The sequence below is a fragment of the Nesoenas mayeri genome (assembly GCF_963082525.1).
Source record: "Nesoenas mayeri genome assembly, chromosome: 3".
Classification (NCBI taxonomy): domain Eukaryota; kingdom Metazoa; phylum Chordata; class Aves; order Columbiformes; family Columbidae; genus Nesoenas; species Nesoenas mayeri.
In genome coordinates, this window is record NC_137544.1 from 88820961 (window position 1) to 89109318 (window position 288358).

The window sequence follows — 288358 nt, forward strand, 5'->3', positions numbered from 1 at the left end:
GTAGCTTAAAACACATATATCAGTTTATCTCTGGTATAAAAACAAACACCACCAGCAAAAACCAACAACCAATCAAAACCCAAACCAACTGTTTGAATCTCAGTCCTAAGAAATTACAATTTTAAAAGGCATAGATATTGTTCCATTATAATAATTCTCTTTCTGAGAAACCTTTGAATTGTTACCCAGAACTTCGGAGCATGACAGACAGTTGCCTAGACATTCAAACTCAACTCCATTTCAACTGTAAGCTTCTATGTACTTACAAAAGAGACGTAACCACCACCCCCCCGCTTTTGAAAAAAATATATTTTAAAACCAAAAAGGTGCTCAACAGTAATCACAAAAATTATCTGTCCTGATACTACCTCACTACTGGAAGAGGAGACACTACCAAGCACATGGTTCCCTAAGCCATAGCCTAACAGTACTGAAAAAGACGAGTTTTCTATTGCATTCCCCTTTTCCATCAGGCAGAATATTTATTTACAGAGATGGCAGGCTCATATTATAAGACCTAATTACATTAAATTTTTGCCCCAATTCAATTAGTAAGTAGCCACCTGTACCGATTTAAGCCTCTAATTTAGAAAGGATAGACCAAAGTGAGGTTTGCCTTACCTGAAGTGTGTCAGAGATGAGATGCTGAATCCTTTTGCTGGAACTTGTAGGCAGATATAAGACAATTATGGGTAGCTATACCAAGCTAAAAAGCTGAACCTCATTGCACATTTTTGGAATAGCACAATGCTCTCTAAACATCTGGAGGAGACTTCCCTGCCAACAAATTGTATCTCACCTCTACTACCCTTTGTATAAAGCTGTTCTTTGATAGAGAGATAAATAATTACTGGCTACAAATTGTCCAGGGCAATGGAACTGAAATCTTGGTTGACATCTGCATAGACAAATGAAAATTCTGTAAGTTTTTATGAAAAACATATATAAATACACCATCCCATTGAGCTTGCTTAGGCTGAAAAGATCAATTTCTTCTCTGGGGAGAACTGGACCTGCCAAGCCTGCTGAGAGTGCAACCTGAATGTTAATGGAGATAGTTTGGAAAGAGTGGCAGGCTGCAGACTATGGGGAGGAGAAGGATGGCTTGAGCTTGTAACAGAATCACAGAATGGTTAAGATTGGAAAGGATCTCTGGAAGTCATCTCAAACTCCCCTGCTCAAGCGGGGACACCTAGAGATGGAGAATCCACCAAACTCTCTGGCCAACCTGTGTCAGCACTCAGTCATTCTTACACCAAAAAAGCATTCTCTGATGTTTAGGAAGAACCCCTTGTGTTTCAATTTGTGCCCATTGCCTCTTGTCCTGCCACAGGGCAGCACTGAAAAGATGCTGGCTGCAGCTCCTTCAAACCTTCCCTGCATATATTTATTTACATTGATGAAATCACCTTAAGCAGTCTGTTTTCTAGGCTAAACAGTCCCAGCTTTAAACCGAGCTGGTACATGAGTTGTGCAATAAGATATTAGTTGTAAGACAAGATTTCACCTGCCAACCACTGTGAGAAAACTGACAGCCTGGATTTTTTTGACTCAGATCATTATGGAAAAAGCGTATTTTTGTTCTAGTCTAGGGATCTTAAGATACTTTAGCCAACTAGACTTAAAAATTGTGCAGTTCTGAGCAGTTTGTACAATGTTGCTGTAACATCTTATTACATATTTCTGGACATCTCTCTCCCCAGGGGGTAAACATCTCTTTTGGACTAGCTGAAAGAACCAGCATGAGAAACACTGAGGCTGAAGCAAAGACTTGTCCTTGGAGTACAGGATCTAGAGAGAGGCCTATTTTCTTGCTTTAAGGGATTGATTTCCTGGGAAACTGTATAAAGGTCAGAAGCATATTATGCTCTATGTTATTGTGAAAAAGCCTCTGGACACTGTTACATAAATATTTACAACTACCATTACTAACCAAACCTGTTTCCAGCCCCTGCTTCTCCCAAGGAAGAAAACAGGATAATAGGGAAGAACTGACTTGTGAAGAATAATAGCAGTGAAAGTCTAACCCAAAAATCACTAATATAAACTGCACACTTATCTGAAAAGGAATAGACATTATAAAAAAAGCAAAGCAAAAAAAAAAGAGCATCTGTAATTTTCCAGTGCAGATTACAGAAGACTGCAAGTCAGCTGTGACAAGAATTATAACAGCACCATGCTTTTGTTTTCTTTATGTTACCCTTGAGCAGATAACCTTTCATATTTTGGTAGCGTAGACACATTGGTGATGATGTTTTTGTGATGTCGCAAAACTCCACTTTCTTCTCATCCCTCTGGGAACAAATTCATTCACGTCACTTAATCGCAGCACAGCTTGAGAAAGAACAGAAAGACTAGAGGCACAGCAGTTTGTGAGGACGTGGGGACAACAATATTTATTCTCTGTGTAAAAAGCTTGCTTGGAAGCTGTCAAGAAAAAGGTATTTATAATTAACAACATGCTCATTTGGCAGAGAACCCAGGCAGAGATGGTATTCGACTCATTTCATATTTTTTCAGGTGACCCAGAACACAAGCATGAAACACGCTGCTCTGGAGTTACATGTAGCTTGCAAGCCATTGAGATGTGTCTCCTGTAAAGTATCCTGTATCAGGGAGCTAGTGGCAGGACTGTGCTGGTTGTGAGCTGCTGGGTAACACAACAGCACAGCTGCAAAGGAAGTGAATAAGCAAGGATTGCTGGGGCAGATATTGAGTCACCTTGAGACCCAGCCACATGCTTCAGTTTGCGGCTGAACCCTGACATACAGTGGAAACATCGAGACCTAAGAAGAATTAGCATTTTTTTCTTTTTTCAAGACTAGTCTTAGTGTACCTCTTCCTTTTAGGTCTCAGAAGTGTAATCACCTGTCCTAAGCCACACAACTACACTTCAGTGGGACAAGAAGTGCCCAAACCTCTCAGGCACTTCTGAAAACCTCATCTGAAAACTACAAATGCACAGGAATATGAATTAGATGTGATTAATACAATAGACATTCAAACTGAAAAGAATAAGGTCTTCTCAAGCTAAGCCTTCTCATCAAAGAGCAGAACTGGTAGAAATCCCCAGAGCCTGTGACATTCCAGGTTAAAGTTGAAATAAACTTTGCATAGACCTTCCCATGCTTTGACAGTAGAAACTGCTACTACCTTCTGAGCATCCAGATTTTATGGTATAGTTAGATTTACTAAGTTTTGCACCTGAAAGAAGATGCAAAGGATGTGCATAAAAGCACATATTTTAAACTGTGGAATTGTGATTCATTTAGGTTTAAATAAATACACTTTGTTCTTACCTGTAGGCCAGCCTATTATGAATGTTAGTAAAACCTACATTGCGTACCCATCAGTGAAAAATAAAGACAAAACATAGAAGAAATAGAAATGTTTGTGCTAAAGGCTGTTAAAGAAATTACCCAATGTTCAAAAAATTGAAATGTATTTATTTTGCATCAGTTTCCCAACTATAACCTGAGATCCCCACTACCTCCCCATTTCTTATCTCTGCTGCCCATTGAAACAGTATTTGAGAGAATATTTATTACAGTGGAGTCAGTAACAGGATGATGTCAAAAAGACTGACCAATTAAGTTTCATTCAGCAGATTCCTTTCCTGCATTACCTCCTGTAATCAGTTCGACCACATATCACACTGAGACTGGCCTAATCAGGAAGCAATTTTTCTACAGTACATGTTCTAGAACTTGTGATCCTGAAGATGGTAAACATTTCACTTCCTGCATATCCGTGAATCCAGCTATGGATATTTTTAATTCCTGAGTCTCATACCCCAACAGACTGTGTTTTCAGTCTTTTCTCCACCATCCACGTGGAACCTTGGTCCAATGCAGCAGCTGAAGGCTCACCCAAATGCTTCTTCCTGCTTTACTACTACGGCCAAGTTTTCGAAGTTAATGCTCTAGGATGCACTGAGCACAACAGGAATAAGAAAACGAGAAGATTAGATGTGGACATATAAATGGTAGCAGGGGTTAGGCTGTTAGGTCTTTATAAATGGCATCACTTATCAGAAGATTTCTGAGAACAGAAAGAATTATAAAACCTAAACAGTTCTGTTTCATGATTAATACAAAGGCCAAATAAGCAAGTCTGGCATGCCATGGATCAAAATGTAGTTGTGCTTATATAAAAGATGTTAGCTAAAACAGATATGCTATTCTTCTATGATGTGAGAAGTTCATCAGAATAGCATTTCTTGATCACAGTTGAAGATACTTTGGTCTGCTCCTAGCTTAAAGTAGCCCTTGTCAACATTGACCATGGGATAAAATTAGAACTAATGGCACTTAAAACTGCCTCTAGTCTTCCTTTTTGGCTTCCAAGATGTAGCAAAATAAGAATCTATCTAGAAGAACTGTCACATTTAGCTGATGACATTTGGTCTACATAGTACTTTACAAAGAACGAGCCTACATAAGTTTTGGAGTAAGGAAAAGCCTTGTCTCTTTTTAAAAATAGTGGACTTCTGAGTAGAAAATTATTTTAAAGACTTAAATTATTTATTTCTATTACATACCCCTACAAGCTCTGCCTCATTGCCATCCATGATCAGATTGCAAAAGCACGTTATCATCTTTGGCAAGCACAAGCATACAGGTGATGGGGCACATCTGCAGTAACTGCCAGGTGGCTTTAAATAATGGTCTTGACCAAGTCTTTAGTAACAAGCAATTTGTTTTCTGCATTAAATGGCAATTGTTTTTCTAACTGTGGTATTTGCAAAATGCCATAAGTAAAACTAGACGCTACAAGAACTTGGCATGCAAAAAACAGTACAAGAGCTGGTGTTGCATATGGATGTCAAAGTTTACCTCATATATTGAGGTGGAAGTGTAGGTAATATTTTCATAAATCTACTTTTGGCAAAGAGTCTCATTGGTAATTCTTGGTGGTGCTGCAAATGAAACACATCATTGCTCAATTCAGAATAGAAGCATTTCAAGCTCAGTAAGCTTTCACCCCATGTGAATGTCAGGACAGCTCCATTATCACATTTCTAAGCGGTGCATCTCTGGTGCACTAAAACCTAAGAGACATTAAGGGTGTGGGTTTTTTTTTTTTCCCCTAGAGTGCTTCTGTGGGAGCTGTGTAGGTGTGAGATTCATCTGGTCCTTTTGTTTTTGTGTCTTTGTCATTGCAGTTCTCCACATTGTGAAGTCCGGTCATACTATTTTTGTTGCTATCCATTAAGTCTTCTGCCATCTCTGTTGTCTTCTTGTTGCACTGACAGAAGTCACTGGAGCTCTCTAGAAAGTTGATGTAAAATTTGATAACCAGTGCTAGCCAGGCCATCCCAAAGAGGATCCAGAGAGAGATTACATTCTTGTACCAGGCTGGATAGGTGCGGTCTGGGTTCATTCCTACAAAAAATTTCTAGATTGGATCAAGAGTGTCTCAAAGGAGACATTACATGTAAAGCAAAGACAGTGAAAATATGACTGAGTATTAATGATTTCTATATAAAACGTGAGTACATCATCTACTTAGTATGTGAACATATGTTGTAAGCAAGTATGTTTCATGACATGCCAGCAAATGCCTAAAACTCCCTAAGAATTGTAAAGATTACCCATAAGAAAGAAAAATAAATCCCAAATTACTCCCATGTCAGAGTGAAATTATTTAAATGCAGAGTTTTCTTTCTCTACTTAGCACCACAATTTTGTATTAGTATGTTACAGTATGCAGGCAGAGAGGTAAGTGGGTTTTATGTACCAGTGTGTGCATGTATCTTTTAAGCCAGATGTAGGTGAGTAAGCAAGTCTCTAAGAGCAGGAGAGAAGGGGCCAGAGCAATCCCAAAACCTCTAAGAACAATGAAGCCTTAGAAAACAAATTGAAATTATGGTACTTCTGTGTGGTTGCTCAGCTAGGTACTTTGTGATCCCTTCAGAACAAAGTTGTATTTTTGGTTGTGTTTCCACATTGTTCAGTGCAAAGAGGCTTCTACATGCTAAGTTAGTGTCAGTAGTAATATTATTATTAACACATGCAAAGGAAAGGAATTTGCTCAGCCTACAGGCACAGCCCTATGAAGTGCCCGGGCTGTACCTGTAAAGCAGGCTGGGGTACCCTTACAGACACAGGTAAGGCGCAGGATACAAATTTCAGGGCCAGGAAGAGAAGCTACATGAATATTACCAAATAAAACAGGGTAGGGACCACTCTATGACTTCAAATCCAAGTGCCATAGCCTGGTTTGTATTTCCCTCAAAACAGAGCAGCTGTGTCCAAAGTGAACACTGGACATCACTCCTGGCATGTGATATCCCCCAGAATTTACCTGGTTCAGAACAGTGCCAGACATCACATTAATGGGAAAACAGCATGCCTGTCACAAAATAGTGACAGTCCTTTGAACTCATGCCCTGGCCCTGCTCATTTTTAAGTTGAGACATAAACCATGATAGCAGGATCATACGGCCAAAATGGTTTGGACTCTACACACCATAGGTCACTGACGTATTCATTTAATCTCGTACTGACCCTAGCATATCTATGGTGGTGAGCCAGTTACAAAGGTACCACATCGGTGAAGGTATGCCTGGAAGTAGGAGGTATATGAGAGAAGAACTTTAGCATTAGTTATTAGGACCTGAGAGGAGTAAAGCTGCTGCAGCACAGAGTTCAGCATCATCTATAAAATTAGTGTAAGAAAATGCTGAACTGGCCAGCTCTTGTTAAGCTCCATCTAGGTATCCTTAACCCAAGCTAACTTGATTCCAGCTCATTTAAGTGTGCCTACACAAACTCTAGTCATAACTTAGTCATAACTTTGATGCATTATAGACAAGTCTTAAGGTAACTGCCACTAAGTTATCTAAGCATCAAACAAGCTGTATGAAGAAAATACAGAATCTGTAAGGTGCTTTAGCCTTTCTGCCTCCCAGGGACTCAAGGGCACATGTGTTTCTATAATCAATTTGTTTTTAATGAGAAAGTCTTTATCAAAAAGGTGTGTCCTGTGTTTCAGCAAATGCATCAGGCACGGGTCCAAACCCATTTCCTCTGGCAAAGGGTTTTGGCAACCAAAACTAGGCTTTGCCCGGTGCCTGACAGTCTACACCTAAGTGACTTATGCTGCCTTTTAGAAAGCAGTTGTCCGGGGTTTTGACAGAGGAAATGGTCACTGTCTGTTAATGGTGATGCAGAGCAGCATCTGGTTAAAATTAATCACTTGCTAACACTCAGGTCAGAGTCTGTTGTGATTAAAAAAAAATGTAGCACTGCAGTCTGGTGTTGTAGACAATTCAAGGGACAGATCACATGAGTTGCTAGAAGATTACTCATTGACTGGGAAACTATTTCTTCTTCCACAGGTGGCATTGCTATCTCAGAAATTGTGTCTCCTCTAACATGTCAAATGCCTACCACAACATATTTATCATCAGGTCTGTGGATTCCTAGTGGTGTAAAATTGCCAAGTTGGGAGCTTCATACACCACATATTTGGCTTTGATGTCTAGTAGGTGAAAGCAATGAAATGTGAACTACTCACCAATCACATAATCTCCAAACCCTATAGTGCTGAGGGTGATGAAGGAATAGTAGAAGCCTTCTTCATAAGACCACCCTTCTTTGTCAGAGAACAACAAGGGAGGTAGCAGGAAGAACAATAACAAGCCAGTTACCAGTGCACAGGTCTTAATCAGGAAGGAAACTTTTTTCTAGTAAAACAGAAAAAAACAAAACAAAACAAAAAACAACATGATACTGTCACAAGAAGGGTGGCAGGGAAAATCCAGCTGTGTTTCTGGTTGAAGATGATGCTGGACTCCATTAAAACAAACCAAACACACAAACATTCGCAACCTTCCACTAGAATAAATGGTGTCAGTCAACACAAACTGTGCATCACCTTCATGAGTCCTAAATTCCTGCCAGTTTAAAGCGTATTCCACAGACATTCTTGTGTAACTTAGATGTGCAATTCTAACTATGACTGATGATAAACAGACTAGATATTCTAGGACTGTGCATGGCTCTAAGGCTTTGGCACTCACATTACTGTAGGGGAAGCCATTCATCATAGAAGTTCCCTCAATTAATAAACAACCTTATCTGACACCTCATAAGACTGTCATAAGCTAAAGTTATTTGCTTCCAGTTATTCCTGAGTATTACCGCCTTTTTGGCCAAGTAGTTAGGCAGGCTGTCTTTGTTAGTCAGAGGATCCCAAATATATTGGACAATGCCCTTTCCGTCTTTCCTGAACTTGAGGGTGAGGCATATTTGTGCACATTGCTCACCTGCCAGCGAAACACCTCCTCTAGGCGATGGGCACAATGCTGAACCCCCAACAGCATCAGCTGCCCAATTTCATTCATGAGGATAAGGTTCAAAGGGATCCCCAAGAGTGCAAACAAGATGCAGAAGATTCGACCAGGCACAGTGCTTGGGCTCAGGTTCCCATAGCCTAGGCAGGGAAGGAATTAAGTGTTAAGTCTGAAATATTCTCTGCTTGCCCTTGTCCCCTGGAGGGGTGAACCTCCATCTTCTACAAAAGTTAGATGACAAGGTCACTGCTCCAAAAGGACCTTTTTTATAAATAACTGTAAGTTAGATCCATTGTTTTTCATATCCTATTGTAGGCTGGAAAATAACATTTCTTTCCCTGCCAATTTTGTTTAGTTCCTTTTCCATTTACCAGTGAATTTCCTCCCTACTACCCACTGTCCTGGCTGGGGATCTGACGTAAATGCAAAACTTCCTTTCAGTTCAGTTTTTGAAAGCATTGTTGGCATTGGGTATGCTGGTAAATGATCCTGCATGGATGTCAGATGGTCTCTGAATCATAACAAGTGTTTTAATTATACCAACAACCTTTTTCTATCTTTGTCCCATAGGACTAATGAACTTAACACTGACTCCTTGCTTACGCTCCTCTTTCGTGCCACAAGTACCAAGTACACTTTATGCTTAAATTGTCAAAGTATTTGTCTAGAGTCAATAAAGCACAATAAATTTTATTTGACCTGAGTAAAACACTCCAGTTTAGACCTAAAATACTGAAGACAAGAGAAAGATGTCAAGCACTTTTTTTCTTATTGTATGAATTGGCCTAATAAAAGGTACTGCCCTTCAAGCACAGCCTTGCTTATATCCTTAGACCATCACTGCTGCAATATTTGCCTTTATTCCCCACATTTTCTCTTAAAAATGTCCTGTAAATTTGCAGACTCACACTTCTGTAATTTTAAGGGGTTTCTGCCACAGGAAGGTCAGACTTAACTTTATTTCACAGGATGTTTTTTAAGACAGGAGAAAAAATAGCACATGACTATGATTTCAACTGTGATTGAACCACACTTAGCCTATGGCCTTGACTACATTTCAAAAATCAACTGCACTCACTAGGATTTATGTATGTCCATATATAAGATTGATATAACCTGGCAAAGCCTTTCACCACAAATAATGCTATCATTATATGCACATATGCTATCATTATATGCAAGTAATGCATCATTCTATGATTATTTTATCCCCTCCCAGCAACACCCAGTTGTTGTCACAGTGCAAGCCCAGAGGAGCTCCCACCACTAGCATCTTGCTACCTTGCTTGCCAGTGGTGTAGCCCCAGGGCAAACAAGCAGCCCCCAGGAAAGAGATGTCCAAGGGCTGGGCTCTGTCCATGAAATGAGTGCAAACATCCATGGTTGACTAGATGGACCCCCACTCCTTCATCAACCTCTGTTCCACAACAGCTGCAGTAAACCACTAAACAACAAACACAGGAACTTATGTGCCTAAGAACTTGGGATATGTACACATTCTGTGCCAGTTTTTAGCTGCCAAAAATCTCTCTTGCTATGGACAGCTCTGCAAACAGTTAATTGTGCACATGAACCAGCAAACTACCCCCAGAAAAAGGCCTGGCAGCAAACTGTTTCACAGTATGTATATAGGCTGTCCTTTCATTCTCATTACTACCCCCACAAATTCAAAATTTTTACTATCTGGAGGATTTTCCTTCTAATAATTTTAGCCTTGAATGACTTGTGAGCCCTTAAGTGTAACGTATGTGGCAACACACAGTATACCTCCAAAGCAATATCCCAGCAGCCTGTCCCTGGGAAGGGGCTGAGCATCCCCTGGGGAGAATGGGATGCTGTTCAAAACAACTAAGTTGTTTTGAAATACACTCAAAGGAGCTAAATTGAGACTGTACAGCAGTCTTAATTCCAGTGCCATATTTTTCACTTATGAGGAACTCCATGATATTTACACACTTTTCCTCCCCTGACACATGTAAGTGCGGACTTCTGCCAGCTTTCACCATTTCTAGACTAACATGTGATAAATAAGAAACATGCAGGCAAGTACATCTGGTAGATGATCCCATATAAGTGAACTTAAAGGATATGTGCCTAGTGTGATCTGTTTCACACTGTGCCACATTTCAGTGCATTTGTTCCAGTTTTTGCCTTTTATAGAATAAGAGTTTTTTTGTGGGCTGGTCTGAAACCAAGACAAAGAGCTGGGGGACATTTAGTGTAAGACTGGAGTCTGAATATGAGTCACACACATTTATGGCCAGCTATTCCCAAGATGTATTTTTCCCTACCCCCTCCTCCTTCTTCTTTCCCATATATATATAAGTTTAAAAATACTGCAATGGCTCAGGCAGTTCTTTTTTACCACAGATTTCTAGGTTATCCAGTCTCTGGAGAAAGCCATCAGATAACAGAAGAAGAAAGGTCCATGATCTCAGGTCACTGTGTGAAGCACAGCAGCCTTCAGGATTTTGGGGACCTCACTAAGTGCTGACAGAAGAGCATCTAAGCTTAAGCTTCACATCACCTTCAATTTAGAGCAACAAATTCAATGATGTAAGAAAGCCCAATGTGTACAGTAAGCCCAGCACAGCAAATGCCAGGTCTACTTTGCATATGATTTATCTGGCTCCCTTTTCCCATGGGCTCAGCAGCTCAAGACAATTTCCTGAAGACTTGGTGAGCAGTTGCTGTAAATATGCCAAAAAGCCATGTCCCACTACCTTTTATACAGGATACAAGGTTTGATCAAACAGCACAGGATCCTTTAGATTATGCAAAAAGGCTAACAATTTGTGTCTGTCTGACAACACACCCATGTCTTTGGACTAGAAAAAAAGTGCCAATCCAGTTGCATATAAGCCTCAATTGTTATAAAACTCAAGCAGGAATGAGTAAATGGGACTTACATCTCCAGTAAATGGAATGAGGGTAATCAGTGTATTACACCATTGTGGGCTATACATTAGAAGAACTGAACAAAGTTCAAAGACTAAACCAAACTACACTGGCAGCTGTGTCATATCTCTCAGTAAGCCTGCTACTGGGATGACACCTGGTATACCTACACCAAGAGACACCAAGGGATAGTCACCAAAAACTATGTAGAGGTCAAAGTGTGTTTTCAGTGAATCAGTTGGATTAAATCCCTGTATATCTTCTCTCATTTTGAAATGAAGTTCAATGTAACTTCATTTTCCTTATAAGAGGCAAAATAAGAGTGGTTTTATTTCTAAATGTTCCTACCCACATGCTTTAACTCACATGCTTCTGTTACACATACTTAGTAAATTCAGATTTGTTTTCCTGCTTGCCCTTTACATTCCTGTACAGAAGGGATTTGAAGGCCCTGTAGGCTTGCTAAGAGGAGGAGACTGATGCATGATTAACGGGTTATAGTAAACGATCTCTTCATTCATGAGCCAGTATTCTACTTGCAGTGCCCTGGTTCAGCTGAGGTAACTGTGACTTCCTGCAACCCACAATGGGAGGTTTGTTTAGCTCCCGTTCTCACTGCCCGGACATGAAAAAGTATTTTAAGCAAAAACTGCTTAGAATTTAAAAAAAAAAAAAAAAAAAGTGTCTTTCATAGGCTGAAAAAATCTGCAAATTCACCAAATAATTTCAGCTATGAGGGGGAAAAAAAACCAAACACAATTAAAAAATCCTCCCCCCGCCTCAAAGTTTGAGAAAGGCTCTCTTCTGGTAACTGGTAACTTTGTCAGGAGTGTGAGCATTCAAACACATTTTGGGAGAGATCTGGTTTAATTCTTTCTCTTACCCGAGTTGCTACAAGCCATCACTTCCCACAGGAGTGACCTAATCCCAAGTTTAGAGAATGTTCTTGTTGATAGTATTTTGCTTTTAACACCCAGGCACTCAGCAAAACCTGGGAGCCGGTTGTCTCATCTGAGTGTCTGATCCACAGGGCCACTGGGCAGTTCAAAAAGGGTTTCCAGTGCTAGAATTACTTTATTTTGCATTACACATTTAAATACTTGGAGAAAGATGCTCCACTTCACAACTGGAGTCATCTCCAGTGACCCACAATCCTGTTCTCCCAGGCACAGGAGGAAACTGCACACTGCCCTCCTGCATCCCCAGGGAGTGCATGAACCACTGAGCTGCTCCCACTACCAGCTCCTCCTCTAACACTTTTCAGAACATCTAAACTTTTCTTTCACTTGTGCTCCTTACAAGTAGCCTAAATGTTTTAATCTGGGCTAAACATAAGATTCTGCTCATGATTAATTCAAATGTTGCATTGAGAAAAAAAAACACTACAGTTTAGATGGAAAAATTATCTTCTTACAAATCAGCAAACAAAATGGAAAAAAAATAAACCAAAACACAAACGAATTGATTAATCACACAGCCTCTAAGATATGTTTATGGGGTTTTTGAAAAAGTGGACATGGGTCCAGCTTAGCTAGAACATGTCCCTGATAAAGCCCCCAGTAACCTAGTCTGACCTCATAGCTGACTGCTTAAGCAGAAGCTTTCATGAGACCTTCTGAGGTCCCAGAAAACCTGAATCATCCCATGATACTTAACAAGCATTAGGATTTTCAAAAGTCATTTGGTAGCACCTACATTAAACTGAACATCAGCAAGTCTGGAGTTTCTGTCCTCCCTTCCTCCCTCCCTCCCTCCCACTTTTGAATGTCTCCATGACACCAAACAAATGAACATGCTTGACTTCTCAAGCTTCTTGTGAAATTCCGCATTACATCCAGCAACTCTATTCTAAGTGCAGGAACATTTATCAGCTGAACACTGTGCTCAAGACATCTGCTATGTGATGTCACAGCCATTTCCAATTCACCTGTCAATGAAGCATGACTTTGCCAAGACCTCCCAGTTGTGGTAGAGACAGAAACAGGACTTCGAAGCCCCAGTATTTGCACTGGCATCTCAGCTTTACGAACAGAACAAACGAAACATTTTGATTTTAAAAACTAGTAGTGAAAGAATCTCAGGGAAGTCTTATATGGGGAAGCTCACTGGGACTCTGGCAGGTTGAACCGGGGTGTATGTGGGAGATGACCAGCAATGTTCATTTTAAGTGATGTTATGATGAAGTATAGATGAATAACTAAGGCTAGTGGCTGAAAAACTTGTTTGAACAAGGATTTACAGCTTTAGTCCTATGAAATTCCAGGCAACATCCAAGTTCAGTTGCACACTCACTCCTTCAGTGAGTAAAAGACCGGAAAAGTACTTGACATGAGTACTGCAGTCTTCCTCCATTTGTTACACGTGTACTCTGTATCCACTGGAAGCTGTGTAGTGGGCTTAGTCTCAACAGGACAAAACGACGTGCAGTCAGGAAAGCAGACAGTTTGCCAGTGCTCAGGAGACAGTTCAGATAAAGTTGCTCTAAGTGCCACCCTCAGTTCACCAGTGACCTCCCACAGACCATCATGCCATGCCCCACTTTGCCAAGCTCTTACTTTCCTCACTGTGAGATGGTTTACTTGCTTTTACTACTCTATTTTGTGTTTTAAACAGGGCCTTTGAAATTCATACAAATGAGTACTTAGCTTTGCCACCAGAAAATGGAAAGGTAGCACTAGTTAATGGCATCCACCCATTCAAGATAAAAGGGGACATTCAGGCTAGAGAGGAGGATACTCTTCCTTCTACTCTTACACTAGCCCTTACAACCCTGGTCTCATCACAAATCCTTTCCCTAGCACCTTCTCTGAAATTACACCACCCTGTGGTAGTTTGACTTCAGGAACTTTCATCTTGTGCCCAAACTCTGAACTTGCTTTGACCTCTGCCCTGCTAGTCCAAACTAACTAGGAGGAGAGTAAACATTGAAAGGAGAGACTTTATGTTGACAAGGGATAAAGATGTCTGAGATAAAACCAGCTCCAACTTAGTTTCTCTTTCTTTAATCATGTTTACTACTAAAACTCTAAAGGAACTCTGAAGATGATTGATTCTTCAAGACACTGAAGAGAGAGGGTTCCTATGGAAACATCTTCAGAATATCAGATAGCATACAAGATCTGGGATGATATGACATGTAAAAGACAGCAACAAAGAAAGCACAGAAGCATAACAGTGGAGAGAAGGTATCAACAGAAGGCCAGGGCTGCCCATCCCACATAATCAGGAGTTATAAATGCAGTTCCATTAAAATTATGAGATTGGCCAAAAACTACATAGGCTTTGAGGCACTGCTTTAAAGAAGATATTTTAGTTCACTCACATCTGTTCTTTAAACCTTTGGCATTAGGGTACCAAGCGCATCTAAGCCTGCAAGTTACAACATTGCTTTTTAAGCAAAATTTGCATATTGCTTTTAATCACTAGTTGAGATAGATGAAGCTCATTTAAATGCAAGATAGGCACAGCACAGAAGATACTGCAACAGGAGACATTGAGATTCAAACTGTGTCAGTGAGGGAAAAAAAAAAATAATAGCCTTCAGTTGGTGTTAAATGACAAATAAGCTGATGCCCTTCTCTGTATCCCAGTGAGAGTGAGCTCTAGTGGGGACCTGAAAAACACATTAGGCTTTATGAGACGGTAGCCACCTGCACCTAAAGCAAAAACAGAAGCTGACAGAGTAGAAAGAGCATCTCATAAAGGAAAGCTATTAAGGTAAAAGTGATAACGGATTTGATGGGTAGACTGTTTGGTGGCTAAGAAATTGGCTGGATGATCACACCTATGGAGTAGCGGCCAATGGCACAACATCTAGATGGACACTAGTAACAAGTGATGTCCCTCAGAGGTCCGTACTGAGACCAGTACTGTTTAATATCTTCATCAACGACATATAGTGGGATCGAGTGGACCCTCAGCAAGTTTGTGGATGACAACAAGCTGAGCGGTGCAGTTGACAAGCCTGAGGGATGGAATACCATCCAGAGGAATCTGAACAAGCTTGAGAAGCAGGCCCATGTGTACCTCCTGAGGTTCTACAAGGCCAAGTGCAAGGTCCTGCAGCTGGGTCAGGGCAACCCCCAATATCAATACACGCTGAAGGATAAAGGGATTGAGAGCATCCCTGCTGAGAAGGACTTGGGGCTACTGGTGGGTGAAAGATTTGACATGAGCTGGCAATGTGCACTTGCAGCCCAGAAGGCCAATTGTATCTTGAGCTGCATCAGAATGAACATGGCCAGCAGGCTGAGGGAGGTGGTTCTGCCTCTCTGCTCTGGTGAGACCCCACCCAGAGTCCTGCATCCAGCTCTGGAGCCCTCAGCACAGAAAAGACATGGACCTGTTGGAGAGGGGCCAGAGGAGGTCACCAAGATGATCAGAGGGCTGGAGCACCCCTCCTATGAGGACAAGCTGAGAGACTATGGGTTTTTCAGCCTAGATAGAGAAGGCTCTGGGAAGACCTTGTTGCAGCCTTTCAGTACTTAAAAGGAGCCTATAAGAAGGACAGGGACAGACTTTTTACAAGGGCATGTTATGATAGGGCAAGTGGTAATAGTTTTAAACTAAAAGAGGGGAGATTCAGGCTAGACACAAGGAAGAAATTTTTTACAATGAGGGTGCTGAAACACTGGCACAGGTTGCCCAGAGAGGTGGTAGATGCCCCATCCCTGGAGACATTCAAGGCCAGGCTGGATGGGGCTCTGAGCAACCTGATCTAGCTGAAGATGTCCCTGCTCATTGCAGGAGCGTTAGACTAGATGACCTTTGAAGGTCCATTCCAACCCAAGCTGTTCTATGTTTCTATGACTCCTACCCAGTGTGGTTAACTTAAAATGATTGTGGTAAAGCAGGTTCAGTCTGACAGCTCAGAAACTAATCAGGATTAACTACAGAGGCAAGCAAAGCAGCTCTGAGCAGATGCTCCTTTGTGCCAAAGGCTGGAAGAAGCTGCCCAGGCTCTATGCTGGAAACGCACAGCCTGTGTAGCCCTGTCTAATGGGCCTCCACTGCCATCATCTGGTACAACACTGTACCTGTTAGTACAACACACCAAACAATCCCCAACCAGAACACACATGCAAAAAAAAAAAAAAAAGGCAGAAAGATGTACTGAATCACAGGAAGGTTTGGGGCTTTTGCCCCCCATCATGCAAAAATATAATCATTCTGAGTTCTTGTTTGGGGGCTTAACGTTCTGAAGTTAATGTATCTGCAATAACTATCAGAGAAATCAAAAGAATATTCTACCTGGGTGCACAAAGAAAATTTGCTGTACTTGAAACTGAAGAGAGCTGACAGATTCAACACAAATCAGGAAACCTGCAAGGGCTTTTTTTTATTAAACCACCATCTCTCCACATACTCTCCACCCATGTTTTTTATACTAGGTCTTACAGTAAGAAAAAGAGGTCAGAGGAAGTTATTAATTGTTTTGGGGTCTGGGGAGATGCCCTGACAATAATTAATAGAACCTAACTTAAGTAGCACTGTACCTAAATACATTTTATTGTTTTCATTCCACCCGTCCCCCCCCCATTTTCATCATTCCTTCTTTGCTTTGCATTACTCATTTGCTGAAACCTGACTCAATCAAATTGCTTCATTTATCAAATTACTCAACTTTCACCTAAACAAGCAGGTCCTTATCCAATACAGGTAATAATAAAAACCAATAATTTATAAATACAGCCTCCATAAAAGTCAACAGCCAACGTTACAAGTTTTTCAAAATCCTTCCCTCTTCTTGGGAAAGAAAAAGCTTATTTCAATGCACAATTCACTTCAGATCTCTTAGAGAGCACTGGGCTTGGGAAAGTACAGGCAGTGCAGTGCCATGAAGTGATATGTGATATCAGGCCCCAAAATATGCATAATTTAGTAGAGTTATGTACTGAGCTAATTATCCCTGTATCTATTAATTAGAGATTATTATTGTGCTGGTACTTTCTAGGGCTATGTTCATGGGTGCTTAGTTATTGCATGAAATAGACAAGGTCCATGAAGCCCCGCAGGGCTGGAGCAGCATCTGATAGTTCAGGTCCTCATCCCCATTCCTTTCCCACCTAAAAGGCAGCCCTGCAAGCAGGGAACTCTTACCAATGGTTGTTATTGCAGAGATGGAGAAGAAGAAAGACCCACTGAAGTCCCACCTGCCCAGGCTAGTGGTGTTTCCCTGGAGGGTTATGCCACTCTTGTAGGCTTGGATGATACCCTGCAAAGAGATAATAATGTGAGATCCCACAAACCCCTTTATGGCAAGTTCATGTGACTGGCATTTCCAGTGCCAGCTGGTAAAGTTGCAAACTATTAATGCAACTACTTCTGACTCTGTTGTTTCCTTTTAATAGGGAATATCCTGTGCATTAGAGACCAAAGAGCTGAGAGATAAGCTAAAAAACCAGCCTATTGGTTCTAATAAAAGAATATATATAGAAAAAAAGAAATATGCACATCGTAGATCATACAGGGAAATGTGGAAGAGATTGGAGGGCAAGAACTACCTAGACAAAGCCTAGCCAGAGAGTTATTAAGACTGCCTTATGACATTCCCCCCTGCCCAATGAAAAGTGTTTCCAGATGGGATACTCTAATGGCAGAAGTCTCAGAGCAGCAAATATACATGTACATGTAAATTATACAGGTCCCTTGCTTCTACTGGGGAGAAACGTATATGATGTGATATAGGAAATGGAAACCATGCAGGGTGTCCAGTCTACTAGCATTGAGCAATATTTTCCCACATCAGGACTATAAATATATGATCAGATTAGCATAATGCCCAATGCTGTTCAATGCACCAGGCACTCAGAAGTCACTATGCTGAAGTGTGCAGAATTATGCCAAATTAAGATACCAGATGTCTTAAGTGTCCATATCTGACTGTACCTTCTCATGTCAATAAAGTTAAGAACATTGCACTGAGTTCTGTCCAAAGCAACATTAATCACAGCATGTACACTAAACATTTTACACCCACTGACCAAGAATCCTTGAATGCAAAGTATAACCAAAAATATATAAAATTCATCACCTGAGAAAGACATGCAGATACCCAAAAATACTATTACTATCCTAGCAGTAAGGCTGCTGATAAAGCTGTCACCATTGATAATAAAAGGAATCTTTCAGGTTAGATTTGCATCAGCTGTAGGTTTTACAAAGAAGTTGTAGCTTATACAACCATCAAGTAAACCAACACTTCAAGCCTGCAAAGCAAGGAAGCTTTGTCCCATTTTACTGACATAAAATGCTTTAAGTGATTTATATAGTACTATAAAGGGCCGTGAATTAAAAACTATTTCCAGAGACTCAAGCAGCAGCCTAACTACAAGGACCATTATATGTTTTCTCCTGTGATACCAGGTCTCACACTAAGAGCAAGGAGCAGCTCAGAGATCACCACATTTTTCCAAGTAAGAAACACGGTTTGATAGTTGCATTCTCAGAAATATCTTCATTTACTCATAACTTAAGGCAATTTAAACCACTCAGGGTCACATTATAATCTACTAAAGTCTGACAACATGGTCTTCTCTGCATAAGACAGAGCAGAGAGCTCTTGCTCTGAAAAGGGCTGAGGACCAGATGCTATATTACATTACACTTCCTTCTGCTAATTGTTGCTACGACTTGAGTGAGGCACCTCACAGAAAGAATTACTATTCAGCATAAGTGACATGGAAGAATTAAGGCCCTCTCTGCTCCCCAACCCAAAAAACCCCAAACAACACAACACTAAAAAAAACCCAAAACCATCCAACACAACAGAGAAAAGGCTGTATTAGGAAGCATCCAAAAGGATTTGTTTTGAATAGTTTGTGTGTAATTTCCCCCTACCCACCCTGCTCCTTCCAGGGCTGCACTGGGGTTTGTCAGGTTGTGTGCAATGCAGGTTCTGACCTTTCTCTGTTCTTGATCTCTAACAATACTTGACCTCAGGTTTAAGAAGTTGTGCAGATAATGGCCTAATCAGGAATCACAGTCCCCATGACCATAAAATAACTACCAAACTAAACCACATAGCAGGGGGAGGCACTGGCAATTTATACAGATGGCCTGTATTTTGCCCCCTTCAGAAATAGTGGTTAGATTTGAAAACAAAAAGCTTGTTGTTCTCTCCAACCTTCCTTCTGTAGAATGTGATCGCTGCAGTTCTAAGTAGTTAGTCTTGAACACATACATACCTTCTGGAATGGCAACAGTACAGCTCTCAGATGAATTCATTATTAACTTGATCAGACAGACTCAAAAACCTACACATGTAGCACATTTGTTGTCCATTCTCCTGCCTGCTGACGCAAGCTCAGCAGTTGACAACATTACACACAACATCAAGTTTCTAAGTCCAGAAGCACTTAAGAACCAGAAAGGCTTTTAAGAAATTGTGGCTGAATCAGCCCAAAGAAATGATAATTTCTTTGTGCAGAAACGGGAAACATGCAGCCTGCACAAGACCTCATATGCGAAGCAAGCAGCAATAATCAGGTCAGTAGATGTCTAACTTCACATCATTGCACCACTTCTGCATGGTTTAGGACCAAGAGACCAAGCAGCTGTGAGCAGTGCTCTGCAGTGATTTACACCAGTGCAGCATCTCAGAGTCATCATCTTAACTTTCGCTGAGGTGCTGCTACTGCCAGGAAATACAATGTTTGTCTTCCAAGTCTGCAGATAGGCTGAAGTATTTGCATCAAACAGCATGATGATCCCACATTCATCTCAACTAAGAGAAAAGTACCATGCAACTTATTGGCAAAGAGCAAGCACTGAGCTTGCAGCATGGCAGCTGTTTTCTGCTTCTGGAATTGAGGCACTTCACACATTTATAGTAGGCCTTCAAGAGCCTCAGGAGTAAGTCTCTGGCTAAGCATTATCTTGTTAAATCTTGTTATCAAACATCCAGACAGCATTCATTAACCATTAGGCCCACTGTGCCTGTCACAGTCCAGTATGGGGATCATCAAATACTCATGCAAATCAAAGCCACTTCAATAAACAGATGCTCCCAGGAGTAATATCAAGTCCATTATGTTAGGAAGAAAGAGATACTGATGCCATCCTTAAATAGAAGGATTCATAGAGGGTAGAGATAAGTATACTGGCTTCTTTTTTAGGTATAAAATGTTGTATTATAATATCTAGAATCAGCCTTTGACACAGTGACAATGATGACAGAAAATTAAAGACTGATTATTCTGAGAACAACAGAACTAATGGAGCTTTTCCTCCTACAGATGCACCCACAGAGGAGGATTCATGAAAGAGACATCCATAGATCACTATTAATACACAGAAATTACTTCTGGCACAAGAAGTCATTGGATAGGCATCAGCATATACTTGCCCTAATTTAGTATGTTCTTCTAGACTTCTGCTTTTCACTAGTGCTTTTTTTCATATAAAAATAAGTGGTTTATCGTTTTTGTTATAACACAGGAAAAAAGCCAGCTAATAAATACTCCAACAGAACAGCTGAATTCTCCCTGCTTTTCCCATTGAAGGGGCACCAATGTCTCTGCTGCTGATTTGAAAAAACAAAACAAAACAAAAACCCACCAACAAAACACAACACACTGAAGTATATTTTGGCCTGTGGATATCATCTGCTTGGTTCACTGAGCCTGCCTTTCTGAGAATCAGAGACATTTTTTCATTTTGCTTTACACTGGTTTGAGGTAAAATTCAAGCAGTTTTCCTTTTTATCTTAACTAGGCTAGCAATTTATACAGCATCTGCTCCAAAACATGATGCATGAAAAGTAGAAGTAGCATCTCAAATCCAGTGTTTAAAAGCAGGTATATGCCTGATCTAAGACCCCAGTCAGTATCACCAACTGCTCAAACCCAACAGATCTTGAAATTGCAGAGCCTGGGCTTGATATTTTGGGGAACTTGAAAGGTCATGTGTGCAACTCAGAGAAGAACAGGAAGGAAACAGGTTGGTGGTTAAAATAATCAAAAAGAAACAGAACTCAGTTCTACTTTGGCTTCTACTGACAGACAAGCTACACAACACTAAAAAACCAGAAGTTTCACTTCTCTGCACTTACTTCTCCCCACCAAAAATGATAACAATTTACAATTTACAGTTCACAGAGACTACTACTACATCTTTACCTGACAACACTTACATAATTTTGAACTGCAGATAAGAGTTTCTATGGAAACTATAGTAACTTCTGTAAGATTCATAAAGTAGGATATTTCAAATTCTTAGTCAACAAAACTTTATTTGTAGGCTGTCACATTGTCTCATCAAGTAGGCTGTTCTGTTTCTTGATAGCACCATGCAAAGCTACTTGCGTGGTCAAATATAACTGGTGATTGAAAAACCAGCACGACTTCTATTCAAAGTAGTCTATTTAAATGTAGGTATCTGATCTGTTACCTTTCTGACAGAATATGCTTCCGAACATCCAAATTCGGCTTACAGCACTGTTTTGCTCAATCATGAGCTCTGAGGTTTCAGTTAGCAACATGATAAACTAGCCCTTGCAAATGCACACTTGATATAATATCTCAGTAGAAATCAAAGCCTAGTTTTGTGTGTCCCTCTGCAGCAAATTCCATCCTTTAATTCAGCTCACTGGTAACTCCATAAGGAAGCTGTTGATTTCTGCTGATTCCCTTATCAAACATATCTCTGACTTATCAAACTTATTGTAAGGCAGCAATAGCTCTTCTTTCTTTCGCTTCTGCTATCAATTAGTATAACAATTGCTGGTTCTTCCTGCAGATGTGTTCAGACAACTTTGTCTCAGTTCCCTTATTGGAATTAAAACAACCAACCAACATGCCCACCTGGCTTCAGCCTGCCTGCCTTTTAGCCCTTCACAGCTCTGTGGCTCTACTTCCACAAATGATTGGTAATGAACACCTCTATCCTTGAAAAGTTTCACCCATCTACACAGCTTTGCATCAACAAAATCCACGTAGTTACAGTCATATTAGCAAAATTTAAAGCATATGACTGAACTACACTCTCAAAATATCTCTTTTGTTGATATTGTCTAGTTTAAAAAAAAAAAAAAAAACAACGTACAAATCCAAAGCATACAAAAACCCCACAAATGCATGCAGCTAAACATACACACACACAAAAAAAGAGGAGTGAGGTTGCTGGTTCTACCAGGACACCCACTTACGTGTGCAGAAGCTTAATACAGACTCAGCCTACAGAGTGTTCAGTTCCCTCTTGACATTTGAGAGTTACATCTTTTTCTTCCTTACAAAATGTAGGTTTATTCTTTTCTACGTGCTGTGGAGTCACTCTGTCCTCACCAGTCTTACCCGTAAGACTTTTTTTCATTCACCATGTGTGCTGTGTTATCAGTTCTGGGCAACTTCCAGCTTTCTTAGCTTGTACATGCATTCTCTCTTCTAAACACCCTTTAGCACATGGGGGCTGCTCCACTGCCAGCTCATGGCTACAGCACAGCTTCTCATCACCAACTGCTCCCTCATATCAATTAAAAATCTAGTCTTTCACCTCTGCACTGAGTCACAACTGCCTGTGACTAGGATACAGCTTTCAAAAAAAGGTATTTCAGACTAGCAATAAGGAATGAATGCATGTGTATATGTAAAATGAGACACTACTTTCCTTGCAATCTCTAGTATCTTCAGAATATTATTCTTCTCTTTCCTCCTATAATATTTACAACAACAACAACAAAAACCTTTATATAAATAAATAATCAGACCAATTATAACCTAACTGCCCCCACCACCCCAAAAACAGTAAGATATACAGTGAAAAGAGGGAAGTGAAGCCCTGAAAGATTATGACATTACCAATTATTTCCACAAGAATTCCTGACTTTCAAGCTCAAAATTTCTTATTTCTGGAAAAAGAGACAAACCACTTTTTTTTTTTTTTTTTTCTGGAGCAAAGTATTATAGGAGTCACATGAATGACCCTTTTATTATCTACAGCTCCAGTCACTGCTGTTGCTCTGTGCTTCAGAACTATGCCATTTTGGCCAGAGTTCACAGTAACCTTGAGATATCTATCTAGACAAAAGTAGTATTTCATAATTGTATTTGAAAGCAGTTCTCAAGTAAGGCAAAAAGTATGCAAACGGACTGGAGTCAACTAAACTTAATTCCCAAGTTTAGTTGGAGTTTACATGTTCATACATAAAAATATCCACTTCTCCAAGGAGTGTGTGTTTTCCTAAAAATTGTTTGCCTCATTTCAGACACTTCCTCTCCTCACCCTTGTGATCTATCAATGAGGGAAACGATGTGTTCCCAAGGCACCAAACTACCATTTAGATTAATGAGAAAATATCAAATCACAAAGCTTTTGCCCTGGAAATTCTGTGCAATGTTGGTATATAAACATTCATTTAGGTCTCACAGAATACCAGCTGTAAATCAGAAGAAAACAGTTAACATTAACCTTGGTCTCAGATTTCAAGGACAAAGGTCAATGAACCTAAAAATAATTAATAGATTATGAACCACACCTTTCCCAGCCATTAGCTCTGATCCCCTGTCCTTGCCTGAAGTGGAAACTTACCTGAATTCTCAACAAAAGAAGAGCAGGCACAAGGTACGTTATGAATTCAGTGGGCGGGGAATAACCTAATGAAATTTAACAAGGAAAAGTGTAGAGTTCTGCATCTGGGTAGGAACAACCCCAGGTTCAAGTATAGGTTGGGAAATTACATATTAGAGAGCAGTGTAGGGGAAAGGGACCTGGGGGTCCTGGTGGACAACAGGATGACCATGAGCCAGCACTGTGCCCTTGTGGCCAGGAACGCCAATGGCATCCTGGGGTGTATTAGAAGGGGGGTGGTTACTAGATCGAGAGAGGTCCTCCTTCCCCTCTACTCTGCCCTGGTGAGACTGCATCTAGAATATTGTGTCCAGTTCTGGGCCCCTCAGTTCAAGAAGGACAGGGAACTGGTGGAGAGAGTCCAGTGCAGGGCAACAAAGATGATTAAGGGAGTGGAGCACCTCCCTTATGAGGAAAGGCTGAGGGAGCTGGGGCTCTTTAGTTTGGAGAAGAGGAGACTGAGGGGTGACCTTATTAATGTTTATAAATATATAAAGGGTAAGTGTCATGAGGATGGAGCCAGGCTCTTCTCGTTGACAACCAATGATAGGACAAGGGGTAATGGGATCAAGCTGGAACACAAGAGGTTCCACTTAAATTTGAGAAAAAACTCCTTCTCAGTAAGGGTGACAGAACACTGGAACAGGCTGCCCAGGGAGGTTGTGGAATCTCCTTCTCTGGAGACATTCAAAACCCGCCTGGACATGTTCCTGTGCAACCTCACCTAGGCGTTCCTGCTCCAGCAGGGGGATTGGACTAGATGATCTTTTGAGGTCCCTTCCAATCCCAAACATACTGTGATACTGTGAATCCAGCTGTTTTCTTCATGTCACTTGAAAAACCTGAGGCCTGATCAAATAACTGTCCCTCTCATCCCCCAGCCATGTTTGCTAATATAATTGGTACCAGTTCCTCTAAGTGAAACTTATGGGCAAAAGCACTTTTACCTTGCAGCTGGGTCTGCACTTCAGTTTCTAGAATTCAGCTGGACTTACTCTTCAACAGAAAGGGAACAAGATATTTAGTAAAGTACAGTAACAATGCAACTGATACTACCCTAAACTGTTAGCGCTTTTAATAGAAATTAAGCTTTTATATCAAGGAAGAGTCAGTGGCCTGACTCATGAGACAAAATGTTGCTGAATCCAATCGCTTCCCAAACCCTAATGATACAAGTAATTTGAGAGCTGGGGTGAAACATATCTATGCCTACTGCCAAAGGTGTACTCTAACAGGCTATTACAAACATAGAATGCACATTCTGGGTGAGGCACCCATAGTGCTTCTTAATAGGTCCAGAGAACAAACTGGCTATAACTTCTTTGGATAAGAAGGAAATTGGAAAGAACAATTACAGGGGATCAACCCTATTTTACCCGTGACACGCAAATGGATATTTAACTAAAGTAGGTTCTACAGAGATGTCTATACTCCACAATACCAAGAGGCAGTCCTGTTTCTGAAAGTCTCTAATCACCAACAGGTGATATCTGATGCTCACACCTTAATACTCATTCATTGCTGCAACATCTGTGGGCAAGATGCTTTCAGTAAACCGTATTAGCAGGGTTGTTATTTCCTGACAGCTGGCACAAATCTCTTCCGGTTCAATGCCAGCAAAAGCCAAGGTATTGATGAGAATCTTTCAGTCACATGGGATCTCATTGCTCTTTTAAACATAAACTAAAACTCTTTGTGTAGCTCTAGATGTTGACTATGTAGATAACAGTATCTAGATCCACCTGCAGCCTTCTAGTTTACAGCCTGCCTTTTAGACTCTGGTCCTTTTAACTATTCCTTAAATCTTGCTAGGCATAAAAACCAAAATATATTTATTCTGTTTATCTCAGTTTTCATTTTCTGCTTCCCAGTTTATTTCATTAACTGGGTCTAAATAGCATTATGCATCTACAATAATAGAAAGCAGATAGAACAATATAGTAAATACAGAAAACAGCTGTATTAGGAAAATATATATAACAACAACAAAAAGCTTCCAGCAAAAAGGGAAGGGTAACAGGAAAAGGATGTCATGGTAACAGCCTAACACAGAAAATGCACAGGACAAAGCGCAGCCAGACAATCATCTGACTAAAGAGACACTGAAAAATACAGCAGCTATAGCTACACTGATACCTGTAACCACTGAAAATGAAGCAGGAAAAGGAGCAAGTTTGAAGGGCAGCTCAGATGGAGCAGAGCTTTATATACACTCACTCTAGGCAGTGAAGCTGGAAGTGCATCATGCTGGGTAGCATGTCCAGGTGCTCCCCATTCCCAAAAATGTCAGAGCAGGTCTCAGCTATAAGAGATATGCCAGTGCAGGAAAGTAGTTGAGTCCAGCTACTGTTCTTCAGTGTACTGAGGGTGCCTTGCCCAAAACCTGCTTTATCACTGCACTTGTCTCCATCCAATGAGTCTCATCATTGAGAGCTTCCTTTGATGTGACCTCACAGCAAGTAGTTCTGGCATATGAAGACCACTACAATATTTATAATAAAAAGCCAGATATTATTCTTTGCGTGTTGCCTAATGACTCTTGAGCTTTTTCCTCCTGAACATGTGTTCATGTCGTAGACTGTAAACAATGTCAGAAAAATAACCTAGGGTTAGACAGGTCAACACAAACAGAGTACATCTTCCTTGAGTAGTTGTTAATAGATGCACAGTAGAGGGACATGTGGCCAGAGTCCCTCTGTTGTCCCCTGTGCTGCCTTTCTTCTAAGCACAAGTAACAAAAGCCAAGAAAAATACAAATCTGTCTTCTCCATATACATACACAGAAGTATGTATGTATAAACACACAAGCATGCATTTTTTGTTTGGTCATACATAAAGCATTCCCACATGCTACCCTCAGCTATTTAGGAAACATGCAACTGTTCAGCATCCTGCAAGGGAAGAGCTGGCCAGTCCCTCCAGGAAAACACAAACCAAACAAAAAACCCAAACAAACAAATAAACAAAAAAACCACAACAAAACAAAAAAGCAGGGGCTCTCTATTGCTCTTCATCTGCACAAAGGCTGAAACATCGGATTTCCGCTCCCAGTTGATAACTAGGAACTAAGTAACAAACAGGCTGTAAAACGATGTTTATACGTTGCTTAGCAAACTGGGATTTTATTCCATATTGGCCCCTATACAAAATAAACAGTTTAGAATTATCTACGATGAAAGAGCTGTAAGAAAGCAATGAGGAATTGCCAGTAATGTCAACGCAATTGAAATTCACACACCGTTTTGTTTTCACAAACACTTTTATAGGTCTTCCATAATGAGCAAATAATCAGCTGTGTATCTAAAATACAAGTTTGTTATCTGAAGAGGGCTAGTGATGACACTGCCTGATAAACTGTGTGCAATTTACTGCCAATAACCATTTGCTACACAAAAGAAACCTCTCATCTTTTGAGCACATTTACAGTATCCAAGCAATTGGCCCACAGGGAGTTAAAAAAGAGCATAGGAAAGTAGTAATCATGTGAATTATCTGTTTAAGATTGATTTATCACCCTGAAAGTTAAAAGTAACACACAAAGCCATTCAAACTCAGCCTATGGTTTATCAAAGCATGAAGGCACTCCCAGACTCTCTGCAAAACAAAATGAAACTTATTTGTAACTTCCTCATCTAGGGCTTGCTTAGGTCACAACTAAGGACTCACACAGCATGTTATAACAGTGGCTGCTCTAAAGGGATTTGGGCAGCTGTCCTATTCCCTTAACTACTAGACAGTATCAAGAGTTAGTTGGGGTCAACCTACAGTAAAACAAACCACCAAAATGACATTACAAAGATTTTTCTACCTGCTCAGTTGTTATCATAATCTTCTCTAAATTACTGTCATTCATCAAATGAAACCTGCCTAAGCCCAGGGCAAGAGCCATGCCTGCCACTCACTGGTCAATGGACCAGTGCTGAATGAAGCTCAGCTCAAATCTGCCCTTATGAAGTGCCAGACTGGTCTTCTCCAAGGTATTTCTCACTTCTTTCTGACTATTTATATTCCACATGTAGCACAGTACACAACACACTCTTCAAATGAGAGTAGATAGCACAGTAGCTTAGACAGGTCCGAATTCATATAGTACGTTCAATGTACTACCAACTGCCAGACAGAATTTACCATCTAGAAAGTCAAGGGATGGGAGCCTGACATAGGTTATCAATGTAATTTTGTCTTCCAGAGCCTTATTTAAGCTCCTGATAAGATTATCTACTTGGTGGTCTCTGCGTTTTTCATCCTGCTGAAGAAAAAAACAAACAACGCACACACCCTTCCCCAAACCAACAACAAACAAACCTCAAAAAACCCAAACCACAACAACAAACAGCCGTCACACACATAAACCAGCCAACCAAACCAACACACCAAACCTGAAAACACTTTTCCAAGTCCCTTTTAGGTCCTTTGAACTTTGGGGGTTGCTACTACAGTTTCAGTCACTAAACACTGCCTATACAAACAAAAAACAAATAAACATCCCACAAAAAACAGCCCCCTTCCTGCCCCCACACACACCCTCACCACAAGTTTTCTTTGTCTGGTAGCATCTACTTAAGGCAAACCAACTAAACCAAGCCATATGTGTTCAACCACAAGCACCTACTGACCTAGAATGATTTGGGTAAATATTCAAGTCTCTTCAGTTTTGTAGGTTTTTCTTTTTCAGACAAGAAAAAGAAAACGTCTGTATCATAGAATGCATCCACTTGGACTTTGATAAGATTGCATTTGGTCCTGCTTTACATTTTACAACAATCCTGCAAATATCTTCAGAAACATTTTTAAGAGTATCTTAAGTTGTGTTACCCGGATTTTCTGTTTCCTTTTAAATAACAAGTAGAAAAACGCAAAAATTTGACACTAGTATAAACACCAATTGAACTTACCAAGACAAAACCTTTCCATTAGAATTTATCACTCATGCTGTAGGCTATAATTCATTCTTACTAAGTTCAACAGCAAAGCAAACCCACCTGCATTAAACCCAGGTAATTATCACATAATGTGAAACTGCCACCACCTTCCTTCAGGACGCGCCGCTTAAAAACACGCGGACGCCCCAGCTTGTGGGAGGACAGAGGAGAACACGAAAAACTCTTTATCAGCAGAAGAAAACACGGCCGCAATACGCGGCGATAAGCTCAGCAAAGCCCAGTTTATCGGCAGCACGGAGTAACGAGTAGCGCGGCGCTACACGCTGCTGCTCCGAGGCAGCTGCCCACGGGGCAGAAAACTTTTTTCCCACGCCGTGAGCAGCTTGTGCGCGGCGTGTCCATAGATACGGACAGAAATAGACTTTTTTTTTTTTTTTTTTCGGAAGAAGAAGATGATTACTGGCAGGCAGAAAGCCAGGTTGTTGCTGTTACCAGCCTCCCGTCCCCCTCGGGACTAAGGCAGCGCCTGCCCCGGCAGCTCCCAGCCGGACGGGTGCTTCGCTCCGCCGCTGCCGGGCCGACGGAGCCCCGGGCTCACCTTGATGAGCCGCTGCAGGTCGGGCCCCCCCAGGCAGGTGTGGTTGGCCAGTAGCTCCCAGTGCTGCTGGAGGAGCTGCTGGGACGCCTGCACCTCGGCCGGCCGCTCCAGCGCCTGCAGCACGCCGGCGCCCATCCCCACATAGCCCACGTAGAGCACCAACAGCACCGGCACCCCCCAGCGCTGCCGACGCTGCTGTTGCCGCAGCCGCGCCGCCACTATCGGCCTCATTGCTGCCGCCACCCCCGGGGCTGAAGAAGCTGCTGGAGTGAGAGCCGGGCCGCCGGCGGGAGGAGGGCTGAGGAGGGCTGCCCCGGGCAAGGAGTCTGGCCAACCCTCAGCACCACCCCTAGGCCTGCCCTCTGGTTTGCGCCTTCCCCCTGTCCGTAGCGCACAGGGAAGCCCAGAGCCGGGCCAGGCAGCTGGTTTTGCCGCTTCTCCTCCAGCCCGCTCGCCCTGCTGCTCTCCTCCTTCCTCTCCTGCACCGCTCTGCTTCCCACCTGTCTTCTCTGGAGCGCAAAACTGCCCTGGAGCTCCTTTCTCTGTGTCCCGTGTGTCCACACAAGGATGCACACCAGGTCATGTTTGTGGCTTGGAGGGATGCTACCCAACTCTTCCCAGCCAGCCAAATTACTTTTCTAACCAGCTGATATCAGTTACAAGTCACTATACCAACAGCTGGTATAAATCTAACTTCCTCCTTTACTCGGTTGCTGAGCTAATTTAAAAGGCAGTAAACAGGTGTTTCTGATAACAACTCTACACTATGAACAATTGTAGAGGTAACAAGTTCCTGAAAGTCTTTTCGCCATTTGTGGTTTTCCTAGGGAAGATGGGAGCACTTTCTTCATATAGGTAGTTCCTAAGACCTGTTTGATTAATTATTTTCTTGTACAGGACTACATCAAATATTCCCCTCTGTTCTCTCATCAGTAAAAAAACCCACACCTGTAATTTACCTATTTTGTTGCAGAATGTGAAATAAAGGCAAATAAACTCACTACATTTATGAACGGGGGGGGCTGTTTAGATATAAATACTTTCTCACAGTGTGTTGTGATTTTTATTTTATTTTTTTTTTCAGGTGAGTGTTTGTTCTATTACAAATAAGGTAGCATTCAAGTATTATACTACCAGAACAGTTTGGTAACGTGCTAATTTATGTTTTTCTTGGAGGTGTTTTAAGCTTATTAGCTTAAACTCATGGTTTTACTGACAAGATGCAAAACTCAACGTGCAAGGGATAGACTAGTTCCAGTTTAAAGATATCATCCTAAACATACTCTTAAAAAAAAGTTATTACACTCCTTGCTCAGTCTTAACTCTGCTTTTTCAAGGTATTCATTACTGAATTGTGTTTAAAATGGAAAAGAAAAATATGAGAAAGAAAAGCTGCAAAGACATTAAAAGGTATATACACTCAAGTTTCCTCTTCCATTTAAGATTAGGAAATAGACACATTTGAGCTACATTTTGACATTTTAATTGCATTAAAATCAGATAGTTTATACAAAGCACACTACTAAGTATTACCATGTTCAAACATTACAGACTAAAGATATAGCATTTAATGTTTATACTAAAGGTGTATTATATAAAACAAGTTACAGGTGATAGGATTTGCAAGTACAAGCAAGACTGTGAAAACTCAGCATGTGCTATTCTAGATGGAATTTGGAGAGGAAGAGATCAATATTAACAATAAAACTTCGCTGAATTGTATAGTATTTTAATGACTGATTTTCTTGAGTATGCTCAGAAATGTCAATTGTGTGTCCGCCTTCTATATATATCTTGAAAGTGACTGGCTCAAATATTTGCAGATGATATTTTGGTGTTGTCTGGAAGGTACCAGTATATCTGAGGATGGGGAAGGGCTTGCTGAGTAGGCTTAAAGGGTCTGGAAGGATGTTTGTTTCTTGTCCTGCACCGGACTACAAATGGTAGCTGCTCAGGACGATGTACTACTTTTCCACACCACAGACAAGTATTGCCTGGGCTATCACTTCTGGAACAGGTTACGAAGCTACAATCAGAGCCTTCAGAAGTGCTGTTTTCCATTCATCTGAGCCGAGCATCTCATAGCAGACTGTGTGATCTCCGTTCTGTGCAGGATCTCACCACTGGTAAAATGGGTTACTGAAAGAGCAGAAGAGTTCCTTTTGTGCAGTCCTTCTTGTTAAAGGAAGGGTACTAGAAAACGTGATCCATCCACACTCAAGAACTAGGCCAGTGCTCCCAGTGTTTATCTCACAGTAACTTTGATTATGGATGTGCATGACCTTCAGGATCTTTTCAGGATCTTGTAAAATTGACAAAGTGAGCAAGAGATTTCTATCACTTGTGTAATACAGGAGAGGTCATCAGTATCTTTCTCTTTTCTGTTCCAACATGACCATATGCTTGATTTAAGATATCTTTTTGAGCCTTCTGGCAGGCAGCTTGAGAGCTGCTGCAGCTGCTTGCAGCCTTACTAAATGCAGCAGTAGCAAAAAAATCAGAAGATAATCTCACCTTGCTGCTACTTTGCTAAATCAGTATCAGGTACAGGGGCAATTTTCTGGACTGTAGTAAAAACAATCCAAACTTCCTGCTGTCAGATGTTAAGTGAGAATGATTTTAACAAACACTTTGCCAGTAAGTGATGCATGCATATCCCTGATAAACCTCATTATAATTTTTTATGTCATGCAGCATGATATAAAACACTATATAGGATTACCTTTAGACCAGTGCATGTTTTGTGGCTGGCTGTGGCTAGATAAAGTAAGTAAGGCATAGAAAAAGGCAAGGTGAAGGGAGTAGGTCAGATATAAAAGTCTGTAGAATTTTAGTTTTTTCTTTCACACAAACAGCCTTAAAATAGCTTGTAGTGTTGGCACAAGGTGTGTACAGACTTCAGTAATTGTAATGAAGTTAACAAGTGCATATGCAAAATTATGTCTGAGGAATAGAGAATAATGAGACTGAAAGTTTCCCGTGAGATTTGCAAAGATACAAAAAGCCAGACAGGAGAGAGTTGTCTGCTCTCAGTGAAAGAAGCTACAAAGAAAGTCGTTGCACAAATTTATGAGAATAGCTGAGGGCATAGAGGAAGATCAGTGCAAAATCTGAGGAGATAAAATCTGTGAGGTAGGTAGCAGGGAAATCTCAGATGGGATAAGTATTCAAAAACGCAGTTTTGAAATGAGTTGAATAAACCATAGCTGGCATTCTTGTATGCCAGCATTTCAGATTTAAGCAGCCACATTTCACTATTTAGGAGTTCCCAACTAGCAAAGAAAACAGGAACCAAGACAGATGTAAGAACAACCATCTGTTGTGACCCTCCTCAGAAAGTATGTGGGAAGAGATTTGTGACCTACACATGTCTACGTGTTTTATGGACACTTCCCCAAAATGAAATATCAAAACAGCTGCTGAAAGGCAGCTGAAAGTTTGAGGTTACTGTAGCCCATCAGCCACAGGCTAGCTTGCGGCTAGTTGTACATGGCAGTCATATTTCACTCACACTTTACTGAAAAGCTCCACTAACAAATGAGTTTAAAAAGATTAATTGATGTTTAGTTTGAGTTATAAACACACTGAATAAATAGCTGGATGTATGTGATTACAATCATACCCATGGAATGTGTTAATAATGATCTTAAACAATCTAGTATGGTACTCAATGAATGGATAATTGTTTTATCGAGCTTCTATAGTTTACTTTAATACAGAGTGTGACTACAGTTTCATATCTCAGCTACAAGCCTATTATAAGGTGCTTACATGTCCTTTGACTTTTCTGCTTCTTTGGAAATGGCTGCTGCTACTTTTGACTTACAAAATCTGTGACAAAATCAAACTCCCTCTTTCTCATGGGTAACTCTATGTGCATCACTGAGGATCAGATTTAGCACAAAAGCTCACCATTGGCCTCTTTAGAGTTATACAGACAGCATCAGCTCTGTACAGTGCATGAAAGTTCTTCACTGAACTGGCCCAAAGCAAATGCCAGACTACTAATATTGGTGATCTGGCTGAAAATAAGGAAGTCTGCTTGCATTTAGATTTAAGGTGCTGCTTTCAAGTGACTGTGAAATGAACTGCAATAAGGGTAAGGACCTGCTTTGAGCTGTTAGTTCTCTTTGAAACAAATTGTGACAGTCCAGGCACCACTGCACAGACACATATTTTCTGCACAATTTAAGAAAGAAGCATTTTAGTTCAGGAACTAAAGAAGTGTTATAATTTTATATGAAGGCTGCTGATTTCAGACAACAGCAAATGAATCTTAATTGGTTGGATGTCATTAAGCATATGGTCATTACTGTTGATATTCCTCTGTGGTTTTGTTTGTTTTCTGATTGGAGATGAAGAAAGATTGCTGTACCTGACTTTTTCCACTCAAGATTCTTGGTGACATGACTTCTCATTGGAACTGGGAGGGAGTCACTCTGGACTTTTTGAAAATGAGTGACAATAAGAATTGAATTCCACTAGAGAAAAAGGATAATAATTGATTACTTCATGGGAAATTGCTTTTGTTGAGTGAGAAGTGTAAAATGAATCCTGGGGCAGTTGTTTTACCATGAGGACTACTGCTTTAGAGGTTTTAGTTGGCTGATGCCCACACAGTGTGTGAACATTTCAGTGCATCTGAAACATTTCCTCCGTAGGAAACAGTCCACAAGCGGTTGTTTAGTCCTTTACCCACAGGCCTTGCCTAGTGTGAGATACAGATGAAGGATGAGCTTTCAAGACAGCTTTCTGTGTACCTCGCTCAACTAGGGATGTGGATTCTAGGCTGCTCAGGTTCATCTTCTGATTTGGTCGTGGCTCCTTCTGCCAAGCTTAAGTCGGGCTGGTGCCACTTTAGCTGAAGGAATTTTTCCATCAAGTCAGCTCCCACGTTGAAGACCAGAGCCAGCCAGGCCAATCCAAAAACAATCCAAATTGCAGTTAAGCTCCTGTAGACTGGGATATAGTGCTTGTTGGGGTTTGTGCCTGAAAAATCCAGGAAATTTTGCATATTAATCTTGACAGCTTTGGTCTGTTGGACAACATACATTCCCTGCAGAAGTGCATGTTTAAAAAAGTTTGTGTGATCTATGAGCATTCTTTTTTTTGTTTGTTTGTTTGGTTTGTTGTTGTTGTTGTTGTTGTTGTTGTGTTCCAACTCTTAGGTTAAGCTTATCAGAGTTGGTATAAAATCTCTGAAGCTGAAGCTATATCATAAAAATAGCCATGTCTGATTTTAACCCGGAATGCACAGAATCAAGTGTTTCTAGCCACTGACAAAGAAAAAAAACATATTGGAAACTCAATGTTGAATTCATATTAGCCATGTTTTATTAAAGGGAATCTCAGATGATTTAGATGGATGTGGTTTACTAGCTCAGTGATATATAGTGTTTGCTTTTGGTAGTGTGATATGCCTCAGTAACGAGGGTTCAAAATCACCTGGAGAATATTATTTGGAAATGCAGCCACTTAAAGTAGTTATGGGAAAATTAATCCCCAGTTTGATATTTCCACAACATGGGCAATTTGTGCAGCTGATGCAGGCACAGGACAGTACAGCAGCCATCCATTTAGTCTCAATCATTCAGATCATAACGAAACTTCACAGTACCCAGATTCAGATGGAATGGGTTTTTATCTCCTTTTGGGACATAGTTACAACCTCTAGGAGAGGAGAGCTACTACTCATGAAGTAAGAGACCCTAGTGTTTTTAACAAATAACCACACTATACAAAATGTGTTAAGAACATTTGTTCAAATAAGCGGGTGGGAAAATAGCCCCTCGTGTGTCTCAGCCTTGATCTCTGAAGACTATGTAATCTCACTGGGTTTGTTTTCTTTCACAGACATCCCAGGGCTGTCAGTAATATTCTCCATGCTGTAAGTACTGATCGTTTCATATCTGACATGATTTCTTATTAGGAACAGTAGACACTTGCTGAAACAAATGACTGTTAGGAGAGGGTGGTTCAGAGGCTTACTGCTGACAAAGAGATATAATTTATATTCTACCTGTGACTCATGGATCACACTTGTACCAGCTTGAATATAGTCACTGTTGAATAAGTGTTCAGTGGCATATGTGAAACGAGTTTGGTGACTCTCAGCTTAGCTGCCAAGAGAAAAATGCCCATGTCATATAATACATTAGCTCATTATTACGAGCCTGGCTCAGCTAACCCTTGTACCAAATTTATAGTGGAATGGATATCTGTGCTCTTTGTATTTAGCTTTATACTAGAGTAACTAATTTCAATGAAGTTCAATCCAGTTCACCTTCTTTATTACCTATGACATAGTCCCCAAATCCAATGGTGCTCAGGGTAATGAAGGTGAAATAAAAGCCTTCTCCATAGCTCCAGCCTTCTATGTAACTGAAGACCAATGGTGGGAACACTAGAAAGAGCAAGCTCCCAGCAGTAAGGAAGATGGCCACTGCCAGTGTTTGAACCACCTGAAAGGTAAAAGGAAGATGGCAGCTAAGTAGAACTGAGTGGTTGTCTAGTGGAAATTGCTCCATCTATTTTGCTTTTGAATCACAAACACTTTCCAGCTGGAAGCAATGTTCAAAAAAGGAAGGATAAACCAATGTTTCCATGCACTGCAGGATGACCTCACCATTTATGCTTCACACAGATATTGTACCTAATCATGAATAAAAAAAAAAAATCTCAAAATTAGGTAAAAAGTGAGCATTTTTTAAAAGCTTTTTGCAATGAGTTTTTAAGTATGCTCAAGTCATATTTTCAAAATTATCATGGCAACCATAGGAATTAAATACTCACTTTACAATTTCAACTCAAGTGGAGATGCTCTTGTAATCATCTGGCTCCTGTCTTTGAGGAAAATCGCCAAGTACTGCATAACTCATGATACAAAGATTGGCAAGAACAAATTAGGGTTCTCTTCTCCATGACTGCTTCCAAAGATTTATAAAGTGGCTTGCAAGAGCTCAGCCAAAGATATGTTTGGATGAAATCTAAGTGAAGTCACTTTGGCTGCTTGTATTTTTAACTTAGAAGCATTCAGAGCAGAACTGTTTTCTGTCAGCACTGGGCAGATTTATGTCTCTCAGTACAAACATCTGCCTTCCGGGAGATAAGTTACAGCATAGGTGGCTGCAACAGGTAAGTACATAGAATGGTCAGTGGATGGGTTAGGACGGGATTTTTGAAGTGTAGGATCGAAGATCAGGAACTCATGGCTTTCCAGGGAACACACTCTGGTGGACTTTCAACTAGTGATGTGTGCGCTGATGCAAACTCATTGCAATTGTTTAAAAATGCCCTCAAAGGCATTCGAACCAGAATATGATTTTCTATGCATGTGCCTATTGTGACTAGATGAAAAGCCAAACCACTGTTATAAAGTAGAAGGTCTCGGTATCATGTTTTTCTTTCTCTCTCTATGCTATCTCACATATAAAATAGTCTGCTGAGCTTGAGAAACTTGGCGTGAGCTTACTGGGTGACTTTGACAAATCACTTCTGTATTATGTACCACATCTGTCCAGCTGTATAATAATACTTACATCATTTGCAAATCACTTTGAGAATTACTGACTGGCATGATTATAGTTGATATCTGTTCTCATTTAGTTCATTCCAGAAGTGTGATAGCATTTAATTAGATAGTAAAATTTGCATACAATTCTATACTGAAATGCAAAAAATATTACTTTTTATCCTGGCTTTTAAGAACTTTATGGTACAAACATTAATGCAGGGGACAGTAAGTCAAGAATGAAGACCTGATTGTAATTCATTTCCCAAAGCATGACTGAATTGTGTTTAAGAGGAGACAAACCTACTACCTGGAAGATGCTTTTCAGAGCGAACAAGCATGTACAGCTTCAAAACTTTGTCTGATTGTAGGAGTTCCACCAGAAATGAGGTGTTAATTCAGGAGTGAAAAGGAAAAAAGGAAAAAAAAAATCACATCTCTGAGGTGCTATTGGAAATCTCAGGAAAGTTGCAGCTGTACTAGCATTAATATCCTTCTAGTGGTAGAGCTGCATACATTTGGCAAACAGACATAGGTTATGCAGCTAAAGAAGTTCTTGCTCGTATAAACCAAGTCTACCTTTGACAGTACCTTTATAAGTTTCTCAATGTAGGTAAGAATGCAGTGACTTAGAGATTTTACAAATGAAAAGGAGAAAAAAAGTTGTGCCAGAACTCTGAAATGTTTCAACATATCTAATCTCCATTTTCCTTAGCTAAAGGGGTCATTCAATTGAAACTTTTCTCAGAAACAAGCAGTAACTTTGTTGTAAATTACCTTCATGTCTTTTCTGTTATCAGTGTTTCCCTTATTCCAGTGCATCTGGACTAGTGCAATGGCTTACTAATAAGCTATATCTAAGGAGAAGTAGTATCTATTTATAACTCAAGAAAAGAAGAGCAAATCCTAAATTGCTGGCACAATCAGGGAAGGTAATTCAAGACAGATTAGCAGGCCAATAAAAGTAAGTTGTGTTTGCACAATGTGAGAGAGATTCTGGATAGATACTAGCATAGGCTAGATAATAATAGCTGGATTCAGCAATGTGTTTATATGCGTGTATTCTGCTAAGGTCACCAGAGCTTAAGGACTCTGATCAAAATTGAGGCTATGCATGCTTAACAGTTTTGCTGAGTCAAGTTTTAAAAAGGCAAATCTAGAGTCTCTCAAGGAAAAGCAAATTGCTTTAAAGCTATCATAGATAAAAAGAGTATAAAATTTTTCTGATATAGAGGGCCAAATAATTGCCACCGTTCACAAAAAATGTAGGCACACACAAGGAAACCCAATCTAGCAGCAGCAGTACCTATCTGAGAAGAGAACTTTAATTAGTTTCAAAATAGTGGGAATAAATGATAGACAGACATTGTACCTGGGCACGACCTGGCTTTTGTACCCATCTTTCCAAGGTGATCAGGTGAGCATTGAGGCTTTTCCCCAGCTGATTAAGGAAGGCCAGGTTAAGGGGCACTCCGAATAAGGCATAAAACACACAGAAGATCTGTCCTGCCACTGTGCTGGGGGACAGGTTACCATAACCTGGAAGAAAAAAGAAGAAAACAGCTACATGAAAAGGCTTTACAATCAGGTTGCAGGCCAACATAGGAAGTTCCTAGTCTTGGAAGCTCAACTCCATCAAGCTTCAGGGACCTGTGATCCTTTGATTTTGTGCAATTAAATCTGCCTGCAAATTGTCATAGTTTATGACGGAGCCCTGTGTATTCACTATTGCTAACAGAATTTAACATGAAAAATAGTACTCTTAAAGAGTATTGTAATTTTCTATAGGTCTCTGGTTTTGTGGTCAATGCAACTGAATGCTTTAAAGCAACCTTGAGATAAGCTGTTCATGTACAAAATTATATGTCATGTACCCAATAGGCACTCAGTTTTATTTTTGGTTTGTTGTTTGTTTGTTTGTTTGTTTGTTTGTTTTCCCAGGTGTTATATGCTGGATACACAAGAATAACAGATATAATTGGAAACCAATAGAAAACTGTAACCCACAATAGTCAAGATTGTCTTGCAGCCGTATTCTGTCCACCAATTGCACATTTCTGTGGGCTTTACAGGACAGCTGGGAGAAACTCCAATTAATAAGAAAAGAGAGTACCTCACCTATAGTGGTGACAACAGTTCCTGCAAAAAAGAAGGAGTTGCTGAAGTCCCAGTTACCAGGATTCGTAGAGTTTCCTTCTGGGTTGACTCCTTTTTCCCATGCTTCCATAAGGACCTGAGAAAGAAGAGGTAAAAGAAAGGAGCAAAGATGAGCAACCCATTAGACCAAATCAGAAAGAATGACAGGAAAAATAAAAAGAGAAGTAAATATTGCTTTCCATCTTGAGCAATAAATGATGCAAGTAAGAGGGTAGAGTTCAACTAACATAGCTTTGCATCGACATGGTGAAACTTGGAAATAGACCTGGTCAGGAATTTGACCTCTTGTCACTGGAGAACTGGCTATTGAAGTGGGATTGGTTCCATAACTACTTCAAGTGTAAGGGGAAGGGAGTGGAAGGAGCCCCCAGAGTGATCAGACAGGGAAAATGAAGTTATGCCATAAAAAATAAAGGCAATCCCTCTTCCTCCCTAGTCTAGTAATCTAATTCTAGTTTTTAATTTGGGCATGTGTAAATTTTGGACTAGATGACCTTTTGAGGCCTCTTCCAATCCCTAACATTCTGTCATTCTGTAAACGTATGTATGTATCTGTGGGTAGGGGTATGGGGAACATACTTATTTCTGTTTCCTCCATGTAAGTACTACTGAGGATGAATTACTATTTTCAGCTGTGGCTTTCCAATAATTTTCAATGAATATCAGGCTTTTCCTAGTCTGAAAGATTAACTAATGAAATATACTTGGCTATTCCAGATAGCTCTTACCAGATGACCAAAACTATTGTGTGCAAAAGAAATGCTGCTTCTATTTAAGCATCAAATGTCATGTTAGCTGCCTTAGGGAAGATTGTGTTCCCTTGCTCTCCCTAAGGATTTCTCTGAAAGAGACTGGCTACCTTCTGCTCAGTAGCTGGAGTTTCAAGAATCTTCTTGTTTGTTACATACTAAAGTTGAGGTCCAGGTCACAGCCTTCGTCATTTTGCCAAATGCCTGAAGGAATTACTTGTTCATCTCTTCTACAGACTTTATTATGATGCAAGACATGAGCAGGTTTCAACAGCAACCCCAGCTTTAGTTGATTCCAGGAGTATGAGACCAAAGAAGATATTCTTTCTTACTTCAAATGCGGACCAGTGCCACAAGGATTGCTCATCTGATGAACCTACCCTCTACAACGTATCTGATTCTGCATAGGTTCTGCAACATTAGCTGATCTGTGCTGGTGGACTGAGTATCCTAAGTTAAATAGCTCATGTTATTCCTTCAGTAAAACATCCTACAGCATTGGTCAAGTACATCAGATAGGGCTGCTAGGCATCTTCATGTGATGTCATGACTGAAGTGCCAGCAGAGTTTCTTTTCACTATGACAAAGAACTTTACGTTATCCATTAAAAGCTTGTTCTTAGAATGGGAAGAATTTGACTTGTGTAATTATCTGGAGTTTACAATTTTATTTACTGGTTAGAAGAACACAGAGAAGCTACTGAGGTGTGAGTCTTTTGAAATGCATAAAACAATCAGAGGTTTAATTCAACCCTGTAAGGAACGCTTGTCAGTTCTATCCATTTCAGTGCACAAGAGTTCAGAGGAGCTACATTCACATCTTGAAAGCCACCATGGATAAGTAAGGTAATGTTGAACATTAAATACTTCAGACAGTCTGACAAGGCCAGACTTCTTGGTCTGATGGTTGCTTTTAAGTACAACCTCATGAAAGAAATGGCATACTGGTGCCCAGAAGAATCATTCCTAAACAAACAGATTCATGTGTGACAGTTATAGTGTCTCCTAGCTCCTTTCCACCTACACCTCAGGTAATGGTTATGGATCGAATGTGAACAGAGCAGATGTACATTAGCTGTTAGCTTTGGGAGCAGAAGCAGCCAGTAAGTAAAAGCAATGTCTTATAATCTACAGTAAGAGTAAGAAGCCTATATAAAACTATAGTAGGGTATGGAGAGAATAAAAGCTGCCTGCCATTTCTGTTTCTGTCTCCCCCTCAATACATATTGCAGCCACTTGTGGTCATAGACAAGGATTTGGTCCTCTTGGTCAATATTTACACTATATTTCCTTTGGGGTAGAAAAAGCATGGACATACTGGAAACAGGGACTTAAAAAAAGGTTTCTCCTTGCTCAATGAATCTAATTCTCAGTTATGCAGTCAGAATGGCATAATTTCCTGGCCAAAGTATGTTTAGCAGAGACACATCAGATCACAGAGTTTGGATTTGCACTCCCCCAAAGTTCTAGGCTGTTCAGCTTAGGAGCTGCAGGTCAGGACCACCTCTCAGCTTGGCAGTTTTAGCCGAACAGAGCCAATGCACTTTATGGACATGGAATGGTGAGAATTTGCTTCATACACAATCAAGCCAATAAGTGGTAACTCTATTATTAGTGATAATTGATATGCGAAAAGAAAGCCTGGGTTGATTCTCAGATTCCAGGATTTAGGTTTAAAGAACTGGCAGTAAGACGAGACACCTTCTACTTGTCAGCTGAGCAGATTGAATCTAGTGGTTGTGTCTCACCACAGCAGGAATGCTGTCAGTTTTCAGACTGGAACTTCTGATATGATGAACAGGCCACCTTAACCAAGTAGTGAAAAAGTGCACATAGATTATTTCTTCCCTGCATTAGTTTTAGAGATTTAATATGGGAAGATTTCTATTCCTCACTGTAAGAAAGAGCTGGAGAAATTTCTTAAGAGGTCTTGTAAATGACAGGTGAGTTAGAGGGCACCTGCACTTACATTTACCCTGAGGACTACCGAGTGTAAGTCCTTTGAAGCTTGATTCATCGTGGAGGATAAACTAGTGCCCCCAGCTCTTTTTTCTATGAACACCTTGCAAGTGAAATGTATGTGATTCAGCAGAGAGACAGCAACATGTGATTGTCTGGGTTGCCCGGCAGTGCTAAGGAAGCTCCACTGGAGCCAGAGAGAGGAGAATCTGGACATTTGTGAACCCCCCCTGAAGTTTCTAGGGTACTGGAGATTTAACTAAACTTCTCAATCCAATGGTGTATCCCAAATTGGTTTAGAATGAGAATGAGTGTTTTCTTGACTACCATCTCTGTCTCAGAGCTAAGGGAAAGTCAGGTAACACCACCAGCTGGTGAAGCTGAAAAAAACCAGAGTTATTTTTAGGCATGTAAGTTCTTGAAAACTCCAGTCATTTTCTGGCCAGTGCCAAATGCTCCACAGGAAATATATCACAGTGTTAGCAATGAGAAAACTGTCCTTGTAAAAAGAAGTTTAGGCACCTCCTTTTATCTTTGTAATCTAAATGTCACTATTTGCTTAAATCCATTTACAGAATCTGGACTTTTTGTTGATCAAAAGCGTATACCTTTGTGGTAATCCTCTGGCTTGGACAGTGCAAACTTGCAGCATGTTTAGTGTTTCCAACAGGTATAATGACCTGGTAGAAAGAGTTCAAATCATTTAGCACCCAGCTCTGAAACTGGATCTCATGAACAAATCGATAGTTAAAGAATTTCTGTTGAGTTTTTGCAATATGAGAATGAGAGGATTTGTCTATAAAAATACCAAGAAGGATCTCATAATTTATCTCTAGCCTGCTTTGAGGAATAGCTTAAAATGTAATTGAAGATGTCATTAATGAAGTGCAAGACCACCTTCAAAGGCAGTAGAAATTTTCTGGTAGAAAAGGGCAGAATTTGCATAGGTTTGGGCTGAAGTATGGTGATAGGGCAACTTACTTGTTGTAGGTTTGTTTCTTAGTTTTTGTTCTCATGTATAATTCCCATGTAATAATGAATTAAAGGGCTGGAAATCATAAAGTGGAAATTATTGCAATTGAAAGTGCATTAGCGGATTTGCATATTTTGGGAGTTCATGACTGACAGAAGAAAAAAGTACAAAAGATCAAGACAAAGAGGAATGTGAATGGGCTTGAGAAGCCTCTTCCTTTCTCTTCTACAGTCAGTCTTTTAACATCATGGACAACAGATCAATTTATGACATGCTTGGTCTAAATACTATAATTTCTCCTAACCAAAATAGTACTTGAACCAAAATAATGAGACCCTGTTCCTCTTACCTGTACAAACTGCTCCAGGGCTTTCCTATCCAGGCACGTGTAGTTCTGTAGGAACTTGAGCTTCTCCAGCTGGAACTGGTCCCGAAAGTGTGTCTCTGCCTGCTTCTCCAGCAGCTGGAAGACCATAGCTCCCAGAAGGAGGTAGAAGAGATACCCCAGTACCAGCAGTGGAGTCCAGCCAATCTGCTGGTTGTGTAGGGTGAGGAGGGGCATGCTGCCGCTCTGCTGCCACCAGTCCCTGTTCAGTACTTAATAGGTTACTGCCCCAAGACGTGTGCTACCTGGGACACCCAGAAATCACACACCCATGTTACCTGCTTCTGCCCTGGAGAATTTTTTAACAAAACACACAAGTATCAAGCCTATACAAAATGAGACTAACAGGCACATTTTACCTCTCCACATCTTTTCTCTATCCGAAATAAAGGAAGAACATTTATGGCTTAACAAGAATGTGAATCATACTGTTTTTCTCCTGTTAAAACAAAACAAAACCAAACAAACCCAAACCAAACCAAACAACCAACCAAACAAAAACAAAACAAAAAACTTTTATCCAGAGATCTCAATCAAATTCATGAAGCCTGACACAAGCCCTCTGGAAACTGGTATTGTTTTCCAGGCTGGAAAGCTGAAGTAAAACTGTAGCTGAATTACTTACTCAGGGTCATACCAATATAGAGTCACAAAAAGACTCTTAAGGTCTTGATAAGTAAAGACTTACTCTAAACACTAGACTTCTGTACAAGAAAGCACTAAAACCTCTTTAATTACAGCAGACTCCCCAGAACAGAGTATGTAGCTTACTAAATGGAAAAGTCAACAGCTGCCTTCTGTACCATACAAACATTGCTGGCACCAGTGAAAGTAGCATGATGAAGCTCATAAACATCCTGAGTTCAGCCTGATCACAAGACAAAAGTTCTCTTTCTTTTCTAACCTTAGTAAGATCAGTCTCTTCACTGCCTCGCCTGCCAGTCTGAACTCTTAGTCAGATGATTGCACACTTCAAAACCCTTTAGTCCATAGAGTTGGTGAATGAACCACTCATACCTCCTACTTTCAGTGTCTGCATTGCTCTTTTAATCCAAATGCATAAGGGAGAAGGAGGCCTTTAGGTTAATCGTTAGCTAAAAAAGTATCAGAGGTTCACTCCTGGGACTCTTCATGATTATCATGCACTGGAAATGAGCTGGGCTTGCATATTTTTCTGTAGGAAGAGCTTTATGACTGGTGTCATCTATGCCACACTGCTTCTGAAAGAAAATACACAAAGCAAGAAGGCCATGTAGCTAGGGCTGCAGTTTTGTTTGTAAACTCCTTTCCAATTAAAATGTTCTGGATACAGGTGTCCCTCCTTTGCTTAGTATTCAAATTGTTTTTCACCTACCTGCAAACAAGAGAACAGAGAAACAGACAAAGAAAACAGAGAAACAGACTGAAAAAATGGTTTCATTCATATCTGTACAATGGAAAACCCCTGTACTTGCCATTTGAACTGTGCTCCTAGCCTAGGGCCAGCCATCTCCAACCAGAAGAGGATGACTGACTGGCAGCAGCAGGCCACTTGTCACTCTGAAAAGTGAAAAGTATCATGGAGAACTCACAGAAGAACATCTTGGACCTTGTCTTGGACCACTCTGTTGCTGTGACTGGGGGACAGAAAGGTATCAATAGAGAAGTGAAACATGCAAGGACTCAGAGCCTTGGTGCTCTTTCATTTATTTTCAGCTAAGTGAAGCATTTGGGAGATAGAAGCTATAGTGACATTGATATTACTGAGCACTGCAATAACGCTATGGAGCAAACTGATCTGAAGCAACTGAGATGTCCCACTTATCACTGATGGAAAGCCTTCTCTTTGTCTGTGCTAAGGATAACAATTACTTCCAGAGTATCTAGCAAGAACTTCCTTCCTGCATCTGATTTCCATAATTAAAAGGTACAGCTCATTCTGCACCTCACGAAATGTTATAGGTAGACAAGCCTGAGATGTTGCACAACTGCCTGTTACACTAGCAGGGCTGTGCCTGGCGAGAGATCCTGATGTATGTCATGTTGTAGTTTATAGGACCTATGTCTACCAGTCCAAGAGAATGCTGGCCTACTAATTTTCTGGAATGGATACAAAAACATGCATGTAGCTGGGCTGAGACAAATTCCCACAGCTGAAGAAGATTTCACAATTAAGGTTATAAACCTATTAATTAAATTATAAATGAACAGCACTGAGCCTCTTCTATGTCCCTTTCTATCTGTTCAGTTCAACAAAGCATTCCAGCTGCCAAACTTGTCCATCTAAATTATTGTGCCAAAAGAAAAAAATGTCTGGTTAGGTTTACTTTTAGGATCTTAATTCTCTGAGGGATTTTGCAGATCGAGTCACTAAAATTGTCAAGGTGTGTTTACTGGTACACTGTAGATATTCCTACTTAAGTACTTCAGCATTAGAAGTGTATCCTATTTGGGTGGCTCTTCTAATGCTCTTCTGAATGAGAAAACAAACAAACAAAAAAACCCATGAGTTCACAAACATTAGAAATCAAAAATGCTGAAAACAAACACTTCTTGAGAGTAGCTGAACTTGGAAATCAACTGTTACTCAGAAGTTCTGCTATTCCAGTGCTCCCTGCCAATGTTAAACACAAGAGTGCATTTAGTCTCAGAGCTAGGGAATGAATTCTCATAAAACATGTTTTGAATCCAGAGCTGAACATGACCTCCTTGATTATTCCTTCAGTTATTGTATCTTCTTCCCTTGATACTGTTGCAATATGTGACTGACCCAGTAGGATCCAGCTTTTCCCAGAGAAAATCTGAGCCCTTCTGGAGACGACAGATACCAAAATTACATCCTGGTCTACAAGCAAGAGAATTAATCACGTTACTTGTATTACCTGGAGGAAGTCAAAGGATTCAGAGTTCTCCAGTTGCTTTACCTATTGTTGTTACAATAGGTAAATTGTTACAGTGCATAACAATTCTTAAACATGGAGGGATACTAAATAAAAGATAAGCCAAAAATAACGGACATGGTTTCGTCACTCTGTACTTCAAAAGGCAGAAAAAATACTACTGTGATCAGTAGGAGTATAATTTACATAGATACAAATATGCTGTTTCTTAAATAAGTAATTAAATGACTGAAAGATACCTTGGCTGATCCCATCTTCCTCAAACTTCTGGTAAAGGGTGGATTTTTGGACTACATTTTCTGGAGGAAATGTCTCTATACAGAACTAGATGGCAAACTGGACACAAAGATCCAAGGACATATTCTTCCCCAGGGTATTCATTTCAGGCTGAACAATTTGTACATGGAAATACTGAATTATTTTGAATTTATCTTGCTCCTTGAATGGCTTTTAAACCCTGCTCTTCAGGGAAGAGATAAAGAAATTATTTGGAATCACGTTAAATATAAATAGCAGTAACTTTTTGCATTTCTTCAAGCATGACACTGCCATCTGGAAATTTTCTACTCTGATTTTTTTCTCACTCCAAATTTAAACTGATCATTTTGACTTACTGATTTACACTCACATAGGTGAAAATACGGAGCATTTTCAGAGAAAGCTTATAAGGAGTTCCAAGATTTCAAGAGTGTTTTTCTCAGATTCCATGGGTCAAGGAAGGGTGGAAATCCTCAAATTCTGTAGTTATTGTATTTGAGGCAGACCTTTTCATTTCCATTCTATATCAGTATAAATGCATTTGAGTAACCCCACTGTTGTCTCACAAATACAAATATCTGTTTAGTTCACTGTTTGTGTCAAATGATATACCTCAGCTACTCTCAAAAAATGAACAGAAAATAGTCTTTAGAAAATCTCAGGTGTGGCCTCTGAGATTTATCTCAACAGAAAGGGAAAACAAAGTTTTAGTTGGAAGTCTTCAATTTTACTGTGGTGGTGTCAAATCAAGGTGTGTAAAGTAACTATTATAAATATCTAGTTTACATTGCTTGCTGTATTGGTGAGATTTCAAAGCAAACATTGCAGGAATCGAAACAGAAAAAAAATAGAAAAAGATCGTTTAACATTGATTTAAACAACAATAAAAGTGATTAATATTAAATAATCTAAAACTAGAAGTTCGGCTGTTGTGGTTATTAAAAGTGGACTTTGAAAAGACAAACAAATTCTATATAGAGCTACCAAGCATGCTATATCTAACTAGGCATTCCCAGGTTTTCATCCTGTTGACAACCATATTCTCCAAATGGATATTTTGTACAGGCAACATTTACAAGATCTTAACATTTTGTTATAGAATTATAGAATTGTTTAGGTTGGAAAAGACCTCTAAGACCATTGAGCCCAACCATTAACCTAACACTGCCAAATCCACCACTAAACCATGTCCCTCAGTGCCACATCTACACGTCTTTTATTTTATTTTCAGCAGATATCTATCTTCTCCTGCAATAAACTGTATAAAAGGATTGGAAATGCCTTGAAATAAGAGATGAGATGATCCACAATGTCTGGCATAATTTAATCCTGGAAATATCTGTATGATATCCATCACTGTAGAGCTACTTTCCCAATAAATCTCCACGAATACCAGGATACCATAGAGATCCTTCTCTTCATCAGTTACTAAAAGTTATTGGAAATGCTTCAATGTCAAAGGGAATGAGGTGTTGTACCAGTAGTACTCTTTTGGCCAGCTTTGAATAAATTCACCATAATGGAGATGTTAATGAAAACCTAAAAAAACAGCTGCTTCCCTCAGCAAAGTTTTGGAACCTCTGGTTCTCCAGCTAGCTGGGTTGGTTGGAGGCAGGATGGTGGCCCTGCTCTCCTCAACAAAGCTGTATAAACATTCATTCAATATATATTTAGTAGTGTTCTTACATATAACAGGGTAAGAAGAAAAATAAAGACAGACAAAGATTCTGGTAGAAGAAGGATATTTTAATATAATCTCCAACAAAGACGATATACAGAATGTTAGAGATTGGAAGGGACCTCAAAAGATCATATAGTGCAATCCCCTTGTTGGAGCAGAAACACCTAGATGAGGTTACACAGGAATGTGTCCAGGCAGGTTTTAAATGTTTCCAGAGTAGGAGACTCCACAACCTCCCCGGGCAGCCTGTTTCAGGGTCTGTTACCCTCACTGAGAAGATGTTTCTTCTCAAATTTAAGTGGAACCTCTTGTGTTTCAGTTTGCACCCGTTACGCCTTGTCTTACCATTTATTGTCACTGAGAAGAGCCTGGCTCTATCCTTGTGACACTCACCCTTTATATACTGATAAACATTAATGAGGTGACCCCTCAGTCTCCTCTTCTCCAAACTAAAGAGCCCCAGCTCCCTCAGCCTTTCCTCATACGGGAGATGCTCCACTCCCTTAATCATCTTTGTTGCCCTGCACTGGACTCTCTCCAGCAGTTCCCTGTCCTTCTTGAACTGAGGGGCCCAGAACTGGACACAATATTTCAGAAGTGGTCTCACCAGGGCAGAGTAGAGGAGAAGGAGAACATTGTACATCCTAAATTCTACACAATGGTTACCAATTTATGTGGTAGATGTGTTGATTTTTACAGAAAATCAAAATGCAGAAAAAGATATAACTGTAATATTTCTTAATTGATTGCTTCTTGGTTGTTAAATTGATAAATGTATATCTTCTGTAGGCTAGAAAATACTATTGCATCATGTACTTCCAAATAATTAGGAACTTGCCACAGAACTAAGTATCAGCAACTTAAGGAAATACACATCCTTGAGAATGATGTATGATTCTGCCAACATATCACTGTATTTTTATGTGAACAACACAAACCCTTCTGCATGCATCCATATAAGCCTATCACTAGCATGAAAAATGATGGCCTAAATCTAGAAGTAGGTATATCTCAGAGAAGTTGATTGCATTTTGTATTGCATTTTTTTATTTGTCTTAGTCTGATGTGTAAAATAAGCTGTTGCAGAACCAAATATTATTCAATAAAGTAGTACCGAGTCAATAGTGGACGTACATTGTATATAATACATAAGTGCATTTAAATTTTCACATCTGATTTGTGTTTTATGCCTATTTGCCCTTTAAGCTTTTCAGGTGTCAGAGTTTCTTCTGAAACCTGTATATTCTGGGAGAGTATATACTTTGCATAATATTTAGTATATTCAAATGAAAGAAAAACAATTGGGATTTTTTTAAACTCTAGAATTCCTTTCTAATAAAAATTTATGTTCATATTACAATGCAATCTCAGTATTCTAATAATCTGATATGAAAACTACTATTTCTTGGAGAAAAAAAAATCAGCAAAAGGTCTCAAATGAAATTGTATAGACTTTTGTAACTTTTTGTAACTATGACTTTTTCACAGAAGTCTCTGGATGCTGACTAGCTGAAATTAATATAGCCTTCTGCAAATCTATGCAAACAAAAATACCATCAGTAGAAATAAGTGTTCCCCAGATTAAAAATGTAGAAGAGCGTTAAGACATTAGATAATTTGAACATTTAGAAATCATACAATGAGTTCTCAGTAAAGAAACATATTTGGCAAATGCCTGATTGGTTGTTTTAGTTTTGCTTAATTTTAATGTAAGCTGAAGATACTGAGTGCAAATATTCAAATACTATTCACTGGAGAAATGGATTTTGCTGTCAAAGATAAATCACTTCTATATCTTTAACAACTAAATCTGTACATCTAAAGTAGTTATTCATACCTGTTTCTATAGAGAAGAGGAAGGCAAAAAATAAAGGTCTTTTTTTCTAAAAGGAAATAGTAGACCTGCAAGAAGAATTTCATTTGTTCCCCAAGCCTGAAAGAACATAAAGAATACATTAAACTATATTTTTGTTTGAGTTGTCAGTTTAAAAATTGAACTTCAGAAATGTAAAACAAAACGAAAAAAAAAATTATAAGACAAAAAAAAATACTTCATCTACTCTTCTGCATTTTAATTTCTCTACCTCAAGACTGCACAAGGCAACAAAAGCATATGTTTGCAGAGTAGCCGTTTGTAAAAAGCTTTCCAATGTAGTTATTATAGTGCTTTACCAACCCCAGCGAGCATCTCTGAACGTACCTGCTTTAATTTATCTCTGTTTAGAAAGCAAATAGTAACAACCTACAAACTCCGAGGTAATCTATGAGACATCTCATTCCCCCTCCTGCATTACTGTCACTAAGGATATTGAGCATTCCCATGCTTTCTGTTTATGACACGTATTTTCCACTCTGTTGGCTTCTGCACACCTTTTTTCACCTTTTTTTTTTTTTTTTCCCAGCTGATGTAAAGTGGGGCCCTCAGTTTGCTTCTAAGATACTGCTATAAGAGTTTAAAAGGGTCAGGATCAATAAAGGAAAGAGCAATAAGCATGTTGACATATTTTAGGCCTAGTGGACTTTGGTTTGACTGACCCTGTGCTTTTTTCATGTAGTTTCCTGCAGGGCCTTCTGTGTATAATAATCATGCATGGAGTGAATAAATTTGTGTGCAAGTGCAGAAATGCTTATTGAATATCTCAGTTGAACAGAGTTTGGGAAGGAGACAACGGAGCACTGTACTGGGACTCAGCACACTTAGTTCCTAGATGGAGCTGTCTGACTCAGTGGCTCTGGGCAAATAATTTATCTATGTTCTATCTTGTATATGTTTGAGATTTATTGAGAAAAAGTTATGTATGAGACTGATAATACATAGTCTTTTCCTCCAAAGTATTCAGTCAGAATACATTCCTCCTTCTGCTCTTCCTTTCTGCTTAACTGTGCCTCTGATACTTTTTCCTTATAAACAAAAGCAAGTCCCCATCCCTACCCAAAAAGAGAAAACCCTCCAGTTTGGATGCAATATTTTCTGCAAACCCCTTACAGCCAAAGATGCACAAACACTATAGCAATTACTGTTCCTCTCATCTCCTTTTAGACTAGGAACAAGTCAGGTAAGAGTGAAGTGATGCGCTCACAGGGAAAGCAAACACATACCACTATCACATATATGGCAACAGTGGAGTCTTTCAGCTCACTTCTCCCAGTTAAAAAGGCTACCACAGCAACTCATAGATGTCCTCAGTTTTCACTATGGTGATGAAGCACAAAGTACTTCCTTAGTAGTCCATAGGTTTTACCCTTCTTCATCTCGCTAAATCAGAATTCACAGGCTTTTTTGATCAATGGTTCCTGCTATCCATGGCTCTATCCTTCAAATTTAGGATGTTTTCCCTTTCCTCACATGCAGTCAAGGAAGACAATCTTTCTGTTATCTGCTAGGTTGACTCCAAATGCTTCTCAGAACTTGCTGTTGATCTGTCTCTTATCTACGACACATCAGGTCCCTATGTGTTTGTAACATGCCAGTCATACTTATGAAGTGTCTTTACTTTTTGTTCCCCTGCCTGCGCTTAGTGATTGGTTGTGCCATCCAGCCCACTGCCCAGATGACCAAACGCTACTCCATTCCTTTTCAGCTGCTTAGGGCAGCATGTAGTCCATCTTGTCTAACTGAACTTCATATCTCCTCTGTTCTGCAAGAACACCTTTTACAACCTAAAGGCCTAAGAGTTGCCAATGTTAATAAGGCCTAGTGCCTTCTGAAACTGAGGGATGATGCTAGGTAATAACCTGTGGCTGAAAAACCATCAGGATGGAAAAGGCATCTGAGAGAGACATTTCTGATATAGTATGATTTAGATGATCACAGGACAAGATGTGCTCGTTAGTTAGATTACTGTACTTCACAGAATGAATCAGCTTTTGACATTCTAAAGGCCTGAAACATTTGTTGTAAGACATCTCCAACCTTCTTCTTAGGAGAAGCCTGTAAACTCAATTTAACTTCATTTGCAGAAGACCTGACAACAGCTTTTCTAAATAAAGACAAAAGGGATCCCAAAGCCTGAGTGTACTAAGTGTTTGCTTTGGACGAATGCAGGGAGGCTGTTTTTTCAATCGCTGTGTATTTACCTGACAGTTTTCTGATAAGCAATGTGATACCAAAACCCCACTTTGTGACAGTGCTAACACCATCTGCCAGGTGCTGATAGCTTGCTGGATAATGCTGCCATCAGCACTCAAGTGCTGATGGAAAGTTATTGCTTCAGCAACCGCTACTGCTTTCAGCTCCTGACTAATTGGTTGCTGCTACTAAAAACTATTTTTAAAAAAACAACAACAAAAAAACCCAAAAACCTAAACCAAAACCCCACATGCAACAAAAAACAAAACCAAACAAAACAGAAAAAGAAAATCACAAGTCATTTTTCTTTATTGTGATGAATTACTTTTAGTTTACCTTGCAGTGCAACCATTGTGAATTTATTGCTTTCTGCCTCCTGCCGATTTTACTTATCTACACTGTAGAGTGAACTTTATTGCCTACCTATGATTACTCTCAGTATCTGACTTGGTGACAAATACCCATAGAAAGTTTAATTAGACCTTGATAAAGTGAAATACCTGTTAATGGCATACACTGCTAGACACAGTGGGCCAGTCTGCCTCGTGAGGCAGGTACAGTGCAATCATTCATGCAATCTTCATTTGATGTCAATTGTTAGAGATAAATTTTTCCAGCTGAAAACCAGGACAGGTAGTTTAAAGAAAACTACCTAGAAAACTAGAGAAAATTTTGGAAGTATCTTAATCATCAAGAGACCACATTCAAATGCATTTACTTCAGTGTAAAGAAATACACTGTGCAGGTTACACAGATGTGCATGCCCCATAAAGTTCACTGATGGTGGCTGAGAAAAACAAACAGCCTTCATAGTTTTACACTGCAGCATTGAGCTACTAAAATAAATACATGTGAAGGACCTAAAGTGTTTAGAATGGCTGAGAACATAATGTAATATAACTTCAGCCAGAATCAGTTCTCACTTGCGTCAGTATAAATGTGGAGTAAAGCTATTTTGGCTTTAAAATGCTGTACTGGAGATTTTGGTTTGGCTTCCTGGTTTTTGGCAGGGTTTACCTTTCTTTTGCAGGATGTTCTGTCTTGCTTTCATGAAAGCTAGAATGTCAGCATCAGCCTGGCTGTCTCCAGTCAGAGGAATAGATGTGCTTGAACTTGCTGGGGTCCTGAAATAAGAAAGTATACTTGTGGTCCCAACTGAGTAAGAAGGTCATTTTTCTGTTCCATTATCTCATCTCTTTTTTCAGCATGGAGGACTTTCTTTTCCATACATATTGTTAGAGATGGCACAATTCAGAGCAAAATCAATCTCAGGACTTCTTAATGCTGTTATGCGGATTCTTAAGATTAGCCAATATCTTTATAGTATTGTAGGGCTACATGCTGGTCAGCTATAAAACCTCTCACGAACGCTTAAAAATATTTTACTGCTGTGCCAAAGACTTTCTGCCAAGTGGAAAAGTGTAATATAGTGAGTTTACCAATGAAATTATGGATGTGACTATGCCATGTGTTTGTTTACTTCAGGAAAACGTACTGCTATTTATTCAAACAGGTCAATATGTTTTTGCCTATTAAGATAGAATTCCTATTAAGGAAATTAAGATAGAATAACACACATAGAAGTACACAATCATGACATTTATGACATTTGCTGACAGAAGCAACTCCTTTGTGCTGCTGAGTCTCCAGTCCCAGCTGCCATCTTGTATCTTTGCAGTTAAATCACTGACTTACCTCTGCTTTTGACAGACCCTCTGGTGGTATAACATGATGTAGTACAATGAAGCTGTTCTATTCAACTAAGAAAGCTAAGGATTTGGCCCTGTGTCTTTAGCTTCAGTTAAAGATTAAGCACTAATAGTGAAATGAGAAATACGGTGACAAAAGTTACAATATGAAAGGACAAGTAGAACTAGAGGGAAGTGGTGGTGGTTTTTTTTTCATATCCTACTTTTGTAATTAAAGTTATTTCCACTGTTTCTTACTGACTATTGCAGTAGAATGTAAGTGTGCCTGACATATACCAGAAGTTTGATATCCTGTCTTCGTGCTACTAATTCTCAGTTGCTGGACTAGTGAATCAAAATGAAAAAAAAAAAAAAAGAAATTACTATGAAGTTAATAAAATATTTATTTTAATGCAATTTACAAGGTGGTCTCAGAACACCAGTAAATGACTATTCTCTCGCTGATTTTAATTTGATTAGCAACAATATAATAAATAAAAAATACACAATATATTTGAGAAGATACTGTCTAAATTCCATTTTAGCTTCTCTTTTTCTTCTGTTTTCCTTAAGCGCAAATGCAATTTAAAACATTAGGCTTTGGGGGATGAAATTTTCCATGATTTTCCACTGTTCTAGAAATTGATTGTTTTGGAAAATGAAAGAAAACCCCCTTGTGATTTTTTCTTATGAATGCAGTAGGAAAAATAGTAACTTAACCCTATTTTCCTAAGGGTCTTAATAGCCAGAAGCGCAGAGCACAATAAGAATGTAACTTCTGAAAGTATACTGACTTGGCATGATGTTCTGGTGGGAGAAAACAAAATGGAAATGAGCACATTAGAAAAAATAGAGAAGCTGTCAAACAAAAAAAAAAGTAGTTTCTGTTAACCTGTTAAGCTAATTTTCACAAAGAAGTACCTCTTTTGAGAAAATGTGAGATATAACCTTTGCCAAGTCTGACATACCTAGGCTGCTGGTGTTATTTTATTTTACTAGAATAATTTGTAGGAGGAAGACTCAAAATATTTTAAGGACAAAAACCATGAGAATGAAAAAACTCTGTGTAGTCACTACATTCTGCAATACTTACATGCCCTGATCTCTCTGCCTTTCAATTTTTTTTTATTTGCTCTTTTAGACTCACTTTCTATTGCTGAGAAGACACAGTCATGTGGATTCATAAGCTCATGGGGAAAAAAGCTTCAGGTCAAACAAGAAACCACCTCTTTAATGCTGATAACGCAGCTACACGGTGTAAAGCTACGGGCAGCTTTGGTGTTGTTTTGGAAGTTGGAAGAAAATCTGCAATTTCAGGTTTTTTGTGGTTTTTTTTGTGGGTTTTTGTTGTTTTGTTTTGTTTTTCAAGAAGATTGTTAAAGAGACTGATAAAGGATTATCTAGACATTATATTACTTATGGTTTGCTTTTTTCCTCTGAATAGCCCAGGTACCCTTCTTACCTTGTTTTAGAAATTGGGTTACTAGAAAACATTGAATTGTTTTTCCCAGCTGGATCTTCACTGGGGCTGACTCTTGTGGTCTCTGAAAAGCTGGAATGAGAACAGAAAAGATGGAAAGAATTTAGCCTTTCTGGAGGGAATATTAATACTTGCTAAGTAACTATAAAGAAGCTGTTTTTCAAGATTTTTTATCTATATAAAGCACTTGTCATTTACTGGAAGAGGACTTTCAGTTGGATCCATGTGATGATCAGGTTTATGTAGAGAATGTAGCTATGAAAAAATGACAAGTAAGCTCATAATGATGACACTTTTGGTATTTGCCTTGTAAGCAGGGTTTGTAAAGCACTTTGATGTATGTATCTGATGTACAGTTTGTAATGGTATATTTAGTTCCCAAACTTAGCCAAGTAAGGCCTTAGCTAATTTTCCACTCTTTCTTGTGTCAGGCAAAATTATTACTGAAATCAGTGGGAGACTGGATGAGAACTCAGTGAGGACTTTGGGATGTTGCTCATTGATGGTAGCCAAATATATTGGAAGCAGCTGTTGTGCATTCCTGTCCCTGCAGACAATGTTATCAGAGGCCAGCTCCACCAGGAAAGCAGAGCTCTGCCACGGGATGTCTGGGGACTCTCTCCTTTCCCCAGTGGTTGTGCATGCTGCCGGACCCAGTGCCAATCTTGGAGAAAGTGGAAACACTGAACTACTCAGTTTTAGGCTTTTTCCAGTAGATGGCAGGATTGACAAGTTCTTGCTTTTCAAACTCTGCAGTAGTTTATTCATTGTTGGCTGATGAATTGATATTTCTGGCAGAGAACTTGAAAAAGGGAAGAAATTTATGACTAAAATTTTACTGTATTACACTGTACCAGGTTCAGTTTTGCAGAAGATATTGTGCCCAAGAGTATACGTCATTTTCAAATGAATAGCTCCAGGTTTACTGAATGTTTCTCTTTAACTCCTTGAGTCCCATACCATTTGTACCTGCCTAAATGGATGAAAATAACCTCAAGACTCAGTGTAATTCAACTAAATCAATATAATATTTAATGTTAACAATATTCCAGACTTTATTACACTTACATATTACAAGAACTAGAAAGGATCTGTGATGTTATTACCTTTATGCAATTTAACAATACTCAGGAACTTCACATCATAGTTCTGCTTTAGGATTTCCTGAATATTTTTTCATTGATTTGGCAGTTCTTAAAGACTATGTGATTTAGGGGCTTAACTTCAATTTTCTAGAAGGACTGTGTCTGTGCCCTGAGATACCTAGGCATCCAAGTCATATAACCAGAACTGACTGATGATGATTATATTTTTTTGCTTCAGAGGATGCACCAGGGTTTTACAGTATCAAACGCAATTTCATTGTGAAATAATATGCTGCATAAATGTAGCACCAGAACAACTCAACTGCAAATCTATCTAGGCTATGGATTAAATGATTTTTTTTTTTTTTTTTTTTTTTTTTAATTTGTGTGTGTGTGTGGGTGCACAGGGTATATAATCTCCTCATATAACAAAACTGATGACAGGCTTGTTTTCCTCAATGTCATAGGGTCCCTAGTGACAGGTTTCCAGGCTCTCAAGATCAAGAAGTCAAAAGAACTGACTTACAATAAAATACCTTCAATATGACTGCAAAATAATGGAATGATAACAATTTGTTTTCTAAACAGTTATTTGTCTTGTAAATGGGAGCATGGTGTTTGAGTGCGATATTTGCGAAAGCATTCTGGTGAACTGTACTTCTACTAAAACTGCATTTTCTTATAAGTAAGGAAGAAAAAATGACCAATTTACCTGTTAATTGATAGATGTTGTGAGGGTTTTCTAAGCTGAGGATAAACAGTCACGGTATTTGATGAGCTAACCATCTCTGGCTTTTCCTGCTGGGTTTAGATTGAAAAACAAAATTATGTAGGATAAGATTTCTTTAGAGTGCTTAATATTGGCCTACAGGTCTCAGCAATAATAAGGTAGGCAATGACTCATTCAGAAAACACGGAATCTGAATCACACAGTATTTTCTTCACTTGGACAAACACTTCTGAATGAAGAGAAAATGTTTAGGATTGGTTCAAGTATTTTTAAGCTCAAGTTACAAGTTTTTAATATGTGACACCGTGTGTTCGCTGAGTTTCTTAGGGAGCTCAGATGTATAGATAGGTCAAGAACCAATAAATCAATCCCAATTATTTTTTTTAGTTTTCTAATCTTCTGCTGATGAATCATGAGAAGCTGAATACGGGACCTCTCCTGTTAAGGGGTAGAGAAAAATATGCTCCAGCAGATTCAACAATATTATCTGAAATGCTTTGAAAAGCCTAAATATTTAGACAGGAGCGTGACTAAAACATCCTCTTTGCCACTAATACGGTTAGAGATTTTAACCTGAGAAGGATTTTGCAATGATGACTTGAAGTTAAGCTAGTTAGGTGACACTTTATGGATCAACTACTTCCTCATGTTAAGTTCCATATTTATTTTAGGCTGTTTCCTTAAAAATACAGTTTAAATTTATACTCATAAGAATGAAACAAAATACTGGCTAAACATTTCTTTGTTTATAACAGATTATCCCCAAGGAGTAAATCTTCTCTTCCAGATAATAATAAATGATATGGGATGGACTGCACTCAGCACTCTTTCTCATTAGGCTGATGTGCATTTCATGGCAGTGCGTTGCAGTGTGATGCCATGTGACTACTTGAAAGACATTTAAAAAAGTGTCTGAAGGGGAGCATAAGAAAGCAATGTTGTTTCAGTTGATGCTCCTCCAGACCCTCTTGTACTGTCTCCTGTTTGCGTGAAATGGTGTAGCTTACTGACTGACTACATTATGAACTTCCAATATATTTTTTAAAATGACATCTCTTTAGTTGTTGTTGTGCTTTTGTTGTTGTTTTTGTTTGTTTGTTTTTGTTTTTTTACACAAATAATGAAATTAGAGCACTCTGTTTCTGCTGGGTTCTTAAACAGGCTATGGTGGCAGTGGTGGACCTCAGCTAGAGTGAGGGGAGGCGCTCTGTGTTAGGAGACGCTGACCCTCTGGGAGCTTAGGAAAGCAGAAAGGTTACCAGAGTCTTTGCAAAAAAAAGGAAGCTGAAAACTAATTATATTTTCTGGGATTTGTCCATATTACAGTTATGACTGCCATCTTCCAATAAACATGTCAAACCTGATGAAAACGTAGTTTCGTCAGCAGTAAAAAAGCTTATTTTTTTCCCATCTCCTCTATTTGTTTTATGTTCCTTCAGACTTTCTGGGTCCACTCTTGGTTTTCAATCAAGTTGTTTAGGGAAATGTCAAAACACAAAATAGAGCAGAAAACAAGGGTTTTTCTTTGTTTGTGTTAGCTTCCTATGAGCATAATTCATATTAGCTTTGTCTGATTCACGTTGACATAAGCATGGGTGAATCAGGTCAAAATCCCATTCTCCATACTCCTTTCTATCTAGTCAATTAACTACTTCTTTAAGAAATGATTGAAGATGGTAATTTACATGAGAATGGAAGAAATATTAAGTGTTTTCATACCTGTAGCTTTTGTGCCTCTTCAGACCACCAGACTTCAAAGTCTTTTTGCAGCTTCATCTTGGCTTTTTCCATAAGAAGCTGCAGGTGCTCAATCTCTACCTTCAGCCCTTTCAAGCGATTCAACATCATTTTGTAACTAACATAAGAAGAAGAAATTGCATTACAGATATTCCAACACATATCTGAACCAAAGCTTTATCCTACCTAGAACACTCACAGATTTAAACTACAAAAGAATACATAATAATTATGGATGCAGGAGACACAGACAGAGGTGAGGTAGGAAGGGACATGTCACATTTTAGGAGAACTTCACTGGACAGTAGGTACAAGAAATTTATCCCACAAAGCTTTTATTTCACTAAAGAAATTACTGACATTCAAGTGTGATCAATATTGATTAACAATTAAAATACACATTCAAATGTGACAATTATTTCTTTTGATTTCTCAGCATGTTACCATTAATAAACAACTGGTCACCAGAGCCTGGATTCAGACAGGAGCTGGGTGCCGATTCCCCTTTCAGATAGAAGCTTCATTAATGAGGCCTCTTGGCTAACATGTAGTTGGAGCTTTACCATTTGCATGAAATAGCGAGAAGTTTCCTCACAGATTGCACGTGCCATAAATGCTAGCAAAATACTTAGAAGTGATACCCTTGCATCTATTTTATTTTATCTTCCTGGCTACAGCAACATTAAAGCAAACAGAAGGATTGGTTAACCAAAGCATATTCTACGCATTATTTACACTTAGTCAATCCTATATAGCCTAAAGATTTTCCTTAGGTCAGGGAAAGCAGGACATTTCTGAATCAACCATAAAGGTTCACAATATATTTGGATTCAAACAAGTTTCTAACACTAATCCTCAGGGAGGATATTAAGCTTTTTTTTAAAATTGTTTTTAGCCATTAGCCCAAACATAAATATTCCTCATTCATGTACTGGGGCATCTTACAGACAATCCAATAGTATAAAAACAAATTTAAAAACTATTAGTGAACCATAAAGCTGACATTTTACAAATGTCAGAGAAAACCCTGAGGGTAGCTGTTTGTGCAGAATTGCAATTGGAATATACTATCAGTGTAATTTATCTTCTGAAGTTTGGCAGAATTTTAAGGCAGAAGGAATACCTTTTTTTTTCCTCTTCGATTTGTTTTCGAAGTTGCTCTTCTACTGGATCAAGTGTATTTAGCTCTTCAGAAGAACTGGAAACAGCTGTAGGAGAAATTACTAGATGTAAACAATGACCATATGATGTCAAAAGAAGCACCTTTTAATTACAATAAAACCTATTTTTTAAAAGGAAGGTAATGATACGTGGCTGTCGTGGTTTAACCCGAGCTAGCAATACAACCAAGATAGCTGCTCACTCACCCCTTCCTCACTTCCCCTCACCCTCCCAACAGGGGAGAGAATCATAAGGGAAAGGAGAAAATTGGATTGAGATAAACAAAGTTTAATAAAATAACAAAATACTAATACACTACTAGTAAGCATATATATAAAATAGAAATAAAAGATACTCAAGGCAATTCCTCATGAACACGCTGAGCAGCCGATCCCAGGAAATGGCACCTGTTCCCAAAGCCAATCTCAGAGAGAGAAAAGAGAGGAAAAAGGCAAAAAGGGTCAGAGGCCTCTGCAAAATGGTAAAAAGCTGACATAAACATCCTGCACAGAACTCTGGGTCTGACAAAAAAGAGCGAAGAGAAAAAGAACAACTCACACAAGAGAGAGAGGGAGTGAGAGAGAAGAACGAAAGAAAAAAGGGGGCAACAAACCAGAAGGCCCCACTCTTAAATCTGGAGCATGATGTTAATGGGATGGAATATTCTCATGATCAGTCTGAATGTCAGTCAAGCTCTGCCCCATTTGTGCCTCCCTTCCTTGATGCCTCACACCTGTGGGCAGAGTGCTCAGAGTGTCCTTGGCTCTCAGACCAGAGCAATTAAAAACATTGACTCTGCTGCGGTGTTATCTTCTTATTCTCAAACTAAGTCCAAATAATGAGCGTTCTAGCTATGAAAAAGAAAGGCTTCTAACTGCATGAAGAAAATGAATGGATTTTCAGTCAAACCAGCACAGTGGCTCATTAACAGTTGCTCTCTTCTGGAAATGTTTCTTCAAATTCCTTATTTAGGCCTTACTTAGTGTAAGAGATACCTGATAGCTTTAGTGATTAGCTGCTTGTATTTATTTTTTTTTTCATTAAAGATTGCAATATTTATTTTAGATATGAATAAAAGTGGGTTTGCCAGTCCATTTAAAAAGTTTAGCATAAACCCTGCCATAAAACCTTCATTTAACCTGACAGTTTTGGCTATAAAGACAAGACCAGAACAGCAAAGTCTTTGTGAAAAAAAGATCCAACAGTAGCTGTGCTGATACCTAGAAACAGAGTAAAAGAAAGAAAAGTACAAGCCAAATCTTGAAGGAGAAATTAATTTCGGTAAGCAATAAATTCAGACAATTAGTATAAATAAGGAAAAATGTCCTAAAACTGTGACAAATTTTTCAAGATAAAGGAGAACTGAGGAAATACCTTAACAGTAGACTAAGTTGACCTAAGAAAGCAACTTAAGATTTCCCTGTCCTGTAACAGAGACAGTTAGCATTCAATATACAACATGCTTATTCTGAGAGACAGCAAACCAGTCTTTCCATCATGGCTTATATGTTACGCAGAGACAGGAATGTAAAGTTACCTACAGTTATGACAAGAGTTTCTATTTCTAGAATGAGTGAGAATAGTTTAAGGCTCCCAAGAAAACATGTTTAACCTTTTTAACTGAAGAAAAATGAAAGAAACAAAAGATTTGCTGTACAATACATGCAAGTTTCCATCCCAACTCCTACTTCTGCCAAGAAAATAAATTCTGCATCAACTTGTCATGAGGCCTGAGGAGTGCACCCTCTCTTCAAGGAGAAGGATTCTGTCTGGAACAAAGGGGCAGTAATGACTCTTCTCCACCTGTCAGCAAGCCAGCTGAAACCATTAATCTTTTGGTTTAGCACTCTGTAGCTTTATATAGATGAAGCTGAAAAGCATTTTATTTCATTTAGAGTACTCAGGTCAAGCATGTTAATACAGACAGCCAAGGTGGACAAACCCCACGCATAATTCCCATTTCATACATTGTTGGATGTGCCGGTTACAAAAGAAGGATAAGGTGAAGGTATTTGTGGTGGAGAGAGTACCCTCAAAACTTAAAAAATAAGCTGCTTGGAATGTTAAAGTTAACACACAAGTCAGGAGGTGCAAACATCATAGCAGAGGAGATCCTATTGCAGTGGCTTTGTACAAGTTGTAACCAAACACAACAGATAATAAGAAGGCCATAACAATTAGACCAGAACCTTTAAGGAAAGCAGTAGATCTTCCAATGATTACAGGGGTCCAGGGTTTTCTGATTTGTCATATTTCATCCTCAGGAGAAGGCATAATGTGGGAAAATGCAGAGCTACACAGGGACCTCAAAGGGAGACACTCACTGCAGAGCTCCTGAAGGTCCACACTTGTTCTGCCCCTCATGAATATGCAGCATCCAGGCTTGAGAGAAATGTGCTCTTGTGTCTTTAGTAGTGGTTAAAAGGGACTCTCCTGAGAGCACTGAAGTACATTTGGCCCATTTGTACAATCTGCTATGATGTCTGAGTTCAGGAGGTAGCAGGTCCAGCCCCTTATAACAAAGTGGAAGACAGTAACGTCTTAAAATGTTAATGCTGTTTCTGAAGTGGGAACTTCCCTACATGAAAACACATCACCAAATTCTGCCAGTCATTACAGAGTAATGCAAGGCCATAATATTGCAACTTTCCTTCCCTGATTTATTTGGACATTTAGTACTTGGAAAATTATTTTTACGCTAGCTCTCAAAGGGCATCTAAACTTAGGTAAAACTTGATCACTTGATCATATAAAAAGACCAAGAAAAATGTTTTTCTGCTGCTGATTACACTCTGTAGAAGGGATTATTTGGTTGGAAGTTACCCTCAGAAATAATCACAAAGCCTTTTATATGAGACAATCACCCCTATGGCACAAAGGCCCAAGCATCCTCCACCCTGAATATAGCTCCACCCAGTATCTCTAGCAAAATACTGGTGATAACAGCAATAAACAGAGCTGTGGACAAGGTGGTGAGCAGCACAAAGTTTTGTATATATGCAGTACAGAAAGAGATGAGTACACTGAAAGCTTATGTGGCCCCAGCAGCAAAAATAGCATCAGATCTTTCATCAGGTAAATGGTTTAAACTTAAGACATCCATCAATGTGTTCCAGTCACAAAAGCAGAAGAGATCTGATCACAGGGACAGGTCAAGTCCAGTGGTAAGTCAAGTCCAGAACATGCCTAGGTGGACACTGCTTTGTAAGTTCTCTGACGGCTTCTCCCATGCTCTTGCAGTCTCCATTTCAGGTTTTTATCATGCCTGTTCATTGCAACAACATGCTTGTGAACCAAATAGCATTCTGGTCTACAGACTAGACCTTTCTGAATCTGCCTACTGTAATATATACAGATGAACATTCCAAGCAAAAGAGAACTACGGTCTAGTGGAGTGTATTTCTATTTCCTTTTGTTTTCTGCTGCTCCTGCCTTCTCCTGATTCCCACTACTTCTTTTCTCCCCTCTTCCCTTTACCTTTCCTAAATCCCTGCAATGGTCTTTTACTGCCCCTGCGTTTTTGCTGTTGCCACCTCACACCCCTCTCCTCCCATCAGCCCAGGCAATTTCAGCTGCAGCTGGGCAGCCAAGCCTTGCTGTATCTGATGTCTAATGTTAGCATTCCTCAATAGGTAGGGTCAGTTATTTTAAAATACATGAGCTGAACAACTGAGTGAATAGACAACAAAATGTGGGAAGTATAATATTTACTCACAAGTTTAAGATACTCAAGAAGAAATACTTTCTTTTTACTACAGGTTTTTATGCCTCTAAAGAGTTTCCTTTTATTGTACATATCTGCCTGCTCATGCAGAAACAGAAACTGTTTATTGAAACGGCAAATAATTTTATCTATGTATTAACCACATATATAGGAAGTACGTGTAATAAAGAAAAGCTGAAAATTCATGAGATCAACTTTTGCTCATATACTTTAAAAAAATTGAAATACATTAACAAGTGCAGAGGTACTACTACTGAAATATGAATTACCAGATATCACTTCTGCAACTGCACAGAACACAATGTTCTGGCTGCTTTGTTCACTCAGGGTTGACTTTTAATTAGTTGTTTGACAGTTTTTCATATGAAACTTGATTGTACAGTCTAGCTCTATGCTTTTAGTGCACCAGCTCAGATGAGCCATTCAGCTAATGTGCAGTTTCAGGTGCACTTTTAATGACCCCGTGACTTCACCTGAGAAACAAATGCAGTTGATGCCATTTGATCCTGGATAAGGCAGACCCAGGTTTCAGGGGTGCAGGGAAGGTATGATGTGCATGTTTAGGAAAACATTGCCTACGTGTATGCTAAGAGTTTCTGTTGGCATGACTCCATCCAGTTCTATACAACAGAGTTATTTTAGCAGAAGTCAGCAATGTACTCGTAAGGAGTATGAGTTCCTTTATATTAGCATAAATGCACATACAGCTGAGTGGCCAAACTTATGAATCCTACATTGTGAAGTCTTTTGTTCAGACTACTGAGTTGCATGATATAAAGAAGAGATTTTAACAGTGCTGCATTGGGTAGTGAAATAGCTAGCAACTTTTACGTTTATACTTAGGTGAACTGTTTTCATTTTATCTTCAGATACAACCCATTTGGTGAAGTGAGGCACAGCATCTAATTGATAGGAGCTGTCTGCTTAGAAAGGAGGGTGAGAGCTCTGCATGAGTTGACACTCAGTTTGTATCATAAAGGTTTGTGGCTGGTTTGTTTGTTGGGTGGTTTGTTTCCTAAACAAGACTGTAAGAGGCATTTTAAGATATAATGATTTTATTCTAATGAAAGGGCCATTTTTGTACCAAGGAAGTAGTGGATTTCACAGCACATTCCACATCAACAAATCACACAGTACCAGAAAGAAATGATAGCACCTGCTGATGGGATCATTATTTCAAAGCATTAAGGCAAGCAATGAAAAACACTATTTCTAGCATGACATACCAAGTGTTATCACCACAGTTTATTGCAAACTGGCAGCAACTAGAAATACTCCGGTAGATTCTTGTCTACAGTCAGAACATTTTGCAAGAAACTCTCTGTGACCCTGAACTTTATGGTCTCTGGGGCACTCATATATTTCTTGACCTGAGTGTATCCTAAAAGTCAAACTCCTAAGGATTTATTGTCTTGTGCCTTAAATAACATTGTGCCTTGCCCTCCAGCTGTACTTTTGCAGTCAAAGATTTTCATTTTTTCACTGGAAAGTCTTGTGTTTATCTGCTTAAATTTATAGTCACTTGAAGTAACCTAATTTAGAATTGACTTCAGTATCCACTTAATATTTTTACTGCTTTATTTATCAGCTTTGCAGCTTTTGGCAAACTTGGGCTTTAGTGCATTCAAACTGGAGCATATGCTGTCATCTGAGTTTTTTAATAAAGAACTGGCCATTGTTATTCAGGTTTGGCTCACAAGTAATTCTCCCCTTCTTCTTTCTTATTCCTTTCCCAGGCCATGTCAACCTATGTTTGTCACTGGACACCACCTGTGTACCTTATACAAAAGCAAAGACAGGTATATGCAATGAAACTCTGGAGAAGATGGAAGTACCCTAATGTCTGGAAAAGTTCATATTGTGGGTTTTAGAGCAATTTACTCCTAACCCTAATGTAATACATTTTTTAAAAATATCACCCAGTTGGTCATGAGCATGTATTGAAACAAACTGTCCTATTTTCAGCACTTTACAAGTTTGAGGGATTAAGGGCATGTGTATCTTGTTGAATATTTTTTTTAATTTTAATTGCTGAATTTAGTAGAAGTGTCCACCAGTATGCTGCTTTTCTTTATATCATTGTATTGTTTATTGTTCTACTGGCTCACTTCCAATGAACACCTGGGAACTGAAACTATTTTTCCAGTCTCTGTGAGCTGTTTTAGCTAAATACAGACTCATGCTTCAATTCCCTCAATTTTTTTCTTTGAAACTAGAAACCTATACACTTGCTCCTGAAAATACATGGCATATGAAACAGAAGGTGTTGCCTTTATGTCAGCTGCACTCAAGCCATGAAAGTTTCTGAAACTATTGTGGGTATAAGGTTTCTAAATATACAAGTACAATATAGTGAAAAAAAAAAAAAAGAAAGAGAAGACCCAAAAGATAGCTTCAAGTTTAATATGTCCCATTCAGGCCACTTGATCTAATGGAATGGTAACGTAGCAGGGTCTTAGTTAGGAAACCCCTATTAGCTCAGATTCTTGCCTACGCTTAGTAAATACCTTTAACTATTTCATTACATGAGATTATTATTGCATCATTTATCTTGTTCATAATATTAGATAAAACTATACTTGATATTTAAATGATCTTTATCTCCCTCCCAATAAGGTGTGTGGTTTGTCATGCATAAGTTTTGAGGCTCCATTAGCATTTGTTTCTGCAGCATCCAGGAGCTTTAATGGAAAAAAAAAAATCTCCTGTCTGTGTTTTGTTGTGCTCTTCTCAGAAGAAAAGGATGCTAAATACTTCTGAAGTTGGTTGCTCATCATAATGCTTAGACATTATCAATACATTGCCACCAATGTGCAGACTGCAGTTGCAATAAGACAGCACAATAACTTGTAAAGGAATGCCTAGTCAAGATAAGACCTTGAATGAGAGTATTACAGCACAACATTACTGAGAATAAGAAATACCTAAGGGTGCTAAAGGTGCAGACCCACTGTCACAGAGTACAGAAGAGGTACTGAAGCTTACTTCATCCATATTTCTCATGGGATTCTCAAATAAGCAGATGTACAGTTCTCAGTTCTCAGAAGTGGCAGCCGTACCGCACATAGGCAATATAGATATGCATGCACATTAAATCCTGTGCTTGCAGGTCACATTTAGGCATGCAATGCACACAGCAACTGTTGGATCAATTCGATAGGTCTAAAATTTTCTAAAAATAATGGGTATTTTCCCTGCATTCTGTGTGGAAATTCGGCTGTAGTTGTCAGTACAAACACGTATGACAAAAGCATTTATTTTAGACTGTACACTGAATTTGTAGCAAGGTAATATGAAATAATATTAAGGAAAAATAATGTGTGTTTTATACTGTTTCTATTTCAGCTGTGTATAGGTACAGATGGGTCATGCAACCGATCTGTCACTTCAAGTTAGACAACAAAAGAGGTTTTGACCTTGATTCAAGAGGTGAATACTAACCAAATGTATACAGTACTATCAGCCTGAACAATTTTGATCTTTCAGATACAAGGTATTAGTAAAAGACTTTTCATCTGCAAGAGAGAAACAGAGAAGATGGAAAAAAGAGAGGAAAAATACACCATTGCTGGTGACATCAATATATTATGAGCATGGGCTTGCACCATACAGTGTTTAGTCTAACTGTTGCCCCAAATAAGACAAAAGGTGCTGGGCCTGAAACACCTCTATCATAGATCTGATTTTTTGTTTTCTGTGCAAATAGCAGATAATATGTGTTAAAGACCCCACCTCAGTTAGGTGTACAATAAAGATCAAAGTACTACAGAAGTTTTGTTTCCATTTGCTCACCTGGCTACTCCATCAGCCCCGTAAAAGAGTTTCCTGAGAACCTTTCTAAATGTTGGTATGATGTATGAGTTTTTCAGAAAATTTCTGAAGTCACAACCATAGGATTTCATGTCAGCAGAAATATTATTATTATCTAGCGAGAAAATTTGTGCAGCCAAAGCTCAATTACAGTTCAAGCTGGCCAGTACTGTGAGGCACAATAAAAAGTGCTTTTAAAAATATGTTAATGGCAAAAGGCAAATCAGAAATAACATTGGCCTGTTACTTGAGGAGCATGGTCATCTCATAAACAGGGACATAGACAAAGCAGAGACATTAAATGCTTTCTTCACCTGTGTCTTCAACACCGAAGATGGTCTTTGGGACCCCCAGAGCCCTGGGCTAGAGAATGATGGCTGCGAGAACAATAAACTCTTAATCAATCCAGAACTTGTGTGGGATTTGCTGTTCCAACTAGATCCTTATAAGTCAATGTGGCCTCATTGGATTCATCCAAGCGTACTTAAAGAGATGGCTGATGTCATAGTGAGACCTCTCTCCGTGATTTTTCAATGCTCCTGGTAATCTGGAAAGGTCCCAGCTGACCAGAAGTTGGCAAACATTGTCCCAATCTTCAAGTAGGGCAACAAGGATGACCCCAGCAACTACAGGCCTGTCAGCTTCACTTCTGTGCCTGGCAAACTTGAGAAGATTATTCTGGGAGTTTTTGAAAAACACATAAATAACAATGCAGTCATTGGTCCCAGCCAGCAGGGGTTCATGAGGGAAAAGTCTTGCTTGACCAACTTAATTTCTTTCTATGAAAAGATTACCCACTTAATTGACCAAGGGAAGCCAGTGGATGTGGTCTCTTTGGATTTCAGTAAAGCGTTTGATATTGTCTCTTACAGTATCCTCCTGGACAAGATGTCCGGCACACAGCTGGATAAACACACAATGCAGTGGGTGAGCAATTGGCTGATGGGCCAGGCTCAAAGGCTTCTCATAAATGGGGTTAGGTTGGGCTGGCGACCAGGCACTAGTGGGGTTCCGCAGGGATCCATCTTAGGGCCAGCACTCTTCAATGTCTTTATGAATTACTTGGATGCAGGATTTGAGGGAGTACTAAGTAAGTTTGCTGATGACACAAAACTAGGAGGAGCTGTTGACACTCTCGAGGCCAGAGAGGCCCTGCAAAGGGATCTGGACAAATTGGAGAACTGGGCAATCACCAACCACATGAAGTTCAACGTGAGCAAGTGCCAGATTTTGCACCTCGGATACGGCAACCCTGGCTGTACATACAGTCTGAGGTATGAGATGCTGGAAAGCAGCTCCACAGAGAAGGATCTGGGGGTTCTGGTCGACGGTAAGCTGAACATGAACCAACAGTGTGCCCTGGCAGCCAAGAGGGTCAACTGTGTCCTGGGGTGCATCAAGCACAGCATTGCCAGCCAGGTGAGGGAAGTGATTGTCCCGCTCTGCTCTGCACTGGTATGGCCTTACCTGGAGCACTGCATGGAGTTCTGGGTGCCACAGGATACAAAGCTATTAAGCTACTAGAGGGTATCCAGAAGAGGGCCATGAAGTTGGTGGAGGGTGTAGAGAGGAAGCCATTTGAGGAGCAGCTGAAGTCACAGGGTTTGTTCAGCCTGGAGAAGACTGAGGGGAGACCTCATAGCAGCTACAGCTTCTTCACAAGGGGAGGAGGAGGGGCCAGTGCTGATCTTCTCTCTGGTGATCAGTGATAGGACCTGAGGGAATGGCAGGAAGATGTGCCAGGGAGGTTTGGACATGAGGAAAAGGTTCTTCCCCCAGAGGGTGGTGGAGCACTGGAACAGGCTCCCCAGGGAGGTGGTCACAGCCTCAAGCCTGGCAGTATTCAAGAAGCAATTGGACAACACCCTCAGACACATGGTGTGAATTCTGGGGTTGTCCTATCAGGGACAGGATTTGGACTCAATGATCTTTGTGGGTCCCTTCCAACTCAGGACATTTTGTGATTCTGTGGTCATCCTGTAGGAAAATTCATTTTGATGTTGTTCAGTTTTCTGGCACACGTGCTACATTAGAGCCATATACAGCTTGGGCAGTCATGGGGACCAGATTATGTTCTTGGGACCCTCTATCCCTGCTGGTCATACTCACATCCCACATTGAGTGTCACACTTTTGCTGGTTCTCTCATGCACACCCCATTGGCTGCAGCTGCAGAACAGCTTGCTGGCTGTGCTGGGCTACCAGCTCAAGGCGGTGTAAAAAGTACACAGGTATTTAGGCATTTCTCATAACTCAGACAGCTCTTTCCTATGGCCTATGTGAGAAAGAACATTGAGCTCCATGTTCTAGTAGCTGCCAGCTGAATTATACTCCTCTGAGCAGAGATAAAACTGACATATCTAGAAACAATTACAACTTATCCACAGATTCTTATCTGGAGAAGTATATTCAGCCTTTGCAAGTTTGTAGGATATTATTATTAACTACTTGTTCCAAGCCATTATTTTCTTTGATCTTAAATATGGAAGAAGTTTTGAGTGAATTAATTTCTTTTAGCCATTTCACAAAATGTAAAATCCAAGTTTTTCACCAGATTTGCAGCTTGTTCTGAAATACTGGATATCAGCATTAGCCATGCATTTCTCCTTCACTCCTTGTCCTGTGCTTTACATGATCAGATGGAAATTGCTATTCTAGGTCAGATTCTAGGTCAGAACCTTACCTTGAAAAAATTAAAACAAACACAGATGTGAAAGAGCTTGATTTGTTGTTTACATTACATTACAGATTTTTTTTTTTTTGTCACAAAGAACTCCCATGGAGGAAACCTTGACTGATACAGAACTAGTCAAACCGCCCAACACACCCACTGGACATGGCCGGAAGAAAGAAGTTTGCAGTACCTTGAACTGCATGTTACTCTTAGTTATCCTACAAGATTTTTATAGCCAAAAGAGCTACTCTGAGATATACTGAAGATAAAGCAAACAAGCTTAGAAGCATAGAATTAGTAGACTGTGTGCAAAAATTAAATTTTTGCTCATTCCACCTCAAGTCCTGTCTTAGAATTACAGAATCACTCTGGTTGGAAGGGACCCTAGAAGGCTGTGTGGTCCAACCTACTGCTCAAAGCTGGGTGAAAACTGAATCAGACTAGGTTGTCTGGACATGCTATGAAAAACCTCCAAGGACAGAGATTCTGCAAACTTTTCTGAAGATTTCTTTCAACGTGTAACTATTCGCATAGGATCTTTTTTCCTAATATCTTAATTCTAGGAGACCTAATTTGAGAACTGAGACCTTAATCTCCAGATTCTATCTTGCTTACCTACTAGTCAACAGAGGGAGTCTCTAAATAATAACACAATTCACACCGAACTTTTCAGTGTTTCAGAAGAAATACTTATTGAAGGAAAGCTTACACAAACTGGAAGCTGTTCCAACAACAGTGAAGTGCTGCAGTCAGTGTCAATAAAACTGAGAACTGGATAGCTGTGCTACAAGTTTATGACTCCTCATAAAAATATCACTTGATCCAAAGATATCTTTACTCTTTTTTTTTGAGATCTGATAAGCTGAAGCTGAGCGGGTCACAAGGAAACTGAACAGGAACACATGGGTAATCTCAGAATTTTCTGACACTTCAGAACACTTTTGCAAAGATTGCCAGTAAAGATGCAGTTCTTGAAGACACAATGAAAGAGAAAACTTATGGCTGCCTCTATAGTTTAGCATTGTAACTAGTAAAACCTGCTAAAAAGAGTAAAAAAAAAAAAACACAGCAAGAAATACAACTACAAACCACCCTAGAGATTCCAAAGGGAAATTTATGGAAGGAAAGGTCTGTGTTGGCTTGAGGTCTGAAGTGACAGGTTTAAGAAGTGTCTTCTTATTAGAATATACTCCTACATTTTAAGCTTAATTCCTGCATAATACTGGGAAAACCCAAAGCATATTACTTAAGAAGAAACCTCTAGTATTGCTGCAAGGGAATTGCTTGTCTAGCCTCTGCTTTGAATCCATGGTTCTTTTTCCTGATTGTGATCATCTTTACAGAAGAACTTGGTATATACAAAAATACAGAAGCTCTTCATGAGCTTGGAGTTTTAGCCGTATATTGTGCTGACCTGAAGCACAAAATAGCATGTGAAACCAAGGGAGTAAGTTTGTTACGGTGTGTAACTTCACAGTTACCACAGGATAAAAGTCGATGCTTTTTTCCTCCAAGACAAATTTGGAATAACTACAGTGACTTAACTACAGTGCAGTAAGAAGCTGCTATAAAGAAGCTCTAGTCTACTTATAATATTCTATATAACTAATATATGTTTTCAAAATTCATTGTCCATTAGTATTTCAATCATTTGCTTAAAAACTGATTTGGTAAATATTTCTAAAAGCACTTTCTATGTTACAATAATTGCAAAAAGCAAATTCAAAAGAATACTTATCATTGCTAGAGAAAGAAAGGCAAAGATGCACTGGTTTCTGAATTTTCGGCCAGTTTTACTGTTGATATCTTTGCACTAACAATAGTGAAAAATCCCCATCCTTTTTAACAAGCACAATCTTACCAGCTTTCTGTCAGTCTCAGAATTCTAAAAATAAACCTTAATGCAAAGAATTTTTTTTTTTTTTTTTTTTTTTTTTTTTTGAAATGGAAAGAATGAAGACATGAAATCCATCACTAAAAAGCCTTGATACCACTAGAGGTCACTCTAGGAATGAAGTCAGTGCTCTGCATGCTCCAGAGCAGCGAACTTTTACAGAAACGCCGCTGTTGCCTGAGGTTTCAAGCACAAATATGTAGAGAAGCATACATAACACACAGAAATATTGTGCACATCAAAATTGCAAAATGACCACACCGCTATATTTTTTTTTTCCTAAAAAAAGTGCCTATTTTACAGACTGGAAACATATGAACCCACCTACAAAGATTTAGAGGAAGAATCTTTGGATTCCTAGCAGGACTGAGGATGTGTCTCTTTAGTTCTTGTAAAAGAAAAAACAAAACCAACCAACCACCACCACCACCAAGCAACCAACCGAACAAAACCCCTTAAAATTCTGGACTTCAAACAGATTATTTCTCCAAAGTGCTTTATTTAGTCGATACAGAACGTGTCATTTTTCAGCACCAGGAATGATGTTCTTAAACCAGGACATCTATTATTCTCCATGGAGTGTGTTGGATTTGTGTGGGAAACAGAGACTGCCACTTTCCTCAGCTTCTCTCATTTCCTGATTGAAAACACTTGTGTCTCATCATTTCATGGCATTAGTGCAGATCAAGACTTTCCTGCCTCATATGAACAGCTAAATGGTATCTCAGTTAAAAGATGGAAAGCAGTGAAAGAAACTGAGCTCATTTTATTTAAATATGGATTTATTTAAATAAGATATTAACTCTGATGCAAACCAGCAGTTTGGAAGTGCTACATGCTTTCCATTCACACAGATCACAGCAGGTGAGTTCAATACAGTTACTAAATATTAGTCTAATTAATGTTATATACATCTGTAGGATGCTGCTATTGTTGCAGAGGGAACTGTTATACCCTTCCTAAACATACCTTATATCCTCATCAGATAAAAAACATGGTGACCCAGCCTTTCCAGTGGCATGAGCTTTATTAGAAGTGCTCAAGGTCAGGCTGTACAGGGCTTTCAGTAACCTGATCTAGTGAAAGATCTCCCTGCCCATGGCAGAGGGGTTGGACTAAATGATTCTTAAATTCTCTTCTGACCCAAACAATTCTGCAGTTATGTGATATCTCACTCTGGACAAGTGGCAGCAGCAGTTCCCAATTCTACCTCTCCAGATATGCAGAAATGTGTCAGACGACATATTGACATCCCAGCAGGTACAGGATATATGGTAGTGGCAGCTTCTCAGAGCATCACAAACTAGTGCATGGGAGGAATAGTTTCTTTGAAATTATTTCCTAACACTGTCTGGATTATTTCTGCAGCAGAACTCTGATGCGTTATACAGCACTGTGCGTCCCTGCTTTATCCTGGTATTGATCTCACTGTTCTTTCACTTCTAATCAAGCAAAGGTGAGAAAGCAAAATGAAATACACTGTGAAGGAATACACAGCAGAGCAGGAAAAAGGGCATAAACTGATACTAATATCTTTAGAACAGGTATGTAACTTTGAAGATGTAAAAAACTATGATGTGGACAAAGATATGAAAGAAACAAAGATAAGGAGAAAGCTCCCTATTTTTGCTTCAAACAAATGTGTGTTACACACGTAAAAGCAACAAACACCTAAATCCTTGCTTGGAGTCATTTGCTGTGCTAAATCAAACACTGGTATGCATTTTCAGGGATTCAAATGTATCTGTCATATCTGTCTCTCACCTAGTCATTTTTTTTTCATGTGGAATGGGCTTTTTCAAAGGAAGTTTGCCCCCCAAAAAAGAAGAATTTGGGAACAACTCTTTGAATAACAGCAGAAACACAGAATCATAGAACAGTTTGAGTTGGGAGAAAGCTTAAAGATAATTTAGTTCCAACATCTCTGCCTTGGGCAGTGACACCTTCCACTAGACCAGGTTGCTCAAAGTCCCATTCAGCCTGGCCTTGAACACTTCCAGGGATGAGGCATCCACAGCTTCTCTGGGGAACCTCTTCCAGTGCCTCCCCACCCTCATGGTGAATAATTTCTTCCTTATATCTAATGTAAATCTACCCTCTTTCACTTTCAAGCCATTACTTCTTATCCTATTAAATGTTGTTTCTAAAAGCCAAGTTACAAAACCCAGGAAAACAAGGGTGTTTTTTAACAAAATGTTGATAAAGCTGTGCCTTAATGTTGACATACTTACAAAGACCCATATTTGCCATCTTTAGCCATGTTAAATTGTGACTATTTTTTTTCTTTTCAAATAGCTCTACAGAGACAATGGAGTTGGACAAAAAGAGAGAGATTAATCTGGTCCAAACAAACCTCCCTAGAAGCTGAAAGGTTTTGCCATCTCTTGATGTTTTCAGAAGAATCCCAAAAGAACTAATAGGTTGCTACTAACCCAGATTTCAAAACTCACATAAAGAGACAAGGAAGGCTTATTGAGAACAAGATGAATAAGAAAAATATTTGAAATGGAAATCTGCAAGGCTGCATTTCAACTAAAGTGACAGAGGAACTGCAATTATCAATAACAAGGGGCATGTTGTGCTGAAGATGCTGTATCACTGGCTGCAGACTCTATCACACATGTTGATTTGGAACATACATTGCATACTGCACATAAACAAATGAACTTTTTGTGTATGAAGCTTCATCAGGATCTGTTTGAATCTGACTGAACAGTCTGGGGGACTTGTAGATTTATTAAATGTTTCTGCTGATATGGACAGATCAGTCATGAATATGTTCAACAGTCCTCCCTAACTTCCAGAGCTGATGCAACGGGGGCCTTTACTTCAGATGTAGTGGAACAGACAAAACTGTGCTAGTCCCAGTTTAGTTGCTTCTGTTAGAGAAAGTTATTGTACAAAATATGCCTTTGCTACCATGACTGTGTCCCCACAGAGGTGTCTTGCCATTACAATATGTCACAGGTTTACTTGTGTCATCAAGCAGGTTCAGTTTAGGATTCAGTCTTCCCCCAGAGCTGGAGAATATTGCTACATTAGCACAACCATCTGTTTATAATCAAGTTCTATCAATGCAAAACTGGAATAAGATAATGAAGAATCAGGCCTTGTACTTTACCAAAATGCTATTTTAAAGCATCTTCAGATAATTCTTCATTGAAATAATACAAAACATGTCTTTTCCTTCTACAACATTGCAAACTCCAGGGAAAGCTTTTGTTTTCACTCTTCCACCTTTTCCACCTAGAAGCATGCTGGTGACCTAGTGTTTCTGCTCTGTCAGTACTTCGATAGCATGCACATTATTTCATTTTAAATACTGCCCCAAAATGCAGTTAGGCATGCAAAAGGAATCTTAAATACTGCTTAAAATGCAGTAAAGCATGTTACTCTGTAAGATCTTAAAATAAGTTATTTGCATAATAAGGTATTCTTACAATTAACAAAGATGAAAGTCACACTGAGAGTGAACCTTTGTGATTTTACACAAATTATTCATTGTTTCTGGTTGTGTAATGAAAACCAGGAAGCATTCCCTTGCCTCCAATGAAACCTCCCATCTATTTGTGTCCGTTGTTAATTCCCAGCCTATGGTATTTTAAAAGAGATAGCTTAGAACAATGGGCTAAGTAGTGGAGTTTTCCTTCAATAAGAAATCCACATCTTAAGCATAGCTAGGAGGGAAACAGATCTACACTGTTTAGAGCACAACTAGAATAGCTTCTTAGAGAATTTTAACCATAAAATACTTTAAGTTCAGAAAAAAAAAGGCAGATGGAAGATGTTAACTTGGTTTATAATTGAAACAGTGACATGTTTTATTTCATGTTGGGATTTCAACAGACTCTTAATTAGACTTCTTACCATGCAGTTTTCATTTAAAAATATCTCTATGACATTCTGGTCATGAAAAAGATCCTGGGAGACACCTGTTACTTCTTGGAAGAACATTAATCCAAAAAGGCAGGCAGGCAGGCAAGCAATAGTCCCAAACCCATAGAATAAATATGAAGTCAAAATATCCAGATATTTAAAAGAATAATGGGGAAAAAAGAATAAGGGGGAAAAAAGTCTGGAAAATACTTAGTGCGGTCCAGACTTAGTGATGATAAGCAGATAGCAATGCTCAAAACAAAAGCCAAAAACACATGGGTTGCCTGCTATGTTGTGGAATACTAATAGGATATTTACAATGTGAATGTATAGCTGGTAAAACCACTACTATGTCATTTCCTAAGGACAGGAAAAAACTATGCTTACTTGTTTTATGAAAAGCAGCTTAGTTATTGAAAACAGCATTTGCAACACAATTATCTATATAATAAGAAATCAGTCTACAAGACCAGATGTTATCATGCAGATTGAAACATACAGTCAGAATACATCACTTCATTTTTTGAAACACTGAACAATGAGTTCTCATAAATGGCATTGCTCTGATTCATCTTGATGCAAATTCTTAAAGTGGTATAAAATTAATAAATAGTATTAAAAGCTGGTGTGGATTAGAGAAAGAATTCCATGTTATACTGAAGATATCACCTTTAGATTGTACTTCAGAGAGTAGAGTAGAGTAGAGTAGAGTAGAGTAGAGTAGAGTAGAGTAGAACAGAACAGAACAGAACAGAGCAGAACAGAATAGAATAGAATAATGAATGGAATGGAATGGAATGGAATGGAATGGAATGGAATGGAATGGAATGGAATGGAATGGAATAAGGGAAGGGAAGGGAAGGGAAGGGAAGGGAAGGGAAGGGAAGGGAAGGGAACAGTTTGCAATGGCCTGACGACTTCAGGGCTGACCAAAAGTTAAGGCACATTACTGAGCATATTACTGAGCATGTTACTGTTCAGATGCTTCTTACACACTGTCAGGTGTGGGATACTGAGCACCTCTCTAGGAAGCCTGCTCCAGTGTCTGACCACCTTCTTGGTAAAGAAATATTTCCTAATATCAAGTCTGAACCTCTTTGGATGCTACTTTGAACCATTCCCACATGTCCTGTCACTGATTACCAGGGAGCTCAGCACCTCCTTCATTTCCCATTCTTGTACTGATAAAAATAAAACAAGTTTGACTCCTGTGATTTATTGACATGGGAAACACTAATTTTCAGTGCTGATCTTCAAATAAAAATAAAAGAGGATAAAGGTATAAAATAATAATATCACCAACAGAGCTTGATCGGCATAGCTAAATTTGAAAGCAAAAGGAGAAACTATTTTGCTACTCTGCAGTAACTTATTTTCCAGACTTCTGGGAGAAAAGAAAGCCCCCAAATTTTCTGTCTCTAATTAAGAGACAAATATTGTTCACTGTGTTATGTATACATAGAAATAAAACCATCAACTGCAATCTGATCTGGGTTAGCTCCTTTTTTATGTGAAAAAGGTCCATGAAGCTACATTTTGGGATTCTTTTATGCATCTAAGTGAGGGGGGCTTAAACTGTTATTGTCCCAGCAGTTCTCTGTCACATTTTAGCAGAAGTTTACTGTCCCAAAAGTGGAATTCTCATATGAACACTCTTAGTCTGTTTCAGTAGAGTCAGTGAAGTCAGCTAAAAGCATCTTAAACCAAATTTGGATGACTTTACACTTATGTGAACAACTCACACTGACACTTTTAGCTTCACAGCTGTGTCAACAGAAATGACAAGAAATAACTTCTCAACTTCTATAACTAGATGCAAAAGAAATGACCTGTATATGCCTTCAGTTCCTCTTGGAATGATGAAAATTGAAAAGGTTGTTAGACAGATTGTGGCAACATAGCTAGAAGCTCAGTCTCAAGACAGATCAATGACTGTTAATGGGAATTCAAATCAGAGTCATCAGAAAAAAAAAACAACCAACCAATCAACCAAACCAAACCTAAAGATGAGGAGAGCTTAAATGTCTCTGTTCTTGTTTGGTCACTCTGAAAAGAAAGTTAATATCAAACCCTCAAGCCATTAAGATTTTTGCGTTATTTTTCTCATCGCATATAAAATCAAATGCTGTTTGAACCAAATCTCTGGCAAAGTTTGCAGGGTCCATGTCGTTTATGGTATGGACTAATGCAGACACATTGTGTCAAAAAACTGTAATGGAAAATACAACCTGTCCCACAAACAGATTCAGCCCTGGAAGAGAACTTGTTGCCCCTGTTGTATCCTATTGTATCTGAAATGTCTTAATCTTACCAAGAACTGCCCTCTGAATGTGCCTCTGGGTTATTTCTCCTTTCAGATGATCTGTAAAAGACACAAAATGCAAACAGTTAGGATTCAAAATGTCAAAAATCAATGAATTTATTACTGATTCCCTACCATTTGAAATGCCTGTACTGCTGGCCAGTTTAAGGGGATTTTTTTTGTGACAAGTGATTTTCTGAGCTTTCTCCTTCCCACTACTGTAAGTAAACAAGTAGACACAATTTGTCTTTACATATCCTCGGATTTATCCTTGTCCATTAAGAAAGACTGAAAATGAAGCTATTTACTGTCAAGCACTTTCACAGGATAATGATCTCCTGCTGCTAGATACAAAAGAAGTCCAAGCGAGGCCAGAAGACGTACAGAATTCCAAGTATTTGTTCAAACAGACTTATAGGCGCTAGCAGTGGAAATGAAATATTAGGTCATCCAGTCCACCTCTTTGCCAGTGAAGAATTGGCTCCCTACAGTCTATTTTTTCTTGTTCGTCCAGCTCAGTTTTAAATATCCCATGTGCCAGAGCTTCTGCAAGTTCTACTGCTCAACAGAACTCACTGTGTAGATGTCATTGGTCTTCCATCAAAATTTTGCTTTAATTGCATTATCTCATTATTCCTAGTTAGGCTCCCATGCTCCATGTAATTCACCTTTACCCTTCTTTTATTAATTTCCTCCTTGATCTATGACACTGTTCCAGTTCACCAATTATTTCAAATGATAATTAGATTACCACATGGGAAGCCATTATTCATAGATATTAATGGAACCAAAAAAGGAAAAGCATAACCCTAAATGTGCAATTTCAGCAGTATATGTGTTCTGAGGGAAGATGGGATTATGTCTTTCAAGTTTTCAAATTAGAACAATTTCTAAGCAGAGACATGTTCATAATCTTTACTAAACCATACATCTGGATAACTGGGAAAGAAAACAAAATCCATGCTGGATTCATTTTTTTTTCCCCCAGACCTCTGATTATGTATATTACTATGCATTTTGAATTAGAAACATCCTTTTGCTTAGAAGTGAAGACTTACAGAGTAAGATAATCAGAGCAAATGAAGTTCTTAAAAACTACTAAATGCTTAACTAGAGAATCTGAAAAAAACCATTTAATTTTACAAATCACGAGAACTAGACTGTTTTGTGAGCACCAAAGAACCATGAAAAATTAAGCTTCTTTAGGAACTATGAGAATAATTCTTAAGTATTTAGTAACATTGTAGAATAGGTATTATATGTAATAGGTTGCAGTATAACAGACAGGTTATTTTGTTTTGAATGTTTCTAGAAAACAAAACAAAACAAAAATCTCTACCTACTCCTTGTCCATAAAACAGATATTGCAGATTACTATTTTTCTGCACAGGAAGTTTTATTCTTTTCAATTATTTCTGTTTAAACCAATAAATTCTTCTGTACTTAAAGTTATTTGTAAAATTAAGAAAAGCCTTCAGTTACTTAGAAACAGGCTAACTGAAAGAATTAACGTCACCTACCCCAGCTTTACCAAATAAATCCTCCATCTCAGTTGTACTAACACTCAGCCCAAAACCCCATTCAGTTAAGTAAGCTCCCAGTTTCTGTAACTACAGACAACCCCCTTTGATTAATATTTTTTACCTATAAAAGCCCAGCTAAATGATCAACCCTTATTCTATTTGTGCTTTGAAAGTTGTATATAGCAACTCAGCTGATGTCAATACTCAGTGAAATGTACCGGTTTTTTCCCTCGATTTGCTTTTTGCTAATTTGGATACTTATATCTCTGTATTCTATTGTACTGTAACACACAGGGTGCTGTTACTCACTCAGTATTGAACCATGAGACAGTTATTAAATAATTTGTAGTAATCTTGAGATTTATCTCAATGCATTACCATTAACTTAGTTCCCTCAGAAAGCCATCTATACATGTGTCTTCATGTAAGGGCTCAGAAAATACCTTTGTTAAGCACTGTGAGCTGCAAAAAGCAATACCACTGTGAAAAAAAATGGTTCAAGTAGTGAGAACATGCTGTTCATCAAGAATCAACTAAAAATGAAGGTAACATACAAGTTCTGTATCCTGTCAATACATGTTTTCAGTAGTGTTATTTCTCTTTTTTTTAACCTTGCTGCTGATCAGTTACTAGCAATCTAAACGTTTTGCATAATTTGTATCAAGTGGCAATGAGGTCAACAGAAATCAGCAAGCCAAACAAGTCAATGAAAGCAAGATCGAACAGACAGGTAACAGCTTGCAGTCAGTACAAATATGTGGAAATGGAAGAATATGGGAACTGGTTTTTAAATTATTAAAGCCAAGAGGCTTGACTTCCAACTACCTAGAATTTACTTGCAATACACCTGGGACAGAGAGCACAAAGGTTGCAGAAGCCCTGTTTTTATTGCAAGGTTTGTTAGGCCAGCCAGCAGTGTGGAACTCTCCCAAATGCTCCTCCCTCCCTTCATTCCAGCCTTCGTACAGTTCTGCTCCATCCCTGACATGCACCATGAAATCTTGTCCTTCTTCTATTTGGAAGCTTTATGAAAGAACGAGAAGTTGGAACAAGTCCACCAGTAATCAAAGAGGCATCAAGAAAAACTTGTCCTTCTGTTAGAAAAATAAAAATCTAATTTTACCATTCTTATAGCAAAATACTTGTCTTTTTTCTTCTATGAATACAAGTAAACAGGTGACATTTATCCATTTCACGTAGTCCAAACTGCCTTTTCAGGTCAGCAAAATTTGAACTTCATTTTGCAGGCAACTTCCTGAGGAGAATCTGTGATTGTGTTATGGGAATAGTAGTCCACACGGGAATACTGATTTAAAGGACTTGATGGTATCATAAGGCACCTGACTATAATTACATACCAAGACTTAGTCAGATATGATTTAATCTTTCAATTTGCTTTAATCCAATTAGAAATTTGACAGTTTATTTAGATTTCCTGGTTTTCATGTGGAAACTTATTTTTGACAAAACCTTAGCATTTTCTGTACATGTTTTTGATTAAAGTTTTTTTTCTGTTTTCATTACAAATACTTGTGAGGGAGAATGTTTCTGACCTGCTCTACTTTTCTGCCTCTGAGAACACCATCACCCCAACGCATGACTTGAAGTTTATAAGTGACAGCAGTAGGGGATGATTCCAGCACTACTGTTGCCTGCACAGACCTTCTCATATAAACAAATGGAAGATTACAGTCTTCAGTACTGCCAGTTCTACAATGTTCATAAACACAAATATTTACTCAAAGAAATATGAAGAATCAAATTCTGTTAAAAATCCCTCATGCTTTCTGATTCCAACAGTGTAAAGTTGTAGACAAGGCAGTGCTTAAATGTGGTTTGCAAAAATTGAATTTAAGACTTGGCAAACATCTCTCAACATATGGCTAATTACGTTTTCTAAAGTTTCACCAAACAAGAAGCTAAAAATAGTCTGTAGCTGATAGCAAATAATTTTTTCCAGTGGAGTCATTCTTCATTTGGAGATAACAGTCCCAATAAAATGTTGAATGCTGCAACTCCACATGTTTTGGCGAAAAAGTAGTTTTGGGGAATTTAAGAATTCACTCAGCATGCAGCCAGCTGTCATTAAGGCTGTGATAAATCTGTTGGTTTTGGCCTGTGTTTCTGGACACATGTACCATCCTGAGGTATGGAAAAGAGATGAACTGGTAACACAGAACTTCAGTTTTGTGACAGGAGACAAAAGCAAGGAGGGAAATAGAGAAGACAAAACTGACTAGAGATGTCTAATTCAGACTGATATAAAGCAGAGGGAAGTATCCTATATGCTGACTAAACATTACAGAATCCATAATCTGAATAGTATGGCTGTCCTTTAACTTCTTGTTTTTGTGTTTCTGTGGGCTGTTTCAAGGAGCTGAAATTATATTCCAATTTATTACAGACTATGAATGCCTTGACAATACTGCATATGCTTCAGGGCAATACAAAAATGAGCATGTAATGATTTAAAAAAATATTGATTTTTAAAAGTGTTTTGGTTTTGCTTGAATCCATGTTACATGTTTTAAATATTCTCTTATGTTTTGTCAGACCTTCCGTATAATACTATTATAAGGTTTCAAAGACTGCTAACTTAGAGGATAAAAACACTAAACAAACAAAGAGTACACACACAATGTTAATTCCCTCCCTTTGAGAATATTTGTTGTTCTTAATGTAAACAGACCTTTTACTTGATGCAGGGTTTCTTCTGACTTCATAATTGACAGGCTGGTAACCTTGATCAATAACCTCTCATTTTTTGTTATTTTTTAATAGTTTGCTGGAAGAAGGAAGATGCTTAGAGTGATGGCATTTGTCTTCCCAAGTCACCAGTAGGTGTGATGAAGCCTTATTTTCCTCAGGATGGCTGGATACTTGCCTGCCCATGGAAACGAGTTAACGAAATCCTTATTTTGCTTTGTTTGTGAGGGCAGCTTTTGGTTTACCTATTAAACTGTTTTTATCTCAACTCGTGAGTTTTCTCAGTGTTACCCTTCCAATTCTCTCCTCCATGCCACTGAGGGGGAATGAGTGAATGGCTGTGTGGTGCTTAGTTTCTAGCTGGAGTTAAACCAGAACAGAAAATACACAGGGTCATTGTTTGTAATGCAATGTTCCTACATACACAGTTGGACCCAGCTATCATCCAGCTATGAATACCTACTCAAGACTCTGGATCTATTAAATTTGATTCCTAAAGTAGCACGCGTTGACTTGAGTCAGATAAGGAGTCCTGTTGAATGAGCACAAGTTAAAGCTGTATATTCAGCAAATATCACTGAGATAGGCTTTTAGAGAAAGGGGAAGGTAATCACATAACTTTCATGAGCCTTGTAGAGATATATTTTTAATTGGGCTTGAGGTCAGAATTGTAACAGATTTCAAAGGATTTCTGAAAGTAGGAGACATTGAACCTAATTGGAGAGATTTGAACAGAGTAATTTCTCAAATGGAGAATACTCAAACAGAGACAGTAATAGGAAATCTTAGCAAATGTGTTGGATACTTTTGAAAATCTGGTGCTGAAAATGTATGAGAACACAACCTATGAAAAAAGTCTCTGACAAGAAAAGTCATGGAACAAAAAAATATATTCTGTTCTAACTCAAAATCCTACAGCACTAAAAGAAGATAAACTCTTCAGCCTTTCTCTGACTCACAGAAATTTTGGGGAAATTCTCTTCTTTGCAACCTTTGCCCTTCTCTGATGGCAAAAACATGCCACTCAGCTCGATTAGGACAACAGGCAGGGGCAAAGTAGTTTGCACTAGTAACCTGGCTCAACACTACTTCTGATGCAAATGCTCTATTATGAGATACATGGTTGGCCAAAGTCTCATGTAACCTAAAAAGTTCTGACTTTCAGAAAGCCCTCAGAGGCATTAGGAAAGAAAAAATATAATTGCAGCACTTGGAGCCTCCTGACTATAGCATACACGTTTTTCAAAATATGTGATAGAGCCCTGATCAGCATTAAAAATCTATTAATGACAATACTCGAGGTAACATACTGTAAAGTATAATCTGCTGCAACAGATTTCTGCTTTTCATTCACTGAAGAAACATCTGCAGTAGTTTAAGATTTTACTGGATCTCCTTTCTCTTTTTCCCTCTCTCCTCCCTCCTTCACAAGGTTTGCTGTCAAAGGTTACTGTCCCCACAGTGGAGTGGGCAGAAGCAAATGCCTACGTGTGTTCTGGCTTCTCCAGCACAGTTTGGCATTTCACTACATGCATACCAGCAATTTAAGCTGATGACAGTATCATCTAGTAAGCACTCTCTTTTGCTATCCGTGCTGGGAAGAAAGGATTGGAGGCAGTGACTGCCAGCAAAGAGATGGGCCAAACCATTGGGAGCAAGGTAGTTCATAGTATTTAGTAGAATGCATCAGTCAGAGGCTCCAGGAAAGATGACAAGTTCAGAATTGAAAGCACAATCCTGACTTCGACACAAAATCCATTCAGCACATGAACAAACACACTTGGAAATACACAGTTTTCCCAACGTACTCTCATTCTTTGTAGTTTAAATATCACAGATTGAAATGCATACATTTTACTGTGATCTGGGCTACCATACATTTTGAGATTACTGTTTAAAATATCTGATGCGAGCATCTTCCTTGCCATACTCAGCTGAGACAATCACAGTTTTTATCGACACTTTTAATACCTTCAAGCATGATCTAATTTATAGACAAATCTTATGAGACAGCAGTCTCTGTCACACATCGCGATAGGATGACACTGTGTTTGACTTCAATGATAATTCCTTGAGCCACTCAATATGGAGTCCTCTAAACACTGTCTCCAAGTCTATGCATTTATTTCTAACCTTTATATTAACTCTCCTCCCGATTTCCTACATGTTCTCATTATTTCTGGCCACATTACATCATCCTTATTTTTCTCACAAGATGGTTACTTCTACTTTCTGATTGATGAGCATTCCTGTAACTGTTCATTGTTTAGCCTGCATTTCCACAGCACCCTTTATCCCACATTTCTTTCTCTAATAGCCTTTCATACCTTCTGGCTGGCACAGAAGAAAGTGCTATATGGCAAAACTGTACAGAAACAGAATTTATTTTTCTGAAGACAGCATTCTGAACCTCACTCTTCCTCTAAATATAGACTATCATTGGCTGCATGAGTTGTTCCCCACGGTCTCATTCATCTAAATGAGGGAAATGCTAGCATGTACCACAGCTCCTGTTCACCCAAAGGCACAGGACTCCTTTCTGTAGAAAGCAGAGTATGGGAAGTGGTAAGTGCTTATAAATGCCTAACAGGTCACGTACACAGTATTGGGTATCTAAAGCACTAAGGGACTGCAGTTCAACACCTCCTTGAAAACAGAGCTCAGAACCTGGATGTTTTCTGAATTCAGAAACAAATGCTCAGACCTTTAGTCTATCATCTCAAGTTTGGCTGTCACTAGCCAGTTGGTTTTTTTTGAGTTGAACTCAAAGCTGCCCAGGAAGTTTTAGCCAAGCATGGATGTTTAGTGGGAAGTGCACACCAAGAAACTTCTGCAGAAGGACACACTTCTTGATTCTCAACAGGTAGGACATAGGCAGCTCAGTCAATAAAGTAGTGCTTCTGTGTGCAAAGGCAGTCTGTTACATTTCAGGAATTAAACTCAATAGCGTGTGTTTTTTTTGTTTTGTTATGTTTTGTTTTGTTTTTTTCCTAGCTAGCTTTCCTGAATTAACATGTCTAAATTTCATGTAAGCTGTACCTTAGATGTCAGAGTGGTATTTTAGGTGTTGTCCAAAGTTAACAAATATTCTCTGCATCTATCTTCTTTTCATATACTAGAAAAGACATAGAAATGATGCACATCTGGAAACTGTTGCTCTGTTGTTTATCATATCTACTTGTTCATGAATTAAATATTAAGCAAGCCTGAAAAGCACGGTTGAAAAGCAATGCCATATGGATAAGGAATCATAATCTGTGAATTTGGTATTCTGGATGCTCATATGACTAAATGCAGCTTATCTCTTGACTATTTCTGCGAAAGTAATGGAAGAGAAAGAATAAGGAAAATAAAGCCAGAGGAACAGCTTTATATACAGCTCCTCGCCTTTTTTTTTTTCTTTTTTTTTTTTTTTCTGTCCAAATTTAAGAAGCTTAAAAAACAAATGAAGAGTCTTAAAGCACAAACAGGCAATGTCAAAGACAAAGAATTTTATCTGCAATAAGTTTTCTGGTACTAATACATTGGACTCATTTTATATTTTGAACTGAGTAAACACATCCAGGTGTAAGATGGAGACGGTTATATTCTGTAATAGTACTGCCTTCATGGCTTTGTAATTTCTATGCAACAAGTTGATGTCCAGCTTCACTTTGTGATATTTTTTCTGGCCAGGGCTGCCCAAGAGAAAATTAAATATAGAGTTCCATGCTTCACTATATACTTCAGTTTCACAACCTTTTAAAATTTTGTTATCTTACTCAAGAAATGGCCTTGGAATTGAGTTCATATTGCTGTGTGTCTTCTCATCAGATGAGACATAGACTGATTTTAGGAATCTGATAGATTAGACATAGAATTATTATTATTATTATTATTATTATTATTATTATTATTATTATTATTATTATTATTATTATTATTATTATATTATGGCACTGGAGCTGCTTAGATATGCTACCATGTTTCGAGGGCATGTCAAGGTTTCAGGGTGATAGAAACAAGATCGGAGTGAGAATGAGCGTTATCACTTAGGTTTTTAATGTTCACCTACTTGTACTATATATACCAAGCTTTTGAGAAATGTTTTTTTGAATGTTAGAGGCATATTAACATCCAGTAAAATCTGAAATAGCTTCCTGTAAAGATAGGGTGTATATTTACTGTTGTGGATAAGCCTAATTTGACTTCTTGAATTGCTCATCAAATTAAAGCACAACCTGTTTCTACGTACGTGGTATAATAATGTCATCAGCTCTGGACAGACATCTTCTGACAGCCTTAACTGAAGTGCATGAGAACATCTTCACACTACAGCTATGCTTCATTGATTGCATCCCTCTTGTGATATTCACAACCAGCTGTGAATCATCACTACATCAGTAGTCCTACAAGTTTTGGGAACTAGTTTGATTAGAAAAAAACTGCTATTGTATTTTAGTGAATGTAAGTATGTATGCCTACTTTGCAAGTCTGTGTGAATGCTGTCCAGATGTGGAAATGAACCATAAAATCCTATGAAAAACCATTTTCTATTTCTGTGCTCCTGAAAGGGGTAGCGTTCTTTGACAATACTACTTGGAATGAGCTAAGGTGTACCCCTCTACAGTTTGAAGGTTTGATTCTTCACTCGTAACATCTCAGCTCATCCAGTACTAAAGGCAGACATGATCAAGGAAAGCTTTTTGATGATCAAGGAAAGCTTTTTGTACAAAGACGGTACAATTGAAAAAACACTGTAATATAGCATTAACTATTATCTAGCATATTTTCTTTAAAAACCTGCGAATTTAAAAGAGTGACTTAAGAACTTATTAGCCTAATAAAAGAGAAAACGCAGTGTAGCAATCCAGCAATGACTATCCATTTTCAGTCTGTAGACAGCCTACAAGCAAAAAATCTGTCACTGAGAGGTAGTTTTCCAAGTTTATAGTCATGGCAGTTCATAGCTTAATTAAATCAAATGAGCGTGGTCCATTTGCTTTTAGTCATTCTAGTGAAAACCTTAAGTAAAAAGTGTTTACTTGGTTTCCTCCTGAGCATAACTTTTTCCCCTGAAAATACTTCTGTTTCTAAAGAACAGAACATCATTTGTAATAATTAGACAATGAAAAAGTTTCCTACATATGTAGATTCCAACACAGATCCAAAGAAAACATTAACATCCTAGGCCTGGAGTGACTGTTACACTAAAAATGTTCCTCTGTTTTAAGAATAGCACATCAGGGGAGCATAACAGAGCTGTTCAAATGAATTCATTCAGTTTGGTCTTTTCTGAATAAGTCATTTGACAAGTTGTGTTTTTTCATTCTAAGGACCCATTCAGCCTATGCACTGTCACCCAGGGGCATTGCCTATTGTTTAAAAGTAAAACCAAACATATGTAAGCTACTTTGAAACAATGGGCAATATTTAGCATTGGCATAAACATATGCATTGCTCCCTGAAGCCAAAAAACTTGTACCTTCAAAAAAAGTTATCCTGAGCGCTCCTGCAAAGATGATTTTATGCTACCGAAGATGGTATCATGTTCTTATAAGGAGGAGCAGAAAAAGGAGAAAGGCTGCCAGAAAGCTGCTAGGGCTTCCCAGTTCTCTTGTCAGTCTCAGCTCTAACAGAGCAGGGAAGTAAAATCCTACACTAAGGACAGACAGATTGTCTTGTCCAACAGTTACCCAAGTATGACCCAGAGGGGGTCCAGCATCGGAACAGACAGCTCTGGCACAGCTGCACCAGTCCAGGTATACATCTGAAGCGAGATAAGAGTTAGACCTATAATATTTACATTGCCTACAGTAAGTGTAACAAAAATGGATTGTCTCTCCTGATTTCAGAAAAGCACAGTAATGCTTTACGGGCTGTTATAATTGAGTTTATGTTTTTGTCTGTTTTTTTCTCCTTGTTTGTACATATTCCTATCAGTTTTCTGAGGACCCTCACTCAGCTAAAAGTATTACTTTATTATTAATTGCCTAATCATAGGGTGTTAAGAATTACACTAAGGAAGTGTGACTGCATTATTCCAACACAATGTGAGCCCTGCTCACATTGCAGTGACTTCTGAGATTCTAAGATTTACAAATTCTCATGTAAATCAAAAATATGATTTGCTGTTACATTACGAGCAAACTGGCTGCTCCTAGAACAAGAAAATTGTTGTGGAAACTTTCATCACAGTGCTGAGTCTGCCCCAAAATGGTAGCAACCAGTTACCATTTTGCAGCTACACAGCAGGTCTGTGCATGACATCCATTCTGCAATACAGCACCTTGAGGGAAATCTTATGAAAGACGCTGTGAGAGATCACAGCAATTTTACATTGTGTTCTACAGATCCTTGGCTAAACTGAGCCACAGAAATCATGCCTGAAGTGAATTTGGCATCAGTAGAAAAAGAACCTTAGCAGAATCAGGGTGAAAATAAACTATATTTCATCACAGAAAGAAGGAAATAAGTTAAAATGAAAGGAGTTGTAACCAAACAGAAAAATAAGATGGAGCATCCTGCAAAGTAAATCATATTTCTAACAGAGAACAAACTGCAGATGGTGACGAGGTGGTTAAGAAAACAAAATCTGCAGAAACTCAGCTGGCTTTCTGTGTTTCCAATTCTATGCTTCCAAAAATCAAAATGTAACATTTAAAAAATAGATTCCGAAAGTGCAGTCACGATGGCACAATTATTAGATATTTATCCAAAACAAACACACATCGGAATTATGTTTTTTCAGCATTAGTTTGCAAAACAGTTGGGCCAAGAAATGAAGGAGAAAGAATCTGAAGACTGTGTCAGCCACACAGAATGGCTTCAGCTTTAACAGCTACTGCTATTTTTGGTGGACACATAAACATGCCTCCTTGATTACAAGACTGCTTTGATACTGACCTGCAGATCAGAAACAGGCTGGGGTTTCCAGGCACTGGGCCACAGTGAACAACATCCCAGCTGGGAAATTACATCTGGGGACTGTTTGTCCCCATGGCCTGTTTTCTCTTCTGTTTTTCTCACAGATGGCTGCAGTTTTGCAGAGCTAATGTGCTTTGTTATGTTAGTCATAAGTGACATCTCTTGGGAGTAAATGGCATCATTACACAGCCGAGATTAAATATGGTCGAAATAACACTCGTGTTACTTTTTCTGACAAAACTCTCATGTCTTAAGACCAAGATTAACTCTGTCAAGTGGCAGAGGACATCTGCAACATGCAGGCAGCATCCCAGGAGAGGAGAAATAAGTGGAGACTAAGTGTATTGATGTTTGATGTATATATATATACATATATATATATACACCCCGTGCTGGAACACAAGTGGTGAAGCAGCAGGCAGGCAATCTCTTTTTTTTTGTTTCAGAGACATTCAAGTCTGCACTGATGTGTACTTGCCAAATCTCCCACTTCTCATGGTAAACTACTGTTTCACCTTATTCTAGATCACTGACTTGGCTGTTCATCTGGAATTTCTCAGGTACTGAGCAGTCCACCTGTGGGACCAGCTACCTGGCAGCCGGAAGTCCTGGACACATAAACCACTGTATGCGCAGAATGCACGTCAAGCGACATGGAACCAGTTTTGTAGAAGTCATCTGGGCCCATGCAGGATGTTTGACACCTATAGAATGTGCTGGATGGGTTGCACAGCCTGTGCTGCACTGGTGCCCAGTTGCACACACTCAGCATATCCTGAGCATGTGAGATTCACTGTACTGCACGGATTTCTGTCTGAGAAGGAAATCTGAAATCCTTAGTTTTTTAATGTCAGGCATTGATGGATATGTTAATGCTTGGTTCTCAGGGACTTTCCGCATCAAGAATGGACTCTGATCAAAGAACAAGATAAACAGCAAATAAAAAATTATCTTGCTGTTCTTTCAAGTTATACCTCTTGTGACACAGATCTCAGTGTAATGTTTAAGGGCAGTATACATCACTTCCATCGGGTGAAATGCTTGTAAGTAAGAAAAAGCACTTGAAAGACCACATGTGATACCTGTTGTATCATTCCTGATGACAAGGAATGAGAAAATATTTAAAGGTAACTACCTTTTCAATAGAGGACAGTGCTAAAGTGGCTGGCTGAGCTCACAACAATGGATTGTTCTCAACATCAGAAGGCAGCTGAGCAGCCTCAGTGGCATAAAGTTTGGTGAAACTGTGAATGCAGTTCAAGGAGCCAGCTTTCGAGACGGTGGACTATATTGCAATATATTTCATAGTATAAGTGGTATTATTTGTTTGTTTAAAACAATTACTACCATAACTGATGCTTTTTATCAACTAAAACAATAAAGTCAAACATGGAAATATTTTCAGAATTTACTTTTCAATCCTTACACAAGCAGAAATCAAACTGATCTCAGCTGCAGGTTTTTTTGAGTGAGAATTTCAAGATTTCAAGTTCCATGGACTTTAAAGGTCTCTGCTGAGAACAGCAGTTCATACTAAGCTACCTGAAGAATGAAACACTGTAGAATGATATTACTGAGTCATCTGTTCATTAAATCCACATACTGAATTCATTTATTTATGAGTTGTTTGCATCTCATTTGAACCAGATTTGCCTGTAGAATGTAACCTTTCTCAGAGTTTCTCAATCTCTTTTTAAACCAAATCTTGCCATTTTTCTTCTGCACTAGTCATTTCCAGTAAAATGCACTGAGCATGTACATCAGATATAAGTCTGTGTAAATACTTGATACTTTCTGGAATTAAACTGGAACAGTGAATTATACTAATCAGCAGCTATGAAGTCTCAGTGTTTATTTCCACAAAAGAATAAGTATGTCAGAATATTACACTGAAGAATGGAATGCATTTCAAAGCCTGGTAATTTCTCCCTTATTATAGCCTCACTTCATTCATGGCTGAAACAATATCCAGTAAGCTAATGTCTCTGACTCAGAACATTTATGTTAATATAAAATCAATAGATAATACTACTAATACTACTGATCTTTAAGAAAGCAACATTTTGATTAATTTTCTTTTCATACAGTAAATCATCACAATAGTTTCATTTCATTTAGCATCAATGTAAAGCATGCAAATTTTCTTCAACAGAAAAATTCTATCCTTCCTAAGTACATATACCTCTTTAGCAAAAGTTTAAAAATGCTTTTTTGCTGGTAAATGACTTCACTCAGTTCTTTCAGTCCATATAATCATGGCCTAGAATATGCATCACATTCCTAATATTATCCTTGGGATTCTAGTTCTTAACTGACCTATTCTCCTTTCTCAATGTAATTTATTACCTGTATGTGAAGCTAAAACCATGTAGATATACAATATAGCCAACAGAGTGTTCTCAGGCCACCTCTGCCTGAGAAATAACACTTCCTCTTATTTCATTTCTTATCAATGCAAAAAGGTTGCTATCAGGTCCTTCATGAAGTTGTGCACATGGAAAGAAAAACCTTGCACAAAATATTCTTACTTTGGAGTTTAAAAGTAGAGCTACTTGGCTTATCTCCATGGGGAGGTAGAGTCATCGTAACAAAATATTTTTTATGTATACATACACGAAGTCTTGTACATAGAGAAAAAGGTGATTATAAATTCAGGTTTTACAACCTTTAGTGTCTGATTAGGTTTTACATCTAACTTCGCATTCACAGAAGTAGCAGTGTGAGGTACAAGACAGTGAATCAGAATCAATGTTATCCTTGAGCACTGCCATGTCTTGTCCCCACTCTCCTCCAGTCCTCTTCATTTCAGTGTAGCACTCCATTAACTGTGGTACATAAGGTCAACCATTTAAATAATTTGCAAGCAAATTAAAGGAAGACTTTTCAATAACCTTGCTTTGCGATAGTAGGACTTGCCATCACTGAAGATTAAAATTGGCTTTGGTATCCTATGATCTTGTACACTAAAATCAAAGCTTGAAATGAGGCAGAGCAGTGCAACATCTCAGCATTCCTGTGGGTATAGCTGCATCATTAGCATCATGTGCACATAATCCACCCACTTACCCTTTTTCATTCCAAGAGTGCCTGTTTCCTCACACAGTTATTACTCCCACATGAGTTTGCCCTTCCTCTCCCAGCTTCAATCATAATGTTAGCTGATTTCTGGACAGACTAAAAACAACAGCTGCTTCCCTTTGGGCATTAAATAGCATTTAGTATGCTTTTTTTCCTTTAGGAAAAAATTAAATCTAATAGTGGTATAAATACCCAAAGTTGACAGATATTTTAGGGATGAACTGGAAATCTTTACTAATCTTAAATGCGTCTAAGACATAGCACATTCTTGTATGTAGGCAACTTTTTTCGTTACTAAATTCTGAATGAATATATCTGTTTAATTTACACTGAAAACAGTATTTTTAATTCTCCCAACTTTAATTTGCTCTGTGATCAATGTCATAGCAGTTGGGCCTTTTTCTTGATCTTTAATGCTTTGCAGTTTGTTCAGATGTAGACTTCTCCTTACTGTCAGAATCCTTTCACAGAGCATGTTCTTGGTAATGGTGTAAAACTGCCTTGTTGGTAACAGTATCGTAGAAACAAAGCTAAGCCCGATAAGCAGAGAGGCTTTGACTTTGGAGGTTTTGTCTTTTTTTTTTTTTTTTTTCTCACCACTCAGCTCTGTTTTAGTTGGAAATAAATTAAATTAATTTTCTCCAACTTGAGTCTGTTTTGCCCCTGATGGTAACTGGTAAGTGATGTCCCTATCTTTATCTTGACCCATGAGCATTTTGTTCTTACTTTCTCCATCTGTTCTGCTGAGTAAGGGGAGTGAGAGAGCAGCTGGTTAGGCACCTGGCAGCCAGCCAAGGTTGACCCATCACAATGTGCTAGCAACAATCACTCAGTTTTTTGCTAGAAGAAACTCTGTATCTTCACTATTCTGAAATTAAATCCTTGGTTTCAGCATCAAATTACTTCACTAAGTCTTCTTTCTGTACCAAAAGGATCTATAGTTCTTGTTACAATACAAAAACACTTGCAGTGACACAGCATGTTTTTTCACTATATATATTTTAAGCTAGTGAAATACACATTTTTAAGTTTCTGAATGTTGGACTACAAAGGCAAAAATTTACTTGTACATCAGTGCTGGCCCACTTTTCACTTCTCCTACTCTGGTTAGTAATTTCTCATCAGTTCCCTGACCTTTCAGTTATTTTTTTTCCAGTTGTACTCATGTTGTTTTTCTGTATTTGTCTTTTAAAGTCCAGTCCTTGGGTATGTTCTCCAGTCATGTGTAAACAATTCTGAATAGTTCACTCAAACCAATCCAGACATGTCTACATGTTCAGAGCCCATACTTCATCTCCCTGCCTTTTGATGGTGTATTTATGCAGTACCAGAAAAAGATAATTTTTATGCTACAATAAAGTAGGAGATAATTGTGAAAAATAAGCATTATGAAAAATCTAAGACATACACATTATTTTCCACAAAAATAATTTCAAAATCTCTGCGTTGTCTGCAGTGCTATTAAACAAAAAAGGAGGTAAAATCCAGGAATATGTGGTGTAGTAGCAAAGAGGCATGCTAGCCACAATATGTCATTCCTGATACTGTAATCACTCTACACTTAAACTCCAGCTTATATCTAGACATTGTTTTCCTTAATCTTTTTATGCAAGCAATAACACCAGCAAAAGCCTTCCATGAAAATCTTACTGCAAATTCTTTTTCCAGTTTCAACTTCCTGATGTTTTTGAAATGCTAGTATAATTGAGAAGTGGCTAGAGTATTTCGCGTACTTTTTGCTGCAAAACACGAACATTTCCAAAGTCAGAAGGAAAGGTTATTTATGACATAAAAGTTACAGCCAGCTCTGTTGCTATCTCAAAATATGATCAGACTGCATGAAATGGGCACGAGGGCCTCTGTGGTGCATGATTTTATACTATTAAGTGTAGCTTAGAAACAACAGAAACTGATGTTGATGGGATGTGTTCTTGATTGTGGACAACAAGGCAGCCAGGACTGATTAAGGAAGCCAAAACAACAATAAAAGTAAATTAAAACCTACTTGCAGGCCGCAGATGACTCTTATTTCTCCTACCAAATTTTCAGTAAAAATTTGGCAAGTTAGTAACCTTACTTAGCATCTATAATGTTTTTTTGAGTAGGTATGCTACAATGAGACAGATTTCACTGAAAAATTGTTTCAAGCTGCTAAACTATAAAAACTAGAGTAATTGCATTGACTAAGTTAAATAAGCCAGAAAGTATCCTACTGGATGCAAGATTGAATAGTTTTTAGAGAGGTGCTAATAGGTAGATTAACAACTATGATGAAAAGAATGCTGGATAGGAGAAAAGGATCTATGAATAAAATGTAGCACTTATATTAACCAGAGTGCTAATTTTCACATGATGTATAAAGGTAGACAGACAGAAATGAAGGAAGGACTGTAAAATACGATCGCTCTCAAGTTCAAAAACCATCCACAAAGTAGTGCACATCTGCACAATCTGCATAGATCAGCATATGGATAGCTATAAAAGGATACATCACGGATGGAATCTCTTCCTTATACAGTAGGATTACAGTATGAGCTAAATGAAACAACTGCTTTTCCATTTTACTACTGAATTAAAAAAGGGGGAGAATAACAAAAACAATTTTCAATTTGAGAACACTTTACTTGCAACTGCACTTCATAAACCCAAACAAAACCAAAACGTGTAATTTTGTGCAATTTGTCTTAGAACTATGGAGACATTTCTAGTTTGATTCTTAAAGGTGCTTTGCAATATTAATGTGGACTACAAGCTATTATAAATTCCTATAGGAACCATAAAAGCATTGTCAAGTTCAGCACAATACTACTAACTTTTCATACAGCTGATTGTTTTGTTCAATGGATCAGTTTGGTTTTTTAGGTTACATATACATATGAATATGCACTCAGATTTTTGTATCACTCATGTGCCCCAAATATACTTCTGTTTCACTTCTAGCACTTAACCAAAACCAAATTTTAAACCAGATGCTTTTAATTGCAGCAAAATCCATACTCTGCTGCACTAGAGCTATCAGAAGTTTTGCCCAACTTACTGGGGAAAAACCCACAGCAATTCAGTCCAAACCAAGAATTTCTTTTAGATTTTGCTGGGATCTATGGAGACAGTCTTGAGAGGCTACATCTACATTGCTGTGCTACATTTTTTTCTGAGAGCTGCCATTGTAGACTGCTGCAAATCACAAGGAACTTATAGACCACACAAGTCCTGTCCCGACATGACACTACAAGAGGTACCTTCAGGACTGGCATATGTCCCACCACTTGCATTGTTTCTCACACCGTTCAAACATTTGTTCTCCCCCTAAGACATTTGCAACAGCTATAAGGTAGCTGCTAGGCTCCTGTCTTCAAATTGTGGCGGAACTGCGGAAGATGTGCTTGTGTGTGGCTTCACTGCTGGTGTTCAGTATGCCTGCTCCAAAATGGATTTCACCTTCAGCAAGAGAAAGAAGTTTAACACTCTTTGGTTTCTTTGGTTCTACTTCATTTAGGCCACAAAATGTCTTGGATTTATCAAAGAGTAAAATCTAGGAGAAAGAATTAAAGGAGGACAATGTGGACTTCAAGATGGTAGCAGAAAAAAAGAGGTTGTATCCTGATGTGGTGGCTCGTGCGCACCTGTGCACACCACTGCCCAAACACTGCAGGTGTTACTCACCTCAGAGGTGCTTCCTGTTGCTCAGAGAATAACATGCATTGTCCTCCACAGTAACTTTAAACTGCTTTTCCAAGTTTACTAGGGGAAAAAGCCAGCTAGACAGGATTTAAGTGAGCTTATATGGACACTGGACCGACTCATAGTTGCAAGATGGATATTAAAATTCCACTTGCATGGGCCAATCTGTTGATATCCATGCACAAGTTCTGTACTGACATTTATGTTCTGGCCAGTCTGAAGGAGACAAATGAACCTGCTGAAAGAAGGCAGGTTGATTCAAGTGCCATGTCCTGCAGAAATAACCCAGTGTTCAGAAAACAGCTGCAAGCAGGGCTCAGCACCTGATGCCTCTGGTTCTGGGTCACTTCCAAACATCCTTTGTGCTGGGGCTTGAAAACACAGTGCCAACATGGCTGAGGTTTTCTGCATAGCTGACATAACTTTAAATATACTGCATAATATCTCTGATGGACTTGTGGTGTACCCAAACGTGATTGGGAGGGGAATTTGGCAGTAGCTACCATTCATGACCACAGAGAATATAATCATGACTATGGTGAAAGTTCAGAGTACTTGTCAGGAGTTCCATGAGTTTTTTTGTCCTTTCCCAGAAACCAACTGCTCTTATAAGACAAAAAGTGATGATAATGATTTCACTGTCCATGTCTGTGCTGATGCCACCCAAAGAGGAAAGAGAGAGAAACTAAGAGCAAGCTCTACACCACTGGACCTGGGTGCTAGATTACATTTAAATCTAGTCCCTCACAGCCTGTATCTGGAAGCTTGAAGAGACTTGTGTCACCTGAATGTGTGCATACAGAAAAACATGGACCTGGTCTCCAAGGACTTCAGCAGAAGAGGACAAAACTGTGTTTTGCATCTGAGAGAGCTTAGATAGCAAATTTTTAGGAAATGAGCTACAGACTTGTAAGTGACAGGACTCAGAATTCAACCAGGGACATATCAAAGGCTGCTAGGAAGATCAGATAAGACCTAGCATGTGGTTTAATGTACCTATAGGTGGTTTTTGGCTTTGAAAAATCTGAAACCAGAAGCCAAGCATATGCTGTTGAGACCCTAAAGGGAAAAAATTACAAATAAACACAGAAAACTGAGACACTCCTCAGAATTGCTCTAATTAATCTGCACAAATGAAGTGCAGAGAGGTAATTCAACAATGAAATCTCCTTTTATCAGAAGCTATATTAATTAATTGATAAATACAATATTTAATCTATAAATATTATTATTTGAAACGATAGCTTTGGATCTTTTTATCTCAAAATAAAATTCATAAAATCCAATGTTAATACATTAACTTCTTTTGATAAATTTCAGACAACCTGTCAAGTAAGGAAGGGAGCTGGTTTTTACATTACGGTATTTGAAATAATAACAAAATTGTACATAAAATTATTACTGCTATCATCAGCTAATGATTTACCTTATTGTAAATCTTAGTAATGCATTTACCTTTTTTTTTTTTTTTTTTTTAAGAAACTAGAATATCTTCCAATAACCTCTGAATGCTGTGATTTCATCAGCTAAAAGGTAAAATGAAGCTAAAATGTACTCACTTATTTTATTTCTCACTTTATTTAATTTTTCTCCAAGGCATTTAGCTTCAGCATACCTGTCAATGCAAGCATAATGACACAGGATTATTCTAAAGAACAACTAGTTAAGCTAGTTCTTCCCAATAAAATACAGAATTAGTCAGGACTACTTTCTGATTTGTAAATAGAACTAGTTGGAAATGATTTTCCATCAGAAAAGATTGTCCAATCTAAAAGAAATCATGCAACACATAGGTTTACTAGACAGACAAAACAAATGTATTTAACTTTCTAATTTAAAAAATTGTGTGATTTCAATTACAACAACTGGATTTTCTTAAATATTCATTCATATTACACTGCAATCTTAAATTTAACATGCTACATTACTTGCAATGTTGTAACATTCAGCTACATAAAAGAAAAAGTCCCAAGCAAAGCCAAAACAAAATATTTGAAAGTATTAGACCTTCTGCTCACCAGGAATTCTCAAATTTCAGCCTCTAATTTGCATATTGCTGACGATCGTTGTTTGTGCTGAGTGAAAAAGTGCAGCCCAGTCACTAAGAAACCTCTCAAACAGAAATATGAGAAAGTGTGACAAAACTATATTATTTTATTCTTCTACAGATTGTATGTGAATGCAGATTTTCAGATGATATTCAGCTACTGCTCAAATACTGATGCAAGCCCAAACCAGCCACATAGATACATGCAAATAGCAAGCAAGAAGCAGGCTGAGAAGGATGGAAACAAATCAATGAACCAGGCTTTGGAAACTTTCTTTTTGCAATAAGCAAATAGCTTGACCTCAAATAAAAAATGGAAATGATGAAATGGGAAATGTCCACCAGGTATGTTTCTAAATTCATCCACTGACCACTTCCTCATTATATTCAAATAATCAAATCTTCACATGGTATTTAAAATATTCTAATGATTCAGAAGTTTTTCTATGTTGCAACATGTTGTTGCACTGATGCTCACCTCAGTGTTATTTAGCATCCTGCTCACTGTGTCTTGCTCTTTAGGAAAGGTGTCATATCTAAGCATAGCATTAAGAAACAGCTGCCTACAGAGCCTTACAAATTCACTTATATTCTCTGCTTTACCTACAGTTGACTATAACTTGATGCCTTCTCCTTTTGTGCTTTTTTTCTGCCAGTTTTCTAATCTTATACAGCAGTTGTTGTCATAATTATTCTCTTACACTTATTTAACTCAGTACTGTATAAAACTGTTTAGGACAAATGGCATACATGTCAGGCTTTCAAATACCAAGTATATTCTACTGTAAAAATCCAGTCATTGTACAATGGCAAAGTCTGAAGAGTCTTTGAGAGAACTGAGGCTTGTTCAAAGAAATATTAATTGTCATAGTCTAAATAGTAATAGTTTAAAATGTAGAAGGATGATTTTCTGCATTGTGGCATTTGTTGTAGGACATTAGCCTTGACACGGAATTCTGAATTGTTACTGGGATCTGCAGAAGGCAAACCTTGCTGAATGTGGAGGAAGAACTGTAATGCTTAACTGTTAAGCAAGCCTTCAGTTGATCTGGAATAGTCTTGGTCTAACCAAAGTAACCATGGAAATTCACGAATTGTATTTCTCGCTCCCTTAAATAATGGCAAAACAGAATAAAGAAATACAAATTTCCCCAGGGAGGTGGGGTTTGGAAAATTGCCTCTTCTCCATTAGTCCATTTCTCTGTAAAACTGGAACAAGTCAGAATTTCAGGTGCCCACACTTGTATCTGCTCATGAACATTTGCTTTCAAGGCTGAATTCAACATGGCCAAATGGCTGAAGCTGGAGGTTTCCTCAGCACTTACTGTTTCTTACATAAGGAAAGCAGAAGCTTTTGAAACATCTGTGAGACTTTATATAAGCTTTTTCCACTGGTGACTTAGAGCACCCAAAGAGACCTTGAAGACAGTGTAAAGATCAAAGGGACTCTGAAGTGTCTCTCTCTCTCAGCTCCCAGGAGGCAAATCACTTAGTAATTCCTGAGACAAATCTCCTGTTGACTATTGACTCTGATTCGTGTTCACAGGGAGATTTAGCTGGACAAGTTGAAGTCAGCTATCTACCCAGCCCTCATTCATAAGTTACTGCCAATAGTGGAATGGGCCATGCATCTGTTTCTCAAACAGCACAGTTTATAAACTGGCACAGTAACATAAACTGAAATTCAGCATTAATTTAAGACAGTCCAACAACTTCCATCTGTGACTATGAATCACAGTCAAACAAAATAAACCAGATAAAGATGTACGATTTTACTCTAATATTAAAAGGGAAAAGGTTATTTCTGATACTGCTTTAAGAAAAAGGTGATATTATGTAGCGTAAAGGTGATATTGCTATGAATGGTGATGAGTGAATAATTACATTGTTAGCTGAAAAGCGTATATGTGTATTCTACATGGAGACTACTCCATAGAAATGCTGAAGTTGCCAAATCATGGCTTCTATTACTTATTATACAAGATAAATATTCCATTATAAAGCTCCAAAGTGAATTTAGCCACTAATTTTAGTGGAACAAGCATTTTTTGCAAAGATTTTGCTCTTTAAATGAAACTATCATTAATTAAAAAATCAACATCTTGAAAAAAAAAATCTCTAAGTCATAATGCAAACCAAGACAAACTCAGAGGCTGTCTAATGAGAGAATGGAGACTTTTAGTGAATTAAATGAATATCCGCTCATTTTTAATTATTAGAAATTACACCAACAAGTGACCTAACTGAAACTCATGCTTTCCATGGAACTCATCCATAGGTACTGAAAAAACAAGTTAACTACCAACCAGCTGAAACACAGAAAGCAAGGAAAGAAGAAAGTGGAAAAAAATTAATGGAGAACAACAAAATGGAAACTAGCTTTACATCACATTACATCTATCTCAGTAGAATTTTACTGCTGGAAATATTGACTAGGATGGGATTTAAAAGCTTTGTGCAGTATGCAATATTATGTTGTAGTGGCTCAGCTGGAAGATTTCTTTGTAACGTATTTCACCAGAAAATGAGACTAATTTTTCTCCTCCTCAGACAAACAATGCTAAGAGAACATGGTCACAATGAGAAACAGGATATTATTAAGTTCTCTGGAGTTCAAGTATAGAAAGTCCGAGTTGCAAAAATCTGATTCTGTCTGGGCATTAACACAGCTTTTTTTTTTTTAAGCAGGGCAGCTATTATTAACGTCCAGAAGAAAAATGAAAAAGAATTGGTTCATATTACCTGCGAACTAAGCTTTAGAAGATCACCTTTCCTATCTTACAAAGCTACTTCCCATAGGAAACTGTCCTACAATAATAGCTTGAATCTATTGTCTTTCACTTGAACAGTAAATCAGTAAATGAGCTTCAGAGAGAAGTTATGCTTAATTACTTAGCCTTCCCCACTTTCAAATCCAGAGATGGTACTAAGTTACTGAGCTGCTGCCCCTGTACAGACTTCTGAAGTAATAGGTGAAAAGCTGATGTTAAAAACAATATTTCTGTTGTATATCTTTTTTAACAAGACAAATGCTTTTCAGTATTTGTTTGCTTGTACACAGGTAGTTACCAAAAAAAACCCAAAAAAAAGACTTGTATATGTATGACCATATATATTCAATCTATATTAATAATTTCATAGCCCAAGCAACAGTTGCGACCTTCACAGTCAAACTTCCAACTATGCTCAGTCACAGTTCACCATTCAATTAATATGAGAATGATATAATTAGCAAGCCAAGAAAATCTAGCGAAAATACCCAACGGAAAAACTAAGACAGCTAAAAATAAGTAATCTGTGAATCAAATATTGTTTGTGGTATTACATAAGTGGTTATGAAACTACGAACAAAATTATTAACATAAGAGGCCTACGTATAAATGGAAGTTATGGTAACCTTTAAACATGTGGTGTCCACACACTTCTTCCTGTGCAATTTGAACACTGGCTGGGTAACAGAGCTTTTGTGTAAATGCTAGTTCAGCGGCTGCATTTCAAATTACAGACTGGACTTGATATAAATCCATTTTGATGAACACTGTAAACTTGGAGCTATAGCCACCATGCTATAAATGACTGCAAATGGCAGCGGAAAACTGTCTTGGTCCGGGGTGTCAGCCTTCAAATGAGCACTGATTTCTGTAATCAGCTGATGCATATTAGAGAGGGGTTTCTCAAGCATTAGCATGAATCTCTTTGTCCTTTAGGGAAAGCAAATCTGATGTCAATCTTTGTGGGTTCTGCCCATCTCTATTACACGTTCTGAAACCAGAAGGAAATAACAGTTTGCTTCATAGTAATAACAAACAGAGAAAATATGGAAGAATGGTAATTAACTAGAGGAAATCCAGGGCATGGCTCGGAACCGTATTGCTCCCATTATCATGCTGTGAGCATGAAGTGTTCTGCTCAACAGACAGCAGTGCCAGAAATGATTGTAGTGTAATCGTTTATGCAGTGATGGCACAGTGATGCAGCATCATCTGACATATTGTTTAGAAGAAAGGCATTGCTAAACATTCAATTTACATGGATAAATTCTAAAATACATCTAATACCTTGGCAATTTATGTCCCTGTGGAGTTGTAGACCCAGGAATAAAGTCAACCACTTCAGAAAAGTGATAAATAGTAGGATCTTTAATAAGTTGCAGAGACATAAAGATCATTTCTTGCCTTGAAAACAATGTCTTTCATGCCTATTAAGTGGGAAAATACTGAAGAAAGCAGGAGAAACCTGGAGAAGGAGAAAACACCAGGACAACAAAGAACAAAAAAAATAAAAACCCCCTTGTGTTTCTCTTGCAGTACAAGGAGGGTTAGCACTTGAAAAACTGACACTGAAGCAGTACTGTTATCCAATCAACAGGGACAAGTGCTGGTGGATTAATTTCTGAGATGTTCAAAATCTGATTTTTGAAAATTCGTGTTTTCAATGTTTTACCATTCTCACCATCTTCACTTGAAGACTTTGAAGAGTTTTGCCAACATGAACAATAAACGTGGAAGAGGAAACTATTATTTCTGTTTTTGAGTGAAAAACTGGCAGAGAGAGAAGCTAAAATCACTTGGCAAACAAGTTAGGAACAACAGACAAAAGCATATGTTAAACATCTCCTAGCTCACTGTCCAACTCAGTGCTGAAGCCAACAAAGCATTTTTGACAATGGAAATTGCAGTAATTGATTCAGTCACATGGATCTTACTTCCTTTAGATAATTCATGATCATGAATGCCATTTACCACATTGCTTCAACACAGCTATGAAGATAAGATGAATTAAACCACAGGAAAGAGGCACTAAGATTTCTCATGCTACTTTCATAGTCTATCCAGACTTTTATTCTCCCACCACTCAATGTCTTCTAAATATGAAATATCCTCAACAAGAAAAGGTGAATTTTCTATACTGATTTCTCAACAGAAGCCTGGGATGTCTGGTGTAAAGTTATGCCTTCCTCCTCAGATTATAATGAAATCCTGGATGTCTGCCTCCAGCTGTATCTTGCTGTGACACTCACCTCTGTTTTAGAAGCTCTTTGTTGTCCTCAATGGTTATACTGTCAGCATGGTCCTGCTTGAAAACTTCAAAAGCTTCCTGACATCCAAGTGACATATTTCCTCCTGGCCAAGGAAAAAAAAAAAAAAAATAGAAAAAAAAAAAAAGAAAAGGTAACTACTTCAGAGTCACCAAAAGACAGACATTTTACATTTATTTAACTCCTATTTAGACAAATACAGCAAGTCAGCCCAGGGGTCTTAAAGCACCCGAAGATTAGTTCAGTGTTCCGCCAACATGAAAACATTTTTGACAAACGAGTTCTCTTATCTGAAAAATTAAGTTTGTTTCACTTCTCTAAAGTCCAAATGTTTGAGCTGTGAAATTTCTCAAGACAACTTAAAATGTTCATAAGTAAAACAACTTTGAAAAATAAAACCAAACTTCAAAAACTAAAAATATGTGAAATATTTTTAAGCACGAGCCAGAGGTATTTTAACAACAGCAAACAGCTATTTGCTTCTGTAATTTCATCCCTGTTTCATATTAGCTCCTAAGCATACCTTGAATATTTTCAGTATTTTTGGAAGAAAAATAAAACAGTTTATTTTATTTATGTATATCCTTTATCCCCCTTAGCGAATGTTTTTAATCCACTTTTAAGTGAAGCACGTATTGCACCTACAAAAATGGTAGGTTCCTGTCTAATATTTTCGACATGGTTTTTGTTTCCTTTGATGTGCCAGAAGGTCAAGACATATTTGACCTTCAAATCTTATAAAAAATCACTACAGAGAAGTATTACAGTCTACATTATTTATCAGTTCTCATTGCTAGATGATCTACAGATCCAAGAAAGAAATCATTAATCTGTGTTATCATTAACAAAAAAATCAAAGGCTTAAGAATGAAAGGTTACAGCAGCGTCTGTGTTATCATGAGTACATATATGTCAATACATAAGCAAGAAAAGAGAAAGAATAAGACTTGCACTTAAATAAATTACAGTAATGAAGATAGTTCAGGAGCAGAAATGGGGAGGAATCTCACACTCAAACTGTGTAAAAAATGCAAAATAGCTCCACCTCTAATTCAACCTCATGGTTGTAACTCAAATCTCAGAATAGTATTCCATAAATGGGATTTTTTTTGCTCTAGTGTCTTTCTTCTGTCCTATTCACAAGCCTTCCCTCATGCTATTGAGACCCCCCAAATTCATTGTACACAAGAGCTGTAATATAAAGATTCCCAGGAGTTCTGCTGCGCAAGAGTTTTCTATATGTTTTGTGCCTATGGACCAGTGTTACCAATAAGATATGTATGCATGTATGTCAATTATTTTCTGGGCTACCTGCTTTGCAATTTTGGTGTAAGTGGGGATGATACATTAAGAAAACATACCTACACAGGTTGGGAAATGTAATACTGGGATGCTGCACCTTGAGGTCTAGCTCCATAAGCTGCATTTTATAGTCAATCCAAATGTGTTCTGCTGCCCCTCATCCTACTTGTAATATCAGGGTTACTCCCCGCTGACTTCAGTGAGTTTTCTGTGATGTAAGATACTGTTTACACTGAAGGCTGGTAACAAAAACTAGCACTCAGGGTTCAATAATCAGTAAATGTTTAAAAAACTTTATTCAAAATACAGTAGAAAAAATTGCCCTGTTTCAGTCAAAAGAATCAGCACATCTGTTACTAATTTAACAATTTTTAGTTGAAAATAGAACCACCAGGAATGTTTGAATGGCAAAACACACAGAAATACTCCACCCTTTTTGAATAAGAAAATAAAAAAAATACAGTGCAGTCTTTACTGTTGTGTGATCCAAAACAACAAGAGGATTTAGGAAAAATATATTTTTCTGTGACGATGACCCGAGAAAATAATGTTCATGTTTCATGCTTTCCTTGAACAAAAAAAGGCAGTTTTGCAAGCAGAGTTTTATAGCACATTCATCCCATCACTAGAACTAAATTTAATATGCAGCCTGAATTGACCTGCTAGAATTGCTTTTGTTGCAGAAAAAGTTTGTATTAAGTGCAGAATCCTGAACAAAATTAATGGCTGAGCCTAAAATAAACATTGAAACACCCTTTCTCATATGTAACACTGCAATGTAAAGAATTTAACCCTTCTCACAATGTGTTGCCTTGGAGAGTAGAAGTAGGTTCAGAAAACAAAACTATTATAATGATTATTGCTTCTGCCTGGCAGAAATTAAAGGTAATCTGATAATCATTTTTCCAGTGCTACATTAAGAGGCAGCAGATCTGTATAGCCAAACAAAGCACACAAAAATAGATCCCCAGAACTCCTAGGAAGGGGAAAATTTCTGGTTTATACAGTTCATTTTAAGAAAATAGTAAACAACAACATTCTGAAAATGGTATCTGAGGAAAGGAGCTTAAAAAGGGCCATTAAGATTTTATCTCAGCATAATATAAGCATAAACCAGGTACAGAAGCATGCTGCAGCCTCTGGGAGATGTTCAGTATAATAATAAGGGAATACTTAGAAAAAGACTGCAAGAAACATGGAGTGGTTGTGTTTTCATTCTGCTCAGTAATAAAACTTATTCCTGCTCCATGCTTGATGTTATATCTTCAATCACACTGTTTATATTTCTTTAAACAATCTATAATTCCATAAAATAGCTTCACCTTCTTTCAAATGGTCTCCAAGTGCAAAGGTGCACTAACATTAGTGGCACAAAGTTTCACCTGGGCCCAATTCAAATAAATAAGCTATATGTTCTTTTACAACAAGGTGCTATTGAACTTTGATTTTTCTCTAGCTATAAATTGAAACCTATGTACAGGAAAATATACATGATATGAATAAAAGTAGAATTGAGAGAAGCAACCATTGATGATGACAAATTTTGGCAAGGTAGTCAAACAGTCTAGTGAAAACTGCTAGACTTGTAGAAAACAATTCCTTTTTCAGGCCAAACAATTTCTCCTCTCCTTCAATACCACGGCATAGCATCATGCAATAAATAGTTGAAAATACTTATCTAAGGAAGAATGATCATATCCTACAGGATGAGGACAAGGAAACACATGTCATCAAGTCATTATAATGTGAACTGGAATAATCATTACCATAAAAATAACTCAGATCATTGGAAAAAGCATTTCTTGCAATCACATTCATGAAACCCCAGTTGACAGGGTTGCACTAAAAAGTGACAAACTTTGTATCAACTTAATTTTAATTATACCTTTCCTGTTAGGTTTTGTAAATTTGCTTTAATGGTAGAACACAAATATGCCCAACTCATGATGCAAAATTTACAGGAAAGTCATCACTATTTACAGCAAATTTGAACAGCTGAAATTTTGGGAAAATTCAGGTTTGGTGCACATCCTGAACTTGAATGTTTAATAATGTTCTTATTGAAAGTTTGGTTTCAGTCTGCACTCCTACCCAGTGCATCCCACCAACTTTCATAGTAAAAGAAATTTTCAGTTTGATAAGCTCCTCTCATACAATGTGCAAATTACAACTATCCCACTGAATGTGGCTCAATCAGAAAGCAGAAGGAGAATGATGGCTCACAAGCTCTGAACTAGAGCAACAAGATTTGAAATGACCAAGAAAAAGAAAACTCACTGTAATATCAATCATAGGCTAAACTCTTGAAATTGAGAATATTTCAAAATCCATTGAGCAAAAATGTAATAAGGCTTTTTGATGTGGCTGATTACTTTTTGAGGTGACATGAAAAGATCAAAGCAATTCCAAAACTCAGTTGTATATCTACAGAAGGCTGCATATCAGCAAAACCCTTGGCAGATATCATGTACCCTATTCTATCACTAACTAAATTAGAGAAAATTTATCCTATGCCATTACATAATCAAATGCTATTTATAGCCATCCTAAACAGCAATTGTCTAGTTCATCACAAACTTTAATTAGGAAAGTTAAAGAAACTTGTAGAGCATAGTGTGGCACTGCATGCCAGCAGAGAAATTATAGGGCTGAATGCTATTTTGAGTTAAATAGTATCCACTGGGATTACTGAATGACTGTATCTGAGTAGGTAAGAGCAGGCAAGTGTATAAACTTAGATCTTATTTTGTTGCCAGAAGTGATCAAACATGGTTGTACATTTTTAAATGACCATGCTGATTTTTAAATGTATCCAACACCCAAAAATCCCATTGCAGCTTGCTGTAGTGATATCAGTTTATAAATACTGGACAATTTTTAAGGACTTCATTTCAGCATTTTTAAAATAAAGATTTCAAGAGTGGTTAAACTGGAAACAGCACTTACAGAGTGCTGAGTCTGGCCACCTTTTTTTTGTTGTTGTTGTTGTTGTTGGTTTGTTGAAAAAGAGTTTATTGCTCAGAGGGAGACAATCTTCAAAAAGTTTAATGCATGAAACCCAGAGAAAACATTCACATTAGTCTTCAGTTAAGTCTGGAAAAGTCTGTCAAGCAATAGTATGAAATTGATATCTTCCCTGTCAGAAAGCAAAATCACTGTGTCTCCTCAAGACCCCACCTTTCAACCAGATTTTGGTCCTTGTAGAAGAGCTCCAAGGGTGTTCCAAGATACTTCATGCCAGAGGCTGCCAGTTTAACCTGCAAAAAGCTTTGGAAACAACTCTCCAGGAGAGAAGAATCCAGGTTGAAAGTTGAGCTGATCTGAGGGAGGAACATTAAGACTTTCTGCTAACAAAAGAAAACTCTTGGGAATAGCTGTTCAGACCATATATTCTAACGAGAAAGGCATCTGTCCACATATCTACCCACATATCTGTTTTTGCAGAAACTACATTTTCAGAGTAGGAGGCTTTGTCTTTCCATTCCTACTAAGTGCTCTGTCTGACAAGAATTGCCAGTTCTTCCACTAAAATCAAGAAGAGCAAAAAGTCCCCCTGGCTCAAGAAAAGTTCTCATCCAAGTGAGGGTTGTCTGAAGAATTTCAGGGTGGCAGCTAGCATGAATTGTGAGTCTCTGTGCTTATGAAGACTGTCAACCTGTCCATGCCATTATATATTTCCACCTATTATTAAATACAAACAAGGAACTGTGGAGACTTTCAAAAGAAAGTAAAAGCAAATTATTTGTTAAGCCTTTGTATTAGAACTAAGGTATTAGAAGTGTTTACATGTAAGCATAATTAATTACAACTTGACAAGGATTCCTCAAGATATTATAGCCATCTGTTCAGAATGGAAAAAAAAATAGATGTAACAGAGCTTGGGAATAATGAATCAACAAAGAATAAATGCTTAAAAACAGGAAAACAAACCCCAAACCAATATACAAGTACTTGCCCACTCTAAAGCTCAGCTAAATTCCTCATGTAAAGCATGTGTATTACACATGGCTACCTTCATTAGACTGGAATTCAAGAATGGGAAAGACATAAAACAAGGTTGCTCACGGTACCCCTGCAGTGTTGAACTGCAAAACATAATCTTTGGGAAAGTTAAAAGCCTCAAAGGAAAACCAGAATATTCAGACTTAATGAACTAAATAAAAGCCTGGAAAAATATACTTTTTTTGGCTCTGGGCTTTCTTTGTTTATTTACAGGGTAGGAAGAGGATGAAATAGCTTCTTGAGATCTTGAGCATATTTATTGTGGTACTGAACATTGATCTAAGCAAATCGGACTGCACTTTGCAAACCCTCAAGTTAGTTGGTATATCAGTCACTTACCCAGGCATCATTTTATCCACATAAAGTTAATTGATTGACAAGACAAACTATTCCCCATACATTGAAATAATTTATAAACAGAAGAGAAATCACCACTAAACTAAACACTGCAAATGCCTAATACCAAAGAACAAACTTCTAGAGGAATATGTCAGACACAAATCAAAGACAAGTACCATTTCTGCTGTTAGAGGATATGTGATCACTAAAACTGGGATTTCTTTAAGATTACTAAAATAAAAGAACAAAAATGAAATGTTACATACAATGCTAACTTTGTAGAAGTCAATTTTTATAAAGTTCAACTGGAATGCTTCCAAAAAATCCCTCCAACCTCTTACAAGAATGCCATTAGGAGAAGGTTTTTACATTTATTAATATTATTCTGCAAGAGTAGTAAGGCAAATATTGAGCTGTATTTCAAAAACAAAGGTTAAATGAATATAAACTTAATTTAAAACAAGATAAAAATGACTATTTTAAGATTGTCCAACATCACAGAACAACAACAACAAACCCGCAAATGGGATATGACAGCTGAATTGAATCACATTGACTTTCTCCAGTTTCATTATTCTAAGAAATCTCAGGTAACAGTATAGGTAAGAAAAATATTTTTCATATTATCTCAGATGTATGTTTTTAATAGTTCTACTTTTGCAACAAAAGCCACTTGACCTTTAATTCCTAACAATAGTCAGAAATGCAGTTTTAGGCTTCTTGCTCACTTGTGGTAAGTCTGATACCAGATTGAACCTTAGAATGATTTCAGTGTGAAAAGCTGAAAACTATTGAAATCTCTTTCCCTCATTTTCCTCTCTGGAAATTAGTATATCAGTTTGTCTACCTGACTAAATGCTGCAAAGCACAATGCAAGTGAGAATTACAGGATAAAACTGTTAATAGCAACTTAATATACTGTCAGACCCTTCACCTGATAGAGCACATATTTTCCTGGAATGTTGTAGTTAACAGGGCCATTTTTGCCTGATTATTTTTCTGTTAGTTATGAGTTCTAATAATTTCTCAGATTACATGGGATGGCTTCAAGATGCTGTAGAATATCTGCACTAACATTAAGGGTTTACAGTGTGCCTATTTTTATGTTATCTAGTTATGCTTTTACATATTCTTTGAAGAGCCAATGGGCAGCAGAGTTATCAAAGTAGGAGCAGAGGAGCCAAGTGTGCATATAGAGGCTACAAAACATGAACAAAATGTTTGCAGAAAGGAATGTCAGCAGTGAGAAATGAAGTAGTGTGTCTGTTGGTACAACCAGGTTTTTCTCATGTTCTGATATCAATATTATTGCAGAAATATTTTACATTTTGTGTATGACAGCTTGTATGTCTCAAAAGATAAAAAAAAAATCCAGCTACTATTTGCAACCATTTACTTCTTTAAATCTGTCTGTGAGATCATATTTGATTGTATAATACATACACACATTGAAAGTCCTTAATTAGTAGGTACAAAGAGAGAGCCTGAAATGAAGCATGGTAGGCTTGGCAGAAGCTCAGCGGGTGAATACAAAGGAAAATATGAAGTCAAACCCACAAGAACTTTAGGAGACCCACCCAACAGTGCTGCCACTTCTAAATAAATAAAATTCACTTTTGTCTATGCTGGAATCACACATTTCAAATAACTTTTTATAAAAGAAGGCATATGTGTTATACTGCATTGGGCAGTTTACATTAAATACTGGGTATCAGAAATAGACTGTGCATCTCTCTCTGTATATGGGAGTTGAAATCTGTTCCCAACTGTTGATGCAGTTGAAAAAAATTTACTAAATACAAGGGCCAACATATTAGGCACTTGAGTTACCTACTAAGTTTAGAGTATTGTGCTTAAGATTAAGATTTCAGTTAAGATTGAATAATAGCAAATTAAATGTAAATGTTTTAACATCTTTCATATATTTGCCATGTTGCAGTAGCAACATTTGCCACTTCTGTTTTAGACCCGAATAAAGGCTTTTATGTTCAAAAACTTTTCTGTCTTTTTCAACTAGAACAATATGTTCTCAACAAAATTTGCCTCATTGACATGTTCTATGCTGTTTTGAGTGATAGATACAGTATTTAAAGTCTCCTTTTCCATTTTCTTTCTCGGTTTTAGAAAAATGACTCTGAATGGCTAGACAAGAATATTTTAAGAGCTCAACCAAATGGTAACCTACATCAATGGAGTCATGACAGCTTGGACCAAATGCAAGTGAAGTTTTTTGTTACGGACATCTGTAGAGATTTGCATGTATTTTTGGTGCCTGCAGAATTGTGTCTACCATCTTGCCGGTAACACAAAAAACCACAAAAGAGACATATTTCATTTTCAGAGCAGTTTAGCAGAGAAAAATGACTTGTTATAAACATCAATCTGGTTTTGGAAACTTACTGTACTTGAAATTTCATATTATATTTTAGTTTTATTCTTTCTTAAGGTACTGAGGTTTTCTAAGTAGAAGTCTGTATGTACGACAGCTTTGGCAGACAAGGAAAAAGCGTCTGTAATGGGTACACTATCAATTAGTACAAGCTTGGGGTGATCTTAATATTTCAGGCTATAAACTACAGGAGTGCAAGAGTCACTTCATGATTTTTTTTTTTTTTTAATTATTTTATTTTTTTTTCTCTCCAGCAGGAACACCAGCACCAAAAAAATGGGGTATGTTGAAGGAGAGACTTGACAGAAGAAACCAGAAGATAAATTCTATGGTAAGCTATGTCTTCTTGCCAGTCAACCACCTAGATTAATGAATTTTAAAATTCGCTATCTATTTACATTCAAGATGAATGAGCTTTACCAATCCCTTTGCTTATTCCTTTTAACAGCTGGCGATAATGACAAATAACACGCACATTACATTTTTAAGAGAAAAAGATATGCAACACATTAATACTACTTTTAATATTCTAAGAATAAAACCTACAGAAACAGTTACTCAACAGAAAGACAAATTTTAACTTGACAATTCTTAAGATACCATTGAAAATGTACTTAAGTTCATATGGTTTGAATTGTAGCCATTAGCAATTGCTGTTTGCAACAAGAGAAATCCCGACTCTATGGAAATACTGATAAATTAATCAAAATGGAAAATATTTTAAGTAGTAAACGTCCTTGTTAAAAAAAAAAATAAATCATAGGCAGCAGATGAAATTTTTAGGATACAAAAATGCACCTATATCGAGACACTTTCCAACGCTGCAAACCTCAAGGAAGGCTGGTGAGAAGGAGCCATGTGTTGGATGTAAGGGGGACTGCATGGGAGAAATGCAAACTCTAGCTGTATGCTATTTTTAGCAAATATCTACTTACATGCTTCTAAGTTGATAATATGACAGCAAAGTTCCTATCATCTCATTGCATTCACTGATATCCCTCTTTAGTTACTATAGGTATGATGATACTTTCACTCTGACAATTCCATAACAACAGAGATTAAAAATTGTCATTTTCAAGCCACAGGACAGCAGCAGAAGGTTAACTGTGTGGATGTATTCTTTTATTAGCATTGGTATATAGTAAGTTGAATACTCAAAATGTGTAATTTCCTGTTTCAGTGCAGTTCAAAAACTGAGTTAATGAAACCCAAACCAACACCTTGCACAGTATTTGCACAGGTTTGAGTGAAAGAGGATGGAAGGAAGCAAGGCTGAAGTGTTACTTAGGATCAACGAAAGTTAGAATTGCACCACACAATCCTCTGTATCAGCTAAAGCCTTCTAAAAAACTTTGTGTTTGATAAATTTGGGAATTCCTATATGTAAGGACAGATGTCTAAACACAAAATGATACAAGCAAAAACCTCATTGCCTATCTCAAGACTTTAAGTAATATGTGGTAACAATTATGATTTTGTGTTGTCTTTAGTTTAGATTGCTTGAAGGAAATCAAAAATTCCTGACAAGTTTCATTAATATTACATATATATTTCTGGAATTCAAGTAAATATACTTGTTTATTCCTCTTGGCACAGGCACTCCTCATGGAAGACCAATACACATTTGAAAAAAACAATTAATAGGATTCTAACATGCCATCTGATATTAGAAGCAATACTTAAAAATCTCTATGTTTTATATTGAAGATGCAATTTAAAACAGGAATGTTAACTTTCCCAACTAGTACTATCACTTGATGAGCCTGGAAACTTAAATTCAGCATTGGTGCAATTGCTGTCTGTCATTTTCCCAAACTTCACTGCTATCCATTTTGAAGTACATTATTACCAAACAACAACAACAACAACAACAACAACAAAAACACAAAAAACCCAAAACAACAAAAAAAACAAACAAAAAACCCCTTCAACCAAACAACCACCACCGTCCCCACAAGATAAAAGATTTTGCATTACGTAAAGCAAAAAACCTCACCTGAAATAAAAGCTTTAATTTCCAACACTATTGCAAAAATATCCACTCAAATATATAGATAACTCTAGGTTTTGAATTAATAAGAGTGAATGTGAGAGCTCTGCACTGTCAGTCATGTCATCTTCAAATAACTAAAGGTGGATTACTCTTTACTGCATAGTGTGTCTAGCCCTTTGCAGCTGGATCTCAAAGCATCTTCCCTTCAACCCAGGGATTCATCCAGACAGTTTCCTCTTTGCACATCCATTTTGGGGGCATTGTATATCTACTCTAGGATGATGAATGAGGAACATCTTTTATGACTAACTACAGCACTGTTCCCAGAACTGAGAAGGAACATAAAGGGGAAAAAAAGAAGAAAATATTCATTAAAAATTAATTCCCCACCTGACAACCTCAGGCCCAGAACATTTTGGAAGCAGCACAGGGATGACAGCTTATGCTATTGCTGCTGCAAAATGTTGGAGTGGGGGGGGTTGTTAAATATATCTTAATGCATTTTAATAAAAAACTACAGCTTGATTATAAGAAACTTATATTTTGAGCGCAGAGTCAAGAAGCTGTGACCACTATAAAATGAATTCTGAGTTTTCCCTACTTTGTAGGTAAGATTCCACATTGCCCTCTGACATTATTAATGTACCTTCCTTGAGGGCACGCCCACTGCAGAGAATGAATTTCTCTGTCTTACCAAAGGGAGAATGAATAGGCAGAAACAACTAAGACCTCATAGTTGCTAAACTGGCCAAAAGATCTGTGCTATTCATATTATTTTCTGTCCTCAGAGAAAACATCAGAAATAATAACATCAGGGTTTATAGATATAATTTTGAAACAAAAGTGTACATATTAACTCCAAATTTAATCCCTGAAACCTCACTGTGGTAAAATTAATCCAACTTTTTGATGAATTTGCCATCTTAAATTGTCCCTAGAGGCAGGAAGTGCCTTCTACCCTGTAGTTATGGGTTGGTATAGTCTATCCCATTAACAGTAAGTCCTGCTGCCATAACAATAAATATCCACATTCAGTAAAATGATCATTCCTTGTACTTATATGCAGCAACCATTCCACATGAAATAAAAATCAGAGAGCAATTTGATACTACAGTGCGGTAAAATAAATCCTAGGATTCAGCAACATCGATTTATAATAATTCACAGAATGTTTGACTTCCAGAAATCTATCAGTGCATCTTTAGCAATTTCTTTTTGTCTTATTAGAAGATGACTATTTACAGAAAAATATTTTGTGTTTTAAATACCATAAGCCTACAAAAGATTACAGTGGTTACAGATCACTTACTATTAGAGGAATATTTACACTACACAATTACAAAGTATTTTTACCATCCTCAACACTGGTGGTAGAAAGTAAATTAATTCGTAATTTGAATTCCTGATCCTGCAAGCAAACATGTACTGACATTTTTTTCCCCAAGTATGTTCACAGAAATTAGAAATACAGCTAACATATGTATATGCACAAATGGATAAGCATGGAGATGCAAAATCTTTCTCCCTCCTGACAATGAATAGGTAAAACCCAATATCTCTAATATTAGAAGGCAACCTTAATAATTTAAAATACCGATTATTTTTTTAAAACGTGTATACAACTTCACATTAACTTGCAATACATTTCACATTACTTAAAAATGTTCTCTGCTGAGTCCATTCCTACTAATTTATCCTTAGTTATGATGACTATAGTCTCCACAGTACATTAAAAGGAAAACTGTATTTTTATGATGCCTAATACCTGTCTAAAAATACATGTTAAAATCAAAAATAATTTTAAAAAGTAATCTGAATTCTTCTGCATCATAATTATTGTCTTTTGTTTCTGTGATTTGAAAAACTCTTGGATTAATCCAAACTGATGACATTTTTGTCCCAGTGATATTAATGGTAAAACTGGTTGCTCACAGAGGCAAGTCTCCCCTGTTGTCTCTCTGACACATACTACGACTGAGGTTTTCTGGTGAAAATTCATTGGTCTCAGTGGCTATATTAGGGAACTTCACTTAAAAAAAAAAAAGACATGTAAAATACTTGAGAGAAATTCCATTTCATATTGGCACAATTCCCACTGTGAAAAGCTACTTCTTTCAATTCCTTTTTAACCAAAATTTGTAACCAACTGAACCATGTGATTAATATGCAGCACAGGATCAAAAGATAATTTTTGCACTGATTACCTCTGTAGCTCTAAATCTGCTTATGTCAAGACATAAAAGTAAGAGTGGTTTTGCCCCTTGGAAATTTGTTGAAAAAAAGGGACTATCACTAGAATAATCGCATAATTCTTCCTGAATGCCAAGTACACTATGTTTATTTGATGGCTTTAAACTGCTTGTTTTCCTTAAGATCAAAATGGGACAATATATTATGGAAATTCCTTGTCGTATGAGCTTACTTCAGTATTAAATGTGCTGTATCTTAGAGCCATGAGCTCTTGTATTAGGCTTTAGTTAATTAAATAAACCTGCTGAAAATCAAAATAATGTTTGCCTGGAACTCTGACATTTTCTTCTACTATTCCCTTATGTAGAATTGCTTTAAAGCTCTTGATACAAAACTAAGACATTCTCCTTCTGTTTCCAAACACTGGCCATTGTTCAAAGTGATGTCACTATCTCTCTGTACCCTTTAAGATTAAAGGAAATTCCTGAAATATTTAGAATTTGTTATCCTCAGAGCTAAAGGTGGGTGTAAATGGCATAAATAAAGCGAGTTGATCCAAGTGGGAATGTATTGCAGAAGAAAGTATTCATAATAAAAAATGCAATCATTTAAACACTCAGAACCTTCCCAGTTCAATGTGAGTGCTTTGCTCTGCTTTCTTTTACTGAGTAAGTAGATGGCTTTGCATGAAATATATTTGTATACAGCTTACTCTTAGAGTTTACAATAAATATCAAACATCTAAATAGAACTGTTCACCCATGCTCACATAGACTTTTAAGTAGCAAATGTAAACTAGATTTTCAACAAAGCTTCCCAAACAAATCAGCTATTGATAAGGAGAAGTAATTTCAAGAACAAACGTCCTGCAACATTTATGCTGACTTAAAATGAAGAGTCACGACTTCCAAGGTTTTAGATTGGTTTCTGCATCTAATTCACTATCTTACTTTCACAAATCATTTGATCTGTTCCTCGGTGTTAGAAAAACAATATTTTGCACTTAGAAATGGTCTTTGAATGTGAAATCTCAAAGTGATCAAGAGAGACAGGCCACTCTATTTTACAGCTGAGAAAATTGGTTCAGAGACATGAGATCACTTGTAAAATTTCACAAACTAAGTAAATAATAATGACTGAAATAAACAACAGATCCCCTGCGTCTCAGTCTTATGCATCTTACTCAATGCAATGTATTGACTCTATAATGCAATGGATTGTTTTATTTATAATTTAAATCCACACAACAGTAGAAGCATTCAAACAATAGAGACCAATAAAGGAAAAAAAAAATGGCAAACAACAAAAATAAATTCCAAGCCAGCTAACCACCTCAGACAGACAACATACTTTATCATACGTATTCACCGAAAATATTCCAATTTTATCTGTTATCTGTGAACATTGTAGCATTTTTTCTGACACTAAGATTTCTTCTGTGTTATAAGTATTTATTTTATCTCTAAACTTTGCCTTTTGCAATATTATTTATAAGAAAACAGTATTTTTTTCTCAAGATTCCCATCTGATGCATCACAGTGTGACCCATTGCTACCACATTTTTCAAAGCACTGTTTTTCCCTATTAGCAATTCTGAAATAGCCCCTCCTTTGCAATAACATTTAAAAAAACCCACATTTGATACAAACCAGCTTGAACTTTTCAAGCATCTGAAAAAGATCTATGATTTGACCCTAAAATTAAGAGCATAGGAAGATGAAAACTCTGCTTATATTACAGGCAGCTATCCAGCACTGTAAGGAAGGTTGCAGGCACTGTTATTGAAATATTCAGGATAGTAACCTTAAAAGAATAGGGAAAAAAAAGAGGAGGAAAAAAATAAAGCATGATTCAAAACCAGCAAGTTAGACTAGAAGAATTTGCAATAATATGAAAAATAGCACATGACCACCGTATTTTGAGCAGGATATGTTTGATGTTACATCAACTCATGTCTCTTTTGTTGACTAAAAATTATACCTGACAACATCTATTATCTTTCCATTTATTTATTTTATTTATTTATTTATTTAATGGCAGTAAATAGAAACTCTACTAAGCCTCAGGTTGCTGATAGCCCCCTACAACCTGCATCGTCATACAACACCATACAACACATTCTCTTGTGCCTCAACTACTTTGTGGCTGCCTTGACAATAGACACCAAATGCAATCTTCTTTTTTCCAAACATAAAATAGACCGATCCAAAAAGGACCTTAGTAAAGACAACAGTTTCAGTAATTATGTACAGCTAAGCTCAACTGATTTTTAATATTACTTTAATTATATAAAGAAACTATCAATTAAAAAAGATGATGCTGTTGTGAATACATGTAGATAAAATGGAATTTAATAATTTTGGGAAGCTTCTTTTCAGAGGCTTTTAGGTGTGATCTTTCCTCTACCCTTTAACATCCCTCCTTATGCTTTCTTTCCTAAAGTCCACTTTTTGCAAAAAAGCAGATTCCAGGAAATGAAGTTACTTGTTTGGATACAACTGCCAAAGCCACTTCCTGTACGCACTTGGCAGAAATGCTTCGGTAAAAAAAGCCTTATGACATTTTTCAATCCAACCAAGATGGGCATTCCATTCAGCCACACAAAAACTCAATTTAGCCCCAGAACTGTATGCCAGTGTTAGATATTTGACTGCTCGAAGTATTACAGTCCAGTAATAATAAATCAAATTTTACATCTGTCAGGAAAAATAGCATCAAACAGGTTCCAAACAACAAAAACGCCAAGTACTTCATCCACAAATTTGATATTATTCCATTATTGGTATTTTGCTGTTTTTCCTTTTTTATCCTGTGCTGCTTCACACGTGAATGCACCGTGAAGAGTAACTTATTCAATATCTGCAAAGACACCATTGATTGAAACATGGCATAACATAGTCGTTGTCATATTTGGCATTGACACTACCTACGTCTCATTCAGTAGCAGATGGAAAAGGAAAATTTTATGAGAAAGTGTCTATAACAAACACCTGGGCTGCTGTAACAAAAAAAAAGTGTCAAATACATGATAGTCATCAGATGAGCTGAACTTTCTTAACAGCTGTTTCACCAGGCTTTGCCCTGCACAATCTGTATCATGACAAAGGTCTGTGACAGTAACAACATAATTGCTCTAAATAAAGGGATTAAAAGTATTTGCAAAGGAAAAAATAATCTGCTATCAATCTGGTTGCTTTGAGTCCAGACAAACCTGTTTATCTTAAAATATAAAAAATTTGCCTAATGGATAGCAATTAGCTATGCAACAGCATAAAATTGTAACTTGTGTTCTTACAGACTCTCTAATTTAATGAAGCTCCATTAGATCTAAACATGCCCCAGCTCAGGCCCCTGTCATTGAGCCCTCAGGTCTTTTTAGGGATAACAGCTAAGTTAAGGGAGTCAAGCAGTCACTTCCCAGCTGCTGGTTTTGTTTTATTTTACACGTCATTTCAAGACACATAGAACTGCCTTTTCTTTCTAGCCATTTTCTTCTCAGAAATTCTCTTGGGTTCACATTTTGTTCCCTAGTAACTGATATCTTGCTTCACTCCATCCTACAGTCTCTCATGTTCCTCATCTTGTTTGCAGCTTCATCAGGAATACGTCTCAAGTCACACACCTCTCTGCCCTTTTTCACTCTATTTATCAAAAGAAACTCCAGTCCTTCCACACCAATTTTCTCCTCCCTTGTTTTGGATAGTCAAATGTAAGGCACTAAAACTATTGTAATATCAATTGTTGTTGCTATCTATTCCTACTACAGTTTTGTGGCAGCCACAGTATTTTCACAAGACAAAAAATAATACTCAGAAACACACTTTCTATTTGTAACCAGTCTCCTAATGCATTCCACCAAACAGATCAAACAAATTCCTGACATTTGAACAAAAACCAAAAAAAGAACCACAACCAAAAAACAACAAAAAACAAAACCAAAAAGACAAAAATCAAAAATCAATGAAATAAAATAGAAAGAGTTTGAGAGATAAAATAAAAGACCTATCATCTTTGTCACTTTTTCCATTTTTTGAGCTCCCCTCCACTGCTTTAGACCTTATCACAGAAATTTAAAACCTAGCATGAAAGTTAATTTACTCAAAAGACCAAAACAAGATCCAATTTATCCAAGCCCTTTTCACCTAAAAATAAATTCAATGATTTAACATTAAGAACTACAGCTAACAAGTTCACACAATATATTTTAGAAACATATATGTCCTCTCATAGTTAGCAGCCTTCAATCTATTCCTTCCTTCTGAAATCTGGAGAAAAGCAGACTTGGCACAGTGCAGAAAGCTACTACTAAAAAGCTCTGGGGCATCTCATGAGGAGGCCAACAGAGAAGACATTTCTGAAACAACGGCCTGACCACAGATCTTCCTTTTTGCAATAGATGTAACTTCAAGCAGTATTTCTTAAGGAGGCAGGTCCCAAATGATTGACATTTCTAGACCAAGGGCTTCATTTCAGAGATATCTGCAAAGAAGGAATACTGTAGAACTGTGCCATACGCAGAGACCACTCCTATTTAACAGACAAGCAGAAACTTTTTACACCAGATTCAGTTTCTAAACAGTTTAAAGTTCTAGGTCTCTATGGAATATACTGCAGGAGTCAAATCTAGGGCCATGTATGTATGGAGGAGTGTAGCACAATCCTTTATTTGAAAAATGCTTATTTATAGCCTGTACTCCAATGAACTTGTACTCTAAAAATCTACAAAGCTGTATTATGAACTACAAGCAAGCTTCCTCTTCAAGTGTGCTACTCAAAACTCTGAGTAGTTCTTCCCATTGTTCTTATGATGGAGCACAACATTTATCTGGATTTAAGTGGGTATGTTAATTCTCATTTAAATCTCAATTTCAAATAAGTGTATATCAATTTTTTTAAATCAAAACCTAACAGGTCATATTTCAATATATAATCTTAACTGAAATCCATTGTATAAGTATTCAGAAATTTCAGAAACCAATATGAGGGCTTTTTTACTCTGGAAAATACCTTATATTTTTATATCCAGCTTTATTTGATCTTAAATTCACTCAAAGACATACCTAAGAGCAAAAGGAAAGAGATCCTTTTGATTTAACCTTGCCTCTTAAAAAATAAGGCTAAATGCAAGAAAGTTCTAATTCACAAAGTGTCAAGACATTAAATGAACATTCAATATGTGATTAGGTCCAACTGAATTCATAGAGAAATAACAACATGCTTATATGTACTTCCCCAGAGACTAAAATAGCATTAGTGGTTTACAAAAGCACTGACAGTGAATCCTGCTTGGTCATGCAATGATACAATGAATCTTGTGACTGCCTTGGACCTATTCTCCTTCCAAGCACTCATCCTTTTTCTGATTAACATGAGAAATCTCATCAATCAGTATTGATACAAAGCCATGAATAACATCTTAGGGTATGTTCTCTTACTGCCTGCCCTCTGGAAGCAAATACATTGGAAACAAGCACTGGAAAATACATTTACTTTTATTCTTGAGAAAAACAGATACACAGACGCTTTAAATAATAAAAATCTTCTTTTCAAGAAAAGATTTGTATCACTTTGCCAGTTTATCACTTGGAGACATCCTAGATAATTTTGTATCTTCTGTATTATAAAAGATTAGTTGCACATTGACTTTCTTGTTTGAAATACAGCAATTTAAGAGAGAAGTAAAGTTATCTCTTCAAATTTTTTTGTATCTCTTTCATTGAGATATTAAATGCATCTAGTTTTATATGCATTTCATATAATAAAGTGTGTATTTTCTTTTTTTTTTTAAATGTTTGCTCTTTTCAGTAAAAGCATCCAAAACTTGGGAGCCCATTCTTGCTGAGATGAAAAGTCATAGCTCCAACAACTTCTGTGAAAAAATCGTACAATAACAGAAGCACTAAATTGGCCTGAAACATTTGTATGAAACTTACCTTAACCTGTTAAATGTATTGCAAATATGAAGAAAAAGTAGGGTTTTATGGGATATTTCCAATAATTTCTGGTTTGGTTTTATATTGAAATATGCTGAGACTAGCGTCTCAAGACAATATCTGCTTATGGTAGGAGCAGGATGTGAAAAAGCATTTTTTTAGATTAAATATACAAAAAAAAGTTAAACAGAACTTGTTAGACTATCTTACTATTTAGCAGAATTAGCAGTATCTGCACAGAAATATCTACAGATTAAGTTAATTGGAAGAGCTTCTAGTCTTTTGTATTACCCATATGCACAGATAATGTGTATGTAATGGCTCTCTTTAAAAGGCACTCTAATGCCTTGGGACTAATGTCCATAACAGTAACAATATGAAAGAAGTTTCACAGATGCATTTGCCAAACATGACAGTCAATATATAAAGGAATTCAATCACCCTTCAAGTATGCAGAAACTTTCAGCAGCATATTTTGCCTCTAAAATATCAAGAGTTGAAGAGCTTCAGTCACAAAAACTGAAAACATCTTTAAGGAGTTAGTCTGATGGATCCGATAGCATTTTTAGACAGCCAAATATAGCTAATGAATCAGAAAGCCAAAAAGATTTGAAATAGTAGAGAACTTCCAGGGAACACTAGGTTACGTTTCAGTGGACTAATCTGGGTAAGAGAACAGTAAACTAGCATAAAAACACTGGAAAGTTTCCCCTTCTAAACAGACTCAAGATGAAGGCAGTAAAAACTGCCAAAAGCATCTTTAACAAGCTTCTAAACATACGTTCCACATCAGAAGAAATTCCCAGCTGAGAAGTGGAAAGGAAGACATGATGGGCATCTTAGAAAAACCAGAAAACTTTTGTAAAACTAAATAACTGTGGGGAAAGAAAAAGCCGTTGATGGTAATATAAGCAGTAAGTGGTTTTACATAACAGCATTTTCAATTTATTAAGTTAATTAAGTTTCAGTGTCTCTGAAAAATTAATGAAAATACTGCAATGATCCACTCCCCACTCTCGTTAAATCCTTACAACTTAAAAAATCTGCCTTTGATGCTGCAAATGGAGACCTAGCCTCCAAAAAGCAAAATCTGGGCTTCATCTCCTAAAAATAACTCTATGTTCATATTTATAAACACTTAGTTAAGATGGCAAAAATCCTAACACACAGGGATTTTATCACGGAATACCAATTGCAAGAGCTCACTTAGCTTTGAATCTTACAACATATTTATATTTCTTCATAACAAAGAATAGTCATCTGTTGTTGCTTACATAGATGTCTCTACAGAGCCTCAGGCTTCTTAACGCATTCATTTTTTTACTGCTCACTAATCTCAGTGAGTTCAATTCAAAGTCCTCACTCAAACAAGAATCACAGTAGACTCACTGTGAATACTGACAAAATAAAGCTCTTGCAAGGAGTTCAGTTACAATAATAGATTTTGAAAAACAAAACAAAACTAAACAAACAAAAAATATTAATCATCTCATAAACTAATGGAGTTAGTTTTCTTAGTACTTATTGCAATCAATATACTTTTAAAGAGAGTAATTTGGTTCTAGAAACAACTTCTCTGAATTTTAATTTTTACTTCTTGTTCATTTCACAAGATTAAAAAGGGAAACAAAACCGTGATATTTAAGACAGTCAGAAACACCAAAATGTATAAAATCATATGACAAATCCAAAAATTCCTGCAATTACATGCTACAAAATCTGCCTGAAGACAGACATGCATTCATGTTTATTACATGAATTGGAGCCTTAGCAATACACATTTTATCTGGTGACTTGTAATACCAGAAAACAACTTTGTTAAACTTATCAGAAGTAAAGCCACATAAAATTGTTCAAAAGCATATGCTGATGCTTAACATTTGCTGAATTTATTTTGAAGGTGTTTTAAAATACCTAATGTTAAGCAGTGAAGTCTGATTCTTCCTACTTGGTCCTTAAACTTGGAAACCTTGAAAAATTTATTGTAGTAAATAATCACTCTACATTATAGAAAACATATAATACTTAAGAAAATAGCAAAACATCTCTTCAAATTTTATTTACAGAAGTTTAACAGTAGCAATGAAATATTCACTACATCTTACTAATAGCTGGTAGAAATTCAGCTGGAGAGCAAATGCAATACATACTTTTTCCTGGACCCATAACAGAAGAATGTAGCACATAGTTTCTTTTCTGACTGATGAGAAAGATCAACAGTAAGTCTGAACAATGCCCTAAATGCATCAGTGAGCTCTTTTGCTGACCAAATAGCAATAAAATGGGTACATTTGTTTGTCGACAAAAGATCTGTCATGAGCCCAGTGCCAAGAGTCTGTCCTCAAATATCTCAAAGCACTACCAGACACAGAAAATACTCCAAGAAACATATAGGTTTACTAAGCACTTCATTTTTCTGGAGGTTTGAGACCTGCCTTTTTCTGAACTGAAAAACATGGAAGAGATTCTGATGGAAAACCTCAGTCAATCCTTTCCATTAGGGAACTTTCTGTGGGTTTTCCAACAATAGAAGGAAGCTTTTCCCTCAAATTATTACATAAATATATAAAATAGCCAAGATAAATATTTTGAGAAGTCTTAATACAAGATGAAAATATTTAGCTTTCAGAACCGAACAGTTGGTGTGCTATCATCACTGCTTCCCAGCTATTCAAAATCACCATCTGTTTATAGAGACCATCTCTCACCTTTCATTTCAAAGTCAACTAATCAGCCCTTTTTTTGCACATGCTTGCCTACTGCATAGCAAAAAGTGATCTTAAACCCCGAATGGGATACATAGCAGGTATGTTCTGTACCAAAATCTCAAAAAAATGCACAACTTGACAGCGAAAGAAATAGGAAATGGCTAAAAATGGTCAAAACATGACCCTAATAAAATCTTTTGAAAGAGTAAAATAATCCTTCTCAAACCCATCAGAACAAACAACTATTGAAAGCTATTACTTGGATTTATTGTGTTCTTTGAATGTCACAATATTCACACTGTTTTCTGGTAACCGAACTGTTTATATTTCAGGAGAAAAACAAATCCAGGAGGAGGAAGAATGGTATCATGTGTCTCTTATACTGACAGAATTATGCTAGAAGCAAGCAGCAAAGACCTATTTCAAAATAAAATTTATCTCTACAGAAGAAGTGATATAATATGCTAAAAGTAAAACACAACAAAATGTTTATCACTCCAGGGAAATGTATGACGAGTTTGATTTTTTCTTGTTTAGACAGGTTCATTCATACTTCCATTTATCCTGAAACTACTAATTTGTGATAGTTGACTCCATCTCTTGAGAAAGATTATATGTAATTCCACATTTGAATGTACACTTCACATACTTTATCTCTACTAGGTATAAATTATGAATAAAACTAAAGCTGTAGTTGAGACTTTATTATGAACTAAATTATTGTATTAAATTTTTTTAAGCATTTGTAAAGCTCACATCATTATACCAATAACTTATCTTTCCTGGAATGCTCATCTAAAATGTAAACTAAATTCACAGCCAGAGATTTGTCTGTTTCAGATTTATGAGAGATGCTATGATGCAATAAATAACAGCAGCTACTGAGTATATTACAGTGTTTTGCTCACACTTACTCATATAGTTATGGACTTATAATTTAGAGTGCTCTATAAGTAGGATGGGTATTGAAAAGTAATTTCTCACCTTTCATGGTATAACACTTGAAATGAATGCCTTCAGGTAGTTCTGAAAATTTACTATGAAGCAGACCACATTTTCCAAAATAGCTTGTACCTCAGTATCTTTTATAACACACTCTTCCAGAATCTAATGATTCAAATATTTAATTTCATCTTTTAAGGTGCATGATTCAGTATTTATAACTTTGGGGGTTGACAATTTAAGTTTCTGGAATTACTTTAATAGCTATATTAATTCAAGATTGCAAGACAACCTTAGAAGAAACAGGTGTGAGTCATGACGAGGTCTATAGGAATTTGTAACTCCTGCAAACGACATTTCATCCTTTTGTAATGGTTCCTATGAAATTTCTTTCCCATTATTTCACAAACCTCCCCAGTCAGTTGACAACTTCATCACTGCAGTAGGCCTGTAACTGTCAAAAACTTACAATGATGAGAAAGCTTTTCAAATCCATAAAGGAATCTGATGGTTAATACCAGAGTATTAAAATTACATATTTGCAAATGACTTCTTTTACTGCGTAAGTTGACCGTTATGCTTTCCACCAGATGGTGTTCTTTCAAGTCATTTTTCTTCATTCTTGAATAGAACAAATGAGATTAATAAAGTCTGAAGCACATAAATGTGCCGAGGACTGAGTCCAATAGGAAAGAGAGCTATATCCTAGACATTAGCAGACAGAGCTAAGAGTTTTTGGCTGCCATGGAATGTACAAATGTATCTTTGCACTGTCAAAGAAAAACAGTAATAATCACTTGAGCTTTTTATGGTACTTTACAGCTAAGCATCTCAAAACAATAACTCGCCTACCAAGAAAGTACAATATATGAATATAGACTTTTCTTCATGTGATATTGTTCTGTATTGTTTGGTCTTATCTTAATTATTAATGCATGCTCTAAAATATTTGTTTTATTTTTCCAAAATTTTGGGTCATTATCCATTCTGGTGTTTTGTATATTCTTTTAAAATCTAAAATACCATTTAAAAATCTCAAAGGTAATTTTGAAGACCATAGAAGCATTCTAATACTTCTAAAAAGATTATTTAAGTTTCATTAAAATTTTTCTCCTATAGCAAAACTTTACATCTGCTATGATGGCTTTATGTAAACTGTGAGACACAGTGAGAGCTTTTTCAGCATTTCCAATGAGTTGTTTGCATGTGTTTACAAGTGTTGTATAGTGAACGTTTCCCAAACATGTCTCTTGGTACCACAGAGAATCAAACTGTGAAAACCCTACAAGCTGATTTGAAAAATATATACTCTCCAATCTACAAGAACTTTTTAATATAAATGTTAATTAGGATATAAAGATAATATTGAAGCTTTTTACCTCCAGAACTTTCAGAAACGAAAAAAAAAGAAAGATAAAAATAAAGTTATTTATATAAAATATTATAAAATATTAGGGAGAAAATACTGCCACTTTCAGAGACACAAATGCATGGAAAAGCCTGGACACTCAGTTATATTCTTGCAAAGACAATTGGTGTCCCAAAGTTGGATTGACGCCACACTGGGAAGGTTGTAGATGCTGTGTTATTATTGATGTTTCTACTGTTTTACATACAGTCATAGAATGTCCTGATTTGGAAGGGACACACAAGGATCATCAAGTCCAACTCCTTTCCCTGCACAGGACAACCTCACAGTTCACACCATGTGTCTGAGGGCTTGTCCAGTCTCTTCTTGAACACTATCAGGCTTGGGGCTGTCACACCTCCCTGGGGAGCCTGATCTAGTGCTCCAACACCCCCTGGGGGAAGAACCTTTTCCTGATGTCCAGCCTAAACCTCCCCTGGCATGTCTTCCTGCCAGTCCCTTGGGTTCTGACGCTGGTCGCCAAAGAGAAGAGATTGGTACCTATTCTAAGTATTCCCTGAGCAAAATAATGCAAGCATTTTAAGAATAGTGTTATATGGCATTATCATTATAACAGATCTACATTATAGAAAATTACAAGTCCAAACACTGCCAACATCACTGGATTAGACTTGTAGCAGAATGTCCGGCCACTCTAAAGGAATGCAGATGTGTAGGACAACCTAAAATAACCTGAAAATGACTTTTCATTGATCTGTAGCCCTCAAACACCATGACTGAAAACTTTAACAATAAATCAAGTGAACCTAAGGGAGGAATTTCATGTTCATATTTAGCATCTTGGTTATTAAGGTCTTAACCATTTTCAAGTCCACATAGATGCAGAACAACAGAACCTGACCCAAAATTGAAAGCAAAGAGGACTATAAAGAAGGGATTAGGTTTCTGGCTACTTTCAGAATGAGAAAAATCATATAACATGCAATCTAATAATATAAAAAGCATCATCTTCTAATAAAAAACATACTACCTTCTCATTCCAGACACATGTCCATTTAAAAATCATTATCTGAATAGGATGGGAATCAATTACATTTATTTTACTTATTGATTAACCAAAGACAATACTTCATCATGGTGGCAAGATTCCCTGTGCCAACCATCTGTCCCAAATAATTATTTTTTCACTGAGCAGTATTTGATATGCTTATGTACTAAATTTTACAAAACAAACAGCTCAATTAGAATAAAGCAAGAATAACAATACACTGCCTTTACTATAAGAGATTGAAACCTTTTATCACCTACCTACAGACAAACAGTACTCATCTGCTGACAAAGGCACAGCACGTGGTAAAATGTTGTTGAATGTGTTAGCGATCCTAAATGAACATGTTATTTATTAATTCAGCTCTAACTTGTTTGCAAAGTATGTGAATTATTAAAACACTTGAGAAAAAAATAAAATATATATTTTTCTAAATATGTTAGCATAAGAATTTTTACTTGGTTCACACTTACTAAAATGTCATTCCAGAAAGGTACCACTTCACTAAAGCTACACACATGCACAAAAATTGAGCTATTTGTCATTTTTGGAACTAAGGTCTCAGGTCACTTAATCACATTCATTTTTTTAAACAAAAGAAATAACCACCATGGTATATTAAAAACACTAAAGAAAGCCCAGATATCTAAAGTGTGTAATAAGGAAAGAAAAAAAAAAATCTTAAAGATAATGACAAAAGGTTTTGTTTTTACAGTCTGATGCCAGAGCTAGAAGCATAAGTAACAAAATTTCATTTTATTTGAATATAAGATTTCTCTCCTAGGCTGGAAGATTAAGGAAATGGGGCGGGGGGCAAGGGGGAAGGGGGAGAAATGTTTATTGTTTTTTAAGGATAATGTGCAATTAATAATGCCTACACAAAAATTAGCTTGGTATCTTCAGTTCCAGTTTAGATTACTTTTTGTTTGAAAAAAAAAATAGCCTTTTTTTGAAAAAAAAGTCAACATTTTCAAATATTCCAGGGGAAATATGTTATTTCCTAGTATTTTTTAATGACTTATGCTAAAAAAACATCATTTTCTGAGAATTCACTCAAAGATTCAAGGGCCTGTAACTGAACTTATATTATGATTTCGTAGGACTGTTCAACAGAATATTCCCATCAGCTTGTAAAAGACATCAGCCCCTTGAGAGGCTTATAAATTTCAATCCCTGAATTTGTGGGTACAATATAAACATAATACAAAATATCGAAAATAAAAATTTCCTGTTCTGGTACACATTTTAATTATATACTGTAAATCATATTGTAATAATCCGGTAACTGTTCACTTAATTAATTACACAAACCTGTTTGTCTGGAAAGAAAAGGTGGTCTGTGAACTGAAGAGCTGAAATCTTTTGCCTCTTTCAAACTAGAAGAGCTAGCTGGGCTCTGACTTTCTTCCAATTTTACACAAAGAGACTGCTCCAAGACTGTAGAACCAGCAGAGGCAGCATTAAGCTGGAAAAGAGCCTCTTGTGCTCTCTTTTTTTCTTTTTTTAGCATATTTACCAGAATATCTTCAAAATAAATTAAGGAAATCATTAAGGACAGCTTTTCTTTAATAAAGCAACAATCATCTTTGTTTATCCCTAAGTCTTTGGTTTTTAACTGGAACAATTCACATTACGGAAGACTATATGTGAATGTGAATTTTGAGTTGGGCATATTCTTTGTAATTATAGTCATCCACCCTGGTCTGTCAAAACAGCAGGTTCATGTTTACTAAACAGTAACAAATTCACATATTGACTACAATTGTTGATCCCATTCAGTTGATGCCTGAAGCAGATTTATGGACAAACAGGAATGTAATCTCTGGTATTTTATTGCTATTGGGTGACACTCCCAGTTTGGTTAGGTTTTGGTTTTGTGGGGGTTTTGTTTGTTTGTTTTTTAAAATAATATTATAGCTAACTTTATTTGAAAGTCAGCCTTGGAAAATAAACATCTCATCTTCTGTGACAGAGCAGAAAAAGAAGCTTTCTTGCCACCTCAATTTAGAGTGGTACCTTGTTACACCTTGATGTAAAATGCCATTCTCATTTGATAGATAAAATTGATCTGGAATTATTGAGCACAGAGAATCCAACTGAATTTGGTTTTCTCTAGTATCTGTGAAACAATCTCTGTAACAAGCCAAAACAACCCAAATTTTTCAGTTCTCTTCCATATTCAAATTTTACCCACCAAGTAGCCATGAAGCTGGGGACACAGGGATGCTGGAGTCTGCTTATAGTTCTGCCAACCTGTGAAAAATAACTCCCACCTATTGTGCAACAGTGCAGCTACTCACATGTTTCCTGTGAGGTAGTGACATGGACAAAGCCTGTCTGAGCAGGTTAGTATTTTTATATGCCAAAATCTTTAGCTTTAATTTAAATTTTAAAGTTGCAGGTAAAGAGTACGAGTTTTATATTTATTCTAAAGGCAAATAGCTCAATCGTCTCAAGAGTAGCACTTCATTTGGCTAAAAATAGCACTTACAGGAAATTGTATTCTTTCTAAGGTAACAAATGAGTCTTTATATAGCATCAGAGTATTGCATTCTAAAAAAAAGGTTTAATTTGCTTGAGGAGAGTGTTTTAGGTGTGGCCTGATCCATGGTATTTGGATCTTGCCTGGACTGTTCTAAAGTTAAGTGGTGCTTGGATCCAGGATGTTGGTTTGGGTCACAACTGAAATAGAAGCAGGTGCAAAGCAGGAGTCCTGTCACGTAAAAGTTGGGACCTGAGAAATTGCTTCAACACAGTGGGGTCAGTAGAGAGAATTTCCTTCCATATAGCTAATGCCTATCTCACACAAACAAACCCCACTGTAGCCAAGTCACCCCAAAACCCAATATTATTTTTTTTCTCACAAAGGATACTGATTTCATTGTCTCTTTGCTGCAGAAGTTCTTTCAGTTTTTTTAGTTCTTCTTCTTCTACTTCTTTGTTAGTGTCTTTTTCTTCAGAGTTGTGTTGCAAGAGCAGTTTTTTATCAGTCATCTTTGAATCATTCATTAGCTGCTATTAGGAGAAACAAAGAAACAAAAAAGCATACTCTCCTAACTTCACCTCCAGCTACGTATTTATTCTATTCTGAGACTCTCTAGTTATGGTAGAAAAGGCAAGGTCTTTCTAAACTCTTGACAGAATAAAATCATGCCACCAGCTGACTGTCCAAGTTATATGTGTTGTGTCATGTATGGGACAAATTGTATTTCTTGATCTTCACTATCAACCATACAACATACTTTACTCTTTCTACACATAAATTCCGCTCTTCTCTAGTATCTCAGAGCTTTCAGTATTAACAATATAACTAAAGCCTAATTATTTAAAAGCAGTGTTGAAGAGAAATACCTTCAAATGAATGAAGCAATATTTGATCTTGCGCATGTCAGCACCAACATCCAGATTGCTATTGGGATCATTATCTTCAAGAAATGTTTCAATTAACTCATCCAACCTGAAAATACATAGGATTTGTAAGGAAAATAAAATCACAAACAAGCAAACAACTCTGTAAAGTAACGTGTCAAACACAAGATTTATGAAGCTGACTGATATTAGTAGTCTTTTTTCCTTCAAGGTCCTTGCAACTAAAACCTGGATTTGATACTGGAGATTGTTTGCCAGGGATTTACCCATACTGAGATTACCACAGATTTAGGCTATGGGAATAAATAAAAAAAAATACACTATTTTGCAGCATTACTGGAATAACACTGCAAAAAGATAAATATTTCAATAGAAAGAAAAAGAATATTTAAGTCTTGAAAAACAATGCTCTATTTTTGAAAATTATTCATATTTGACAGTCAAGAGTCAAGGTTAATTTATGAAGAGTAACAAATCACACAAACTGTAGTTATAGATATGAACTATTTCTTCTCTCTTACATTACCTTTAATATGTTTGATATTCTTGAAAAAATACAACAGCTCAATTTATTTTTTTGTTTCTCAAGGACTACAAAGAAGCCAAAAGAGATCTGAGCACCAGAAGACTGACTCAAGTCTGAAACAGTAGAATGCAAATCAGAAGTTATAAAGCAATTCAGCCTCTTCACCCGTTTGAGGAAATAACAGACTCTTCAGTGTATTTTTAGATATATTTTTAAAATGCCAACTTCAAGAATCACAACACGAACAGACCAACCTGGTCTAAAGACTAAGGACAAAAAAAACAACAACAAAGAAAACCCCAGCACAACAAAGAAAATCCCTATGAATACCAGCAAAAGAAATCACCACATCCCTCACACTTTTTTAGGTTTTCATGTAAAAATTACCAGAACTCTTTCTAAAATAAATGTCTGACTACATTCTGGGTATTCTGGGAGTTCTTCCAGTATACTGAAGTATTCAACAAAGGTAAAAAATACACTGACAATGTGAATGCACATGCAGCTTGAAGTTAATGAACAGATCTTAGTTGAGTGAGCCTTTTTTATTTTTCCAAATGATTTATCAGCTCAAGGTTTGTGAAAACAACTGAAACCTTCTCCTATGAATTTATACAACAGCAAGATTTGTAGTTTTACAAATGAAAAAAAAAAAACAGTGCTACTTCCAATTCACTTGCAGAATGTTCACAGACTAAATCAAGGAGACAATAATCACAGAAGGATGAAAGGAAAAAGAAAAAAAAAAGGAATACTGAGAATACTAACTATACATTTTCTTTTCCTAACATATATTAGACAAGGCAGATCTGCTTGCTAGGTGACTTAAAAACAAAGGACAATAAAATTCTACAAAATGAACATTCTTTTCCTTCTCATAGTCCTGACTCAAACCTCTTATTACATTCATCTCTATAAATATGCATAAAAAGAAAATTAAATATACTGAATATATGAAATCTAGAACACAGAATTATATAAAATAGGGCTGTAAAAGATTTAAGAAATTCATATAGTGAGAGAAGCTAGAGTTACAGCTCTGCCACATTTTTTCAGGTCAAAACATCACACACAGGCTATAGTCATCTACCTACTAAAAGAGGCAGAATGAGAAAAACTTTTTTCATAAATAAAGGATAGTCAAAATAGCTTTTGGTTTTCATTCAGTTACCTTCAAGTGATGGATAATACCTTTCTCCTTAGCCATAATAATTTCTTGTGAGATAGTCACCTAATCTTTGATCCTTAGTTCTCTACCAGAAGAATGCATATTGAACAGTTTTCCTCCAGCCAAAGACTGTTACAGGAATATACGTCAGCAAGAATCAAGCCAGAAAAACACATAAAGCAGCCCAGCACTGAACAAAGTTGGGTCTAGATGTTCAGAAGCAACAAGAGACCCATAAAGAGCCAGAAATCCGGAGAACTCACTCACAAATCTTGCTTTAGTTGCCTAGTCAGAGCCATGCATGTGCAGCAGAGCAAAGGTTTTATGAAATAATGAGGTAAAATACCATTGTCCTTTTTCTTAAGGACTTTTTTCACCTCAATCGTAGTAGAATAACTGAAAAAGCAGAGGAAACAAAGTATTTTTTGTCAGATGTTGTGGCTCAGTCCTGAGATCATATACCTAGACCTCTCTTAGATAGTCAGTATGTTCTGTTTCCTGGAACAGATAATCAACCCAAAGACCTAGTAACAAGATAACAACAAAAAACCTGGTAACAATTACTTCTCACTCACTGAAGCAGAAACCTGAATAAAGAGGTGGTCTCTATACTATCATGTGAAGATCAGCACCAAGATTTATATTTCACACTGAGAAGACATTTATAAAAAATTCTTTGTCTCCAGTCTTCTCATTGCTCAGCTTAGAAAGTTGAACTGCACTCAGCTTGATGGGAAAAAGCAATGACGGAAACTGCTTAATTAACTGAAATTCAATGGAAACGTAATTATGGGGCTAGCTACAAACATAGAATTGAAAATTACTGAATTACTTACACGTCATACTTAATTGCTTCACTGGAAATATGCAGCATGTCTCTTTATTGCAGAATTTGATACTCTTTTAATGTAAGATGGTCAATTTAAGTTATTTTAATTTGAGGGAGTTTTGTAATACTGGTGAGTTACATCAGAAAAGGCTACGTTAATATGAAATAGAAGTACCTAGCCATGAGATACTTGCACTGAAAGTACTAAACTAGCGCAAAACAAACAAACAAAACAGAACAAAAACCACAGCACCAAAATCAACAAAAAACAAAAAACCCCAAACCAAACAAAAATCCAAACACACACAACCAGCACCACCAACAAAACCTAAAGTTATATTTTACAGATACTAAAATCTCTCTTTCTGTGTAGAAACAAATTTTAAACTAATAGTGTTTTATTTGTTGTAGTTAATAACAGTAGCAAGTCAGCTACTTCATTCTTCATTAGTTTTAGCTTACTAAAGCTCTCAATAATGTTTCCACACGGAATTTGTGCTAATCACATCTGGAAGATGGATAATCAAAGCTAATTTCACATGACAAGAAAAAAAAGTTTCAAATCAGTGTCAGATGAAGATGTCTTTTCTACCTTCTGGAGATCTAAAATGGTTTCTTTTTTTCCTTCTCTCTTGTACTATGTTAGGTAAAGGAAGTTATAGACCATTAAATATTTATTATTTAATGTTATTACAGTAGATGAAGCCTAAAGAGGGGATTTTTCATACTTCTCCATTCTTCCACTTAGGACTGTGAGGTTCTGCCCTAAGAACAGCAGGCCTAACTTATACTGAGAGCAAGGGTGTGCTGAAGCCCATTGCCAGAACCCTGCTGTATCAGGAAGAATAATTTTCCAAACAGAAATTCCCTGAAGGAGGAAGAATATGAAAGTATCAAACAAAGACCCATTTTCTGTGAAAAACAGCAGTAAACAAAGAATGGGTTTTCTTTCTCAGTGCTCATCAGAAAAAAAAAAAAAGAAAAAAAAAAGAAAAAAAGAAAACCAGAAAACATGGTTAAAAAATTCCACACACACAAAAAAACATTTTCTAAGTCAATGCCAAGGGAATAGTATCACATCATTTATGACATTAATTTAAAACTCATTTTGATAGTGGTCTTATAGATATTAACAGAGTAAAAAAAGAAAGGCATGACAGTGCTGATCCAGGTGAGTCTGAATCATGATAGCAGACTCTGAAAACACACTGTGTCAAGCACAATTCTGTTCTTAGGCTGATGCTGGGAAGAAAACTCACAGTAAAACAGCCATGAATGGTTGGGATGGAAACATGTTAAGCTAACCGTGCCCTCTGCTAAGCGACTGTGAATCTGTCCCAAATTCTTGGTCTAGCATTTCCCTCTATTTTTTATTTTTTTTTTTTTTTTGCAAATAATGTAAACACACACTGTACTGCAGCTCACAGACAGCTTTTACACTATTAACTTTATTCTCTTCTGTTACTTTCCACCCTTCAGAAATTCTTTTTTAATGAACCCTGCTTACCATTTAGACCACACATAAATCACAAAAGCTTTCTCTCCACATTACTTTAGATTCCATGAAATTTTTCTGATAGCTCAGCTCCAAAATTATTAGAAGAGCCTGTGCTACTTCAGTTTTACTCATTCATTAAATAACAGACTTTCATATTAAAAAAAAAAAAAAAAAGTCCACTTCTGAATCAGTCGTATGTTTGGATGAAGAGGGATGCAGATCACACAGCTGAAATGCATCAGAAAAGCACTCCTAGCCAACTGAAAGTATGTTTTTTAAAGTTTAAAGCTCTCTAAAGCATGCAGGATGCATGTTCTCAAAACACAGATCTGGAAGGACTCATTTTAACCTTGCTTTATGTGCCATGATTCATTTCTGGGAGAGCTTGCCTTTTAACCCCTGATCACTGACACTGTATATTATATATCAAAATTAAGTTCACTTAAAGAACAATTAATTTTGTGTTTCAGCTGTCAGCTCTGTGACAAGCAAAATGGAAATCCAAGTTAGAAAAATTAGGCTGCAAACAAAGAAGCTACTGAAACACTTCAGGTAACCAGAGAGGTTGCTTCAGTTAAAGAAGTTTGCTTACATAAACTCTTGCAATTGCTTTCCTATTGGCAACATATTTGATATATGTTATTTAAACAAACAAACAAAAAGTAAGTCCAGATCTCCACATATTTTGTGCAGCTATCTAAAATGCATTATACTTAATGTAGACTTGCCACTATATTTCATAAGATCTAACTACATAAATTAGCTTCAAGTGTGCACCAATATGGGAAGACCATAGAGATTCTAAGCAGCAAATGTTTGCAATAATGTTATAGGGAAGAGGAGAAACAAGTGAGAAGTGAATCCTGTGGTACTTCCACAAATATTATGACCTTTAAACTTTCAAGTCTCTCCTAAGCCTGCATTGATAGCACTTGTCTTGAACGGTGAAAAGAGAGCTGGTGAATAAGATTTGAATGAGGGTATCAATTCAGTAAAGTTCCTGAAGAGGAAGTCATGATATTTCACAAAATAAAACAAAAAAATAACCCAAACCCAAAGAGCCATAGATACAATAAAAATTCTCATATTTAGAAATGTAAAAAAAAAAGGTGAAACAGAAAACACAGGAATACAGCTGATGATTTAAATATATGGAGACAAACTTTTTCATAGATACTGAATGTTGGCTGATATTTATTGGTCCAATATGAACATGTTTGTTAGACCAAATGGTCTTTCCTAACTTTCTATTCCAAATTATCTGATGTTTTCAGCAGGGGTCAAGTGCTTATAAAATTATAATAGAGCTAAAGGAGACTCTTCCCTATTAATAATGAGTAGAAATAAATAGACTTTTTAATACCATGTGCATTTTGTTGATATTATAGGCACCAATTAGGATTGATATGCTGTCTCTTTACCTAGCAAATAGGCTGGCGTCCAAAGAGATGACCTAAATTCAAGCTGGCACAAAACATTTGGATCTTTTTCCAGTTGCATAAAGTTCAGTTATTTGAGGGTAAAAAAAAATGAAAATAGGGCTTCTAATTTGGTAAACAAATGGTATCTTACACACAGGTGAATGATTACCATTAAACATTTGCACTGCACAGTAGAGAAGCGTAAATCTCCTATTTGAGATATAATCTCACCTTTTTTATGAGACATATTTTTGCTACTTCTTTATGTAAGGAGATTCTTTTGAATTAGGTGGCTACAATGTGGCAAACAGATGTAAAGAGTTTCCACACAGTTTGAAAACTTTCATTCCAATGATGAAATGCACACAGATCTAAATTTTTGTATTAGTAAGTCAATGGGAGTTCAGGCACTGACCATAAAAAGACCAAGACTGGCTTATAGAGAGAAAAAAATGCGAACACTTTGACAGTTTTTGCAGAGAAGAAACATGTCAAGTAGCTTGCAGAGTAGATGATTCCTCCTTTAAAAGCACTTTATGATAAACCAAAAGCACATATATCAAGAAATGCTACTCACTGCCAGCTAGCATTTGTGGCAGTAACAGTAGTCACATTCAAATCACTAGAGTATTTCTAAAAGTAACAAGAGAAAACTAAGCTTCAGTTTATAAAAATTTGAAAAACAGAAAAAATACACACTACATATATAGTATAGTATATATATAGTATATAGTATATAGTATATACTATAGTATTTCATTATTTTATTTGAAGCCATGTGACATTAGAGGCTGGTATACTTTTGAACATTAGAAAACAGGACACGGTACATAGTCTTCCCCCTGCTCCCCAAGATAAAACAAACTAGCTAATCTTTGAAAATAACTTTAAATTACCTCTCAATAGTTTCAGTGTAAAAGGTGACCAGTTTAAATAACAAAATAACTTTTGATACCTTCATTGACCTTGATATAAAAAGGTAAGATCAAAGAAAAGTATTACATTTACACTTTAAGCATCCAGCTTAGACACCTGCCTTAGGAATCTGAACTTCCCATGCTGACACTAAAGATTTTATAACATCTACACACACAAACAAAAATCCCTCTAGAGCAATACATTTATTTAATAGCATTCTAAATCAGGGTATCTAAGCTAGAAGTTAATGCGAGATATTTTAAGACTACTTTATACTTAAGACAGCTTCTTTTCTCTTGAATATTGCCTATGTAGGTTATGTCAGTCAGTCTGCTAACTTCTACCCAAATCCACTGTCTGCCAAACTGTGTTGACATAAGGCAAGGTAATCTGCTTCTATTTCTTCCACCTTGCAACTGAAATTGGACACTGACATCAGCAAATAAGAACATTTGCTCTGCTTTGTAAATGAAACCATTTGTTCAACAGCTTAAGTATGAGTAACTGTTAAAGCTCTATATTGTATAACAGTGCAATATTGTTAATGCCATGATAGCATACAGATGTCACAATGTTGAAACAGAAAAATGAAAGACAGAAAGAAGTAATGAGAAATCCAGGACTTGAGTAAGATGAACAATATATGACTGTTGAAGTAAAAAATAGAAGCGTCTGTAACAACATATGTATCTGAAAGAAATAAGGTAAAGTTATTAATAAATTACAGTGCTAAGCCAGTACTTCCGGTGCTGTTCTTAGAGAATTCCAGCTGGCAAAAGCCGGGGAAGCGTGGGTGCTCTGGAACACAGGGCCTTGATTTGAAATCCTGACTTTCTGGGCACACATTTTAAATTGCTAGTGAGATCATTTATAACAAAGAAAAAAAAAATCCAAAAATCCCAAATGATTCAAGCAAAAAGGTCCCTTTTACTTTTGACGTGCTTCTCACATACACACACACAAACTTTTGAAGGCCATTTAATTTTATTCTAAAGAATAATACAGAAGCCTATGGGAGTACAATTTCCTTCTATTTAGGATGTATGACTTTTTTTCTATATTAAAATATCTATATATCTATATATATATTTTTTTTTTTCCCCCTAAACAAGAAACTAATTCTCCAGCTCAAATAAACATTTAGAGATCAGCCCTTTACAGCTGAGGAAGTGCATGGTGAGATCCAAAGCAAGCAATTCAGATTTTGGAAGCATTTTACGAACTATGTCTGAACCACTTATGTAGTATAGCTGAATATTTTATGCTGCACTTTTAAATAAGCAAAACGAAAGCAGCAGAATTCATGTTTGTTTAACATTTATGATAATAAAATAATAAAATAAAAATATGACATAGTAATGTAAATGCTTAACATTTAACACAGAATTCTGAAGTAAGAATTTCAGACAGCTGTAGCTATACTCATAGGACTGATGAGTTATGTTTCATTATAATTTAGCATTTAGAAGACAAGTTAAGAGCATTTGTTTTCCATTTTGTGTTAAACTTAGTGAATGACAACATGACATTGTAGTGTTCATGAGGAAAGCCTATTTGACAGATTTTTTTTTCCTTCCATTAAATAAATAATTAAAAAAAAAAATCCCTGAGGACACTTAATTTAAGTGAGGAAAAAAAAAAAGAAGAATGAACTACATCTTATTCACATACTAACTTCAACCATGTAGCAATTTTAACTGCATTGAGTAGCCCACTTATTTTATTTGCAATGCCCTGAAAGTAAACCGGTGGAATGAAGCTCATAATTGGAATAAATATTTGACATTTCTTAGCAAGTCAAGAAACATACAAAATATAACTTTAACATAATATTAATACTTATTTCCAGGGCAATCACTAAGACTTATTTCTTGCAATATATGTAGAGAGCAAAACCCCTATGCATTATGATAAGCATTTTATAAGACTAAAAAAATATTATTGGATCTACATATGTACTACTGGATCCAATTTCATTTTGACATCTTTCTTCTGCTGAAAGCTGCCAAAGATAAAGGACTGTACAGTGATAACAAAATAAATACATACTTATAGCACGGATTTTCTCATTGACATGTTTTTGGATGAGTCTTTTGGATGATTTTTTTTATCATCTATGTTCAGAATCAAAGCATAAAAAAGGCAAAGAATTTTTTCAGCATATTGGTTTTGCTCTGAGCTCCCTTGAAATATATATTATGAATCAGAAGAAATAAAACACATCATTCTTTTGAGACTATATTCAGTAACACTTCTGTTTACTAAAATAGTTTATTACCTTATTTGTAGCAAAATGAATCACAGTAAAGCTTTCGTTGAAGCCCAAGAATTTTGAAAAGAATTATGTAAACTTGAATTATTTTTATATATATATGTACATGTTGAGATTCAGTTTATTTAAGTGTAAGGATATAACTTCGGATATAACTAAGCAGAAATTTCTGAATACTATTTGAAATCTCTAATGGCCCTAATCCCTAATTATAATTACCTATCTGGCATAGTAAAAAGGCAGAAAAAAAATATTCTGTCTGGAATCCCCTATAGTAACTACTTCCCTAAGAACCAAATGCAGTGCAACACAGTATGGTGCATTATTACCTATACCATGTTTCTTTTCCTATTTTGTCTGTTATAACAATCTGATCCACATGGCTTATGATAAATAATATTATTTAGGCTTCATTATAGATACAAACTAGATGCAAACCACAACAGAGATATTTTCCTGTAACAGTAAACCATGATTTTATCAGTCATTATCCAGGTCAAAACTTCTGTTTGGACTACTCACTCATATTTATTCTTTAATGTGAACAAAGTCTCCAGATAATGAGAAGCTCCAAACTCAGATGGCCAGTCTCAATAAACAGAATTGTCATAAAGATTTGCCGTGCTATGCATTGATAGGCTCTAATCAGAGACAGAACTCTTAGACACTATCTATTCATTTTCATGAATGCTCAGGACATTCATGGAGAGGAGACTCAGACAGATATAAACCAGCATGGTCACAAACATTATCACCATTTGAAAGCCAGCTCAAAATATTTATATGTTCAAAATGACAGAAAGATATTTTAATTGAAGTAGTAGCTTTTTATACTATCATTTCATTATACTTTCAGTTGGGTCATCAGTCCACATCAAGTCTTTTTATCTGCGAACACTCAGCTTGCAAGAACACATACAAATGAAAAACACATAAGCCCTGACATTTGATATTTTCCTCTAGCTGTACAGTTTTAAAAAAGATTGACCTATCTTTCAACATTTAATTCAGCTACAGTACATAATATTAATAAGCCAGTCTGACTCATATATATGACAGTTATTCTCTGGCAGTATCTTCTGCTCTCAGCTTGAAACTACGATACCTAGTAAAAAAACCCTCTGTACACCATACTCTTTTTTCATTTTAAGTCTATATTAAAAAGAATGATCTTTGAATAGAGCCATTATATGGTTAATCATTTGAGGTTCTTCTTGTTTATTATTGGTCTTCAGGAAAAGTATCATATCTCAGGTAGCAGTACCTGAGAAAACATAAATAAATGATAAATTTAAAAAAACTTAAAGTTTTGTGTTGTCCTAACATAACTGAAGTCTTTGAAGGTTATTTCATTTCCTGTGTCTTATTACAGGTAGAAACTTATTGAACTCTCCACCTACTTCTTTCTGTAGGAATGGGAAGTAAAATTCGTTGCTATGATGTAAGATGAAACATTTTCTGACAATGTAACACACTATACATTGTGCTATATGGATAAAAAGGAAAATCATACAACTAACACACTTTTAAGTCGCATGTTTCTGAAACATGGCCTCCCAGATGCATGCATTTGTAAGACTGCCCTTTCCATGGCAAAAAGTCAGGAAGGAAATCTTAGGAAGGAAGATTCATGAGTGTGGCCTAAAAAACTCAAATGATTTCCAGAAACTCAGTTTCCATGTGCAAAATAAATAGCAAACAAGACCACAGTTGAAAATTCGTGTGACAGATTAATACAGTAATGTTAGATTATGTAACTATATCTGAATAAAGTGACTGAGAATCATTCATTTTCTGAAGGACTAGTTCTCTCAGGGTAAAAAGAATCTAGCTATTATAATGAGGGCATTTAATTTTGCATGTAAAGAAAACGATAGATACTTCTCTGTGCTTGTTTCTTTAATTTGCTTTCTATGGCTTGATTTTGCCACATTCAATGCTACTCTATAATGTTCTTGGTACATTTGATTCCCACAATTTCGGGAAGAATGATAGATAAATATTAACTCAGTAAGAATTGAGGAGACGTTTCTGGTTAGAAGATTATACTGGTAACTGCCTATGTTGAAAATGATGCAGACTGATGGTGTAAAAGAAATGCATACATAATGCTATTTAGCTCCTCATCCTTGATCCTGATGTAATTTAGCTTCTGAATTAAAACAGAACAAAATAATCAAATCCAAGAATGAATAATGACAACAATCTACATGAGAAAATCAAGGTTCAAGGTATCAGCTTGTCTTAATGTCTCCAGAATCTCCTTAATGTCAGGGGAAATTGTTAGCACTGTTAGTTTTCTCCTGGAATAATTCCAAGAGAAATTAAAATAAGACTAAAAAGTCTCACAGCTTTAACTCAGTTACCAATAATATACCAACTAAACAAAATCTCTAGGCAGTTACTACTTTCTTTATACAGATGAAGCACAGGGATTAAATAGGTCCACCCTACAGAATCAATTAATTTTTCAAAACTGGGAATTTAATTTAGTTGTTGTGAACATTGAGACTCAAGTAACTATTTCTACATTACACACAGAAAATTCTTACATGATGGACTGATCTGTTGCAAAAAGCTGTAAGATGTTACAGCACTTATGTGAATTAACCAAGCATTTTCAATAGCATGCTCAGTAAAAAATGTGAATATTTGGCTCTTAAGACATTGACTAATAGTGTATCAGAAATGCAAGATTTCTCTTGGCCCATGTAAAACTAACACTGCAGCAGGATACTTCTCAGTACAAATATTTCTTGAATTCTACTCAGATCATATATCCAGTTTTGAGAGAGACTGTTTTTTTATTCTGCACTATTATACAACACTTCTTTTTGCCTGGCATCTGACAGACATTCCCATCCTTTGAATTTACTTCACTTCCTCAAAGCTGAGGCTGCAAAAACTCAGCCAGCAGCCTCACAGAGCTTTTCATGGAAAATTGCCATTCTAACCTGGCACCTAATTGCACTTTATTATTAACTCAGTTTAAAACTCTGAGATGAACTTAAATATTTATACCAACAAAGAAACTGATGAAGAGTATCACCACAATAGAAGAAAATAATAACAATGTAAGCCATTACTGAAGTAGCTCCTCTTGCGAAAGCTCTGATGTTCTTTGCTTGCCAGTCACCAGCATCAGCTCATCCTTCAGCTCCTGGATCTCCTTTTTCAGCTTGATAATCATCTGCAAAAAGTAAGGCATAAACCAAATATCACCTATAAATTAACAACTACTTTCTGATTTTTGCATTAGAAGGATGAGTTTAGGGAAACCTTATAATTTGGCTTTTTTTAAAAACGTCTCTTTTTAAAAAAAAACAGTCCAAATGCCTTAAAGACAGCAAACACTTCTTTTCCTTTTCCATTTATAAAAACCAGAAAAGTCTTCCAAACTCAGTAAATTCTATGTTAGAAGATACGGCTGTACAGAAAGATTTCAAAAGACTACTTGCAAAAGAGAAAAGTAAATTGCCAGAGCTTTCTGACTCATTAGTTTTGCCTGTTAGTATTGAAAACACCTTTGAAATAGAACTGATGTCTTAGAGAATGGACTACACATGAAAAGTCAGGGCTTTTTGTACCTTCTCTTTGGAAACAGAAATACCAAACCAGAATCTTAGTATTCTAATCTTAAGTTTTCTTCTTTTGCATGTAACATCCACTCTTATTAGAATTATAAGGTACCATAATTGTAGGATGTATCAGATGCTAACAACTGAATAGCATAAATCAAATGAAATTAAATTACATTAACAAACAGTAATGATTGGAAAATTGACTCACAGAACTGCATTAGATTTTTAAATTCTAATAGCTCATTATTGGGGCCTGTAGAGTTGGAAAAAAATGTCTGTATTAAACCATATTTTACAAATCCTTTGCCTCCCAGGGCCAAATTCTACAAAGCAGAGACAATATAAAAATCCCTAAGTATATAATCCAAATGAGCAAATTCTTGGATACTTTATAATCAATCATTTTAATGATGTATGACTTTATAATGGCTCAAATGTATCAGGAGTCCAATGATATTTTTAGATGAATATGAGTACACTGATTCCACATGCAAAATAAGTTTTCAGGAGAAAAAGGTTTTCAAGGAAAAAGGAACAATTCTTGATTGCATGCGTTTTGTAGAAATAACATTATTATAACTAATGACATGTTTTCACTGGATGTTAAAATACCTTCAAAAATGTTTATTTCTTTTAATGTTTAAATTTAATCATGGCTTCCTGAACTTTAAATTAGTATTTTTACTTTAAAAATCAAAACATTCTAAACATATATGATTATTTCTTTTAACTCTAGACTTACATTTGTTACTATAAAGCATGAAAGGTGAACTTAACAATATTCTGTTCAATAATCTGTTAAGGTGGTGAACTGCCAGTTACAGATGTTGCAAGAGTGTTTCATGAATATTGCAGTCCAAACATTTTAGGTTGCTTTACCCTAGTGCCACACTCTGCTGTAGTCTCTATCAATTACTGTGTCAATAAAACAAAATATGGGATTGAAGTATAAAATAACAGGAAACTGAACGGATAGTACCATCCCTCTTCAATGTTCAACAGAAACACCATTTTCAAGACATGGATAAAAGACTGATTTTCAAGTATTATTAAGACAAACAAAAACCTGTAGAAGCATAACAATTTCATTTATATTTTTAAATGAATGTCAGAGTAGACTAGATTTAATTCAGGTTCAACAGTTTGGTTTTCAGTTTAAAAGAAATCCTTTGGTCATGAGTGAGAGAGGTTCAAAGCTGAATCGCTTAAAAAGTACTATGGGTACAGGTTCATCTTCATATTAAGATACACAGTCAGGTAGTCTGCATTATGAAGAATAAAGTTAACACAACAGTCAGACTTAACTCAGATCTATCAAGATCTCTTTATAAATTTCCATCAATTTCCAGATGATAAATAGTGTAAATGGCGTTCGATCTTAAAAAAAAAACCCACATGTAAGTCCAGCACTTTACTGAATAATCAGGTTGCACCATAAGAATATAATTTAGGTAGTTAAGATAGTCAACAAGTTCCACAGTGAGCACAGAGCCAAATAAAGGCTAGGTACTTGTGTTCCCCTGCAGTTTCCACAAGAGTGGATGGTTTTCTAATTCTCACAGGTCCACTTTTGCTTGACTTGCTAAATGATCCTGCAGAGCGACACATACCAAACTCATGGAGTATAGCTCCACAGGATGCAGTAAATGTTCAGGAGCCTGTACATGTTCCACCTCAATCAAAGGCTTCTGTGGCCATGGAACAAATATTTTGCATGATATGCTACTATAAAGCCTATGTAGGAAAGAAAAAAAAAGGACAGACAGATGGAAATACAGAATTTGTTACAGACAAAAATGAAGAAGTTGTTCAGTGCCTACTAGCTTTAATTTTTTGGCCATTTTTTGTTGTTGTTGTTCATTTGGTTTTGGTTTGGATTTTTTTTTTTTTTTTTTTGGTGGTGCTGTTACTCTTAGAAATTGCTTGAAAGGAAAAATAAATAAATAATGAGAAAGCTAAAAGAGCAGAAAATCTGACAATAATCTGTGCCCTTTGAAATTCGAGGACAAGAGAAAATAAAAGCACAATCCTTAACAGTAACTGAAATATGTTAATTACCATTGAGTAACAATAAATGAAATAATCATCTAATTGCCCAAATTTTAGACAAGATATGCTTCTTATGTTTTATAATAGAGCATTTTACTGCCTAGCATTCAAGGGAAAGGCATTTCCTAGCCAGTTCAGAAGGTCATATAAGAACAAAATAAAAATAGTAATTACAAATTACGAGAAATTTAGAAATACAATCACAATTAAACATACAGGACCACTTAAATTAAAATATTTAATTCAGATTTTATATTCCTTAAAGGGTAAAAGCTCGGTTAAATTTTATGTTGTTAAAAACTACGTTTTAAATATTGCCTGTTTATATATAAACAGAATAATATAATAGCTTAACCGGAACTTATTTGTCATCTCATGTCTCTATCACAGAGATAGATGTTATGCAGAAACGCATCCATAGTTCTTCATTGTATCCACATATGCAGCTTTGGCATGACCTATGTAATCTCAGTCTAACATTTCCCATATCAGAAAACGTCTCCAATATACAACATGCAACCCAGCAGCTCCAGTTGCTATCATTATCTACAATACTATGTTGAATTAATCAATCCTTAATAGGTGTACTCAGTGTTTAGATAGGAAATCAATTTCCCAGGTAATGCAGAAAATTACATTACATAAATGAACAAAGGCCTCTTAATATAATACAACTTACTGCAGAGCACATCTTCAAACACATCTGGCATGCAACAAGCCAGAAATATATAAAACCTTTCAAAGGAAAGACTAACCAAATACTACAAGTTACAAATAAAATATATTTTTTGTTATGACATTAAAAGAAGAAAATAATTTTCTTTATTTGGCAATGCTTTATGCTTTACCAATGTGTATTATTACCTCTACCGTTCTCTGCACTTCCTAAATCCCAATCCATTCTGCAGAGCTCCTCTGCTGCTCTTTGGGATGTGAACATAAGCCTAATACTCTATGTGGAAATCTTATTTCTACGTCTCATTTACCTGTTTTCCTTTTTTTCATAACTTTATAGAGTTCTTAGCTACAATGTTCCTTGGACCAATCTCAAGGAAGGACTATATCTGTATGTCTCTTAGCTTTTAAATACACGAACTGTTTCAGTGCAGCAGTGCACCTTCATCAAGTGACTAGTAATCTGAGTAGATTTTTAAGAGTTTTAAGGACATCCAGATATCTGTGACTATGATTTAGAAACTAACACCCTAAAAGAAGCAACACAAAGACAGTAATGAAAGTGATCAGTGCTCCTCAGATGACTTAAGAGCTGAGAAAGCCTTTAGAAGTTTTATAAAGGTCCATTTAATTATAATTATGTTTAAAAGAAAAAAAGTAAAAATAACAGTTATTTTATAGAAAAAAAGGAACTTGCATTTGAAAACAATTTAATGGGGTGATTCAGTATAAAACCTTCAACATTCATTTGACTGCTATTGATTATTGAAGCTTAAAACTATCTCCTCTCCTCTGCCCCCAGACATCTCTCACCAGTGTGGGGTCAATTTCTTCATTAAGAACTGCTTCATTTTTAATAAGAGCAACTCGCTGTGCAAATCTGCAGGTTGATATAGATTCCTGGGGGAAAAAAACAAACAAACAAACAAACAACAACATTAAAAAAAGAGAAAAAAGAAAAATTTCATTTAGCTTTGCACCAGGTAAGTAGAACAGAGTGCTAATGAACTCAACAAACACATTTATATTTTTTGTACATTTTACAGAAATAATCTGTAATTTCATAATCCAAAATTAAAATATTCAAGGGAAATTAGGTTAGTATATTAATGACAATGACAACAAAACTGCCAAATCATAGTACATGTTTTAGTGACCCTGTCAATCCCTTGATCACCTGTGTTTGAAATGAGTTCCCAGCAGGCACTAAAGGATAAGAAAACTGTAATACTGAGAAGGTAAAACCTTCTGAATTATGAGGAAAAGAGAAAAGTAATTAAATCCATTTTTTTTTTTTTTGGCAAATATGGAACTAGACAAGTGTATGTAAAAGAAGCTGGAAAAAGAGCTGAAGGGAAGACAAGTGGAAGTCCATAACAAATGAGAAGCAAACCGAGACTTGGAAGGCACACGGAAGTATAATATCAGATAAAAAACTGTCAGATGAGTGATGAGTGAAGATGGGGTCTAGGAGAAAAGGAAGGCAGGGAAGAAAAAAAAAAAAGAAGATGAAAGAGGGAACTTGTGGAGGAAACTCCATGACAACCAGTGTGTACCCTCATCCAGGGCACAGGAAGAATTTGAAGATCCTTCAGTATTTATCTCTCCTTTGAGATCAGCTGATACTGACATGCTGGACCCTGGTAGAGAACTTATCTATCTGATGAATAAAAAAACCAGCAATTGTTTTCGGTTAGCTCAAAGAATAAAACATCATGCAGTAGTCTTAGAAATTCCAATGACGCTTGATAAACTGTGTGAAAAAAATTTCTGAAATATGTCAGTCTGCATTTAAAATGCAAGAATTTACACATAACCCCTTGTGGTTTAATCCACAGGCAGATAAACACCACACACAGCTGATAGCTTCCCCCGCAGTGGGATGTGGGAGAGAATCGGCGGAAAAAGTAAACCTCATGCATTAAGATAAAGACAGCTTAATAGGACAGAAGGGAAAATAATAATAATGACAATAAGATAAATAATAACAATACATATAAAACAAGTGATGCACAATGCAATTGCTCATCATTTGACAACTGATACCCAACCAGTTCCTCAGCAGCAGTTCCACTGGCCAGCTTCCCCAAAATAGATATTGATCATGACATCATCTGCTATCAAATATCTCTTTGACCACTTAACTTGACTACTTAACAGCAACTAAAACATCACTGTGTTATCAGTATTATTCTTTTTCTAAATCCAAAACAGCACTACAGCAGCTACAAGGAAGAAAATCAACTATCCCAGCCAAAACAAGGACACTCCTACATTAAGAGAACTTTACTACTGTTACAGACTCATATTTCAGAATCAAAGTAATTCTGCAGTTTTCAGTCCTCCAACATATGAAAATACCAATTTAAAGATATGGTCATTTTTCCACAGGCCATGTGTCTCTTTTAGTGCTGGGAGAGGTGGTATCTGAATTAGGCTTACATCATGAAAAATACTAGCGTTTATTGAAGAATTAAAGACTTCTCAAGGAAAAGAAAGGAAGGCCTTACAATTAATAAAGCTGCACACAGTCTTAGCTCGGCTCTATGTTTGCCTCTGCTGTATGGTTCCTGTGCTATGATGATCAGCTAATGTGATTTTAATTAGGTTCTACACATATACTAAGTACTATTACATGTACAGTACACGTACATATATTTCCACCAGACCTCTTTGCCCTGTTCAATGTGAAGCATATGCTAAATTAATGAGTAGCTAATTAATTCAGTCTTCAATGTTCATTATGTAAGCTTATGATCTATTTATTCTATGCCATCAAAATGGTAATCAAAGCTGACAGCTACTAATTTCCTAACCATTTTTTCTGCCATACTTATCATTATAGTATCCGCGGGCTTCACAAAAATAAATCAATTAATACTCTAGGGATTGCTTTGCTGCAGGTGTATGAAATAATTGCAAAAATGTTATGTAGGTGATGTGAGAAGTTGTGTACAAACTCTTTGATAGAAATAGGAATATAATCTAGTTCTCTAGGATAACGGTCTATCTGTCCTTTTCATGAGAGTGCCCTTTCCAACTTTGAACTCTCTGCTTCATTGATTTCATTGCAAGAGACAAAGCTATGTCCTAATGGTTAAACAAAGATATTGAACAGATTTGGCCCTAAAATTGAACTCTGAGGAGCACTGCTGGCAATCAGTCATGAGCCAGATATAGCCTCATTTCACTACAGCCCTTTGGGTAAACAAAGAGAAGAAAACATCACTACATATAATTCCAGTGCAGAAAACTGGTGAAGGGAGATAGAGGTGTAAGAAAAAATTCCAAAAATCCCAGATTACCACACCTGATTCCCTCTCCTTCCAAGTCAACTTTATAGTTGTCCACCATACTCAATGAAATTTCAACTCCAAAGAAGTCTACAGAAGTTCTGCCAAGGCTTTCAAGTATGATACATAATCTACTTTTACATCTTACTGTGAAAATTTCATTGGAAATACGTTTCCATAGCTCAAAGATTTTTTCATCACGAAAATAGTAAATTAAAAAAAAAAATAGTTCATCACTAGGTGCAAGTCGTTTCCCAGCTGCTCATTGACTTGAGATTACTTACAGAAAAGCACATTTCCTAAGGGATTTGTCTACATACTACTGCAATTTCCACTGATTAGATTATGTCTTGGAAACAAAGTTTGAAAGTTTTTTTTTGTAAGGATAAGAATGAAGCATACAAACTTGAATTGCAAACTTAATAGAAGTTGTAAGAGGATCTTTACAGAAGTGAAAACATTTTTGTTGAAAATAAATGAAAATAACATACATCTATGTTTCTTCTGTCTATAGAGAGCGTTGCTATCATGGTAGTCATGCAGTTTCCTCCCAGACTGTCTCTTAGCACTGAAGTCATCATAGAGTTTCGGTAAGGAATGTGGGACCGGTTTTTCTCTGCAAGAGCAATTATTACCTGAAAAAACAGCAAAAACGTTAAAATTTACATGTCTATTAATGATTGACACATAAAAAGAACAAAGCAAATTTTTTCAGAAACCTAAACTTCTGATACAACAAAACTATGCTTAAGCACCCAGTTAGCTGCAAATTCACCAATTTTATTGAAATAATTTCAACTTAAATATCAGTGAGTTTATATCTCTTTGTAGGAGGTGGACCTGAAAGACCAACTAAATTAATTTTATCATACCCTAGCTTTACAGCCTCTCAGCAACATGGAAACTGAATAAGATAAATTAAAACCTACAGGCTTTCCTAAGACATGGGAACTTCTTGAAAAGTTCTTCATATTTTTTCTATTATAATAATAAAGTATGAATATCATTCAAGTAAAACTTCCTTAATATTTGCTAAAGTATTATTTTAAAATTCCACATTCTTATAGCACATGTTTCTTAGATAGGTCAATACATTTATTTCTGACAAAATGTATTAAAGTGTAAAACACAAATAAAAGAGCGCATGATTACAATGTATTGCTGTAAAGAAATAACTCAGATTAGAATACATATGCCTTGGCCTAACCGGAAATGGTACACCTATTATTCTCCGTTTCCTTTCTCAACTGTTTACATTATGGGACCTAATTATTACCAAATAAAAAGCTAGATCAACCCATGATCTGTTGTGATATAAAAGATTTGAACTGTTATCTGGCCAAGCACTGTACTGAAAAACTAGCTACACAAGTTGTGCAAGCTATCCTAAGTTATTAGTTGTTTTTCCTTTAATAAATGTCACACACCAGCATATATTTTGTTTATGCTGCACTTAAGAAAATCGTTATTTTAGAAAACTTAGTAGCAACTCTTTTGTTTGCACCAGTTTCTCTTAACAGTCTTCAGAAAGCTAAAATTTCTTATTGTTATAAATCTTACACAGGCAGCCCTGAGAGGGATAAATACATAATATGAAAATCACTATCTTGTAAAGGAATCCAGAAACCCATTCGTGGATCAAGGTTTTCAAATCTCCTGTATTACAACTTGTTAGATGGAAATATGTTATATCTCTGTTAGTTTATAATCTTGCATAGAAACCTCATGGTAGGCTAGCATATACATTAAAAAGCACAGGCTCAGTCTCTGCCACATGGAGACTTTGATATGAATAGACAAGATGGGAAAAGATCTAAAGGGAATATATGTTATTTCCATTAAAAATGGGAACTGTGTTACAGAGAAGTTCATTTTTTCTGAAGTTCATGCAGGAGCTCTGTGTCCCAGGTAGAATTTGAACCCTCTCACACTGGCACTGAAAAGCTGTATGACCAGGTCTCATGATGCAGGAGTCACTGTACTGTCATATGACATAACACAAAAGACAATAGTTTAAGTCCCTTTAAAAGAAACTCATATAAATAACTAACTCAGCTTTTACAATCCAATCAAGGAATCCAGAACAGAAAGAGGAGAAGTCTGAAGGAGGGGGAAATTATGTTATTTCACAAAGTTACAGAGACCACCCATATAGGATCTCAACTTGCATCTTCTAACAGCCAACCAAATGTAATAATCAGAAAATTGTCTCATTTCGACATGGTCAAAAGGGTGTTACTATCCTTCTGTTAGAAAAAAAAAAAAAGAAAAATAAAAAAGTGGGGTTTTTTTTTGTTTTGGTTGGTTTTGTTTTGTTTTGGTTGTTTTTGTTTTGTTTTGGTTGTTTTTGTTTTGTTTTCTGTTTTGTTTTATTTGTTTATTTGTTTTGGTTCATTGCGTTGTGTTCTTTTGTTTTTTAATACTGGTAGGTCTAAGCCTAAAAGGCCTTAATATCACTGAACTAGGACTGTAATATGATGATTAAAATAAACATAATTTAAGGCAGTAAGTTTCATTTTGCATCAGTGAAAAAAAAACACTTCAAGACCTAATTAATTTTTTAAATGTGGAAGCCTTCAGAAATACTGTCACTTTTTATAAAATTTCATCTTATATAAAACATAATAGCATAAAGCAGGTACAATCACTCACATATAACTTCACTGAAACATATAGAATTATTGTTAAGCACAAAGGAAGGCCTGAGACTCACAAGTCAATACGATATGATTGATATGAAATGTGCCTAAGAGTCCCTGTTCCTATCCACATCCTTTGTGCAAGCAGTAACTTCATATGGGCAATAGATTTGCACTTCATGCCAACAGGCAGCCAGGACATTCTCAGGGTATCCTCAGGAGATGAGGATTTTGGGGTGCATCAGTTACAGGTACAGCATTACCAGTTACATCTATATCTTGCAGTGCAGTGTATCACATGCTCTGAAGCCATATGCCAGCTCCAGAGGTCTCCTTTTTTCTCCTGTCCATCTGCAGTCACAAGACCTCTGACACTGCCTTTCATTCACACCCAGCATCCTTCCAGATTCCTGCTCACACCTCCCCACTCTTCAGATTTCTGTGAATTAAGCCTCTCATCCCACCTCCCATCTTTAGTAGAGTTTATCAGCTTACAGCAAAATATCCAGACTCTACTGCTGGGTCTTGTAGTTAATAAAAAGCATTCTTAGCTTTTGGATATGTGCTTGTCTCCAGCATATACTACAGGTCTTGCTGGAAATAATTCACCCCAAAAAATCATGATTTGCTAACTGGAAACAGATGTAGATAATTCACTTTAAATTATTAAAAGGTTCCTGGTTGGTGGTTTTTTTTTTGTTTGGTTTCTATTGCGTTTGTTGTTTTGTTGTTGTTGTTACTTGGGTTTTGTTTGTGGTTTTTTTTTTTTTTTCTTCTGTTACTATAATGTCTATGTATGTTAATTGGGAAACAACAAAACCAGAAAATTACTTTTTCTATAGGATGTGCATAAATCTAGCATTTGATGGCTGGCAGTGGTTTCAAATTTTATGGGCAAAAACTCCAGTAAGTGTGAGTAGCAGTCATTCCCTAATGAATAAAAAGTTTCAGCATTCCCTAGATGGAAATGTGTTAAATGACAGTTAACATGCTAAATGACAGTTAAGAGGCATATTCATCAATGCAGAAGGAACATTGTATTCTATTGTTTTAGGGAAATACATACAGTTCTAACTCCACTATAGTGTCAAATCATGTGGCTGTTTTACTGTTAATCTGTAACTCTAAATTCTGCCCAGGATACCTTTTGTTGTGTATCAGAAGGGAATATGTACACACATTAAAAAAAAAAAAAAGCAGTGTAATACTAGAACATGCTACTTTCTGACAGACAACAAAAGCTACTTGGATATGGTAGAAGGGACTTTGAAGAGCACCTTCACATCATATCACTGTGGGCATTAAAATACAATTGTCCTTATTGCCACTGTAGATCAGCTGCATGACACTGTCTCATCTGCATTCTGTTCTAGACATATAGGCCACTTGAGAAAAAGTGCAGTTGATTTATTTGAAGATTTTTTTAACACATTGTGAATATTTAACAAGTAGAGCAAGTGTGATAACACAGAACTGTGTTCCCATTGTCATCTTGACACACATAATTTTACATGACTATTTCATTAACGCAAACTGTTTAAAAATGGCATAACCCAACACTGAAACACCAGTAGGTAACTAAGTAATTGAGCATGTAAATAAGCTTATTTTAAGGAATCATTGTACTTCAATTTTAGTCACTGCAAGGTCAGGATTGAGTGGCCCAATTACCACTGAACGAAAAGATATTTTTTACTGTCTTCAGTGGTCTTTTATTCACTATTAGAAAACTGTTTTACTAATGATAAGCAATCCCAGACAGAACCATATGTGCTTATCTCTGTTTTTATTTTAAAAATAAGGGTTAGAAGTTGCATGACAAAATATTAATATTTTACACTTTTACAGCACTTCAAACCTGAGTATCTCAAAACACACTACACTGATTATTAAATTCAGCCTCACAGAAGCTCATGTAATGTTGCATCATAAATACCTAAAAATAATACAAGAAATGAGAAGGGTACCAAGTACAATTTGTATGATTCTGAAGGGGTCAATTTTAGAATAACTTACCCTTGTCATGAAATACAGACTTTTTCTTCAAGGTAAAATTTAAACAAATGAGGGGTATGAAAAAAATTCAGTATAATAGTAAATGACTGACTGCCACCTGCTGTGTCTTAAGCTGCTTCTTTTGACAGATGAAATATGTCTGATAGTAGATTAAATTAAATCTAAGAGATTTCTTTGTGTTAACAGAAAAACAAAAAAACATAAAAATGAAAAATATCCTTCACAGTAAGTGGAACTATCAGTTATATTTCCTAATCATAATTTTAAAGAATTTTCACATATAGACACCCACAGAATTTTGTTTTAATGGATTTCCTCAACACATATACTGTAGCATAATTTAAAAGGGATCAATTTGAATTTTATAGTTACACATTTTTTCTTCTCTCCCCACCCCTTATTTCTTCCCCTACATGACAGCTTCACAGACCTGCTATTGTTGTATATAAAAACATTTAAATAAGTCTTAAGAAAAAAATGCCATATGATCCAGCAGAATTCAAAAAAATAACAAATTTCTGGCAAAAGGAACAGTATTTACTGCGAAAACAATATTGCGTATTCAATCTTAGAAAATTTAATTTCTCTTACAAATGTGACATCTGAAATAAAAAGCAGCAGTGAAAAGATGACAGAAATTTGAGTATACCTTAAATCAACATGCTAATCCTTTTTCGGTAACAAGAGCTAAATTACAAAGGTAATTTACTACTATTACTATTACTATTACTATTATTTTTTCATTAGTTTTTATTTATTATTATTATTGCAGTTGCATCTGTTAGTCTTGTTGTTTAAAACCAATTATGGTAGTTAATCCATAAATACCTTAACACAGGTAACTCCTCTCTCAAAGAGTCTGAAGATTCATATTAGTAGAGGGATAAAACAACACATGAGAGAAAAGCCTAATATTTTACCATATTAGAATGTTTGAACCAAATAAAACCTGATCACTTTAGTTCAATGATTCTTGAGTGATACATCTTGATTCCAGCTATAGAAGAGGGAGAAGACCACAAAGTACATTTTTTTTTTTTCAGAAATATAACTGCAATCTTGTAAATAAATTATTTTGCCAAATAAACCAAGAAAACTATTTTAAAATACTACCCTGTATACCAACTATAAGTGTACTATTTAATTTTATAAGCTTTTCCTAAATTAAAATATGTTATTTCAAATGAAGAGCTATCAACTCAAACATTTTTAAAAACTGCATTAAAGACTAACTGAATATTTGAATCAAGATTTCCAAAACATTGTACATTGCTAAACAGGATGTAGCAAAGGTAGAAATGTTTCACTCAATTACAAGCTTACCTGTTCCAAATGATGTAATGAGAGGTTGATATATTTGGCTTCTGTCAATATGTGACCTCCAACTCCAGTCTTTGCAACACGCTCTGATCCAGCAAGGTCTACTAAGTGTAACTTGGAACGTCGGATAGTTGCAGATCCAGGTTCCTTGCTGGAGATGTGAATAGTGAAAATGCAGTGTGATCGGCTTGAGGCTTGGTTCATTGGTGTCTACAGTGAAAAGAAAGAAAGAGGCCTCAGTGCTCATTTAATAAATAAATTTAGCTTTTTAGCTCATTAATCTGATAACTGAAATAATGTCTCCAATTTTCTAGCTATTGCACCTGTAATGAATATGCAAGAAGAACCCAAAAGGATTTACCTGGCACTCACATTCTGGCTAAATACTTGGATAACTCTGATCTGGATAAATTGTACTGCAAGCAAATAACCTTGTTCCAAGATTCTCTAGCAGTGAGTATATCAGCAAAGCAGCTGGCCTTACTATGCTGAGGGATACTGGGAAATACTAGAAAAAGGCATCTTGATCAGAGGGAAAGTTACTAATTCCTGATCTTCATCAGGTCAATGTCCCCATTGGTAAGCCTCCCCACTGCCCCTGCCTTTTTTGGAGGTGGGCTAGATAGCTGCCAGTATAAGACTAGGAGTTTCTATAAGGCTTTAGACTTTCAAATTTTCATTACTTTTGTGAAAAAAAATTAACTTGGCAAAATCTGTATCAGAATTTTATGTGGCATGAGAATTTTCATAAAAGGTTTGGCATTAAATATGTTTATTTGGAATAGCTAGTACCATTCTTCTTTAACCATACACATGGAAACTCTTGGTCCATTTTTAGAGATGCTCAGCTTTACTATGACTTTAGCGATGTTCCCGCTATATTAGAAATGCAGAACAGAAGATTTTAAACAGCTCTCAGATATTTTAGATTTCAAATGGCCACACACCATCACACATGCACCCTTCTTTTCTTAAACAACATATAAAAGAGCTTTAAGTATCTAAAGGCCCTTTCATTTACTTATATCAAGCTGTTTATGAAAACTGAAAACTAAATGAATTCCTTATTATCCTCATTTATAAATAGCTAAAGCTTTAGAATATCTATGGAGATTATAGGCTTACCATACAAACAGTATATTTATAAACTATAACAACTATGACTACATTGTTATCAGGCCATAAATACTTGACTTGCAGAAAAACAGGGTGGTGAAATAAATTAATAATTAATATTATTAAGTTAACAACAAAATCTATACTTATTTATAGCTGTTTAAAAAAGATTATAAAAATCCTAGTTAAATTGTATACATCAATCTCATAAAATATACTTCACTCCTTTCTTATTCTTGAGTAAATATTTATCTGGGCATACCCTGTGATTCAGATTACATATACCAATATATTGCCTTTCTTTATTCCACAGTCTGCTTTGTTATGAAACATTGCAAATGTTAATATAGCCTACACGTTACAGGTGTTAACAGCATTGTCTTATTAATCTAGAAAGGACAGCTCTTAATAGAAAGATTGTAAACTGAATACTCCCATACCAGGAATAATATGAACAGCTATACATCTTGGTTGTAATATCTACCTTTCGATTTAACTTCCCCCCCCACCCCAGCTTTAATAGTGCCATTACAACTGAACTCTTTTTGGGAACAGATCCAGCTCAAATGTAAAAATAATAATAAAAAAAAAGTCTGCAAACCATAGGTATTTAACCTGGATCAGTGTCTGGATTCAGTCACAGCACAGCTGTAGAAAACAGTCCTCCTAGAATAATTGGAAATGGCAGGATACGGCATGTGAACAACTAGGTGTTGCGCAGGAATAGCGTATGCTTGTAGTTGTTGGCGAAAATTCTGTAATGAAATTACAGCCTTAGCATTATTTTATTTTGGGCTGTTTTACCTAATAAAGCCAAGCTCAGAGGGAAATGGAGAAGAGTTTTAATCATTATATAGATGAAGAATTTTGGAATAATATAGGCAAGCCACTGGCTCTCCCTATCTGCCCGGTTTCTAAGGATTATTTCACAGTCCTGTGAAATGAGCATCAGCATGCAGTCTCACACTGCTGAATTCAGAGGCGAAGCTGAACAAATGCAGGGCAGTTTATTGTAGCATGGGAATAAAAATAAGCAGGTTCGGGGAAAGATGTCAAGCAAGAAAATACTCCCAAACATATTTAAAATGCAGTTTTACTCAGAAAAATTTTATGCTTTTAAAATGTACTTCATTCAACAATTCTGATTCCATGAATAATCAGATCCAGCTACACTTATTTTACTAGGAGAGCTATGATTTTACTACTTACAGCTCTGTGAAGAAGGATTGCATATTTTATTTTTCCAGCTCAATATTCATAACATAAATAATACTGATATTTGAAGACATTTTGCATTGCAGTCATGGCACTGGTCACACTATACTGCAAACAACTCTAAGCCAGATCTAATATAAACACAGGACTAGCTATGGAAGCACAAAATAAAGGTTGCTCTAAAAAAAGCAGAAGAAATCATCATACCTCAAAATAAGCATTCTTAAGCAAACTTAAGTTTCACTATGCTGCAAAGCATCATGTATTTCAATATTTGCTTTTAGTCACACCTGTTTGACCCCAACAGAGATAAAATATTTTAAAACATAAAAGAAAATAATTTTAGGACTCTGAGTTCCAAAAGGCTCAGGGCAATATTTGCCCTATTAGGTCTTTATTGCCTACAGTAATACACTAGCCACAACTTGATTTTTCATGTTTCAGGCAGATTCTGCTGGACTGGTCATTAGAAATTCCATTGCTTTTCTCTCCACAACTTCTTTTTTCATGTAAAACGAGCAATGCTGATTTGGAAGTCATTGGCTGGAATCACAAACTGTTATTTGTACAAAGACCATCAGAGAAGAACCGTGCTTTAATAAATACACCCGTCGTCTTTTTTACAATGATTCTATCTCTATTTTGCAGTTCCCATATAAAGCAAGGAAGCACAAAGCAATAAAAATATAAACTGTTAAATGAGATGGGATTGTGTAATGTTAATTGCAGTCATAACCCTTCACACTTTGCTGCTTTTACCACACAAGTAGGTGCAAAACACACAGTAACAGAAATGACAGCTTATCAGCATCATCAGTCCAAAAATAAGCCTTTTTTGTTTGTTACATGTGCAACTTCTGAGTATTACCATCCAGCTATTCAGAAAGTTTGAAAACTGAAAAAAAAATAATCTGGACAGTGTCTCAGAGCCTACTAAAAGGTTCCTTTAGTGGCTTTCAGAGTTCATTTTGGCTTTGTTAGCAGTATTCAAACCATATGTATATGAAATCATCCTCACACTAATTTGATGTGATGAAGGAAAATAAGGAAAGAGGGGAGTGGCCTGGCTTTCAGCAGATGGTTGCTATTGTCAAAGTTATATATAGAACAACTGATGAGCTGCAGTTACTTACAAAGAAATAAATTTTTCCAGGAATTCTGTGACATCATAAACCACATAAGCAGACTTCAGACGCTTTGTGATATCACATGAATGCTACAAAGGAATTAATGCCAGGTCATCTGTTGCTGCCAATTTGTGGCATGGTAAAAGAGGAATTCAGTGACATTTCTTTCTTTTGATTTGGTAAAACATGCGTGTTTTGTTTGATCTTGGAAAATACATACAAGAGAGATTTCAAGCCATACAATCCAGTCTCCTTAATTTCAAGGACCAAGATATACTTGTGATTGCTGAAACTGAATAAACTGTATAGAAGCTTTGTGTCTTAAACCATTACATGTATTCATGCAACAGTTGCAAGAAGGTGGTTTCTACTTAAACAAGAACCTGCAGAACAGCCATATCGCAAGAAGTATCTGAGTTGGATGGTTCTATCAAGGAATGCAAGGGCACAAAATGTCCAAAAACCTGCTGGAGCCTAAGTTATCCTTCTTAATCTAATTGTAAACTATCTTAAATTAACAAAAGGCTGAAGGAGTTCCTCCATGTACATGAACTTCTGGATTTCTCAAATCCTTTATTTGTTGCAGCTGCTATTAGAAGTGTTGTTTTCACTCAGAATAGACAGAAATAGGACGCTACTGGTCTAACAAACTTCCTAATAACTGAGGACCTAAGAAGGAGAATATTTCTTAAATGGAGGAAAACATATGAAAAGCTGTTTGAAAACCACCGTTAGACTAAAAGAAGCTGCTACTATCTGGAAAAATAATGTGTTGAGTACAGCTGTCAAATACACTCAGAGAAAATATCGAAAAGAGTTCAGGACAGCTGGGACAAAAAGATTTCACAGGTGATAAATGCAGTCATTCAGTCTATATTGCAAACCATCATCACTTGACAGTTTATACAGTTCCAGTGGAATCTTTTCTTCTTTGAATCAAAATATTTATACATCAGAAGAACATGATTTTCCCGTATGAGTGAATTAGTGATTATCCAAGGCACAAATGAAGAAAGGCTGATTCTGAATGCTTCCATTTTTTTGAGAGAATGTTTTAGTGAAATGGTACAACATTTTGTTTTAAGCAGGGTTTCTTTTTCTTCTTAAGGTTTGGTTACTTTTTTTTTTTTTTTAACTTTTTGAAGAAGGCCAAGAGAAAAGCACTAATAGCATCCAAGGCTGATATCAAATGGGTTTCCCCAAGCTCAAGGTACAATCGGATGGATAACTGTAGGAAGAATTTCTAACAGCTTCACTCATGTCACATTTCAGATGGTAAGAAAAGAGACATTGTGTCCTACAAGAATGACAGTAAAGCAATATAACACAGTTTGTCTCTCTGGGTGAAGTTCAGCATCAGAATATTCTGGTGTTCTCACATTGTTGGTTTATAGCACAGAACATCATATGGCAAGGTTGAAGGAGCAGAGATTCTTCATTGAAAAAGAGTGGATACATCTCTTTAATTAATAGAAACTCCACCAGTTCCAACAGACCCATCCTGTATGGAAGGGTATGTAAGTTGAAGAATAGGAGGTTCCTGCCTTAATATATCTTCCTATTCCTTTCTGATTAATATGGTACAAGTGAAAGGGCTCTTTGGGTGTACTTAGGTACACTTAACACAATTGAAGTTGGAAGTTTATTGCCATGAAAATATAAGGATCAGAATAGGTGCAATCCAACACTTCCATGATTTCAAAAAGCAATACTTGACCTTTCCATACTTACTGCAAGTACAGTTTCACAGTTAGACCATGGTAACTGAGGTAGCTTTTAAAGCAATTAATATTCCCTGGTGAGAATATAATTAAACTCTATGTTATGCAGTGACTTTTATCCATATAAATCCCAAGGCACTTTAAGAACTATTCTAAGTAGCACATATGACCAGTGATTGTTTTAGCACACATGGAAATGAAAACACCTGTAATGACATGATGATGGTATTTGGTGATAATGATACTGTAGAACAAGTTTCTCAGAGTGGAAATAAATTAACAATTGACACCGATAGGGAACCTGAGGAAGCAGAAAGTAGTAATTTGTTCTGGAATGCAGTTCTAACATGGATAACGTGCCTTCTTGGCAAGAGTGTCATTTAATCTCATATGTTCACACATTCAAATCCTATTTTTCATATTTCATCCAAAACAAATGCATACAAACACTACCAGAGGCTTTCTAAATATACTCAAGAGAATACTAATAGACAATAGAAATAAATACAAAGGGAATGAGTCCAATTCAGAGGTCACAAGTCAGACCCCACCACTATCTTTAAATGTTTAAACATTTAATTCTTTCTTGAAATCAACATATTTAAACATTGCCAAAAGCTTACTGCTTGCCCCATGTGTACTTCAAGCATTTTAAATGATGAAACAAATACTATATAGTATGCACTGTCTTCCAGATTTAAACAATAGAGTATTTTAGGTATAAAACCACATACTAAAACATTCCCTTCCTCATTAAATAAAGTAATTTTTCATTAGAGGAAAAACAAATGCTAACTGTAGATGCAACTGCAGTGTTCAGGCATATCAATCTCACATAAAGATTTTAGAGTTTTGAAACTGATGGATGCCCTTGGGAGTCTACTGAGCCCACCTTACTCTGCTATTTTCAGAAAAATATTTTAAAAGTACTAAAAATTCTCTAAATCCAGAGATTTGGGTATATTACTTCACAAGACAGAGATCACAAGAAATTCCCATCACAAGAATTTAGAAAAGACCGCTTCAGCTGAAGACACATTAATTATGTATCTACCAAAATAAAATTATTTGTGAACACCACCTACATGGCCGGAAACTGATTTCTGTACATGAGCTTTTTTAGATGCTGCTGCTACCATCTGTGTCATATGTACAAATTAGATTTTGCTATACTTTGTTTGCATGTATTTGAGACACCTACATACCAGAGTTGGCTTAAAAAAACCTAAAAATATTTTTTTTTAACAAAGTGGTGCTGATATTCCTATGCATTCAAATGTAAAAAAAAAAAAAAGTGTTTTATGGGAAAAACAAATATACAAAAATATAGTCCTTACAGTTGGAAGACCTGCCAACAAAAGAATTGGTTTTTGGAGTTTGGTCTCTGCCTATTTCTCTATGGCAAAACACAAGAGACAAAAAGTTCCTATATGGATTTTTACATTATGAAGTGTTTGTGCAAAGATATCTCTTACCATTTCCACAACTTATAGTACATGTCAAAACTAGAGCAAAGGATTCGTCACATACTGACCAATAAACCAATCTTGCACAAATTAGATTAGTTTCCTCTTTTTTCCTTCTCATAAACTATATAGTTATGTGTGGAAAGAAGTAATCAGCTATTAAAGTTCCCTTAAGTTCTGACATTTAATGAATGAATGAATGGATGTCACCTCTAAAATACTTTTAATATTATGATCACTTTCTTTTTAGCACAGTCAGCAGTGAGGGCAAAATGCAGCCCTAGAATCTCAAGTCAGACTCCACTAGCCAAGGCACTGCAGAAATTAAATTGTCATTCTTATTATATTTTCAAAATGGTCCTGCAGCTCTTCAAAGAAGGGTTATCTTGGGGCAAAGCACTAGACTGCAATTTTACAGGCTGCAGTTCGGCCACAGATTTTATAGCTGATCCATGAAACTTATCTTGGTTTTTCCATAGCCAAACCCCTCATCATTAAAACAGATGAGTCAAGCACTTCTTTTACTTTATTTTCCATTTAGGTTTATTCACCTTGTGTCTTTTTATTTGAAGTTCACTTAAATACAGTCCTAATCTTTTAATCATAATTCAATTAAGTTTTAAAAATATGGATGTCTGGAGAAGCAGCTATGGTTGATATTGTAAGTCATCTTCCCTAGACCTCTACATTAATCCCTCATTTCTACAAACACTAGTTTCTCATTCTGATAAGTTATCATACAAAATTCCACACTCATCTAAAGCCAAAAGTGCTAAATGATAATGGGTGATCATTTCTGTAATGCTTAAGAGGAAGCAGCACTCAGGAAGCTTTCTGAACTACATTGTTATATACATGTTGCAATTGCAAAGAAACGATGTATGAGCTAACTACATAAGTAAAAGTTCTACAATAAAATCTACCTCATTTGAAATTTTTGGAATTGTACTAGCATTCAGACTAAGCAAAGTAAATATTGCTGCAATGTGTGGTAGTTATGGCAAGCAAGTATTCTCTGATTTTTTGATTTTAAGTAATCTTCATTAAAAATCAATGAAACAACTTCATGGCATTTATGCAACAAAAAATCATTGCTGTGACAAAAGCAGCAAAAGTGACAATGGCATCACATTTGCCAACCTAAGCCACTCAGATTAGTGAATCCTCTAGTATTGGACCCGTACACATTCTTATGTCTATTCTTCTTTTTTTTTAGCAAGTACTATCACAGCACAAATAAATTAGCAAAGTATAGATTAAAAAATAAGTTAAAGGAGATTGCTTTTCACACTACACAGCTAAATCATGAAACTTAGTGTCACAGGAGATCTCATGATAAAAATTTACCAAGGTTACAAAAAAGCATCTGGACCAATTATGTAAGGAACAAATACAGCAAAAGTTATTAGCTATAAATAACCTGAAATACAAATGCTAATGAAGATAAGGAGATCGATAAATAAATAAATAAACAAATAAATAAAGTAACATTATTTACTTGGTTTGTATTTTACTTATCTCTGTATAACTACTACTGACCATTGTTCAAAACAGGAAACAGGAGCTGACATTTTAGTTTTACTAAGCATTAGTTATCTTGACCTTTAATGAGTAACCATCTTCATTAGTCCTGCTATTTGTTCATGACTTTCAGTGTTTAGGACAACATTTTCCAAATATGTAACACAATTGCCTTTTACAATTGCTGACTTATGACACTGTTGGCCAGCAGCACACCACTCTTTAAATATTCTGTCCCATTTTCATACACAAGGCCCTTAAACTAATCAGATATTTCCTGAAGATCTTTCTCCATGTAATGAACTTTCTTTTTCTGTTTTCATTACCAACTATCATGGTATCTTTTCAGGCTTTTGAACTCAATACCATATTTTTGTCTCCTCTATTACACTTTGTGAAGTTTCTCTTCTCTCAATTGTATCATTTTTTCCATTTCAGTATCATCCAAATGTTCCATGCCTTAATATTAATATTTACTAATAGCCCAGAAGCTTGATAATCTCTTGCCTTAACGTCTTTCTGTCTCTCAAAATGTCAATGCCAAAATAGTCTTCCTTGAGAAAGAGATAGTAAATCGTTCTTGTTTCCATTTACATTTTGTAATCAAACTCTTCATATCCCGTGCCCAGGTGTACACGGTCTGCTAGCAAAAACAGTGTTACTTGACTATTTCATATACTTCAAATGTCTTTTTTTTTTCATTGAGTTATTAAATATCTTTTTTGGTCAGACAGAGGAAGAAACCCCACAAATTTCTAAAACAGAATTAGCTGTGTTGTGATAAAGACACATTGACAGTGCTCACATTATATAGATTAAAAAAATGTCCTACAGATTTTATTACTGGATACGGAAATATTTCATTTGAATTTTCCAGAATCAGTAAAAACACTCTTGTCTTTGCATATTGGCAAGCATTTATTTTCAATGTGCTTCACACTACCATTTGATTTTTTACACATAATACCACCTGTTTATGCAATAAGAACAAAAAAGGAGGAACTCCTAACACTTACTGTAACTACTTCAAAGGTAACTTGGTACTTCTCTGGGAATGTTTGACAATGCTTTGTAAAGCCATGTTTTCTAATCTTTAAATGTGTATGAATGTATGTGTAGATACATGGCACATTCAAAAGTCTGTCAGTGGTTTATGAGGAGTATTTTTTTCTTACTTATTTTAATTGCAGTTAGGTACAACATCAACAACCACAAATCAGATTCACTAAGGAGAAACAGAAAGCTGTTTGCAACCTGAAAACCATAACGAAAGAAAAATTTATTTAATTTCACTGTGGAAATAGACTCAAAAAGAAGACATTTACTGATTTATCTCCAAGGACTTCCAAAATATATATCTTATGTGGAGATATTTATGGCTATTTTAACTCCGGTGATGTTAAGTAAGATTTGTAGCAGCAGTTCTCACCTCAGCAATCATTCTGTTGGTGTCTCCCAAGAAGAGCAAGTTTAAGGCTTCCTCTTCATTGGTCGCTTGCTGAAGAGACAAGTTTTTTAGATGAATGTTCTGATCAGGGTCTTCCATGATTGTTACTTTTCTACAAGGAAAAAACAAAACAAAATAAACTAGAAATGTTGTAAGGTGATCTTTGTTCCATACTTTTATTTTGATTACACCTAAAAGGTGACATCTAAAACCCAAAACCAATCATAAGAAAATAACTAAAATCCTGAGGAGCCGATGATGCACGTTAAAGAAAGTCCTGATTTTTTTTTTTTTTTTTTTTTTACTCTATCACCTCCTTTTTATTCTTTTATTATAAACCTTTGCATAGAAAAGGAATATATAGACTCTATAACTATAGAGAAACCTCTGGGATTTTTTATTTTTATGAGGCATAGTAAAATCTCAAGAGCAAGAATTTAGATGAATCATCTATTATAATCAATAGTGCTTTGTTTGCCATTACTACAGATATTTAAGCATAAATGATACATAAAGCATACCATAATCTTGATGAACAAATATGCCTAGAATATTTCAGAATCAACACATCTCTAGCCAATATGTTTCTAATAACTTTGCATTTGTCAAGATCATTTCCCTTTCCATTCTTCTCAAATGGTAATAACCACAAATATAAATGACACCTTTATTTAAATTAAAAGCAAGAAAAGAGAATTATTTTAGTTATTTCCACTCAGGTTAGAAATGCTTCTCATTTTATCTCTCTAAGCCCTAAAGCTCAGAAAAAGGAAGTTAGATGGAAGTAGCAAGGATATGGCAAAAGCTCCGGGAGAGCTACTAAATATCACTGAAACTCTTTTTCACTTCTCTAAATAGACCTTTAATATATATATATTTTTTCCTTTTGATCACGTTACTGAGAGCTGAACTTCATTTGCTTTACTGAACATTAAGGTTTCCTCAATTAGGGCATTCTATAGTATCAAACATGGAAGCCAAGCAGTTGCATCACTGGATTTGGCAAACTCCCAGAGTGAAGACTCTATTAAAAATGAAATACACTAACACTGAGGATGAATGACATGTCCTTCAGGGTGAATTACATGTTCAGAGACAACAACAAAAAGCAAATCACAACTTCTTTAAAAGAAAGACTATTTTTAAAAAACCAAACAACAACAACAACAACAACAAAACAACAAAAACACAGGTGTGTCCCCCCCATACATACTGGTAATACTTTTTATATATATACATATGTATGTATATATATGTGTATATATATTTTTTCTCCATATTCTTCGAGGTTAACCACAAGAGGGAGTATGGGGCTTGAGTTTTTATCTCTAGATAGTTCTTGCATATTAATTATTCCAAGCTGCTTCAAAACCACACTGGTTGGGTTTTGTTTTGCTTTGCTTTTCCTTTTTTTCCCTCAAAAACTGACAGAATCAAGTCGAGCAGCTACACAGCATTCCATAGAATTACTCTTAAGTATTAGGGAAGTAGTTCACCCGCTGATGGTCAAAACATTGGAATGGATATACAGAAATAATTTGAACACATTGCAATACACTCACTATTTTCAAGAGAAAAATACATGTAACAGTACACACAATGCCTCTTTAGTAGTCATAATAATTGTTTTTCCAAGTATAATTGTCTCCCACTATAGCCTTAATTTTGTGTGGTATGGTAAGGCAGTAGTAGTACAGTCACTAAATTCCACTTCCCCATTCAGAACATAAACCCCAAAGGATAATTCTCCTCTTGCATAACAAAGTTTTGATAATGTCACATTGTATCCTGTCTGCAATTCCATCTGTGCGTGCATCACACGCTAAAGCCCAGAATGGTTCTGATTACAGCATGATGCTTTGACTAACTTTAACATTTTGAAATGCACAGTCTGCATCATCTACCTCTTTTCATAGTTTAGGAAAAGAATGTTGTTTTACAGTGGACACTTGGCATAGTATTTAAATTTTTAAGGATCTCTTCAGACCATATTTTGATCAATGGTTATAAACAATTTCCAGACAAGGAAGATATGTCAATTAACTAAGTTTAGATGAAAAGCTCTGGAGGATTGTTATATCAGAAAGCAGACAATGGGATGTCACAAACCAGTGACAAAGTCAAGACTGATTCAAGAGGCAAGATTACAAAGTTATTCAGCCACCAGCACAAGTTTCAATAGCACACAGATTTGATTTTCCATTCAAGTATAGATCTAGTCCATAATCACTTTAGCTTGTGACACATACCAGAACTATGAGAATGGAAAGTATTAGTGCAGGCTGTTCTCCTGACATGACATATTGTGATAGGAAATCCTTCCCTCTGTCTCCAATGAATTCTACATGTGAGACAAGAAAAACACCATTGGCTTGTTCTACACTTTCTGGGCACAGGAGTGCATTGATACTGATTGAGAGGCTGTTGCATGTTTAGAAGTTAGCAATCCATGTAACAGTTCATCTGACCTCTGCTGTGGCATCCAGGACTGTGTCGTGCTGCACAGACCCCTTGGCTGCAGGATAAATTCAGCCAGGCCACTGTAACAGAAGAGCCTGCAGACAGCTCCCACCTGGCCATCACACCATCTGTGTGGCCTCGCCTTTAGCAAAAAACATCACAAGAAATTCTCATGAGAAGACCCTTTAGAAATGGGTCTGTGTTCTTGTAAGGAAATTATATAATAGCTTGAATGACCAATAGGATGGAATCGGTGCTGTTCTGCGCAGTGCACCATGGGAAATCCACCCAGGCTCTGCCCAATGCTGCACAAACTATGGGTGCCCAGCATCTGATGCAATGCAAGGTTTACTGGCCATCTACATTCCTCTTCTTATTCTGTCTTATTAAAGCAGTTACCTTATTCAGTCATTTGCTGTTGGGTTTTTCTTACTGAAACTTGGCAAGACCCCTACACCAGTTCTCTCCCCTGCTCCTCCACAGTACAGAACAAGGAGCTACACCTGGAACTACAAGATTGGTGGTTCACATTCAAACAAAACATATAAATTCTGTTAGAATTTCTGGGCAACTGCATAATATCACAAAAAATGTTAAATAATACTTTGATATTCAAGAGTAAAGTTGCCTTGAACAGCACAGCAATAATCTTAAAAAAGTTTCACTGGCGGCTTCTACTGGGTTCCAGGAAAGAAATCAACATAAAATCTGGATGGGAATAAACAACATGTAACATATGCTGAAGACATTTTACACATTTAAAATGTAATTTTTTGAACTGTAATGAACAAAATAATCTTTGAAGAAATGATCTGGAACTGTTTTCAGGTCTCTCTCCATTAATGAACAGAAAAGATTAAGTTTACAAACCTAAGATTCTCCTTATCTTTCATATTCTGTAGTAACACATTGAACACACTTCATTTTGAAAGAATGCATTTCGTATTGAAAGAGTGAGCTGTTATAAGCTTTACAAATTTTAAAACACAGGTAATTCTCAGAACACTGAAAATATAGTTCTTGAAGATCTATGGATGATGATCAGTTTCTGGATTACATATCTGGTACAGCCACCAAAAAGGGGAAGGGCTGACATTAACACTCTTGAGACTGAAGACAGGCAACAGATTTATTTGGTTTACAATATAATTTTTTCTGAACCAATATTCAGTTCCAGATGTTTTATAAAAATGAAAATATTTTACACTAAACCCATGGAACATAACAGTTCTGCATGTCACTAATATATTGGTATAGTGGTCATTGTTGATGTTTGAAGTTAATTGACTCTTAGTTTAAAGTGTCTTCCTTTTCATGGAATTGAGTTCACTTAATCTACAGTTCAAATAAACTTCATCTTTCAGAAGCATAAGCTGTTTTGTTTTGTTTTTAGTCAGACAACATCATACTAAATCTTATACATTTCCCTATCAAAGAGGACTTTAAAGAATTTTCATACAAAAACAGGAAATCAGTTAAGCTGGCTGGCCATTTAGATTACATTTTCCCCCAGCCACATGACTCCTGATTAATGGTTGTCTGAGCTCTCTGTGAAGTAGCTTCTAAACTAATGGAGTTAAAAGACTGACATTTTAAGGTAAAAAAAGCATTAATTTTATACCACTTTCACATGCAAGAGTGTCACCTACCGTAGTTTGGACAGGTAAAGCAGTAGCTTATTGGTTGTCCTGACTTAATCTATGACTAACGGTTCAGTGCCAAGAAAATTCTTAGTTCTTAATAAATAATACTAGTTAGCAAGAGTTTGTACTGGTAGGGTGTAACTACATTAAATTGGTATGAGTCTGTATCATGGTGTTATATAAATTACATATACACTGTACAACAGAGAAACTGTTAGAGGAGGAAGCCTTGTACAACCTTGGAGCAAATGAAGAGCTTCAGAAAAAATTTCCTAATTTGAAAAGTCCTGCAAATCTTTTATGAAAACAAGAGATGGCAGTAAGATTTCAAATAGTCTTCTACTAGCTATATTTTGTAGCAATAGCTTTATACTTTTTACATATTTTAAAATAATCATAATTTATTTGTATAAATATGGAATTCTCTATAGCTAGAACCAGAATTAGATTGTCAATATTAATTTTTTTCGTTCTAATAAATAAGATTCTTCAAATGTATTTGCATCTGCATATGCTATGTTTCAGCTACAGTGTCACAAAATTAAAACATGGTCAGCTTTGTATTGAAAAATGAATTACAATTGTAAACTAAGGCATATTGTACATGAAGTGTTAAGGTGTATCAGACAATAACTTCTATGGGCTATGTGTAATATCATTACAACTAAACATTATGCAAACTGTTTTTTTTCCTGTGAACATAAAAATTCAATGGGATTTCAATCCCAAATTTAGTTGATGCATAAGTATCTACACCTATTACAAACATGATACATATTGAGGTATACATTTATCAATAAATATGTATATGCATACATAGCTCTACATATATAGAGAGAAATAATTAAGTAATTCTATATATGAATTCTATATATGAATCTATATACATTTACATACAGATAGACATATAGATATACAGATCTATGAATTAAATTCAGACATTTATCAGCAATTTATTTCCAGAAAAGTAGTGATTTTTTGTGAGAACCTCCTCCCTTCTTAGCTAGCAGACTCTAATGAAATGATTAGGCATTATTAAGATGAAAATTTAGTGGTGTACAGAATATACAAAGGACGGCTACACACAAAACACTGACTTCAGGAGCTGGGGATTCAAAATCTAATCATGCAATCATTAGAAGCAATGTGCAATTTTCAAAGTTTTTATTATTCAATTTGCCTTAAATATTAAATACATTTTTAATGTCTTTTCTTTTTTTTCCAAGTACTACCAACAAGCCTCTTGCGTGTTTTTCATAACTTCTATTACTTGACTGCCATCACCCTGTGTTTATTCCTTCCATCGAACATTGACTCATGAATACAGAGTTTGCTAAGCAGAAGCTCATATCTTTGATTCAAATTGCATCCCCTTCTTCTGCAGGAATATAGATAACAACACTGCTCCAAAACGATCTTATATTTTAAGAGGCTAACTAATATTTTATTTACTCTTCTAAAATGACAAATGTTTTCAAGACTTTTCTTGTCAATCTTACACAGACTGCTAATATTTAACCAAGCATACAAAACGTGCATTTGGCTTTGTATGGTACTTAAAACCTTAATAATCTACTGTGGAGTTAAACAGGAAATTATGCATAATATGACCCTTTTAAAGTACAAAGAACAGAAGTGCCTTTTAATATTCTCATTAAATACCTGTTTTTAAACAAATTTGAGGAAGTTCGATTATGCTGTACTTATGTCCACTAAAATCTTAAAAGGTCTAAGCACGTAAACTTCTCAGAAAAATTAAATGTATAGTAGGTAGTAAACACCTGGTGTATTTTACAAATATTTTACAAATATTAACCAAGTAACTAAAGTACAGCTAATCACACAACTACCCCATCCAGCCATTTGTACTCCCTTTTTAGCTCAGAATGTCACTATATATTTTTAAATTTTGAACCTGTAAAGAAGCATCTTAAACAATAAACAAAATCTTATTAAATACTTCTATATAATGCTAAATATGAGTAGTGAAGGTGTAGCTTTAGTGTACAGTGTATATTTTTTGACAAATTATGTACTGGAAACAATAATGACCATGTATGGTAAAACCAGTAAGCACTTATTAAGATTAGTTACTCTGCAGAGAAAAATTTATTATCTCAGTGAAACCCATCCTGCAACAGTACACACTAAATAAGTTTACAGGTAATTATGATTATCCTGGTGTGCTTTATCCCTAATTTACCACCAAATTATCTGTCAACTTTTACTTTTTCAAAACAGACTAATACAAACAAAGAAGTTATTCTTTAGCTTAATCGAATAACCGTGTGAGAGGTTCTCCTTCCGCTCTACTCTGCCCTGGTGAGAACACACCTGGAATGTTGTGTCCAGTTCTGGGCCCCTCAGTTCAAGAAGGACAGGGAACTGCTGGAGAGAGTCCAGCGCAGGGCAACAAAGATGATTAAGGGAGTGGAGCATCTCCCTTATGAGGAAAGATTGAGGGAGCTGGGTCTCTTTAGCTTGGAGAAGAGGAGACTGAGGGGTGACCTTATTAATGTTTACAAATATATAAAGGGTGAGTGTCATGAGGATGGAGACAGGCTCTTCTCGGTGACAACCAATGGTAGGACAAGGGGTAATGGGTTCAAACTGGAACACAGGAGGTTCCACTTAAATCTGAGAAGAAACTTCTTCTCAGTGAGGGTAACAGACCCTGGAACAGGCTGCCGAGGGGGGTTGTGTAGTCTCCTTCTCTGGAGACATTCAAAACCCACCTGGACACATTCCTGTGTAACCTCATCTTGGTGTTCCTGCTCTGGCAGGGGAATTGAACTAGATGATCTTTTCAGATTCCTTCCAATCCCTAACATTCTGTGATTCTGTGATTCTAAAATTCATTTTATTAGTAAACACACAGAACCTAGTTTTAAAAGTGATATTTTCCAGGGTATATGACACCCAAATAACTGTTTCAAATAAAGCTGCAATTAAATTAATGAAATTCAATTTAGCTCAATTGAAGAAAATCAGTTTAATAAAATGAATATAAGAAATGAGCTCAAAAAATTTGAAAATATTGTAAAAAACGCAATTAATTATTTAATAAAGTTGAATAAGCTAATAGTATTAGCTAATAAGCTGAATAAAAGTTTAAGTAACAGACTATTTTACCTATGACTGTGAAAAAATCTGCATCTTTAAGAATTAACTCAAAAATGATAGTATTACTCAAGTTAGTCTCCAATTTAGAATTTTTCGCTGCATAGTACGTGAAGTGGATAATAAATCAAATTTCATTCCTCAGCTTTACCATGAAAAATATTGGGAAATACACACAGATGTTATAGCATCAATATGTGAAATCAAAAGTGACAAAATCTAATTCCATTTTACAGATGAAGTGAAGCAATAAGACCAGCTTACAGACCAGTCTCCTACTTTGAGTTTGTTGTCTGCCTTCCTTATCTCTAGAATAGCTTGTTTTACAAAATCAATCTTGAAAGTTTTTTGTAGATATAGCACATATTGTGTGGAAAACTAAAGCTCGATTTTAAAACCAGTTGAAAGACTTTATTTTTTAAAGAAATATAATGGGTTTAATATGTTAACAGTGTAATTAACTATTTTGATATAAAATTCTATTGACTTTTGTTATTGCTCCATTGGCTGTTTTGAGTACATTTCCTGCTCTTATATCAGCAGTGATTTAATTGCTATGAATATTTACATGTTTCTGTCACCATCATGTTGAGTAGGAAAGTTTATGGTTTCCAGAATTATTTCAGGGTATTTGCAAATCCAAGCAGTCAACAACTCTCTTATTGATACTTATTTACTGTTTGCTAAGTTATTTTAAGAATAATGCAGACTATATATTTTCAGAAGAAACTTAGAAACTAAGGTCTGAACTTCCTATAAATTAAAAGATCTTTAACTTCATCAGGCTTATGTTTTCATGATCTTATAACCTTTCTTTACTACTCTTCTCCAAGTATTAGTAGGTGCTAGGGTCTTATCAATGAAAACTACTATAGCAATTATCAATTCTGAAGTAAATGTTTTGTCCTTTGGAGTTCCTTGTGGCCTTTTCTACCTGTTACTTACCTTATTTCATAATAGGTGATTCTAGAAAAATAATAGCCCTTGAAGGAAAAGGTCCAAGTGGAAGCAGGGAGTTTTTCTCCCTACCGTTGCAAGGAAATAGCTGCCTGTTACATATGTCTCTGCCACACACAGAATGCGCATACCCATATAAAGAGAGATACTGTCACAAGGAAAACAAGAATATCTGTTTTCAGTGACTGCAGTAGATCTCTTCTGCATAGTATCAATATACATTTTTAATAATTCCACTTTCAGTTACTCCTATCTAGTTTCCCTACCCTCTCTTGCATTTAAAATAAGAGAAAATTTAGACAGTGTTCATAAAATAGAGAAAATAATGGATTTTGAGTGAATTAACACTGAGATCAGTAGCACAGTTCCAAAAATTCCCCAAACAATACAACAGGGTATCTAAAAATTATTTTTGTTGTTTTTTATTATAATCTTGTAGTTTTGTTACTCACGGTAAATCTTTCAATCTGGAGGCCTCGTGTCTTGGGTCCAGCAGATCATAACCACATTCATTGTAGATTTCTAAGTAGGAAACATGAGTTGTATACACTTTACTGCCATCCTGGATAAGAAAAAAGAAAAAAAGGGAAAAAAAAAGGAAGAACTATAAAGAGAAGTCAGAGCTAGACCAGAGAACAAATTTATCACTACAGCTTTTATGATGCTTCCTTACTCCATCTCTTTTTCTTTTCCTGGGTATCAGTTATATTTTCAGTTGGTGATACTTTTATGGTTTCTGTTACCATATCCATAAAGGCTCAAGAAGAAGAAAAACAAAAAGGAAAAAACCCAACACCAAAACCAAAACTCCACGACCAAAAACCAAAACCACAAAAACAACCACACATTGAAATGGGTCTATAGTATTTTATTTATGACCTAACACACACACACACATCATCCACATTCTCCTTTAGGAAGAAGTTTTTATACCTGGAAGGCCAATCACAATATCATCAGCTGCTTATTGTTATTTCTCACAGTCCCCTTATATGTAAAAAGAGTAGGATACATTACTTAAGCTTTCTTTCCAACCTGCAGGCTACAAGTCAATCAGAAAATTTATCATTAAAATTCACTTATCTGTTCAATGGGAAATTTAGTTGCTGACATATTATCTGAGTTCCTGAAGTATTTCAGTTGACAAGTATCATTTACTTATTAGAAAAAGTTGTGTAAGGAGATGGAGATAATAAGTAATATTTCAGGTGAGATAAGTTTTTTTAAAGTTGGAGGTTTTTTACAAGTTGTATTTATTCTGTTCTATCATTGCTCTTAGACATTGAGACATTACAGTGTACATAGTTGATCCAGAAGAACCATACAATTAAATTGCAGTCAGTTTTCTCCTTCTCTCAAATTCCATGAATTCTCTTTCTGCCAGATTTGATAGCGCCCCCCCCCCCCAGCCCCCAGGCATTTTTTTAATTCAAAGAGTAAAGGACTTCAAATTCAGTGAGGCACAATGACTTTTAAATCAGCTTGCTCAATTTGTAAGTTCAACGGTTACACATTGTTTCTGCAAGGTATTTCTACTTTCGTAATCACAAAACTATTTTGAGACTTGGTATTGTTTCCCTCCCTACTTCTACAGGGCTTGAGTTGTTGAAATATACTGTTCATTTTTACTTTACTGGATTCACATAAAAGGTAAGTTTATAGCTCTTTGGTTTAGGTCACTCACTGCTCTGGAGTAATGTGTTTTGCCCCATAAGCTATGTCATATTTAGTATTCAAACAGCAATTGCATTGAACTGTCAAGTGCAGGAAAATCTTTGCAGTATTTCAAAAAAAGAGAAGAATTAAGAAATAACTAGGACAGAACTGTAAGACTTAGAAATACTATAAGGTGATGGGAAAGGGAAGAGACAGAGTAATCATATAACTATTTCAGATACTTACTACTGTTCAAGTTTTTGGTAAAACCAAGTCAATATTTATATGAGTGCAGTGACCATTTCTCCACTACAAGTTTCAGACATGAAGCACTTGGAAAACTGGTTTTCGAAATAAAGTTTACTCCATTGAAAGTGTTTTTCTAGACACTGTTAATTAGTGTTTAGGTACTGATACTGTTTTAAAAACAGTCCAAAAGCTTTTTTTTTCATTTTTTCTTCAATTTGGAAATAATTAATTAAGAATAATGAATAACAGCAATAACCATAATAATAAACAACATTCGTGACATTTTACTATTGACATCTTTACCTCTACATATGTTGTATGTAATCATGTTAAGAAATGTGCCTAGCAGTTTCTATCCAACCATATTAAGTGAATTATACTTCAATTATTAATACCATATACACTTAAACCACTCCATATAAATGCATAATTGGACTGAAACAGAAAACAGTAGAGAAGGAAAATGAAAATCAATATGGATATCTATTTTCTTTCAAATACTTAAAGGATTTGTATTACTGACATTAAAAATTGCTTTACATCTAATAAGATGTATCTAGCATATCATTCTATAACATTCTAGCTAATAAGTAACATCAGATAAAATAAAGGCATTAGGTGAAATAGCTGAATATTTTAAAATGTTTAATACTCACTTTACTATTTCACTTTTCTTTTTTTTGAGGGGTGGGGTTTTTTTAAGCATCAGTCAAACACAAAGAAATTAGGTAACTTATGAAAAGTGAAAATAGTGGTCCATCTTTTATACCATATTGTTGGCTTACATAGGAATCAGAGCAACTTTTGTACAAGATGTATGTGATGCAAAGTATATAATACAAAACCAGAGTGGAGCTAATATAAGTGTTAAGACAAGGAGAAACAATTATGTGATCAGAATGTTCATTGTACCAACTAAAGACAGTGCAGTTTTTAATACCACAAAAAACCCCTCCAGTGATGTCCATTGTTTTCAGTCCAGTGCAACAAAACAGGTAACCAAAACTAACAGCAATGTATTTTTGCATAACGTATACCATCAGGTTAGACATTTTCTTTAGTATTGCTTCAGTATTAATTTTAGGGCTTCCTCTAACACTTACAGGAACAGCCTTTTGCGATATAGTTAAGTATTTGTAAACCAGACATTAAAAATAAACAGAAAATAATGTTCCATACCTTCTGCAGTTGATCAAAAATGTAAGACAGAGTCCTGGGAATGATGCCTCGATCACTGTAACGTTCTGCTCCTCCTGTGATGGTAAAAGTTTTGCCACTGCCTGTCTGACCATATGCAAAGATAGTACCATTATATCCTGCCAAAACACTATAGAATAAAAAAAAGGGGACATAATTAATATATGAGGCATAACATATTTTCCATAATCAATTTTGTACAGAATCAAAACCAGTAATTCTTAATTACATAGTAGCTGTCTTCAGTAATACAAGGTCACGCTTCATGATAGGTATTCTAAATTCAGTGGAATTCAAGACAGGTATTCTAGATTCACTGGCATTTAAACTATCTAGAACTGAAGGACTTTTTGATGCCTTGACTTACCCCATTTTTCAATATCATCAATACCTGATCATATTTATTACTATATACTATATTACCTTTGTATCCTTTTTTCTTGGCTGGTGATTTTTTGCAAGAATGATATTTAGTTTCTTGAAAGGCTGTAGGTAGCAGGATTTGTGACCATTTATACACTACAGGTAAAGAATCTAGATATATTTCACATTTGGCTTCATTAATTGCAACCAAAGAAAACTATATCATGGTTAGAAACTCATGTAAGGATACAGTTATACCAGGGGTCTTTTTTTATTCTGAGAACACTATACTACTATACTAAATTATCAAACTACTTCTAGCTTGAATTAGAGTATGCAGGAGAACCTGTGCTTTTATCAGCTTAGTAAAGTCTTCATTTACTATGAAAACACAAAAAACCACATTGATAAAAGCAAACTTTTACATTAGAACTGTGTTTGTGCAAGAAGCTTCTGTGGAACAGCAATTGTAGCTATGCAATGGCATAGGTTGAAATGACACTCAAGCTCAATCATCTTTTTTCACACCTCCTACTTACAGAAGTGCCTAACAAAAATCTAGTTCAAATATCTTTCTCTAAGTATTTGAAAAACAAATAATCAAGAAAGAATTATTTTGTTGATAAAATTTATCAGAACCAAAATCTACTTTGGATTTTATTTACTACACTTAAAGTCCTACTACTTTAGCTAAGGAAAAGCTAATGTTATTCTTGTGCATTTTGTTTATTGAAAAAGTGATATATAAGCTAAGATTAAAAAAAAAAAAAAAAAGAAAATAAAATGGGGCAAACAACCCTTGCATAAGAGGAAAAGAACTATGTATAGATAGCTGCTGGTCTGGCGCCACAAGTGATGCAATGGTCTCCAAGTTATTAAAGTTTATTTAAAGGCCTGAGTGGTTGCCAAATTGCTTATTTTAATCCATTACAGTAGGATGTCAGAGGCAAAACCAGAAACATGTTGAAAGGAACTACAGTGAACATCTGTTCCCAGAGACCAAAGTGCCCAAAGACAGAGTATATAAAGATTTGAGATTCCAGATGTCAAAAATCAAAACAAGTATTATTATAAAACACCTCGTTCAGCTATCTTAGGAATTTTGGTTGTCCACTGTGAGAGTATTTGAATGCTGAAGACAGTAATGAGTTGTCAGAAGGCAAAGTGTATCAAAAGAAGCTCAGAGATGGCAGGTTCAAAACAAGCAAAGGGAAATGATGCTTCATGCAAAATGTAGTTAAGCTGTGAAACTCCTTGCAATGGGATGATTTGGATGCTAAAAGTTCACACAGGCTTCAGTAGAGACTGGACTAACTCATGAAAAAATAATTCCCTCAGGACTACTAAACACAGAGAAATCAGAAAGTCCCTAAGATACAAATGGCTACTCTAGCCATTAATAACAGAACAGAACAGAAAGGTAACAGAATACTTGGAGGATGTAGCTCTACATGCTTACACTCTTTTTGTTTGGTTGGTTTTCCCTTGAACATTAACTTAGTCCCTGTGAGAGATGACATACTGGGATAGATGGAACTTTGGTCTGACCCAACCTGGGTTGTTCTTTTGGTTTTACATATCTGCCTTCTGGCTCTTTGGCTTTTCTAGATCTAGCATTTTGGGTTGTTAACTTTTCTTACTCTTTCTATTCTTTAAAATTGTTAAAGGTATATATTTTTAACTACTGTGATATGGCCCCTGCACAAAGGTGTATTTTGCAATGTCTCTAAAAGAAGTGCTAAATGTGTGGCTGCAAACTACTAACTTGAGCTCCCTGTACTTCACAAAAAGCTACTGATTAGGATCACCACATATGTAAACATAGGATAAAATGTCACACACCATACACTCTCAAAAGAACTACAAAAGTCAGTGAGTTTTCTTTGTTTTATTGGATTCATATATTTCTTATACTTATTGCAGCAGCATAGCTCTGAACATTTTTCAAGAAAAGATTGATTGTTTAGAAAATGTAAATATGTCAATAATGTATTCTCACAGTCCAATGTGATTACAGGTAATATTAATGTAGCATTACAGAGATGCCCTATGAAAGTGTTGGTTATGATTCTAAAGGTGACTTTCATCTTGGATTTTGAAGTGGAACTCAATCTTCTTTTATGTATGTGTGTATAATTATATATATAATTGCATCCTGTCCATATTTACAACACTCATTCCTTTCATTCAGAGTATATTAAAACTAAGAACGAAGATAATTGAAGAAAAGTTGGATTGAGGTGTTAAGGAAGCCTATAAGGAAAAGAACTACCAATGACATAAGTGAAAATGTTGGCAAAGCCTTCTAAGAGTGAAGTCCAAGCCCATGAAGACAGTATGGAGAATAAATCTCCTTTCTAAGTCTAGTAAGAAAACCACCCTCATAAAAGACAAGGGACTAGGAGTTCAAGTACAACTGAACAAGCTCCTTTGGCTTAGAAGCAAGCTGAGAGGACTATGATCTAATCTTCTGAAGAGTAGATGGAAAGACAAACTGAAAAGGAAAATTCTCTACTGTATCAGCTTGTTCACAAAGAATTACACTTATGAACTAAACAGAACCAAAGCTTATGTGTACACATCTATGTTTATGAAAGAACAAATTTCAGAACTGAAGATGTGTGACCACCGATTGGGGTTTAATATTCTGAATATCAGCCAATGTCAGTTTTGAAGTCCTGTATGTGATAAAGTCTACATGGATTAAGTCATATAAAATCCATGCCCATGTTCCTTCTTTGAAGGAACTTCTCCTGGATTCAGTGGGAATACAGGATATTTTAGCAATGAGGCTTGTGGAAAAACTATTTTCATAGCAAATACTTGCTAAAGATATACTGTGCTGTTTTTCCACTTCTAAGAACTACAAGTAAAAAATAAATACCAAACTTGATCAAGCTAGCTTTTGCTCAAATACCAAAACTTATCAATCTAGCTTTTGTTCAGTGTCCTAAGGAGTTTCACACTGAAACAGTAACATATGCAGGTGGACCAATACCTAATCAATCAATAAATCAATTAAACCAATGTCTATTTACCAAATACTCTGCAAGTTTAAGATACATACAATACAGTTTTCAACCCAAGATGCAAAAACCTTCTAGGAAAATAAAAATATTGAAAACTTCATAGCCCTTTAGGCACCCATAAAACATTATTTTAAAAAACAACACATTACACTGCAGAATTACCCTTGACAAAGTGAAGGTTCTCTCGTATGCTAAGAGTTAGTATAGTGAGCAGAAAATATACATATTCTCGCTTTTATTGCAATATGTAATCACAACAGCTGCCTAAAAAGGTTGGCACCAACTATGAGATGACAAGAAGAGAGTGTATTTTCTAAACAGCAGCCACCAAAAGGATGCTTGAAGTTTCTCACTTGCAAATTAAAGCTGTCTATAATAGTAGTGGAACTGATTTTCTATTGAGAAGCGTCTCTTTATTGCCTATTCTGCAGAAGCTACTTTGCAAGATGTCACTTTACCCAGGTGAATTCTGCACCTTTGCTCTACAGATTCTCTCAACAAAACACCCAAACCTTTGTTAAATGTAGTATTTGAAAGCACACAGGTTGGTTATTGATGGTAGTCTTGTGCCGACTTTGTATTATGCATACATAAAAATCACACACTAAAAGGATATTTTCAGTCATGTTATCAGAATAGTCAGAATATTGCAATTTTTTTTTTCTCCGAGTAAGCTGAGTTTTGGCATGATTAAGGAGACACTTTGTTGAATAAATTGTCTCTTTACTACTTCAAACAACACACATCAAAGACACATAATCCAAGGAGTGGCTGTGCTGAAAAGATCTTTCATGAATTTATGCAACGTTGTATAGCACTCTATTCAGAAGTTCATGGACTGCTTCCAAAGAGATTAGCTAAAATGTTGCTGGAGAAATCTGTCTCTGATATATTTTAGCAGTTATGCCTGTTATGATTGTCAGAGTTCCTGGAGGGTTCTATTTTTTTAATAATACGAATCTCAGAACTATGAAGCCTACTACAGAGAAAAATAAATTTTAAAAATACTATTACTAAAACTGTGTTAGAAAATTCTAAGAGTTAATTTCCCTTACATGCTAAAACATGCGGGCATACATGTAGAACACTTTGTGATAGACTTAGCTTTTATAGAAAGAAGAGACAGTACTCTTCATCACATGCCACATAAAGCAATCTTTACAAGGTAAAACGCATATCAGTTTTACTTACAGAAATACTTAGGGTTAGCTTTAAACATACAAAAAAGGAGATACCAAAAAAGTTAGTTTCTAATAACTAATCTGTCATTTCAGCTTTGTTTCTACTGATTTACAAGCAGCTATGCCATGTTCCTATCTGGAAAATATGGCCCAACTTAAATGTGTAAAGGGAAAACCTACGTTGTCATGTGCATGAGCAGTAAGTCCAACATGTTGGACTTCATACCTGTAAATGACAAAATCTATTGAGTATAGACAAATGTCATTGGCCTGAGTTGCTACATGTAAAGAAGTCTCAGAAAAATTACCCAAGACCTCAAATTCTGTGAAGACAAGATTTCCAGAAAAAATAAAGATGGCACTTCTGGAAAAACACAGATATATAGCAGTTCTGCTAACAATTGTATTTTGATCTCATTTAATATTCTGAGCTGTCTACGTATCTTGTTATCAACATGTAGAAGATGTCATGACTGCCAAGAAAGGCCCAAAAAGGTCACACTCTGAAAATTCAAATGGATCAGAAGAACTAAAACAAATTTAAAGCAAAATATTGGTGAGGAAATGTGATTACCTGCTAAGCATTCTGAATTTATCAACAAGTATTTATCTAATAAGCAGCTCTGTTTACTAAAGTTACACAAAAAAAATTTCTCTTGGTAGAAGTCAGAATAAGACAGAGGGGGGAAAAATCATAAACCAACACGAAAACAGTAACAACAGCTAATATCAGTTTTAATGAAATACTAACATTAATTGCAGGCAAACAACTCCTAATCTATGAATAAGTATTGTTTTATTACAGTCCTAGACCTTTATCCTATTATTCTGCAACATAATTTCTAATCTAATTATATGCCCACTTCAATATGATTTTAACACAGAAAAAGGTTAGATCAGTTCTTACATTTTATTCATAGAACTGAATGCTTCTTTCCTGGTTAAGCACTGAAAAAATATCACCAGTTTTTAGAAACACAAGAACTTGTGCTGGACACAAAGCTAAACATAAAGAAAGTATTGTGTATGTCCTCTGTGCTGCAGAATTGAAACCACACCTGAGAGATTGTACACAACTGAATAAGGTGATTAATTTGATCATAGTGCTATATAAACCTAACCATGTATTATGATAGCGACGTAACTCAGCATGATGTGATGCAACAAACCAAAAAGTTTTGAGTTTTACCTCCAAGCTATGACACAGACTGCAAAGAATTCTCCCACAATGATAATCTTTGAGACAGAAATTACAACACTTACAGTATTTTTCTAATCAGAATATTGAAATAATGAGCAGAGGTTTAGAAAACACACTGAGAAAGAGTTCTCCACCTGCAAAGCATCACTAAGACCATGATCCAAAGCTTATTTAAGTCAATGGCCACCTTTGCAATAACCCCACTGAGTTTTAGGTGGGATTCAAAGCGTTGGACAATTTGATGCAAATTTTTTGCCAGTGTAAATTCTTAAACACACTACAGTATTTAAACATATCTGTATGTATCAAAAGTACTTCTAATACTTCATGAACTCCAAACATACTTTCTACAATTTTTTTTTCCAATTAACTTGAAATACTCTTAATTTTAATACTCCTATTACTTGGGAGAAGGGACATAACAAAAAAGCAGCAGGCTGAAGTAAAAGTTCCTAAATTAGTTCACTCGTAGCAAAACCTTAAAACCGCTTCATAATCAAGTACTGTTATACAGAAGCTTATATAATGACTCTTGCTCAAGAAAATAAGTTTTGGTTTTATGAAAACTGATTTATAACACACTTTCTCATCTGCTTTGAGACACTGATAAAAAACAACAACAAACAAACAAAAAAACCCAAACAAACAAAAAAAACCCCACACCACCAACAGAAATAAAACAACACCACAACAGACACACACACACACGAAACACCACAAAAGCATCAGTCAATGATTAAAATAGCAAGGGTTCAATATTTTAAAAGTTCCCTTATCTGTGGTAAGACAGTCATAAAAAAATCCTCAGAGTCAAGAGGGGAAAAAATATTAATAAGCAATAGTCATTACATGTAAGGACTTAGCCAGTAACACCAAGGAAGAATAAAGAAATGGTGTAACACTGTAGCTGCAACTGTGATGGTCTAAAAGTGTACGAAAAAACAGGTCTTTAGAGACAGGCAGCATCTTTTACTAAGATTCACTAATATAATTGGAGAAAAACAAGACTAGGCTCAAGGCTTCAGTGGACTATTGGTTTTTTTTGGTTACATTAGAAAAACCCTGCCTCTTTCCTTACAATCTTGCTAAGCAAAAGCTCTCAGTACAACTTTGTATCAAATATCAGGCACAGGACAATTCTCTCTAGTATACTCATACATTAATGTTGTTAAAGGCCATGTGCTTTTTGCTCCTCAAAGTTTCTTACTCAGTTATGGGTTAACATGCACTTTCTAACTTAGTCATAATTAGTGGTGATTTTAAAACATGCACAGTGAGAAACTGACTTTTACTTTAAAAATTCATTTTAGATCCAGATCCCTAGTTAAATAAATAGCTGTTGCACAGTTGTGTGCTGGCATTTTCAGTCACCCAACTGACTTGCCTCAAGCCTAAAAGTTGTCTAATTCCTAAATAAAGGGTGTGATACAGAAGTCTAACTCATGCAAGCAATTCCACTGAAATTGGTAGATACATTATGTTTACAACTGCTTAATGTTCCTCAAGTGAGAGCTAGACAATTTATGGGTAGTCACTACAGTTTAAAATATCATTCAGTACTTTGTCCTTGAATATCTGAGACAACATAAATAGTGGTATAAAGCCCAGTGACAGCAGAGAGAGATTGAAAGCAGACTGAGGTTGGTTTATTGTGGTTGTTTTTTTTGACTACATTTTGTTTTAATTTCCAGTAAAGATCATTTGTTCTATTTAAAGTTTATGGACACAGAACTTTTCATTTGTTTCTGTGCTTACTGTTAATGAGAACTCAGAGAGGCTTGTGCCTAAGTATAAAGAACAGCTCTGCTTCATCTGCTGCTACACTGGTTTTGCTAAATCAAACAGAACAGTTACCTCCAAAATTTGCAAAAAAATAAACTCTCCCCCTTGAGCTCCATGTCCAGTCTGGACCCCCAAGTAGAAGAAGGATATTACAAAGAAATTGGAGTGAGTGTGACAGAACCAAGTTACTTCAGGTGGGAGCACATCACATACACAGGGAAGTCAAGGGAGCTGTTTTCTGTCAACCTGGAGAAGAAAAAGATATGCGTGTACCTAATTACCACCTGCCATTATGCAATGGATTGTTACAGAGGTGGAGTCAAACCCTTCTCAGAGGCTTACAGTGGTAGGACAAGAGACAGTGGTCACAAGTTGCAAGAGGTGGGTATAAGGAAAATGTTCTTCACAGTGAGAAGAGCTCAGCCCTGGAACAGGTCGCCAGATGGATTCTGGGATCCCCACCTTTGGTCATCTTCAAAGCTCTGCTGGACAAGGGCCTGAGCAACCTGATCTAACCTTGAAATATTTCATCAATGTCTCTCACTTTCCTTCTTTCTACCTCAGAAAAAAAAATAGACTCACAGTTATTTTATTAAAAACCAACACAACCAACAATGCAGTCCCGGAAAAATCAGTCCTCAGACAAGCCATTTAAGATAAAAAGAAGAATTTCATTCACAGGATCTGAAAAACAAGTTTTCAAGGAGGATTTTTCTATATAGAGACTCGGTATTTAGGTATCTTCCATCACTTGGAGCTCAGGTTAAAGTTTCTTTTAATTAAAATAAAGTATCCCAATATAACATTTTTTCTTTATGTCTTTGCCAGATTTATGGAACAAATCTAATTTGGTAATGCCTCATCTTTCAAAAACAACACCAATTTCCAAATGTGCATGTAACTGTGTTTTTGAGAGCTTAGTGTAAGCAAGTTTCCTTAGAAATTTCAAAGGGGATTTCCTAAAAAAAAAATAAGGTGTAATACAATTTCTTATTTTAACTACAATCTCTGAATATATTTAGAATTCCACCATAAGGACTGCAGAAGATATGTGACACAGAGATGGTCTGAGTCAAAGCTATCAAATTGTAAGCTATAACAAGGAGCTTTCTTCAACAATTTTAAACTGTGCAATTTAAGTAAAAATAAATATGAGCAACTAATAGTGATTTGAGATGAAACATTGATTAAACTTTTCAGTTTTTATTGCCTCATAATAGTACACACTTTCAGGAAGAACTGCTAGAATTACTGGTCCAATTTATCAATTTAAGGTAAATTTTAAACTACATTTGTTTCAAGATGACCTTCAAAAAATCCTTTACTATATACAGATTCCACGGGTCTTTTGTAACCAAATCACCCACATTAGCAATAACACAGCTGTGATGTGAGGTTGCCTGCAGGTGACCCAAGCCACTACTTCCCACACTATGTCACCAATATAGATGGGTCAGAATGGATAATTATTCATATATTTTAATCATATTAGCATGAAGATTTAACAAGTCTTTATAGAACGGCCAGCTGTGACAACAGTAGCAAATATTGTATTACGTTGATGATACCAAGAGATTTTAACCTGGATGTGGAGTCACTGTGCCAGGCCTGGAAAGAGAAAGTAAGCAACTAGCATCACAAGGGTCTTACAAACAATCATTCAATCCTTTTGTATCACAGCTTAAGTGAGTTAACATTTATATTGACATTGCAGTACCAAAACTGTACAAGTCTTCATTGAGCTTACTGTGTTGGAAACAATCCTTCCTATTAGGGCATGCAGAGGCCAACAATCTCCACAAATACAGAGGCAACATGCTGCAGTTGCACTAAAGAAGCCTAGAAAGAAAGCAGGGGCAGAAGGGAAGGGAATGTGTATAAAAAGGGTGGAGAAACACCTTCCTACATGTGACACTCATATAGGAGAATACATAGATACAAGCAAGATTTTTTGAATGCTCAAGTAAGGTCAGTCCAAATAAGAATGGAAGTTTAGTGCATCTTCTAAGGAACTTAATTCAGATTACTTCCTCACTGAAGCAGAGAGATACAGGTAAGGAACCTGTACCTGTTTCAAGTGTCCTCATTAAGAAGAACTGATTTATTTGACCCCTCAAAAGGATGATTTCTATACACTACTTTTGAGGTCTAATTTCTTTAGAGTGGAAAATAATTCTTAAGTTTTGTTGAGATGCAAAACAACAAATAACCAGTTTAATGGTAAGTTCTGGCTTGTCCCGGTTTTATTAAAAACCAAGTTTCTCTTTTAGTGAATTTGCCTGTCAGCTAAAGCCTTCATATTAACTGCATTTTCCTGGAGAACCAGATACATGTTTTGGTAAACATAGCAATGGAATGCAAAGTTATTGATAAGCATGGATGAACATCTTGTGAGAGGGGCAATGAGAAACAGGTGACCAAGAAACTGATTAATGGAGTATAACATTCCATTCACGTGAATACTTCATATAAAAATGGGAGATCACGAGGATCTCGTCCTTTCCTTTTTTTCCTTTTGCTTATGGCCGACAGTAGGAGAGGACCTTGTTAGTCATTCCTGCGATCTGAGGCATAGTGACAGACTGAATCCAGCTCCGGTTGGCTGCAGAATCCAATCCAGGACTTTGGGTGCCAGCTCTGCAGTTGCTGAGACTTTCAAGATTGGTTTTGTGTATTTTGTATTATTTTCTCTATTCTTATTAGTAGCATTAGTAAAACATTTTAAATTTTTCCAACTCTCTTCTCTCTGTCCTTCTTTTCCTCCCAGTAGCCTGTCCTTAGTGGGAAGGGGGGAGAGGCAGGGGCTACTGGGGGAAGCAGGGGAGGAGAGGAGGTTAACAATACATCTGCCACGGTTTTATTCTCACCCCGCAATCAAAATCCTTGACATGGCTACTACATAATGAATAAATAATCACGACTGACTTCTACTTTTTTGTTCTCCTGTCACATATGCTTCCTGCTATTGTATTTTGATTTTCATTAAGACAGTTGGTGCTCTTACAACTAATGTTATTAAAGCTATCTTAAACATCAAACATGTTGTATATGTAATATTACACTGTTAAATACTCAAAACCCCACCTTGTATTCAAATTATACAAAAGTAAAAATAAAGTGAATTAAAAAATAAATGGAAATTCCAGATGCACAATGATTATCCTTTCCCTCAAAGCCAAACATTTGCATGAAGCCAAATTTTGCATAATAACTTTATACAATAACTGAAATTAAGGAGGTTCTGAAAGACCTAGAGAAAGCAAAAAGAGATATATATATCCCTATGTAAAAACAAATTATTATAGCATTTCAGATATGTGGATTTTATTTCTCTTTTTACACAATTTAAGGTCTACCTCACAAGGAAAATACAAATTTTGTCACATTTCAAAGCATGACAGACTCTGCAGATTAAGTACTATCAAAGGAATAGCCCCATTAATTCCCCATTCTTACAATAAGGTATTGTATATGAAAAGGAATACCAAGAAAACAAAAACCTGTTCCTTCTGCTGCAAAAATAAGTATAACTTTTATCTGTCCCTAAAAACTAACTTTCAAAGTAATAAATTGGAATGAAGAGTTCAGAAATAAGAATTTACAGTTTTTTAAAATCTCTCAATTTCTTTTACTCTGTGATGTTTAAAAACAGAGGTCATAATTTATCTGAAACCTATTTGAAATATTTTTATTTATTTATTACAAAATCTTGTAAACTAAGTAAGATTTCATGTTTCAAACAATTTTTTATTCTAATGGTTCAAATTTCAGTGTGATTATTCAACCACAATCCTATCAAAGTCAATAAAAGGCCATTCAGCATTACTCTAGTTTAGATGGTCAAAAGGAGACCACAAATTTAAAAATATTCTTATCCTTATACAAACTACTGAGATTTCTTTGAAGAAGCTTGTAGATATGTTATTTTTTCCTTGAATACAGAGTAAAACACAAATCTCTGAGTTGTGAGAAAAAAAAAGCCAAAACAAAACCAAAACAAATAGCACAAACCACAGAAAACAAAACCTCAGGTCCAAATACTTATTACATTATCTTATTCATAGACTTAGACAGGAAGAAAAAAAATATAATAGCAGAAAAGCAAAGGATGGTCACTGGATTTATATAAGCATATTCAATAAAGCTAGAAATGTCCTATTAGGATGTTTAGTCTGCATCCTGTGGCTTTGTATTACATGGCAATCTAATGATGTAAATATGTCTTCAAAACATTTTCAATTACTGGTGAAATATTTTCTGAAACTGGAGAGACATTATGAAATACAATCGACATTATAATGATGCTGTTCTGCAAAATATTTTGACTAAATTTTCTGTAAGAACAAGCAGATAAAACAAGCAAAGCATAGAAAAGAGTAAAGGGAAGTAGTTTGTATATTACAGATGTTAATTCTTGGGATAAAAAGAGCACATGAGAAGAAACTAAAATTTGTGGCAATAAGAGTATTATCCTTGGAGGCCTTCAGGTCTTTCAAAAAAAATATGTGTCATTAGGTTTATAAACAGAAGAGCTGTTCCTTATTTTGATATATCTGAAGAGAAAATGTTTTCAGTGCTATTCTTCAGTCACGCAAAAAACATTGACCATATTAGAACTGAAAATTGATTCTAAAGCACTAATATTTTCTACTTAATTTCTAATTGCATTCACCATCATAACACTCATATTTGAAGCATTATAAGAGTAACCTTGTTTTGTTGTTAGGCTAAAGCAATGCTTAATTGTCAGTAAACTCTAAAAGAAGGATGTTATTTTCTCTATTTTATGATAGAGTAATAGAGTTAGTGCTGCTTCTTAAAGATCGAGTTTGTTCTGCACAAAAAAAATAATCAAGAATACATATTTTAAATGAAAAGGAAAAGAGGAAAGTACAAACAAATAATAAAAAGAAACCAAGTAAGAGATGACTGAAGCATTAGAAAAAGTAATTTTAAAAAAATCAAGCAAATCACATGTTTATAATTGTTTGCAGAGGCTAGCACTTTTAACTGAGGAAGCAAATCAATTGAACTAATGTCTGGTGCCTCTGAAACCACAGGGAAGATGACAATGTAACTGGACTTGAAGAGAGAAAAGTAGTGGCCCAGCATCAAAGAAAGCACACTTAAAAGGAAGCAAACAAATAAAAATAAAAAAGAAACTTGCATATAATTTCCATCCATCCAAGAACAGAATCCTAAACACTGCATTGCTGTTTTTAGTTTAAACAATGCCCAAGTCTTTTTTTTTTTTTTTTCTCTGAGTATTCAAGTCTAACTGAATTTTCTCATGATTATAAGTATGCATAGCAAAGAACCTCAAAATGTTGCTGAACTATTTCACTGATACTTTCCTGCTACTTTCTTTTCCCTGGTAATACACAGACAAAAACTGTTCCCCTAGTACAGTTACTCCAACAACAGAAATGAGTGCATTTGCAATGTTTTGTTTCCTGCAAGAGAATGTTGACATAGAAAGAAACAAATAATGAAGAACATTTTGCTATGAAAGACTGTGGTCTTTCAGAGTAACAGGCAATTCTTATTGTCCCACAATGGAAAGGAAAATTGAGTCATTAACTATAGGGTGAAATAAATTTGAGGCACAGTTAAGGACTCCATTAGCCAAGGAACCTCGTGACTAGGAAAACATTTTAAAATACATATTTTTGCCTAAGAAAACGTAAAAATGAAAGTAAAGGATGAGAAACAGGAACATGTTTCAGTATTGCCTACTCTACTATAAAAACACAAGGAAAATTATCCTTCAATATTATCAGTAACAATAAAATAATTTAGAATACAAGCTTTAATATATTATAACACTCAGTAAAAATAGTCTGGATTAAATTAAAAATTATTTTATAAATCAGTTTTAGTGTTAAATTTAAATACTTAGCTAGAGATAATTGTATGCCTAAACAACAATGATCTTAAGAGTATTTAAGTACTTGGAAATCTCTAAAAATCAAAACTAAACTCTACGTAGTGGAGGAAATTAATATACAAAAATCTTGTGTTGGCCAATACTGAAAAAAAGGAAAACAATACCATCTCCAGTTTATTAGAGCACTGTATATGTGAATTATTCAGGTGGAAAATCTTCCCATATCTTAGCAAAACACTGTGAAGGAAAAGCATCAGGTCTGTCTGTTGCTAGTTAGCTTTGATACTCTGAGTTTTTGTTCAGGATAATTCAACTCATAGCATGTAACAACAAGAGTTTAACCCTTCTCTTTCCAAGCACAGTCAAATAAGATACAGAATTTTTTGTCTGCAGTCACTATTAAATCCAGAAATATTTAAAGTTAAGTAGATGAACTAACCTGAAGTTATATGTTATAAAGTCAGATAAGCAAAGAAATCCCTTTGGGGTGAAAGAAGAACATAACAAAAACATTGTAAAGCATATTTAACTTATCCTACTAGTTTCAAATTCACTGGCTCTTCATTTTCACCATCCATTACTCTCCTGCTTTATGTGTGACTTTTAAGAAGAGAATAGAGGGAAAAATCAAGAAAAATGAAATTATAGAGAGCTAGGTATATTTTTACTTCTAAGTAACAACTTGAAAATGACTAAGTGTCCAACTGAGGATGTGTGTTTTCCTACAGCACAAAACATGTGGCAGTGCAACAGGCTGAAGAATAACTTGCAGAATCATAGCTTAAACCAACAGATGGGTCAGACAATGAATGAGAAAAGTAATACTTCCCGACTCACTACATCTGGGTAAGAACAACCCCAGGTTCCATTATAAACTGGGGAATGACCTATTAGAGAGCAGTGTAGGGGAAAGGGACCTCGGGGTCCTAGTGGACAGCAGGATGACCATGAGCCAGCACTATGCCCTTGTGGCCAAGAAGGCAAATGGCATCCCGGAGTGTATTAAAAGGGGGGTGGTTAGTAGGTTGAGAGATGTTCTCCTTCTCCTCTATCTTGCCCTGGTGAGACCGCATCTGAAATATTGTGTCCAGTTCTGGGCCCCTCAGTTCAGGAAGGACAGGGAACTGCTGGAGAGAGTCCAGCACAGAGCCACAAAGATGATTAAGGGAGTGGAGCACCTCCCTTATGAGGAAAGACTGAGGGAGCTGGGGCTCTTTAGTTTGGAGGAGACTGAGGGGTCGCCTCATTAATGTTTATCAATATATAAAGGGTGAGTGTCACGAGGATGGAGCCAGGCTCTTCTCAGTGACAACCAATGATAAGACAAGGGGTAATGGGTTCAAACTGGAACACAGGAGGTTCACTTAAATTTGAGAAGAAACTTCTTCTCAGTGAGAGTAACAGAACACTGGAACAGGCTGCCCAGGGAAGTTGTAGAGTCTCCTTCTCTGGAGATATTAAAAACCCACCTGGACACATTCCTGTGTGGCCTCCTCTAGGTGTTCCTGCTCTGGCAGGTGGATTGAACTAGATGATCTTTTGAGGTCACTTCCAATCCCTAACATTCTGCGATTCTGTGAGTTAATAATGGAAACTTAGCATACATAAAATTCTCAGGAGATTCTCGTATATCTCCTAGATTCAGACACATTAGTATTAAGCAGATTAAAACATCTATCCATTTCTACAATAGTGAGGCAAACACTTGTCAGCTCTCCTCCAAGCAATACAATGACAACTATTTTTGACCCTGTGTTACCCCAGTTTCTCAGAAGATCAACAACTTACCATTCTGCTACTGGTTTGGCAATGTTGTCAAAAACCACATCTTGTTTTGCCTCTTGATCAAAAATTTTCTGAAATCTGAAAATATTAAGCAAATAATAATTGCTTAGAATCTTAAAACACTACTTGATTCATACATTTTTGTTTGTGTTTGTAATAGTCAATGTTTACATCATTAGGCTTACATAACTTAGTACAATGTTTGCCCTGTAGTCTTAACCACAGCGTGCTGTTGTGCTATTCTACATAAATAGTCTGTACACAGTGCTGCTTTGACAAGATCTGTACAATAAAATCCTCTGATAAAATGATGTGGCTTAGAAAAAAATAAACCGTATTCTAAATATATCAAGAGAATCAGTGTTTGTAACTGGCACCACACTGAAACATGGATAAATAGATTACACTATAACCAAATACAACATTCACCAGTATAGTCAGGCTCACATTTTTTTGTAACTACTTCCTTCATTCTGCTGCACAGTTAGTGTAAGTCACAAGGAGATATTTAATTCAATCTAAGTTTTGTCACTTCCCATATAAAATATCTGCAGTTGCCTTACTGAGTCAAAGAATATTGCAGGTTGGAAGGGAACATCTGCTCCAATCCCCCTGCTCAAATGAGGGTCAGCTACAGAAGAGGTCTGTATGGTCGGGTTTTGAGTATCTCCACTCACAGAGACTCCACAACCTTTCTAGGTAATCTTTTCCAGTATTCAATCACCCCACAGTAAAAAGAGTTTTTTGCTATATCCTCTATTTCAATTTCTGCCCATTAACTCTTTTCCTGTCACTGGGCACCACTGAGAAGCATCTGACTCCATCTCCTTTATTCTCCATCTCACCATCAGGTGTTCACACATAAGATCCCCTTGAGCCTTCTCTCAGGATAAACAGTCACAGCTCTGTCAACCTCTCCTCATATGTCATATGCTCCAGTCCTTTAGTCATCTTTGTGTCCCTTTTCTGGAGCCCAGAACTGGACACAGAACTCCAGACATGATCTCACTGGTGGTGACTAGAGGGGAAGGACCTACTGCCTTTACCTGCTGGCAGAGTTCTTCCTAACGCAGCCCAGAGGCTGTTGGCCTTCTTTGCTGCAAATGGTGTATGGCTGATTCGTGTTCAACTTTGTGCTTATCAGGACTCCAGGTCCTTTTCTGCAAACCTGCTTTCAGTCAACCCTGAGCTGGTCACTGCTATTTCTCACCAGGAGCAGGACTTGGCATTTCACATTGTTCAATGTCGTGAGATTCCTATTGGCCCATTTCTCCAGCCCTTTAAGGTTCCTCTGAACAGCAGCACAACTATCTGGTGGGTCAATCATTGCTCCCTGTTTCATAGGGTCTGTGAACTTGCTGAAGCTTCACTTGGTCACATCTCCCTGGTCATTAATGCTAAACAGTTCTGGATTGCAGTATTGATTACACCACTGGTGACTGGCCTCCAGCTGGACTTCATACCCCTGATGACAACACTCTGAGCCCAGCAGCTCAGCTCATTTTCAACAGCCCCCCATGTACTTATCTAGACTTTCCTGATCCCATTCCTCAAACAGCCTTCCTGGATCTCCTGACCTTGCTGCCACCTCTTGTACACTTCCTTTTTATATTTGCATTCAGTCAGGAGCTGCTTGGTCATTCATGCAGCTCTCCTGCTGCCTTTTCATGATTTCCTGCTAATCAGGATGGACTGTTCTAGAGCTTGAAGGACATGATCCTTGAAAATCAGCCAGCTCTCCTGGACTTCTCTCCAGGTCTGTGTCTTATGGGATTCTTTCAAGCAGGTCCCTGAACAGGCCCAGGTCTGCTCTCCTAAGTCCAGTGTTGTGATCCTGCTTTTTGTCTTGCTCTCTCCACGTCTCTGATCAGTTCCTTCATGTTTCCAAATAAGAGGTGTAGCAGAGCTTCTCCCCTCATCAGCTCTTTAACCGTATGTTAGGAAACTGTCATTAATATGTTCCAAAAACCTCCTGGACTGCTTATGCCCTGCTGTGTTGTCCCTCTTATTTGGAACAGTATACTCACATAGAACTTCACAGGGTATGCACAAAGGCACTAAACACACCAGGTATATAGCAAGGCACCATGGACTACCAGGAATTATGCAGTGTGTACAGCATCAGAGACAAATGTGATATACGAAGTATAGAGGCATACATTTCCTCCTGCTAACCCTTAATTAGTCAGGTCATTCAAACAATTGTGTTTGACTCCCATATTAAAAAGTAAGAACAAATGCAACTAATGAGGAAAGGCTGAGGGAGCTGGGTCTCCTTAGTATGGAGAAGAGGAGACTGAGGGGTGACCTTATTAATGTTTACAAATATATAAAGGGTGAGTGTCATGAGGATGGAGCCAGGCTCTTCTCAGTACAACCAACAGTAGGACAAGGGGTAATAGGTTCAAACTGGAACACAAGAGGTTCCACTTAAATTTGAGAAGAAACTTCTTCTCAGTGAGGGTAGCAGAACACTGGAACGGGCTGCCCAGGGCTGTTGTGTAGTCTCCTTCTCTGGAGACATTCAAAACCCACCTGGACACATTCCTGTGTAGCCTCATCTAGGTGTTCCTGCTCCAGCAGGGGGATTAGACTAGATGATCTTTTGAGGTCCCTTCCAATCCCTAACATTCTTTGATTCCATAAATGTTTGAAACGACCAGGATAGACAGACTGCATTAAAGCATGAGTTTTATGGCCAAAAATATGCTTACTCCATATTGTTATTTTTGCATTGGTTTATAAATAAGGCATAGTGCTTCTCAAAATCCAACTCTGCAGACCTTAAAATAAGTGATAAAGTCAGAAGAAAAACCAGCATTCATTAGGGCTGGCTAGGGCATCTGCGACCTAAACTAGATTCACATGTTAATCTAGTTGGAAAAGGCAGCTCCTCTCTTCCCAAGCAGAACAAATTTCCTCAGCTGATGTAAAATGACATCACTCTGAGTTGCAGATGTTTATCTGGAGCTCTCTTTTTTTAATACCAAAGAGCAACAAGTTTACTTGATTTGGTATTATAAAACATAGAGAATATTCCAATTAGAAAAAGACAATCTCAACATAGTAATTATGGATGATTATACATCTGGTTTTCTTCCTCATTGAAATTTTGCAATGTTGTCTCCAAGTTTTCTGTTGAAAAGATAAAAATATTTTATATTTCTAATACTTATTTTTAGTTTCTAAAAACTATTTACATTCTACAAGCATTTTTTTTTTCTTTCAACAATCTTTGGTTTTCTTTACCGTGTTTTGGTTATGTCTGAAGCAATTTTTAAACAGAGCATCAAGATGTCTTTAGCCAGCCTATGCCAACTCACTAGATCACAAGAGAACACACTATTCTGCATCCAATTTTCATATGCAAATTCAAAACAAACTGTAAAAATGAAAGAACTTCTAAATGAAGATGCATTTTTTCAGATAAGACTTAGAAATGTGTAATAACATGTAATGGATAGACAAAAACCCCACAACTTTATCAAACGCTATCAAACTCATTCAGGTGCAGAGCATAATATACTGAAGTATTCCTCTTGTTAGTGGAGTTGTATAAAAATAAAGCTAATTATATCAAAGTTTGATTTAAGAATAGTTTTTTCCAGATTCTATAGATTTGTATCACTACACAGTGACATCAATCACTAAAGGCAGAAGATACAAAGATAAGACTTTAACTTACTTGAACTTGTAGCTCTCTTGTTTATTATTGACAAACCCATCTGCTAAATCACGTGGCACAATAAACTCCAGACTGGACAGAGATTTCTCGTCATTGTCAACTGAATAAATCTAAAAAGCATAGATATGAATTCACAAAATAGTTTTACCAATAGAACAGCAGAGCCCTTGGATATAACACTTATGTAAGCTTACCACCTGCAACTGACTAAAGAAAAACTTAACTTGAATTGCATTGTGTACCCTGGCTAATCAGTGTGAGAAAACAACATTGCAAACCAGAATAGTTCTGCTGACTTCAAAAGCCCTTGATACATGTGCAGATCCTCCTTCAGCTATTATACAACAAAACAACCACATTCTAACACCATCTTGTTTGTTACCATGTAAACACTACAACAAGATTTGAAACAGAAACATAGCCTCTTTGACGTAATTAGTTTACTAAATGACTGTAATATGGGAGCTGTTATAAAAAGCAAAGCACAGCCCCCATTGCAACTCCCTCTAAAAAAAACCTGGAAGAACACATTAGGAAAGACTAACAGAATGAGTAGAGCTGTTTTAGAATGAGATGACAATGAAGAGACCTAAACACACAATTTCTGAGGAATGTTTTCATTATCTTTATTATGCCTTGCAAGGACAGCTAAAGACTAGGAGCTACACATTCCCCTCCCAAGTTCAGAACAGTGTTGAACTGCATAAACCCAGTGACCAGTATCAAATGGTTTTTTTCCTGTGCAGCCTTTCTCTAACAAGCAGGCAGGAAAGAAGTTCCTCGTCCCCTCCCCCAATAATTACAGTCTACGCTCCTGTACTTCGTGATTTTGTCAACTTAAGGCTTCGGAGAACAGTACAGGGCTGTGGCTTTCCGCTCCGCACCCGATCACGTACAAACCCCTCAGCCCTCACAAGCCGGCCTGGCTGGCGGGCGCAGCCTTTGCACAGGGGCCACGGCCACGGCCACCGCCCGCTCCCTCCCGCCTTCAGGCCCCCGGACCGCCCTGTGCCTCGCCTCAGCCGCCCCATTCCACCCCGCGGACGCATAGCAGTGGGCTGCCCATCCTACCCCCGCCTGCTGCCGCCTGCCCAGCGGCTTCACCCGCGCGTACACCCGGATGGTTTCCTTCACCATCGCCGCCCTCCGAGCGTGGGGCAGCCGGCGGCGCCGCTCGCCTAGCAACGGTAACCACGGCACGCTACCCAGCGTGCACCTGGCACCCTCGGGATCCCACGTCCGCGGGGGCTCTGGCGGGGCTTGAGGGAGCGAGCGAGCAGCCGTGTGCCACCTACGAGGGGTGGCAGCCGTCCGCGTCGGTGGGTGACCGCCTGCTTGGCCCTGAGTGGTAATTCCCCACTGGCTGTTCTCCCCGAGGCTAAAGTGTAGTGGCTGAGAGAAAAGGGAACTTGTGAGCACTGCCCGGCCGAGGGCTGCGGGGTTTAGGTTGTGTGTAGGTGGCTCTGTTGGCACACCAGAAGTTCCCCGAATGATCCGTGGGGTTGTGCATGACCCTCGTGTCCAGGCGGCCCGGCCCTCTCCTGCCTGAAACCACCCGTGTGAGGACACTTGGTTCCAGGGAAGTGTCTGTTGTTAACCAGCTAAAACATCAGCAAGGGAAATTGGGGGGAAATGCTGAGATCACATGCAATGATGACATCAGTTTTTAAAAATTCTAATATAAAAAAGGTTCTGAAAAAAAGTGCTAGGGGGAAATACATGGTGTTGTCTTGTTATGAGAGCTAAATTTGCACAGAAGTAATAGTAGGAGCCTGTTTTTTGTGAAGTGGTTACCAAAGAGTCACAAAAACAGCATGATGGTGTTTTGGCCTTAGTTTTGGTGAGACACAGTGGTAAAGACCAGATTACAGTAATTACAACTCACTAATTTAAAGTATATGGAAAACTAGGGACTTTATTACGGAGGATTGTAAAAGTTCCTTTAACTCAGATATGGTAAAAGTATGTTGAACTTGTATTCCAAATAAGAAACACAGTAGGGGAAAGGTTTTGTGTCCCAACTGAACACATGACTGTCTCAGAAAGCGTATGAGGCATAAGTAGTGAGGCTTCAGGGAATTAAATGGAAAAGGACTAAAGTCAAGTGCAAAAGTCGAAAGGGTAAAAATGAAAACAAATGGAAAGTATTACTCAGCAATTAAATAGAGGAGGACATTGGAATGTGATAATGGAATAAATAGTGAATATCTTCTCAGCATTGCTCCAAAACTACAAAAAAACCAAATTTGTCTATTCTCAGTAGGGATGGGGATGCTGAAAATGATGTCAGAGGCAGAAGTGACTAACAGGAAGGAAGTGTAGAGAGGGAAATAACTGCAGCCAAGAGGGAAGCAGAGCTCACAGGGTTCCTTGAATGGGACACGGGGATTTGGGAGGGAAGAGTAGTCAATTTCAGTCCCAGAATTCTGAAATAATTGAGATAGTTAATTAAAGGACCAGGAACCGTGGGGTTTTTGTTGTTTTCTTTTGTTTTGTGTTGAAAGAGACGCAGGAGAGCACAGCATATTTGGAAAACTGCAAATGTAAGTAATCCTTGTTATTTAGCAGCTTAGGTAGATTTTTAATTAACTGGGCAAGGGACATTGAGACACTGCTACTGACTGGTGTTCAGTAGCTGGCATATGGAGTTGGGTAATGAGACTGTATTACTTTTGGGACCAAGTCTTATCTGCAAAGGCTTTAGGTGTCCTTCAACAAGAAGTCTGAGTGGTGAACTCTGAACCATTGGCATAGTGAAGAGACACCCAACTGGGTTTGCATAGAACTAGTCTGAATGTGATATGACCTGCACAGGTAAGTCAGTGAGCTGTCTCAGACTCAGGCTGCTTCCAGCATAAAAACATAGTCTGAATTTCTGAAAAGTGACAAGGAATCCTGGGCCACCTGCAGAATGGTCACTTGTGCAATAAAAGAAGGACAGAGTTAACAGAAAGGACTCTCAGATATTTTAAAATACCCTTTTTATTGCACAGCCATCCTTGCAGAAATGCTGGAGTGCTTCTGTGTTGTGTTCCACAATACCCTGCCTTCAAGAAGAGCGTGTTAGCCCAGTGACACCCAGCTCAGAGCTAGCACTCTAAACTTGCTGGTACTTCTGCAAAACAAAAGCTGTATCATTAATTTGAGCATCAAAATTACCCAGGTTTTCCTCTTGAGTGGGTTATGTGGTATGTTGACTGCAGAAGATTGGAGATCAGTGGAAAAATTGTAATATGGGTGAGAACCTAGTTAAAGGTGATCTATTATAGTTTGTTAAGAAAAACGGTATTCTTGGTCTCTAGGAAAATTATTAGTAGACCTTTGTGAGGAGGCAGATCTTACATAATATTTTAATTAATAACTTTGTGCCAAAAATGGTAGTGTATATTAATTAAACTCTGATGAAGTGGTCTGATATTCATATGTGCTGAAAAGGATCAAAATATCTAGAAGAAGATGAATGACTGTAAGGATTAGAGGAATAGGTATAGATAACCATTAAATGTGGTGTGAGTTGCAAAATCAGGCAGGCATGTAGGACTGAGAACTAATGACAGCACATTCTGCTACAATCTGGAACCCATTCAGCCAGAAGTGTCAGAAGATTTTCTGGTTGTGGAAGTCCACATGACAGCTGCCAATGAAAAAAGGCAGCTGTGGTTCATTCTTCAGTGAATTCTACAAAGGAAATAAAGCATTCACACTGTGTACAGAGTCCTGCTGAGACCCCAAGGATACTTATTGTGTGTGTTTATGGTCAGGTCTTTTTATTTCTTTGAGCTTTTTATATGATGGCTACTAGAATGATTAGGCTGATGGAGGTTTTGCTGTAAGAGAACAGACCAGTAGGACTTGATTTATTTAGCAAAGGCTAAATGAGAGGCTATTTGCGTGTGTATAAATACACTATTGGGAACTGATGTGGAAGTAAAAGAATCTTGTAAGACAGACATAAGAAAAAATTAAAATAATTTAATGTGAATAAATGCGCATTGGAAAGTACAAGAAAATTTAAGGCATGAGGTGCTCAATTGGTCCCTTTGGATACTGGAAAAAACATGATAAAGTTCTGAAAGAGTACTATGTGATCACTTCTCTTAGCAGAGGCTTGACCCAGAAGATGAAATAAAGAACCTCTATTCCAAAAGGCCTTTTTTAAAAGATCACTGAAACATTGTTCTAAAACCATACTAGGAATGGGAAGGCAAAAACAGTGTATGTACTTTCTCTTCCCCCAAGTCACTTGATGGAACTTACCTTCACCTTATTTTGTGGACTTAACCATGCTAATATTTCCCTGCCTGGATGTAATGTATGCCTGTCTTCTGTATAAGGTCACTATCAATGGATAATCTGGAATTTGTTAAAAAAAACCCCATGCTCTCAGTTGTAATTTTTAGTCTGCAGGGAAACTTCAAAACTTGAAAAGCTACAGGGCATTCACTGTTCCTAATTAGATCAGTCAACAGCTGCAAATATAAAATAGAGAAAATATAAAATAAAAATCTCCTAATCAAAGAACTTCTGCATCTTCATTATTTATCTTATTGTGCACCTTTGGGTCTTCATTTCATCTGTAAGAAATCAACCTTTCTCATTTTACTGATTCTCATTTTCCTAGTCTCTAATGTCTTTGTCTACTTCAGCTTGTCCAATACAGAAGAGAGTAAGAAGCTGAATATGGTTCTTCTAACTCTCATTGCCATGGTTTTAATTTTCATGTAGAGCTTCTGAGGCATTTAAACCTGAAGTTCAAAATAATATAGCAGTGGCAGCAAAGAAACTTGTTTGCTGCTTCAAATTGAACAATAGCACTATTGCCTACCAGAAGGCTGAGATGCTTGGAGGTAGAGCATTTTATCTCATCCTCTTAAGGCAAACTCATACACTCAAGTATGGTCAAGAAAGCAAAAAAAAAAAAAAAAAAAAAGACAAGTTCCTCACTTGGTTCAGTCATCCCAGCAACTTAAAATCAAAGTCAGGTGTTGTCTGCACTTGTTTCAGCAGGTTGAATACAACTTCTGGTTAGGAGCAAGAAATGCTGATAAGTACTGTATGAGGTTCAAAGCAGTTTCAGAAGGAGTTAATTCTGTCCCTGAGAGAGATTCAATAAGAAATAATCAATTTGGAGTTTTAGGAATTAGTGGACAATGTTTTATGTTGTCTGAAATACAAAAGGTCAGATTTCATAGCTTTAAAGACACTTCCAATTTCAAAATAGATAGCCTCAATTTTTTTCTGTCCTTGAGTTACAACTTTCTTACATGTGAGTAATTTTGTATAGGATTTGAAAAGTGTCAAAGAGGGGAAAATTTGTGCCGTTGTGGGAGCTAAAATGTGTAGCAGGCTCCCATATTTGCAACTGTTGAGAGACAGGCATTTAATAATGAAGACATAAGGAGACCTTTTAAAAAAACATCTCCTAATATCTTGTAATAATACTACTTTGTAGTATCTTAGTTGCTGAAGTAATGTAGGTATTATAATGACTGCTACATTTTCACAGACATTAGTCCCAAGGAAATTTTTCTAAACTAGCATTCTTTTTCTGGAAAAATGGTGTAAATGATCAAAGTAGTATGTACAGGTATATATGAAGACAGAAACTATTCAGAACATTTAAAAGCTAATTAAAAGATTAATTAAAATAATTATTTTCTTTGAAGCTGTAAAAATAACACAACTAACACAATAATTACAAAAAAAACCAAATAACACAAAACATTCATTAGCCAAGAAAGAGTAAGACATCTGGCTCAATCTCTTCACTATTCCATGATACAACTTAATTTTCATATGAACAGGGACTTGAGTAGAGTCCCCACTGTGATGAATCTACACACCATGTCCAGTTCTTGCTGGAACCTGTAAGAGAAAATAAGTTAGAAAGATACAAGAGAAATACAATGGACGAAAGCCATTTTTTTAAATCCACAATTACAGAGTTGTTGATTAAAGGAAATCTTTTCTTGAAGCCTAGCTGAAGTACTAAACTGGTTTTTAAATTTTTTGCAAGATTTGGAAAAGAGGTCTCTCATTAGAGGTGAAGAGCTGATTACAGAGATGTCTTCGGCATTTGTATTTCTCAGACCTTTGAAGAAAGTCTTGGAAAATGGAGCCTGAAAGTGTCAGCTGACTATTCTGGCTAATGTACTGGTCTAGAGATGGATTGTATCTTATATTGAAGACCTGAAAAGTTTTCATTTGCTTTGAATTTACTATGTTTAAGGTCTTCTTTTTGTCTTCTCTGGGAAGAATTTTTGGCAATTGCATTTACTAAGCCTCGGAAATAAGTGTCAAGCTTTTTTCAGCTCCAGTACTTGTAAGTGCCGCACAGAACACAAGCAACCTATAGGCTTGAAACAACTATGTGACTTTATGAGTTATGGGATCTGGCAATTACATGTTTTAAAAAGGTCAGCCATTGCATTCTGATTTAAGAATTACAACATCACAACTAACCATCTGCCTTTACTGTTGTAGTTTTCTTCCGATTAAAAAAATAATATGGGTCACATTATATACTGGAGCTGGCATTTGAAGAACTTTCCAATCCCTAACATTCTGTGATTCTGTGAACTTGTACTCCATTATGTCACCTAGCAACTTAATATGCTTCCAAGTAAACAGCCTTGTAAGTTTTATAATAGCTCAAACTTTCAAGTCTTCTCTTTTTCTGAAGTTTTACTTTTCATAGACCTTACTTATTCTTGGCAAATATCATGCCATTTGGCTGAGATAATGATTAGAAGTTAGAACATTAAAATCTTTCCACAGATCAACTGGACAGGATGAAGGGCCAAAGCTCTTGCCAAAGTCTGAGTTTGTCTCATCATCCAACTCCTGGAAACATTTGTGCCAAATGTGTTTCTTCTACATGACCAGAAACTCTTCCTAAATGACCAGAACTTAAGATCTGAAACTTGGCCTAAATATATATATAGTATCTGTTGAGTATGTTATATGAGCTCTGCCAGAAAGAGTACAACCTTTATTTGTAAAAGGCATGGTAGTATGGAAACTTATGTTTCTATACTTGAATGTGAAAAAGTTGTGGCAATATTTTTTAATATTTTAGGCATCATCCCAAAGCCTTATAACCTTTGTCTTTTCTGCATATGTATTCAGTATTAAAATGGTTAATCCTGTCATATAAACTGTCTTATTCAGCTTTTGCTAGTCCAGCCCCCTGAGAAGAGCAGGTATGTTTCTGTCTTCTATGCTACTGTTACAATCTGTTTCTTAGGAAACTGTGCTACAGCTTCATGTGTGTCAGATTTGGAAAGGACCCTAAAATTTTGCTACTGTTCTGACATTCATACCAGACACACTTATATGTTTCCTGAAAATGTATTTCTTGGTAGCCTCATTCAAAACAGAAAACCTTAAAATATCCTCCCAAGGGTTTATGTATATGCATACATGTATACATATATGTTTGTATTTTTTTGTCTGTTTTAGAGTAAACTGAAATTCCATGGAGAAATTTAGGATCCTTAGGACTCTGACTGCAACAGGCAACAAATATTTTTTCTAAGTATGTTTCATTTTGTTTTGTTTGTTGTGTTGGTTTGTTGGGGTTATTTCTGGCCTTCTGAATGGTAAACTGCATCCTTTGTTGCAAACTACAATGTAAGAAGTGTTAGCAGGAGACTTCTAATGCAATGCTGACGTTATCTGCACAATTTTCTCTACCTCCCTCCCACATTTATCTCTAGCATTATAGTTTTTCCTATTTGTTATTTTGTCATGAAACCTTCCAAAGCCCATTGTTGATTTGTCTCTGACCTGGGGACAGATAAAATTCTAGGTGACCATGAGCAGAAAAGGCTGTGGGGTTTGGTTTTTTTTTTTGTATCTGAAAACCAGTGAAAAATTTAGATTCTTGTGTTCAGTTCTGCTCAGCAAATAATTCCTTTTATAGTAAATGTATAATTAGTTTGGGTATGCTCTTGTTTGAAGAGGATTACAATCCCCTCAGCTTCAACAGACCATTATGAAACATAATTATTAGCTATCATTGATTTGTAATAAATCTTAGAAATTGAAGCTGTGGACTAGAAGTTTTGTTGGGCATTGTGTAGGTTTAGAGATAAAAAAATTAAAAAAAAAAAAAGAGAAACATCCCTGTACCAAATGGCTCTTGCTATCCAAGTTTAGCACAGGGGGCAATAAGTAAAAGGAAATTGAAATAGCGTGGATAATACTAGCACAATAGTCAGAGGCTAGGATTCTCCTATCAAGCTGTTGTACAGACATTACCATAAAGAGGATTTAAAGGGCAGTTATGTAGCTTTACAGATTTTTGTAAAGAGGTCTTTTTGGGAATGAAAACTAACACAGCAGAAAGCAGGGAAATTTTGTTTGAAAGTGTAACATGAAGCTGATACTATCAGTTCATGATAGACAGAAACCTATTTGCAACTTAGCCATGCATCAGGTGTTTCAGAATGGACAAGGGCCTTAAAGACAAAGTAATGCAATAAGGGAGAGTTACTGGAAGAGGCACAATTATGTGCAGCATAATTGAGGTGATAACTGAAAGAATGATATTAGCAATAGAATTCTTAGAGTCTGTGTGTTGTGTTCAGAGTGGAAAGAGGATTTATTTCATTGGGGCCAGGTAGGAGTAAAATGCAAGTATGTGATGAAAGGTGGTTACAGACATGGAGTAAAATTAAGTTTTGTAGTTCAAAAGTGTAGAGATAAAGGCTTGGGTCTCAGTTTTACAACTATCATTAAGTGCAAATAGAGGGCATGATGCAGGGAGGTATATTGGAAGAAGCTCTAAGGTATAAGTCTTAAGGAGAACTCCAGACAATAAAAATAAGCTGCATGTTTTAGTTAATGTAAAAATCAAAAGAAGAGGGGAAAATTAAGTATTGCTTTGGAGGCAAAGGGAAACAAAGGTAGCAGACCACTTGAGGGCTTTTTGTTCTGCCTGTTATTTGGATGGAAAAGAATGAAGTACAGTGTTAGTATGGGGAAAGTGGAGAGACATAGGAGAGTGACTGATTAAGAAAAAATACAGAAGGATAATAGCTGATCTCATTAGAAGATGGATTAGGATGGGACAACTAGTACTTGAGTAGGTGACTAGATGAGAATCTTGTATCTACAATGTGATGAAGGCTCTCTGTAAGGAAACAAAATTTTTCATCATAATCTAAGTAGCACAACATAGCTAAAACTAAGGGAATTCCTACTTCCTGGGTGCACTGATCTCAAGAAGCTGCCGTAATGAGCACACATAAGTACTTACACAGGCTCACAGGTGCTTCAGTGTGGATATAATAATACGCTCCAGCCAGGCATGCCAGACATTAACACATTTAGCTGCAGAGTTGGTAGATGACCTTTTCTTAGACGAGAAAATTAAGACATGGAGAAATTGAGTAATGTGTCCAGTTGTGCAAGCACAGCCTGCAGTATAGTCAGAGAAGATTGTGTCTTCAGCAACAAGCCACCAAATATCTTAAGAGACCAAGACCAATCTTCCCACTAAACTTGCCATGTATTTGTGTATTGTTGTAAACAAGGGACAAACAGGTCAATGCACAAATCAGTGCAAATATGTTCATGTGCTACCACTTGCAAATCAGCTGGTTTGCCCAGTTTGGTTTTGAATACAATTCTGTGAATAGGTGGGATATATGCATGATATTACTGAAGTATACAGCATCACAATAGCTACAGAAAGCAGTATTTTAAAAGTAAACAAACAAACAAACTTGTATAAGACTAACATCAAAGCAATGTAAATTAAGAAGTATTCTTAAAGTGTTTGAGATCAAATAGAATAGCCTTTATTTAAGCACATTGCAACAGTATTTACAATCTTTTTTTCTTTTTACAAGTTTACACATTTTCAAGTAATGAAGGGCAAAAAATAGTTTTAGTTTGTTTGTTTGGTTTGTTTGTTTTTGTTTGTTTGGGTTTTTTGTTGTTTTCGATTGTTGTTTTGTTTTGTTTTGTTTTTTGTGGGGTTGTTTTTTTTGTTTTTGGTGGTGGGTCTTCTTTGTTTTTGTTCCCCCCCCGCCCCAGCTCCACTGTCCAACTACTGTTGCTTATTCAAGTCTCATTCAAGTCTCAAATGCCTGATACATTTAAGGCTGGGTGATTTTGTCACATGTTGATGTTGTCCATCTACAGTTGAGAAATCCTATAAATGGGTAAGGGTTGGTATCCAGGGACTACAGACATCAGTTGTTTGCCAATGTGAAGAAGGAGACTTCCTATCTGAGTCACTATATTAAAATACAAAATGTTTATTTACCCAATGTTGTTCTTATATCTCTATCTTGGCCATGGATTATGTATTTAGTTGTTTAGACTTTCTTAGTATCTTTCACTTAAAAATCCCCAAGCATGTAACAAATTAGTGAGTTTCAATTCCCTTGCATTTGGAATTAAATCCCCTTCAAATTAAGGCTGAATCTAAGACTCTGAGATTACAAGCACAAGCAACAATGTGTGTTTCACCTGGTTTTCATATTTGACTGAAGAACACAGAGGTAAATTGGACAAATTTGAAAATAGAATAAACCCTCTTTTCTAAGTTAGTAACTATGCTGCACTTTAACTCCATTATTTCTTTAGTGAAGCGAAGTGTTATTGTAAGCACTGTCAAGAATCTTGATCTTTCACCTGTTGTTTGTAATCAAGATGGCGAGTTATAAATTTGACAACACTTTGTATGCCATGAATCCTTGTTTCAGAAAGTTAGGTTCCTAGAGACCTTGAAGGTAATTTGCCAGGCAAATACATACCAGCAGCATTTGTTCATGTTGTTATTATTAATCTAAAGTACATCTTTTACTGGAGATACTGTTCATGAAATCAGGACCTCTGTAGTTTTTCTTCAAGTTTGCATTGTTCTGTGACCCCCAGGAGAGGGCAATGGTTTGTACACACTCCAGCCAAATTTTTCAAAAGCTAATAAATGTCAACTACTAGATATGGTATTTGAAAACATAGGTCAGTACATCTATCAGATTGCCTCCACAAATAACAACTTTCAGCAGTACATAAATTCATTTTTTGAGATCTACAGAACATAGTTTTTCTTGCAAATGACTAGCACATAGATAGTCACTTTAACACAACAGATAAGATTTTCAACAGTTACTGTCATTGAAGCTATAATTTTTGTGAACTAAGGAAAAAAAGCACTTTTCCAATTGTATAAATCTAGTAAAATGTGTGAAGAGAACTCCCTATAAAAGTTTTTGTCTTTACAGATGTGAAGTCTTATCCACTGAGATGCATGAACATGAAATGTTACTTGAAAAAGAAAGGAAACAAAACCAAATCCTTGTCTACTGTCTACTTTAAGGTAAACAATACCTTTTTCATTGAAGAACTGAAATCTTAATGTATGGAGTAGGACTGATCATTATCAAATAGGATACCCCAATAATTTCACTTAAGAGAGTGATTTGAGTGATCTTTAGATCACTTTAGAGAAAGAAATTGTCCTTCTAGGTGAGCTACATGCCTAGTCTAAAAAACTAAATTTTTACTACTAATATAACATTTACCTTTCAATGGATCTCATGTTATTTGCAGTGTCTATTGAATGGTTTACCAAAAAAAGTTGCATAAGTAAAACATATAGTTTGATGCAAATCATGAGCCACAAAAGGAATTAAACGTCTTACCTTGGAAGGGGGTAATGTTATTTTGGCTCAGTATAAATAGTTTAGGAACAGACATGAAATTAACCCAAAATGACAGTTTAAGTACACTGTTTTTAAAACTGCCTTTATTATTAGTTATTGAACATCTTAAATTCTATTTTACAATTGTGATGTTTTTGCATGCCCTTGTAGGCCTTACCTGGGTCTTAGTGCACACTAAAGCATCTCCATAAGTTTGATTTCACGTTATTGAAGTGGAGGTGATTCGGATGTAGTCCAAATGATGGTTGCTAGAGGAAAAATGGTCGGGAAGATTGTATAGCATCTCAGAAAACAGCTAAACTGTCTGATAAGCAATTCTTTAGAATACTTATTGGAGTTTCAGAATAACATCAAGTAAAACTGAATCATGTTGGCATAATACATCTTAGAAATAATTGTTTTGTATCACAATTGTTAACCAATTTGTACAGTTATTGAAATACTTTTTGTAACATTTTAAAGTCTCCAGGTGCCAAGTGTGTATCATAATTTTCTTCCATTGCACATGAAATTACTTAATGAATATTGGCTTGAAGGATTATTATCCTTCCAGCTGATTCCCAGTCCAACTCAACTTGCCTTTTCCTGGGCTTCTTGCCACATTCCATTTTTCCCTATGCTGTTGATGTTATGTAGGACTGAAATGTGGAATTATCTACAGTTCATAAAAGAATTAAGTACCTTAGGCTGTTGTGTTCATCTATTATTAATAGACAGTAAATGCAAACATAAGCTAACAAAAGGAAAAGGATAAACACATTTAAGCCAGACCAGTTCCCAGGGAAATAATTTTAAAACTTGTCAAACAATTCTTGAAACATGGAAGAATGATGATTTCCCATAGATTCATTGTATATATTCTGGCACTGTAACTTTTCCTTTATATAATATTTTTTAAAACTTGAATAGTAAATTCCATTGGAAGGTCTCAAAGAGATTTACAGATACTAACAAAATCAGTCTTGTAACACCAGTGTGAAGAAAAGAAGCTGGTCAAGCTATTTGTTTTCAAAAAAATATCCTTGCCCCAGTTAGCTGCTTTGTGCTCTTCTGCCAGCACGAACTGTTACAGAATACTTCATTCACCACTTCCTAATTATTCCCTTGTATTTGGATTCCTTTTACATTCCCTGGTTTCTGAGGATGCTCATGGCTAGTCTCTCAGATAAATTGATTATCCTCAGAGGGCTTGATTCTACATGAAGGAAGCCACTCACTTGTGATCCCCTTGACTGTTTCCAAACTTTACAGTACTCTCATGGTCCTGTGTCTCTGGAATGATTTCAGAGGGCTACTGTGACTGAGTGTGATATAGACCAGTTTTCATCAGGTTTCACAGGTGGGGAAGAAGCTTCATTCAGCTTTTTCAAGTAAGCCAGGCATCCATGCCGGTACTTAGTTGGTACTTTGTTAGTTGTGATTCACTGTTCAGCTGTCCCCACAGGATGAATCCAGTCTCTTCCTTCAGGTTCACTGGCCCTGCCCTACCTTTCAGCCCTCAATGTATTTTTTTAATCACTTAAGCTGGCATTATTTTTATCTTATCAAGTGTTTAAGGCTTTAGAAAAGGCCTTTTGCTTCCCCTCCAACCATATAATATTATTATGATTTTATAATAGTTTAATTCTTTTAATATAATTCACATTATATGGCATAATTGTATCTACGTCAGCTATAGACTATTGAGTATTCAGATGCTTTGAGCATTTTTCTTATGAGCAACTTGTGTTTTTGTTAAAAAATGAGCAAAATACTGAGCAAATACACCCACAAAGAAATACTCTAGAGTATAGATCAGTTTGCAATTTGATTACCAAGCCCTGCTTATGGCTAAGTAAGGAATAACCAGTTCCACAGATGGCCATAATGAATTTCCTTGAGAATGAATGCTGTATAATCCAGACTTGCTGTAGACTACCACATGATCTGTGGAGTACCTTACCAATTACATCTATGAGAGAACCCAGACAGTCCCTTTTTTCATCATAACTTTGTCCCAGAACCTTCATCCTGAATTGTTTTTCTTCCTGCTCAGCCAGGGTCCTTTTTACCCACCAACAGAACTGTTTCTAGCCTCACCTTTTTCTTTCTCCCAACTGCAACTTATACTTCGGAGTGTCTGACATTAGCCAGTGAAGCCTCTAGCCTTAATCCTCTTCAACCCTGAATGTGGTACCCTTACAGCTGTATCTGTATCTGTCCTTTACTCAAGCCTGGCCCTGATCACTGTTGATACTGCTTATGTCTCAATCTCTGGCATCATTCCATTTTAGCATCTTAATTCTTCAATAAAATATCAATCAAACAAGATATGTCTATCCATACAGTTTGACAGTTCTAAATTGTTAATGTTTGATGATGAAACATTTGCTTTTTTGTTGTTAGTAATATCTGGTAGCTTGCTTCCTGTTAAAAACAGTCCTGAACCAGACAGTACTCCTTCATCTAGGAAAGCAAAGTTCTTATCCATAGAGCTCTCCATGTTGACATAAAAAATACTTATGAGAATGGAAATAAGTTTTGTTTGCTTGTTTGTTTGTTTTTCCAGAAGTAAGACTAAATTCAATGTCCTCTGTCATCTTTTTTGAGAATACTAGTACAAGGTGTCTGTGCTGCAGGGTTTCAGCTTGTCTATCTGCATGTGAACTTGTACCAGTAGGTCCAGAAATTTTCCATATTTCGTGACTCTGAACCAGCATTTCATTCTTACTGTATAGAAGTCCTGCAAGAAGAACTTCATAACAGCTGCTGTGGAATGTGCAGAGAAGTGCAGAGAACTTGACCAAGCTGTTCACAACCGGGCAGCCCTTTCATTCTGAAAGCAAGAATAAAGACTTCTGAATTCTGGAAATTAAGAGAGATGAGTGGCATTCTCTGTTACTGCCTTTTCCACTTGTATGTTTGAGACATGTTTCAGCAAACGTAGTCTCTGAAAAACTACATCTTGTATTTTATGCATCCATCTGACTGCTTTGGTCTTTATGACCCTTGCCTTGTATATGCATATTTCCTGTCCTAAGAACACATTTGGCATCCCAAATCAAAAAAGTGTACAAAGAATTATTTATTTACATCCCTACCAGTGATTTTCTCTCTTCTGTAAGCTAGGTCCATCTGACTTATGTTAGTTTAACATGACATGATGTGCACACAGAAAAGTATTTTCCTACTATTAAGGTATCTGGAAAGATAAGCACAATCATCAGAAACATGAAAAATTGCTTGGTTGTTGTCTTTAGCCCAGGTGCAACAAATTATCTGAAACCACATCAAATCAGATACTCCCAAGAACAGAGAAAGGTAAAACAAGGAGCACCTTCATGTAAGATTGTTCTTCAACATCTCATCCACACTTGTGTATCAGATACACAAACAGTGACTAAATTTGTTGTTCATCAGTTTTTCCAGTCTGAGGAGCTCACAGATCTTTTCCAAGAGGAATGACAATAACCACACAGGATCCATGTCAAGCACTCAATTTTGTAATTCCCATTTTGCAGATGAAAAAACAGGTCCAGAGAAATGAAGAATTCTGTCAAAGAGACTAAAACATATGTATGTGTTTTATACACACTGCCACTTTCATGTCTTTACTGAATTGATCCAAAAGTAATTAAATTGTTATACCTTGCTAGAACTGCCATATTAATTTGGAACAACAACAACAAAAGTTCATGAATAAAACTTTTCGTTTTTAGACAACTCCTGTACCTCATCAGGACAAGAATCTTCTAGTAACGTTTTTTTATGGCATGAATTTTATGAAATGACACAAAAACTAAAATAATTGTTTGTTTAAGCCTGTCACCTTTATGTCTATACTTGGAATAATTAAAGGAAATGACAAATCAAAGATTTTCTTGGGAAACTGGTTAACAAAGTTTGATCTGAACTGGTTCACCACTGCTAATTTTCATCAGTGGTCCATCTTCTTCTGTAAATGGGTATATCACAATAAAATGGAGTAATTTAGAGCACTTTTAACAATGTGTTGTATTTTGGTCTTAGTATATGCTAAGCATGCCAACTTTGTTCATTTCAAACTGCTTTGGGATCCTAAGGAACACATTCTGGGATTCAGGAGATCAGGGGGTGTAGACATATGACAATTGTTATTCTGGTTTATTTTTTAGAATTTCCAGCTCATCAGGTTTTAGTGAAGTTTTGAATGGATGTTTATTAAGTGAAACACAATAGTCATCCTATTACATAATGTGACTCCACCCTTAGCCTACTAAGGTGCCCTAGAGGTACATTTTTTCCTTCTTGTGCTCCAGGGGTAATTTTAAATCCTGTCTCAGCCCCATTTTCTTTTCTACAGTTCAAGTTCTTTTAAGCTTTCCTTCCTTAGTTCTGGTCTCTGTATCTGCTGCAGTTTAAGACAATGAGACAAGAGAGTCCAAACTCAGATCAGTCCACTCAGCTGTGACCCATTTCCTTGACACGCTCCCACTCTCAGTTGTCTTCAGTAAAGTCACTATTTGTAGCTGCCTGCAAGATACTTCTTCACAGATGTCTCCTCTCCTAAAGAGGCTGCAAAACTCCTATGCCGATCTCGGTATTCATGGGACTTGAGTCCCAATTCTGTGTAGTGTTTGGGAAAATAATATGGAAGCAGCACTGGTCTCCTCTTCTAAGGACAGTCATAGCTGTTCAGTGTCTCATTGTTTTGTTTGCTCTACTCCGGACACAAAAATGTGGTGCTGTGGGATATTGAATATCTGGAACCATGGCTAAATCAACAGTGACTAAGAGCCTGGAGAGTCAGTATGTTCTTAGCATAAGTTTGTAAAGCTTTTGTTCTTGCCTGTCTTCACCAGAAGTCTGATTATACTGCTGTCATATGGCACTGTTCCCCAAGCCCTGTCCAAAACTGGATTCTTCAAATGAATTTTCTATCTCTAAACTTTTGTTCATTTATAAGACCAGGTTTTATTCTATTTGGAAAGAAAATCTGGAGTTCAGTGGCTTTCTGTTTCATCCTGTGGGCTGACTCATTTGTATAGACTATTGGGCAGTTGATAGAAATATATTTTCACAATAAATATATGTGTCATATGAGAATTATTTCTTCATTTTTTGATATTTAATAAATACAAAGGAAACAGAACACACCAATGTTATGGTTCCATTTTGTTCTGTTTGCTTGTTTCATTTCTTATGTTATAAAAGATTATTAAATGCTTTTTGATATTATCAGCCAAGATCCTGTGTTCTCACCATATAGGAAGGCTGACTTAATTCCTTCATCTGCAGGTTAGGTAACCAAGGATACACAAGGTCACTTTTGTCTGGTCTGGTCATGGAACTTGGGGCTCAAGTCTCTACAGTTCATATATCTTCCAAGAATAATTGTACCAAGTGTTTGTGCCTATGTCCATAATACTGTACTATGATTCAGAACCAGAACTCAAGAACTTAATTATGTTTTCCTGCCTGAGAAGACACTTGTATATGTAATGGTCAAGCTGCATTTCATCTTGAAATGGCAGCTTCACAAGAGGAGGATAGTGTGACAGTAAAGCAGTAGAGTAAAATTCCTGTATTCAGGAAAGTTAAGGGATTATGCATATAAATTCAGTAGGTTTATGCATATGAATTCAGTAGGTTTTCATATGCAAAACTTTTGGAAGTAGTTGTTTTGTTTTGTTTTGTTTTGTTTTGTTTTGTTTTCCTTAATTAGCAAATAATACAGAAAGAACAACAGTAAAGAGCATAAGCATTGGTACATCAAAGCACACGGAAGTGTGGAAGTGCCAAAATTACAGCACCAGCTCTGGCTATATGCTCACATTTTATAGATATTTGCTTCATCCCATGCATCAGGCTCACATCAACTGTGGCAAAAGTTTCAAGGAGAGAGTAATCTTAAGCTAAATGTCTTGAACTAAAATGCAGCCAGCTGGGTACCATCCCATGTTCTGCCACAGCTGTTTTACATGGGTAGTGGATAAACATATGCATATCATAATGTGTTAGATATCTGTAATTTTCCAACACTTGATTTTCCAACCTTGGCATTCTTTCAATATTATTAAAAATGTAATGTTGTTAACTGTGGATCATTACTCCTTTCATGTTTACTGGTTCAGCTCTGTAGGCTACTGATGTACTTGCATCCATGCCCACAGAAGAGATTTTCCGAAACTTTGTTTTAAACCATTGTAGGCAGTGACTTGGGATAATTGCTTGTCTAATACACTCTCCTGGCTTCCTGGAGTCTTTTAGAAATAAATCCTTCACAAGGAGCAAGAATGTCTAAGAAAAGAAAAAAATTATGCCAATCAAGACACTTAAATTTTATACAATCCACATAATTTAACTTTTCTTCCAGCCCAGGTTTTCCTGCTGTTTTGTAATACATGAGGATTACTGTTAATATGGTATATTGTTGGTGGCATTTCTGTCTTCATTGTTGTCTGCTGTGTGCATACGCTTTTTTCCCCAAAGTTGCATCTCTGACTTCTTTGAAGCATCTGTACTTTAACAGTCAACAGTCCAGTATGTGTGTAAAAGAAGTCAATGAGCTGTTGTCCCACAAAGCTCTCTAAAGACTCTGGTTAACATGAATTCGCTATATAGATTTTGGTGGAAAAAAAAGAATGAATCTAAGTTAGCTCTGGTAATAGGTAGTTGGGCTGTGATACATTACAAAAAAGTTGTTTAATACTGATATTATATATCTGCAGAACAATTTTGGTTTACAACTGTCTAAATAGCCTGGCCTACTCAATTCTCTTTGGTCTAGTTGACTGCTGCAAAGGAGTCAGAGCTGAGACTCAATGCCCTGTGTGGGACAGAGCTTGTTCTTTCCTGCCTTCTCTTCTGTCAGCAGTGGAGGCAGGCTGTACTCAGCCCATTCTGCCTTCGGTCTACACCAATGTACTGTCCATAAAGTCTAAGCCTGCTGCTAAATTTAGTTTGGGGAGTTCCGTCTATCCCTCAGTATCTGGGTTCAGTCACAGTGTGCTGCAGAGGTGCTGGCTTTGTAAGTCTTACTCTAACACTGTGCCACTTGGAAGCACTCCTTCAGTTGTGTGAGCCTCATTCTCTCCTGATTGTCTCTTTTTGTTGACTTTGATAATAGAGGAAACTGAGTCTAAAATGCTGTTATTTACTGTCTAGCTATAAACACAGGTTTATCCAGTGCCATGCATTGTTTATGATATTCAGACACTGTTTTCTGCATGATCCTGTGTGGCTGAAGAGATATCTCAGGTAAACTGTGATACAACACCAGGAAGTGTTTCCTTCACCCTTTCCTGATGTGCAGAATAAAATCCCTTGCACAGGACAAAGTTAGCTTTGGCAGTGTATTAGACTGGTCCTTCTTGCTGGCACATGTCTATCTGTAGCACATCACCGGCTTCCCTTCCCATCACTTAAACTGTTTACTAGCACCTGGTAAGCCCTGGTAGTGATTGAGGCCTTGGAAATCATGACATCTTGGAGATCTGTCAGTGTTTTCACTCTGGTCAGTGCAGTGGAGAGTTATATCTGGAGGCCAAAAGTACACAGGCAGTAGGATTCTGTCATGCAAAATGAAAAGAAAATCAGTGCATGGATTTAAAAAGTGTGGCTAAGGCTGTGTGCTTTCGCGTGTGCTAGTCTTTTGAACGTATGCCATAACTTTGCATTTCCTAACTTCAGTGGATTGGAAAAGAAACTGGCAGGTTCTCAAAATTGAAATATATGCAGAAATAACCTTCATAGCAATATCAGTGCAAAGGAAAAAACCCAGCATCTGAAACAACCTCATGCTTCTGGCTGTAAACTGATCAACTGTGAGGTTCTTTACTCCCCAGTTCTTATGTAGTATTCCTGCCCACGACTGGCTGGATATAGTGTGTTTTCCATTCTTTATGCTCTGAATCATCAGGTATCTAACTAATGCTTGAGGCAGTGTACTAAGCTAGAGAGCTGAATGCTCTGTTCCACTATGGCAGCAAGAATAGTATTTTAATATGGTTTCATTTCCTTTGGTTTATTGTTTTGTTATGTAGCACTAAGGGAGTAACAACCGGACTCCTAGAGCTGCCCATGTGAACATGTATTGAGACTGGCTTGGATCTGAGGAACACATGCCGTCTTGTTTCATCAGTCACATGCTGGTAAGGCAGAGGGTCTCATTCTGTTCTCTGTTTTTTAGGGCTGAGTAATGCCTATGCTTGTGTTGGTCCAGTGCACAAAATTTATTTTCACCCTCCAAAATGCCTGCTTCTAGTATCTTTTGGGATCTTCATGGTCTTCATCTTGCAGTGTTATGTTCTAAAAGGGCTCCTTTTGCACCTTGTAGAAGTAAATCTTATGTGGTTTGTAGCAGAGGCTATGAATATACAGCCATACAGCTGGCTATTCTTCCTTTCATTTCTATAAAGAAATGCAACAGGTTCATAGAGATACTGTCTTAATCCTCAGTAACTGGAATGTTGTAACACTTCTGACAGCATGGATGTTTCTGCCTTAACAACTACATGTTAAGAGGCAGATCCCTTCAGGACAGAAAGGAAATGTGTTGCTGGATATCAGTTAATAGCAACTTTCACTATCATTGTCCATATCATGTATGGGTAAACAGAGAATTTCAGTCTCTTGGCATTTCAATCTTGCTGCAAAGTCTTTTGAAATAAAGAAATCCCATTTGTGATTGGTTCAAACTGTAGGACAGGCTGTAGTTATTAGTGCTTTACTTCTGTGCGATAGTCAGAATTTCTTCATTCTTCCTTTTCCACTCTCTAGGGAGAAGATGTAATACAATCCGATAAATTAAACAGAGAAAGCAGGAGTCATGGATAGCCATCTCCTCTTCAGCAAACACCAGGCAAATGCCTTTACTGTTCTTTAGAGAATTTATTAACCACAGGACCTGAGTCAATGAAAGCTGACGTGAGGTGGAACTACCCCTAAGGAATAGCTCTGATGTCCGACAGAGAAGCCCTGAATCACTCTGCACTTTAGAGTTCCCTGCAGATATCTGTGGGACAAGCTGCCAAAAGGCAGCAACGTAACTCCAGGGGTGATCTTCAGTAAGAGTAGTATGCAGTATGGCAGGGAGGGGACTCATGCCCTGAATTATCACTGCTGATCTTAAGTAGACAAGTAGACAAATCTGGTAGCCAGAGGGGACAGCTACACTGCTTGTTCAGTGCTTGGATTATGTTGTCTAAACTGGGTTTACTATTTTTCATTATATATTAAAACATTTTCCTTCCTTTGCTTGACAGAATACTGCTTTGAGGCTGGGGATGTTTTCTTGTTCCTGCATCTGCCAGGTTCTTAGACCCATTTTTGCTCTTAGACCCATTTTAAGTACAGGGTGGAAATCTTTTCAAAGAGACGCGATTTTCTTCTGGAATTTATCTCAAGGCTTTTGGTCATAGTGATGATATGGCAATGTCAGAGTAAGCTTGATTTTAAGCCTTTTGAAGTTGATCAGATGAATTTTATTGATTTCAAATGGCCCTGACTCATGTTCAGATTTGATGATGGCAGAGCAGAAAAGAGAAAGCATATGCATATGAAAAAACTATTCTGTTTTGACAGTAAGCTGCAGAGAAAATAACCTTGGCTTTACATTTTGAAATAGCACTCAAGTCTCCAAAAGTGGTACCAAGACACATACTTCTTCTAACTGTTTACAAATGCAAATGATGTGGTATAAAAAAATAAGTTGCTTATAATTGCACCACATTTGTAGACTCCTCCAGAAATGTTGAATAAGTTTTTAACTTCTTAAAAAGGTCTGTCTGTGATCAGGTAAGGCTCACTCAAGGACTTTCAACATATATCACTTCAGCTTCAGACCTCATTTTCCTCGTCTCTTAGATAGGACTACTAATACTTACAGGCTTACATCCAAGCTCAGCTCCTAAATGCAAAACAAAGAGGTCTTATCAGTACAAATTTATGATCACTTGCCTCAGCAGGATTATGCCCTGAGAGCACCTTACTCTTCACCTACTGCTTAACACTAATGCTAAAAAACTACTTCAGTTTTTGCTCTGGCACCTCATCTCTTCTATGTAACACTCTAAGTGGCTCTACCAGCAGGTGAAACATGTCATACTGTACAGTACCAAAGAAATGATAGAAACAGAGATGCAAATAGGCAAATCATAATAGAGATCAAACATCAAGTTAATTTTCTGAGCTGGTATTCATCTGAGATGAGACACTTCTAGAAGGTATTTTGCAGTTAGGAGGGAGCTGGCCCACATGCCTGGGGAAACATTCCAGCTGGAAGGGGTTAGAGCAAAACTGAAAGAGGATGTGGACAAGATGTTTGGAAGGGCCATTTCACTCCTGTTTTAGTTAAATCCAGTCAAAGCCTGGACATAGCAGAGAGCTGTGGGCTAGGAGGGTGTTGGGGGGAGCGCCCTCCTTGCCAGGCTTGATTCAAAGACTATTTAGGCACAGCTGAGACTGGAAAATGCCGCTTTCCAAATGGGGACTTTGATGACAGAGAGTTACATCCTGGGTGTGGATATAATATACCATGGGCAGAAAAGTACAGGGACTGTCTTTTGCCAGGGACTTATACAACCACATCTGTAGTTACCCACTATTTCCTCCCTGCCCCCCCTTGGAGGGGTTTTCTGTCCAAAAGTGTAAAAATTACAAATCCCAAAGAACTGCAGTCTGGGCTCTACCTAGAGAAACTTTTATATTGTTCATTCCATAAATAGCTCTTAGAGGCTGCCTGACGTCAGAGGATTTGGAGAGAGAGGCTGGTCTGAAAGTGAAAACAGCAGCAGTTCCAGTCTCACTACAAGAGCACAGTCAGTGAGAGGAGCAGCACAGGCATTTCTCTATGTGGATTACAGGACTGCAGAACAGGGAGGAACTGCGCAGAGACACGGGCACTACAGTGTAAGTGCAGCTGCTGGAGCAAATCTTCTCATGTTTTTGCTTGTTTTCAAGAACAAATCCCTGCAAGTATCACTTGTCTTTCTTTCCTTTCCTCTTTTTTTTTTTTTTCCTTTCTTTCTTTCATTTTTTTTTTTTTTTTTTTTTTTAAATCCTCTGAAATATCCTGAAGCCAGCTTGGCAGCACACAGGATTCAGGTTTAGCTTGATTGCTTCTCCTAAAGCAATGCAGAGAGGCTAATAGTTCAGGCTTTTTTTGCACTCTTCTATATGTGGATGGGGGTCACAGGGTATGAGGGAGTTTGAAGGAGGGAGAGAAAGGGAAGGACAAATCTTAGGAAGACTACAAAATTAACTGAAATTCAGCTCATTCAGTGTTCTGGTAGCAGGACAGCAAAATCCCAAATAAGCCCTAGGCAAAATCCAGGTTCCTTAGGCAACTTCACAATGCAGGATTTCTTTTTTAACTCTTTAATCTGTTGTCATGTTGTGCAGAACACATGTTCTTCTTTCCTTATGAGGACGACAGGCAATTTCCTGGCTCCCTGATAATGAAGTGCTGTCCCACTCTGTTTGCCAGGCTGCTGACAATAACAGATCCTGACATGAATATGGTGTGTTACTCACTAAATCTAAGAAATTTAGCACCTTGAGCCTGTACTAGCTTGATACTAAGAGCTTACCAAATAACCCACTGCTTCTGTAGAGGAAAGAGACATATCTCACATCCAAAAACTAACTGTAACAGGGTCATACGTGAAAGAGGCAGCTACTACAAATAGAATCTCCCTGTGAAAAACTTGCAGAGGTACTGCTACAGAGATATGGTGCAAGTCCTAAGGACAGTAGTGATTCTTAATACCTTTTATATATTTATTTATCTATTTTACCTCAACGGTCCAGAGATTCCCAAGCATACTGCATAAGAAGGTGGCATTTTCTGTGGTGTACCGAGTTGTATTCATTTAAAAGTAAAATTCAGTGCTGCATTCATGCAATTAACCTCATCTCCCCCACCTCACATCTGGATGTCCCTTCTTCATTCCCAGAGCAGAGATGGGAGCAGTTCCGCAGACAGCTATGGAGGCAACTGACCTCTTCGCTGGCATCTTCCTGAATGAGACCCATGACAGAAACATTGCCCCACATGGGTGGAAGAGTTTGATGCCTCCTGTGTGAAGCTGACATACTTAGCTAGCATTTGTAACTTTAGAAAACTCTTTGCTAGAGAGAGGGTGGTTGGTCTGTGCAGTTGCTGGAAGGAGACATGACGCCCTTGAACATAAACACGAAGCTGGGCTAAGAAGCAAGAGCTATGCAAATTACACAATATAGTGCACTGTGCTGCTAGGAATTGGCTTCAGCCAACAAGCAGTCACAAGAGAGGCTGATGCGAGTCAGCACTGCCTGGGCTGAGCTGTTTTGGTAATGGAATAAATCTGCAAATAATTTTCCTCTTGAGGGCAGCAGAATGTGTTGCTGGGGCAGGGAAAAGGAAGTAAGGTAGGAAAGGTGAGAACTGGGAGGAGGGAGTTTTGCAGAGATCTCCCCTGCAAAATGCAACTGAGCAAGCGCAGTTTGTGCTGAAAGCAACTGCAGGTTGATGTAACCACTGTGCTGGCTAATGCACTGGGCAGTTGTTCAAGGTCTAATCCCCACTAAAGGATGCCATGCCATGCCATACCATGTAAAGCAAGCTAGGCTGAGCTGGAGAAAAAGCAACTGTATTGACTGCATGTGTAAGGAGGCATGTGCTCTCAGAGCCAGATCCTGCAGGGATGTACTTTTAAGTGAAGTCCCCTGGCTTGGAAGGAAGCAGTTTGGAATCTGGGTTGCCTTACCAGGACATATCAGGATCCTTTTCCTATTTATTTCTTGCTAGATTTTGTTTCCAGTAGCCTAGCAGCTCCTTTTCCAATAAGCTGCTTTATTTTCTTAGCAACACCCTAATCACATTGACTGGCAATGTAAAAGAAAAAAAAATCTTTAAGAAATATAGTAAATTGTTAGATACCTATACACCCCAATAAAAGCTTGAGAGCTGTCACAGCCAACAAAAGTGCCTGACAGCCACAGGTATTTTTACCTAGTTCAACAGTTAACCTGTCTGACATGCATTGGGCAATACAGAACTAATATATACAGAACTGCTGAAAGGTGAGAAGGTGAGAAGAGGAACTGAGGAGGAGATAGTTCCAGATTTGGGGTGTTTTAAGCTGACTGCTTCCTGTCTGTCTCACAATTCCTCTCTCTGTCCTTCAGCTCAGCATCCCACTAGTGAGTGACACTACCTGCAGGGGTCTGCAAGTCTGGAAGTTCTTTGTGGGCTGTTTGTTGTGGTTCAGAGGGAAAACTGCACACTGAGTGGAAGGGTGGGAGGAAGAAGGGGAAAGGACATACTGATCTGGTAGGAGACAAGTCTAGTGTCTCATGAGAATGCGTGGGACATCATTCAGCATCCTTGAATTTGCATGAGGTTATATCAGCCAGGAAATTGCCATTTCTTCTACTGGTAGATGCTGACCCTGGAAGCAAGAGAAACACAATATGGACAGGAAAGACATCTTTTCAGTTTTGCTTTGTAAAACACAAAGCTATTCCTTGTTGGAGTTTATGACAGTCACAGTACAACACTGAGGTTTTAAAAGTCTATATTATGTGTTGTGAAGTGCAGTCTCATGGTTTTACAGAGTTGAGTAAGCAAATTCTTTGGATATTCTCGTGGCCTTACCACACTGTGTCACTTGTCTGTTGCTATCGCCATTGTTTATGTTAGTTGTGCTCCTTATGTGTAACGGAGATCATTCTGTTCATCTTGAAATCAGTCTCAAAATTTTTCCTTACCAAATCCAGACATAGCATGCACTGACTGTATTTTGTTGGCAGGGAGGCACGGCAAGAGTTGAACAGCATCTTGAAAGCATCTCCCAGATAGCTTGGGTTTGCTCCATCTGCCTTAGCTAACATAAAATTCCCCCGAGGTCCAACGGAATCCCAGAAACCCATCTAGTCCCTCCAGGCCAGCCATCTGACCTAGCGATTGAGCAATCAGGGGACACCATTTCCTGACACTTAGGGGAAGGATGTGTGGGAGGTTTGGCTTTCAGCACTTTAATTGCTGTGAATTTTCAAACCTGGGTCAATCCTATGGAGATCTGACCTCCTCTCTCTTCCCTGCCCCTGCACCCCCTAGGCAAGCACAGCGTGTTCCTAAATTAAAAGAAAGTTGACTGCTCTGACTTTCTTTGGATGAAAGAGTTTACATTTATTTTTCTGTGTTTTTTGTTGTGTTGATGATTGACAGTGATGTCTCTTGTGGCTTTTCCATTTTACCAGTTGTGTTCCCTAATATCAAACTCAATTGAACTGTGGCATTTGCAGAAAACTGGTAGTAGTAGGAGTCAGTATATATACTAACATGCAGTATATCTGATTAATTTCTCATTTTTCTGCAATTCCATTTAATAGTGGAGTGACTTCTGTTTGGCAGTACTCTGAGTCGTTATCAGGCTGAGGATTTGTTATCTTCCGAACTCTGTGTAGGTATTATCTTTCATAACGTTATGTAAATTAGTTAAATAGGATTTATTTGGTTGGATTCTCAGCCAGTGCAAATAAGTATGGGGGCCTCAGTGTAGCTATGACAAATGCATTCCAGCTGAGGATTTGGCCCAGTGTCTTCAGACTGGTAATGAGTAACCTGAGGCAAAGACAGTGCAAGTCTGCTCTCATCTGTACTAGTGAAAGTTTTCTGTAGCTCTGTATTGTTCAAGAAACTTATTCCAGGCTTCAAATACAAGTAAGTTCAAGTAGCATCAGAATTTGGTGCAGAGAAACTGAGGCCCAAGTTGTGCAAAGTAACCTGTAATTTTGGCTCTTTATTTTTAGTGTCTCGTTAAGGCACTAAGACACTCAAAAATGGAGACAGCCAAAATTATAAGCTGCTTTTGGAATGCTGGCCAACTGACTTGGGCAAATCTACACAGTGGATTTGATTCTTCTTGCATACTACTTTTTAAAGTAGTGTAATTCTCGGAGGGTTAGTGGAGTTGTTGCTGTTTTACAGCAGTAGAAGTCGCAGAGGAATATGTCTCATATTGCGGGAAGCTCCCTTGAGCTTTAGTGTGTCAGTCCTGAACTCACATTCAGTTTTTCTTGACTCATCCAGGATGTGTGCTACTTTGATTTTCTGAGAACCACATAGCCATGTGCCCATGAACACACCACATGCTGAACAGCACTATTGGTAATGCAGCCTCAAGCTTTCTTAGTGCTTTGTGTTAAAGTTGTACCTGTTGATGGTCAAACAGGCTTTTCCTTCCCTTAGGCTTTCTGTCCGGTTTGTATGTTGCTCAAAGTTCATGTTAGATTTATTCATGTTAGATTTATTTTTTCCATTTGTGTTCCATATGGTATTTCAACACCTAAGATTTTGGCTTCTTTGGTGACCTCTATGGTATCAGATAATGCCTCCTGGTAGTAGGAGTTTTCTAGACTTGGGACAACACGGAACAGCAAAACTGACTAGGAGAAGCTCGTGGGTTTTGGATTTAATAGGAGAGTTATTCTGAGATTATTGCAGACTTATACCAGTGATAAGGTTTCTCTGGAGCTAGGAATTAGAGAGATTTAAGGTGGAAAGAAAGAAGTAGATAAGAAAGGGAGGATATCAGAAGGCTTTCTGGAATTCAAGGAGTGGGAGCTGGAGATCAGAAGGATGTGTTTAGACTGTGTAAATGGAAATAGAGGTCACCTTGAGGAATTAAGAAAAACTTTGGCATCAAGAGAGGAATGGGCTCCCTCCTTGAATGACAAGTACTTGCTCATTTCCCAGTTTTGCTGGCTTCAAAATAATAATCACTGAAGTTGATATTTCTGCTCATGGGCTTTGAAGTTCTCATTTGTTTTTGTTGAAGTGTATTTTTCTCTTCACTGTGTCCCAGGATGACTTAAATTCAGGCAAGGCATGTGCCAACCCAGCTCTTCCTTGAATTGAAGACAAAGCTGATTTGTGAGACCTAACAACTCCCTTCTATCTCCTTGGTATATTACATTTTTGAGGAGGCATAAACAAAGACTCATTTTTACTGTTATGGCTTTTATTATTCAAGGCAGTGAACAAGCCTGATTTGAGAGGCTTTGTATTGTGTTTGCTCTTCAAAGAGGCAATGTTTTTAGCTGCTTAAACAATTGAATTAATGAGCCATGAAGCTTTAAGAGATGGAAATTTACACAGTACCCTGTTCATCCTTGAAGAAAGTGGTCAGGTCCAATTTAACTTTTTAAGATCAAATCTGAAGATCTGTTGCCACGACATTTTCATAAATTAAGTACACAAACAAACAGACACACAAAAGAGGGAAGGAACTTTTCTGCCAAGGAACACAATCCAGGTTGAATTTCATTGTGAGGATGGCATGCAAGGATACATTTCAAGGGTTTACTATCACATGGCAAGATTCCCTTCTCTCAAGATAAACCTGTGGGAAGAGATGAAAAATCTTGGAGGATGGGTCCACTGGTAGCTATAAAACATGGTCATCTGGCCGTACTCCCATCTCCAAATCCTAAACAACTAAAAGGATTGAGCAAGGACAGGATCAGACTATATATGCTATTTCTATATGCTTTCCCTAACCATCTGCAGCTGACCATTGCTTTGAGATAGGGTACTGGTTTACATGGATTTCTGATTTGACTCTATGTACTAATTTTTATATTCTTGTGGTCTTCAAGAGAGAAAACACTGTGAAGATCCTCTGATGTTTTCGCTATTCTACAAGGGAGAAGCAGTCATATCTGTAAGATGTGGACTGAGAAATCTGACCAGACACATCACAAACGTCCAGAAACTTATTCACATTTGAGAGTCCTTTAAGTGTCAAGAATACACATGAATAAACTATACCTTCATTTCTAGCAGTGTTTGTGTCATCTTGTCCGTGAAAAAAAGTGACCAGCGTCTCTCCTTGTTCCCCAATTCAAAGTGTATTCCAAAAAGACACAATTTTTTGCAGAGAGAATTTCATTTGGTAACTGCCCTTCAGTTATTTTTAGAACTGTTTTGCATTTTCTTTTGCATGTAAATTTTTCTCTAAATTTGAACATTTCAAATAGGCTTTCTCATCAATAGTAAGATTATGGCTAGTATTTTCATAAATAACAAATATTTTGTGTGCTTCCATTTTCCAGGAAAGTTCAGTGCTTAAAAAACTAAGAAGGCTATTTTTAGGTGTTTCAGGCTGGTCTTGAAAAATCATTAATCTCTTTGCATGCTCTTGGTCCTGCACTGTCATCTGTTTTCTTTCAAATCTCCAGAAGGCTGTGAAGAAATACGTGGGAATTCCACGTTGTTCTGCGTCAGCCTGCCAGTTCTGCTTCTCTCCTTGTCAGGTCAAAGGGAACAACTTTTTCAAGAAGGAATGAAACTACTGTGGACCTGTATAAGCATCCTTGTCTCTGCTGATCTGTGCGTAGAATTTTCCTGGACTCTTGTAGAAGTGTAACATTATTTCCCTCTATTTTATTCCCTGAGAATATTACAGCACTTAGTTCCTCAGAAAACATATAGTCAATAAATCATCACCCTACAATACAATATGTTCTTTACTTTCCACTGGTTTAAGATCAAACCTAGAATGCTGTGGGTATTATATACTCATTAGCCAGATTGTTTCTGATGGAGCTGGGACAATCTCAATGGACTGGTCCTATTTAACCAGTAGGAATAAATGATGAGGATTTTTTCTTGTCCGCAATCCCACACAATACAAATATGTGAGGATAAGTTGCATATATATAAGAATATAAAACTAGCAATTTATTCTTTGCATTCAGCACTTTCCTTTGGAAAATTTCCAAGCACTTTACAAATATTAACGGATTTATCATTTTGGGAAATCGAGGTACACCTTTCTGAAATGCCTGAAACCTGATTGGAGTCTATACTATAGTATAAATACTCTCACTACAGGCAGATTGGAGACCCATTTTCTTTCAGCTGTCTTTATGTCCTCTGAAATGTTAGTTTAACAAACCTATAGCAATTAAACTGAAATAACAACATCTTTATCATTATGTTGCATTTAGATTCCTGCCTGGCAAACAAACCATATATTTACCAAACTCATACTTCTCCCAAAATGCAAATATACCATCCTTCTACAGAGTAGGTACTTCTCACCTTTCTTTCTTTTTCCCTTCCTCCCTCTCCTCTCTTCCCAGAGCCTCATGCTACAATCCCCGGTTTTTCTTCCTATTCCTCACTCTTCATTTAGGTTTTTGTCTACACTGAGAATATGAATTCTAGGTACTGCTGCTAATGACTGCAAGAGATCTGCCCTGACTAGGTGGAATGGTTTTATTTGTTAGGTTAAACAATATACATCTGCAGAGAGGGTTTTTCAGGTGGTGTGGTTTAACCCCAGCCAGCAACTAAGCACCATTCCGCTACTCACTCACTCTCCCCGTTGCCCCCCACTGGATGGGGGTGAGAATTGGAACGATAAAAGTCAGAAAATTCATGGGTTGAGACAAAGGCAATTTAATAGGTAAACCAAAAGCCATGTGCACAAACAAAGCAAAACAAGGGATTAATTCACCACTTCCCATCAGCAGGCAGGTGTTGAGCCATCTCCAGGAAAGTCGGGCTCCACCACATGTAATGGTTACTTGGAAAAACAAATGCCATCACTCTAAACATTCCTCCTTTCTTCTTCTTCCTCCAGCTTTGTATAGTGACCATGATGTCATATGGTGTGGAATATCCCCTTGATCAGTTGGGGTCAGCTGTGTTGGCTGTGTCTCCTCCCAACCTTTTGTGCACTCCCCTCCTTCTCACTGGCAGGCCCTTGACTGCTTAGCAACAACTAAAACATAGGTGTATTATCAACATTATTCTCATACTAAATCCAAAACGCAGCACTATACTAACTACTAGGAAGAAAATTAACTCTATCCTAGCTGAAACCAGGACACCAAGGCATCATTCTTCCTTACAAAGGTTATCAGGAATGAGGCCATCCACTGGTGCAGACAGTCTCTATTTTCTCACTGAGTCACTGACCATTAAGCTGAGATGTCTGGACTATGAGTACCCTGCTTAAATCCATTTGGCAGAATCCTGACCCCCTCCAGGCAGGCGACCCCATCAGCATCTGCACAACAGATGAAAGAAAGCAAGATCTTGACCAAACATGAGGGGACTTTAGTCTTTGCCACTTTTGCAGCCATGTATACAGCAGGAACCAATTAAAGTGTTTCTAACAGCTGAATGCACAGAGAGACAGATGCTCTGATCTGTCAGCATCCTCCTGCACTGTTATGCAGGGATAGAGTAATAACCATGCGAGGGCTCTGCCAATATGAACTGTCTTCCAACTGTGCCCTACTGAGATATGAACTTGCCCTCATTGCTTGTTTCATACTTCTACTGCCCTGTGGGTCAGGCATCCCAATGCGTGAATCTCTGTGGCTCTGTTGTAGAGGCCCTGAAATGTGTTGCCAATGACAGAAGTACAAAGCTTGACCTTAGCCTTTCATCTTCAGCAGGACTCAGGCAGTCTATGTGAATGTTACAAAGTCTTCGGCACTCACTGTCACTAAGTTATAGGGAGAAAAACAGATGCATTTTCTGACTACATGAAATTTTCCTTGGGGGACCCATGAGTTGTTTTCCAGCTGTGTTTGGGCTTATCTAGAATAGCTTCATGTACCTGCTGGGGAACATGTGTTAAGTTATAAATGTCCTACTGTGCCCTTCTTGACACATTTTATGTTTAAACAGAGGCAAAATTTAGCAAGCAGCTCCTCACTGCCTCATCCCCTGCTTACTTACAGTGGGGATGTTTAGTATGTTCACATCTATCAGGACATCTTCAGATGCCCATACTCTTTCTGATTTATGCATCTGTAAGTGTAGCTAAGCTACTGTGAAATGAGAGCCTTATCCAAGAAAATACTTCCTGTAAATGCATGCTAGAGTTGACCTAACATAATATATTAATATTTTCATATGGTGTCACTGTACTTTTTAATAAAAAGCAGTGTCAGAATTACACTTCAACAGTCTTGAGGATGATTTTTTTCAATTACCAGCCTCAATTTTTGCAAAAGATATTAATATACAATTCAGATGACATACATATAAATATTTTGGTTTTACTCACTTTGACATAAAAGTATTATCTCTAGCTGTACATATTTGTATCCACTGGGCATGAATATTCAAATAAGAGTGAAATAATTTATGATATCTAGAATCAGATATCTGAAGTCAGGAGATGATCTTATATCTCTGTTCAATGAAATACCTCATTTGTCATTGTCAGCTGCTTTGAACTAAGACTGAAAATGGCTGCCTCCCTTCACACTGGAAAACTTATCTAATTCTGCTTCCCACTGGTCACTTGAAAAGTCTCATGTTCTTGTGTGACCGTATTGGAATAAATGTGCTGTGGAGTCTACTAGACTCCCTGTCTGTCATGCAGTTGTCTGTGATTGTAGGAAACAGAACGTGATGACCTCGTAGTCCTGTACTCCCATGAATGCACATGACACAGAATCTAACTGACCACCCTACAGGCTCTGGTGACATGTGGGAGTGCAGCAAGTTAAAATGGAAGCAGATGGTGAAAAAGTCCCCTCTGTGTTTTGCCTTGTCTTTTCTTTCAGGGATGTTGCCTTATGTCTTTGATCCAAATAGCCTGCTGAGGAAATATGTCTCCGAGCTATGATGAAACAACACTAGGAAAGCTGTATTCAATTCTGGGTACTCAATACTAAGTGCTTACACAGTGATGGGGAGAGATAGGCAACCTTCATTTTTTCTTTGAGCACTTATTAGTCATGGTCTCTTGGGATTCTTTAGCTCTTTCAGGAGTAAACTTAATTCACAAAGAAGCTAGAGGGAGCTGGCCCGTTTGGTGCCAGACTGGGGAGCAACGCCTCCAGAGAAATGGGAAATACTCTTTGACATCTGTTAGACTTTCTCCCATTGTTAATCTTGGGCTTGTTTCTGCTGGCTGGCCACTGCCTTTAACTGTCATTAACTGTTTGCATGACTCAGGGTATGTGCTTTCCAGTGTGCTATCTATCTGTCTGTCTATCTATCTATCTATCTATCTATCTATCTATCTATCTACATAGTTACCTACCAACCTACCTACCTGTTTGTTTGTTTGCTGTAATAGAACAATCCAGGCTTCATGGATGTGTAAACTTTATTTTCTAGGTTTCCCATTTAGACTGTGTGACCCTAAGTCCGTGAGCTATCTAGGTTCCTATATTTGTTGTGTTTGGACTTTTAAAGGTGAAGTCCTCACCAGCATTTTGGAGGCTTGTTTCTAGGGCCTGATGTTGCCATTTGTTGTGGATCATACACACTGCATCTTGTGATGCTAATAGGGTCGGGAATAATGGGCTCTGTACCCACAGGGAAACTCCCTGAGAAATTCACTCATGGGTGTCACAAAAGCCATTTTCCCAGTTCCGTAATACTTGGAAGCAGTCTAAAAATTCTCTATGTAGAATAAGGTGCCTTGCTAGATTTGTTTAGTATCTCTGGACTTCAGTTATGTTCTGAATGTCCCATGAAGCCATGAGGTCACAGTGAATGTTGTACTGCTCCTAGGCAAACGCACCCAGACTTGAGTTTGTTCAGAGGTCATTGTGAATGGTTTTTAAAACACCAGGGATGACTTTTACATATTCACTGAGCAGAGACATACTAATCACTGCATTATATTGGCATCTGCATATCTGACACACCCAGTGATTTGTTTGCAGACTTTCCCACACCCTAAGAGTTGCCACCTCTTAGTTTAGGTCATTTCTACCGTGGCTGTGTCAGATGTCATTTTCCCTCCAGACCTTGTTGGGTGTAGCTAATTGCAGCAGGGAGAGAGGACAACATGAGGCTGCCTTTTGCAACTCACCTGAGTTGCATCATTAGACAGCACTAAAACATTCAGGCCATTGGACTAGGTGATCATTGGAGGTCTCTTCTAACTGAATGATTCTATTCTATTCTATTCTATTCTATTCTATTCTATTCTATTCTATTCTATTCTATTCTATTCTATTCTATTCTATTCTATTCTATTTAGGGGTGTTTGTCTGGTTTGCTTTGCCTGTTTTTTGGGGTTTTTTTTTGTTTTTTTTTTTCCTATATACTGCCATCCATATCTTTACAGTTGTTCTTTCTTTTCGCCTTCCTTTCTTTATGAAGCAGAGGAACATGGTAGTCATAAGAATCTAATATGGGCCTAACTATACCTCACCACACTGAACCACTGGGCCAACACAGGGCTTTCATTTTCTTATTGCCATTTGGTATCAGTAGGAATATTTTATTATATTTCTGTTTCATGGGGCCTGTCTGATGTATCAAAAAGTTTGTATGTTTATGTTTAGTAGTATTTTATGATTTTTTTGTCTTGCTTGAACTGTGTCAGCTATTGGAGGTCCTCTGCTGTAAAATGTGTCAGAGCTGACTAAGTGGCCCCTTGTCCTGCCTGCTTTGCTAATTGTGCTGAGTCAAGTAGTATCTACTAGATATGCAAGCATGGAAGGTAAAGAAGGGTTTTGTTAACTCAGGGAAATGAGTGAATTATAGATGGGAGCTATGCTGCTGGTTTGGCCAATAATTATAGGCTGCAAACTTCACAAGTTCCAAAAGCCAAGCAACTTCCACCTTGCTTAATACTTTGGCAAGATATGAAGCAGTGTTTATCCTTTAGAGGCGTGAGTCAATTTTGATTTGGGTTCAAGACAGAAATCTGAAGAATTTGATGTTCTAGGATATCAGAGTTTCTTGCCTGTGTTCCACAGTGCATTTAGCACAAAACTAGTCCTCCCTTAGGAAAAGATTCAAGAGTTTAGAGTATTAGGAAGCATAACTTACAGAATAATGATTTTGGTCAATACTTTACCTGATTCAGTAAAATGTATCATTCTCAGAAACTTGTCATTAGGTGCATTACGAACCGGACACAGCCTAATATAGCTGCCTTTGATTTCTGGTTTCTCTTTGTTTGTAGCTGCTTGCGACCTAGTTCTGGCAGCAATTTTTCACAAAACCAGTCATTTGTTTCTGACTCCTCACAGACCTTAATAAACTGTCCTCTTCCAAAAAGTGTTAATACAGATGGCCCCTTGCATGTCACCACTCTGTGTCTGAGAGTTGTGTTACAGTGAGCCAATTACAGGACCAAATTTATAAATTTGGGTTAGGTGTGGGTTTTTCAGTTTTTGTATTCAAAATTTATACAATTTGTGCTGTGACCCAAAGACCCAAAACACCTTAGTTATAGCAGACATTGGTTTTGACCTGTAGGGCTTTTTTTTTTTTTTTTTTTTTTTCCCCAGAAATGTTGAGCATCCAAATCACAGTTGACTTCAAAGGGAGTTGTGGGTGTGAAAGCATTCAGTCTCTTGCCCAAGGTCACCATGAGAGTCAGAATCAGAGCTCCATGGAGCAGTTCCTGGATCCAAGTAAATAAACTTATATGAAAAACCGGTAGAAATCTCTGAGATATGCAGAGAACCTGTGTAGCTGCACCACGAGCAATGCATCTTGTATTTCTTAATATGACTTAAAAACTGCACTTTCATAATAATAACAGCTATTGCCACCTATGCAGCGACTGTAACTACCAACTGAGTAGGAACTATTTTCTACTACTGAAGTAATCTCTTCCATTATAGCGATTGTTTTTAAAATACTATATCTTGGGAATTGTTTGGAATGCCTCTTCTATGTTGGCTTGGCACTGACCTACCTGCTTGCAGAGTGCGAAGCAGTGCTTCTTGGTTTTCTTTCCTGAGAACTTACCACGGTTGGCTTTGTGCCAAAGAGGTGGGTGACCAATGCAGCAAGCCCCGCTTTTTTATATCCACTTCAGTAAGTTTAAGGCTGCCTTGAAAATCAAACAGCTGTGGAAAGCAGCATGCTGGAGTGGTGCCACGACCTCATCCTTCCTTATAGTGTCAGCTGAATCATCTAGGGAATTCTGGCTGCACCTTTTCACAAAAACAGTCATTTGCCTGAGTTCTCATTAGCACACTCCAGTGATCAGGGTGCACCATGCTGTGCAAAAACTCCACATACTTCAGGAATAATGTAATCTACGTTTTTGTCTGAGGTCTAAGGCATGATTTGACTCACGGTGATTTAGAGCTGAAATAGAAGAAAGGCTGGAGAAGTGGGCTAAACATTTTTCTCATTTAGCTGAGTTGTCTAAACACTGGGGACTAAGATGAGCTTATGCAGAGCCTTCTAACATTGAGTCTGAGTCAGGCATTATTATACCTCTTTTAGAGAGTACGGAGTTGGAAACATGAATTGGCTTGCCCATGCCCACACAAGAAATGCACAGCTAGTGTCAGCATTACAAGTTGGTTACTCAGAGGCACACAGATATGCAACATGTATCACACTTCTTCCCACCCCTACTTGCTGTAAAGATTTCTTGCAAGGGATCAGATGCATACTCCTTGTTCTCTTGCTGTCTTCTGTGAGTATGATTGTTCTCTTTTGGTGTAATTTGCTTTTTAATATAAAAGACTTCATTACTAAATTAATGCTTTTCAATGCATACAGTTTCATGATCACTGTAAAAATGCAGTTCCTTGAGTCTGAGAAAGTCTGTACCTGTAGAGCTTTCTGTTGTTCACTCTCCGGGTAAACCGGTAGATGCTGGTGAAAAGTGAGAGAGGACATATGAAGATTTGCAGAAGTGGCCAAAGGAAAATTTTCCTGGCCATAGCAAAGCACAACACTAAAAACGAGAGGCAAATCAATTTAAATGAAACCAAGAGGTTTAGAAACTAAGAGGTTTAGAAAACTTCAGGTTGATGCTGAGGTTGAGACTTAGGTTTCCTGTCTGTTGACAATTTATGAATCCCTTTGCCTCTCTCTAGATGTTGGGCATAACTGTTCGTGTCAACTTCCCTATAGCCTGGAGCAGAATCTGCAGCCCCTTTCCTTTCAAGCCTTTGGAATTTACATAACCCTGCAATTGTAGCAATGCAAAATGTGGCTCTGGTTACAATAACAAGGGGTTAGGGAACGTAGGGAGAGATTGTAGAGGCAAAGGCATAAAAGCAAAACAAAACAAAACCCTACATGCTGTTTTAATTTCCAGGAGCCACGTGAGAACTGTCCTGCAGTTCCTGGCTATAAATAAATCTCTGCCGTCATAGGAAGACAAAAAAAACCCATAACAAAACTGTTCACATTCCTCCTAAATTTTGTTAAGGTTATAAAAAATAAAAGAAAGGTAAATATTTCAAAAGCGGAGTGTGTTTTTGCTGAGGAATGTCAAATTATGACTCAAGGGGGTTGATATTTGCATCAAGTAAAGAAATTTGGCATTAAACCTCTCTTCCCCTGCTCCATCTCCACCAGCTCTTTTGAGAAAACCACTTAGGACTGCATATGGATAATGTGCCAGGCAATGCTGCTTAAAGCCCCAGGGGTTCACTGCCCTAATGTCAGCTGAGGCAGGAACTTTTTTTGAGATGAATGAGGACTACACAGAAATATGCCTGTTGCTTCTTGTCAGATGTGACATCTTGGTGCTCTTACATGGTATACTACGAACATGGGAACTTGGTGCCGGGGTTTTTCCACTTCCTGGTAACTTGGGGTTAGGACTGTAACTTGTTTCTTTGAGGAGATGCAGAAGTAATGGGAATGCTCTTAATGCATTTTTCCAGCTTTGAGCTTTCATTTATCAGACACAACTTGAAGGATGGGCTGGATAGAAGCCTGTGAAAGCTATTAAACACATGGGGTAGAATTGTGAGAATTTTCATTGCATTTGCTCTCCTACAGAAAACAACAAAAACAAAACCAAACACAAACAAGCAAACAAAAACCACACACACAAAAGCAAACAAAAACAAACAAAAAAATCACATGCAATCTAAGTGGTGAAATAGACATGGTAAAATCCCCCAACATTCTTAATTTAAGGCTTTTATATTCTTATGACTGCTCTTGTATGTGAAAAAATATCGAAGTTAATGAAGACTACTCAAAGAGGCAGCCCTTGAGAAAAAAACTAGGTTTAATGAGGACAGAAGATCAAGTCCATAGCAACAGCTTTTCTCTGAACTGTTACTTTTTTTTTCTTTTTTTTTTTTTTTTATTCCCTAATTCCAAAAGATAAGTTTTGTGAAATGGGCTTATCTTGCAAATTTTTGCACATTGTTAAAGTTGGAAGCTTCTGGCAAGGGTGTCAAACCGATTTTCAACAGGGGCCACATCAGCCAGCTCAGCAGGAATAGTTACATTTATACAGTCCTAAAATTACATTTGGCCCTTTGAAGGAAACTGAAGCTGATGTGGCATTGGTGAAAATGAGTTTGACACTCCTGTTCTAAAGGTTATCCACTGTCACTGTTTTTTCTATCATGTGCTGCTTTCATGCAAGACTCAGATGCCAGGCCTCCAAAACTCCCGATATGTGTGAGATTTAGGCATTTCAGGGAGATTCACTCTCCAATCAGATCGGAGGTGTTATTTCATTTCTTTTATGAGCAAACCTTGCTGTAGCTATTGCCTAACCTGAACTGACCTGAACAGTACCAGTATCTTCTCCCTCTGCCATCAGGAAGACAGGATGCTGTGGCAGCTACAGTGCTGGGAACAATAGAGGATTCTGACTTCAAGAACGAACAAATAGAAGTCAGTTTTAATAAGAAAGAAAAAACAAGGCAAAGAAACACAGAAAATATAATACAAGAGTACTACGATGTACACAGGTAGTATATGTTCCTATCTAAACATCTAGGCCTATCCAAAGCATTCATTATTGGACCTGTTTGACTCACTGGGAAATTAGGCAAGAGAAAGAACTAGTCTGCAACATGACAAGTCCAGGGACTAGGTTTTGGGGAGTACAGTCAACATGAATTCATGTGCTGTTGATAAAAGGTACTGTGCAAAGCAGTACCTTCAATGCTCCATTTTACTGCAGTTTTCCCTCTCAATGTCACTTCTAGAATCATAACTTCTCAAATTAACTACACAATTCAGCTGAGGACAGACAAATAGTAACACACTTTCCCAAGGCAAACTCTTCCTGCCCTTTTGAAAAATCAGGCCCATGCAATTTTTTCAGCAACATCAAAGACTTAAGAGGAGAAGTTGATAAAGAATCTTGACATCGGGCTCCCTCTTCCTTGCATTAAATCTAACCTGCTTCTACAGAGTTTCAGTCTCAAATGAAATGTCTCATTATGGATTGAGTGGCTAAAAAAAATACATACATATATATATATATAGGTGTGTTATTCCAACTATACAGATTAATTACTGGAAATAGCAGTGGCTGTACTGCTTAAAATGTGAACAGTGTTTTGATTCTCTCTGTTAAAATGAGGAATGGGTTTTATAGACCTGTGAGACAGACTGATTGAATGAATGAACACAGATGTAGGGTGCTATAAAGTTTTTATTTCTGTGTATTTCAGATGACCACATTTTTCATAAGTGATTAAGCCATGAGTGAATGACTCAGCTCCTCCCACTAAAAAAGCCAAATGCTTACTTGGTATCATCAAAGTTTTTTTTTAATTTCTGACCGTTTACTCCGTTATTTCATGTATTTATTAAATTTTGCCTTGCTTTTCCCTTTTTTAGAAGACATAAGCTATTGTGGAAACCCTGTCACTAGTCAGCACAGGGTTAGTTATGTGACAACACAATGACATGGCTAAAATGTGCACAGAAGGCTTTTGAAAAATGTACGAGGATCACTTCATTGCAGAGTGAGATGCTGCAGCACTGACATATGCAGACATGAATGCAGAATCAAACAGCGAGTGCTCCATACCAAAAGCAGTGCTATAGAAATAAGCAGGCCTGCATGCTAAGGAAGCTTAGAGTTACCACACTTGGCTAAACAAAGGTATGGTCATTGGTTCAAGTCGAGTTTCAGTTGATTAGAGCGAAAAACTGTGAAAATTGCAAGTATTGTAGGGATGAGAAAATGTAATGCCATGTGAATTGCATGACTAATGATAGCTCCTTAGGGAATATCAGGACAGACTAAATCATTAAGTGGTACCAAAGGGAATAAATGGAGATAACCTTTAGCAGACAGCCTTAGGGTAACCAGGGCCATGAGAGGTTTTCTCTACATAAATGAGATGGAAAACTTTAGTTGAAGCTTCTTTCTAGGACAGTAAAGCTCCAAGTCTTAAAATGTGGTCTAACATTTCAATGTGGTGAAGAGTACCAGGCAGCAAGACTCGACACTGGGATAGAAATATTAACACCAGCAAACTGGGTAGGAACTGTGTTTTGCAGGGAAACTGATTTAAGTTGACGCTAAACTGTGGTGTTGCTTTGAATGGACATGAGGCCTCCCAGAATGGGCTATCTTTGAATTTGCAAGTGTTCCCTGGAAAGCACAAGAAGGACAAACTGCTGCAGAGAAGGAGCCTGATGTTGATGTGAAGTGAACGTCATCCAGTGGATGATAACATCTGCTTGAGACTACCTCATCATAGGGATGGACAATGAGCCAGTTGAGAGCTTGTGGGTCAGGATTAGTGGGGAATACTCAGAGACTTGATGATCTTAAAGGTCTTTTCTAACCTAGATGATTCTATGATTCTACTCAAGTCTTCTTCATTGTGGTCTTTTCTTGAAGTACTCACCTTCAGAAATCCTAGGTCTCTGAGACCAGCAGCAAAGTATGTAGCAAGGAAGACTTAACCTTGATGGGATGAGGACTGGGTTAGAGAATATTTAAAGAAACTAGACAAATAAACAATTAAGTCCCTGGAATGTGATGGGATACATGCACAAATGCTGAGGGAGCTGTCTGATGTCATTGTGAAGCTACTCTTGATTAGCTTTGAAAGGTCATGGCCACTGAAGGACGTTCCTGAGGACAGGAAAGAATCAACTTTCATTTTTATCTTCAAGGGGGACAAGAAAGAGGATCTGGAGCACTACAGGGTGGATAGCTTCATCTCAAATCCCTGGGTAGGTGATGGAGCAACCAACCCCAGAAACCCTTTCCAAGGGTTGGAAGGACAAGAAGATGACTAGGAGTAGTCAGCACAGATGTATCAGTAGAAATCATGTGTGACCATCCTGATAGCCTTTTATGATGAGATGGTTGGCTTTGTAGATGTTGTTTATTTTAATTTTAGTAAGGCTTTTGACACTTTTACATAATATCCTCTTTGACAAACCGATGAAGTGATGGCTAGATAAGCAAGCAGTAACATGGCTTAGTAGCTGGCTGAGTTGCTGGGATCAAAAGGTTGTGGTCAGCAGCAAACAGACCAGTTGCAGGCACATGAATGGTGTATCCCAGAGTCAGTACTGGGATCCAAATCTGTTTAACATCTTCATTATTGGCATGGATGTTGGGATCGAGTGCACCCTCAGCAAGTTTGCAGACAACATAAAACTAGGAAGAATAATTTATAGACCAGATAATTGTACTGCTATGCGGAGTCACCTCAATAGGAACCTCATAAAATTCAACAAAGAGAAATGCCAAGTCCTGTTCCTGGGGAGGAATAATGTTATGCACTAGTACAGGCTAGGACCAACCAGCTGGAAAGCAGCTTTTCAAAAAAGGACTGGGAGTCCTGGTAGGCAACAAGTTGAACAGGAGTCTGGAATGTACCCTCATGGCAAAGAAGGCCAAAAGTCTCTGGGCTGTATTAGGAAAACTATTGCCAGCAAGTCAGGTTCAGCATTGGTGGGACACATCTGGGAAGCTGTGTCCAGTTCTGTGGTTCACTAGGGCAAGGGAGAGATGTATGTATTGGAGAGAGTGCAACAAAAGGCCACAAAAATGATTAAAGAGTTATTTTGTCCATGAAAGAGTAACCTGCACCATTAACATGGGTGAGTTGCAGACATTGTCTACATGGATTTCTCCAAGGTTTTCAATACAGTTTCCCATAGCCTCCTTCTAGAGAAACTGATGCGTTACAGTCCAGGCAAGTGGTCTTTGCAGTGGGTGGGGAACTGACTGACAGGGAGACATCATCACCATGTTCCAGTATTTAAAGTGTGGCTACAAAGAAGATGGAGACTCCCTTTTTACCATGAGTCACATGGAAAAGATGAGGGGTAATGGGTACAAGTTACTCCTGGGGAGATTATAACTGTACACAAGAGGAAAATTTTTCATGATGAGAACAATCAGCCATTGGAATAATCTCCCTAGGAAAGTGGTGGATTCACCAACATTGGACACTTTTAAGATCCAGCTGAACAGTGTACTGGGCCATCTTTCTAGACTGTGCTTTTGCCAAGAAAGGCTGGATCAAATCATCCTTGAGGTCTCTTCCAACCTGGCATTCTATGATTCTATGGTACATCTGATGTATGAGGAGGGACTGAGAGACCTTGGTCTGCCTATTCTGCAGAAGGTGTGAAAGGATATTATCGATATGTATAAATATGTATAAATAACTGATGGTGGGGGGAGTAAAGAGAATGGAGCCAGATGTTTCGCAGTGGTGCTCAGTGGCAGGACAAGACCTTATGGGCACAAACTGAAATACAGGAAATTCCATTTAAACATAAGAAAAACTTTTTAAATATGGGCTCGGACAAGTACTGGAAAAGGTTGCTCAGAGAGGTGGAAGCTCCATGCATAGAGACACTCAAAACCTGACTGGATCAGGCTATGGGCAACCATCTTCAGCTGATGCTCTTTTGAGCAGTGGGTTTGGAGCAGATGATTGCCAGAGGTCTCTTCCAACCTCAACTGTTCTGTGCTCTGCAATACCTTAATCTGTTCTTTTCTCATGACTGAGTCAACACAGCTCAAGAACTGTGATCACAGCTGGCACTCACTATTTTGAGCCAAGTACTGTTTGGAATGCATTGTCCCACATCCTCTTAAAGAAAGTTATGCCAGGACAAAAATCAGAAATTGTGCTGAAAGACTTTGAGGGGAGCAGTAGAATTGCTTCTTGTGCTATATGTAGTTTGAGGCTGGGTGGAGGACTTCACTCTCTAATGTTTCTAATGTGGTATCTTTCACTAGTATCAAATTCCTACAGAGGGAAAAAAAAAAAGTCTTGGATTTACCCAGTGTTGATAGACCTCTGTGAAAGTTAATATTGTTACTTCAGTGGAAAATGGGGTTAATGAAGGGCAAACAAGGCCCTGTGTTTCTGTTATCCCCAAAAGACTACAGTTTCTATGAATATTCTTAAGGCACTCATGGAGGAACTGACAATTTTAATGATGTTTCTCTTAAAACAGCTTAGTTAAATACCATGGGAAGCAAACAAGGAGAAGGTCGCTTTAATGGTATTTCCTAAGATGACAGTACAGCAGCATTTGTGGAATGTCCTGAAGCACAATCGTTTGGTTTTCATAAAAAAAAAGAAAAGAAAAAAGAAAAAAGAAAATTAGCTGAATGATAAAACTAAATAATTCATAACAGATTTCCTCCTAAATCCTGGAAGTCATCTCTCTAGAGCAGCTGATACAAAAGAAGCCAAGAACCATCTTTGTGTATGTTAATCACAGTCTGTGCAAACAAATTTGTTTCTTTTTCTCTACCAGTGATCTCTTATGATCCCTATACTCAAAGTTAATGTGTAAAGTAATCAAGCATTGATTTGTCTATAACACAGATGCAATTAGAGTTGAAGATATAATGGCACATGGGAGATACTCATGCTAGGTTGGATTTTAGAGTGTATTAAGACCACTGTTGAGTGCTGCAACGAAGAAGCCTTTAAGAGTTTTCTTGTCTTTACATACCCAAATAGTAGTACCTACTACCTGCATTTTCTCTTGTTTAGTGTCAAGCATGTGCTTCAAATCATTCTGGTTCAAGACAAAGTAATTTAACCAAAACACTGTAAGACCAGTCTTGCACTGAAGTTAACAGAGGCCATACAGGAACCTCTGTATATATTTCTTCTTTAATTTCTTTTGAAAGTCACGAAACATTGGAGAGGCCCTTTATATTGATAGCAAGCTAAAATTAACTATTTGTTTGCAATTTTTTTCTCCAGAAGACCATCTCTACAGTCAAAATAGCTGTATTAACTCATCTGAAGGTGGGCCCTTGCTATGCAGTGAGGACCTGAACTGAGGACAGAGACCTACAAAGAGAGAGAAGATCAAATCAGAAACTACACAGATCTTCCAGGTTAGTTCCAATTTGCGTGTGTGGACTGGGAGAGGAGCAGAATACCAGGGAACAGGATTTTTGGTATCATTTCTATCTTAACTTGTGTGATGTTACCTACGTTCACCAGCTGAGAGGAACTGTCCAGCTGCAAGGTGGTTTTCAACTTCACAGCAAGGTTAAAGTAAACAGGGCCTTGCTGCCCCCAGTTACAGACAAACCAGGTGTGTTTAGAAGCAGCATATATCCTAATAAAAACTATGACCTCGTACCCTGTCCTCTTTACAACATCACCATTTCAACAGAACTTGTATCCAGGACGTGCTACAGGTGTTAGTCACGCTGTTACTCAGTCTGAGGGCCAGCATATTAACTTGGTCTTGGTTTTAGTTATAGTCTAAACTGGAAGCATTTCTTGTAAATTAGTAAAGACTCTTATTGGATATGATAATATAGCAACATTCCTGATTTTATGCTCTGGTTTTTTTGCCCTTTTCTTTATTCTGTCCTTCATTCTTCCAGAGCAGCCACCAAATAGATGAAGACTTAGTGTCACCATCTTCCTCCTTGATGCAATGTAGAATCCTTCAGGGCTTTAGTGTATTAAGAAGAGCTTGTGCATTCAGTTTGTGCTTGAAGCCTAATCAAACCTAATACCTTATAGTTTTCAGTGTCCTTTCTATTTCTCTTATAGTCCCTGCAGCAGTCACTTACAGAGACAAAATAGCATGAAACCTTTTCTTTCTGTGGTATTCCCACTTTATGGGATCTGAAATGCTGTGAAGTTATGTCACCCAGTTCCCTACTGCCACGCACTCTGCAGCAGTATTTAACATGCATGCAATGTGGGTGTAAAGTATGGCTGAGTAAGATGGTGCATGCTTCGCAGTGGTGTAGATGAGTACACCAAGCAGCAGGGCCGTGGTGAATCAGTTGTCAGGGCTCAAGCTCAGTCATACTTCTGCTAAACTGTAGTCGTTTCCATAGACATGAGCCTGTCCCTCTATCAATGTCCTGAACAGTTCCCACAGCTGTTAGAGCCTTACAGGCAGCCAATACAAGAAAACCACAAATGCAAAACTTTTGATTCTGTTATGTGAAATAAAGTATGCTGTTTGTTCACAGCTCCAGTTCTCTAGCAGCGTATGAATATGTATTCAAGAGGAACACATTTACTCCCCATGATTTTAAAACATTATCATTTTACATCTTAGAAGTATTCTGGAAAACTAATTCATTCTTGATTAGCTGTGTCGCTCAAGGTGACCAGTTTCTTCTCTGGCATGTACAGTGATTCAGGAACAAACAATGATTTTAGGAGCCCAGTCTCTGTGCATGAACATCTTGTATAGAATCAGGGGCACTACCTAGTTAAATATGTGTTGCTCTCTTGGCATATGCCAAGTATCCTTCTAGCTCAGACTACCACAATGGAATCAAACCTTGCAGAATCTGTGTGTGTCCCTCTTCACACCCCAGTCAACTGCTTCATGAAGAGAGCAATGTATTTTTTGTCTCCAGAGCAACTCAATCTTTCTGGTAATCACACATGTAGTACTTAGCAGCCCACTGAAACACGGGTGCTCTGCATTCCTAGTGAACTGAACTGTCTTGCCAAGTACAACAAAGATGGCTTATACCTTTCTACCTCCCAGTCCTCACCCTGACATTCAAGCAGATTTCCAAGAAAACAATTCAGCACCCTTTGTCTGAAAGTAAGGAGCCACCTCTCCATAGGAACTTCATCCAGTTCCTAGGACTCCTAAGCATATAAGAATTCCTGTAACTAAAGCCAAGTATTCTCTAGGAAAGTGTGTGTCACAAAATACGACAGATTCTATGTGATGGAAGTTATGTTTAAGGCAAATCAGGGTGGGTTAACTGTAGTGTAATGGGGGGGGGGGGGGGGGGGGGGGGGGGGGGGGGGGGGGGGGGAATAACACAACAAAACACTGAAGCCCCAAAAAGCCAGAATAAATAGCTTGGTCATCAAGTACTGAATAAAATGTCATTTGCAATTAATTGCTACAGTAAGGTCAGCTGCCTTCCTAATTGATTTCAGCTTCTTTCTAAGGGATCAGTGCTGCTAATTAGTTTCATGTAAACTTCAGAGGATGTGCATAATCAGAGTTTAGAAAGCCACACCAACCGTAACTAATCCTTCTAGCTCCTCTGCAAAGAATACACAGTAAACAAATGTTGTCTCTTGCCCAACACCACAGATGAAGCCAGGAGTTGGTACTCTAGCTAGTTTTTTCCACTCATATGCTACAAAGTGCTCAAGGGTGTGCAGAACTGACAGCTTTGAAGTCACTTTTGAAGGAGGTGAGTTTCCTAGGTAGAATAGGAACAGAGTGATAGCTCTGTCACCAGTACTGTAAGGAAGAGGATATTTAGCTTGACCTCTCTGAGTGTGAAGCAGCTTTCAGGATTCATGGGTGGCCAAGTATCATTTACAAAACCCCAAGGCTGTTCTAAGTTGGTATTGAAGTCTTAACATACCCACCATCAGCTTATAGACCACGGAGTCACAAGGGCAGTTTAAAAGTTACCATTACTTCTTCACTCTGGTTTTGTGCTAACCAGAAGTCAACCAAAGTAAAAGATCTGGCCTAGATCCTGTGTCAGAATAAGAAGTGGAAATAGCCTTTCCTCTTCTCTTTCCCTATTCCTTTGTATAGACATTGCTTTTATTTTCCTGGAAGTCACTGAGGCCTGTGTGTTCATAGCTAGAGACTGACTTTATTTGTTACTGTATTAATGCCCTATTCTTTGTTGGAACAAGATGTGTTCATCTAGATTGTTGCTAATTAAATGGTGGTCAATACAACATCAGGCATTCCCTAAACATTTTCAAATCTTAAAAAAGTCCATGTGCCCCTCTCCACCTTGCAGCTGAACAAAACCATGCACATAAATCAGAGGAATAAAAGGAAAAAAAAACCCCAGACCATTCAGAGCCCAAACTAATTTTAAAAGTATTATTTGTAAAAGCCTAAGTTACAGTGCAGCCAAAGGTGGGTTTTGGATTTTTTTTTTCAAAAAGGCAAAAAAATCCTTGAAATTAAAAATGCTGTGGAATGTCATATATAAATTTTTGTTGGAACAGGTGCCTAGGAACAAGCTCACTCCAGCCCTCCTTAGTTCAGATGTTTAGAATGTCTAGCTAACAACATTTGGTTACTAATGTTTGTGATACAGAGCACTTGTCTGCATATTGCATCTTTCTGTAAGGTGGCCATTTGCTAGAACATAGATTTTTATTATTATTTCTCTGAAACATGAGAAGATATATACAGAGTAGAAGGAAGCATTAAAAAATTATGGGGAAAGCAGAGGAAGATTAGTTTTACAAATTGGTGCCCTCTATTTTGCTATGTGAAAAGCAGAAAGAAACTGAAAAAATCTGAAGTTCGGCTGATTTTTTTTTTTCCCTAACACTGGCCTTTTATCCCTGAGAAAGTGTTATGAATACGTTCAAAACAGTTATAAGGTGGTAGGTGTGAAAACAACCCAGGTTCTTTCAGGCCAGGCAGATGAAGTCAGGGTGAAGTTGCTGGCTACAAATGCTTACAGTAGTCAGGGGCTGCTAACTACCTTTTATTACTGGCAGATGATCAATGTTTTGGTGGCAGAAAATTTAGTCTAATTCTGTCTGATTCTGTCTCTTTAGTTTTGAGGGATCTGAGTTTGAGTTGGGCTGAATCTGAAAACAGAGTTGTACTTACAAAACATTTCAGAAATACCAAGGAAACTAAAGGAAGAAATGAGACAATTCCTGTCAAATTTCCACTTTTTTCTTTCTTTCTTTTTTTTTTTTTTTTTTTCCCTTCCATTAGAGCAATCTCTGAACTTTGCTTTCTAAGCTTGTAAACCTTTTCTCCTTTCTGAAGGGCATATATCTCTTTCCTCTCTTCATATCTGTTATCTAAGTTGCAGCAAATATTGATGGCTTTTCTTTGGTGTTTGCATGTTCCCTTGTCAGCAAAAAACTTACGCAGATTACTCATTAAATCTAAACCAGTACAGGAGAGAGGGTGATAATAGGCTTGAGAAGCCAATGAAAGAGAAGGAGCTGATGGGGAAAAAGGTGAAATTGAAATGTGCCATCTCCAGAAAAGTCCAAACCAACATCTTACATTTTATTATGATGGGTAAAGATTCAAATGTAGTTGTACTTGTAGTTGACCTAAATTCCATGCTGTGGGCCATTTTTTAATATGGAAAACAAATATTTTTTTTTTAAAGAAAAATTAGTGGAGGTAGTTTGATAGCTAATACATTGATTTAAGGCAATGTCAAGGGTCATTATCTTCATGTTGAAGGCGATAACTTTCATTATCTGTACAACTCTTAAAGATCTGATAAGGCTTATGTTCTAGGAACCAAGTTATTTGCTTTTACATATTTTTTTAACTGAGAAAATAAACCCCCCAAAAATAAATGTTTGTGCTGAGTTTGTAGTGGCAGCTAACTATAACATTTTTTTCCATGATGGCAGGAATGCTGCATAAAAAGAAGTACAACAATACATCAGATGCAAGCTAGCCTTAACAGCAAGAAGTTCTCTCACAGTTTTACTCAAATATTTGGATGCATACACATGTGTAAATGCATGCGTGCACACACACATTTACATGCATTATGATTCATCAAGCAGAAAACAACCTTGTGGCATTAATAGCTTTAATTTTTAGTTAATAATGAACTTTAATTCAGGTGAGCATTGTCCTGATCCCTACATTTTTAAAGTTCAAAGCAAGTTGTCAAACTGCTGTATTAACACACTAAAGATGTGGAGTAGGATTGAAAAGCTTTCATCTGAAACTTATATCCCTGAATTGGAGCATGGTTTGATCCTTGTTGATCAGAAAGTTAGCGGGAGTGGAATCCAGCCCATAGATCTGATGGTGTGGTTTGAGCCCAAAGATAAAAATAAATTTTGAAGAGTTATATTAACTAAAAGAATCTACCTATATGCATGTCTGTATTGTATTTACTATATATGCTTCATTTCAGCCTCTCAGTGACAGGGGACAGAATTTCTTGTGGCTCTTTGGTAGTAAGGATTGTGATGGTTCCATCACCATGTTACATCCAATGTCAGTGTATAGTATAATAGCAATACAGCTCTGCATGTCACACTCAAGAGATGCTCAAAACATTGTGTGGTATTTCAGAGACTGGGAGACACGCAGAGATGATCTCTGTAGGAAGGATATGAGAGTCGTGCCAGTTCTGTAGCCCGAGGTGACTGCACAGGAGTCTTTGGCCCAGTAGCTGCACCGCGTGGTGGTGTCAGGCAAGGCACACAGCTGAGCTCACAGAGCCCTGGTGTTTAATCTCGTTGTCAGATGAAGCAGGCAGCCTGGCACTGGTATCCTCTTACAATGAACGCTTTTGTTGTTAGATTAATATACTCGTGTGCTTTTGTTTTGACAAAGGATCTGACAAACAGTTGGTATCTCCAGAGGTGGAGCAACATCTAATGGAAGCTTTTGCTTCTGCATTCTATAAGGAATCTGTTTTCGAGAAACAAATAATCTGTTTCTTTTTGTGTGTCCCTTTTCCCTTGTGTTTTCACTCATTACTGTTACAAGCCCTTATATATAGATGACACTAGAGCTTTGTGGTTTTGATCTTGGTCATCAGAGCCTAAAAATGCTTATAGAAATAGGCAGGTGATTTATTTAATGACCTTATCCCTGTATTCAGAAGAAGCTGCCTTCGTAAGTATTTTAGTGCTGTCTTGGGATATAAATGTTATGTGATACACTGCTCAGAAAGAGAAACATACCTTTTTTCTTTTGTGGTAACTTAGGCATTATATAAGCTTAGATACCAAAATAGCTCCTATTAAATGTCACTTATTGTGCAAGGGGATTGTTCTGCAGAGTCAAACATTTTTGCAAACTGCAACACTCTTCAGTTTTCATGGAGGTATCTGTAGTTCAACATTTAATAACAAAAAGCTGGCTTCTTTGTCATCTTTTATCCCAGGCTGTTACTAATACAAGTATTGAATTATATAACAGAGTTTGATATACTTTTTTTTTTGGTGGTGGTGAAACAGAGTCACAGAAAAAAATCGGTGATTTATCTAGTTTCATTTACTACTGACTAAATATGAAAGCATGCAGCACAATTTGAATTCTACATTCTTTATTGTATTTAATATACCACACATTTCTACTACAGCCAGTAATAGAAACCAGGAGTTGTGCTGTAACCATTAGACAATGCTCTGTCAATGGAGCATCCAGATGCTGCAGTGAGGAGTTGGGGCAGCTTTCACATGGGATTATGAGGAGTGTAAGGAGCAACATACATAAGGAGCAGCAGATATTCTTTTATCTTAACATTTGTGCTGGTTAGATCATTTTGGTGCAGTGGCACAAGCCTGTTGCCTGCTGGGCACTTTCTGGTGTTTTGCATGTCCTTGTTAGGTGTGTGCCAAGCACTGGAGCATTGCTTTAGCTGCCCCCAAGCCTCAGTTTCTCTCCATTATTGACGCCTTTGCCATTCAAATCCCCATCCACTGCAGCACCTTACCCTGTTGTCTTGTAGGCATACTCTGCCTGCTTTATACATATCAGCATAACCTTAGCTGAGCCATCAAATGGATGACCAACTTTGTCTTAAAGATAAGCATTTTGTTAACTTTTAACTAACGAACAAGACAAGGGCCATTTATTTTGGTTATACTGTATCATGATAAATGGTGCAGTGTGCTAAGGTGAGAGGGGTGATGGTGCTGGTAATGTGAACCTACCTAACCCTTGTCCCTTGGCCTGCTACTGCAGGTTAATTCTAGAGCTGAATACAAGTCTTGGGCTCCAGAACCTTGGCTGGAGGAAGGAGAAGGCAGTGGGAAAGCCAGAGTATGAATCAGTTAATCATTCCCACCTCTCCTTTCAGGTCTTCTTTCCTCTTGCAATAAGAAGCTGAGAGGACAGAGGGGAGAAAGGGAGACCAAGACAGTTAGATGGAGCTTGCAAGGTGGAGATCAGTACCAGAAGTACCTAGGATGCAGGAGGAAACAGGGAATAAATGGGCAGGGACTTGGAGGATCCAATGAAAAGAAGTAGCAGGCAGAGACATGAGTGGAAAATGAGAATTAACAGACCAATAGAGTGTGTGAACAGAAGGGAGGACTCATGGAATTATAAAGTCTTTTCTAACATGCATCACGTGCAGTTTGCACATGTACATCATATTAAACTTTCCCAGGTTTTGCGCTGAGAAAGGCTGTAGCATAGTACAGCTCATGCTAGAGGAACGCTGATGTCTCCCTGTGGTTTAATACAAAGCTAATAACGCTGAAGATTATAATTTAGTAGTGTGGCTAAATGGCTACTTTGCTCAGAGGGTATAAGGTATACATGCCAATACTTAGCAGATATCTACTGAGCCTGTTTGTGAAGGACCTTTAGCATCAAAAGGGCCAGATTCACCTTTTGGGTTCTACCCATGTTCTTTTACAATAGGAGCAAAGAAACAGAAAGATATCACATCGGCTTGCTTGCAGTTTGTACCCAATCTGTGCTTGCAGTGCATTGGTGTATGTTAAGGCAGAGAGGACAGGAAAGTGGTGACTTGGTCTCATCTTGTTTGGTTTGGCCTGCTGGTTTGAAAGTGATATTTTTCCTCTGTAACTTGCTTTCTCTGGTTGTCCCATTAAATATATACATGCTTGTATATATGACTTTGCTTTGTGATATGTGTTGATTGGTGGTGTCATCATGGGAGTTCAGTTATTCTAATGAAAACAAATGACTTACACATACAGAGAGCAAACTGTATATTTTCATGAGTTTTAAAAAAAAAAGGCGAGAGAGAGATTTTGCAGATGGTATCACTGTCTCCAAATTTCAGTATTACTGTGTAACAGAGAATGCAGTTTCTTCCACTGCAGACAGCAACACACATGAAACAGGCAGCTCCCCCATATCAATCTAACTATTAATATCAGATATGGTTGAAAGTGGTCAGAAAATGGAAAATATACTAGAAGCAGTGGTTTACCTAGGATTAAAACTATCTTGAGAATGGGTGAGGAGGAAAAACTGGGAAATGAGGGCTTTTTACTTAGTTACATCATACCCTCTCCATTATAGAGAATAAAATCTCTGAAGGTCAAAATGATCCGAGGTGCGAGGGAATACTCCTAATCCTAGTGCCACTGCAAACCGTGGGCTGGGGACAGCGTGCTGCCGTGTCTGCAGCGCATGGGGTGGAGGCGGACTTGCTGCACTTCACTGGAGTCCCTGCCCCAGATGGGAACCTGCCCCCGCGGTCCCGGGAAATGGTCGGACCCGTCCCCTTCGCCGTGTAATTATTCCCACCTGTGTTGCAGAGGGCGCGAGTGCAGCAAAAATAAAGAACGGCAACACCTGAAACCCTCGAATGAAAAGCTGCGTAGAAGAGAGTTGTTCTTGTTTCCAAGGCACGTAGGGAACTGTCTCGCATTGCGATGGTTATCGCCTGGGTTGGAAGCGACGAGCCCACCCCTCTCGCCGCCCCGGCTCCAGACACCGCCCCGGGCAGCCCCGGTAGCTCCCGGCTGGCGTGGGCTCCTGCCAGGTTGGAGCTTGTGCCTTTAAGAAAGTGCAGCACAGTAGCAGGGGCCGGCCCAGCCTCTCCAAGCCCGCAGCGCTGGAGCAGGGCTGGGAATGGGAAGCAGTTCCTGAGCTGCTGGGTCCGAGCGAGCTCACGAAGCAGCAGCAGCCGCCGGCAGCCCCGCTCCCCTCGCTCGGCAGCATCCAGCGTGGGGACCAGCGCCCTGCCTGGCTCCCTGACACGGGCTGGACGTTCCTGAGCACTGAGCTCAGCCGCTGTAAAAAGCAAGTAGGAAAATATACAGCTGGATAAAATCGGTAAGTCAAACTAAAGTCACATCCTCCTTCGTGGGCTACAGTTTTCCAGTCTTTTAATTTGTAATGTTTTTTGCAGGCCGCGCTTTTTTTGGTGGTGGTTTTTGTTTTGTTTTGTTTTTGTATTTGTTTTTTGTTTTTTTTTTTTGGTTTTTTTTGTTTTTTTTTTTTTTTTTTTTAATTGTCTTCTGGGCAGAGCAACTGGGAAAACATGGAGGCAAAATAAAAGTGTAAAAAAAACTTTGAGGGTTTGTCACTGTTCGTGCTCCGATTTTAAAATCTTCTTTCCACAGTGACGCTTTGCTGCAGGAGTGGGGAATGGGAAACCAGCAAGTGCTTTTGTATGTGGGGGGAAAGAAAGCTGGTAAGAGTTGTAATTGGCTTTTCTTAAGGAGATGATTAAAGAGGGAGACTTGAAAAATAGACTTTCAAGAAGCCTGAAGTGACTTGTCATTTACTTTTCCGGAGTAAAAACAAATTTCGCTTTAAACAGTTTTAAAAAGTCTCTGGGATGTGTGCAGGAGCAATAAGAATCTTTTAAAAACTGCGTTATCAGTGGAAATCTGAATGCCTAAGTATTGCCGAGCGGATGTTGTATATGTTTGTTTAAATTTAATTAAATAGACTGGCAGCTCTGGAAAAGCATAGACATTAAATGCCATTTTCTCTGCATCAGAGAGAGGGCGCTGTTGCCGCATCTGACATAATCCTCCCTGAAACGGGAAGTTGGGAAAAGTTGAAGTGAAAAATCGAGTAGAGATAAGATGTTTTAAACAATTAAACCAGAAACTACTCACACACGCAGAAAGCTACAGTATATAGCATCCATTTAGAGAAGTCAACGTTCTTCATTTCTCTTCCCTTAGGTTGCGGGGGTGGTTTGTTTGTATTTAAAGTGATTACCTGAATTATAAAGAAAAATATAAATTCTGTTGTTCAGCTCTAGAAATTAAAGCCTGGTCATGATCCTGTTATCTTTTCTGGCATGTGTTGTGGAATCAGCCTGGACAAAGAAGGAGGGGGAAATTATGGAATCTCCTGACAGAAACGTTACTTCAGTAATGGTGTGTGAGATGAGGATGAACTCTGACTCAATGTTGATCAAGTTGCAGGCTGGAGTTAAACATCTGATATGGGAATGTATCCTTGGTATCCAGCACAGATGTTGCAGAGTTTGGAGTCCTATAAGCTGAATAATAAGATCTGTAAACCCTAATGAGTGAACCACATATTTTCAAGTAGTTTGGAAAGAGGGATGCGTTCAGCCAGTTGTACAGCTTTCTTCATAGAAGTCTCAATACCACTACTGGCACAGGAGGCTGATAGTTGTGCCATATTCTATCGATGTGTAATGAAGAGTTAGCAAATACAGTAATAGACTGTCCTAACCTCTCTGTGTGTATACTCTGTGTATACTTGCTTATGTGTACCCTGATGTGTAAAATAATACTCTGCTACTTTGTGGAATAGGAATTGGGTTTCCTTGAATCAAAGGCTTCAAAAGGAATGGAGGTATTGTTTTAAGTAGTGCAGTTCTATTGTGAGTAGAGAAGGATTAGATCTGTCAAGTTTCCATCTGATATAACATCTATTAGAATTTGATGTTTCTGTTGTGACCTGGGCTTTGGTTGTGCCTAAAACAAGATGATGTTTCTGTCTGGCTTTATTCCTGTTACTTACTATTTGTTTGCAGTGGAGTGGAAAGATCTGCAGGTTTTGAGTCCTTAATGTGAGATATGCTGGGAAAAGCAAATTAAAAGAACTGAATGACCATATAGAATGCAGTAATTCAGACTCTTGGTTATTATACCTGATTGAAGACTTTAGACTGCTACTACATCTGCTGAATGAGTGGAGAACATGAGCAGAAGACAACTTTCCTACCTGCATGAGACAACAGTTGTTGTGAGACAGTGCATCCTCGGGATATTAGTAGTTTTTCAGGAAAACAACAACAAAAGCCACCAAACCAAAACATGTTTCTTTTATACTCCTTATGATTCAGTAGACATCCAGGTATGAAAGGCCCTTTGAAATGATTTATTGGGTCCCAGGAAAGATTTCTCTCTTTAGTTTATCTCTGAACTCGCAGGTACTAGTCGGATGTCTGACTGATGCTTTGGTAACTTTTTGAAGAATCATTTTCACTTTCCTTCAAGCAGACTTACCTGGTGGGATTACTTAGCTGTGCCCCTGCTGTTGTGCAGGACAGGCTGGACCACTGGACAGTGGAGCAAGATCTCGAGAATGCTAGAACTATCAGACATCCTGAGACACATTTGACCCTAGCAGATGCTTGTCTTGCTAGGAGGCTAATTTATTCACTGGAAGTGTATGTCCTCCGCAGTCACTGAGGTTCAGCTAAGCTCCTGTCAATTACATCTCCCAATGTATTTCATTTGTCTGCATGACATTTTTAATATAGTAGTTGAAGTGATTTCAGTTCTCCTACTTACCCTGTATTTCGAATTAAAATATTTGCTTCACAAATGAGAGAGTTTGTGCCTGATCCTATTTTTACTGTGTTGTTTGGAAATGTACTTTAGTGTGTGTTTTATTTTGCTCCTGAGTGTTTTTCTTTGGGTTATCTTGTGCTTGAGAGTCCACACTCTCAGTCGGTCTGTGGCTCATACTGAGGTCATACAGTTAAATCCTGTCAAGTCTCCAAAGCATTAGCTTAATATGACATGTGTGATATTTAAAATGTGAAGAAATCCTTCACCTTATTTATGCCAAATTAAAGAAATGGAGCTTCCTTGAGTAGCTCTTTTTATTAGAAACTACTCTTTTTACCTGCCAGTAGATACTTTGTTGGTGGTGCTATAAATTCTGTGCCTGCCATTGGAGTGCTTGTGTACTACTTTCTTACACTGACAGTAACTCTGCTGAGTGAGTCTCACCAGAGAAACACTTAACAAATTACTGACAGTTTGGTTTCTAGCATTATTAGTTTTGGTCATTGTTTTTCAGAGCTTCAGATTGTTGCGGTTAATTCATCTCTGAGCATCTTATCATAGTCTGCTTAACGAAGCCTACTACAAAATCCTTTCTCTAAGAATGTTTCTAGCTTCATGTAGTGCAGAATGTTACCACAGGTTATGAAGGCTTGTGGTGCTCACATAGCTGAGATGAATCTGGCTTTATTCTCTGTTGTAGGTAAAGCCTCTTTTTGTTTTATATAACAAGCAGGATACAAACTTATCCTCACTTTTGTATAAAAAACCTCAAAGCGCTGATAACATAGTAACCTGCCTTGGCCTTTGATAAAGGATTTCATAGTCAATTTTTTATACTGAAATGTGGTTTTACATCTGATTTATTTGCTTGTCTCTACTTTTGCAAGCATTTGGAATCCCACATTTTCCATTACACAAAGGATAAGTTTATCAGCATAAGTGAAGACCTCTCAAGTTGTCCTGTGCAACATCAAAAATGTTGACTTGCAGAGAAGGTGAAGGAAAGTAAATAAGATTTAATAGCTGTTGTGGTTTAACCCAAGCTAGCAATACAACCACAATAGCTGCTTACTCACCCCCCTGAATAGGGGAGAGAATTGAAAGGGGAGAAACTTGGATTGAGATAAGCACAGTTTAATAAAATAACAAAATACTAATACACTACCAGTTAATAGGTATAAAAATTGAAATAGAATATAAAAGTTACTCAATGCAATTCCTCGCAAACATTGTCCACACCAAGCAGCCAGTCCCAGGAAGCAGCACCTGGTCCTGAACAGCTGATCCCGAAGAGAGAAAAAACAGAAAAAGGCCCAGAGGCCTCTGCAAAACAACAAAAGGCTGAACTAAATATCCCAAACAGAATTCTTCTGGCTCTGACAAAAAGAGTGAAGAAGTAAGAGAGAGAGTGGAAGATCCCTATTCTCCTTAAATATGAACTGTGATGCTAATGGGATGGATTACTCTTATTGATCAGTGTGGATGTCAGTCAAGGTCTGCCCCGTCCATGTCCCCCTTTCTTGATGCCTCACGCCTGCAGGCAGAGTGCTCAGAATGTCCCTGGCTCTCAGACCAGAGCAATTAAAAACACTAAGTCTGTCCTGGGGTGTTATCTCTTGTTCTCCAAGTCCAAATAATGGCTATGCTAGCTATGAAAAAGAAAAGTTTCTAACTACATGAACAAAATTAACTCATTTTCAGTCAAACCAGCACAATAGCTCTAAAGGTGTAGATGGAAAGGAATTATTGCAGGAATGTGTTCCTCAAAGAATAATTTCAGTGCAGTAGATACCCATATGCAGCTAGTTCCAACTTTTCCAGACAATATCAGATCTACCAATGCTCATGTGCATGAGCATCTTTCAAGGCATCAACTTATTTCCATCTTCATACATGCACAACTGTCATCTTGTGTCTGAGGCAGCTGATGAGTGGCGTGTGTTCATTTGTCTTATTTGTAGTTCCAAAATTATTTTTTCTTAACCAGATTCATCAGAATCTTTGGAAATATTGAAGCTTTCTTTAGTCTCAATACATTATTGAGAGTATTATTTCTTAAATGTAAGAAAAAATGAACAAGATGTGTTTAAAAAAAATTTTTAGTGCCTTCATTGGAAAGGATAAGTTTTATACTAAGAGCTGCTGCTTACCATCTTGTCAAATTGTCTTTTTTTGGGGGGGGGGGGGTGGGGTGAGAGGGGGGGAAGGGAGCACAGGGCTGGGCAGTGCAACTGATTCAGGGTGTTACAGCTGACTTTTAAAGTGGAGCATAGAACACAAACGGTTCTGAAGTCTTTGTCTGCATATTTCTTAATTTCCTACTCTGATGCATTGTTCTATTTGAGAAACCTGACAGGGTGAGAAATGTGGATGAGCAGAAGGACCATCAAATAATGAGCTGTCGTTTATGCCATGTGGTTTATAACACAATAACCAGCTGCAGCAGGTAGGCTGAGGGCACCATTCCCAACTGCCCCTCCCAGTTCTTTTCACTTGTGCTTCATGTGGGGTATTTTTTTGTTTGTTTTAACTGGGCATTGTGTTGTTTAGCCGATATGATGTGTTAGCTAGATTGTGTGTCTAGCTCTGCACCCTCTTTCTAGATGAGTCAAGACCTGTAACTTTACCTACATTTGTCTATTAACTGGCATAATCACATAGCTGTATTTATTTTGAAATCCACATTAAGTACATGGAGAAACACTGTAATTTCATTTCTCCAAGAGAATCTTTTCCAGCAGCTGATGAAACCCGAGCTTATACCAGATGAAAAGCTCTTGTGTTATCATTTTCAGTTAATTAAAACAATAAACCCCAAATCCCTTACAGCGGCAGTTTTATAAACACCGTGTGTGTATGCATGTGTATGTGCATGCCCATACTAGTGCTTCACTCTTGTATTGACAGCTTGTGCTTTGACAGCAGGCTGGGCATTATCATATGCTTTCAGGTACAGGACTTGATGCAGGGGACAGATGGTTTTTGTTTGTTTTTTTTTTTTTCCTTGTACTGCAGCTGGAACAAACCAAAAATAAAAGTTTCAGTGTTTGCATCAAAATTATCTTTTTTTTTTTTATTTTTATTTTTAAGAAAACATGCTAATGGCTCCATTTTTATCTTCTGGTGGGCAAACAAAACATTTTTCTGGCAATTGGATACCTTAGTAAAATGAACAGTAACTTGATTAAATGTGCCAAATTTGTGTGCGTTCTAAAAGTCAGGAAGCTGGGTTTGCTTGAATAGAAAGGTGCACTGGCAGCTGGGGCTGAACCGCCTCTTGGCACCCACATCTATCTATTAAGCATAGATCCCGGTAAGCTGAAGGATTATTATCTTTTGAAAGTCTTGAACAGCTTTACCGGTGAGTTGGATTTCTTCTGTTTTTGTTTTAAAAAGGCAAAATTAATTTAGTTTGGGTGAAATCTGTTACAGTGGCAGTTCTGGAAAACTGCCGTCCCTTTGTTCAGCCACAGAACAAGTGATGCCTTAGACCATGGCTGAGACAGCTTCCCCAGTGCTGCTCTCTAGCTTTGTCTTATGGTCCGGTCAGTGGCTCAAACCTGAAGTTCAGCATAATTCTGTTCAACTTCATTTTTTTGGCCAGCACTGTTGGATTGCCAACAAGGAGCTGACTAGTCAGATTTGGGATGGCTCCTTCTGTGATCTGTGGAGGTTATGCCAACAGAAGTCTTTGTGATCTTTCTGTTTCAAGTGAGAAATAATGCTGTGGTAAACTCACTCATTTATCAGGACAGTCTCGATCATTTCATATGAGCAGCCATCAAGTGGGAATGGTTTTCGTTCATTTTCCAAAATGGATCCAGCCTAGTGACCTAGTGGAAGGACATAGTGTATTCCATTACCAGCCCTCTGAATCATTTAATCGCCTGATGCGGTTTTTCAGTATGCCACTTGCATAACACACGTCCTGTGTTTGTAGTCTCTCTATTCTTTGCTCAATTCAGAGGCCTTTTGGAAAGCTGCTTGTGGGCTTTTGCATTAATCTTATCCAGAAGTCCGAGTCTGTGAACTGCAGACACTTCCTTTCAGGCTGGAAGGTGGGACAGGGTGACTACTTATGAGAGTGGCACAGAGGTTGTGATAGTACCTACAAGGATGTGAAATAACTTTAGCACAAACTAAACTTTGTGGCAAGGTGTTGCATTTTAAAAAAGAGATACTGTTTTTAATATTTCTGCAAGCTTTGTGTTTAAATCTCAGGAAAAATGGAAGAAGACATAGATACAATTGTTTAAACAATAACTGTCTTTTAATCATATTCTCTAGGGAAAAAAAAAAAACAACAAACAACAACATACACACAAAACAAAACCCCTTTGATTTCTGTCTATAGAGCACTTGTCATAAAAGTATATATTTGTACTGGAAGCTGTTTTTCACTCTGTGTTGGTTATTTTTTAATTACATATTACACAGGAAAAAGAGTGAAACTTGGCCAGGTAGTTCCAACTTCCTGTTTCTTATTCACTTCGTTAACAGTTCTTTCATCATCTAATACTGTACAGCATTTCAGCTGAAAACCCTTCAGGGATTTATTTATATTGAACAACCTTTTTTTCTTCACTTAAAAAATACTTGAGAACAAATAACGAGTTCTAGTGACACTAGGTTTTAGTCAATAATGTTATGCTTTTGCCAGCCATCCTATGCCATGCTTAAGGTGGCTGACTTGTAGGTGAAATTAAAGTGGAAAAATGAAAATGTACTTCAGCCAAGTTGTTTTTCCTGTTTCATTTATCTTTTCAGGGTGCCTTAACTAGCTGGAAAGAAGGCAACCACTGCAGAGCTTTGACTTGGAGCACCATAGAGAAAGAACAAGAAAGTGTGACTGTCAGGATTTGGAGACTTATGCTCATGTTTCCTACTTTGACTTCTTTCATGTCCCAAGGCGCAGGCAGTCAAAATAGCTCAGAGTTACATTTTCAGTTTCTCAGTCTGAGAACCAAATTACATTAGTAGTCAGGCATCTAATGTGCAAAATTCTTTAGCAAAATATAGCATCTCATACCTCAGCAATATTTGAACTCTCTGGGAAGTCTGGTCTCTCAGCTTTACTTGGTGGTTAACAGGAGTCTTTCCATATTTCGGAAAGACTTGCTAATCTACAGAATGTTGTGAGATGCTTTGTAAAGGTAAACTTGTTTTTGTTTTTGTTTTTAATTGATGCCCTTGCATGTTTCAACCTTATTCCTTTGAGAACCGGAGCAAAGGTCAGCAGGACTGGAGTTCCAGTATAGGATAGCTGCAATATGGCTGGTTTTCCAATTCAACCTTTAATTTGTGATTAAAAAAAACCTAACATTCCCCTCCTTCTAAAAGTATACAAACTTCTTTGACTGTAAAGATGTGCTAGACCAGCAGGGTACCAGTGCATAATTCTCAGCACTCAGAATTTCTTGTAGGACAGAAGTCACAGTGAGATATTGGGTTACCAAATAGGTCTAGTGACTCTGCTTCTGAGGACCACTTTGTATGGAGCACAGCTGTAAAACTACTGGAACGAACCAGCAGCACCAAAAGAACGTTCTGCATTAAAAAATTATGTTCTCTTCTGTTTCCTCAAATGTGGGAGATCAGATCTTGTAAACAATCTGTGTATGTGGACAGGGTTAGAAAGCTACTGTTATGCAACAGCATGTATTAAATGAATAATGGTATATGGATACATATACGTATGAGAGTGATCATTACTTAGTAGTTGCACAGTTTGAAGGGCCTTAGGTGGATTTGATTCTACACATGGTTGCATGTGTGGAAGGGATATACATGAAGTTATCATGCTACTTGGTTTATTGAGCCCCTTATCCCATTGTCTGAAACTGTGATTTGTTATGCTGTGATATGATCCAAAATAGAACCACAACTCACTGTAGCGGGTTCTTTCAATCCTCTGGGAATGTTATTCTGGCTTAAATGCACAAAACTGCAATGTGTAATACAGAGCTGCAGCTTATAGATCAACACTGACTCTATTTGTGGGAATGAATGAATACCTCATGTTTGATGTGCTATGGGAGAGTTCACAGATGATTTCTTAAGTTACAGTACTATATTTTTTCATGCTTTTTCAATGTCATATGTTTTGCTTTTTCTTCTATGTGTAGAATAGGTGGTATTATACAGGGTTTTTCACTATAAAAATAGAATGTGAAAAGATTTCTCTCTGGTGACTCTTTTTAATGGTTTTGGAGACATCTTTCCAGCAAAATTTCAGTCAAGTCTGAAATATACAGGTGAATGCTTCTACACCCATCCGCACATTCCACAGCTATAAATCTTCTTTAACTCGTTCTTCCTGAATGCTTTGCTGTTGTTTTTCTTTTTTTCCTCACTTATCTACTCTTATCTATGGTTCCGTCTGACAGCTTTAACCCTTGGATTCAGGTCTGTGAAGATAACTTCTCACAGTCTAGTCTAATAGTTATGTGATATGTGGGAGGCTTCACTTCCATACTGTTCTTTGCAGTTGTTCATAAATACATAGAATTTTATCACTGATTCAGCCTTTTCTTATGATCCAAATTTTTACCTGAAAATACCGAAATCCCTACAAGTAGATAAATTCCATTCAAAACAAAACAAACAAACAAAAACCCACCACCACCATCAGCAAAAAACTACAACAAACAAACAAAACCACCACCACCAAGATAAATTTGCATAATAAAGAAATCAGACTCATGCTTATGCTAGCTGCCCTGCTAATATTCTAGTTCTGCTGCACCTTGTCTCTGGATTTTATTTATTTATTTACCATGTCTTGACTCAGCAGAGGATGAGATGTGCAAGGCTGAAAAGAGAACTCCTGAGTCATGGAGTACAGCATTTCTGCAATTGGAGGAAATCAAGTTGCAGGCTTCCCTTTGTAAATTTATCAATCTTTGTCTTAAAATTAAACAGCTTTTGTTCCTGTTGTTTCCCATTGGGAAGCCATTTAAGAATCTCACTCCTCTGTTTAGGAATCTGCTTCTAATTTCCAAACTAAATGTGTTCATAGCCAGTTCATACCCATTTGGTGTTGTGCCAACACTGGTCTTTAATAGTTCTTCCCTTTTCTTATAGTCCTCCTATGATCTGACAGGATTCTTGACTTTATCTCCTGTTTTTCACCCAAGAAGTGAAGGTAATTAAAACTGTGCTTCTCTTTGCAATGTTCTTCATCACCAGTGACATTGTGCTTTGTTTTGATAAATTCTTCAGTTTTGAGAACTCTTTAGTCTTTCTAGGCAGTTCTCAGACAGAGGCAGGAGAAGGTGAGTGTTTGCATTTTACTAGAGAGTCAGAGAATATGTATAACTTTTTAGTAACTCTGGGGCCAGGAAGGTGAGATGGGGAGAAGGAGAAGGTGGTCTTCATGTTTTTGTATCTGTAAAAAGCTTTCACTGGGGACTTTGAAAAATGATGTGGGTCTGAGCATCTGGTGCCCAGGATAAGCAAAGGTATTGATCCTGTGGTTTCATCTAGTCCAATTCTCCCATCACTCTGTAAAAACCTGCTTGAAATGAGCCAGCTGATAAAACTGTTGAAGGGAGTGCAGCTTGCAAATGAGTTTTTGAGGGCAACTTTCCAGCTCTTTCCTCAGAAGGAATGATGCAAGTGGCTCCCAGAGCCCCAGACAAACGCCTGGGATCTTTCTTCTTTAGAGCATGTGGAGAGTCCCTGAGAAGAGCCGAGTCCGGGGGCTGACAGAAAGATGAAGCCAAAGGCCTATAGTGGGAACCTCCTGCTGTCAGGATCCCACGCTAAGCTGCAGTTGAGGGCAGGCATAGAGGGGAGAGAGAGCTGAGTAAGGTTTGCTGTGACCTCGGTATGTTCCCATGCATCTTCCCTTGCTGGGCACTGCTCAATGGCAACATTTACAAGATTCCTCAAATGCTGTTAAACTCAGCGGAAAAAAAAAAAAAATATATAGTCTATTCAGCATGCTACTGTATGTTATACTACACATATCAGCACGCTACTGATCTTAAAGTTATATAATTAAGGTTAGGTGTTGCTTATAAGACAGGTTTCTTTGTTTAACAGAGTGCATCAAAAACAGGACTTTTTGCACTGAAGTAAGTACCGAACTCAGTCAAACTGTGTGAAGTTTAAGTTAGAATTTGGAGACAGGAGAACAAAGGATGGAGAGGAGGGAGGGCCAAAGCAAAAGACCTGGTTCCTGGATTAAAGCAGATGGTAGGTAGTAAGTAGGTAGAGCAGATGGTGTGAGAATAGTCAGCCTTCTGTTTGGATCCATCAGGTGAATACTGTGCTTTTGAGCTATTCTGAAGTCACTGTCTGTATTTTTCTGTGGATGTTATTTTTTTTATTAACAAAGAAATTAAAACACTTTTAATACTTTTCTTTCTTAAATTCCGCCCCCTGCACACACACACCCGCCCTGTGATGCAAAGACAGGAAAAAAACCCCAAATATTTCTCACCCTGTTCTAAGTAGAGCAGCTACATTCTAGGAAGAAGTTGTTTCAATATGTTTTTAGAATTCAGCTGGACTTGTAGCTAGGGATAGCTCTACCCAAGCAGTTTTTCCTCTATATCCTGTTTTATTGTCTCTACTGCTTCTGTGGTTAAGAGGTATGCACACACAGATATGGCAGCTTGTTGCATTGAGCACTGCTTGTATTCCCTCTCTGCTGGGAGTTTCCCAAGTCAGATAGCTCTGGAATCCTCCTGAAATGAATTTGTGGGGGACTGGTGCAAAAGAATATTTTGGTGATCAGTAATTTAAAGTAACTGTTGTTTCTCTCCTCCAACAAATCAGTTTAAACAGTCTTAATCATTAATTGCATGAGGTGCTGATGCTTTCATGACCATGAGTAAATAACTTTTAAATTGCCTTTGTTTGACTGTATGTAAAGGATCAGAACCAGGCTTTTTCTGTTCTCTTCCATCCTGATGATCTCCAAGCAGGAATAATCTAAGCGTATAGGTAAACTGCCCTGCACTTAGTAGATTTTCAGAGCCCAGCATAGTCTTCTGTTTTCTGATGAGCTCTGTTGTTACTTATTGGTTCTTTGTTTGTTTATAAAATATGAATGGTAATGATTGGCCCTACTTATGGCCCTTACAAAATAGGCTGGTTGAAAAACCTTTCCATTTTTGAACTTGGAGTATATCCTTATGCTCTGATTGCCTTTTGTGATGGTCTCCCAAGATGAAGGAAAAGTGATGTTAATTGTATTATACTCATACTGAGGAAAAGGTTCATACAGGACAGGCTGAACCAGAAATAAATGTTCTTTTAAAAAGCAATATAGTATCCATAGAAGGAAATAAATGGCTGGATTCAGCTTGCACGAATGACAAAATTCTTTGCTATTACCTTCCACCCCCCCTCCTCTGGCAAATGTGATATTGAATACATTTAACAGGTTCAAACTTTCAGGGCCTGATGCTAAGCATTCCTTGTGTGTTTTCTTGAATTTCTTAATATATATACATTTGTGATATACTGAGCGTTCTGTGCATGGTACTGTAAGGCTCCCTTGCAAATGCAGCTCAGTTATTTGTCTGCAGCCCACAGTTGCCATTAATTCAGAAGGCTGAGGCAAATGACCAAAATTATCCTTTTCCAACGGGGCAACATACTTGTGTGACATACTTGAGAGCTCCTGGGTGTATGGCAGCATTAACGCTGGGAAAAAGGGAGTCTCTTTTCAGAAGTAATGCAATAGGTGGTTTAAGCAATTAAATGAGGAAGAAGGGTAGGCTGGTTTGAGCAGAAAACACATACTTTTTAAATCAAAGAGGTCTACATATAATGAATAAGAACCTGATGGTTTGTTTTAAAAGAGCAACATCTCCTTTCACAAAATCAAGATGTAGTGTTTTAAATCAAAAGACTAGTTAAATAGTCAAAAGAGTATTATGAAAGTTTTGTTGTTAAAGATGCTTTTGGCTACAATGATATTTTTAGACTGAGTTGTGGTGTGGTGTGCTTTTTTTTGGGGGGGGGGGCGGAACAGGGGGTTTCTGATATTAACAACCTGAAATTTAGTTTCCAGGTGATTTTTGACCTTCTATTTATTGGGATCTCTTTCTGGTCTGAATAAACACATTTTGCTAAAAGATCTTTGCTTCTTATCTTTCCTCATTGTGCATTTGAGCTATATTCATGGGAGCTTTGTACACAGCTGACTGCTTCGTCACTTCTGACGTGCTTCCTGGTAACAACACCAAAGGCATTTAATGTTTGTAATGTAAAAGGCGGGATTGCCCTTGACTTATTGACAGTGGTCAATGCCAAGTCTGGAGTCAGAATGGCCACAGCTGTTACCGGGTGCAGAGGTAGGAAAAATCTCTTGGTGGATCTTATGCAGGACTTTATTTAATGTGTGCTATATGAATCTTACTCCTCTGAAACACAACTGAATTTCACAGTTAGATGAGAAATGGACTGGATCTATTCATAGTGGCTAAGGAGGGAGTTGGCAGTCAAACAAAGCTGGTGAAAATCTGTTTCTGCTGATATGCTTTAGAGCTTTGCTTTGACTATTTGTTATGCAAGATTGAAGTTGAGCTGTTTCAAGATGGTTATCTTATTGATCAGTTATGTATGTCTGACATTCAGACCTTGCCGTTGCTTGAAAATATTTCTACAAGGAACATTGAGCTTGCTGTGTGTGCTTAATACATAAGACAAAGATGCAGAATATACATAGACAGCACTGTTAGGTTAGAGCCTGGGCATTATTGTGATTTTTTTTTTTTTTTTTAAATTTTTTTTTTCCCCTCTCTTGTGATGTAGAAATACTGGCAATCCTGGAAATGAACATGTTGCAATTTCAACATTGTGCAGATGGGTACAATTTCCTTAATTAAGTTCTTTTATAATCAGCATGCAGTTCTGCCTCTGATCTTTTTCTACTCATTACCAAGTCTTAATTTGTAGAGAGTTTCCTTTTTAAGTGGTTTTAAATGAAGTTCAGCTTTCCTGAGGCAGGCTGCAGTGCCGCTTTCTGGGAATTATTTACTGGGTCTTTATCAACATGAACTATACCCTGCCCAACCTGTCTGAACATAGTCCAGTTCCAGGTGTGTTGACTAACCAGAGAACTGAAAATTGATGGTACTTTACCCTTTCTTACAAAGGGGTAAATATCTCTTGGTGGCATCTCTGGGCCCAAGCTGGCAGGGGGAGAGATTTGTCTTATCCTAGTGCCTTTGAACAGCCCAAAAGCAGCTCTTCTTCCCTCCCTCTTGTTTTAGATACAAACATAATTATAATTTAATTATGAACACATTCTCTTATGCAGACAGAGATCATGATGAGTTACAGATGGTACTCCGGTCTTACCTTTCCAATGCAACTTGCAGAAGAAACTATGTATTACTACACTCTAGTAATTCTTCAAGAGAATAGCAGAGGGACTTGGGAATCCTGACTTGCTGGACTGTATTCTTGGCTTTGGGATAAGGTAGGAGGGAATATAGTTTACCAGTTAAAGCAGAGGGTGGGTGACTTGGATTTCTGGTTCATTAGGTATATCCTCTGTGTGGTATGGAAGAGAGTAGTGTGTGATTCTGAAGACTGACTTGCTACCTAACTTTGAATCACCTAACTATTGTGGGAGGGATCCAGAACTCAGAGTTGGGGCCAGTACCCTTATTCTGGCTTCTCTGAAAGTCTATTATTTCTCAGTCAGTGAGACTGATTTCTATGTAATCATCTTTTTGGGGGCTGGATTTTTGTCAGCCTGTAATCCTAGCCCTATGTATCACAGATGCATAGGGTATTTTTCAAAACTTGACAGTCTTAACTTCTCTGTCTTCTCTTTCTTTCCCTGCAAGAATGGGTAGGCTTAAACTGGTGGACTCAATCCATTGCATTAGGCAGAGACCCTAGGATGAAAGAAAGATAATACAGTAGTAGAAACAGTGAATGAGTTTGAAAGCTCCCTTCTTAATTGAAAGGGATGAGATCTGTCTCTCACATTATGTTATGTGACAATAAGATTCTGTGTATAGGTTAGGAGATTTGAATAGTTCCATGGAAAACTTTCACTCTTCACTTTTATCTTAGATGGATGTCCTTGTGTACATGCATATATACATACAGATACACAAGCTCCCCTGACTTACAGTTTGTGTACAATTACTGACCTCATCAAATCATGCTATACAGGAATGTGTTTCTCCTACCTTTCCCTTTCCACCTTAGCTAGAACTTAAGCAGCTGAATAACCGAAAATAAAACTTTTAGGGTACTTAAAATGCACTCCTTAGTCTTTGAGGTTAAAAAAAAAACCCTACAAAAAAACAACAACAAAACCAACCAAACAAAAAAAACCAACCAAACAAACAAAACCAAACAAACATAAAAACCAAACAGAAAAGCCTCCATAAATCCTGGTGTCTCAGTGTTACTTTTGATCTGTCAGGTTGATGGAATTGGTGCATGAAGCATGTAGAAGGTGACCTGGGCAGACTTTTCTCTTCTCTATTGGCTTCATATATTCCTGTTTCTGTGGACTTATGTTTCATTTTAAGTGTCCTCACCTCCTCTGTTGCTTTCAAGAATCTTGAACTAGATTTTTCCTTATCATGTCACAGACATCATCTTGCCCCTATGGCATTTTTGTCTTGATCTACCCTCTGCTGAAGTTTTACAGGCATCAGATTCTCTGCCAAGTAGTAGGAGAAGGCTTTTTGAGAGCTCTACCTATGAGCAGTACCACAGCATTTTCAGATACCTGTACTTGTCTGAAATTTATAGCCTTAAAATTTATATTCATCTCATGCATTTTTTTTCCTCCCTAGACTGTTGTTTCTTGAGTTCCATATTTATCTGGTCCTGACTGACTTTGCCTGTCATTACCTTATGATTTGTCTTTTGTCTTTGGTCTCATTCTCTACTTTCACCTGTCTGTTCTTTTCTAGGGGTTCTCTTTCATCTGAACTTGAATAGCTACTGAGTAACCTGTCCACATTTAAACTTCTGACTGGGCCCTCTTGAAATATTTGTCCTCCCCAAATTTTTGGCACTGGTTAGTCTTTCCTTATCACCTTTCTTCCTTTCCTTCCCCGTTTGACATTTTCCCCAGCTTATGCTTATCTGTTTGTGCGTTCAGGCCTCCTTTCTCAATCTTCCATGCAGATGAATAGTATAGATTTTCCAGAAGTTCGTACTTCCACTGGAAGAAAATACCCCTTCACATGTCACCTTTTGAGACAATCTTTTCTTAATATGAGCTCTTAATTCTAAGGCAATCTGTGATACAATAGCTGAGAAATACAGCTGCTTTGATGTCCCACCAGAATGAGTTTGAATAACAAAGAGCTTCTGAGAGCTTGAGTGGATGAATTTACAAAGCTGGATGAATTAAACAGGCACTTGCTCTAGTGAACATCCCTGTAATATAAACAGTAATCTTATTTTTGGCCACTAATTTCTCATCCTGAAGTACTTTACAAACAATCAATTAATTTGGTCAGATATGTCATTTCATAGAGAAGTGTTTACTGCCACTGTACAGAGGCAACACAAGTTGATTCTGTGCCATGACGTGTTCAGTAGTGAATATGTTATAGTCTCCTTTCCTAGCTGTTAGTATGCATGCTAGCTCGTGGTGAAATGAAGTTATGGAAAGCAACAGCAGCTTACCGGTGTAGTGTATTTGCACTGCTGTTTAGGGTGGGAAATAGACGATGCACATAGAGAGACCTGAGCTAACTTTAGTCTGAGGAGCTTAGAAATCAGTTGCAGTAAATCTGTGGTGTCTTGAACTTGAGAACGTTAGCCATCTGTGTAAGTAACCTGACTTCTAAGCAGGCTTAGATGGCCTCTACAAAAAGCTCTGCTGTGATCCCTCCATGCTGTTTTAGCCAAGAAACTCAAGTTAAAATTATAATAGAAGGCCATGGCTCCATGTGCCACAGCCAGACCTCTCATTAAAGCTAGAAATAGCCATAATTTCTCATATAGTAAGTGTATTTATAAATATCTTTCTGTCCTTTTTTGGGGACATATTTTGTATCTTCATATTTCCTTGTGTTCACTCTGCATGAAGAGTCTCTTGTTCTTCCTGTACCTCAGTTCCTCTGTGTACTTGCATCTGTGCACCTCTTTGTACCTTGAGGCTTCAGAGACGTGATGGGTTACGGTCAATTGTGGCATAACTCCTTTGCATTAGCCTAGTTAGCATTCACCAACACTGATCCCTTCATCTAATGACTCCAGCTGTCTCAGCTTCTCTGTTAACTTAGCAGGAAATGTATGGAGGAGGGTTAGATGTAAGTCACTAGAGGTCAGCAGAACAAAGGGGTGCTTTGCAGAAACTTCAGTGATCTAAAGACTGGCAATTGGAAAGCAAAAGATTAAATAACCAGTCTGCTTGTTTGGCTTCAGCTGTACGATTAAAAATTACAATAATACAGGCACTATTGTCCTGCAAGTAGAGACTCCAAAACCAATAGTGATAAAGCTGAATGAGCATGGACATAAAAACAGATGTAAATGCCCAACCAGTCCTATGGTCACTATGAAGTAACTCTGAATTTACTACTGGAAAAATGTCATATTGAAATACCAACAATTAGTAAAAAAACAAACAAACAAACAACAACAAACCCAACCAACTAAAAAAAACCCCAAACAAAACAAAACCAAACAGCCCCCCTACACACACACACCCCACACACACATATATTTTTGGCACTCTTGGTCCAAATAGGTGGTTCTTCAGGAAGTAGAATTCAGGATGCACTCGGAGGTTAAACCGCTATCAATTTAACCAGATCTAGATCTTTAGCCCAGGTTGGAAGGGACCTTGAAAATGGACCATGTGATCCAACCTTTTATGGGAAAGGGAAGCTAGATGAGGTTATCTAGCACTCTGTCCAATTACATCCTGAAAACCTCTAGTGGTTGTGACTCTACCACATCCCTGGGGAGGTTGTTCCAGTGATTGACTGTTCTCACTGTAAACAAACGAACAAAATCAAAACAAACAATAAACAAAACATAAAACCCCTTCTTTCTTGCATCAGGATGAATAGGCCTTTCATTTGTATTTAGTGTCTGATTCTGGCAAACTTTAAGGATTACAAATGGGTCTCTAGACATGTTCTTCTATTCTTCTGGATACCTGTATTCCTATGCAATTTTTTTTCTTCTCTTTTCATCTCCCAGTGCTAAGAAATCCTTCAAAAGACAAAAACTTCCTTAAGCCTTTACCAAACTCCTGGATGGTCAGAAGTTGCATTTCCCCCTCCCCGTACCATCCCCCCTCTGCCTTGGTGTGGTTTTTTGTTTGTTTGTTTTTAATGTCTTTCATATCTTCTCCACTGAAGCTGTTCCAAAGCTGCCATCCTCTGTAGAAGCGACATGGAAGTGATGACATGGCAGGGAGAGAGGCATTAAAAATAGCATGACCCAAGGATCATTTCCCTTTTGCTGTGGCATCTGAGCTTGAAAATGGTCTGGATTCCTTGCAGTCCATAGGCTTCAGAATAAAAAGGAGTTTAGAGGACAAAGCAAATGAAAGTGCTGCTTGTGTGACTGAGATCAATGCAGCAAGTTGGAAAAATGTGATAAAACTATACTTGTATTTGGAGTTACTCTCAATCCCTTGATAATGTGTTTTTTTTCTCTCTGTACATGTGGCTATATGTATTTAGGGAAGAATATCTTCTGTCACCAGTTTACACTTTTATCTGAACATTTTGGTGGCACTTTAACCCTGATAATGAAGCAGGAGTTTGCAACAGCAGACCTGCAAAATTCATGTGGGTATTTTTTTGGTGCATTTTGTTTCTCAGTGTTTGAAGCAACACATAGTATTTATTTATTTATTTTTTCTGCTTTGTCTAAGCCCAAAAAACTCACCAGAAAACTAAGTCACTAAAACTGTGTGGCTGGAAACAGTATTGATTGATGAATAACTGTCATCCTTTAGCTGGTTTGAAAATGAGGAGCTGTAGCTTCAGAGACCTTTCCTTCCCAGCTTCCTCAGAGTGTGCCGGTCTAATGTTAATTGCTAGCACAGGGCTTAAAACATATCAGTGTTTTTTAGTGGTAAGGTTCCATAACATCTGGTTTTTTTACTGGGAGTTTATTCCCTGTTCAGAGTTGATAGAAAACATCATTGTCTCTTCCTGCTGCAGAGCATTTGTTAGATGCAATAATTTCTTGTCACTAAAAAGCAAACCAGCTTTTAATTCTCTGCCTGGAATTCTAGTGGTGCCTGCTGAATGCTGCTGCAATGCCTGAGGCTCCTGTTGTTCAGTTGGTGGGTTAGAATTTGGAGGAACAGGATATGGATCCTGTGGCACAGCTTTGTGAAACTGGAGAAGATAGGTTCTGTGTTTTTTTGGGTCATCGAAAATCTTGGATTGGTAGCAGGCAGAGTAGCTGTTCATGTTTCCAGTCTTTTGTTTCATCAGATGGCTTAGAATGCTCTAGAATATCATTGATGTCTGTCAAGGAAGACACATCACAGAAAAGCACTGTTTGTGTTCCAACCGAAGCAGCCAGTGGCTTAAAAGCATAAAGAAGCCATCCAAGACCCACAGCGTTGCTTCAAAGTCTTGGTTGATGCTGTCATACACAGTGAACTGTACATAATCCTCTCTTATTTTTATCAGAAATGACTGGATTGCATTATGAATGTCAGAAGTCCCAGGTTATTAATACAGATCAGCCAAACTGGATAAGAGCCTGCAGAAGCCTCTTCCATAGTCATCAAATGACCTCACTGTGGTTTTGACTCTGTTGGTGTTCACAAGAACACAGATTCCCAAGATTTCTCTTGGAGGATGGTTGTCCTGCAATTAAAGCATCTGCATATCTTTTAGGGTCTCAGTCTTCATGGTTTAAGCCAATTTTGGTCAACTTGCCACTTTTCCTTCTTGAAAAAAGAAAAAGCTAGAGCTGTTCCTGGAATATGCTATGACTTCATGTCAGTGTGACGTGCCAGCATGCACATGCAACGGAAGAGCAGCAAGAAAAATGACTTTTGCAGCTTGGGTGGTATTTTCTACATGAGAAACGTCACTCTCTTCTGACTGCCAAGTTATTGCACTCAGGCTCTAAATCTGTGTTTCATATACAGAGAAAAGGTAAGAATTGCATGTGTGCAAACTTGTGTTTCTGCCTTCATCCTGCCCAACCACCATGTGTATGCCTGAGGATGCCAGTAGGCATGCAATCACATGCTTTTGTCCTGGGATACATGAACACATGCTCGTGCCATTCATCACAGATCTGCAAGCTTCCTAGCATGATGCTGTGCATGCACGTCACTGTACAAACCCACAACCACATCCAACTTGCTCTTCTAAGCAGTGGGAACAGACACTTTTTGTTTTGAACAAATATCATGTATCTGGGACCTTAAACACACTTTGATGTTTTTGCTGGTTCTAAAAATCCTTACTCAGCTGCTGTGCTGTGAAATGTGGCTGTGGGAGAATCTCCTGACTGTGAAATATGAGGATTTTTTTCTCATCAGCAGTGGGATTTTGTGACCTCCAGTTGATATCTGTACAGTACATCTTGTATGCGTGTGCTAGTGAGACAGCACAGTGCCTCCAGGAAATGCATTCTTTTGCAGTGGGCCATATGGGTAGTTTTGCATTTTTATGATGAAGATGGGAAGATAAGATTTGTTACTTGCTTTTTTCCCATTCTTAAAACTCTTTTATTGCATTTTGTACCTGCACATAGTTGAGGCATCCTAAAAGCATGCCTGAGATAAAGCAGAGCTTAGCCCCTTAACTGGCATTTGCAACAGACTGCTAGATTTTTTTTTTTTGAGGTGTCTCCCCTCAAAAGAAAGACTAGCTTTTCAGTCTTGGCTATTGTTAAAAAAATTAAGAGCAAACATACCATAACCTCAATAGGCAGGGATTTGGAGGCTAAAGTAGTTTTCAACTGTATCAAGATGGGGCTGAAGCAAATATATTACAAAAAAAAAAAAGCCAAACCAAACAAGTAGTCTTCTATACAAGCACATGCAGGCACTAGTCCTGTGTTTCTGGCATGCAGAGATACTGGGATATCAACAAGAAAATTATAGGCTTCTATTGCTTCAGATAAAGGAATAACTTGGTGAGTTACTTCTTCCTACTCGAATGAATCCAGGTGCTGAAGGGAGAGAAATGTTCACATGGTAAGCCACTATGTTTCAGTAGGAACTGGGGAGCTTATGTGGAAACTTGGACAGTCTTCCTCAAACTCAGGGGAAGTAATTAGTACTGTAATAGTGCAGAAGGCTGTTTCTGGCCTGTGTCTTACAGATATTACCAACTGTCACTTAAAGAGATACGCAAAAGGACTGCTGCATAGCAGATGATATAGAGAGCATCGTGCTATACTAACTTTCAGAGGAAAACTTGTGAGATCTTTGCTGCTTCTGAAGTCTTCTTGTCTGACAGCCAGCTGCCCACCTTAAGCATACACCTGTGTAATTTGAGGGCTATTTTGTTCTTTGATCGTTATTTAAGCCCCACTTCATCATCCTTTTTTTTTTTTTTTTTCCAAATACATTCTTCACAGAGGAACTGCTGCTCCAAACTGACAATCAGGCTCTCAGTCTCCCACTTAAATTTGACTGTGACTGAGAACTAAACAAAAACCTTTATTTTGGTGTCCTTGCTCTCCTATCCACGTCCCAGATGGTATTTTGCTGTCTTTATCCTTACAGGAGCAGTGCTTAAATCTGTCTCTAGCTACCTGGAAAAACGAGCTTTCTGTGGCTGCATTTTTTTTTTTTTCAACTTTGTAAAGGGAATCTTTTCAAAGTGGGCATGAAGTGAACACAGAAAACCAGAACTCCTAGTTCTCTAGGACATCCCTGTTTTCCTCATTGAGAGATTTTATTACAGTTGATAATCCAGGACATTTCTCGAGACATTCACAAGTTATTTGTACAGCCAAGTACAACGTTCTTCTCTGTGTTTTCTTTAACCCCTCCCTGGTTTCACTGTACCTTCTTTTCCTTCTGACTGCGGTGGGGCCCCTTATTTCAGGACCTTGCTTTGGCAGCAACTTCAACAGAAATCAATATTAAATTGGTACAGAAACAGCAAGGTTAGAAAGTCCTGTTACAGTAGCAGAATGTAGCAGTTTAACAACTCTTGTGCCAAGAGGGACAAAATAATCATTTCAGCTGGAATCTCCTCTCTAATGGAAGCCAATGCATACTCCCCTGCATTCCTTGCACAAGTAACCTGCCAGTTACAAGGGTAACTGTCCCTGCTTTCAATTTCTGATCAGCTTACATCTTGAAGAATAATGACTTTGGCAAGGAAAATAGAAAAGCATTATGCTAAGGATGAGCTAAACTTCATGGTGTTACATCCTCTTCATCCTGTACAAATCACACAGTTTAAGATTCCCATATTTCATACTTATTGGTAGAGATAATGTTTCTTACCCTGTGTTCTGGAGCCATTCAACATAATTCCAGTCTAAGGAAAACATCTTCTATTTTGACACTTTTTTTTTCTTTCCAAGGTGATGGAGAGGACATATTCTTCCTGACTCCTATCAGAGGTTATCTTACACCCTGAAGATTACAAATATAGTGTGTTTTGTTGTTGTTGTGTTTTGTTTTGTTTTGTTTCTAGGTACAGTGTCTATCTCATGGCTATAGATAGTTGTCTTTTCCACTTTATACCAGTAGTGCATGAAAGACTTCTTTGACCCTGGAAATACTTGTGTGTCTGGAGATCACAAAGAGTTTGTTCCAGGCATAATGGGGGACCCTACTTGCTGTTTTGGAGATAAGAAACTACATCATTACTAAGTGAAACTTAATGGGATTCACAAGGCTAGTAGTACCAGAGTGCTTAGATTTGTTCAAAAGCAAATTAGAGGAAGAGACCATATATATCTCAGAACATTGAATAGGGCTTATGACCAGCCTGAAAATGAAAAGAATCACCTGAACAAGACAAAAAGAAAGCTACTGGGTTCAAGTGCTTTTAATGTGAACAAAATAATTGCATTATAAAAATTAGTGGAAGCAGTACCTGGTAGTTGCGTATTAATGACTACAGGCAATTTTGAGTCAAGTTCTTGGCTTGTTTGCTGCTTGCATCCCATTGGAGCACCTTTGAAATACTAAGAAAATCCTGCTGAAGGGAGACATTGCTATGACTGAGCAAAGAGTCTGGACAAAGGCATCAAACTTGTAGATATTTCTTAGCTTTGTGGTAGTGTAGATGTTTTCTGGTTGCCTCAGCCACAAGTACTTACTAGCCTGGAAAGAAAATTATGTTTGAACAGAATTCTTAAGTGTTTTCCCTGCAATATTTGAGAGTCACAGCTATCTAGACCATGTGAACTCCAATTTGGTTAATCTACCGTTGGATGTTTGAGCTGTAGAAAGAAGTCTTGTGGTGAAGCCTGTATCCTATGTATTCAAGGCTGGTTTGTATTTACACAAAGGCTGGAAACATTTTAGAAGCACTCGAGTAAAATGAAATTGGTAGTCTGGTTCATTTTTGTGTTTGGTGTGTTGTGTTTGTTTGTTTTTGTTTTTGTTTTTTTTTGAAGCTCACTGCTTCATGCCAATCTCCTACCTCTGACAGAAAAGGGAAAAAACAAACACCACACACAAAAACCCCAAACAACCCTGTCTTGACTACTTGGATCTGGTTTCTCCTTTCACATTCAGAAGCTGTAGTGCCCCATACTAGAAGACTTGCTGCAGTCACTATAACTGAGCAGTCCTACCACACCATTATACATATTACTGGGTGAAATTCTACAACCTCTTTCAGTGATGGACAAGTTCTGGGTTTTGGGGAAGGAAATGAGAAAGCACTTGCAGGGGCAAACTTTCTTTGCTGCTGTTCAGTATGGTGGAGATCACAGGATGTTTTTATTTTTGTGGCCTTTGGATGCTTCTGTAAAAAACAATGAAACAATGAAGAAGGAGGAATAAACAAACAAACACAAACAACTCAAAACAACAAGAAGTATTCTGCATTACATGGTTAATTTAAAGGAAACTGCTTTTCCAAAAATGGAGCTGGCCTTGAAAGCAGGAGACTTAGATTCCATTTGTAGCTCTACAGATCCTGCTCTCTATAGTTGTAGGTTGTTTGTTTGTTTTTTCATCTGTGAAACAGGGGAAAGAGAACTTTAAGCCCTGACTTGAGACTAAATTCACTGATGCTAATAAAACATTTACTGATCACTGGGTGAGGAGGGTTCAGGTGGAAAGCTTGATTCAGAATTTGAGTGGCTATCAAACATGATTTGAGGAACTGTCTCTGGCTATTAAGAGACATCTCATGGCCTTTTGTAGATGAGAGTCAGAAAAAAACCAAACCAAAACAAAAACCAAACACAATTATACCATACAGTTGACAGTTGTTTCCACCTCTATGAGAGACAGTGAATGAGAAGTTATTAGGCGAGATTCTGTAGTTTGTGCTCTGCAAGAGGTCAGGTTTGATGATTGTAATGGTCCACTTTGACCTATGTCTTACAGGAATATCTTTCCATGGCGTGCTGGGGAATGTGTGCGGTGCATTTATCTTAAAGCATAAAGCTTAGAGCTGAGCTAATGTATGAAAAAGTCATGTCCTGAACATTAATGAGAACAACACTTGCAAGGGACCTTTAGACTAGGCTTGAGGAGGGAGAATGGGATTTTGCAAGGGGGATTGATCCATAAGGAGGAAGTATAACCTTGTTTTATGTGTCTGGCTTTTCTCTGCCATCTGTATTACAGTGTTTAGATTTTTTTTGAATGGAGGACCAACTTCTGGCATAAACCCTTGTGTATGTAGAAATTGTAACCAATAAGTGGCAGTGATAGTCTTGTTTGGTGAACTTGGTGCCTAGTACTTCGTATGAACTGGATGTGTTCTTCCCATTATCCATGTATTCACCGTGATACCATTCTGGGTGATCCAATATTAGCAGTGTTTTGGGAAGGTGTTGCTATGACTATGTGATCACAATCAACGGGTTCAAAGGCAAACTCATCCCTCTAAGGTGAAAGATGGCTGTAACTGAGAATGCAGAGCAAGAATAGGAAAATATATTTAAGGTCAGATGATTTCTGACACTTTCTCTGGGCTTGATGCCTGGCTATAGAAGATGTTGCCAATGCAGATTTGACTGTTATTCTTTGTAGCTAAGCTCCAAAGAGGACCAAAAGAAGAAGCTGCCACTTATCCGAGGGACTTTCAGTATAAACAAGCTGTGGATTTGATACAGCAGAATTTGTGGGGAACAGTAGTAGTTTAAGAAGAAAAAGCAGGACTGGGGTAGTCTTTTATGCAAGAGATGTTAACACTGTTTTACTGCTTGGAGAGGGAAAGGTCTAGTGTTTCATGAGCCTTATCCAAGGCTGGACAAGGCATTATTGTGTGTTCCTCAAACACTGTCTATCTAAGATGACTGTCCTGGCACATGACTGCTCCAACACACTGCTTTGGTGGAACAGAGGGTTTAGGTCCAAGGTAAACACTTGCTGGCTTCCAGTTTCCTAGAGAAAATGTTTTTCATTCAGTACTGAATTGCAGCTTACCCCTAAGTTCAGTAGGAAGGTGGAAGTGAATATTGTGCCAGTCTCATTTCCCAGGACTGAAGGCAGACATGCCACAAATGAATCCCTACCCTATCTTTTCAAACATACAGCCCTCTGACTCTAGAAGTCAGGGACAAATTAAGCCTGAGTAGCTTCATTCTGGAATGTGCAACAGGGCAAGGCATGCAAACATAAGCATAACTTCGTCCACGGGCAGACTCAAGATATAATGTTGCGCCTCTGCTCTCTCTGCAGGCTCTTTTGAAAGACTAATGTCCTTGCATCAGATAAAGATGGTGGTCAGGGATGATGGGATACAAGAAAGCAGTGAGGCTTTCTGCTTGTTTTTGAAGCTGTACCCGTTCCTCTGGTGACATTATGTACTTGCTCTGTGTTTGCCCAGTAGTTTTAGGATGTCTGTAGCAATGAGCTTTTATATTGTCTCAGTACCTGCCAATGGTGGACAATCCAGAATTTCAGTGGTTAGCATGAAAACATATGACATGAAAAGCAATGAATTACTGTAATACTTCAACCTGCACTTCTGTAGGAGAACCCACCAGAAGCGTGTGCAGGATGCCTTGTGTAGGGTTGCTAGAAAGTAGGTAAATAAAGAATATTTCCATTTGAAAAATTAGAGAAATACAAGTAAGGGTGCCAGATGTTGATTCTGCTGACACTTGCTGAGCAACAATGAATCCAACAGCGGTTTCATTAACACTATCTGCCATTGCATTTTCAGAAATGAAATGATCCTGGGCTACTGTAGCTGTTGCAGCATATATAATCTAAATGAGGCGAATAAATGTCCTGGTTTCCTCAGTCATTGTATGGATCTCCGGTGCACCTATCCTTGCCTGGGTCTCTACTCATGTACCATCATATAGTGCTGGTGTTGGACAGCTTATTCTATTTACTTTTCTCCTCTGCAAAATCTCACTTCATAAAACAAGTCAAAGAATGTTAATGAGGGATGCTTCTGTGACAGCTGTGTGATATGCTGCTATCTTGCATGTGAGGAGTATATATGAAGTCCTCCAAAGTTTATGTAGAAACAGTCCATGTGCCTTGTGAAGACACAGGGGAATTGTGTTATAAGCTTCACTTTGCAGGAAAAGCAGGATCTAAGTCCAGGCTTCACTTGTGCTTTGCTGACTTTATGTTCCTTTCAAAGCTTTCATCATTATAATAGCTAAAGGACATTTTAACTGAAAATTTTGGTCTGTCATTACTAAGCAATTCCTGGGTAGAGCTACAGGAGCTATAGCCTGAGAAGAGATGGAGGAAAATAGTGTCTAGCAAGAATAGGAGAACACATTTTCATTATAACACAATGTGTTTCTTTTGTAATTGGACCAGAATACAAACAGATGTGTTCTTGGATATCTGCTGCTCAGACCCAGAAAAACGTGGCACTAATTAGAAAACACTGATAAGTACCTCTGTACTATCTAAAAATGCCTTTGAGTCACTCTTATATTTACTTTGAGTGAATCTAGGTATTGTAAAATCTTTCAGTGCAATCTTACAAAAAGTTGGGGTTGGATAGTCTAGGGTTAGTTGTTTAGGGAGCTGGTGAGAAGTGCACATGGCTTGGACACAGGCATGTAAGATGTATCTTACAAGCCTGCTGGCCACAGGAGAATTTCTGTGGGTAAATAAGATTTCTGTCTCAAGGGCTGTCCGTATGGCCCCTTTCACCAGCACTAATTCCACTTAGATTAACTGCACAGCATGAATATGGGTCAAAGCTTGGATTGTTGGGAGAATGAGTTCCTGCTCGCAAACTGCTTCCCACAGAAGTACTTGTTGGCAGCTGAGACCATAATGCTCATGGTCTTCACAATAACCCACTTTGAAATGTATTTAGAGAGGGGTCTTGGCAATCTGCTTACTACTTTTTCATACAAAGTGCAGACTCTGGTCTGTAATCCCACTCAGCATGTCAAGGCATTTGCTGCTGGCCCATCATCTTCTCTGACTTTATGTAGCACAAGGCAAGGCATCTGAATTTGGATTGCAACAGTAACCACTTGGGGTAGTATTTTCCTCCTCCCTCCTAGCAAGAGTAGAGGAACTGTTCTTTGAAGTGCTACATTATTTCTTACAGAAAAAGCTGCTGGCTTGTTTCTGTAAACACTGTGACTTAGTGGGAGTGGTGAAAGGAGATACAGAGACAGAAGGGAAGGAAGAGATTTCATGGTGTCCCTGGGTCACATGTGACCATGGTTCTAGTGAAAGTAGCTTTTTGTTTTTCTTTCTGCTTTGCCTGGTGTAAAAGCCCAGCATTGCATTCAGTCATTCCTGAATCTGCAACTAGTTTGGTTGCCTCCTATTATGTCAGGATTCCTTATTGGGGAAATATAAATCAGCCATAAATGGCCTGCTTCATTAAGTGGTTCTAAGGTACCATGGGAATTAAAACAAAACAAAACAAACACAGACCCCATCTCCCCAACCAACAAAAACAACCAACCAACCCCAAAAACCAAACCACTAAAAATGTTTGTCTGAAGTGATATTGAGAGCCCAATTTCTTCTGATATGTTCACAGAATCACAGAATGTTATGGATTGGAAGGGACCTTAAAAGATCATCTAGTCCAACTCCCCTGCCAGAGCAGGAATACCCAGATGAGGTTACACAGAAATGTGTCCAGGTGGGTTTTGAATGTCTCCAGAGGAGGAGACTCCATAACCTCCCTGGGCAGCCTGTTCCAGTGTTCTGTTACCCTCATTGAGAAGAAGTTTCTTCTCAAATTTGAGTGGAATCTCTTGTGTTCCCGTTCCTAAGTTTTTCCCAAATTCACTTACACTATCAAAAAAGAGAAATGCCTTTGAACCAGACCTGGGGGTGCTTTAAGCACAGACTACCCTAAGCAGGCTAGAAGTGTAGGTTAGAGGCTAGAACCTGCCCACCCTGCAGTGAGAACAGAGTTAAGATTGTTTCAGTGTCACTGGTTACTCCATTGTCTGCCACTAGTCTCTTTCCTTTCCCTCTGGATAGACAATTTTTGACAATTGACTAGGAAATGAGTATAAGTCTTCACAACACCAAAAACTGACAGTTTAGATTGTGATGGTGGACTACGAGGACGCAGTAATGTAGGCATAGTTTTGATGAGAAGATGGAGGTTTACATATATTATTCTGGCGCTAGTACTGCAGTACAGAAATGGGGGAGACAATGGAACAATTTGCTGGAGCTAAGGGCCTCGTGGACAAAAAGTGCAAGGCAAGTGTTCGCTTCTTGCCTCTGCTACTGACTTGAGTTTGAACAACTCTCCCAATCACATCCTGTTTGCATGTACAGTTCTCCCCTGCCACACACACCTTTGTAGTTTAAAAACATTGAGTCTTTATCAAGCAGATTAATATTAAGGTGGACAGAGCAAACGAAGATGGATGCACTTCTGAGTAAATGGTGAATGCCTCACTTTTTTCCTGGTCTCGTGATAGTGCGAAGCCTCCTCCCATCCTCTGCCCCCTTTCATTCAGTGATACAAAGCAGGGTGTCTATGATGGAAATGCACAGGCTCCAATGTGCTTCAGAATCCTGCCTTCTAGGCAGTGCAAACACAGAAGTCCTACATACCCGAAGAATTTTTGTTTGCTTATTTAAGTGTATGCAGAAATGCTGACAGTGGATTGGGCTGCACACAGTCACACTTGCAAAGGGATTCCTGACAGTTATAAGAAATTGGATGTGGGGAGTTGTTCTAAAAATCTGAATGGTCTGTGTGCCCAGAAGATGAGCAATGTTATAAAATCATGTATTTCCTATGCATGGCTGCAAAACACTTTGGGATCATTAAAGGACAAATATTTTGGGACCAATTTTGTTTTGCTTTCTTTATGAGAGTACACTCTTTTCTTTTTTGAAGACTTCTCCTGCTTTTTTGAGACCACCGTACTAGCAACTTGCTTCAGTATTTTCACATCTTTCTCCTTATGAATGCAGGAAGCACAAAATATTCTCCTGGCATTTGAGCTGCAGTTATTTTGAGTGGCTCCAAACAGAGGGAAATGTGTTTCTGCGGTAGTTGCTGCAGAGAAAGAATTTTGCTGAAATGTCTCTCCCCCACCGCCCTTTGGTGGCTGCAGAAAAGAAGCCAGTGTTTGAGGCCCCAGCTCTGTGCATCTGCTGGATCAGTTTAGGCCAATTTGCCTCCCCTCCCCTTCCCCTCTTTCCATTAGCAAACTAGATATAAAACAGAAGCCATTGGATAAATAGGAAAAATGTGTAGCAGAGGAAGCCCTTGTGATTAGGGAGCTGTTAACCAGTTATTTCATGTCCGGCTTTCAGTGTATTTATAAAAATGATGCTATTCAGTGACACATTGAATTACTATAAATGGCATTGGCTCAGTTGCTTTCTCATGGAAGCCAACTTGCACTGTATTTTTAACTTGGGCCCACTGATTATTTTTAAAGCTAGTGTACTATTTGTTAAAGTGGCTATAAAATGGCTGGCAAAGTGTGGGCAATATACATCAAATTTTCTCACACCCTGTCTTGCCAGCGCACTCCAGAGTCCTGCAAAAACACACTGGGAAAGAGCAGCTCAATCAGTGTCTGTCCATTCACTGCTTGGCTGTTCTGAGGAGATGGCTGATTGATGTGATTAGTGGCAGCTGCAGTGTTTAGTTTTGTGATGTGGAAGCTTGTCCATTAGGAGCTGGCCCAAAACCCAGTTAACTCCTCCTCCCCCCACTTTTTTTTCCATTGATTGCCAGTGGCCGTCCCATCATTACATGTATTTATAATGTCTTTGTTGAGACTTCACTGTGTGCACATGGTTTAAATCAATGGCTTCTCAAACAGAGGGACCAAAAGCACCAGTACCCCCTACCTACTTCCAACAATGTGCTTGTAAACTTCAGGGACAGGGAGAAAGAAAAATACAGCTCATGGAAAAGAGCCAGGGGGTTCTGAGTCTGCAGTTCATGCTATGCTTTTGACAAAGAGGTAAGTCTTGCATCATGGTCTAAATATGGTGAAGCTTAGGCTTCCACACATTTCTTCTGAAATGAACTTCACAGAACAGAAAATGTTCTGCGTGGCATTGTGGTACCTGAGGCAGGTTCTCAAAGCTGTCCTTGTCATATTGAGGCATCTGGCAGGTCTAGTCCACTTGATGAACAGTGGCTAGTAACTAACACCTAGAAGTGGGGAAGAAGACCATTGCAAGCCTGGGACACAGGTCTTAACTCCCTTGCTTTAATTAAGGGGTAGATTACAGCTGTCATCGCACTTGCTGAGGTTTCCAGATGGTCTACAGGGCTTTCACTGTTAGTAAATGAGATGCCTGTGGGATATTGTACCAAACTATCTTAAAGACAACTCTAACCTGGGTTGCAGCTTGGAGAAGAGAATCTTACGCAAGTGCTGGGGAGCTGTTTATATGCCAATTAAATCCCAAATGGCAAGTGTTCATTCAGTGGCACAATATTCTGGCTTCCTGTTATATTCCCTCAAGGATCAATACCTACAAAGTAGCTCTACTGCGCAAAAAATGGCAACACTTGAAATCTAGGTTGAACTGGCCAGACAACAAAATATTGTCCAGCACAGTGATTTTAGGAGTGGGAGAAATACCCTATATAAGATTGGTATATCTTTCCCTTCTTTGCTTTCTCTGATTCTGAGAGATCCATTGCATCATAGAAAATGTCACTTTTAAAGAATTCAGCCTGTCTTTGGTAGCCATCCAGTTTGTGTATCTCAAGAGATCCTTCTTCATAATATTTACATTTAATATTCTAATTGGAATGGAGAAGACAGCATTTGTTCGTACATTGCTGGGGTAAGAAATAGAGAGATTTTAGTCATACCACAGGATAGCCTATTTGCTAATAGGCTGTTTGCTAGCCTGGAAGTGTTAGAACCTACATAAATGAAAAGAAGTCTCTCTTGGCTGAGATTTGATAGCAGATGCATTTGTGATGTCACCTCTGATTATTCAAGTATTGCTATTTAAGTGATTGAAATATAATTAAGAATAATTGAAATGAATTAATTTTGACCTATCTCTAGTTTTATTGCTACTGTAGTTGACAGCAGAATTTAGTCCTTACAACCATCTAACGAGGAAATGGCTTTGCCTTGTCCATGTCTCAATTTCATCATCTGCATGATGAAAGGATAGTTACGTTGCTTTGAAATTTTGTTTACTAAAGAAATGAAATTATTTTTGTGATTTTGTGATTTTTTTCCTTGCTTATTGTGTTTATTTGCTTCCTTGCTAATTCTCTGGATTTAGTAACTTCACGACTCTAAGACCCTCCAGTATTTCTCTTAGGTAACAAAAGTATAAGGAAGAGAAAAGAAGATAAAATAAAGTCAGACCATACTTGGTTCAGCATCCTGTTTGCAGCCCAGCATGGTTGCGCTGGAATCCTGCTGATGGAATGTCCTGACATTATGGTGTTTATTTCCACCACAACCCTGAAATGTAAACAGGACATCATTGAATGCTAATCCAAGGGACAGGAAACGACTGAGAATCCTGGACTCTTGGGCTATTGGTAGGGCACAAGGATAGGAATTTTATGGGAGGATTGGCATATGGTACCAGCTGTACACTGGATCACATGTCAGAGGGAGTGTTTTCAGGAAAGGTATCTGATGTATGTTTATAGGGAAAAACAAAACATAACACTAGTGTCAGAAGAAGTGCATGAATATATGCAGCAACTTGCAGGACATTTGGCAAGTTAGGATGCTCTAAGCATCCCATCCTAACAGGATGAAAGACAGAGAGTTTGCCTTGAGCTTGAAATGTACACAGAATAAATGGCAGCTTATCACTGTGGTATTTATTTTCCCCTGTGCCTTATAATGCAAGAGTGAATTCATCTGAGAAGCATGAAAGTAGCAGAGAGGGGGCCATGAAGCAAACTGTGCTCCAGCCGTAAGGCCCAGAGGGCATGAACGGGGTGTGGCACAGTCAGGAAAGTGTTGGTTTAAGTGGTTTGGTGCACTAGAAAGCCATCTGTGTTTCTCTTAGGCAGGCCTATCTGGGGAAGAGGGAGATGAACCACAATAAAGCTATTGCCACATGCTGTGAGATACCCAAGACTTGTGTTGCTGGAAAGAGGGTTGCACCCCACTTTTATCCTACTAGAAAATTTTGACTCTTCCAAGGAGCAGCTGCTAATGTCTCCTCTGTCGTACTCCTTGTAGCAGCAAAGACTGAACTGTGTTTTAATGAATATAAAAGGGGTCCTTTATTGAAGCTGCTAAATGCATACAGACCCTGTAATTCACACTGGCTCTCTAGCTTCCAGACTGGCTGACTGCTGCCTGATGTTGCCACACAAGGTCTCCCTAAGTCTTGGTCTGGCGTCTGTAGCAAGAAAAGAACCAGCTAAAGAGAAAATGAATCAAGTATTCTGTTCTGTGAATGTGCACTGCTTTTTCTAGTAGCTTGCCACACACTCTGCTGGATGCATTTTACAGCAAGGTATAATTTTATGGTCGGCATCTTCTGACTGTTTTAGTGAGCATCTTGCTGACATGGTTGTCAGTTTTGATACTTTTGAACAAAGTGCTCTGAATTGTGCCTCTGCTATGCTGCTTGGGCTCGGTTTCCATCCAGATCTGAAAATGGAAATTTATTACTTGGAACTGGTTTTTAAAGGTGAAACTGACACCGGTTTCTTATTACTTACCAAGTCCTGAGGGTAGAGTCACATTCCTGATGCTGCTGTAGGTGTTAACGATTTCGTCAACTCAAAAAGCACAGAGCCCTGAACTCTGCTCTTGGCAGCTAGTAAAGAAGGGAAACTGACTTTCAAATATTTTGTTTTTAAAGTTTTCTTTTATGGTGTTTACATTAGCAAACTGGAATTTGTGGGACAGACTTACAATTGGAACTGAAAGAATTTGTTGACTACTTAGTTCTTAGAAATCAAATTGATAGTAAAGCCTCAGTAGGCTGCTGAAACTGGCCTTGCCAAGCACCTCTTGAGTTGCAAAACAACAAGAATCTATGAGTGGGCCTGCTGTGGGTGCAGGCCTAAGAGTTTCATTTGCTTGGTATGTTTTCTATGCCTCAAAATAATCAGAAAGGATACTATTATGCAGATCCCAAGATTTTTTTCTATATTACTTTCAGTTGCTGGAAATAGCTCAAAAACTTTGCTTTAAATTTGGAGAGATTCCAGAATATGGGGTTTTGCTTTGTTTTTAGAATAGCTTCTGTCTTGTTTTGTGCAGGAAAATGGCATTGTGAACCATGACCAGGATTTAAAATCAGAATTAACTGGCATTATGCTGGGCTCTGCAGCATACTTGCTGTATGATCTTAAGCATACCATCATTCTCTTCATACCTGTATTGTGATATCTTTGTGCTTTGCCAGGTTGCCATGAGATGTAACTTCTGTTTTATACTTGAATAACTCCTTCAATCCAAGAGCTAGTTGCTTTTCAAGTGACCACTGTACACATGACAGACTGCTGCAGAGGTAGTAAATGGAAGGTTGTGGAACTTAACATTGGTTAATCCCAGGTATTGATGGATGAGACTCAAAAGCTTATCCTGTAATTATTTATAGAAGTGCTTAAAAGGTGACTTGTTGACCACCATTTATAATTAGCTATAAAGAGAAGATTTGACGATAGCATTCTTCAACCTAGGAAAAGTAATTCGGGACCCAGGCTCTGGGAGTTGAAACTTGGCAGATGAAGCACAAATTTCTAAAGTTTACTTAGGGCTGTGGTAAGTTTTCTACTGCTGGAAGTCTTTAAATCAAATGAGATATCTACTGAAAAGTTACATTCTACTTCAGGCAGGAATTAATTTATGGCAATCCTGTGGCTCATGATATGCATGAGGTCAGAGTAGCTGATTGGTACGACCTTTTCAGCTTTGTAGTTTGTAAGACTGGCTATCAGATTAGCGAGTGTAAGTCTCACTGAGGCCAGAAGAAGCCAAATAAACCCAAGGCCAGAGTTTTACTCTGCCATCTTTTACATCCTTCATACTTCCAGCCTGTATTTACTTTTTGCCCAGCTAAAGTAAATACACAGGGAAATATCCTCCTGAATTGTTTTTGTCTTCTAATTGCTGCATGATGCCACTTAGCTTGCTATGTTCCAATCTTCAGTACCTTCCACATGTGCCTTAAAATTATGGGATGTTTCCTTTTTGTTTTGCTTAGTTTTCTTGAGATGAGAATTGAGCAGTGGGAAGGTTTAGGTAGATCTAAAAGGCTACCAGGTTGTGGACACAGTTGGACAGTCCTGTTCTACTGTCTCTTTGGCAATGATTGATACAGGGCATTCAGATGTATTTGTATTTATGATTTTATTTTTTTTTCCTAAGCATGGTATCTTTCAAAATTGCTCAGCACAAGACAAGATCCTTCACTGCTGAGTTGCTATCCTATCTTCACGCACTTGTTCAGCAAGTCAGATGGAGATCCACTGTTAGTTTTCCTCCCTGTACATTATGGCACAAGGCAACTAGCCCAGTGGGTCTTGTTCATTCCGTTTCCTACTGATGTACTGTACTACCTGTTCAGAAACAATGAAGCAGCTTAGGAGTAAAGTAGAACTCCATGTTTCTGACCAAACTAGCAGCTAAATGGTTGTTATTGCTGAAGGACTGCAGCTGGTAATAGTCTACAGGTGTTGAAGTTGGAGAGGATAATCTCTTGGCTCTTTGAATGACTGTTCTGAGAAGGCTAGATCTTGGAAAGCGTTCGTCTCCCTTTCTGCCACTGGTGGTCAGACTTTTGAAAGAGCTCAGTAGGTCTCATGCAAACTTTTCCACTAAGATGTTCTCATGAAAAGGCCTGTTCTCAGAATTGCCAAAATTTGTAGAAAACGCAGTTTCCCAAATGTTTCCACGTTCTTGTGAGATCTGGATATTTCAAAATTTGTGATAAATCACACCAGAAACATGTATTTATTTGAAAGTATTTCCTTCTTCTTTTTTTTTTTTTTTTTCTCCATGCCGCTGGATGCTATGCAATCAATGGTGACAGATTTTTCTAAACTGTTTTCTTTATTCTAATTATTTCTTTTGGATTCAATAAAAGGGGAAAAATACTGGTGAAAGGGGAAATGTGTTTTCTTTTTCTGTTCCTTAAAAAAAAATCTCTACAGGCATATATAGAATTTCCAATACTAAAGTAGCTTGCCTCTTTTCCAAATGACCTTTTTCTTTTTCAAGACAGTTATTTTCCCTTTTGATGAGCTCTGCTCAATAAGCTGCAGTTTTTGGAAATTTGTCTCCTGTTTTGAACTGAAATGGAAGCTGGATAATTTTTTTTTTTTAAATCTGGTCTTGATGCCAAGGGCCAAACTATTTAAAATTGAATTATAATTATTGAAATTCAAATGTGTCATGAATTTGTCGTGTCCACATGGCAAATGAAGTTTGCAGGTTGTGTATAATCTTCTTCTTGCAAGTGGCAGTGGTGAAGTGGGCTAGGCTGCAGAGCAGACTGATAAGATCAGTGCATTTAGAGAGAGGATTTCCTGCATTTCCTCTCAATAGTAAAAATTTCCTTTTATGGCATGTAGTTGAATGGAAATACCATCAACTAATCGAGACGTTCTCTTCAATTAATTCCTCTTTTGAATGAATGCTCTGACGGACCACATACAACTTGGGAGAGGCCAGGTTAACTGTCTTTGCAGACATCATTTCAGGTATGCCTTTAGAACTGTGTTGTACCAAATCTTTCTTACTCTTCAGGGACTAATTCCATGAGGATACAGCTTGGACATGACTGGATAAGCTCAGCTATTGCATATGATAGGCCTGGCCCTAAGGGACATTGAACAATTTTGCTGGAAGGAATCTTACACTCAGCATCTCCCAAGTGTAGTCTAGCAGGTGAGTGTCCTGAAGAGACCAAGCAGCTGCACAGCAAAGGATTGCCTGAAGAGAGAGAACACCCAGCTAGCAGTCCTTGGGGCTATGTTGTTTTTCTGGCATAGAGATGAATGCAGCCCTATTTTAGAATAAACTCTCATGTAAAGGTTGTTGTTTTTTTCCTTTGTTTCCCCTTGTCTTTTACATCTTAGGAGACAGAAACTGTCTTAAGGGAAAGCCCTTCTGATTTTGAAATGGTTATGAAAAAGACATCACCTGAGGGTTCTATCAGAGTCTTATCTGATAGATCATGTATGCAGTGCAGGAGGGTTACAAGTCAGGGTCAAGTGTATGCTTGGCACATGGTGTTTTGGTGAATGGGAGCATGTGTTTGATTTCAGGATCCCATGGGGAGCACTGGTGCATTGATGTGGGAGTTAATACCCTTCCTTTCAGACCTGTTGGGAAAAGGTGTGCAGTACCTGGTGTGCTTTGGGAGAGCCACAGGGCAAGAAAATAAAGTTAAAAAATAGATGGAGAATGTGAGGGACTGAAGATGGCCTGCTTGCTACTGGAAAGCTGTCATTTTCAGCATGATGGTCTCTCTAGCCAAGTTTCTGTGGAGGCAGTCCCTAGCACATGAACTGTCAGATATTTGGGGAGCTACATGCTGCTGAGCAGGAAATCATTCAGATTCCTTATCTTCCACACAACAGGCTCAGGAGAAGTCCTGACATAAAACTTGCACCCAGCCTCAGGGAACAGGGCTTGACCTTTTGGAGAGGGTTTTTCTGGGATTTTTGTTATAAAAACTAAATTCAACTACTTTCCAAGCATTTGCCCTGAAAAGCTTCTGAAGGGCAAATAGTAGATGGTAGTAGTTGGCAGTCCTACTGTGGCTAAAATTCCATCCTGTTCCCACAGAAATCAGTGGTCAAACATGCACTGACTTCAGTGCAGGCAGCTGAGGCGTACAAAGGGAACAATTCTGTAAAGCCCTAAACTTCTGGGGAGTTCAACTTCAGACCCAAGGGGATTTTTAGTTTGCATCATCTCCAGTTACAAAGACTTATTCCCAAGCAGTGAAGTAATGAGACTGTCTTTGGGCAAGCCAGTGCAATAGCAATGGTGTTACCTCATACCTACTATGGGAACCAGTAGACACAGAAATCCACTGTGTTTGTCACTGTATTAGTGCAGGGACAGTGTCTATGCTGTGGATGGTACTAGAACTGTGAAACAGTAGTGTAATAAGCATTAGCAGTTAAGAGCTTTTCTTTAAGCCTTCTTCTATTTGTTAAATCCTATGAGGAACCTCAGCTCTTATTGTTAATTACAGTTTTATCATTAACAAAACTTGATTACCATTGCCAGACAAGAGCTGTTCTTTAAGGCTGCTTCTATTGGTATTAAATTGTGTGGGTAATTACAGCTTTTAATGTTAATGACAAAATTGTGTTTTCATTAGCATTTAGTTTTGAGAAAGGATGGGGTAGATGCCTAGTGCAGTGGAGTAACAATCTATAAAGACTTGCCTTCTACAAATATGAGGAATCTTTTGTAGCTGATTGAATTTTTGTGGTGTGAGAATCGTACTGGTGATTTTATTTCTATCATAGCTCTTCAATGCATGAATCCTTGTTTTGCAGCTTGTTCTTGTCTGTCCTTAGCAGACATTGACTCAAGAGAGAATTTATGCAATATTCTCTCATCATGAAACCAGTATAGATCTGTATACAGAAGTCCCTTAAATGCTTGCATAGAGCAGGGGCTTTCCTGGTAAGAGACTTTTGAGAAATTTGACTCTTTGCTTAAGAGGTGCATTCTTTTCAGTAACAGGACAAGGGGTAGTGAGTACAAATTGAAGCACAGGGAATTCCATGTGAACACAAGGAACCTTTTCACTGTGAGGGGGTTTGAACACTGGCACAGTTTGCCCAGACAAGTTATGATTCCCTAATTGGAAATACTTGAAGCCCAAACTGACACAGTTCTGGGCAGCTTGCCCTAGCTGACCCTCTTGAGCAAGGGGGTTTGACGAGACGGTCTCAAGAGGCCCTTTCCAATCTCAACTGCTGAGATCAATATTGCAGCATTTTCTTAAGAGCTGCCTACCTGCCTGTCTCAGCCTTATCTCAAAAGCAACAGTAGGGGTTATGAAGATTTGTTGTCACGTCCAACCTGTGAATCAGTACCAAGCACTTTCCCTTCCCTCAGCTCTACAAGGTGTGTGGTGTGTGTCTTTTGGCTTTTGACCATGAAAAAGTTTTTTGTGTGTGGCTTCTGGAGCCAGGAAGTTGGGCTGTCCCTGGAAAAGATTCTTGGTAGTACATAGTGCTTCTGAATGTCCTCTTCAATGCCCCTTGCAGGTCAAAACTATACTTTTTTCTTAAAGGGGAAATTTTGACTTATCATTTCACACTTTCCTTTTCTTTCTCTTTCTTTCTTCTATCAGTTGTTCAGAATTTGTTTATCAACTTCTGAATCAAAGGTGTGTCATGGCTTACTCCACCACCACCTACTCCAAGAGGTCTTTCACAGAAAACCTGTCAGGTCTTTCTGATTAATCTGGAGATTGTTTGGGTTTTTTGCTGCACTGTTTGCAAAGAAAAAAAACTGTATAAGTGCATGAAAGAAACATTGTTCCTGGAGGAAAATATATATCTTGATCAGTGAAGCTGAAGGCAATATTTTCATTTTTTTTGTCTTCCTTTCAACCATTTTTTTTTTCCTTCCATGTATTTCATACAGACTAGCCTCTACTGCCTAGTAAGATAATGAGGACTCATAATTTTTTCTGCCTTTCAGAGATGGATAGATTAAAATGTGTGGTTTGGGATTCTAATGAGCTTTTAATGGAAAAACATGGATTAAAGCACAAAATGGAGCATTAGAGATGGGGTGCTTTGTCTGTAAAGCCATTGTGGGATGTAGTACTTGAGGGAACCTTCAAGGGAACCATCTCAATGGGGCTTTGAGGGGACCAAGATGGGGCTATTCTGCTGATCTTATTTCAAAACTGTCAAGTTGCATTCCCACCAATTTTTTGATCTCATGAGCCTAAGTGGTTATTTACCTTTGCAGCTTTGTACAGATCCTCTCCCCACATAGTGCCTGGCAAACTGCAGTGATGAAGGAAGGTGTGGTGTGGCACGGCCAGGCTAGGAGAGGACTCAGTACAGAAGGACATACATACATATCATGATTCTTTTCTGCCCTGGGGAAATTCTGTTTTTATTCAGGAGTGTTGGGATGCAGGTGGTATGGAGAGAGAAAAAGAGGCCTGAACTTCTGAGTTGGACTTGTTTAAGGAAAAATTTAGTGCTGTGACCCTAGTGGTGTTGCGCATCCAACATGCTGGAGGAGAGCCATAAAACAAACCGGCATAAAATAAACTTGCTGTACATGTTTTCGTACTTACGTCCACAGCTACTTTTGGTGTGTTTATCAAAACACTGTGGGGTTTTGTGTCTGTCTGGTGATGGGAATGAGAATGAGGTAAAGAAATTGATATATACATACACGTATGTGGACCACAATAAAGCTTTGGTTTAAGCCCTCTATCTTTAAATGTCCTTACTGACGTGTTTCCTTGGCTGGAAGAAGATAGGAAAGAGGTATTGCAAAAACATGGACTCTCAATATTCTAATTAAGCCAGTGAAAGTGAATTCCATCAAGCAGACTGTTTCTGAGATGGGTTGCAAATCCTTTTGCTATATCTAGAAGGAAGAGCTTGAACTAAAGTGGAATATTTGCTACAGTGGCAGTCAGTGGAGTTTGAAAGAAGGGGCAGAATTCAGGACTGAGGCTGTTTCATTATTTTTAGATAAGGGTGGAAGACATGTATGTAAGTTATCTGGTTTTCTCTTTTAGAACTGCATTGGTTTGTGTCTTTGTTTTTGTGGGCCTGGAAACATTTACTGTGTAGAAAGACCTTGCACTGAAAACTAGGGATATATGACCAAAGCAGTGAAAGAAGCTTAGAATTTTGACTCTTATTTCAATGGTTGAGCTTAAAGTATGTTCTGCCAGCCAAACCTGCTATCCATTTGTAACATGCTTATTTGTGACTTACTTATGGGAGTTTAACTGATGAGCAGAACAGGAGGACACTGGTTTACTATTCACCAACTGTCTGATAGTGCCTTGGGTTGTGAACGCACATATGTTATTTGTGCATGGCTGATTCTGAACAGCTTATGCAGTTGCTGAGCAGCTCCTGAATGTCAGTGTGCTGGCACTAGCTTATTTCCATGCAGTTGTCTCAGTAGTGGTAGGTAGGTGAGAAATATTTCATTTGGGCTCCAGAGCTATAGCTGGTGAAGAGGATCTGTAAATAGAAGTAAGAAAAGAATATAAAATGTTCCTTTGAAACCAACTAAGAGACATGCAGAACACGGGCATATCCCAATCAGTTCTTCAAACAGTGGCGGAAAAAAAATATCTGCATCTAAAGTCCCTTTCCCTTGTACAAGTTGTGTTAGTTACCCTCTCCAGAGTGAGTGCTGCTCATCTACTGCCACTCTGTGATGCCTTGGAAATATATGGGTGAGGAGGAACAGTGAGAAAACTACATCTAGGTCTTTACTGGCAGTGATGATGGGGCTGCAAGATGGAGAGAGCTGAAGGTTGCTGCAGTGCAGTCCATGAAACAGAACTCTGGCACTGGCTGGTAAAGGTGCAGACATCCTGCTTGGGGCCCCATGTGAAAAGGGAGCTTTGACTTTCTGCACGGCTTGAGAGCAGCTTCTGCTTAGTGATGTCAGAAGCAATGATGACTCTGATGTCACTTTCTACTTTGAGGCAAGCTGGTTGAAGAGCTGCAATGAAGGTTACTCCTGAGAAAAGGAGGTTTAAAGGCAAGTGTGGAAGTGTAGCTGAAGCATAAAACTACTACTGACATACAGTGTAAGTTGTTTTTCTGTATCTGTAGTCAGATACTTTCACAGATGAAGGTGGAAAACTAAACATTTTTTGAGTACATTAAGCCTGGCAAGAGGTCTGTGCAGCACTAACCAAGTACATGTACATTTTTTTGTTCTGGTGTAAGGTACTTTCTCCTATTAAGCTTTCTGCCTCACTGTTGCTCACTACTTGAAGAAAACAGATTTACAGCCTAAATGAAAGGCATTTTTTCTTCAATATAACAATTCATTTTAAATCTCTATTAAAAAAGAAGTTTCTGTTTCAACTCTGATCCTAACACCATCAGATTTCCTTTTCCTTTTTTAATGATATAAATTGCATGAGTGAAGAGGCATTCATACTGGCACCTGCTGAAGTTTGTGTATAACTTGGAATACATTCCTGAGGAGTCAGGAAATGATGGTTTGCATGCTCTACTTTGTCTTTGCTATATTGAGCTCAAAAGGTCTTTGGAGAAAATGAAACATTTGGGGGACTAAAAA

At 37.6% G+C, this 288358-nt stretch overlaps 3 protein-coding genes across 3 annotated transcripts; all 3 read right to left on the minus strand.

Annotated features, from left to right (window-relative positions):
* Window positions 1–4853: 4853 nt before the first annotated feature.
* KCNK17 (potassium two pore domain channel subfamily K member 17) lies at window positions 4854–29473 on the minus strand (the record flags this gene model as incomplete). The annotated part of the gene is made up of 5 exons (XM_080341460.1): window positions 4854–5384; window positions 7522–7690; window positions 8273–8439; window positions 17297–17411; window positions 29243–29473. The coding sequence occupies 5 exons, from the start codon at window positions 29471–29473 to the stop codon at window positions 5089–5091; spliced, it is 978 nt and encodes a 325-aa protein (XP_080197586.1). The 3' UTR covers window positions 4854–5088.
* A 4534-nt stretch (window positions 29474–34007) lies between these two features.
* On the minus strand, window positions 34008–43151 carry LOC308039348 (potassium channel, subfamily K, member 16-like; the record flags this gene model as incomplete). The annotated part of the gene is made up of 5 exons (XM_080342597.1): window positions 34008–34231; window positions 35538–35703; window positions 38125–38291; window positions 38871–38985; window positions 42939–43151. The coding sequence occupies 5 exons, from the start codon at window positions 43149–43151 to the stop codon at window positions 34008–34010; spliced, it is 885 nt and encodes a 294-aa protein (XP_080198723.1).
* Window positions 43152–52822: 9671 nt separating this feature from the next.
* On the minus strand, window positions 52823–195734 carry KIF6 (kinesin family member 6; the record flags this gene model as incomplete). Its single annotated transcript, XM_080342382.1, has 21 exons — window positions 52823–52985; window positions 55012–55101; window positions 56827–56915; window positions 58564–58699; window positions 59705–59789; window positions 78031–78081; window positions 97475–97530; window positions 102983–103085; window positions 128527–128739; window positions 130089–130230; window positions 130567–130672; window positions 142303–142406; window positions 146335–146421; window positions 149306–149449; window positions 154793–154999; window positions 164385–164514; window positions 173035–173144; window positions 175667–175814; window positions 190916–190990; window positions 194598–194707; window positions 195669–195734. The coding sequence occupies 21 exons, from the start codon at window positions 195732–195734 to the stop codon at window positions 52823–52825; spliced, it is 2415 nt and encodes an 804-aa protein (XP_080198508.1).
* Window positions 195735–288358: the final 92624 nt, after the last annotated feature.